At 42.7% G+C, this 288,358-nt stretch overlaps 1 protein-coding gene across 3 annotated transcripts; it reads right to left on the minus strand.

Annotated features, from left to right (window-relative positions):
• Nucleotides 1-168,300: 168,300 nt before the first annotated feature.
• Nucleotides 168,301-185,688, minus strand: BTBD3 (BTB domain containing 3). Of its 3 annotated transcripts, none has more exons than XM_040351300.1 (5): nt 185,604-185,688; nt 174,409-174,679; nt 174,159-174,249; nt 173,603-173,721; nt 168,301-169,991 (listed from the first exon to the last, which is right to left on the minus strand). In XM_040351300.1, the coding sequence occupies exons 2-5, from the start codon at nt 174,549-174,551 to the stop codon at nt 168,959-168,961; spliced, it is 1,386 nt and encodes a 461-aa protein (XP_040207234.1). In that variant the 5' UTR covers nt 174,552-174,679; nt 185,604-185,688; the 3' UTR covers nt 168,301-168,958. The 3 variants fall into 3 exon arrangements, with proteins under 3 accessions (XP_040207234.1, XP_040207233.1, XP_040207232.1); XM_040351299.1 differs by lacking the exon at nt 185,604-185,688 and adding an exon at nt 185,495-185,594; XM_040351298.1 differs by lacking the exon at nt 185,604-185,688 and having other exon boundaries at nt 174,409-175,219.
• Nucleotides 185,689-288,358: the final 102,670 nt, after the last annotated feature.

The raw sequence follows: 288,358 nt of genomic DNA on the forward strand, positions 1-288,358 counted from the left end.
TGAAGCATAAGCAAGTGTTCATATCCTCTAGTCACAGGGGCAAGGTATACAAGGAAAAAGAGAACCCAAAATATATGTATGGTATGGTCTCCAATGGACCAGGACTGTCAACCTTCATGCACACTCTGGATATCAAATTATGGTTTGCAACAGTGAGAGGAAGGTTACAGGAAATTGTCAGGACCTGTGTCTGACCCTGTGACCTTTGCTGTGTCTGGTGATATATTTTCTTGCTGAGTCACCCGGGATGCTGGACAGCTCCCTGAACAATTCAATGATTTTGCCTTGAACCTTGTTTTTCTTGAATCATGAACTCCTCCCCTGAACTTCTTATTTTAGCCAAGCTTGTTTGTCAGAATATTGTGCTCTCAAGAGTGAATATATTGCTCTTGTCATACCTGCTGCCATCTATATTTCCAATATTTCTCATTAACAACCTTTGGCTTGATCTTTGACTACGCTTCTGCTTGATCCCAACTTGTGACCACTTGTTACTGACCTTTGGCTCATTTACTGACTACGCTTCTGCTTGATCCCTACCTGCTATATCTGCTAGTGGACCCTGGCTTGCTCACCTCCTGGTTGGGCGATCTTGAGGACTGAGGCCTGGTACACAGCAAAACTCATCTCCACCATCAAGAGCTCTGGCTGGTAACACCAGTTAGTGCTTAGACTTTGCATCTTGGGTGAGTCCATGTCATCTGCCAGGGTGACCTGCTGCTGCACCTATCCAGTTGGACGGTGGGAGCCTCTCCATTGCTATAGCTACTGGTCTCTGAGTCTGATCCCTGACCATGACACTAATGTAATAATCAGCAAATAGATATTTTTTTCCACCCATTTAGCCAATAGGAAATCACAGATTCTTATTTAGGGTAGTTTGATAGGTCTTAACCCTGACGTTTCATCTTCTGAAAGGTCTCCATTGCTGAGATGTCAAAGAGATAAATATTTTTTTCCAAGCCCTGAGAATGGACCAGCTTTTAAGCCTACCTCTGGGAAATCTTCAACGCTACTCGTAGTGAGATCAATCTAGTGAATACGGAAAAACAAAATCTATATTTTTGACAGGTTTAAAGCAAAATGCTGCTTTCATTAACAGAAACATCATATACGCAAAAAGCGTATACATTAAACCATGCTGACAGCTTCGAAGGTCTTTTGCAGCTATTGATTTTTGTGCAATCTCTAAACCTGAATGAAAGCACACAGTAGTATTGTGTGGCTTACAGTGTTCATTTCCACATTATACTAAAGCTTCTTGATGGAACTGAAAAATTGGAAATAAGCTTGTAGGCTTTCACAGACTGCCATAATAATTCTACAGTCTACGTAAGGTGCTATGTCAAGTGAATGGCTTATTCAGTGTTACTTGGTGATTCTCTCACTGTATGACATTATCCTTTTTTCATTATTGGCGATAAGAAAGAAATTTCAGTCATTCGTGAAGAAAGAGGTCATCCACAATTTCTCGAGAGGTGTTGAACTTGGGAGTATAATAATCAACATCATAATAAATATATCACAGTAATCTCTTCCATCTACACTTTCTCTTCTCTTGAGGTTATGCGTGTAAGGGAAGATTTTCAATACATGTTAAGAAGAAACTCCTTTTATTGTATGCCTTACATAGTATCACAATGAGGGCTCTTTTCACTTTATTTTGAGCCTCATGTTCTATCAGTTCTAAAAGAAAAAATAACAGTTTACAATTTTGTGCATGGGAAGGCAGTAGCAAAAGTTGGAAGGAACATCGTAGTGTAATTTGCAAAATACAGAAGCAGGATTGTGTCACATTCTATTTCTGATACAAGTGTGGATTTTCCTTTCACCTTAAAAGAATATGTTTAAAAAAATCTATTTATATATTCTATTTATATTTAATGTATGCTTTGTCTGGTATTTTGTGTTTAAGTATATTCAAATGTGCTAATGTGCTTTTTCTTGAGCCACTCTTTTGCTGCCTTGGCGGTATGTGTTGGGTCATTGTCATGCCGGAAGTCCCATCCACGACCCATCTTCAGTGTTATGGCTGAAGGAAGAAGATTCTCATCCAAGATTTTTCAGTACATGGCATCACAATGCAGAAAAGTCGGCATGTACCTTTGGCAGAGAAACAGCTCCAAAGCATCATGTTTCCAACTCTGTGCTTGACTGTAGGCATTGTGTTCTTAGGGTCATAGTCAGCATTTTTCTTTCTCCAAAAACGGCGAGTCGAGTTAATGTTAAAGAGCTCAATTTCGGTCTTATCTGACCACAGCACTTTCTACCAATCCTTCTCTAAATCATTTAAATGTTCAATGACATGACTGTACATGTGTCTTCTTGAGAAAGGGGACTCGCCGTGTTTAGAGGAAGAAAAATGCAGAGTATGACCCTATGAACACCATCCAGTCAAGCATGGAGGTGGAAACATTAAGACATGGGGCTGTTCCTGTGTTAAAGGTACAGACTGATTTTGCCACATTGAGGGGCCAGTGGACAGGGCCATGTATTGTAAAATCTTGGTAGAGAACCTTCTTTCTTGAAGATAGGTCATGGAAGGGTTTTACAAGCATGACAATGACCTAAAACATACTGCCAAGGCAACAAAGGGGTGGCTCAAAGAGAAGCATATTAAGGTCATAGAGTGGCCTAGTCCTATAGAAAATGTATGGAGTTGACAAGTTGCCAAGCGACAGCCAAGAAACCTTAAGGATTTAGGGAAGATCTGTAAAGAAGAGTGCACCCTCCTCAGATGTGTGCAAACCTGGTCACTAACTACAATAAATGTCTTACCTCTGTGTTTGTCAACAAGGGTTTTTCCACCAAGTAATAAGTCATGTTTTGCTTGGAGATTAAACACTTATTTTACTCACTGAACGGCAACTCAATTTATGACATTTGTATCGTGTTTTTTCTGGATTTTTGGTTGATTTTCTGTCTCTATTGTTTAAAATACACCAATGATAAAAAATATAGCCCTTCATTTATTTTCAAGTGGGTAAACGTTCAAGATCTGCAGGGGATCAAATACATATATATACAGTTGTGTTTAAAATAATAGCAGTGTGTTTAAAAAAGTGAGTAAAGCTCATAACCCTTATATTAGCTTCTTTTTTTTCCCATACATGCTAATGCATTGGGAACCCTGCACAGTGTATTCCAAATTAAAACATGTTTTAAATGTGTTATTACTTTACAGAAAGTGAAGAATTAGCTTTCCTGTGATTTACTGAACTAATATTTTGTTGTATAATCACTATTTCTGGGAACTGCTGTAGATCTGTGTTGCATGGAGTCAACCAACTTCTGACACCTGTGAACAGGTATTCCAGCCCAGGAAGATTGCACTACATTCCACAATTCCTCCACATTTCTTGGTTTTACCTCATGAACCGCATTTTTGATGTCACTCCGCAAGTTTTCTATTGGATTCTGGTCCGGGGATTGGGCTGGCCACTCCACAATGTTGTCTTGTTGGTCTAAAACCAAGATGCTGCTCGCTTACTGGTGTGTTAGGGGTCGTTGTTTTGTTGAAGCATCCATTTCAAGGGCACTTCCTCTTCAGCAGAGGGCAACGTGACCTCTTCAAGTATTTTGATATATTCAAACTGATCCATGATCCCTGATATGTGATAAATAGGCCCAACACCATATTTTGAGAAATCCCCATATCATTATGCGTGTGCCACCATGCTTCACTGTCCTCACAGTGTACTGTGGCTTGAATTTAATGTTTGGGGGTCATCTGACAAACAGTCTGCAGCCCCTAGACCCAAAAGAACAATCTTGCTTTCATCAGTTCCCAAAATGTTGTGCCTTTCTCTTTAAGTCAGCATATTGTAACCTCTCCAGCACGTGTCATTTTTTCAACAATGGAACTTTGCAAGGGCTTCTTGCCGATAGCTTGGCTTCACGTGGACATCTTCTAATAGTTACAATACTCACCTCACAGGTAACTATAAGTTTTGATTTACTTACCTTTTTTCTGTCCGCTTTCTGGTTCCCCTAAAGGCACTAGTGCCCCAGCTGTAGAGATGCCCTCTTAGGCCGCGTACACACGGTCGGTCAAAACCGATGAAAACTGACTGAAGGACCGTTTCATCGGTCCAAACCGATCGTGTGTGGGCCCCATCGGTCAGTTATCCTTCGGTCCAAAAATGTAGAACTTGCTTTAAAATTTAACCGATGGACTGATAACCGATAGGTCAAAACCGATAATTAGTATGCAAAAGCATCGGTTAAAAACCCGCGCATGCTCAGAATCAAGTCAACGCATGCTTGGAAGCATTGAACTTCGTTTTTTCCTGCACGTCGTCGTGTTTTACGTCACCGCGTTCTGACACAATCGTTTTTTTAACTTATGGTGTGTAGGCACATCAGACCATCAGTCAGCTTCATCGGTTAACCGATGACAACGTTCCTTCGGACCGTTCTCATTGGATGGACTGATCGTGTGTACGCAGCCTCAGAAGGCAACGTCGCTATTATCTTCATGTAGATTACATACTTAAAGTGATTCTAAATGATCACCTTGTAAAATAAACAATTCAGTTTATTATTATTATACAGGATTTATATAGCGCCAACAGTTTACGCAGCGCTTTAGTTTAAAAAAGAAATGAAAGGCAAAACATTTTTGTATAGATATTAAAAAAAAAAAACATTATGAACGCCTTTTTTCCCTTTTTTATAAATGATAACATTCCCTCTGTTCTCAATTGCATAAGAGCTGGGGGAGGAGAAGCAGCAGTACACTGAGCTTCCCAGTGAATGGCTGTGCAGCGGGAGCGTGCCAAGACAAATCTGATCATTGGAGGAGAGCACTCATATATTACATTTTATTAGGCTTTTATTTGATCTCCAAAACCAGTATACAATCCTCTTCATAGGACAGTAGGCTGCTCTCTCTGTGTTACACCACTTTTTCATGTGTTTTCAGACTTTAGCATTCTTGTTTTACCAATGGAAAGCTAGTTACTTGGAGGAGGAGACAGGAGGATAAATTCATAAAAAAACATACATTACATGCATTTTTCATCACTCCTATTAAAGTCTATTGGGGTAATCATGGCCTAAAGAAACTTCTGTACTTTTTCTGATTATTAAGTGACAGTACATCATTTAGATGTGAACAGGCACAAAAGAATAACATGCAACTCTGGAATCAAGTGTTGAAGCATTTCTGGAAATAAAATTGCTCAGATGTGAATGGCCAATTGTACATTTCTTTATTATTTAGTTCATAATAACAATACAAACAATAATTATTTTTGACAATCCAATATAAACCTTCTTTAAAAATCTCCTTTCAACAACTCTTTCAACAACTTCCTGGATTCCCTGCATGCTTTGCGGCTTCTCCTCTGCTGTTTACTTTCAGTTTCCTATGACTATATATCCCATGGTACCTTGCTGCCTGCAAACAATGATTTCTGTACTGACTCCGCCTCCTGAAACACCACCTCTCAGCACCTCTGCAGTTCAGAAGATAGGCTCTGTGAATTGTGGGACACAGTAGTGCCAACTCACAGAACATAGTTTATACACAGAATTCAAGAAAGTAAATGTGTGGGGATCTTCACAAAGTAAGTTTACAAACTTCAAGGTAGTTCAGATTAATAGAAGTAGGCTACAAAAAAATGTAATTCAATGTGGAAAGAAATATATGATTTTACATTTTAGATATGCTTTAAAGAGAGAGACATATTTTTGGTTAGTGCCTTAACTTCCAATTACTGAAGCCATTGGACTAGACTGACAACTAGGATATTGTTAATTTTTGGAAGGGGAAGAGTCCACCATGGCATCCACCATACTTCATTAGGACCCTGGTCTACTGCATCACTATAATTAAAAATAAAAATAAAACATTGTACTACGGTAGCAAAAAATAAATAAAAATAATGTATTTTCTATTAAAAAATGTATAATATTTGTGATTTTCTTCTTGCATTTATTTTATTATTTTCTGCTCAAACAAGCTGCAGGAATTCTCACAGGTGTGAATTACTATGCGAATGTTACTTAATTAATACCAATCTTGATTTATTGGCCACAGGCAGCATATTTCCTGGGACATTGTGACTTTTATATTTAATGCCAGCTAATCAATCATGAAGACAAAATTCACAGTTTGATATAAAATAACACATTGCACTTTTTTTTTCTATTAACATACCTTGTGCAGAAAAATAATTAGACAGCAATTACATTACTACTTATTCCAAGGGGGGCATTTATCATTGTTAGGCTAAGCTGAGCTTATTGATTTTATCTGAAATTGTCTGACAGTTTCTATTGTGCATTTCCCAATATTTAGGAAGCTTTAGAATCTGAACAGCGGAATGATTATAAAGTAGGTAGAAACATAGAAAAGTGACGGCAGAAAAAGACTAATGCCCTGTACACACGATTGTTTTTTCCGTCGGAATAAACTCCGACGGGTTTTTCCGACGGAATTCCGCTCAAGCTGTCTTGCATACACATGGTCACACCAAAATCCGACCATCAAAAACGCGGTAACGTAAACACGTACGACAAGCCGAGAAAAGTTCAATACTTCCGAACATGCGTCGACTTAATTCTGAGCATGCATGTTTTTTTCTCCGTCGGAGTTCCATACAGACGAACGGAATTTCCGACAGAATTTTTTTTCATCTGAAAAAAAGAGAACATGTTCTCTTTCTAAGTCTGTCTGAATTTCCAATGGAAAAAGTCCAATGGGGCACACATACACGGTCGGAATATCCGATGAAAAAATTCCGTCTGACTTTTTTCATCGGAAATTCCGATCGTGTGTATAAGGCATAAGTAGTCCATCAAGTCCATTTTTTTTGTTTGAGGTCATGTCCCCGTGTTCTTGATTTTGGTTTCATATTGAAAAAACTGCCTTAATGAACTTCATTCACCCCATTCATGTATTTAAAGGTTTCAACCATGTCTCCCCTTTCCCTTCTTTCCTCCAGGCTGTACATATTAAGTTCCTGAAATCTTTCCTGATATGTTTTTTTCCCCAAACCTTTCACCATTTTTGTTACCCGTCTCTGGACTGCTTTTATCTTATCAATATCTTTGTGTAAGTGAGGTCTTCAGAACTGGACACAGGTCTAACTAATGATCTATATAGACGAATCAGGACCTCCTTCCTCCTGCTGGTGATGCATCCTAGAATTCTATTCGCTTTTCCCACTGCCTGGAGCGGTCACACTATTCACTCATTTTGCAATCATCTGGCCAACACTGTCCCCTAATGTTGTACTCTCTCAAGGGATTCTTTTTTCCTATGTGAATTATTTTACATTTAGAAACATTGAACTGCAGTCTCCACTGCTTTGGCCAATCTCCCAGCAATGCCAAATCATGTTAGACACCTTCAGGGATATCAACCCTATTACATATACGGCATATCCACTGAACCACCCAAGGGTTAAGTCCTAGCTTGTACAACATTTGTGTTAGATCATTATGTGGAACTGTATCAAATGCCTTGCTAAACACAAGATATGCTAAGTCCAAAGCACCTCCCTGGTCCAAAATATTGGTAATATAGTCAAAAAATTTAATCAGATTAGTCTGATGCTGCTTTGGGTCCAAAAGCTGTGTATTTTTAAGTGATCAATGACCCTTCTTTCAGGAATGATTGACTCCTACAACTGATGTTAAACTCCCTGGCCTGTAATTGCCAGCTTCTACCTTTCTTCCTTTCTTGTGGATAGGTACAATATTAGCTGTCTGCCAATCATGTGGAACTTATCCTGTTAGAAGGGATTGATTAAAAAGATCTGTTAATGGTCCAACAACTACATCTCAAAGTATTCTGGGATGAATATCATCAAGGCCCATTGCTTTAACTGAGCCAGTTTTTCTGCTAACTGTCTCCAGCAATCCTACAAATGAACCGTCATTACTAGAACCAATATTATCATAGGAGTTGATTTGCTAAAAAGGTGTTCATAGGGGTGGATTTGCTAATGGAGAGTAGCATGTTCATGTTGCAAAATGTATTTTCCCTTAGCTTAGAGAATGTGGCTGAAATTCCCTTTGCTAAAAAAGAAAACTGAAAAAAAAAACAAAAAAAAAAACATATGCATGGAAATTGGTAAGTGGGCGAAATAAACCTTAAACTATAGCCAGACTTTGAAAACTTGAGGCACATGTTGAGAATATAACTATTCCAAATTGTTTTAATTATTTTAGGTATGGCAACTTTTAAACATTGGTCCAGCTTGAACCAATATAAGTGCAGTGCCTTGAAAAAGTATTCATACCATTGACATTTTCCACATTTGTCATGTTACAACCAGAAAGGTAAATGCATTTTATTGGGATTTTATGTGATAGACCAACACAAAGTGGCACATCATTTTCAAGTGGAAGGAAAATGATAAATGGTTTTCAATTTTTTTTACGAATAAGTGTAGCCATGGTCAGTTATTATACTTGTAAGTTAGAGACAGTTTCCCTATTGTTGATGTGGGGTTGGCTCGATCTAGTGTATGCTGGGTTCTATGTGTGTTTTTCTTTCTTCCTGTGTGAAGACACAGAGCAAAGCATCATGGAATGTGTAGTTCAGAATGCAGAAGTGACACTGCCAGCAGGACTAATCTAAACTACAGAGAACAGAATGCTGAGTGCACCGAACAGACTGCTGGTAGAGGACATAAAAAGGGCAGGCAAGGCCTAGATCACTCTCTCTGGACACCGTTCTGACTGTGCCAGCAGGAGGTCTGTGTGACAGGGAGTTGCTGACAATTTGCAACCTACACAGCGGGGAGCCGGACAGTTATACCAAGAGGGATCTCTGTGGACAGCATTGCTTCTTCAGTGCAGCAGACTGGCGTGTGTTCGGAATCATCCAGAGGCACCTGCAATCCAGATTCCAGTGAGCTGTGACGTGGTGCGGCGGCTGCCATCTTTACAGAGCAAAGACACAGAAAAAGAGTTTCGGCTGGAGTCTTTTCATCATCTGTACTGTCATCTATCCATCTAATGCTCGAAGTGGTGAGCGGGCTTAGCCCTTGTGATAGATAAGGACATTACTGCTAAACAGCACCTATACAGATTGGCTGTTGGTACTTGTAGCCTCACGGAAGTTAAACTTACTGTTATACAAGCCACAGCCAGTAGATGCCTATGCTCAGTACACATTACTGCTTCTAGTAATCACAGCAGATTACATCTTTAGGATTATAATAAAGAAGGAAGCTATACTATTATCAGGATAAATCACATCTTTGCTAAATTTGTCACATCTTGATCTTTTGGATCATTTGTTTTACAACTAAAGAGGCTAGCCGAAGACATCTGGATTTCAAGGAACAATCCTCTCTCACCCTTTTTATATAACTTTCTCTCTCTCCATCTGCTTAAATTGCATTGAACTGCTACAGGGAGTCATCCTATTTATTATAATATTGTTTTCAATATTGTACAGGGTTGCTGGCCTCTGCGCTGAGGATGCAGAAGGCAGAGGTCTGACGCATAAGATATAGTGCCATGTGTTTACTCTTCTGTTCACCTGTTCAAATAGGTCTCTGTATTTAATTAATATTTGTGTTTATTTATAATTTAGGGAACCTTACACCAAGATATTGTGTTCACTAGACCAGCTTGAGATAAAGGGCGTAGGATATGGGAGTGTTTTCATAGTAGATCAAAGTGGATATACTTATGTATCGTGTGTTTTGATACTACAGTAAACATATTTGAATTGTTTCTTTAAACTTGTGTGAGTCTCTATTAATTACAACAGTAGGTGACAAGATGGAACCGAAGGTGCAGGGGTAAGAGAGGATTTGCAGAGTCGAGGTAACCAGTGGGCTACATAAATATGTGAAAAGTGTGGTGTGCATTTGTATTCGAACCCTCTGAGTCAAAAGTTTGTAGAAACACCTTTCTAAAGGAGAACAAAGGTTTGCAGTTCAAGGACCACGGCTGTGGAACACGCTACCAACGATCATCCGCATGGAAGAAAACCATTGCGCCTTCAGGGAAAAACTTAAGACCCACCTCTTCTGAAAGGATCAGGACGACTCTGGATGCAAAGCGCCTTGAGGCGATTTAGTTCACATTTTCAGCGCTATACAAGTTCTCACTCACTCACTCACCTTTCACTGCAATTACAGCTGCAATCATTTTTGGGGGTGTCTCTACCAGCTTTGCACATCCAGAGTAAAATTATTGCCCGTGCTTCTTTGCAAAATACATCAAGGTCTGTCAGATTGGATGGAGAGCATCTGTGAACAGCAATTTGCAAGTCTTACCAAAGTTTCTCAATTAGATTTAGGTCTGAACTTTGACTGGGCCATTCTAACACATGAATATGCTTTATTCTAAATCATTTAACCACTTCCCGACCCCCGCATGTACATATACGTCCACAATATGGCACGTACAGGCACATGGGCGTACACGTACGTCCTCGCCTATTAGCGGGTGGGGGGTCCGATCGGGACCCCCCCCCCGCTACATGCGGAGGTCGGGTCCGCTCGGGGAGCGATCCGGGACCACGGCGCGGCTATTTGTTTATAGCCGCTCCGTCGCGATCGCTCCCCGGAGCTGAAGAACGAGGAGAGCCGTGTGTAAACACGGCTTCCCCCGTCCTTCACTATGGCGGCGCATCGATCGCGTCATTCCCTTTATAGGGAAGACACGATCGATGACGTCATTCCTACAGCCACACCCCCAAACAGTTGTAAACACATACTAGGTGCACCCTAACTCCTACAGCGCCACCTGTGGTTAACTCCCAAACTGCAACTGTCATTTTCACAATAAAGAATGCAATTTAAATGCATTTTTTGCTGTGAAAATGACAATGGTCCCAAAAATGTGTCAAAATTGTCCGAAGTGTCCGCCATAATGTCGCAGTCACGAAAAAAATTGCTGATCGCCGCCATTAGTAGTAAAAAAAAAATAAAAAATAAAAATGCAATAAAACTATCCCCTATTTTGTAAACACTATAAATTTTGCGCAAACCAATCGATAAACGCTTATTGCGATTTTTTTTACTAAAAATAGGTAGAAGAATACGTATCGGCCTAAACTGATATAATATATATGTTTTTGGGGGATATTTATTACAGCAAAAAGTAAAAAATATTGCTTTTTTTTCAAAATTGTCGCTCTATTTTTGTTTATAGCGCAAAAACTAAAAACCGCAGATGTGATCAAATACCACCAAAAGAAAGCTCTATTTGTGGGGAAAAAAGGACGCCAATTTTGTTTGGGAGCCACGTCGCACGACCGCGCAATTGTCTGTTAAAGCGACGCAGTCCCGAACTGTAAAAACACCTTGGGTCTTTAGGCTGCATATTGGTCCGGGGCTTAAGTGGTTAATTGTAGCTTTGGCTGTATGTTTAAAGTCATTGTTCTGCTGGAAGGAGAACCTCAACCCCAGTCTCAAGTCTTATGCAGACTCTAACAGGTTTTCTTCTAAGATCGCCCTGTATTTGGTTCCATCCATCTTCCCATCAACTCTGAACAGCTTTCCTGTCCCTGCAGAAGAAGAGCATCCCAGCAACATGCTGCTGCCACCACCATGTTTCACATTGGGGATTCTGTGTTCAGGGTGATGTGCAGTGTTAGTTTTCCGCCACACATAGGGGGGTCATTTACTATAGCGCTGCATGCTAATTTGCGCTCAAATTACGGCAATAGCAGTAATTAGCGCCCAAACGGAATTCACAATAGCTCTGGGGCAAAAATACTCCCAAAACTGAACTTACTATAGCGCCCAGACAACAGATAGTGTCCAAACCCTTACTCTTGCTAGGACCTGGAGTATTGCACACATAAATAATATTTAGAGCATGATATGATCGCCTAAATGGTACTGAAATGTGTGGTATATTGTTTAAACTGTGTTAAAAAGTGTTCTATACACTGAAATATCTTTATAAATCTTAGAAGAGATAAATTCCCCATCACTTTACAACTATAGGTGCCAGCACAACTGAGCATGCATTGCTCAGACATGAAAAACTACTCTCATTTTAACTTCCATGCCTATTTCATAAAGAGTTAAGCCCTGTACACACGATCGTTTTTTCCCCATCGGTTTGTTTTCCATCGGTGAAAAAAAATAGAACATGTTTTAAATTTCTCCTATGGATAAAAAACGATAGAAAAAAACAATCATCTGTGTGGAAGTCCATCGGTCAAAAATCCACGCATGCTCAGAATCAAGTCCACGCATGCTCGGAAGCATTGTACTTCACTTTTTTCAGCACGTCGTAGTGTTTTACGTCCCCGGGTTTTGGCACGGTCGGATTTTTGACTGATGGTGTGTAGGCAAGACTGATGAAAGTCAGCTTCATCGTATATCCGACGGAAAACTCCATCGGATTAGATTCCGTCAGATATCCGATCGTGTGTACGAGGCTTTAGAGTAAATACAAAAATGAGCGCTGGGTTAAAAATTGTTTTCTGAGAGTGAAAATGCGAGTTATGTAGCCCAAGGCAAGATTCAGTGATTGATTCTAATGGTACAATTGTAACTTCCCCAAATAAATAACTTTCATGTTGAGATGAAGTGTATCTTTCTCTCAAAGAAATTGTCCTTTGAATAATGTTTTTAAGAATGCTAGAATGTGGAATGTTTTGGTAAAACATATTTTTATCTGTATCTCTCAATTGTTGAGGTCCACCTCACAAAAATCTTTATCCAAACTCACACAGGTGTTTTTACTAACCACAAACAATACCATTTCTGATGCAAATTTAAAATGATTTAAATTTTGTGTGTTTTTTATTATTTGCAAATAATCATAATTTGAGCCCAAAAATTTGATATGTATACCAACATCGGAAATCAAAATGTCATTCCCAAAAATCAGAGGGTAACATCACTATTCTACACTCACACACCAATAACCACCAAATATCACAGAATAAATCAAGAAGAATAACTCCTGACTAATGCAATTCCACCACATATACAGTTGTGCTCATACGTTTACATACCCTGGCAGAAATTATGATTTCTTGGCTATTTTTCAGAGAATATGAATGATATTACAAAAACTTTTCTTTCACTCATGGTTAGTGTTTGGCTGAAGCCATTTATTATCAATCGACTGTGTTTACTCTTTTTATATCATAATCACAACAGAAACTATCCAAATGGCCCTGGTCAAAAGTTTACATACCCCAGTTCTTAATACCATGTATTGCCCCCTTTAACATCAATGACAGCTTGATGTCTTTTGTGGTATTTTTGAATGAGGCTCTTTATCTTCTCAGATGGTAAAACTTCCCATTCCTCTTGACAAAAAGCCTCCAGTTCCTGGAGATTTTGTCTTGCAAAAACTGCAGGTATGAGATCTCCCCAGAGTGGCTCAATGATATTGAGGTCAGGAGACTGAGGTGGCCACTCCAGAACCTTCACTTTATTCTGCTGTAGCCAATGACAGGTCAACTTGGCCTTGTGTTTTGGATCATTGTCATGTTGGAATGTCCAAGTACGTCCCATGCGCAGATTCGAGGGTGATGAATGCAAATGTTCCTCCAGTATGTTTTGATAACATATCGCTTTCAGCTTGCCATTAATTTTGACAAACTTTTCTGTGCCTTTGTAGCTCACACATCTCCAAAACATCAGTGATCCACCTCTGTGTTTTACAGTAGGTGTACCTTTCATCATAGGTCTTGTTGACTCCACTCCAAATGTAGTGCTTATGGTTGTGGCCAAAAAGCTCAATTTTGGTCTCATCACTCCAAATGACTTTGTGCCAGAAGGTTTGAGGCTTGTCTCTGTGCTGTTTGGCGTATTGTAAGCGGGATACTTTGTGGCATTTGCATAGTAATGGCTTTCTTCTGGAGACTCAACCATGCAGCCCATCTTTATTTAAGTGCCTCCTTATTGAGCATCTTGAAACAGCCACACCACATGTTTTCAGAGAGTCCTGTATTTCACCTGAAGTTATTTGTGGGGTTTTCTTTGCATCCGGAACAATTTTCCTGGCAGATATGGCAAAAAAAATTAGTTGGTCTACCTGACCGTGGTTTGGTTTTAACAGAACCCCTAATTTTCCACTTCTTAATTAGAGTTTGAACACTGCTGATTGGCATTCTCAATTATTTGGATATCTTTCCTGTTTTATACAGTTCAACTACCTTTTCCTGCAAATCCTTTGACAATTATTTTGCTTTCCCCATGACTCAGAATCCAGAAATGTCAGTGCAGTACTGGATGACAGATGCAAGGGTCTGCCAGGAGTTCAGAAACTGGTTTACCTTTTATACACACACACTAATTACAAGCAAACAGATTACAGGTTAGCATGGTTACCTTTAATAGCCATTCAAACCCCTTTGTGTCAACTTGTGTGCATAATATCAGGCCAAAATCACCAGGGTATGTAAACTTTTGATCAGGATCATTTGGGTAGTTTCTGTTGCCATTATGATTTAAAAAGAGTAAACACAGTTGATTGATAATAAATGGCTTCAGCCAAACACTAACCATGAGTGAAATAAATGTTTTTGTGTTATCATTCATATTTTATGAAAAATGGGCAAGAAATCATAAATTGTAATTGTAACCTTATGAGCACAACTATATGTCCAAAGAAATGCAGTATTTATGTGTATGAGTGCTTCACATGTGGCAGAACAGTGGCTAACAGGTAAGCACTTCTGACTAGCAGCGCTAGGGTTGCTGGTTTGAATCCCAAATGTGCAAATTCATGTAGAGAAATTGTCTGTTTTCCTTATGTTGTTAAACAAAACTCCTGAATCAGGTCCTTACACAAATTATGTTTAAATGTAGTATTTATGTGTAGGAGGGTTCCACCACCATTGTAAATCAACTCATATGTTTTCCATGGGGAAGGACTATAATCAGCCTTAACATTTCCCCACCAGCATTAATTGTAGCCTCTTACAAAGCCAAAACCCACAAAATGACAGCTGGTTTATCTCTCAGCTTGCTGACAGTAATAAGCCATAATCAGCCTTCAAAACAGATGGCATATGCCAGAAACAGGTTGTTCAGTGTCTCTCTGGACTTGTACAATACATCTGCATTGATTAACTTCTTGCATCAGTGGGACTTAGGACAGTTTGACACCACAAAGATGCAGCCTGCAAACATGTGGCAGCACAGTGGGTAACAGCAATGCTGTATCTTGACCTAGGCCAACAAGGCCCAGGCCTAGGGCAGCACTTTGCAGGGAGGCAGCATGAAAAGAGTCATTGTGGCTTGACTTTTAGTGTTGTGCCAGTCTTGGGGTGGACTGGGCTGGGAGGCAAATCAGTCTAGTGCCCCCATAAAGCAGTCACACTACTGCCGGTATAAAAATACTGGCAGGGCCACCATCAGGGGGGAAGCCCATACACATGGAAGACACTAGGGTGGCAGACCCCCAACCAATGAGTTGTTGTGTGGGCGGACGGCGTTCCACAACTGGGGGGGGGGGTGCTTTGCATCGCTTCTAGTTTTGACTGTTCTATAACAGTGGACCTACTACCTGAGTTCTCAGCTAGAGAGAGACAGATGCCATGTCGGGAGGCTAAAAACTGTCAAAAAGTCAGCTGACGGGCTCCATAGCAAAACGAGAAGTCAGAGTAAATTGCTGCAAATTAAGGGGCTCTACTGCCTCCCGAAGGCCCTCAGAACTGGTGTCCTCACTGGAAAATGTCAGGGCGTGTCCTAAATGAGAGTGTGGTCTTGACAGGAAAGGCTGGGAAGGGGTGGGTCATATTTAAATTAGGGAGTCACGAGTTTTGTCAGGCCTAGGGCAGCACAAAACCTAAATACACCACTGGGTAACAGGCTAGCATTTCTGCCTAGCAGCACTGAGGTCCTTGGTTCAAATTCCAATCCTGCTCCCTGGCTAGAGGTTTCTATGTTCTCCATCTGTTGTGCTGTAAAAATGTATCACCAGTGATAGAAAAAAATTGTTTGGGTACAGTGTAGCATGACCGCACAATTGTCATTCAAAGTGCGACAGCGCTGAAAGCTGGAAATTGGCTTGGGCAGGAAGGTGCATGGTATGGAAGTGGTTAATATGTCTAATTTTCTGTGTCCTACCCTTGTAGATTGTAAGCTCTTTTGAGCAGGGCCCTTCTAACTATATTGTCAAATGCTGGAGCATCATTTCCACATCGGTGTAGCTGTCTGTTTTCTGACCAATGAGAAGGGTGTCTGAAAAGAGCATTTGAGCACCAATGGGTACTCAGCATTGCATGCATTTTGATGGATACTCCCTCCGGGGTTGTGTATGGACTGATACATCAACAACAAGGGGCATAAGGTCTGTTATATGCAGCAGGGTCTAGAGGGTTGGCCAGGATACTTGGTATGTTAGTTCACCTGTTCAATTTTCATTAAAATGTCTCAAAGAGTAACCTGCAACTTACAGAGGTTGCCCAGAGTCCTACATCCCTAGCCAGGAATATGCATGGTCCAAAGTCCTGCCCTGCTCCTTGCCTGCTTCCCTCATAAGAGGAAGCTAAGAGATAGATCCTTACAGCCTTCATAGTCCTATAGCTTGGTCACTAGTGCTTCTCCTAACCAAAAGAGAGTGGTGACTGACTCCCTGCCTAAACTATAAGATAACCTCTTACCTAAGGTGCTCCACTGCTGACAAGGTCAGGGCTAGGATTAACTCTATGTGCTTCCTGCCTTTCATTGGCATCCTACCTATGTGGACCTCTACTGATTCGTAAGGGACCTACACTGTCTATCAATCCAAGTGTTCGTTGGCCTATCCTAGTCTATTTACAATGGCACCATCTTCTTGCCTGAAAGGGAAATTACACTGGACACATTACCCTACACTGCTTATAAAGTAACTCCTGCACATGCACAGAAGAGATACACTAAACCCAGTACCCAGCTGCATTCTCACAGTCCAACAGATACACTGTGATGGAAGTACTAAAATTAATATTTTTGTGTTATGATTACTTTCCTCCTGAGCTACTCAAATGTTACATATGTATGTGTGGAAATATGCCACAGTGCTGTTACTTTACTTAAGAGACATTATAGGGTTAAAATCTTGGCTCAGTAGATGATTGAGTGAAGACAGCTGGCCCTTCTACTGCACTCCTAAGCTCCTCATTCTCCAACCCCTCCCTCCTACTGCATTCCTAAATGGCTTCACTTCAGAGAAAAACAAATATTGTGGAAGGAACTTTTATGCCTGTATGACACGTGGACTGTTTGTTCTATGAAGAGCCATATACCAAATATGGCTCTGCCCCTGAAAACTTGGGTTTGAGATCCCTGTATTACACAAGACTACATGTGCTGTGGAATGTGTGCCGTGTGCAAAGAACAGACGTCACAGAGGGGGGGGGGGCGTCTAAATGGGACTGAACTGTATAGACTGAACCAATCAAATATGCTTATGTTTGTGATGTCATATTGTTTATAAAAGACCAATAAATGGGCTTGGCCTCGCTTGCTGGCTGAACGATGAAAGGTGAGGATGTGAAATTTTTAGTCTCTCTGGTTTGCATGTTTCACTATTATGATTTGGGTCAACGGCAGAAATGGGGTTAGCCCTGTGGTTGTATCAGGGGTCAAATTTTTATCAACACTAAATAAAAAAAAAGTGCCTTTAGATACACTTTAGGCTACTTTACTATCCAATTCTATCTATACCTAAAACTATACATTGAATTGGAGTTCTCATTTAAAAGATGGTGTTTTTTCCCTACAAAGAGACAATATTAGTGTAATAATATATATCAATTCCATTGTATTTTTCTGCAATTGCCAGTATAATTAAAATGCACTTAATACCACTTTGAGAATGTATTTGGTTGAAGGAGGATTGCCTGGTAATTACCTTCTGCATTGCATTAGCATTTCAGATATATCTATGATATATTTAATGAGATTAGAGGTAATCTTACTTATTAAAAGTATGCTGCAAAATGCAATGCTGCATCTTATGGCAAACCATTAGCATTATCTTTTTCTCTAAATAGTTTTTCTTCATAGGCAAAAACAATTCTCAGTTGTAGAGCCAATAATACATGTATAATAAATGAGGCTTGGAAGGTGGTGAATCTGCAGTATTTATACAGGCGTATCCATTCAAATGGTATCAATACAATTAACATATTAAGGGTTGCACAGGCCATTGTAACCAATGAAATGTCATACAATGGAGTTCATGTCCATAAGGAACTTTTAAATATATTTCTAAGACTAGGTTCACATTGTTGTAACCCGATTTTGATTGAACTTATGGTGCCATTATGTAGTGCTACTTGGATGCAATTTGGATGCTACTTTGAAGTGGTTTGCATATTCTTTGGGGTCAAAATCTTTCTGGAATTGCACCAAAGTAGTACAGGGACTATTTAAAAAAAATCTCCCCAGTTGCATTGATGTGCATTTGGAAATTAATGGGGTTTGCCCCAAATCCATACCAGGCCCTTATATCTGGTATGGATTTTAAGGTTGCCTGCTGTAGTTAGCCAACCAGCTTGGCTACCCAAGCAGGGAGAGTTCATGTTTTGCCACCTTCTGGCAAGTTTGCAGACTTTTTGGGGTCCAGTCTCCTTTCTCTTGTATTATAAAAGGGGAGAGGTACTATTGAAGAAGAAGATTTTTGGAACCTGTGGTCCACTGCAGGAATGTCATCTTGTCAGGGCACCGTAATTATGGAGACCTTAATCTTGAATCTTCCAATTATGGACTTCACCCATAAAGAATTTACCTGTGCAGGTATGCTGGGGCAGCCACATTTAGTGTTAATTTGTGTTAGTTAGGTCTGGTATGCACTTTAAGGGGATCCCATGGCGTTTTTACAACTTACACCACAGACTTATCGTAGCACTACAAAGAAAGCTTATTTCAATATCATTAATATTTAGGTACTGAAGAGAGCAAGGTGAACATTGATGTTGGAATCATTGAGCAATTAATCACATGTTTACTAAGTCAAGCTCACATCTTTAGATAAGACCCAGCCATTGCAGAAGGAGATTAAGAGCTGAATAATAAAGGATATAAACACAAAACGAGGGAAAAAAGGGAAGAAATCATCAATTAACATCATAAAAGTCAAAATATAGAAAGTGGAGAAAGACCATAAATCCCATAGGTAGCATCACTCGCAGTCTCCACTAGTGACCCAAAAAGACTCCAAGGTTTAGTTCAGTATTTAATCCAGAAGGAGTCAGGGTACCGAGGCTATAAATAAACCTCTTTTCATATTGTAAAAAGGTTCTTGTGGGGAAGAGGCCCTTGTCCACATCAACATTGGGACAAAGTGCTTTGGGGAGCCCCCTCCCCCAAATAATCTTCCTATGTTGAGGGCATGAGGCCTAGTATGGTACAGGAGGAGGGGGGGTGCATGCTTACCCCCTCATTTCCTGGCCTGCTGGGCTGCATGCCCAGCTTTTTAAAAATATTGGCGTGAGGTTCCCCTTAAAATCCATACTAGACCCGAAGGCCATGGTATGGATTGGGGGGACCCCCACGCTGAATTAAAAATAAAAATAAAACAATTATGCCATCACTTTGTTTGTTTGTTTATATTCTGCTGTCAGTGGGTAGTCCCACTGACATCAGATGAGTCATAGCTGCTAAGAATGCCGTGGCCGTCTGCCCCTTAACAACCAGTTATTCTGAGCTGTTTTGTTTACATTCTGTTGTCATAGAGAAAGCTCGCTGACAGCAGAGTCAGAGTCATAGTCACTAAAGATGCGGCGTCCGCCCGCTTCTTATTAGCAAGCTATTCTTCGCAATGAATGCAGCTCGGATTTGAAAATATTTAATCCTTCCAATATAAAGGAATATATGATATGAATACCGAAGATACAAAAGGAATACCCAAAACAAATCTGTTCAACGTAACAAATGAGACAAAACAAAATTCTTCAGTTGAAACAAATGAATGAAACAAAAATGAAATGAAACGAAAATTTAGACACATGTGCACATGTCTATAACTACTGACTGGATCCCTAGGGGAAAATAAAGGGAAAACAATGCAACCACCACAACTGGTAAGCTTCAATATATTAAATGTTTTTTCTTCCGTTTAGTTATTCTTTAAATTTACCATATCTATTAATTTAAGCTCTGTGGAAAGTTTTTTTTTTTTTTAGTCATGCATTTAATTTATTAACCACTTCTGTACCGTAGGATGTCCTGGACTTCAGTGGGGGATATCTGAATGATGTCTGCAGCTAAAGGCATGATTCAGATATCCTTCTTTTCAGCCGGCGATTCTGCGTACCATAAGAATGTTCATAGCGGCGGTTCCGCTGCTTGATCGTTCTTTTAGGCGGCGGGAGGGGACCTTCCCCCTCCTGCCACCATCCGGTGCTTCTCCGGGCACTCATGTGCCATCGGAGACCCGGAGAATGAATTGGCCACCGCCAAATGAAGAGCATAGAGATTTACGGTAACCAGATGGTCACCGTTCATCTCTATGACCGTCGGAGGCCCAGGCGTGACTTATGATGTCACGCCCGGGTACCCAGGAGTAAACAAAGCCACAATCGTGGCTGAAAGCATGAGATCGGTGAATCTCATGCTTTCCAGCCTGGAGGAGAGATGTGAGGTCTTATTGAATACACATCTCTCCATAAAGAGGACCTGTCCCACACTATTCCTATTACAAGGGATGTTTACATTCCTTGCAATAGGAATAAAAGCAATAAAAAAAAAAGTAAAAAAAAAAAATTGAAAATAAAAAAATGAAGTAAAAAAAACATATACAAACAACATATTAAAACACCCCTGTCCCCAGTAGCTCATGCTCAGAATCAAATGTGCACGTAAGTCCCGCCCACATATGTAAAAGCCGTTCAAACCACACATGTGAGGTATCGCTGCGTGCGTTAGAGCAAGAGCAATAATAGATCCGCGCCTATGGAGATTTTTAAGTACCAAAGTTTGGTCCCATTCCATTATCATGTGCGCAATTTTAAAGCGTGACAAGTTGTGTATCTATTTACTCAACGTAACATCATCTTTCACATTATACAAAAAAATCGGGCTAACTTTTTGTTATTTTTAAATTCATGTAACCATTTTTTTTCCCCAAAAAAGGCGTTTGAAAAATTATTGCGCAAATACAGTGCAAGATAAAAAGTTGCAATGACCATCAGTTTATTCCCTAGGGTGTCTGCTAAAAATATTATATAATGTTTGGGGGTTCTGAGTAAATTTCTAGCAAAAAAAATATGATTTTTACATGAAGGAGAGAAGTGCCAGAATAGGAAGTGGTTAAATGATTTATGGTCTTATATGTCTATAAGGCCAAGCACAGTCATCCATACCATGGATAAAAGTGGTAAAATGTGGATAAGTTTTTCTTTTTATAACCTTGTTTTACACATGGGCATCATCTGCCAAAGTGATTTATTATTGGAAGACGTTCACAAATCTTTGTCATTATTCTGTAAATATGCCAGATGTTGTGATTTGCATCAGCGCAGTTACTGTTCTTCCTGTGCTCCGCAGTGCACTGTAAAAAAAAAAGTAATATAGAAGCTGGATTGTACATGCTCAGGTGATTTTAAAGCAGCTTGCAGAGAATAAAAGTGAAATGGTTAGGAATTTTCTCCCATCTGTTCCCTGATTTTACATCTCTACTGGATTTGATGAGTGTTTTTGTTTGATAGATTTTGATGAAGTTAGGGCAGGATTGTATGCCGTTTTCTATCACGGAATGCTTCAAGATAAAGCTAAGTTAGAAATGCTTTGGAGTGTTAGGAAAGTTGTGTGGATTTAAACCAACTGTGAGCAGGGCCGGAATTTCTCTCCCTGCCGCCCCAAGGCCAGGTTCCACAATGCACCCCCTCCCCGCCAACCGAACACCCCCCCCCCTAATCAACGGAGAATGTGCGGCACGGTTAAATCAAATATGTTTTGTTTGTTTTTTTACTTTTTTATCACTTTTTTTTATTTTTATTTATTTGTAGCTTGTCGCTTACTTTCTTAAATTTTTGTATCATTTTCTTATTATTTTTCTTATTATTTTTCTTATTATTTACTTTTTTATTTTATTAATTTAATTATTATTTCTTATTATTTATTTATTTTTATCAATTTTTTCAGGTGCACTTGGAAGTGCAGTTGTGCAAAGTGTATTTGCCTTTCGTAAATAACCCCTATAGTGTGTTACTGAAACTAAGATTAACACCACTTTAACCTTTTCCCCAGCACTTGTATGTATTATATAAATAGCTAAACGTTTATAGCAAAAAAATCTTTACAGCAAAAACTGTAAAAATATAGATTTTCCATCCCTTTCTGAAAAAATGTGGGCAGCAAGGGGAGACCCTTCTCCTCCACCCTTCTGCCACTGAATAAGATGCCCAAGACTTGTTCTGATATCGCTGAAATCTGGAAGTTGCACTCTGCAAGAACAGGTGCTACAGAGCTTAGTAAATGAGCATAAGTTCTGCTGGCTTCCTTCATCCAATCATGTGCAGGCAAAAATGCTGTTTTTTTTTTTTTTTTTTCATTTTCCTTGCATGTGTTTGAGTATTCTTTTTATTGTGAAGCTTTACTCATTTACTAAGTCCTGAAGCAACTGCATTCTATTTGCCTTAGGTAAATCAACCCAACTGCTTTTACTAAGGCACTTCTGCAGCTTGATGACTGGGCAGTTTAAGCAAAACGGTCCACTTTAAGCCGTAGTTTGAGATACTTCAGTTTTCTCTGTTATGTTTGTGCCCTATCTCCTGTCTAATATACTATTACAAGCAGGTAGTTATTTTGCTGGAACTCTCAATTACTGCAGACTGATTAATGCAGGCAGCTACCTTTTATCATTTAAAGTGAAAAAATCCAATTTGACTCTCATCCATTTTCCACATAAATTTAGGGAAAAATGGCTTTGCAAAATGCATTCTACATCCTTTCAATTGATTGTACAACAGACTCAATTTCACTTAACAAGAAGGAAAACACATTGCATATACATTAAACTGTCTGGCAAGATTGCATTGTAAAAGTACCTTTCATAGAGAGGAACAAACTTCACAAGCAGGCTGCTTTGTGGACACTGAACGGAATCCTTAATTAGGAGCAAATAAACTTACTATGGTGGCTGTTCATGTTTCCAGCAAACATTGTTGATGATTATCGACCTAATGGGCAGGAAACAAGACATGCTGAGCCCAAACCAGGTCCAGCAAATCAGCCATATGCCGCACAACTATAATACTTTATCTAGGCTGCTAAAACAAAAGCAAACAAGAACCTGTGCAGACATGCAACTGCATAATTCCTGCTTTGAACAGATATCCCTTACAGGAAAATACTGATTTAAAATTATAAAAAAAATTCCAGCCATAATTACAGTTCTGTTTTCTACATGCGTCTGTGTTTTTAATTTTGCCCTATCCACACTGTTCCCTGCAATTAATTGATACCTTCACGCACAGTCCCTCCCTGCCTAGACTATCTTCCCTCATAAATTCCACACTCTTCTCCAAAACATATTGCCTGCTGTCCTAGTGTCAGCATCCTTCTCCTGCACATACTGCAACTGCCATATTTTCACTCCTCTTCTGCATATACCAACTGGCGTCATACCTTTACACTCTCCTGCACATACTGCCCCCTTCATACACCCCACTCTCCTATACTCCTATACTCACTGCACTCCTCTTCTGCACATACTGCTCCCATCTCACCCTCTGTACTCCTCTTCTGCACATACTGGCCATCCTCATACCCTCTTCATGCTTCTCCTGCACATACAATGTCCTGCCATACCAATTGCACTCATCCTTCACATAATGGCAGCTTTCGTACACTCTCCTCCCCTCTTCTCTCCTGCATATGCTGGCCACTGTCATAGTCTCCACACTTTTAATCTTTAGCTTCTGCCCATTGTCATACCCTCCCCAATTCTCTCCTGAATATACTGCCTATTGTCATACCCTCCCCAATCCTCTCCTGAATACACTGCTTACTGTCATACCCTCCACAAAGCTTTCCTGAACTTACTGCCCATTGTCATACCCTCCACAATCCTCTCTTGAAAATACTGCCCATTGTCACACCTTCCAGAATTCTCTGCTGGACACATTGCTCACTGTCATACCCTCCACAATCCTCTCCTGAACTCCTGAACTGCCCATTGTCATGCCCTCCCTTATCCCCTTCTGAACACCCTGGCCACTGTCATATACTCCCCAATACTCTCCTGAACGCATTGCCCACTGTCATACACTCCCCAATCCTCTCTTGAACACACTGCCCACTGTCGTTCCCTTCCCAATCCTCTCCTGAATGTACTGCTCATTGTTATACCCTCCACAATCCTCTTCTGAAAACACTGCTCACTGTCATACCATCCACAAACCTTTTCCGAACACACTGTCCATTGTCATACTCTCAATAGTACTCTCTTGACAATACTGCTCATTTTCACCTTCCACAATTATGTGCTGGGACACACTGATCACTGTCAAACCCTCCACAATCCTCTCCTGAAAACACTGCTCACTGTCATACCCTCCATAAACCTTTCCTGAACACACTGCTCATTGTCATACCCTCCACAATCCTCTCTTGAAAATACTGCCCATTGTCACACCTTCCACAATTCTCTGCTGGACACACTACCCATTGTCATACCCTCCCTAATCTTCTGCTGAACACACTGCCCACTTTAATACCCTCCCCCATCATCTTCTGAACACACTACTCATTGTTAAACCCACTATTCTTCTGAACACACTATTTAGTGTCATACCCTCCACAGTCCTCTCCTGAGAAAAATGCCCATTGTCATACCTTCTCTTCTCTGCTGGATACATGGCTTATTGTCATACCCTCTCCAATCTTCTGCTTAACACACTGCCCACTGCCATAACCCCCACAATCCTCTTCTGAACACACTGCTCATTGTCATACCCTCCACAATCATCTCCTGAACACACTGCCCATTGCCATACTCTTCCTAATCCTCTGCTGAACACACTGCCCACTGTCATACCCTCCCCCATCCTCTCCTGAAAACACTGCCCATTGTCACACCTTCTACAGTTCTCTGCTGGACACACTGCTCACTGTCATACCCTCCACAATCCTCTACCGAACACACTGCCCATTGTCATGCCCTCCCTAGACTACTTCTGAACACCCTGGCCACAGTCATATACTCCTCAATCCTCTCCTTAATGCGTTGTCCACTGTCATACACTCCCCAATCCTCTCTTGAACACACTGTCCACTGTTGTACCCTTCCCAATTTTCTCCTGAACACACTGCTCATTATCATACCTTCCACAATCCTCTCCTGAAAACATTGCTCACTGTCATTCCCTCCACAAACCTTTCCTGATTTCCAATTGTCATACCCTCAACAATATTCTCTTGACAATACTGCTCATTGTCACACAGTTTTGTGCTGGACACATTGCTCACAGTCAAACTTCCACAATCCTCTCCTGAAAACACTGCCCATTGTCATACCCTCCACAAACCTTTCCTGAAAATACTGCCCATTGTCACATCTTCCACAATTCTCTGCTGGACACACTACCCATTGTTATACTCTCCCGAATCCTCTTCTGAACAAACTGCCCACTTTCATACCTACCCTCCCCCATCCTCTTCTGAACACACTACTCATTGTTATACACCCCTCCTCCTGAACACACTACCCAGTGTCATACCCTCCACAGTCCTCTCCTGAGAAAAATGCCCATTGTCATACCTTCTCCAATTCTCATCTCCCCATCCACAGTTCGCCTTCTTTTCTCTTGTCCATAGCTCACCCCCCCCCCCCCCATGCACAGGTTACCATCTTTTCTCTCATAAGTTCACCCACTCCCCCCACAGCTCACCATCTCCTCCATCTCCACAGCTTATCCACCCACAGGTTACCTTCGCCTAGACCCCACAGTTCACCGCCCCCCTCACAGCTCCCCCCCACAGGTTATCTTCTCTTCTCTCATCCACAGTTTACCTTCCCCCACAGCTTACCCTACCCCCTCCACAGCTCACCCCCCACCCACGGGTTACCTTCTCTTCTCTCATCAGTTCACCCCCTCCCCCCCAACAGCTCACTCTCTTCCACCTCTCCACAGCTCACCTCTCCCACCCATAGGATACCCTTTCTTCTCTTGTCTACAGTTCACTCCCTCACCCCCGCACAGCTCCCCCTCCCCCTGCCACAGCTTACCTCCCCCACCCACAGGTTACCCATACCCCCAACTTTCTAAAATGGGAATCGGGGACATCTATTAGCAAAAGTATGTAGGCATAGAAAACACGCCCTACCACACCCCTCTTAAAGGAGAATAGTAGAAAAATAAAATTGGTTAAAACCATAATTGTTTTTTATCAATAATAGACCTTTATATTTTGGAATTTTCAAATGCAACAATCTAGAAATTGGATGAAATGTTTAGCACTGTGAAATACTATTCGGAAGTTAAGTGTATTTTATATAAAACTATATAGTTTAGACCAAAATGAAGGACAATCAAGGAGGAAAGAGGGACAGATCAACTTTGTTCTGAATGAGGGACAGTCCCTCGAAATCAGGGACAGTTGGGAGCTTTGGGTTAATTTCTCTTCTCTCGTCCACAGTTTCCCTCCTCCCTCCACACATCTCACCCTCCACACAGCTCCCCCTCTCTACAGCTCACCCCCTCACCCACAGGTTACCTTCTCTCCTCTCATCCACAGTTCACCCCCAACTTACCGTCCACCCCCTCTCCACTGTTCAAGCTCACCCCCATCCACAGCCAGCTCACCCTCTTCTCCCGCACATTCCATCCACAATTCACATTAGCATGTGCAGCCCCCTCTCCCATCCATAACTCTGCTTTTAACTTCTGTCAACATGTCACCTTCCCCCATCCACGGCTTACACCCCCAGTCCACAGTCACCTCTGCACCCCCATCCACAGCTTGTCTTTCCCCTTCCACATTTCACTTCTGCATCCCAATCCACAGCTCCAATCTACATCCCCATCTTCCACCTCTGCACCTCAAGCCCCCCCCCCCACACTCCCACTCCCACAGCACCCTTAACCCTGTACAAATTCCCCTGCCCACAACTCTCACTTTGCACAATCTAACCCCCTTTCCCCCAGCGCTGACCTCTGCAGGACATCTACAACTTCACAGTCTCTACTCTCACTGCACAACCAACCCCCCTTCCTCTCACTTTCTCTCTGCAGCTCTCTCACCTGCATTGGTATTAGAGCAGGGCAGTAGACTTCCATTCTGTTCTGTCAGATCAGTCTTTTTTTCCCCCAGGTTACTGTGCAGTCTCCTCCGTGCAGCTCCACCTGTCAGAACCGAAAAGGAGTTCCAGAGTTTCCCCCGGCTCCATGCTACACAGACCTGACAGGCAACAGGCAGATATAGCTGAAATCCCTATTAATGCCGACAGTTGCGTCATGTGGACCTGGTCCCAGGGCACTGATCAGTCAGATGTGGGGCATGTGCCCTGGATTCTGGTGCTAGCATACAAAAGAAAGAAAAGCACCTATAAATGCAATATTAAAATAATTAATTAAATGCACAAGGGGTTAAAAGCACCTACAAGATCATAGAATGTTAAAAGCACATAACATGGAGTCCTCATCTGTTTTCTTGGTCCATCCTCTGTCCGAGAAGGGTAGAGCCATCCAGAAGCGGTCAGTTTTCTTCCATGCATGTGGGAGCGAGGTGGCAGTGAGGCGGCCTGTGTTCTGGGTTCACACTGGAACACACAAAGCCAATGGAGTCAGTGAGGGGTGGTGGGCAGTAACGTGTTTCGGAGAATGCGGTCTTGTGCATTCCAGCGTGAACCCAGAACACAGGCCACCTCACTGCCTCCTTGCTCCCACACCCAGGGAAGAAAACTGACAGCTGCTGGACGGCTCTTCCCTGCTCTTCATTCGCGGACAGAGGATGAACCAAGAAAACAGATAAGGAATCCATGTTACATGCTTTTAACATTTTACAATCTTGTAAGTGCTTTTAACCCCTTGTGCACTTGATTGAATCTTTTGATATTGCACTTAGAGGCGCCTTTCTTTCCTTTACATGTCTTCAGAGTTGCTTCTCCTCATCCAAAGTGCTGCCAAAGAATTGCCATCTTACCATCATCTACCTAGACCAGCCATCCACCTCTACCAGAGTGCCCTCACCTCTTTTCCTGTTGACACTAAAATAAAAAGTTGGTGGAGGAAATGAATTCTATAGAAAACGTCCTCTACCTGCTTCTGTTTTATGTGCCAAGCTGCAGAGGAGAGGGCTGCCTGAGGTGGCTGAGCTGCGTTCCGGAACATTCCGGCATAAAAAAAAGCCCTGGTTATACCCTTCAGAAACCTCTTCAGAACACACTACTCATTGTCATACCCTCCACAGTCCTCTTCTGAAAACATTGCCCATTGTCATACCCTCCACAGTCCTCTCCTGGAAACATTGCCCATTGTCATACCTTCTCCAATTCTCTGATGGACACATGGCTTATTATCATACCCTCTCCAACCCTCTGCTGAATACACTGCCCACTATCATACCCTCTACAATTCTCTTCGAACACACTACTCATCGTCAAACCCTCCACAATCCTTTCTCGAACACACTGCCCACTGTCATACATTCCCCAATCCTCTCCTGAACTTACTACTCATTATCATACCCCTCAAAGCCTCTGATGAATACACTGCCTATTGTGATATGCTCCACAATCCTCTCCTAAAGCACTGACAATTTGTATACCTTCCCCAATTCTCTGCTTGACACATGGCTTATTGTCATACCCTGTTCAATCCTCTGCTGCAGGCTACCCACTGCCAAACCCTCCCCAATCCTCCCCTGAAAATACTACCCACTGTCATACACGTCACATTCCTATTATGCATGTAATGGCCACTGTCAAGCCTTCATTATACTGTTCACATTAACATGTCCCTTTTATAACTGCCTGGAGTTTAGAATTAACAAAATGCTTATTGTTATCTTAATTTAAAAATTTGTTTGCATCAATACTGTGTTGTCTTGATAAAGAGAGTAGATTTCTTCAAAACTTGTCATGAATAATTACATTTACAACAAAAAAAATTGAAAAGCATCATGCACAGAGCTCGAAACATTCAAGTCAAAGACAGCTAGGAAAAGCATTTCTTAAAAGTAGGTCATCAATGGCAGCTCTTGTATAACTCTCATTACAGGTTTTAAGTAAAACCCACTGGAAGTGTGTTCACTTATCGACCTATGAAATAAAACTATTGGGCCAGATTCAGGTAGAATCGGCTTACTCTGCGGTGGCGTAACGTATTACATTTACGTTACACCGCTGCAAGTTTTACGGACAAGTGCTTGATTCACAAAGCACTTGCCTGTAAAGTTGCGGCGGCGTAGCGTAAATCCGCCCGGCGCAAGTCCGCCTAATTCAAATGGGGCGGGGAGCATTTAAATTAGGCGCGTTCCCGCACCGAACGTACTGCGCATGCTCCGTCCCTAAAATTTCCCGACGTGCATTGCGCTAAATGACGTCGCAAGGACGTCATTAGTTTCGACGTTAACGTGAATGGCGTCCAGCGCTATTCGCGGACGACTTACGCAAACGATGTGAAATTTCAAATTTCGACGCGGGAACGACGGCCATACTTAACATTGGCTAGACCACCTAGAGGGCAGCTTTATCTTTACGACGCGTATCTCTACGGAAACAACGTAAATTTACAGCGACGGGCAAAGCGTACGTTCGTGAATCGGCGTAACTAGTCATTTGCATATTCTACGCCGACCGCAATGGAATCGCCACCTAGCGGCCGTCCTAGAATTGCAGCCTAAGATCCGATGGTGTAAGTCACTTAACCTTGTCGGATCTTAGGGAGATCTATGCGTAACCTGATTCTATGAATCAGGCGCATAGATACGACCTTCATATCTCAGAGATACTACGGCGTATCAGGAGATACGCCGTCGTATCTCTTTTATGAATCTGACCCTTAATTTTCCCAAAATTCATGTTTTGCCTTGGAGGAGTTTATTTGCTTACGTTTTCATTTCTCAGAGAACACCGATGAAGGTCTAGCTTGTTACACTTACTGGTCCCAGGGAAGAACCTTGAGGCTGGCATTATCCAAAAGTCTACATAAAATTGCAGTGAATTTGTCTGTATATAAATGTAAGACTCATATTCTTTTCTTTAAAGATAATTTGAATAATCATCAGAAATCACTTTAGATAATAATTTGCTGCAACAACAAAGGCATCTGAAATTACCTCTACAATAGTTGCTATGGAGGAATATTTTTTCACTAATACTTGTTGCTATAGTGAACTGACCTTTTATTAAGTGCTTCAATCAAGGTTGATTAATTCCTTTTAATAAGTTAGCTGTGGGTTAGAGAGAAAAGTGTAAGTAGCATAACCCTTGGTTTCATTATGACAATGACATTCAATTAAAAAGGAATAATGTTTTAAACAAGACACTATTGAAATCAATTACAAAGGAATAGTTTTATTTTAATGCATTTCAGTTGGAGAACAACAAATAGGCAGACACAGTAGCTGACCCCTCACACATGTGCTTGCACCTACTGTACCTCCTCCATTATAAAAAGTCGTTCTAAAGGCAATATTTTAATTACATTTGTATTGAACCCCTGTAGGAACGGCTAGTTTAATAAGCCCTCTGAAACTTATTCCTTTCCTGATTAATTGGAATGCCACCTCTACCACTCTGACACACCGTGCTTCAATAAGGTGAACAACACCAGACTAAATTGACAATGGGGTTGATTTATAAATTTACAATTTACTCATTTAATATTTACTTTTCAATCCACTCTGCACTGAAAGTGCACTTGTAAGTGCAGTCACTGTAGATCGCTGTAGATTGGAAGCTCTAAAATTAGGGGAAGCTCTGCTGATTTTATCATCCAACCATGAGCAAGCAAAAATTCAGTTTTATTTTTTTACTTGCATGTCCCCCTCAGATCTACAGTGACTGCACTTGAAAGTATGCCAAAATTGCATAGAGAAAGCAACACCAGAAGTAACTGGGACCAGGTTTCACCATTTACTCGTACCAACTTAAACTATAACAGGGTCACCAAGAGTGCAAAGTAGCAGCTTGATGATGGATAGTATAAACCCCATGTCTGGCGCAATTTTTAAGAACTATGGGTGGCATGATCTTTACAGATTGTTATGAGATAAAATGGGGCTGTGTTCGGATAAATATTTCTGTCAGTTCTGGGGTTTACAGCTGATTCAGTGGCTTCTGTTTGCTTTCAGTTCAAAAGAACAAACTATTGGGTAGGTGTCAGCAAATGCGCATGCGCAGCCCTGCAAGATGCTCACTGCTGTCGGATCTGCAGCTGTACCCGTGTTCCTGTATCTGATTCTGCTGACTTCTGTGATTGACCCAGCTTACTACTGACCTCGCCTGAACGCTACATGTCCCTACCTTAGCTTGTCTGTGGACTTTGCTCTGCCTTCTGCTTATCTGCTCAATTTTGTTTTCCAGACCTCTGCCTGTATCCTGATGATTCACTGCCTGCCGTCCATGACTGTACTTGACCATCTGTTGCTGACCTGGCTTATCTGACCTCCAGGCATCCAGTTGTTCATCTGTCTTGCTTGCACCCTGTCTAGTTCCTGCTGGTGTTTCTTCTGCTGTGGACCGCCAGTTTTCCTACACCTGCAGTCTACCGCTGTCCTCTGCTTCCTGCTGTCTACCAGCCAAGGGCCTGCTATTCCTGCTGCCATCTGCTGTTCCAGCTATCTGGTCAACTCTGGTGACACACCTGCTATGCACCACTGCTACCAGCGGCAGACTATACAGGCACTCATACCTCACCACCCTCTCGTGGCCACTACTGTACTGCCTCTGGGTGACAGGCTCACCTGCTAGCTACGTGACAGGAGGTGTTTACTAGAGTTATTTTGCAGAAGAACTTAGCCAAAGCAAGGAATGGAAGAGGTTCAAAAGAAATAGAGGTAATTCAGAAATGTGTCTTTTAATACTTGGTACAGACATTCTTAGTATTTGGAATGGTAACACTCTAGGGCTAGGATCTGAATTTGTGAATTTGATTTTTATATTTACTGTTGTTATTCTTTGGCTGCAACAGTCCCAAGGGAGATGCTTTCCTCTTTTAGGATCTGCATTTGTATACATGTTACTAGTAGTTGTATGCACTGATGCACCATAAACACTATTGTCAGGAAAATAGTTCTAATTCTCCAAAAATGGGAAAAAAAATAAAAATGGTATGTGTGTAGCTTTGGGGTGAGATTCCCTACTGTGCTTTTACTGTTCTCCTTGATGAAGGTTCTGACACAAGTAAGGAAAACCCTACTTCGATCAAAATGGCCACCCCTACACAGAGACACAATACAGAACAAGACATGGTTAGTAGGGATGAGTTTCGTATTCGAGTCAAACTCATGTTCGAATCTCGAACATCGTATGTTCGCGCCAAATTCGAGTGGCGTGTCACGGCCCATAATTCACTGCGGCATCGCAGTGCTTGGCCAATCACAGCAAAAAAACGGAGAGCCATAATTGGCCAAAGCCAGGGTGGGTATTCATGTGGGCAAAAGGAAGAAATGTCTTCTGGTGGATAGTGCCCAGTGATGGATGGTGGCAATATAACCTCTTGGGGTTTGGGCTGCTGCATTTCCAGTCGTTTTCAAGTTTATTAAAAGTCAGCAGCTACAAAAAGTGTAACTGCTGACTTTTAATAAACAGACACTTACCTGTCCCACGGTCCAGCGATGCGGCCGTCCGAATCCAACACTCCTCTCCATGGCACCGGCATTACAAGTGCGGGCACCCAGCTGTGACAGCTTGTGGCTTCACAGCCAGTTGCACACTGCGCCTGCTCAGCGGTCAGAACAATCTTCTGAGACCTGTGACTTGTCCCAGAAGATTGGAGGGAGGCAGAGGGAGAGGAGGTGTCGTCTAGGTGGCGAGAACGAAAGTGGGAGCTGGTTACCTGACAAATCTAGGTACCCTATTTTAGAAGTCACATTTCTCTGGACATCAGGCGCTCCTTTCTTTTTATCTAACTCGTAATTTTCTGCCTTGGTAAAATGGTCAAATAGAGAGAGGGTAAATACTGTATATCTAGATAGACACAGACAAAAAAGCTAACAGGGATTTGAACCCTTCACTACTATAACTGAAATAAACACTTTGTTTCTATAATCATTTCTATATAATCACTTTTATTTTTATTAACCCCCATGCAGACAAATTGAGCATAACTTTTTAAGTACCCTTCGTGCAGCATTGGAGTGTCTTGCCAGTCATTTTGTGTTAATTAATATCCCTGCAGCAGCACCACAACAACAACATCCTGTACAATAGTTTTCAGCAGCTATAGTGTGGATGGATCATGGTTGTGAATAATTTCCTCCTTAGCGATTACTAACATGCAAAACTAGAAAGTGCTGGAAATGCCATTCTCACACCTGTAATATTCTTTGAAGTCAGGTCTGTTGCTCTTTGACATGAACAATATATACTGTAATTAGTTTCCTCCATCTGATGTTTTCTGATTGATTCTTTTGCATGGGGGATTTATATATGACATGATACATTGTAATGCAGCTGTGTAAAGGCTTAAGATCCCAAATTGTAGTTGACACACTACATTACTTTATGAATTTATGCAGCAGTTAATAAAAAATCTTTAAGTTAATATTGAACTACAGGGATCTTCAAAAGCCAGAAGAACCTGACTGTAGCTCATTGTTACTCTTATTATTCACGTGTTATCTCAGCGTATTGCAGTAACGGATGAACATTAAAGACATTGAGGATGTGTCCTTTGTCTGATAAACTGGCTATGGTAATAACATACAAGAACCCAGAGGTACATGTATATGTCATAAAGTGAGCTCACTTGGTTGGAGCCCAAAACTTTAGAACATTTTAATATGCAAATACAGACACTTTCTGTACATGTCAGTGGCTGGTCCACACCTTCCTAACACCATACCTCCAACAGTGTGCATCTGTCACCTGGCCTCTGGTGACCTGGCAATTTGCTCGGGCCATAGACCTGACTGATGTGCCGCTCCCTGTCGTTGATCAGCTGCAGGGAGTAGTCCGCAGACTCGAGACACAGGAGTCTAATCAGACCCAAGTGATGCAATTCCTGCAAGGTTTGGCCTCCCGCTGTGAACAGTTTCAGTTTCAGTCCTCCTTTGGATCCCAGGTTCAACAACCTCAAATGCAGCTGGCAGTTGTACCTACTCTGCTTATGGTCCCTACCACAAATTTGTTGCATATACCAGCTCCTTCTTGTTTCTCTGGTGACTCCAAGGCCTGCAAGGTGTTCCTTAGTCAGTGCACTATCCATTTTGAGCTCCAGCCTCAAAACGCTTCCTCTGATCGAGCAAGGGTAGCCTATATTATCTCCCTCCTGACCAATGAGATCTTTAGGAATCTTCTTTATCAGTTTGTTGTCATCTATCTGGATGACATTCTCATCTTTTCGAAGAATCTGCTTGTTCACAGAAACCATGTCTGGATTATACTTCAGTGCCTTAGAGAAAACAATCTGTATGCCAAGCTGGAGAAATGTTCTTTCGGATGTTCCGAGGTTCTGTTTTTGGAATGCTTTGTCTCTAGATTGGGTATTTGTATGGATCCTGGAAAGGTCTCGGCCATTACCAACAGCGCTTTCTTGGGTTCACTAATTATTACAGGCAGTTCATTAGGAATTACTCTTCCATTGCTGCGCCTATTATTGCCTTGACCAAGAAGGGTGCAAATGCGATGGAGTGACCCCCTGAAGCTGTCTGTGTTTCATGACTTAAAACAGGCCTTTGTTTCTGGACCTTTGTTGAGACAACCTAACCCTGGGGATCCATTTTTTATTGAAGTGGACACTTCCTCGACTGGGGTGGCAGCTGTGCTTATTCAATCCTTTGAGCAAAAATGTCAACCATGTGCATTTTTCTCTCCAAAAAATTATCAGCCAGAGAAAAATTATACTATTGGTGATGGGGAACTTCTTGTGACTAAATTGGCATTGGAGGAGTGATGTCATCTCTTGGAGGGTTCCCCGCACTCCAAAACAATTTTCACTGAGCATTATAATCTGCAGTACTTGCAGACGACTGAATCCCAGACAGGCCAGGTGGAGTCTTTTCTTTTCCTGTTTAAATTTTCTGTTACGTTGATGCACTCTCTAGGTCTTTTGACATTCAGGATGAGGAGCCCACCTCCGAACCTGAGTTGATCATTCTCCTACCTCATGTGTTCTTGCCCATTCTACCCTGGACTCAAAAATTCCTCCTTCGTTCCAACCAATTTAAGAATTAAGATCCTTTGTTGGGGTCTTGTTTCCAAGGTGGCAGGTCATGCTGGGGCCCTCCAATCTTTCTTCCTACTGTGGCCTACTTTTCGTTCTGATTTTAAAGACTACGTTAAGGCTTGTCATGTCTGTGCCCAGTCCTCCACACAAGCTCCTGATAGTCTTCTCATGCCTTTGCCCATTCCTAGGGAGCCTTGGTCTCACATTGCCATGGATTTCATCACCAATATTCCACCTGTTGAGAAGAATACGGTCATTTGGATGGTAATTGATCGATTCCCCAAGATGGCCCATTTTGTTCCTCTTCCTGGTCTCCCTTCTGCTCCTGCAGTATGTTCCCATTTTTGTTCAAGAGATTTTCCGCCTTCATGGAGTCCCTTCCCATGTTGTTTCAGACAGAGGTATTCAGTTTACTTATTGCTTTTGGAGAGCCTTTTGCAAATCCCTCAACATTACCTTGGATTTTACCTCTTCTTACCATCCTCAATCCAATGTTCAGACGGAGAGGGTTAATCAGGAGTTAGAGGTCTTCCTCTGTACCATGGTCTCGGCTCATCGCAATGATTGGGCATCACTACTCCAGTGGGCAGAGTTCTCTCACAATAATCATGTCAACATCAGTTCTCAGAAGACACCCTTTGTCACAGTTTATGGAAGACATCCTCAGCTCCATCTTCCTATGACCTGTCCTCCCAACATCCCATCGTCTTCTGAGGAATTTCCATTTGAAGTTCCCCTCCAAGCCTGGTCCCAAGTGGGGGAGGGGAAGGCCTCATAAGAGGGGGGGGGGTCCTGTCATGAATCTGTAGTAATACCTTGGCGATGCACTCCTGACTCCAATGGCATGCATCTGTCACCTGGCCTCAGGTGACCTGACACCTTGTTTTTTCCCATCACTGTCATGGTTGACCTCTCTGGCCAATAGAATGGCACGAAAAGCAGGCAAGGTCTCAGCATCTTCTGAAATAATTTTAATATAACTGCATTTCAGGGCTCCCATGCAGTGCTGAGGCAAAGTCATCTAGAGCTCAGGGCGAACATGCCAATTTGCACCCCCCCAAAAGATGTATGAATATTTGTCAACAAAAATCCCCCACACCAAAAATATCAAGCACTAATCTGCATGTTTACCCCCTAAGCATAAATCTCCCCTCCTCCCCGTACAAATCCAACCCCCTACCGAATCCACCCTCCCAAAAAAAAACTTCAAAACTCCCCCCTATCACAAACCCCCCAGCACACAAATCCCCCTCCACCCCCACCACAAATTTCCCCTCCTAGCACAAATCATCCCTACTAGCACAACCCCCCCCCCCAAAAAAAAAATCCCCTCTTAGCACAAATCCCCTCTCCCTCTCTACCTTATTACCTTTTCCAGCACAATCCCCCTCCTAGCACAATTCCTATTTCCCTGTTCCAACACAAATCCCCCCAAATCCCTACTCCTAGCACACCTCCCAAAATTTCCCCACCTAGAATAATTCTTACCCCCTGTTCACCCCAATTCACCCTGCCAACACAAATTCCTCCCCCAAATCCCCTTGTGGTGCCCCCCCATCTCACATGATACTACAGTGCCCAGGCCCAGGGCAGCTTCCCCTCCTGCCCACCCCTTGTCCTGGCCCTGCTTCCATGGAAATTGTGAAAATTCTCAAAGTTTGCGCTAGCAGGTGAGATTTTAAAGAGGGCCTTTGCTGCAGAAGCTGTGTTCAAAATGGCAAGCAAAGGGCAACTGACTAGTCACCAGCATTCCCTGTAAGCTTCAACCAGCACAACCTGTGAGCTTTTTGTGTGTCACTTTTAAAAATTAAGGTTTAATATTTCATTATTATTTTAGTTGAGGGTATGCATAATTCAGAAAGAAAATATAGATTTAGCCATGGATGACTATTTACAATTGTTATGTATGCAGTAAAATCTGCTCTATGCACAGAAATACTTTACACAAATCAGACTTATTTAAAGGAAGTGTTATTGATTCCAGCTTGACTGTGAGGTCATTAATGTATGCAGCTTCGTGTTATCAAATAGATCTATTCCCCATTATGGAAAATAATAGCACCTTTTAATATTACAAAAAACAAGATAATACGGCGCTAATATTTAAACCTGTGAAAAATATATATGTGAAATATATCTTAAAAAGTTGAATGCAACATTCATAAAAATAAATGTAAAATAAATGACCAAAAGAATGATCAAAAATTTGATAAAAGAATTGACAATATGGTATTCAATGTGACAAATCCAACCATATAAATAAATGAAGTGACAAAGAAATAGTCCATAAAAAATCAGTGCAAATTAAGTCCAATTAAGGTGAGCATCTGTGATTAATCAGGAAAGGGATCCTCCACCAAAAAGGTCACCCAATGTGTGGGAAATGAAATCTCCTTACCAGAGACAAAGACCGGGCTTTCAACGGTCTAATTCAGCATAAGGATGTTTAAAGTCTTCCTTGAAAAGACTATTCCAGACACTGCTATGAATCACCAGTATTGATAACTCCAAAAGATAGAATCCCATTCAAATCCGCTCCAGTTAAACATTGGTGTTCATAAAAAATAAAGAATGGTAGGAAACCACATAGTGCATTACTGTGTAAACATTGAGCTTTAATAAAAACAGGTGTGCACTTACAGCAAAAACTTTGGAATCTCGCATGTGGGATATGGTATGGAAGGGATGGCGTTTCCTCAAGCCTCCGTTCGCTTCGTGTCTCCGTCCGTCGCGTGTCTCTCCCTCTAACGTGATGACGTCACTGTGGCTAAGCTCCTCCTACGCGTTTCGTCGCAATACGGACGTCTACGGGGATAGGCTGCCTATCCCCGTAGACGTCCGTATTGCGACGAAACGCGTAGGAGGAGCTTAGCCACAGTGACGTCATCACGTTAGAGGGAGAGACACGCGACGGACGGAGACACGAAGCGAACGGAGGCTTGAGGAAACGCCATCCCTTCCATACCATATCCCACATGCGAGATTCCAAAGTTTTTGCTGTAAGTGCACACCTGTTTTTATTAAAGCTCAATGTTTACACAGTAATGCACTATGTGGTTTCCTACCATTCTTTATTTTTTATGAACACCAATGTTTAACTGGAGCGGATTTGAATGGGATTCTATCTTTTGGAGTTATCAATACTGGTGATTCATAGCAGTGTCTGGAATAGTCTTTTCAAGGAAGACTTTAAACATCCTTATGCTGAATTAGACCGTTGAAAGCCCGGTCTTTGTCTCTGGTAAGGAGATTTCATTTCCCACACATTGGGTGACCTTTTTGGTGGAGGATCCCTTTCCTGATTAATCACAGATGCTCACCTTAATTGGACTTAATTTGCACTGATTTTTTATGGACTATTTCTTTGTCACTTCATTTATTTATATGGTTGGATTTGTCACATTGAATACCATATTGTCAATTCTTTTATCAAATTTTTGATCATTCTTTTGGTCATTTATTTTACATTTATTTTTATGAATGTTGCATTCAACTTTTTAAGATATATTTCACATATATATTTTTCACAGGTTTAAATATTAGCGCCGTATTATCTTGTTTTTTGTTTCTTTGTTTACTATGGTATTTTAGTATTAATACTGGCAGCTTTTCACAGAAATTAATTTTTTTCACTGTTAATTTATTTACACGTTAGCGCAGTGTTTTTTTCTGTCTATACAGAGAAATCCCTTTCCACCTTTTAATATTAACCTTCTGAATCCTGCACAGATGGAAACGAGTTTTAACAAGAGTGATTTAACGTAAAAGCATAACCAGACATCATTAGCGTAGCTTGCATAATTGGAATGATAGACGCATTAGACTTCTTGTATTGTATAAAAATTACACTAAAAGAAGACCTAGTGCAGATGGTTGATTTAAAGAAAAATTATTTTAAGATTTTAGTTATAACACAATGTTACTTACGAAAGGCAAATCCACTTTGCACTACAACTGAAAGTGCACTTGGAAGTGCAATCACTGTACATCCGAGAGGGACATTCAAGGAAAATAAAAAAAAACAGCATTTTATCTTGCACTTGATTGGATGATAAAATCAGCAGAGCTTCCCCTCATTTCAGATCTACTGTACCCCTCAGATTTAAAGCGACTGCACTTCCAAGTGCACTTTCAGTGCAATTTCAAGTGCACCTTTGCACTTGTAGTTTGTACTTGTAGTGCAAAGTGAATTTGCGTTTCCTAAATAACCCCCACTATCTGTTTAATTTAAAACTTTCTGGTTTACTTCATAAGTATTCCATAAATGTAAATACCCCACATGAACAGAATTGCCAGATCATTGGATTTGTCTCTAATCAAATATGTATGGGAAATACTGATAAAGCCATATTGCAAGTGACCACCAAATTAAACATGTTTAGGATGTATTGATAGAGCTCTAATTGCAAGTGCCCACTAAGTCAAAGTACAGAATAATTAACTCAAGGTGCCCCCTCTGGGTATACCCTTGTGTGTAAACTTCAGAAGAACATCTACAGTCTTAAGCAATCTGCAAGGATGTGGAATGAGAAAGTGAACAAAGTCCTTACCAGAGAAGCATTCTCAAGAAGTAAAGCAGACCCGTCTCTACTCCAGGAATCAAGAAGACAGATGGATATACATCCTTGTCTATGTTGATGACATAATAACCTGTTTTGAACAAGAAGGGGATTGCAATTAGATAGTTCACAAGCTGAAAGAAAATTTTAAAAATCAAAAAAGTAGGGAACATTAGCTACTATCTGGGAATCCAAATAGAAAGAGAAGAAGATGGAAGTTATCTTCTAAATCAATCTCAGAAAATCGCTGAAATCTAGGAACAATGCCATATGCAAGATGCAAAGGAAGTGAAAACTTCTATGGAACCAAGCTATCTAAAGAGCAATGAAGCAGACAATTTGATACCAAACAATGACATGTATTGCAGAGCAATCAGTAATCCGTTATATGTTGCCACTGTGACAAGACCAGACATAGCCACAGCAGTGGCATAATATGCAGGAAAGTTTCATCTCCCTGTCAACTTGACTGGAACAGAGTAAAGAGAGTGATGCAATACCGCAAAGGAACAATTCAGATGAAGTTACGGTTACCACCAACATCAGATCCAAAACTGGTCGGATATGTGGATGCTGACTGGGCCAGGGACTGCAGAGACCGCAAATCCACAAGTGGATTCATCTTCTAGTATGGGGAAGGAACTATAAGTTGATCTAGTTGAAAGCAAACAACTCGTTCTATCCTCAACTGAAGCAGAGTACATTGCAGCAGCAAACACATGTCAAAGAGCGATATGGATTTGTCAACTTTTTGTGGACATTGGGATAGACATGCCAAAACCATTTCCCATTTTTGAAGACAACCAGGGGTGTAAAAAGCTTACGCAATCAGAAGGGTCAATCAGGGTCAACCCTAGAACCAAACACATTGACGTCAAGTGTTATTGACATTCAATACTACCCATCAAAGGAGATGACTGCTGATGCACTCACCAAGCCTTTATTGATGGAACGTCATAGCTATTTCCAGAAAAAGCTGAATATAATTTGACAAAGCACATGCTGTTGAGAAGGGGTGTTGGAAATGCAACAGCATGTAGCTTTTTATATTGCAAACTATATATACATGCATCATACTAGGTATATGTAATTAGCGGACGTCCAGCTGTTGCAAAACTACAAGTCCTATCATCCCTTTGCCTCTGGGTGTCATGCTTATGGCTGTCAGAGTCTTGCTGTGCCATATGGGACTTGTAGTTTTGCAACAGCTGGAGGTACGCTAATTGCATATGCGTACATTATACCTTTCTATCCAGCAGGTGGCACTGCAGCATTATTATCTGTGGTAATATAATCACTGGATGTACCTTCGGTATCTAAGTGTGTACTTGTACTGTCCTGTTTAATGTAAGACATGCAATGCTAATCCATGAAAGTAAAGTATTCTCTGCATACAACAAGCTTCCAAGCGCATGATTCAATAACCTGCTAATAAGCCTTTCCTCCCCCTCATCAGGTGGAGTTTAGGCCTGGCAATTGGTCAATCAAGTCTAAGCACTGCACCATGGGAAGAGGTCACATGCTTCAGCCAGTGCATTTTTAGAAAGGATCAGGGACTTTCTTCCCACATCAGACTGCATTTTGTGTGTAATAAACTTAAAAACGCAATTGTTGCATCTTTGATGTGTTATTACATGCTTTTTGTATTTCTGTCTTTGTTTTTCTCCATAAAAAAATGTGTATAGCTGTCTGTTAAGGAACATTCCCAGCTGACAGCTGAATGTAAAGACAAGAATTGCCTGCAATAAAAAAATTGGCAAAAAATGGTGTGGAGCCTCCCAAAATCCATACCAGACCCTAATCTGAGCAAGCAACCTGGCAGGTTAGGAAACGGAGGGAACATGTGAACACCATTTCCTAAACCATTCCAGGCCACATGCTCTAAACATGGAGGGGTGCTTTAGAGCAGGGAGGCTCTGCCCCCTCAAAACAAAGTACTTGACCCACATGTTGATGGAGACAAAAGCCTCTTCCCCACAACCCTGGGCAGTGGTTTTGGGGGTGTGCAGTGGGGGACTTATTCGGAATCTAGAAGCCCCCTTTAACAAAGAAGCTCCCAGATCCCACCCCTGCCTATGTGAATGAGTTATACCTGTACACACGATCATTTTTTCCGTCGGAATAAACTCAGATGGGTTTTTCCAATGGAATTCCGCTCAAGCTGTCTTGCATACACACGGTCACACCAAATTCCGACAGTCAAAAACGTGGTAACATACAACACATAAGACAAAAATTAAGTTTAGTGCTTCCGAGCATGTGTTGACTTGATTCTGAGCATGCGTGTTTTTTCTCCATTGAAGTTCCATACATGGAGAAGTGCAAGGTCTCTAACATCCACCAGCTTTGTGAATTCATCATGGAGGAGTAGAAGAGGACAACCTGTGAAGCTCTGGTGAACTCGAGCCCAAGAGGGTTAAGGCAGTGCTGGAAAATAATGGTGGCCACACAAAATATTGACACTTTGGGCCAAATTTGGACATTTTCACTAAGGGGTGTACTCACTTTTGTTGCCAGTGGTTTAGACATTAATGGCTGTGTGTTGAGTTATTTCCAGGGGACAGCAAAATGACACTTATACAAGCTGTACACTTACTACTTTACATTGTAGCAAAGTGTAATTTCTTCAGTGTTGTCACATAAAAAGATATAATAAAATAGGGTGTACTCACTTTTGTGAGCTACTGTACGTTGTACCTGTCTATCTTCAGTCTTCTCTTCTCGACATCTTGAATTTTACAGCATATCTGAGAAATCAGAAAAGAGGGGGTGGAGAGCTGAAGTTACACTCTGCAGAGCTCAGTGAGGAGAGCTCTGAGAGCTGATTGAAGAGAAGGGACATTCCCCCTGTCACACAGCACATAGTAACAGAGCAGAGGCTGTCAATCAGCTGGAGCTTCCTCCCCTGTCACCATTTTTCTCTCAGTGTCAGGAAATCTTGTCAGTAATGATTCATACTGATAGTAGAGGAAGGGAGCAGCAGACAAAAGTGACGCTGATGCCCCGTTCACACGTGCAGGATTTCCGACAGGAAAAGTTCCCCTCGGAAATCCCGAGGGGAAGGCCTCGTACACACGGGCCAGAATCTCGTCAGGAAAAAACTTTGTTTTTCCTGACGAGATTCTTGCCAAGAATCTCTTGCCACCCGAGTGTACACACAGTCCTTTCAAAAGAACTGCGGTTCTTTTGAAAGGCAAGAACGCGGTGACGTCATCATGTACGACGAGCATGCGCTCGTCACATTCAATGCCATTGCCACCATCTTGCTTCACCCAACCTATGCCGTGGAAGCTACCGAGCATGCGTCAAAGTAATTTCGAGCATGCGTGGGTTTCCACGGCGACAGGTAAGTATACACACTCTCAGGTTTCTCGTCTGGAAACAGGTCGACAAGAATCTCGATGAGAAAATAGAGAGCAGGATCTCTATTTTTCTCATTGAGATTCTGGCCAGATTTCCAGACGAGAAACCTGAAAGCCTCGTACACACGCTCGGTTTACTCGACAAGAAAGCTCTGCCAGCAGTTTTCTTGCTGGCTCTTGCCGAGAAAACCGAGCGTGTGTATGAGGCTGAAAACCGAGAACCTGCTTGGGCAGTCTTTCCCTCTAAACACGGCCAGTTTTTCCGACAGGAAACTGCGTTGGTCGGGAATACCGGCCGTGTATATGCTCCATCACAGTATTTCACATAGGAAAACTGCCAAAAACCGCCGGGCAAAAGTCTGCCGGCTTTCCCGGCGGGAAAAAAGAGAGCTGGTTTTGGCAGTTTTTGGGTAGTTTTCCTGTCGGAAAAACTGTGAGGAACATACACAAGGCTGGGACTCCCAGCCAAAAGCTCTCCTCACAGTTTTCCCGTTGGGAAAATCGGCTGTGTGTACGAGGCTTGAGTGCTCTTAATTAAAACAAGTACACACTTGAGATGGATATGCTTTGTTCATATTTCATTTCTAAAGATTTACAACTAGATTAATTTTTTTGATGAAACCATAGGACTTTGTTTTTTTTATATTTACCTGCGATCCATCTTTACCAGAGCATTTTCACCTGCTTTACAAACATATTTTCCTGCTGTGATGCCACCTAAAATACAATGACCAGGTCAGGCATGTTAGTTCTCTATAAAATGAGTTTAAATGGCCCACTCTTCAGGATGAAAGATGCTTACAGTTTCATCTGTCAAGGGCTTACTGTTATTTTTCCTCACCTAGTCTCTGCTTCCTAGGGAGTCATTAACATATTAAATGGCACGGACAAACTAAAAGAAATGCAGTCATATTTCTTGACACAATCAGGGGGTAAGATGACATTTCATTATGTGTAACTTTGGTGTCATTACTTTACAAAGAAAAATGGAATGATAAAGCCATTCAAGAACTAGCAATATGCTGACCCATGGCAGAAATTTACACTGATATTGGTCCACAGTGGATAATTCATTTCTGAGCTCATAGCTGCTGAAATAACCATCTTATTAAGAGCAACAAAAGCAGTTTTTTCTCTCTCTAGAAGTGATTATCAAACAATTTATTTTTTCAAAGCCAAGCAAAGGCTTGTTTTACCTAAGCAACAAAGTGAGGAACATGCAAGTCTGAAGATCCTGCATCATCATGTTTCACCAGGGATGACAATACTTAGGAGACCCATTGTGTTAATTATCATTATTTATTTTTGAAAAAGCCAGCACTGTGGACTCTCAGCTTGGAGCAGAAAGGCAATTAAATTGCACAGCTGACATAGGAAGAAAGCTAAAAGGTACACGTCATAAGTCAGTGCAAGAAAAATAATGTGCGAGGATAGCTAGCATTAGGGATGAGCGAAATGATAAGGACACAATTTATTTTGCCACAGTATTACCCTTTGCACCCTTAAAAACCATCCTGATAGTCAGGGCCAGATTAAGAACATCATGGGCCTGGTGCTGAGGATTTTGGTGGGGCCTTTTAGGCTGCATTCACACCTCCGCGACAAGTAACGCCGCGTACGCGGCGTATTTTGCCGCGAATAGTGTAACTTTTTTTTTACAAATCCTTCCTATTGCTTTGTATGGCCGAACGCCAATGCCGCCTGAAAAAAAGGGTCCAGGACTTTTTTTCATGCCGCAGGTGTACGGCGTCTATGAGATGTGAACCATCTCATAGACAGCAATGGGAATTCTCCCCTCCAGCGGCACGAGCGGCCGGCGTCGGGCGTTTTGTCGCGGAGGTGTGAATGGGGTGTAATAAATAATAAATAAATGCGTGGGAATGACATGAACGCAGCCCAGCCAAGGCAAGTGACCAAAGGCACAGAACCCAGAAGGAAGACCGGGTGAAGATGGAAGTGTCCAGGCCCCGCCTGATTCATCGCAGCACTGGAGGGCTCAGTCTGAAAATTGAAGTGTACACTAATGTGCTAATATGCTGTGCATACTTGTACGTTGTGGCATAACCTACCCCAGGGCCTCTAAAAAGTAGTAATGTCAGGAAAGTTTACTACCGCTTTATTATCACAGGATCCCAGGAGCCTCTCATGGGGCCCCCTACTGACCCGGTGGACGGTGGCCCTTGGGCAGTGCCTAAGTGCATAGTTGCCAACATTAAAAAAATATTTTCAAGGCCACTTTTTTATATAAGTGCTATATTTAGAGTAGCTGAGATCCCCGATGTTCCTCTATACATCATAGTAGTAATCACAAAATTAAAGGAGTACTAATAATGGGGCAGAACAAATATGAGAACTGAGATTTCCTTTAGTTGAACTAAGAAAAGTGTGTCCATTCTAGAGCTGGTAACATTGAGGATATTCAGTATAATTTTAAAGAACTGTTTTTGTGGGTAAGCGACATAGGGGAGGAGTATGGACGGTATATAAGTGGGAAGTATGTGCAGGTGAGGGAGAGGAATGTGGAGGGTCTAACAGTGGGCACTATGTACAGGAGAGGAGTACAAAGGGTACGGAAAAAAGCACTATGTACAGGAGAGGAGTGTGAAGGGTATGACAATGGGCAGTATGTACAGGAAGAGTGAGGGGGTATGACAGAGGGTAGTACGTACCAGAGAGAAGTGTGGAGGGTATGATGGGGCAGTATGTACAGGAGAGGAGTGTGGAGGGTATGACAGTGGGCAGTATGTACAGGAGAGGAATGTAGACGGTATGATAGTGGGCTCTATGTATAGGAGAGGAGTGTGGAGGGTATGACAGTGAACACTATGTATAGGAGAGGAGTGTGGAGGGTATGACAGTGGGCACTATGTATAGGAGAGGAGTGTGGAGGGTATGACAGTGAGCAGTATGTACAGGAGAGGAGTGTGGAGGGTGCGACAGTGGGCACTAAGTACAGGAGAGAAGTGTATGACAGCAGGCACTATGTACAGGAGAGGAGTGTGAAGGGTATGACAGTGGGCGCTATGTATAGGAGAGGAGTGTGGAGGGTATGACAGTGGGCACTATGTACAGGAGAGGAGTGTGTAGGGTATGACAGTGGGTACTATGTATAGGAGAGAAGTGTGGAGAGTATGACAGTGGGCACTATGTACAGGAGAGGAGTGTGGAGAGTATGACAGTGAGCACTATGTACAGGAGTGGAAGGATATTTAGGGACTGAGTAGTGGTTAAGCGGGTCATACATGGATTGAAATTACGCCAATTATGCAGAGACCAGCCATAGTCAATCTATGTATGGGCTAGCTGGTTTTACACAAGTCAATCTATTAATCAACTTGAGTACAACCAGCCTGTTTTTTTTTCTTAAAACAATCAGTGCTGCCAGCTAAAGTTAGCAACACTGATCATTGTACGCACTGGCAGAACACAATAACACTGCAGGAGTGATTCCCCCATCCACAGGTCAGCAGGTGAGAGGGTGTGTGGGGACAGGCTGGGGAGAGATACTAGTCAGTGGCTGGGTAGGCACTGGTAGTATCAGAGCCAGATACACACAGGTTACGCCACGATCGTTGTAACCTAAAAAAATGTAAAGCATCGCTTAGGATACCAAAAAAAAATTGTGCTAACTTAACTAACTGTTTTTTTAATGAATGAAACATTTTTTTCCAAAAAAACATGTTTGAAAAATTGCTGCGCAAATACCGTGCTAGAACTGCACAATTAATCGTTAAAAAAATCGTGATCTCGATTCAACCCCCCTGACGATCTTCAATGCAGAGTTTGCTGATTCTTTCATATAACAAGTGGAGAGACTTTCAGCTGTCAAAAGAAAATATCCGGGCAGTCTGCCAAGTTTTTAACAGGAAACATTGTAACTGACACTTCCTTCTTAGATCAAAGGGATACACTTCTGTGTGTAAAGAACAAATCTGGGCAGTCTGCGAAGTTTGTAAACAAAATAAAACATTGTAACTAACATTGTAACTAAATTTAACCACTTAAAGTCCAACACTTGTTTCTTAAGTTAGAAAGCAATATTATTTGCTAGAAAATTACTTGGAACTGCCAAACATTATATATATTTTAGCAGAGACTCTCGGGAATACAATGGCTATTGCTGAAATATGTTATGTCACACTGCATTTTCCCACTTCAATGAATAATAAAAACCATAAAAACAAAACAGTGAAGTTAGCCCATTTTTTTTTTTTTTTAACGTGAAAGATGATGTTACGCCGCAAGAATCGTGAGAGAATTGTGATCTATCTTCTAAGCAAAAAAATTGCAATTCTCATTTTAGCCAGAATCGTGCAGCTCTATACCGTGCAACATAAAAAGTGCAAAGACCACCATAGAGTAATTTTCTAGCAAAAAACAAATGATGATTTTTACATGTAGTAGAGAAGTGTCAGAATTGGCCTGGGTGGCAAGGGGTTAATTACCATGAGTAATATACAAATAATTATTATAAGCCCTGTGATCCTATCAGTCTGCTGCAGTGTCAGCTTGTATTTATATTGGCCGCTCTGAATGTAGCTTCTGACAGGCTGTGCAAGCAGGCCCGTATCTCCGGAACCATAAATGATAGCCGTCCCATATTTTAACCAGTTGTGGGGTAGCTCTTCCCATGCCTACCCCCAAATGTCCCCAAATGTGGGGTTTCTGTGACCTCTAGTCATCGAGCTACAACCCCCCAAATTCGATCTTAGAAAAAAAAAATCTTAAAAAAAAAAAAAAAAAAATTTTTTTTTTTTTTTTTTTTGGGCAAATGGGCCTATCTTGAGAAAGGGGCCTGGAGCTGCAGCTCCATCAGCCCCATTGTTAATCCGGCCCTGCTGATAGTGGTGCAAAATTAGATCTTACCATCTTTTATTCCAGAACCTTAAAATAAGGAAGCCATGTTCCAAGGGAGCCAAAAGGGATCCCACCTTTAACATTGTAGGGGACCATTAAAGAGGTTGTAAAGGTAAAACATTTTTCCCTAAATAGCTTCCTTTACCTTAGTGCAGTCCTCCTTCACTTACCTCATCCTTCGATTTTGCTTTTAAATGTCCTTATTTCTTCTGAGAAATACTCACTTCCTGTTCTTCTGTCTGTAAATACACACAGTAATGCGAGGCTTTCTCCCTGGTGTGGAGAAAGCCTCTTGAGGGAGAAGGGGGCGAGCAGGAGTGTCAGGACGACCACAAACACACAGCTCCTTTCTCTATCTGCAAAGTAGAGAGTGTCCTGACACTCCTGCTCGCCCCCTCCCCCCTCAACAGGCTTTCTCCACACCAGGGAGAAAGCTTTGCATTACTGTGTGTAATTACAGAAAGAAGAATGTGAATAGGTAGATTCACAAAGAGTTAGGCCGGCTTATCAGTAGATAAGCCGACCTAACTCTGAATCTACGCTGGCGTTTGTTTAAGCGTATGCTCAAACAGAGATACGCTTAAACAAAGCTAAGATAGGCCAGCTTGCGCCGTTCTATCTTAGCTTGCAATGTTTTTGATGGCCGCTAGATGGCGCTTCCTTTGCGGCCGGCATAGATTATGTAAATGAGGGGATGCGCCGATTCACGAACGTACGCCAGGCCTACGCCGTCTAATTACGTAGTTTCCGTAAGGCTTTAGGTGGCCTAAAGTTATTCCACCTATGAGGTGGAATAACAATGTTAAAGTCTGGCCGCCGTTCCCGCCGCGAGGTTCGAAATTTTTGCGTCGTTTGCGTAAGTCGTCCGCGAATCGGGAGTTACGTCGTTTACGTCCACGTCGAAATCAATAGGCCCGTACGGCGTACTTAGCCGCAATGCGCACTGGGAAATGTAGTCGCCCGGCGCATGCACAGTGTCAAAAAACTTCGAAAAACGTGAGGTCAAGCCTTATTTCCATACAACACGCCCCCCTCCAAGCAATTTGAATTAGGCGCCCTTACGCCCGCTCGTTTTAGGCTGCGCCGCCGTAGATTAGCAGGTAAGTAGATTGTGAATCACTACTAGCCTAAATAAATTACCGCGGTGTAGCCTAAACAGGCTAGGCTAGGCCGCCCTAAAGTTAGGCCAATGTGTGTGAATCTACCTAGAAGTGAGGATTTCTCAGAAGAAATAAGGACATTTGAAAGCAAAATAGAAGGATGAGGTAAGTGAAGGAGGACTGCACTAAGGTAAAGGAAGCTATTTAGGGAAAACATTTTTTACCTTTACAACCCCTTTAAGCTGACACTTCCTCCTCCAGGGTGATGGCACACCTCCACTCCAGCACACAGCAGATGACTTATACCCTCAGCTCTATGTTTCCCAGAGCCTGTGAAAAGTGGGGGATGCCACGTGTCCCTTCCCTTCAGTCAGCTCTCAGATTACACTTGGCTCTGTGCTCTAGCTCTGCAGTGGGTGTGATGCCAGATCCCCACATTCTGCTTTGTGCTGCCAAAAAAATAATTGTCATCTATGTGTCGTAGAAAGCTGTACAGAACAGATGGCTACAGATAAATAGGTACAATTTATGTAGGAAGATCTGTTTCATCTCTGTGTATCACCTAAGGCTAGACACTTCACTGTGCATATGTAAGGGTTTACAACCATGTTAAGAGAAGGATTTTGGACTTGTGGTCATCTGAAAGAGTGTGAGACTGTTCCTGCTCTCAGTGGGAGAGGTAGGATAGATGATTTAAATGTGCCATTGCTAGGAGTAGTTTGTACAGCAGCAAATTACCATGAAAAAGTCCTTAAAGTGTTACTAAACCCAGGACCCTGCATTTAATATATCTGGTCTCCCACAGTACACAAAGCATGGAAATTCATTCTTTTTAGTAAATATAACCTGCTAAATACATTTTCTCATTAGCAGTATATAGAAATTTTATGAATTCTAACAGTGTCTGGTTAAAGCTTGTAGGAGGAGTTTTGACACTGCACTATCTATCCTATCATAATTCAGGACTCCTGACCCTCTGTCTGGAGAGTGCTGATTGGCCCTGTGCTGATCATATGCACTCTCCCAAGAAGAAAAATCTCTCTAGCATAACACACCAAACTCAGCATGTGCAGACAGACTCCAGTAACTCTGTATTATCCGGACCTGTGGTGGAGTCAGTGGAAGAAGGGGAGATCAAACAGCTTTTTACACAATGCAGTGGATTAAACCCTTAGGTTCCACAGTGAGTATAACAGGCAGCCTGTACAAAAGCACCAAGGTAAATGCACACACACACATCTGCATACCTCCCAACATTTTGAGATGGGAATGAGGGACACCTACAAGCAAAAGTATGTAGGCGTAGGACATGCCCCCACTGCCATTCCCCCTTAAAGGAGAATTAACTAAAAAAAAAAGAAAAAAAAAGATTACCGTATTTATCGGGGTATTGCGCGCTCCGGCGTATAGCGCGCACCCCTAAAGTGGACCCGCATTCCTGTGGAAAAAAGATTTTTGTACTTACAGTTTTGGTGTCTTGCGCGGCGTCCATCGGCGGCCTCGTCGGGTCCGGCGTCCGTCTGCGGCTTCGGGTGTCCTCTTCGTCGGGTCCGGCGTCCTTCTGCGGCGTCCTCCCCGCTCGATCCCCGCTTTCCCGCACCGAGTTTGAATACTGCACCGGCATATATCGAGCGCAGTACACTCGTGTATAGTCGAGCAGGCTCGGCTCCTCTCGCGCTCACGTCCTGGATGTACAGGACGTGAGCGCGAGAGGAGCCGAGCCTGCCCGACTATACATGAGTGTACTGTGCTCGGTATATGCCGGCGCAGTACACTCATGTATAGTCGGGCAGGCTCGGCTCCTCTCGCGCTCACGTCCTGTACGTCCAGGAAGTGAGCGCGAGAGGAGCCGAGCCTGCCCGACTATACACGAGTGTACTGCGCTCGGTATATGCCGGCACAGTATTCAAACTCGGCGCGGGAAAGCGGGTATCGGCGTATATCGCGCACACCCACTATTTTGCCCTGATTTTCAGGGCAAAAAAGTGCGCGGTATACGCCGATAAATACGGTAGTTAAATCCACAAGGGCTTTTTTTTTTTTACCACTACTATTCCTTTATATTGGCTTTTAAAATTTACAAATGTAGCTATTTAGAATTTGGATGAAAGGTTTAGGACTGGGAAACACCTTTTGAAAGATAAATAGTGCATTTTATATACAACTGTATAGACCAACATGAGGGACAAATGACAGGGACAGTCCATCGCAATCAGAGACAGTTGGGAGCTATGCATCTGTCAGTGGCCCTGAATAGAGGACAGGCATAATCACCCATCTAAATGAGTGTCAAACCACTTCAGCCCTGAACTATTTGGCTGGCCAAAGACCAGAGCACTTTTTGCGATTCGGCACTGCGTCGCTTTAACTGACAATTGCACGGTCGTACAAGTGGCTCCCAAACAAAATTGATGTCCTTTTTATTCCCACAAATAGAGCTTTCTTTTGATGGAATTTGATCACCTCTGCGGTTTTTATTTTTTGCGCTATAAACAAAAACAGAGCGACATTTTTGAAAAAAAGCTATATTTTGTACTGTTTGCTATAATAAATATCTCCAATTTTTTTATTTATTTTTTACAAAAAGCCAATTTTTTCTCAGTTTAGGCTGATACATATTTTTCTACATATTTTTTAGTAAAATTGTTTACAATAAGCGCAAAGTGATTGGTTTGCGCAAAAGTTATAGGGCCAGATCCTCAAAAGAGATACTCCGACTTAAGTGCTGTTCAGTCTGTGTGTAACTTTGGAAACGATCCTCAAAGGGCTTTTTCCAAAGTTACACAGAAGATCCGGCATGTGTAATTGATTTACACTGCCTAATTTTAGGATGCAGTACCGCATCCGCCGCTGGGGGCATTTCGAGTCGAAATGCCGTTGCTAGTATGCAAATTAGCACTTAAGGCGATCCACAAAGCTTTCTAGCTTCTTTTTTGCGCCGTAAGTGTTATTTTGCAAGTGTAAAATTAGGGCTCGTTTTACAAAGTGTAGTTAGTCACACCTTGTAAAGGCCCATTGCAGCGACGGCATTTGGTATGCTTTCCCGAGGGAGAACTCCACGGCAATTTGTAAAAAACAAAACCGGCATGGGTTCCCCCCCAGGAGCATACCAGGCCCTTAGGTCTGGTATGGGTTGTAAGGGGACCCCCCCTACGCCGAAAAATTGACGTAGGGGGTCCCCCTACAATCCATACCAGACCCGTATCCAAAGCACGCTACCCGGCCGGCCAGGAAGGGAGTGGGGACGAGCGAGCGCCCCCCCCCCCCCTGAGCCGTGCCAGGCCGCGTGCCCTCAACATGGGGGGGTTGGGTGCTCTGGGGCAGGGGGGCGCACTGCGGGCCCCCCCACCCCAGAGCACCCTGTCCCCATGTTGATGAGGACAGGACCTCTTCCCGACAACCCTTGCCATTGGTTGTCGGGGTCTGCGGGCGGAGGCTTATCGGAATCTGGGAGTCCCCTTTAATAAGGGGGCCCCCAGATACCGGCCCCCCACCCTAAGTGAATGGATATGGGGTACATCGTACCCCTATCCATTCACCTGGAGGCAAAAAGTAAAAGTTAATAAACACACAACACAAGGCTTTTTAAAATATTTTATTATTCTGCTCCGGACGCCCCCCCTGTCTTCGTTATTAGCTCAATTACCAGGGGGGGCTTCTTCTTCCACTCTCCGGGGGTCTTCCGCTCTCCGGGGGGGGTTTCTGCTTCCGCTCTCCGGGGGTCTTCCGCTCTCCGGGGGTCTTCCGCTCTCCGGGGGTCTTCTCCGGACTCCGGGGGGGCTTCTTCTTCCACTCTCCGGGGGTCTTCTTCCACTCTCCGGGGGTCTTCTCCGCTCTCCGGGGGGGCTTCTCCGCTCTCCGGTGGGCTTCTTCCATCTTCTCCCCTCTTCCGCTCTTGACTCGGCGAACCCCGGTTCTTCTGCAGCTCTCCGGTGCCTTCTTCTTCAGCGCTGGCTGCCTGCTATGTTTGTGTGTTAGCTCGATTTCAAACAGGCAGCCGGCGCGGTCTTCTGTGGCGTCAGGGTCTTCTGGTCTTCTGTTCTTCCGATGTTGCCTCGTCGCCTGTTGTCGCTGTAATGATGGAAGCGCGCCTTGCATCCCATTTATATAGGCATCACCGTCCCATCATGCTCCGGTAGGTACCCACGTGGTGGGTGCACGTGGGTAGGCACCCACCACGTGGGTACCTGCCGGAGCATGATGGGACGGTGATGCCTATATAAATGTGATGCAAGGCGCGCTTCCATCATTACAGCGACAACCGGCGACGAGACAACATCGGAAGAAAGGAAGAGAAGACCCTGACGTCACAGAAGACCGCGCTGGCTGCCTGTTTGAAATCGAGCTAACACACAAACATAGCAGGCAGCCAGCGCTGAAGAAGAAGGCACCGGAGAGCTGCAGAAGAACCGGGGTTCGCCGAGTCAAGAGCGGAAGAGGGGAGAAGATGGAAGAAGCCCCCCGGAGTCCGGAGAAGCCCCCCCTGGAGAGCGGAAGACCCCCGGAGAGTGGAAGAAGACCCCCGGAGAGCGGAAGAAGAAGCCCCCCCTGGTAATTGAGCTAATAACGAAGACAGGGGGGGCGTCCGGAGCAGAATAATAAACTATTTTAAAAAGCCTTGTGTTGTGTGTTTATTAACTTTTACTTTTTGCCTCCAGGTGAATGGATAGGGGTACGATGTACCCCATATCCATTCACTTAGGGTGGGGGGCCGGTATCTGGGGGCCCCCTTATTAAAGGGGACTCCCAGATTCCGATAAGCCTCCGCCCGCAGACCCCGACAACCAATGGCAAGGGTTGTCGGGAAGAGGTCCTGTCCTCATCAACATGGGGACAGGGTGCTCTGGGGTGGGGGGGCCCGCAGTGCGCCCCCCTGCCCCAGAGCACCCAACCCCCCCATGTTGAGGGCACGCGGCCTGGCACGGCTCAGGAGGGGGGGGGGGGCGCTCGCTCGTCCCCACTCCCTTCCTGGCCGGCCGGGTAGCGTGCTTTGGATACGGGTCTGGTATGGATTGTAGGGGGACCCCCTACGTCAATTTTTCGGCGTGGGGGGGTCTCCTTACAACCCATGCCAGACCTAAGGACCTGGTATGCTCCTGGGGGGGGAACCCATGCCGATTTTTTCTTTGAAAATTGGCATGGAGTTCTCCCTCAGGAATGCATGCCGCTGTCATTTTTTTTTTCCCCGACGCAACTTTAAGCCGTCGCGATCCTCAAAACTCGGCGTAACGTAACTTCGCGCATGCGCAGTACGGCCGACGCGCATGCGCAGTACGGCCGGCGCGGGAGCGCGCCTCATTTAAATGGGACTCGCCCCATTTGAATAGGAACGCCTTGCGCCGGCGGAATTTTAGTTACACAGCCTGAATTTTCTAGATAAGTGCTTTGTGGATCAGGCACTTAGGTAGAAACTTTAAGCCAGTGTAACTTAAATTGGATTTTTTAAGTTACGTCAGGTTTTTGTGGATCTGGCCCATAGTGTCTACAAAATAGGTGGTAGTTTTATGGCATTTGTATTATTATTATTTTTTTACTTATTATGACGGCGATCTGCGTTTTTTTTCGTGACTGCAACATTACGGCGGAACACATCGGACACTTTTGACACTATTTTTGGACCATTCACATTTATACACCGATCAGTGCTATAAAAATTACTGTATAACTGTGACTGGCAGTGAAGGGATTAGCCACTAGGGGGCGGGAAGGGGTTAAGTGTGTCATAGGGAGTGATTCGAACTGTTAGTAGGCGTGGCTTACTGTGACACGTCACTTATCTCTGCTCCCGATGAGAGGAAGCAGACGATCAGTGACATGTCACCAGGCAGAACAGGGAGATTCCTTGTTTACACAGGCATCCCCCCGTTCTGCCGTTCCGTGACCACGATCGTGAGACACCGGCGGACATCGAGTCTGTGGGTCCTGCGGGCATGGTCACGGAGACCACGGCGCCACGCGCGCTCCCGCTATAGGGCAGGTCTAAAGCAACGTATATATACGATTCTTTGCCTGCCCATGTCATTCTGCCGACATATATCTACGTGAGGCAGTCGGCAAGCGGTTAAAGGATTCAAACTATCTCCAAGTCCAGGAGCGTGCGCCCCTATCTATTTCTTATTTTATGAAAGATCAGGTGTTTTTCTGCCTTTTAGTAACATGGTATAATCTCAGCTGGACCTCTTTAATCCAATTCTTGAAAGCTCTCTTTTCCAGACTTGAAGGAGGTAAAAAGATATTTAAAATATTCTATAGAATATAAAAATATCTACTAAATAACAACAAACTTTAAATTCCTCTTTTGTGTGTGGGTTTGACTTTTATTAAGAAAATGACTAGATACAATCTGGCAGCTTACAAAGAAAAGAACGCTAAAATGAAATATTTAGCTATTGTTCCTTAGGCAATTCCCCACCTCTCCCTAACATGAGCTATTCTTAGGTCCGGGACTGAACAGTAGAATCTAAGGTCACAGCAAATAGTTTGTTATACTGTATGTAACCATATGATTGAATCAATGTATAACTGAACATCGGGGAAGCACATTGGTGTCAGCTCAGACTTAATGTGAGATATAAACCCTGCCTAGGTAGGCAGCTTTGGAAAATTGTTGCTTGTTGTCTGAAATGAATTCACTTATGAAATGCTGAGGCAGCATTCTTCCCGCCATCCATATTTCTACTAAAGAATTTACAGCCCTTTTTAAATTGAGTATTGAAACTTTTAATAAGACATAAACTGCTGTAAGTACTAGAAAGTTTTACCTGTAACATAATATATAAAGGCAATTACTAGGGCTGCACAAAGAAAATATAATATAAATATAAAGTAAATACAAAATAATTCATTCATTCATTTTATAATAAATAGGCTAAAAAATAAGTTCCACTTTTTTTATTGGAATAAAAATGATGATACCATTTTTGTTTTACAGTTTTATAATATATAAAGATATAATTTTAGTAAAAAAAATATATATTTTAATCTAAATTTTGATTATATCAGTAGGGATTAAGATTTCATAGGGTTTTTGACTGTGTTGATGGGATTCCTTTCACTTTCTGTCCAAGTGGTCACTAGGACTGGAAATGTGGGGAAATCTCTGCAACAGAGACACAGTAGTTAATAAAAATTTTATTAAAAATAACTCCAACTGAAACTATAACTTTTAAGTTTTGATTTACATCAGGAAGAATTCAAATTCTGAATATTCTTGTACTGCTTTTGACTCTTTCGGGAAGGATTCCTTTCACATCCTGCTCAAGTGGTCACTAAAACTGAAAGTGTGGGATAATCTCTCCAACACAGACGCAGACAATGTTTAAATAAAGTAGGTGTGGGGATAGTTTGAACCCTATTATATTATTTTTGTTGTTGTCTCTGTTGAGGAAACCACTTCCTGTGCTGGAGATAGTAAGCACCTGGACAGGAAGTGTGAAATAATCTTCCTGTGGTACCCAGACATCACTAAGAGCCTACTCGGTCTCTAAAAAAATGTAAATGTTTTTTTACTGTGTTGGAGTGATTCCTTTTACTTTCTGTCCAAGTAGTCACCAGGACTGGAAGTATGGAAAAATCTCTCCAACAGAGACACAGTAATTAATAAAGAATGAAATTGATTAATTAAAAATGTTATAAAAAATAACTGAAACAAAAACACACACTCAGCGCTACCCTTGTCTGTATGCAACAATAATAAAATTCCCAAATAACAAAAAAGACTGTTATCTTGATATGCTGACCTAATATAACATAGTGTATTCCCAGAGGTCAGGAATAGTATGAGTTTTTCAGCCATAGGCTGACATCCATGGCTGGAGCCAGGCTACCTTCTCAAAATGAACTGGGAACCTGAGTGCTGTAATAGAAGAGGTGACAAAGAAAGGTGTCAAGACATCGCTGATTTAGCACGGTTTATTTTTAAAACACAGAATACGTATAAAATACAATCACAATTAAGTCTTGGGTAACAGGCAGGGTAGTGCAGGTTGGTCTCTCAGAAATAGTCCAAGGAAAGCCAAAGCCGCCAGTGAAAGAGATCGCTGAGGCAGCAGTGCCAGAATCCCGACAGCCCTGCCAGTGGACAACACAGAGAGGGAGCTGTCAAGCTCAAGGAATGACCTGTCAACCCAAGAAGCTGTGTGGCCAATCGGGATGTGTTTTGGAAGCAAGCCAAGCCTCCTACCTCAGCCTGGCGGCTTGGCTCCTCTCTTTCGCTCCCCTTTTCTATAAAAAAACTACGACTGAGAATTAAATTTTTTAGTTTTGATTTACATCAGAATGGATTCAAATTCTGAAACATTTTTAGAGTTTTTGACTTGACACATCCTGCCCATGTGGCCGCCTAAAACAATATAAAAAAAGTAAGTGAGAGGATAGTTTGAAACCTATTATTATATTATTTGTGTTGTCTTTGCCTCTGTTGAGCAAAGCACTTCCTGTGGTGGAGATAGTAAGCACCTGGACAGGGAGTGTGGGGAAATCTTCCAGTGGAACCCAGATATCACTAAGAGCCAAAGATTCTGTAGGTGTATGGCTGAAGATAAAGATAATAATTATTACCTCACGAGGGTAAGCTATAAAAACAAACCCCCAGATTCTGTGACTGCTGGGCTCCAAACTGTCTGGGATTAAAAATATATTTCCAAAGATCAGAGGAAACATATTTCATCTTTCATAATAATATTAGTCTTCGGGAGATGGCAGATATTCCTACTAATGGCACGAAATGTGAGCTGCGTGCAGATACAAAATGGCATGTCCTGGCATTATAAAACCGCCTAGGAAATGACTAAACAGTTATATGAAACCTGCCCTCAGCAGTCATGGTATGTTTGGTCTTGCTGCAATCAGAATGATGCACTGGTGTCAGAAAGACATAAGCTTGCCATAAATGGTTTGAATCTTGGCCAGTTCAGCAGAGACCGGCTGAGATTCGAACCGAGTATGTATAGGTTTATTGTACCCAAGTCAATCATTCTATCAACTTGAGTACAAACAGCCTGTCGGATTTTTCATGTGATTACTGCCAGCCGCTATAGCCGCTAGCAAAACTCACCGTGTACTTTTCTGGTAGGGATGGCTCCTCTCCCCCCACAAGGAGAACGCAATAGCCCAGCGGGAGAGATTCCCCCATAAATACTGACTATGTTGATGGGGGTATTGAGCCATATTCTTTAAAAAAGAATCGATGGACAGCATAACTCTGACCCAGCCATCACAACCGACTTGCCCATATAACCTTCAGCTACTAATGAAAAGGAATGTTTGATCTGTGGACCATTAGACTGATCATAAATTCCACAAATTGCAAACTTTAACCATTTGCTTACTGGGCACATATACCCCCTTCCAGCCCAGGCGAAATTTCAGCTTTCAGCACTATCACACTTTGAATGACAATTGTGCGGTAGTGCGGCGTGGCTCCCAAACAAAATTGACATCCTTTTTTTCCCACAAATAGAGCTTTCTTTTGATGGTATTTGATCATATCTGTGTTTTGTTTTTTTTGCGATATAAACAAAAATAAAGCACCAATTTTGAAAAAAAACTATTTTTTTTACTTTTTGCTATAATAAATATACAATAAGAAAAAATGTTTTCTCTTCTCAGTTTAGGCCGATACGTATTCTTCTACATATTTTTGGTAAAAAAAAAAATCGCAATAAGCGTATAGTGATTGGTTTGCGCAAAAGTTATAGTGCCTACAAAATAGGGGATTTTTTTATTATTATCTTTTTTACTAGTAATGGCGGCGATCTGCGATTTTTGTCACAACTGTGATATTACGGCGGACACATCGTACACTTTTGACACATTTTTGGGACCATTCACATTTATACAGCGAACCATTATATAAATATGCACTGATTACTGTATAAATGTGACTGGCAGGGAAGGGGTTAACACTAGGGGGCGAGGAAGGGGTTAATGTGTGCCCTGCATAGTGTTTCTAACTGTGGGGGGAGGGGAGTGACTGGGGGAGGTGACCGATGGTTATCCCTATATACAAGGGACACACCATCGGTCTCCTCTCCCTGACAGGACATGGATCTCTGTGTTTTCACACAGAGATCCATGTCCCTGTCTCTCTGACTGCCGATCGCGGGTGCCTGGCGGACATCGTGGCCACCAGGCACGCGCATCGGCACCTGAGTGACACGGCGGGCGTGCGCGCCGCCGGCGGCACTCGCGCGCCCCCCAGTAGCTGGAGGCCGGCGGCCATATATAGACGGCCTCCCGGCAATTAACATCCACATTGCGCCCGTAGAAAGTCGTCTGGTCGGCGGGAAGTGGTTTAAAGAGCATTCCAAGTTTCTTGTCATAATTTGTTTGGGCCAGCTTGGGCCAGCACATTATTTGCATGTTAAAACAGACTGGCTGCATCACTAAGTGATGCTGTGTGCTGCAGCACTAGGACGACTTCCCTTCTACCACTGAATATAGAGGGAATGGGTTGTACCACACTTCTGCCATTTAGAGAAACATTATATTTTTTAAATGCATACAAGGCTTGTTCTGATTGACCAAGGTGAAGAGGCAGGTAGGTGACATCATGAACTCCACTTTGGTCAATCTGAGGAAGCCTTTTGGTCACTGAAAAAGTAAAAGTCCTCTCCTAAATGAGATGTGCTACAATTGACAGACAGCAGCCAATCCATTTTGGCATGCCAATAGTTTGGTTCACACTGGCACAATTTTTTTTTTTTAAAGTGCTGGGAAACCTAGAATCTATTTTATTTTAAACTCCATCAAAGTCAATCAGGGAAAGATTACCAAAAAAGGGCATGGGGATCTGGGCACTGCACCAATGCAAACATAAAAAAAGATAGAATTATTTAAGAAACACTGTTTAGCTGGAGGGGGGGGGGGAGTTTGTATGCTTAAATAACATTTACAGCTTCATTTTTCAGGGACCATAGCTAGACATAGTAGCACAGTGACTGGAAAGTAATGTAAGCAGCTTGATTTGGCATAAATGTGAGGAGAGGCAGTTTTGAGCAATAAATACAAATTAGAATGCATTATTTCATAGACAGAAGTCAGAAATATTGTACAGACTTGCTGCATATTATGCAAGCATTTTCACTAGACCGCAATTAAAGAGGGAGAGAAAATTTAGATGAAGGTCAGAAATATTGTACAGACACCATAGTCAACAATGAAACAGTTGGCACAGGACACATTTTGAAAGGGACACACAGCATGCAGCTTTTCATCCAAAAACTCATTATATGTTATATACATTATGTCATAAAAAAAACAATAAATATTATACAAATTACATAGACAGCATTTTCAAAAGTTGGGGCAGGCTGCAATTTTTAAATGACACCATGCATGCAGCTGTTCAGGAAAAACATAGGAATATTGGGCCAAATTCTCAAAAACTCTGCGTAACTTAAATTTCAGCAGTTAAGTTACACTGACTTAAAATTTCTACCTAAGTGCCTGATCGTCAAAGCACTTAGGTAGAAATTACACGCTGTGTAACTTAAGTGCCGCCGTCGTAAGGCAGTCCTCCTCTCCTGGGGGCGTTTAAAATTTAAATGAGGCGCGCTCCCGCGCCGGCCGTACTGCGCATGCGTGTGACGTAATTTTCCCGACGTGCAGCGCGCGAACGTAATTAACGCCGGTCGGCTTTGAGAATTTCGACGGGACACTAAAGTTGCGACGGGTGAAAAAAAAAGACGCGCCGGGAAAACAATTAATTATAAAAAAAAATGACAGCGTCGCTCAGCATGCATTCCTGAGAGGGAGAACTCCATGCCAATTTTCAAAGAAAAAAACGGCATGGGTTCCCCCCCCAGGAGCATACCAGGCCCTTAGGTCTGGTATGGGTTGTAAGGAGACCCCCCCACGCCGAAAAATTGACGTAGGGGGTCCCCCTACAATCCATACCAGACCCGTATCCAAAGCACGCTACCCGGCCGGCCAGGAATGGGAGTGGGGACGAGCGAGCGCCCCCCCCCCCTCCTGAGCCGTGCCAGGCCGCATGCCCTCAACATGGGGGGGTTGGGTGCTCTGGGGCAGGGGGGCGCACTGCGGGCCCCCCCACCCCAGAGCACCCTGTCCCCATGTCGATGAGGACAGGACCTCTTCCCGACAACCCTTGCCATTGGTTGTCGGGGTCTGCGGGCGGAGGCTTATCGGAATCTGGGAGTCCCCTCAAATAAGGGGGCCCCCAGATACCGGCCCCCCACCCTAAGTGAATGGATATGGGGTACATCGTACCCCTATCCATTCACCTGTAGGCAAAAAGTAAAATGTAGTAAACACACAACACAAGGCTTTTTAAAATATTTTATTATTCTGCTCCGGAGGCACCCCCCTGTCTTCGTTATTAGCTCAATTACCAGGGGGGGCTTCTTCTTCCACTCTCCGGGGGTCTTCTCCGCTCTCCGGGGGTCTTCTCCGCTCTCCGGGGGGGCTTCTCCGGACTCCAGGGGGCTTCTTCCATCTTCTCCCCTCTTCCGCTCTTGACTCGGCGAACCCCGGTTCTTCTGCAGCTCTCCGGTGCCTTCTTCTTCAGCGCTGGCTGCCTGCTATGTTTGTGTGTTAGCTCGATTTCAAACAGGCAGCCGGCGCGGTCTTCTGTGACGCCAGGGTCTTCTGGTCTTCTGTTCTTCCGATGTTGCCTCGTCGCCTGTTGTCGCTGTAATGATGGAAGCGCGCCTTGCATCCCATTTATATAGGCATCACCGTCCCATCATGCTCCGGTAGGTACCCACGTGGTGGGTGCCTACCCACGTGCACCCACCACGTGGGTACCTACCGGAGCATGATGGGACGGTGATGCCTATATAAATGGGATGCAAGGCGCGCTTCCATCATTACAGCGACAACAGGCGACGAGGCAACATCGGAAGAACAGAAGACCAGAAGACCCTGGCGTCACAGAAGACCGCGCCGGCTGCCTGTTTGAAATCGAGCTAACACACAAACATAGCAGGCAGCCAGCGCTGAAGAAGAAGGCACCAGAGAGCTGCAGAAGAACCGGGGTTCGCCGAGTCAAGAGCGGAAGAGGGGAGAAGATGGAAGAAGCCCCCCGGAGTCCGGAGAAGCCCCCCCGGAGAGCGGAGAAGACCCCCGGAGAGCGGAGAAGACCCCCGGAGAGTGGAAGAAGAAGCCCCCCCTGGTAATTGAGCTAATAACGAAGACAGGGGGGTGCCTCCGGAGCAGAATAATAAAATATTTTAAAAAGCCTTGTGTTGTGTGTTTACTACATTTTACTTTTTGCCTACAGGTGAATGGATAGGGGTACGATGTACCCCATATCCATTCACTTAGGGTGGGGGGCCGGTATCTGGGGGCCCCCTTATTTGAGGGGACTCCCAGATTTCAATAAGCCTCCGCCCGCAGACCCCGACAACCAATGGCAAGGGTTGTCGGGAAGAGGTCCTGTCCTCATCGACATGGGGACAGGGTGCTCTGGGGTGGGGGGGCCCGCAGTGCGCCCCCCTGCCCCAGAGCACCCAACCCCCCCATGTTGAGGGCATGCGGCCTGGCACGGCTCAGGAGGGGGGGGGGCGTTTGCTCGTCCCCACTCCCATTCCTGGCCGGCCGGGTAGCGTGCTTTGGATACGGGTCTGGTATGGATTGTAGGGGGACCCCCTACGTCAATTTTTCGGCATGGGGGGGTCTCCTTACAACCCATACCAGACCTAAGGGCCTGGTATGCTCCTGGGGGGGAACCCATGCCGGTTTTGAATTTAAAAATTGCCGTGGAGTTCTCCCTCAGGAATGCATACCAAATGCCGTCGCTGGAATGGGCCTTTACAAGGTTTGGCTAACTTTCCACATTGTAAAACCAGCCCTAATTTTGCGCCGGCAAATTCGGAACTTAGGCAGAAATCAAAGTGCTGAAATGCTTTGAAAATCTGCTTAAGTCCTCATTTGCATACGCAAAGCTGGATTTCAATGAGAAATGCCCCCAGTGGCGGATGCGGTACTGCATCCTAAAATCTGACCGTGTAAGTGTCTTACACATGTCAGATTTTCTGCCTAACTTTGGAAAAAGCCTTTTGAGAATCGTTTCCAAAGTTAGGCACAGAGATACGCAGGCTGAACAGCAGTTAAGTCTGCGTATCTCTTTTGAGAATTTGGCCCATTGTGCAGACTGCATAGTTAATCTTTGTACCATTTCTAGTAGACCTTATTTGAAAAAAACACATCCCCATTTAGCTTTGAAAGACAATAAACAAATTTAAGTTATAGATCGGTAATTAAAAGACAGCATATGTAGTATTTCTACAATATCTTGTAGGCCTCATTAGCTAAACCACATTTAGCTTTGGAGGAACTAAATAGAGTTAAAGGGATCATTTTTTTATTGTCTAAATAGGTTCCTTTAAGCTAGTGCATTGTTGGTTCACTTAACTTTTCCTTCGTTTTCCCTTCTAAAGGTTTTTTTTCTTTGTTTTCTTTGTCTGCATTTCTCACTTCCTGTTCCTCCTCAGTAAGCTGTTCTGGCTGACTAACCCCCGCTCGGATGATGGGGGCAAGCTTACTGAGGAGAAACAGGAAGTGAGAAATTCAGACAAAGAAAAAACATTTAGAAGGGAAATCGAAGGAAAAGGTAAGTGAACCAACAATGCACTTGCTTAAAGGAACCTATTTAGAAAATAGAAAACAAACCTTTACAACCCCTTTAAGGGATATATTTTTAAAATCAACATATGTAAAATTTTTACAATTGATTTTAGATCTCATTGGTCTAAACCAGATCCCCATTTAGGCTAGGTTCACATCACGATTTTAACATCCGATAAAGGGACCGTTAAATTGGATGGAATCGTATCTGACAAAATTGTATGTAATCGGATCAGTCATCCGATTTAGTACGATTTAGATTGACCACAATAGAAAAAAAAAACGGATACGATTTTAACACAAAATCGGACACGATTTCAATACAATTTCAAATCCGGACCAAAAAAAAGGATTTTTGATACGATTTTAAATCGTATCAAATCGTATGCGGATCAAATCGGATGCACTTGGGGACCTAAATTAATGAATGGCAGTGAATGGATACGTTTTGCCATACAGATTTGGACGATTTAAAACCTAAAATCGCGAGTAAAAGTAGGATGACAAAATCGTGGTGTGAACTAGTTTTTAATGTAAAAAAATAAAAATACATCTTTGTAAGTGTTTATTTACTATTGAAACTTTGAATGAGTAAGGGCACTATACACTCCTTACTCATTCACATAGACGGGACTGGTATCTGGGTATCCAGATTCCGATAAGCTCTCTTACCCAAAGACCCCCACAACCACCAGACTAGGGTTGTGGAGAATAGGCCCTTGCCCTTATCAACACAGGGACATGATGTTTTCCCAGGGGGGGTCCCACTGTTTTTATTTTTAGATAAGATTCTAATCCCTAGTGGCTACTTCCGTGGCAAAAGGTTATCACACACCAGGCAGGGTACCATTCCCAAAGGTGACTAGCCAAAGGGAAGCGTCTGTTCTAAATCTCTGCACCTGCATACCTGTCAATGACACTTCCCTCTGTTCCCCAATCCATGACACTTTCACTCTCTTTCTATGGGTTCCCTTCATTTCCCATATTTTTCCCCAGCATTTTTTTTTTTTTTTTTTTAATAACGCCAGGTGTACTCACTTTTCTACTTCCTTCCCATTCTCTAATTTGTATCAATGTTTCTCTATGTGCTGCTTATCTTCAATGCTTTCCTACACTATGCCTGCTCTGCTTCTTTACCAGAGTGTTTTCTGAAGTGTCTTTCTGTGAGTGTATGGCCTCTACCCCTTTTGCCCAAACTTCTCACTACTAATGCGTTCCTTAGCATCTCTCTATCTTCACTGGTCTTGCCTCCCTATGCTTACAGTGGATATAAAAAGTCTACACACCTATGTTAAAATGCCAGCTTTCTGTGATGTAAAAAAATAAGACAAAGATAAATCACTTACAGAACCTTTTTGGTGGAGGGAAGTAAAAATAAAAAATAAAAATAATATGGTTACATAAGTTTGCACACCCTTAAACTAATACTTTGTTGAAGCACCTTTTGATTTTATTATAGCACTCAGTCTTTTTGGGTATAAATCTATCAGTATGGCACATCTTGAATTGGCAATATTTGCCCACTCTTCTTTGCAAAAACACTCCAAAATGGTCAAATTGCGAGGGCATCTCCTGTGCACAGCCCTCTTCAGATCACCTTGCAGGTTTTCAATGAGATTCAGGTCTGGGTTCTGGCTGGGCCATTCCAAAACTCAAATCTTCTTCTAGTGAAGCCATTCCTTTGTTGATTTGAATGTATGCTTTGGGTCGTTGTCATGCTGAAAAATTCCTCTTCATGTTCAGCTTTCTAGCAGAAGCCTAAAGATTTTGTGCCAATATTGACTGGTATTTGGAACTGTTCATAATTCCCTCTACCTTGACTAAGGCCCCTGTTCCAGCTAAAAAGAAAAACAGCCCTAAAGCATGATTCTGCCACCACCAGGCTTCACTGTGGCTATGGTGTTCTTTTGGTGATGTGCAGTGTTGTTTTTGCACTAAACATATCGGCCCAGATCCATGAAGAACTTACGGCGGCGTATCTATTACGCCGCGTAAGTTCTACGATGCGCTGGCGTATCTTTGTTTTGTATTCACAAAACAAAATACGCCTGAATGTGGGCTAGATCCGACTGACATACGTCTTAAGTTGATAAGGGAAAGGGGAAGAGAAGGGGAAGGAATTATGACTAAAACGTTAGGAGGGGAAGGGAAAGGGGGGGGGGAATGGGAAGGGGGAAAGGATGTTGAAGACAAGACACACAAGGAAATCACTCACATTAGCCACATCCATAAATAGTAAGAATATAAGGAAAACCCAGTCCAAGGAATGGGCAGAAGGTCGGACTTTGAGGCAAGCGGAAGTATAAAAATATATGTTTATTACAAAAATGAAAAAATATATTTGACACAATAGCAAGGTATATAGAAAAACAAATAAATACAATTATAAATAAAAACTATATAAATTCATGAGTAATGGATAAATCCTTTGAAGTCGCCTACGCGTTTCGCTGTGGGGCTTCTTCAGGATGAGACAAACAGGATTTTTAGCTAATATGTAGATATTGCTTCATAATCTGGAACAATATACATATCACATTAATACAGCACGAAGACAACGATAATGATTTTACAAAAGAAAAACAATATTCTTAAATCGTTAAAAACAAAAAGGGGAGGCAGGGGTTACATCATATAGTTACGTCACCTGATGCATCGCGGTGGGTGCATCCATCCAAGACAAGACTCCAATCATATGGGGAGTATGCACAAATATGTGATTATTTAAGTAACACTTTAGTGGTACCAAAAATTGGTCATCTATTGGAGATATAAAGCAAAAATAATTTTTTTTAAATAATTTTTTTAAAAAAAGGAGGACACATATGTCTAATCACATATCTGAGATGTATAACTATATCCATATATGTGCCCATATACGCGTGTAAACATGCACATATGCCTGCATATACCACATGGACGTACATCTTAGTACGCCGTCGGATCTTAAGTGCATATTTACGCTGGCTACTAGGTGGCGCTTCCGTTGATTTCTGCGTAGAGTATGCAAATTAGCTAGATACGCCGATTCTCAGAATGTACGTCCGCCTGGCGCATTTTTTTACGTTGTTTACGTAAGGCTTTCGACGTGATACTGAGCATGCGCGCGCATACGCCGTTCGAAAAAAGCGTCATTTACGTGGAATCATGCTTAGTTTACATAAAACACGCCCCCCTGTTCCTCATTTGATTTAGGCGCGCTTAGGCTGGCAGATTTACGCTACGCTGCCGTAACTTTAGACGCAAGTGCTTTGTGAATACAGCACTTGCCTCTCAAAGTAGCGGCGGCGTAGCGTAACTACGATACGCTACGCCCACATAAATTTACGCCTATCTACGTGGATCTGGCCCATCTATTGGTATAATGGCCAAAAAGTTCAACCTTGGTTTCATCAGACCATAACACATTTTCTCACATGCTTTTGGGAGACTTCAGATGTGTTTTTGCAAAATTTAGACGGGCTTGAATGTTTTTCTTCATAAGAAAAGGCTTCCATCTTGCCACTCTACCCCATAGCCCAGACAGATGACAAATACAGGAGATTGTTGTCACATGTACTACACAGATAGTACTTGCCAGATATTCCTGCAGCTACTTAATGTTGCTGTAGGCCTCTTGGCAGCCTCCCTGACCAGTTTTCTTCTCGTCTTCTCGTCAATTTTGGAGGGGTGTCCAGTTCTTGGTAATGTCACTGTTGTGCCATATTTTCTCCACTTGATGATGACTGTCTTCTATTTAACATGAGTTTAAATGTAATTGCTTAATTCTGAACACAGCTACATTCCCAGTTATGAGAGGGTGTGCACACTTATGCAACCACATTATTTTTTTTTTACTTCTACCTCCTAAAAGATTTCAGTTTGTTTTTCAATTGAGTTATACAGTTCATTGGTCACATTAAAAGTGGAAAAAGTTCTGAAATGATTTATCTTTGTCTAATTTTCTTTTATATCACAGAAACCTGACATTTTAACAGGGGTGTGTAGACTTTTTATATCCACTGTATGTATGAACCCCAAATTCTGACCCAGACCCAGTACATGAGCCTAGAGCAAGTACAAGCACTTAACACATCTTAAAGTACTATGAAGTATTTTTGGATAACACTTTACTTAATTATGGCATGTAATTAAAAAGTAGGATATTGTTTTAGTGATTGGATCAATTATGTTATTTAGTCATTTTTTTAACTAAATGTTTATTTGAATTACATTTATTTATTTATTTATTTTTGCAATAGAAAAGCTGCTAAAATGGATGGATAAACTGAAGTATAAAACAATAAACTGTCTAATTCCTAATGGCCCAGATTCAAGAAGCAATTGCGCCCGTGTAACCATAAGTTACACGGCGCAATTGCTTACTTGCTCCGGTGTAACAAGTGCTCCTGATTCAGGAACCTCATTACACCGACTGCAGCCTAAAATCTGCGCGGCATAAGGCACTTATGCCTCGCAGATTTTAGGCTGCATTCTTGTGCTTGCCGCTAGGGGGCGCTCCCATTGTGATCAGCGTGTAGTATGCAAATTGCATACTACCAACTGATTCACAAACTTGCGCGGGCCCCGTGCAAGCCAGGTACGGAGTTTCCGTACGGCAACTTTAGCGCAAGGCTGCCCCTTCTAATAGTAGGGGCAGCCAATGCTAAAGTATAGCCGCCGCTCCCGCGACGTGAAATTTGAATTTCACGTCGTTTGCGTAAGTGCTTCGTGAATGGCGCTGGACGCCATTCACGTTCACTTTGAAGCAAATGACGTCCTTGCGACGTCATTTGCCGCAATGCACGTCAGGAAAGTTTCCCGACGGAGCATGCGCTGTACGCTCGGCGCGGGAGCGCGCCTAATTTAAATGATTCCCGCCCCCGGTGGGATCATTTAACTTGCGCGCGCTTACGCTGGGCAAATTTGCCGGCGCGCCCTCGCAGTTCACGGAGCTACTGCTCCGTGAATCGAGGGCAGCGCAAAATATTTGCGGGGGCGCAGGGCAAAATCGTTGCCCTGCTCCCCCGCAAATATCGCGCAAATGTACCTGAATCTGGGCCAATGTGTGTGTGTGTGTATGTGGGCGATTGTGTCTGTGTGTATGTATGTTTGTTGCTACCATTAGCTATTAGTTGTGAAATATCACAGTTTTGGTATAGAAGAGGTAAATTCATGTAACGGGTTACAATTCTATTGAAGATCACATCTTCTTTGTTTGTGCATGTGTACTCATTACCTTACTAATGGCCCAATCATCCCTCCTTGTAATACAAAGAATTATAGATCTGAAGAAAACTAGCAGTTACAGGAAAAATTAAATTCCACTGCAACCATTTGGAGACTATGGAGTATTCCATAGCACCCACTTACAGACTTGTTTTTATTACTTACATTTGTCTTCCTAGCATATTACGATCAACACTAACTACTGATTGGTTGCTGTGGGCTATCTAACTGTACAAGCTATCAGAACGGTTCCCTACAGACTTCAGCAGAACTGTTCGTGTAGCAGTTAAATGATCCAGATTGTGAGCATCTCAGCCATGTAGGTTCAAGACATCAATATGATATTGTATGCAGCGATACCAAACTTTTACTAACCTTTTTTATATATATACAGGAGGTTATTACTGTACGCTTTTAAAGTCAATTTAAAATAGTGCAATACACCCGATCCACTTTGTTTTAACCATTTCAATACTGGGCATTTTCACCCCCTTCCTGCCCAGACCAATTTTCAGCTTTCAGCACTGTCACGCTTTGAATGCGGCTCCCATACAAAATGTATGTCTTTTTTTTCCCCCACAAATAGAGCTTTCTTTTGGTGGTATTTGATCATCTTTTCATAATTTTTGGTAAGAAATGGGGGATAGATTTATGACATTTTTTTTTTATTATTTTTTTTTACTAGTAATGGCGGTTATCGGCTATTTTTGTCAGGACTGCGATATTGTGACAGACAGTTCAGAATCTTTTGACACTATTTTGGGACCATTCACATTTATACAGCAAACAGTGCTATAAATATGTACTGATTACTGTATACATGTGACTGGCAGGGAAGGGGTTAACACTAGGGGGCGATCAAGGGATTAAATGTGTTCCCTAGGGAGTGATTCTAACTGTGGGGGGAGGGGACTGACTGGGGGAGGTGACCGATCGTTGTTCCTATGTACAAGGGACACCATCGGTCTCCTCTCTCTGACAGGATGAGGATCTCTGTGTTTACACAGAGATCCACGTCCATGGCTCTGTAACTGCAAATCGCGGGTACCTGGCAGACATCGCGGCCGCTAGGACTGCGCATCGGCACCCATGCGACGCGGCAGGCACGCGTGCACCCCCTAGCGGCCGGGAGGCCCGAAGACGTCATTAGACGTCCACCCAGGATGGCAGAGCCACTTTGTGGACATCATATGAACATTTCCGGTATTGAAGTGGTTAAATTATCGGTCTGTCGATTTAATTACCTACAATCTTTTCATTCATCCAGGAGGTTGCACAATCTCCCACTTTGCAGGCCGCTTTCTGTGGCTCAGACAGGCATTGAGCAGATGGATGTAGGCCGTACTTACTGGAGAAAGCTTTTGGATTTCTCTCCATCGTTGCTCCTAAATGTGCCCAATTAGCTGGGTCCTTTTAAAAAATTATATTACCCAGGTACATGCACAATGATTTCCTATATGCTATTAGACAAGCTGTAGAGGGGTTCAGCTAAGCACACTGGGGTTGATTTACTAAAACTGGAGAGTGCACAGTCTGGTGCAGCTGTGCATGGTAGCCAATCATCTTCTAACTTCAGCTTGTTCAATTGAAGTGGTTGTAAACCCTTACAACACACTTTTTGCTACAGGTAAGCCTATAATAAGGCTTACATGTAGCTACCCTGGATATCTCCTAAACCTAAACAGTTTAGGAGATATCCCCTGTATTTGCATGTGCTGAGGTCATGACAAGCGGTGGGCAGGAGGGGAGGCTTCCTTAGGCACTGTGGTATTATGTGAGGTTGGGGGAGATCGGAGGAAAGGATTTGTGTTTAAGGGGAATTTTGGGGGCAGCAGGGCATAAGAATTGTTTTGGGAGGGAAATTTGGGAGTGGTGTTCTAGGGGGATTTGTGTTGGAAGGGGGGATGGGGGAAGAGGATTTGTGCTAGGAGCGGGAAATTGAATTTTAAAAGCAAACTAAATTTTTAATGACATTCGTCAAGATTAAGTTCTCGGTCACACCGATGACAAGTCGCACCCTATTGTCCACAATAGAAGCAGTCAAATTAGTGCAATTTTGAGAGTAGTTCTTGCACAAATTTTTGCAAGTTAAGGTGCAACTTGCATAGTAGAGTTGCCACCTCAAGCCTGGGTTTAACTAACTTTTAAGCTGACTTTTTCAGCAAATTTTTTATGCTGAAAAAGCCCCCCTCGGCTTATACTCGAGTCTTCTGCTGTGTTAACTGTAGTGGACGGCTGTTGCCGGGTGTATGGCACATGCGCGAGCACGTCTACGAGAACGTATTTCTTGGTGTGTGATGGGGTATTATCGTGCGTTAAACGAAGGACACGCTCGCGCATGCGCAGTACACCCGGTTGGAGAATTTGTAACTTTTGACAGAACACCTGCAACAAGATAAATGAGTACAGCATGCAACAAGGTACATGAGGCTGCAGAAGGGCACTGATGAGACGAGTAGATACAGTGAGGCTGCAAATGGGCACAGTGAGGCTGCAGAGGGACACAGTGAGGCTGCAAATGGGCACAGTGAGGCTGCAAATGGGCACAGTGAGGTTGCAGATGGGCACAGTGAGGCTGCAAATGGGAACAGTGAGGCTGCAGACGGGCACAGTGAGGCTACAAATGGGCATTGTTGACCCTCCTTTCCACTTAGGCCCCTTTCACACGTGCGGACCGTATGCACGCTTTTTCTTTTATCCATTTGCGGATGAAAGGGGGACATACATTGATCCCAATGAGATAGTGGGTGTCAGCGGTAGGTGTCTCCGCAAAGATCCGATTTTGCAGACGGAAGAAAACCCTATTTTTTCTTCCGCCTGCGGTTCGGATCGGATGAACACGGACATACGATCCGTGTTCATCTGATCCCCCCATAGGGGAGAGCGGAGAAAAGACAGGACGGTCCCTGCACAGTGTGCGGGGACCGCCCTGTCATCCGCCAGCTCAGCGGGGATCAACGGAGCGATCCCCGCTGAGCAAGCGGAGCATACGGAGGCGGATCATTACTGATCCACCCCGTGTGAAAGGGGCTTTACAGTAGCTGCTGCATTTCCCACCCTAGGCTTATAATCGAGTCAATAAGCTTTTCCATTTTTTTGTGGTAAAATTAGGTTCCTCGGCTTATATTTGGGTTGGCTTATACTCGAGTATATACGGGTAGTTAGTTAGCGTTCCATATACGCTATATGTATTTGTATATCCTGTTTGTATCTGAGTGTGTTTTTTTCTATTCTATATTTGACAATTCCTAGACAAGACCCCACCCTATAAGGTCCTCCTGTAATGCTACCTTACTCCTGTTGCTGCCCATGACTGCCAAATTCATTAATGACATGTATCACTATTGTTAGTGTAATTGTGTAGGCACTGCCCGCTTTGGTACTACAGAAGCCTTCAGCTCCAGCATTATAAAATGTACCTAAAGTTGTCCATTCATTGAGAAAACCAGACAAAACCCACTTCATAGGTGGTTCTGTAGGCACCCTCCAGCCGGATATCCATTGATTGAAAATTCAAGCCAAATGGAAAATTATTGGCTGCACTGCAGGTGCAGCCAATCAGATGCAGCTGCTATTTGAGTATTCTGACAGCCACCCGTGCCGACTGTCAGAATACAATAGCCAGCACTGCAGATTCTTCCATCCACACTATACAGTGCGAATGAAAAAAGTGGTTAGATTTTTTTTTTTGTTATCCAGCATGCAGGCTGAATGAAAAAAATTAAATAAAATCTCCAGTGTTTGAATAGCATAAAGTGACAAAGTAATAAGGAGTTCATCGTACCCTATCGGGGTTTCAGAATGTTCTGTCATTCAGCATAACAACATTACAACTTCTGCAAGGTCGCACTAGATAATTACTGCTTGGCTCCACAAATAAAATTTGAATAAATAACAATGTTGGCAGAAACAAGTCATACGTAAATAATTTTCATTGTTCTGAGATAAAAACATATATTGCTTGTTGCTTCTCCTCAAATACAAGTTATGAATGCAAAGCCATTTTCCGTGTGAAAGGGAATAATGACATTGTTTATAAATACTTGTTCCAAGGGCATAGATTTATTTCATTTTGTCAGACAATTTTAGACCTATTTACCAAGAAATAAGCAAATGGCTCTTCCCATTTCTCATTCTTGGGTAAACTTGTCATGATTATTGATCACGCAATATATTTAAAGCTGCTCGCTGTAATCTTGTGTTCTGTTGTATACAGAGCATTGCTCCTTCAGTTTATTCATTATTGGCTAAATATGCAGGTTTTCAATCATCACTACAGTAATAATACACTGAAGGATTTCAAACCTAATGATAAAGAACATAATGGATGGTTGGGATTGGTAAGGAATGGTAATGTTAAAAATACAGTATGGCATACAACAACCAATAGACCAGGGCAGTCATGTATCCAGAACCTGCCTGCCTACATTTCTTGTTAAATATGTGAACCCTCAACTTGTAAAAAGCACCGATTCAGTTTAAAATTGAAATGCAAGGCAAATGTTTGTGTGTGTGTGTGTGTATATATATATATATATATATATATATATATATATATATATATATATATATATATATATATATATACTATATTACCAAAAGTATTGGTACACCTGCCTTTACACGCACATAAACTTTAATGGCATCCCAGTCTTAGTCCGTAGGGTTCAATAATGAGTTGGCCCACCCTTTGCAGCTATAATAGCTTCAACTTTTATGGGAAGGCTGTCCACAAGGTTTAGGAGTGTCTATGGGAATGTTTGACCATTCTTCCAGAAGCGCATTTGTAAGGTCAGGCACTGATGTTGGGCAAGAAGGCCTGGCTCACAGTCTGCACTCTAATTCATCCCAAAGGTGTTCTGTCGGGTTGAGGTGAGGCCAGTCAAGTTCCTCCACCCCAAAGAACTCTTGTAAGTGTAAGTACATTTATGCAGTCTTGGCTGGCAGCCAAGCATGTCTGTTTTTGTCTTAGGTTGGCAGAAATCCAGGGAGAGCTGGATGACTCACAGGCAGCATCACTGAGACCCCCCCCCCTACTTTTTGAATGTTCTGGTACCTTCTAGAAGAATGGGAGGGGAGGTGAGGTGGAGTTGCCCAAAGTATTCTGAGGGCCCTGTCCAATCCCCAACTTGAATTGATTATCAAAATGAGTGATCAATATTGATATATATGAACATGTGCATACATAATTATTGCATGTATTAAACATATATAATTAAGAATAGTGCTGTTCAAAGTTCATTTAAAATAAAATAACATGTGCACACACATTAAACACCTGTGCAATCCACATATAGTGATACAAATGGTATTCAAGAGTTCATATGGTGTTGGATTCCCATGCAATTTCAAGATGTATCTAAAAATAAGTGCCAAGAATATCCCAGGAAACTGTGTCTGTTAACAGGATAGAAGAAAGCCTCCACCTCTTATTCCTTATCTGCTTACCGACTGAATTGGATCCCTAATTAAAGAGATCAAATACGCATGTGGCTCATCAGCCCTGCTGTTTCCTAGATGCTCCTGTGTGTAATCTCCACCTTTGTATTCTCAAATGGGTCTCGAGCAAGTCACCCCGCAGATAATGGCCCAGGAGGAAAAGAAAGGATGCCAACATAGAGTAGTACCGTAATATAAAAGCAATTTATTAAGATACTGATTGCACTCACATTTCTGTAGAATAAAAATTGCGTGTAATAATATAGCCGACCGGCTCACTTATTCCACCCGTCCTTCCAGATGATCGTGAAGGTATACAATGGTGACGTCAACACGCTGCTCCTCCCTACGCCGTTTCGTCCAATAGCAGACTTCTTCCAGGGAAGAAGTCTGCTATTGGACGAAACGGCGTAGGGAGGAGCGGCGTTTAATATGTTTAATATGTTTAACATATTTGAACAGCACTATTCTTAATTATATATGTTTAATACATGCAATAATTATGTATGCACATGTTCATATATATCAATATTGATCACTCATTTTGATAATCAATTCACGCAGCGCAGCATATTATCTATTTACTTTGTTTATGTTTTATCTGACATTTTTTGCTGCAGCAGCACTTTTTACTTGTTTATTTCATTATTGTTTAGAATTCGTTTTCACTATATCACTCACTAATTCTAGATCTACTTAGACCAGCGCAGTACATTTCCATAACAATCCCCAACTTGGATTGGCAGGGGTCAGGCCCCCTCAAATACTCAGGGTCAGCCCAGCTAGGGAGGAGTTGTTCGGGTGGAAGCTGGAGATGGAGTGTTAGGTTGTTGTGGCCTTTGAGTGAGGTCCCCAGTCTGGGGGGCTGGTGACCTTGGGTCCGGGCTCAGGTGTGGAAGGGACCTTGTTAAAATCACAGAGGATCAGGAGCAAGAAAGACAGCAGGAGAACACAGCATGGGCAGTAGAAAGAGGCAACTGCAGCCAGGAGAGCTGTCAGGGCCGGAAGAGGTGGTACTGGGAGCAGTAGCCACAGATAGGACAGCTGTGCACTAGGACATTCTTTGCTACACCAAAGGGGCCCGCAGTCCCTGCCTGTAAGGGGCCTTTGCTACTGATCTAATAGAGACTTTATTAGACCATCTAAACAGTGCCAACTGGTCCTGGGTGTTATAGTTCCACAAGCAAGAGTTGTGCTGGAGGAGTTGAAGGAGGTCTTCAAGTAAGTTTGTGCACGAGGTAGAAGAGGTTGTATATACTAGTGTGTATAAAGTTCAGCCCCTAAATTTCCTATGTTCAATCAATCAATTGAATATGCACCCTATCCCCATTCAAGTTCTATTTCCCTAATAAAACAAAGTACAAGGACTGTTTCTTGACTGGAGTGTGTCTGGAAATTCATGTACCTGGCTGTGCAAGGTGGTAGACGGACCACAATCACCAGCAACTCCTACGGGGGTACCGCTATCCGCTATCCATCAGTTCTGTGGGCGGTCCTGTTTACGATAATGGTGGTCTCTGCGGCGGATTCACTGCAAGATCACCGTTATCAGTGGGGGAAGAGGGCTCCCCTCCCGCCGCTCTCCCGCACCCTCTGCCACTTACCGGAGCCATCAGTAGCGGTGGAGGCAATCGGGTCCTTCTTCTTCCTTGGTATGGATACGAGTGAGGGCACGATGGCCCTCGCCCCGTCTCCATACCATACCATGGTGGAAGCGATGTCAAAACGTCACTTTCTACCATACCTCTTAAAGGAAAAATGTTTTTAAAGTTTTTAAAGTGCCCTGTCCCGACAAGCTTGTGCGCAGAAGTGAACGCATATGAAAACGGTATTCAAACTACACATGTGAGTTATCACCGTGATTGTTAGACCGAGAGAAATAATTCAAGCCCTAGACTTCCTATGTAACTCAAAACATGCAACCTGTAGAATTTTTTAAACATGGAGATTTTTAAGGCTAAAAGTTTGACGCCATTCCACAAGCGGGCAAAATTTTAAAGCGTGACATGTTGGGCATCAATTTACTCGGCTTAACATTATCTTTCACCATATAAAAAAAAAAAAATTGGGCTAACTTTACTTCAAGAAAAGTAAATTTCTTCCAAAAAAAGTGATCTTGTAAGAACGCTGCGCAAAAACGGTGTGACAAAAAGTATTGCAATGACCACCATGTTATTCCCTAGGGTAAAAAATATATAATGTTTGGGGGTTCTAAGTAATTTTCTAGCAAAAAAACGTGTTTTTAACTTGTAAACACCGAGTTTGAAAAAGAGGCTTGGTCCTTAAGTGGTTAAAAACATTTCAAGATGCCAAATAGGATCTTCTTTATCTTTTCCTTGCTTCAAAAAGAAACTATTTGGTTCTCCAAATTTTACGGTTTTAATATGAAGAATTTTGCATCTTTCTTAATCTCGGCTTTGCACTTTAATAGAGGGTTTGTGTGTGAGCTTGAACAGTCTGTGTACAGATCAGGCCGGACAGCCACATTGTTCATTCTGAATTTTGTGCTGGATGCAGCCCTGCGAGGAAGGAATTTTATTAAACCATTTTTTTTCCTAATGAATAAAAGTGAGCTGGTGGATGGACTGACCTTTCTGAGCCCTTAACGTTTTGTGCTAAACCTTCACAACACGTACAATTCACAGATAGGAGACATTAGGTGCTCTGAAGCAGGAGCCAATTGTTTGCTCTGAAACTCTCATACCCAAACCAACTATGCCAAATTTAAAAAGCCAAATCACTGTATACTACAGAACAAGTAGCAGATTTCCAATAACACAGTATACTCAAGAAATCATACAGAACACAAGATGCTCCACAAAACGACTGCTTAGCATGTTTTTTATTTATTTTTAGGATACCATTATAATCTTGTACAGCATTGATTGTTTTTAAAGATGCTTTAAATTCTGTTGTGTTCTATTTTGTTGATTGGTGAGTCACCTGTCCTGATTACTGTTCTGTGATTGCGTCTGATTGTTACCTTGGATTTGTCATGGCGTGCATCCATTGTTAAAATAAATATTATTGACACAGCTGAAACAAGGCTTTTTTCTTTTTTGTGTAAAATGGCACATAATTATAGCATGTCATTTTTTTTTTATATAATCTTTATTTTCAAAAAAGTTTTTGCATAGGAAAAACAAGCATACAGTTGTAATGTCGGCCAACATGGCCCAGCAATTAGAATACAGGCAATGTAACAGTCCCCTGGCATGTCAATAGGGATCCTGTCCCGGGCTGTCAAGCGAAGCATATGTGGCAAAAAAAAAAAAAAAAAAAAAAAAAAAAAAAAAAAATGTCTCCGGGGCGTGCCTGCGCCTGGAGGCGCGGCCTGGGGAATAGTGAACAGCATATGTAGGACATGTTCTGAGCTATAACCATAGTGGATCTACCCACCCGCACCACCTAAGCCCACCCCGGAAAGGAGGTAAGTCCCTCCATCTGTCAGGATAATCAAAAACAGGCCTCTGCGCCTCGGACCCTCATGCCATAGGGGAACTAAGGAAGGGAAAAACAAAAAAAAGGGGGACTCATACAGTAAGGGAGGGGAAAGGGGGAAAGGGGAGGGGGTAACTTCCGGTACATGTGCATCAACATCAAAAAGGCATTAAATAAACTATAGAGTTTCCATTATGGCTCTAACAGCCCACTGCAGCATCATCAGGGTCCCCAGCGGCACTCCCCCCTCCTGCCCTGGGCCCCCTTCCAGAGGGGGACACCCCCTGGGGGGGCCCAGGCACAGGCTGCTCCTCAGGTCCTACATAGTGTATCCAAGTCGCCCATATGGAGTAGAATTTATCGTATTTGTCTTTGCACTGCGCCATCCACTTCTCTGCCTCCATAATTTTGTTCACCATACACACCCACTCCGAGCGGGTCGGTACTGTGGGCGTCTTCCAATGTATCGGAATCAGCCGTCTGGCCGCATTGAGCAAATGGGGCAGTGCAGATTTGCAATATTGGCTGACCGGGACCGTAGGGAAGTGAAGCAGGGACTCCAAGGGAGAGTCCGGAAGCGCCACATCCAAGATCAATTTGACCTGGGCATGTACATCCTGCCAGAAGGGGCACAGTTTGGGGCACTCCCACCAAATGTGCAGGAAGGTGCCCCTCTGGCCGCACTCCCGCCAACATGCATCCGAAAGGGAGGGGTATATCTGAGCAAGTCTAGTTGGGACCCTATACCATCTGGTGAGGACCTTGTAGCTATTTTCTTGCATCCCTGTATCAACCGTGCTCGAGTGCGTTAGTCTGTATAGGTGGTCCAGCTGCGGCTTAGTGAAGTTGTGTTGCAGGTCTCTTTCCCACTCCCTTATGAACCTGGGCTTCCCATCCTCCCGTAGGGAGTATATCAGGGCATATAGCACAGAGATGGCATGGGGGACAGCTTCCCGGGCCATACAGAGGCGCTCGAAGGGGGACGCCTGTGTTGGTGACCTGACCCTCTGGGGTAGAGTTGTGAGAAAATGGCTGAGTTGCCGGTAGCGCCACTCATCCATTAGGAAGGGACCATATTGCTCCCTCAGCGTGGCCAGGGGCAGCAGCCCCCGGTCCTGGACAAATCTCCCGCATCTGGACTCCCCATCCTCCGCCCACGTCCGAAAAAAGGATGGGTGTTCCCCGGGAGTGAACCAAGGGAAGCCCCCCAGGGGTGCCAGCGGGGAAGTCGGCAAAGCAAGCCTCCCCGTCTTATTTAAGGCATCCCAGATCGCTAGAGCGTGGACGGCAAAAGGGGACACCAGCCCCGACAGGCCCCTATGTTCTCCAGGCACCCACGGGGCGTGGGACAGATTACGCCCCGCCAGGAACTTGTCCAAGGGCACCCACACCTTGTGCTGGACCCCATGGTACCAGTCCAAAATGCGTTGAAGGGCTATCGATTCATAGTACCTCTTCACCACAGGGACCCCCAACCCGCCTGCAGATTTAGGGCGTTGCAGAATGCGAAGGGCCAACCGGGGGCACTTCCCACTCCAGATATATTGGATGAACAGGCTGTTGAGGCTTGAGAAGAAGGCCCTGGGCAGCGCGATCGGGACCATCTGTAGGAGAAACAAAATTCTGGGGAGCACATTCATTTTCAGCACACTGACCCGGCCCATCCATGAGAAGGCCGCCTTATCCCACCTCTTTAGGTCCACCCTGATGGCTGAGAGCAGCGGGGCGTAATTACACTCATACAACTGAGTGCAGCTCATTGGTAGTTGAACTCCCAGATACTTCAGGGATGACTGGCACCACGTGAATGAGAAGGAGGCCTGCAGCTGTGCACGTAAATCCGGGGGAATGGTCAGAGATAGGATCTCAGACTTGGCATAGTTTATCTTAAAATTAGATAAGAGGTTAAACTCTGCCAGCTCCGCCATGATGTTGGGCAGGGACAGCAGAGGTTCAGACACGTAGAACAGCACGTCGTCCGCATAAGCGGACAACTTATGTTCCCTCGGGCCAACCTTAAAGCCCCTGATATTGCTATTGAGGCGAATCCGGCTGAGCAGCGGTTCAAGCGTCAAAGCAAACACCAGGGGTGACAGCGGGCATCCCTGCCGTGTCCCATTGCTAATCGGAAAAGGGTCCGACAATAGGCCGTTCACCTTAACTCTGGCGGATGGGGAGCTATACAGTGAGGATATCCAGGCCAGCATATTAGGCCCCAGGCCAAGTTTGGTCAAAACTATGTTCATGTACATCCAGTCCACCCGGTCAAATGCCTTCTCGGCATCAGTTGAAAGCAAAAGGCACGGTTGTGGGGCCACCTGCGACTCCACCCAGTGGATCAGCTGGAGTTCCCTATTCGCGTTGTCTCTCGCTTCCCTGCCCATAACAAAGCCAGTTTGGTCCGGGTGGACAACAGACGGGAGAACCGGCTTAAGCCTATTGGCCAATATTTTGGCCAAAATCTTAACGTCGGTGTTCAGAAGTGATATGGGTCTATAGCTACCCGGTAAGGAGTGGTCCTTCCCTTCTTTCGGCAAGACCGAAATATGGGCCAGCAGCGCCTCAGGTGGCATAGCCGTGCCGGAGGCCAGTGCCGTAAAGTACTTGCACATAGGTCCCGACAGTACCTCTAGATATTTTTTATAATATGTATTAGTATAGCCGTCAGGGCCAGGGCTCTTCCCGTTAGGGAGATCCTTCACTACCGCCCGAATCTCAGCGACGGTAATGGGGGCGTCGAGTTGTTTGCCCACAGAGGCTTCCAGCTGTGGGAATTGCGCTTCCTCCAGGTATTGGTGTATTCTAGCGGCCCGTTGCGATTCAGATATGCCAGGCAGCGTATCAGGCAGGTGATAAAGCTGGGCATAGAAATCCCGGAACTCCGCCGCTATCTTAGACGAATGAACCGCCAACGCGCCCGTCGCTGTTTTTAATTTGTGTACATGTCCCGCGTCCCGTTGGCCTCTAAGGGCCCGCGCCAACATCCTTCCACATTTGTTGCCGAATTCGTAGAATTTGTGGGTCATGTAACGCAGCCGCGCCCTAATCTTAGAATCCAATAAGTCAGCCAAGTCCCGGCGGAGGGAGGCCAGCTCCGCCGCCAGTGCCGGGGTGACGTTTTTCTTGTGTGTGAGCTCTGCTACACGAAGTTTAGCTAATAGGGTCTGTAATTCACCCTCCCTAACCTTCTTGAGCCTAGCCCCCTGTGAGATCAACTCTCCCCGCACCACTGCCTTGTGGCCCTCCCACACGGATCCCATGCCTACCTCACCAACCGTGTTTTCTGCAAAGTACATGGAGATAGTATCGGAGATCCGTTTTTGGGCAACCGCATCATCTAGGATGCCGTCATTCAGGCGCCATGACCATGTCCGTGCCTCCACCGAAAGGGGACGCAGGGAGATGGACACCGGCGCGTGGTCGGAGATGGTGATGGAACCAATAGTAGCCCCAGCCAAAGAGTCCAGGGAGAACTGATCCATCAACAGGAGGTCAATGCGTGTATATACATCGTGCGTGGCTGAGAAATAGCTATAGTCCCTATCCGTTGGGCGCAGCAGTCTCCAGCAGTCCACCAAATGGTGGGTCTGTAGAGACTTCCGGAAGCGCTTCAAAAAGGCGAATGAGTGTCCCGAGCGACCGGAGGACGTGTCCACCCGGGGGTCCGGGCACACGTTAAAGTCCCCCCCCAGGATGAGGTGACCATCCCGGAAGGTAGACAGTGATTCCAGAACAGTGTCCAGAAAAGAAATCTGACCGCTGTTCGGGGCGTAAAGCGTAGCGAGGGTATATTTGCGGCCGGAGATGGAGCCCTTAACGAAAGCGAAGCGGCCATTGGGGTCTAGTTTTTGGTCCTCAACAATAAAAGGGCAATTTTTGTGGATCGCAATGGCCACCCCCCCCGACTTAGGTCGGGGGGAATTGCCCAGGAACCACAGGGGGTAGAGGTGGGTGGGAAGGCGGGGGACCGAGTCAGTGCGGAAATGTGTCTCCTGCAAAAAAAGAACATGTGCCCCCGTGCGTTTCATCTCAAGCCACAACTTACTGCGTTTCATCGGCGAGCCCAGTCCACGAACGTTATAGGATACGACTTTCACATCAGCCATCTCAGATATTCAGGAACTGGACCTGGGAGAGACCCTTCACACAACCTCGCCAGCAGACAGGTGCATACAGGAGCCACCGAACCTCTAAGGAGCCTAGGAAACAGAGCACGGTTATAACGGATGCCAAGTACCGGAAACAAGGGGGATGAGGAAGGAACAAGGAAAAAACATCCATAAAAACATAAACCATAAAACAACAACAAAAAAAAACCATATGCCCTATGGGCATAACTTAGTGCAATATCACCCCTGGTCGGGGATCCCACCCGCCTCCCAAAAAGGGGGAAGCGGCGGGGATCAGCGAGCAGAGGTTGTCCCCAATAAGGGAGCATGACTCCAATGGAGTCGGCCTACTGGGGGGTTAGTGACGAGGCACCGAGAGAGCGAGCCCGTCCAGTGGCCCGCAAGTATCACTCAAATTAGTGTCAACCCCTGAGCCCAGGGGAGACTAATATTATAACGGCAGTCAGGGGGGAATATCATCCAGCATATATCAGCAGCAAAAAATGGAAGAAAGAGCAAATCTGATGCCAGGAACAGTAGGAGCCACAGTTCCTCCGGCAATGCCATCAGACAGACATCAGTCGGTAGTGAGGATAGAAGAAAGCATCACCGGGGGCCAGAGGTCCCTGAGGCCACAGTTCACGCCTCTCCTTGCGGGGAATGGGGGAGCGGGGTGTGCCCAGGTGGGCCCCTCCTGGGGCCGCGGCGGCGGTTGTTGCGGCGGCGGACCTGTTGCCACTGTCCAGGGCGAGTAGGTAGTGGTATATCTGGTGAGGCCCTCCAATCCGGAATATCTACGCGGGGGAGCCCCAGAGATTCCAGGAATCGGGGTAAGTCCTCCTTGGTACGTAGGGTATGTGACTGGCCGTCTTTTGTAGCCGACAGGCTAAATGGGAAGCCCCACCGGTAGGTCAGCTGGGCGTCTTGGAGAGCCCCCAAAAGGGGTTTTAGTGCCCTGCGTTGCATCAACGTGCGTCTGGACAGGTCCGGAAAAAAGGTCAGCTGCGCGCCATCAAAGTCCACGTGCCGAACTCCCCTGACCTGGGCCATAATACGCTCCTTGAGGGAGTACTTATGTAACTTACATATAATGTCCCGGGGTTTATCCGGATCTTCTGAGGGGGGGCGTAGGGCACGATGTGCCCGGTCTATTTCAATAAAATCAGGGGCTTGGCGGCCAAGAATTTGTTTAAAGACCCCCTGTAAGGTGGGGACAATCTCCCTCGGGCCTGTCGCTTCAGGTAGGCCTCTGATGCGAATATTGACCCTGCGGCTTCTGTTTTCAAAATCGTCCATTTGATCTAACAGGGCCTCAAGCCTGCGGTCCTGCATCTTACAGTGTTCAGTGAGTGCCTGCAGGGTTGGGGTGGTTTCTTCCCATTGTGCTTCCAGGGCCTCCACTCTGCCTCCCAGGTGGGCTGTGTCAGTCTGCAGATCTGTAATGTCCTGCCTCAGGGCCTTCTCCATCTTATGGGCAAAGCGCTCTAGATCAGCTTTGGTGGGGAGAGATAGAATATGGGAGCGGATGTCCTTATCCTCCCAAGGGTCCCCTCCATTCCCCCGCTCATCAACGCTTTCAGAGCCGGAGGTGGACGGGGATCGAGGCTGTGTGGATGCCTGCACGTGCGGGGAGATGATGGGGGAAGAAGGCCTGGCAGCGTGGGAGCCGGGCGCCATCTTGGCTGCGCCTGCCGTCTCACCTCCGGTCCCAAAGAAGGCATCCAAGGATCCGGAGTTTCCCCGTGGTGTCCGCTGAGGCTGCGGGGATGACTTGCGCTTCGGTGGCATCTTTTCAGAGCGAAAATCCCCCCTGGAAGTCGCCGTGTGTGCCGAGTAGAGCGCGGGTCTCACGGAGCTCAGAGAGAGCACGTCTTCACTCGCTCATGCCGCGGCCACGCCCCTATAGCATGTCATTTAATAAATGTCACAGACATTTTAAAACCAATGGATGCATTGTGGTAATAATTCATGTTATAACACAATAAAACAAAGGAGTAATCTATATTAGAAATGAAATGAATTTTTATGTTACTTGTTATAATGGTTTTATCATATGTTGACTATAGGCAGGCCCACCTTTCAGCTGATAAGAATAGAGGAGTGCATAATCTAAAGCCTGCTACACACAGCTTTTTTTCGTTCAATCCAGTGAGCTGAAAAAATAAATAAACTGACAGGTCGATCTACCAACACAAGAGATGTTGGTGCAGTGATCTCCCCCTGCTGTGCCTTCCGCCCACCAGCCCAGAACACACTGATCAGCACTGATGAGATGCTTGTTTTCCAGCATGTAACTTTGGGACACGCAACAAGGCAGGCACCAGGATCATGTAAAAAAGCAGTGCAGCGCTCAAAAAAATTGAAATAGATGAAATAAAAACAAAATAGAAAAAACTACATTAAATACAGTATATATGTAATAGTCCAAAGTAGAGCAGAAGAACCACAAAAGAAGCAGAATACCTTGGATAGTGAATGGAGTGCTGAGATCAATCACCATATATCCAAAACAAATGTGTCTCCTCCACCAGAAGTGAAAACCGCTCACCTAAACGAATAGACCTCTGAATGAACAGCAGGTCAAACACGCTTTCCCTTAAATGGGTAATGGTAGGATCACGTATTCACATACGATCGAAATCCACATATGGTGGATGACTTCCAGGGATGCTCATAAATGGAGTGCATTCATATACAGGGGTAGATTCATAAAGAAGTTACGCTGGCGTATCTATTGATACGCCACGTAACTTCTAGGTTGCTCCAGCGTACCTTTTTTCTGTATTCAGAAAACAAGATACGCCGGAATTTGGCTAAGATCCGACTGGCGTAAGTCTCTTACGCCGTCGTATCTTAGTTGCATATTTACGCTGGCCGCTAGGTGGCGCTTCACCTTCGATTTACGGGAGGAAAATGCAAATTAGGTAGATACGCTGATTCAGAAACGTACGTCCGCCCGGCGCATTTTTTTACGTTGTTTATGTTAGGCTTTTTCTGGCGTAAAGTTACCCCTGCTATATGAGGTGTATCCTATGTTAAGTATGGACATCGTTCCCGCATCAAATTTTTAACATTTTACGTTGTTTGCGTAAGTCGTCAGTGAATGGGGCTGTGCGTAATTTACGTTCACGTCGAAAGCATTGGCTTTTTGCGGGTTAATTTGGAGCATGCACACTGGGTTACTTTCACGGACGGCGAATGCGCCGTTAGTCAAAAACGTCATTTACGTGGGGTCATGTTTTATTTACATAAAACACGCCCACCTCTTCACATTTTGAATTAGGCTCGCTTACGCCGGCAGATTTACGCTACGCCGCCGTAACTTAGGGCACAGGTTCTTGGTGAATACAGAACCTGCCTCACTAAGTTACGGCGGCGTAGCGTATCTGAGATACGCTACGCCCGCAGAAAATTAAGCCAATCTACCTGAATCTACCCCACAGAGTATAAAGAAGACACATAGTGCTCTCCATTTGCAAAAGTAACACAATATTTAATATAAAATATTACTCACAAACATAGCACTATGTCCTAGTGCACGGAATGGAAGCATACAAAAACAAAGACCAGGTAGGTGGCTGTCCTGACATCACTGCAAAACCCCCCGCACGCGTATCGTCCCAGGTACAGGACTTCCCCAGCGGGATCCAGGATCCAGTCCAAAGAGCTCATAGAGGAGAGTTTCAAACCATTCATTTCAGGTGCTAGAATTTGTAATAACTTTTAGGCTGTTTGGCAGTATAATTTAAGTAATTGTCCCAGCTGCTATAGGAAAACCACTTGGAAAGGTGGATAGGCGGATACAAGCAGATATGACCAACAGTGCATGGGACCTCCTGCTATTTATAAGTACCGATTACCCATAACTATTCCACTATGCAAACTAAGCATGTACTATGGATATATGTCCATAAAACACCCTAATGGTCATCCAGAAAAGTTTAATAAGACTTTAATAAAACTTTTCTAGATGGCCAATTGGGTGTTTTATGGACATATACCCATAGTACATGCTTAGTTTGCATAGTGGAATAGTTATACTGTAGGTAATCGGTACTAAAGAGCAAGAGGTCTGAAGTTCTGTTGGTCATATGTGCTTGTATCAACAAAGGACGGTTTGCAAGTCCGGAAAAACTAAACTAACACCCAGGGGCGGACTGACAACTCATGGGGCCCCCGGGCAATAGGAGATTATGGGGACTCCGGGCAATAGGAGATTATGGGGCCCCTGGACATTAGGAGATTATGGGGCACCTGGACAATAGGAGATGATGGGGCCCCCGGGCAATAGGAGATTATGGGGCCCCCGGGCAATAGGAGATTATGGGGCCCCCGGGCAATAGGAGATTATGGGGCCACACAGTATACACACACATACAGTCTACATACACAGTATACACACACAGACACACAATATACACACACACAGAATACACATACACACACACTGAAAAGGTACTGTAATGGCAGGGCAGCTATAATCTTGGGATTTTTTTCTAAAAACACAGATTTTTACATACTGTCCCTGGTTTACTGAGGCTGGCAACCCTGATGGGGCCCCCTAGTGGCATGGGGCCCTCGGGAGAATGGTTAGTGTGCCCCTGCTAACACCAGGGGGGGCCAACCTAAGTTCATTATTGTGAGTGGTGACAAAAGCACAAAAAAAATGGCAACTCACTATTAAATTAAGTGCATGTTGTAGGTGATGATGGGTCTGCTGTGGAGTAATTCCTAGGTCAGGAGTCTGAATTTAACACCGCAGGGTAGTGCATGGTTTCTAAGCAACAGGCCCGGGGATGGGAAGTGGAAAGCTACAGTACACATCTCCTAAAAAACATACATCCATACTAATGGGAAACTACTTGCCATTGGTTATTCCTAACCAAGGTGTCCTTTCATTGATACTCATATAAGATTGGCATTCAGGAGGCTCTAACTATCTATTACTCCTTTTGTAAGTGTGTTAATCTACCTGTAACCTGTGCTTGTTTCACACAGTGGGCACAACTTTATCCTATACCTAGCAGTTTACTGGAGACATACTGCTTTATATTAAATCTATAAGTGAATTGGTTAATGAACTCATTGATACTGACATACAGGGTGTAAACACTTTTTTTAAAGGAATGAATGAGCTGCCCATTTTTCTTGAGCCTTTCATATGTGGGTTCACTTCTGGGGGGGGCACAGAGAATGATCAATAAAATGCATTTCTAGGTGAGCAGAGAAGGTGTGTAGAGTAGTATGCTCAAGTGAGAATACGAAGAACAAACATATGGCCAAAAAGAGCATACAATGGTCAGTATGGAGCAGAGTCAACCCCTCGCCTCCAAGTAGTCAGTTCATTCTAATGAAAAATAAATAAAATAGAAAAGGGGGGTTGGGGGAAGAAGGGGAGGAAAGGGGGTCAAGGAACTGTAAGTAGGGGAAAGACAATGGAAGGTCAAGAATCCTGGTGCGGTGGCCCTCAGGTTGGTCTCCAGTATCCTACACTGTGCAGGTAGCAAGAACAGCCAACCATTCTCTAGATCCACTGACCCACAGGGCCCTCTGAACTTGGGAGGCAGTTAACAAGCCAGATCAACAGAGTAAGTTGCGTTTTCCTCCTTCGTACAGAATTCCAAAATTTTGCTAAGCCAAACCCCAAAGAAAAGGGGGATATTGTCTGCCTCCAAAATAAAGGGATCAGTCCTTTGCCTCATTAAAGGGGTTGTAAAGGTAAAAAAAAAATCCTAAATAGCTTCCTTTACCTTAGTGCATTCCTCCTTCACTTACCTCATCCTTCCATTTTGCTTTTAAATGTCCTTATTTCTTCTGAGAAATCCTCACTTCCTGTTCTTCTGTCTGTAACTGCACACAGTAATGAGAGGCTCTCTCCCTGGTGTGGAGTGTCGTGCTCGCCCCCTCCCTTGGACTACAGGAGAGTCAGGACACTCTCTACGTTGCAGATAGAGAAAGAAGCTTTACAACCCCTTAGTATATGGATGGTGAGAGAACGCTTATATTGTTTGGATTATTTATATATTTTTAATTGTGTACTCTTTGAGTCCTGACCACAATAAATAAAAAGAAATATGTATATAAAAAAAAAAAAGTGTGCATTCTCTTTAATTGCAACACACCAGCAGAGAGCAAATATTTTTCTTGTAAGGCCCCTTTCACACTGACACGTTTTTCAGGCAAGTTAGCGCTAAAAATAGCGCTGATATACCACCTGAAAAAAGTCCTGCTAGCCGCATCTTTGGAGCGGTATAGGAGCGGGGTGTTTACCGCTCCTTCCCATTGAAATCAATGGGAAACCACGGTAATACCGCCGGCAATGCGCCTCTGCAGGTATTAACCCTTTTTTGTCCGCTAGCGGGGGTTAAAACTGCACCACTAGTGGCCGAATATCACGGTAAATACTATGGTATAGCGACGCTAAAAATCGCGCCGCTATATCGCCACCACATCTCTCTTGCCCTGTGTGAAAGGAGCCTTATGGAAGAACCTGTAAAATGCAACAAGATACACATTGAATTGGGTTAACACACACAAAAATGCATGCCACAGTGCGCTTTAAAATGCACAAACTTTAATGCGCTTTAATAACACATAATGCAAAGCAAGTACCATTTTTTAACCAAACAATGCATCCAATACTAAAAAACATAACAGGTAAACAACTGTTTACTTAGAATATACACTAATTACTCTTTCTTCTTATTGCACAGTATATGGCTGGAAGCAAGGATGTTTTATGTGTCACAACATGGTGTATGTAATTCAACATTATGTGTAACCATTGTTTTATATTATTGTACCCTAACTACGTACAGTATGGGCCAGATTCAGATACAATTACGTTGCTCCACGGCAGCATAACGTATCTGATTTACGTTACACCGCCGCAGGTTTACAGCGTAAGTGCCTGATTCTCAGAACTCTTACCTGTAAACATGTGGCGGTGTAGCGTAAATGCGCTCGGCGCAAGCCCGCCCAATTCAAATGGGGAGGGCACCATTTAAATTAGGCGCGTTCAAGCGCCGAACGTACTGCGCATGCTCTGTCGGGTAAATTACCCGACGTGCATTGCGCTAAATGACGTCGCACCGACGTCATTTGTTTAGACGTTAACGTAAATGGCGTCCAGTGCCATTCACGGACGACTTACGCAAACAACGTTGTTTTTTCAATTTCGACGCGGGAACGACGGCCATACTTAATATGGCTTAGAACACCTAGGGCTCAGCCCTAATTTTACGCGGCGTATCTCGACGGAAACAACGTAAAGTTAGATCGACGGGCAGCGCGGACGTTCGGGAATCGCCGTAACTAGTCATTTGCATATTCTACGCCGACCGCAATGGCCTCGCCACCTAGCGGCCGGCCTAGAATTGCATCCTTAAGATCCGACAGTGTAATTCAATTACACCTGTCGGATCTTAGGGGTAGGTATGCGTAACTGATTCTATGAATCAGTCGCATAGTTAGGACGGCCGTAACACAGAGATACGACGGCATATCAGGAGATACGCCACCGTATCTCTTCTGTGAATCTGGCCCTATATTTCTCCCTAAACCTTTTCTATTCAATAACATTATGATGTACAGTAAAAAAAAAAAACACTGCTGAGAATGTGTTTTTTTTTTTACTAGTACAGCTTACCTGGAACTTTCTATGTACACAATTTATATCCAATATAAAATGAATGATTATTATTACAGAATCACTAACATTTATTGTTTAATGGAAGAACTTAGGAGTCTGTTTTCCCTGGAGCTACGCTAATTAATCTATATTGCATCTTCTGTTATGATGTTGATTTACTGGATGACAACTAATTGGAATTCTTATGAGAGATAATGATACTGAGAACTGACATCTCATGTTACAGATGAATTGTGTGTAAACAGTAAGAATCTTGTTATATTTATAAAAAAAAAAATAAAAAAAATATTTTGCTGAGAATAACATTTCTATTTGCTAGAACGCCATTATTTTTGCAAAAAAAGGACCCCGATATTGGGACCACTGTAAATGCAAAAGGGTCAAAAGTACCAAAAAGTAAGTCTTCAAAAATGTAACTTCTGTCTAGCTGGCAATATTTAGTTAGTAAATATGGTGTATTGGACCTAAATATTATTGGCCAGATTCAAGTAGAGCGCCGCATCTTTAAGGCGGCGTAGTGTATCGTATTTACGCTACGCCGCCTTAAGTCAGAGAGGCAAGTACTGTATTCACAAAGTACTTGCCTCCTAACTTACGGCGGCGTAGCGTAAATGTGGCCAGCGTAAGCGCGCCTAATTCAAATGAGGATGAGGGGGCGTGTTTTATGTAAATTACTCGTGACCCGACGTGATTGACGTTTTTTACGAACGGCGCATGCGCCGTCCGTGTACATATCCCAGTGTGCATTGCTCCAAAGTACGTCACAAGGACGTATTGGTTTTGACGTGAACGTAAATTACGTCCAGCCCTATTCACGGACAACTTACGCAAACAACGTAAAATTTTCTAATTTCGACGCGGGAACGACGGCCATACTTAATATTGACTACGCCTCCTAGGGGGCAGCTTTATCTTTATGCGGCGTATCTCTTACGGAAACGGCGTATTTTTACTGCGACAGGCGCACGTACGTTCGTGAATCGGCGTATCTAGTCATTTACATGTTCTACGCCGAACTCAACGGAAGCACCACCTAGCGGCCAGCCTAAAAATTTACACTTTAAGATACAACGGCGTAGGAGACTTACGCCGCTCGTATCTTAGCCGATGAAAACGGTCTGATGGATTTTTCCATCGGTTAACCGATGAAGCTGACTGATGGTCAGTCGTGCCTACACACCATCAGTTAATAAAACGATTGTGTCAGAACACGGTGACGTAAAACACAACGACGTGCTGAAAAAAATTAAGTTCAATGCTTCCAAGCATGCGTCAACTTGATTCTGAGCATGCGTGGATTTTTAATCGATAGACGTGCCTACAAACGATTGGTTAGGTATCCATCGGTTAAATTTAAAACAAGATTGAATTTTTTTAACCGATGGATAAATAACCGATGGGGCCTACACGCGATCGGTTTGGTCTGATAAAAACGGTCCATCAGACCGTTCTCATCGGTTTGACCGATCGTGTGTACGCGGCATTAGACTTCTGGGAGAATTCAGCTGTTCCAACTTGTCAAAGTGTCTTTGTGTGAATATGTCAGTGTCATTTCTCCTAGTGGGTGGGTGTGTCTGTCTCACCTTCAATCTCAAAGCATTGGCTTTATATGTTACATGGGAAACGTCATGACCTCACAAAAACTTAGAACCTTGTATGGCACACGTTCATTTCTGCTAACTTCAGCAATATGCTATCCAAAAGGAGATACTAACTCAGAGAGTCATATATGGCGTTTGATTGACAAGCCCACATATAACACTTTATACTTGTAGTAATGTGCTAACCATGTAATCTCATATGACCAAACATATACTATTATGAACACATATTACCAACTTTAACTACATTAACCACTTCCATACCAGGCACTTACGCACCTTCCTGCCCAAGGCAATTTTCAGCTTTCAGCACTGTCGCAATTTGAATGACAATAACTCAGTCATACTACACTGTACCAAAATGAAATTTTTATCATTTTGTTCCCACAAATAGAGCTTTCTTTTGGTGGTATTTGATCACCTCTGCGATTTTTATTTTTTGCGCAACAACTAAAAAAAGACCGACATTTTTGAAAAAAAATAAGTTTTTATTTTTTTCTGTATTTTTTTTGTAAATAAGTACGTTTTCTTCTTCAATTATGGGCACTGATATGGCGGCACTGATGGGCACAGAGGAGGTGGCACTGATGGGCACCGATGAGGTGGCACCGATAGGAGGCACTGATGGGCACTGATAGGCGGCGCTGGTATGCTGCACTGATGGGCATTCATAGGCGGCACTGATGGGCACTCATAGGCGGCACTGATGGGCACTCATAGGCGGCACTGATGGGCACTCATAGGCGGCACTGATGGGCACTCATGGGTGGCACTTATGGGTGGCACTGATGAGTACTTATGGGTGGCACAGGTGGGCACTGATAGGTGGGCACAGGGCATAGATGGGCACTAAAAGGTGGCACTGATAGACACTGAGGGGTGGCACTGATGGCATTGCTGGGCATCATTTGAGCCAGTGCCCATGTTGCCAGTGCCCATTTGTGGGCACTGATTGGCATCGATTGTGTTATTTTTTTTATTTTTTTATTGGTGTTTTTTTTTTTTGCTTTTTTGAGCATCGGGGGGCACTCCCTGGTGGTCCAGTGTTGGCATCCGAGGAGGGGCTGCGCTGATAAACAATCAGCGCGAACCCCCCCTGTCAGGAGAGCCGCCGATTGGCTCTCCTCTACTCACGTCTGTCAGGTCAGCTCTTCCTGTTTACATCGTGATCAGCCGTGGTTGGACACAGCTGATCACGTGGTAAAGAGCCTCCACCGGAGGCTCTTTACCGAGATCGGAGATGCAGGGTGTCAGACGCACGCCGGCATGAAATCCTGCAGGACATCAATAGACGTCCAGTCAGGATTTCACAACCACTTCCCGGACGTCAATTGTATATTGACCGGGCGGGAAGTGGTTAAGTAACTATATACTAATACTTATTAATATGACTGAGACTACACTAAACTAACTTAACAGGATATAAACAGATATGTATTATTCCTCTAACTACATAAATACTGGTCTATTCTGGACCTCCCTTGACATTCTATACCAGATACCTTATATGTCAAACTCAAATTAGCTATACCAGAAACTTATTACTACGGTAACTCAGCTTCAGATAAAGAACCATTTTACTGAACATTTGATCAAGGTCATTCACACATACTATATTTATTATGACCAATCATAAAACCAAATATGTTTTGCAAGCTTGCCATGAATATAATATAACACCTATAAGTGCTGAATTATGAATTTGGAATAATATTCTAACAATACCATAGTTTGTAGATGCTATAACGTTCGCATAAACCAGTAAATATACAGTGGGGAAAACAATTATTTGATCCCCTGCAGATTTTGTAAGTTTGCCCACTTACAAAGAAATTAAAGATCTAACATTTTTATCATAATCAAAAAAATACTCTGAAAAAACACATGATGCAAATGTTATAAATTGAGTTGCAGTTCAATAAGTAAAATAAGTATTTGATCCCCAAGCAAAACATGACTTAGTACTTGGTGGAGAAACCCTTGTTGGCAAGTAAGACATTTCTTGTACTTAGTGACCAGTTATGCACACATCTCAGAAGGAATTTTGGTCCACTCTTCTTTAAAGATCTTCTCTGAATCCTTAAGGTTTCTTGGCTGTCGCTTGGCAACTTAGGCCTCGTACACACGACCGAACATGTCTGTTGAAACTGGTCCGCGGACCAGTTTCCGCGGACATGTCCGACCGTGTGTAGGGCCTACCGGACCGGATTCCTGGCCGAGCGGACAGGTTTCCAGCGGACAAAAGTTTCTTAGCATGCTAAGAAACTTGTCCACTGGAACCATGTCCGTCGGACATGTCCGATGGTCAGTATGACTCATCGGACATGTCCGCTGGTTATGACGTATAACCAGCGGCCCGAAATCCCGCGCATGCGTCGAATTGATTCGACGCATGCGTGGAAGCATTGAACTTCCGCGTCAGAGAACGTTGGTGCCGTATACGTCACCGCGTTCTCTGTCCGCGGGGATTTTGGTCTGATGGTGTGTACAACCATCAGACCAAAACCTCCCAGCAGACATGTCCGATGAAAACGGTCCGCGGACCATTTTCATCGGACATGTCTGGCCGTGTGTACAAGGCCTCATAGTTTCAGCTCCATCCATACATTTTCTATAGGATTAAGGTCTGGAGAATGGTTAGGTATCTACATGACCTTAATGTGCTTCTTAACCACTTCAGATCCGCGCTATAGTAAAAATACGTCTGCAGCGCGGACCTGAAGTGCCAAGTGGCCGTGTTTAAACGGCCTGCCGTTTTTCTGCTGAAAGCGCGTCCCCGCGAGCGCGCTTCTGCAGAAAACTGTGTTGGCCGTGTCCCTCGGACACAGCCAATCACAGATCGTGCTGAATGGCCAATTCAGCACTCGATCTAGCCGTCCAATGAGAGATGATCTCAAATGTAAACAAATGAGATCATCTCTCATCGCCGGCTATCTCTCCTCACACACAGACCGCGTGTGAGGAGAGAGAGATCGTACAGTAAAGATACAGTGAAAAAAAAACCTAGTGAGTGACACAAACACTGCCCACAGTCCCTGCCAGTGCCACCTTTCAGTGCCATCAGCCAGTGCCACCAGCCAGTGCATTCTCATCAGTGCCACCTGCCCCTGCCATCAGAGCCACCTGCCCCTGCCATCAGAGCCACCTGCCCCTGCCATCAGTGCCACCTGCCCCTGCCATCAGTGCCACCTGCCAGTGCCGCCTGCTCGTGCCATCTGCCATCAGTGCAATCTGCCATCAGTGCAATCTGCCATCAGTGCCACCTGCCAGTGCAATCTGCCATCAGTGCCACCTGCCAGTGCCACCTGCCAGTGCCATCTGCCCGTGCCATCTGCCCGTGCCATCAGTGCCATCTGCCATCAGTGCCATCTGCCATCAGTGCCATCTGCCCGTGCCACCTGCCATCAGTGCCACCTGCCATCAGTGCTACCTGCCATCAGTGCTACCTGCCATCAGTGCCATCTGCCCGTGCCATCTGCCAGTCCCATTTGCCATCAGTGCCACCTGTCAGTGCCACGTGCCATCTTTTGTCATTGCCAACGATGGCTAAAAGATCTTTTTCACTTAAGGAGGCATACGAAATTATTGCGGCCGACGAGAGCAACGGGGAGCTCTGCGATTCGGATTCCTCCGCAAGGTCAGACGCCGAATCTGATGTTGACTATGAGCCGGTAGTTAGCACTGAAGAGGAAGAGGAAAAAGAGGAGGAAGAGGAGGAAGAGGAGGAAGAGGAAGAAGAGGAAGAAGAGGAGGAAGAGGAGGAAGAGGAGGAAGACGAGGAAGAGGAAGAGGAGGAAGAGGGTCCGCCCGCCAGACGAAGGCGTATTGCTAAGGAGGCAGTGCCATTAACCAGCACTGCTGTGCCATCCACCAGAACCGCTGTGCCATCCACCAGAACCGCAACACCTCGTCAAGCAAGGTCACGTACCAGTAGGTCCCATGCCAGCCTTCCCTATTCCCTTCAGAACCCCTTGTGGCTTCCTCCTAATTCAGCAGAAGCCAACATTCCCCCTTTCACTGCCCAGCCAGGAGTCCAGGTGGACACAGAAAATTTTGCCCCAATAGATTTTTTCAATTTAATTTTTACTGAGGACATGCTTGCCTCAATTGTTTCCCAGTCCAATCTCTATGCCGAACAATTTATTTCCAGTCACCCCACATCCTATTATGCCCGTCCCTTCCAATGGAGACCCCTAACAGTGGAAGAGTTTAAAAAAAATTTGGGCCTTGTATTCTGTATGGGACTAAATCATAAAAGCCAAGTACGATCATATTGGTCAAAATGCCCCATCTACCACATGCCCATCTTTTCCTCAAAAATGCCCAGGTCCAGATATCAAATGATCATGCGATTCCTACACTACAGTGATAATACCCAGTGCCCTCCCCGAAATGACCCAAATTTTGACAAACTTTATAAAATTCGGCCACTACTTGATTATTTTTCCCAAATTTTCCCCCAGTTGTTTACCCCGGACCAAAACATATGCGTGGATGAGTCCCTTATAAAATTTTCTGGCAGGCTCGGCATAAAGCAATTTATTCCCTCCAAAAGGGCCCGCTATGGAGTGAAGCTCTATAAATTGTGCGACCGAGCCACCGGATATACGTATGCCTTCAATGTATACGAAGGAAAGGACAGCCAGCTACACCCCCTAATTGCCCAGACTATGTAGGAACCAGCGGGAAAATTGTTTGGCAACTCCTAAACCCACTCATGGAGAAAGGCTACCACTTGTATGTGGACAATTTCTATACAAGTTTGCCCCTTTTCCGAAACCTGTATAGAAAGAAGACACCAGCATGTGGCACAGTACGGACAAACCGGAAGGGCTTTCCTCAAAGCCTCGTCACCAAGAAGCTAAGAAAAGGGGAGACGGCGAGTTTACGGAATGAGGAAGTTCTGGCTGTGAAATGGAGGGACAAAAGGGATGTGTACGTGCTTTCTACCATCCACAACAATACATGCGTTACCATCAGAAGGAGGAATGGGCAAATCCAGAAACCTAAATGTATCCACGAATACAATAAGTTCATGGGGGGTGTCGATTTCAATGATCAAATGATCGAGCCCTACCTTTCCACAAGACGATCATACCAGTGGTATAAAAAAGTTTCCATTTACTTATTCAATTTGGCCATATACAACACCTACGTATTATATCGAAAATCCACTCCAAGACCCAAATCCTACCTTTATTACCAGGAGGAAGTCACCACTGCCCTTTTATACCCCAGCAACCCACCAGCAACCATTCGATCCGATGTGGTAAGCCGACTCTACGAGCGCCACTTCCCAGATAAAATCCCTCCCGGACCAACAGGCCGAAATTCCCAAAAGAAATGCCGGGTGTGCTCCAAAGAAGGAGTGAGAAGGGACACCCGTTTTTATTGTGCCCAATGCCCTTCCCAACCAGGCCTCTGCATAGTTGACTGTTTCCGCCGTTATCATTCCTTACTAAATTATTAGTCACTTCCTGCCATTTACCTTTACACCCCGTATGCCTCTGCTTGCTCTGTATTTGACCCTGGCTTGTTATTTGACCACGCTTCTGCCTACCGATTCTGTTTATACCTCTGCCTGATATGGAACTGACCCTGGACTGTTATTTGACCACGCTTCTGCCTACCGATTCTGTTTATACCTCTGCCTGATATGGAACTGACCCTGGACTGTTATTTGACCACGCTTATGCCTACCGATTCTGTTTATACCTCTGCCTGATCTGGAACTGACCCTGGACCGTTTGACCATTCTTTTTGCCTGCCTCTTGGACTGATCTTTTACCCTGCCAGTGGACTAGTGGGATTCATAGCACAGGGGTCTCACATGTGAGGGGCTCCAGAATTGTTTTTCTGGATGAAGAAAACTATTGTTTTTGTTTTCTCATTCTAGATTAGGGTCTGGTTGCCCGGAGGCTTCAAAGAGATTTGGGTGGGAGAAGCCTCTACCCCTGTCCCCATTCTGTCCTGAACGAGGCCCTACTTCTGCCTGCTGCCTGTAGGACCTATGCCATCATGCCTGTTACCTGGACAATTGCATTTTCTTTTGCTGACCAAGTCCCTGCCTGCTGCCTGGACCAGTGCTATCCTCCCGTGGACAACTGTGCTACTAAAACCACAGGTATATTTTTTGTTTACCCTTTGCTTAGCATAATGTATTTTGGGGTGTAATTCTTGTCATGTGTATGCTATGTGTCCCTAGAACACCTGTTGGTGTTCCTTGCATGTTGGGCCTCTGTATGTGGTCAGGCTGTGAAAAAGTCCCACACATGTGGTATTGCCATACTCAGGAGGAGTAGCAGAATGTATTTTGGGGTGTAATTTTTGCTATGTACAGGCTATGTGTTGGCAATATCTTATAAATGGACAACTTTGCATAAAAAAATTGCGTTTTCATTTTTTTTCCACATTTTCCAGAAACGTTTGGAAAAAAATGAATCGTTCAAAAGACTCATTATGCCTCTTAGATTATACGTTGGGGTGTTAGCTTTCCAAAATGGGGTCACTTTGTGGGCATTTCCATTGTCCAGGTGCTCCAGGGCCTTCAAAAGTGTAATAGGTAGTCAACAAGTTAGATGTGTAATTTATGCTCCTAGAACACCTGATGGTGCTCCCTGCATATTGGGGCTCTGTATGTGGCCAGGCTGTGAAAAAGTCCCACATATGTGGTATCACCATACTCAGGAGGAGTAGCAGAATGTATTTTGGGGTGTAATTTTTGCTATGTACAGGCTATGTGTTGGCAATATCTTATAAATGGACAACTTTGCATAAAAAAATTGCGTTTTCATTTTTTTTCCACATTTTCCAGAAACGTTTGGAAAAAAATGAATCGTTCAAAAGACTCATTATGCCTCTTAGATTATACGTTGGGGTGTTAGCTTTCCAAAATGGGGTCACTTTGTGGGCATTTCCATTGTCCGGGTGCTCCAGGGCCTTCAAAAGTGTAATAGGTAGTCAACAAGTTAGATGTGTAATTTATGCTCCTAAAACCCCTGATGGTGCTCCCTGCATATTGGGGCTCTGTATGTGGCCAGGCTGTGAAAAAGTCCCACATATGTGGTATCGCCATACTCAGGAGGAGTAGCAGAATGTATTTTGGGGTGTCATTTGTGGTATACACATGCCATGTGAGAGAAATAACCTATTACAATGACAATTTTGTGAGGGGGAAAAAAAATAAAAAAAATATTAATTTTGCAAAGAATTGTGGGAAAAAATTAGAACATCAAAAACCTCATCATGCATCTTACTAAATACCTTGGAATGTCTACTTTCTAAAAAGGGGTCATTTGGGGGGTATTTGTACTTTCCTGGCGTGTTCAGGGCCTCAAGAAATTAGATAGGCACCGGTACAACAGGTGTGATAATTTTTTTATGATTTGCACCATAGCTTGTAGACTCTCTAACTTTCACAAAGAGCAAATAATATCCACTAATTTGGGTTATTTTTACCAAAGATATGTAGCAGTATAAATTGTGGCCAAAATTTATGAAGAAAAATTAATATTTTGCTCAATTTTATCGCATAAACTAAGAAAAATGCATTTTTTTCAAAATTTTCCATCTTTTTTCATTTATAGCGCAAAAAATAAAAAGTCCAGAGGTGATCAAATACCACCAAAAGAAAGCTCTGTTTGTATGAAAAAAAGGACAAAAAATTCATTTGGATACAATGTAGTATGACTGAGTAATTAACATTCAAAGTGTGAGAGTGCTGAAAGCTGAAAATTGGTCCGGGAACGAAGGGGGTTTAAGTGCCCAGTAAGCAAGTGGTTAAGCCACTCTTTTGTTGCCTTGGCAGTATGTTTAGGGTCATTGTCATGCTGAAAGACCCATTCATGACCCATCTTTAATGTTCTGGCTGAAGCAAGAAGGTTCTCATCCAAGATTTTACAATACATGGCCCCGTACATTGGCCGCTCAATGTACATGTAGCAAAGTAAGCCTGTACCTTTAGCAGAGAAACAGCCCCAAAGCATATTGTTTTCATCTCCGTGCTCCAAACACGGCAAGTCAAAGTAATGCCAAAGAGCTAAATTTTGGTCTCATCTGACCACAGCATTATCTCCCAAACCTTCTCTGTACAGACATAACCCACTTTTAAGTACACAATGGGGTTTATTTACTAAAGCTGGAAAGTGCAAAATCAGGCTCACTTCTGCACAGAAACCAATGAGCTTCTAACCCTAGCTTGTTCATTTAAGCTTTGGTAATAAAACCTGGAAGCTCATTGGTTTAGTAAATAAACCCCATTGTGTACTTAAAAGTGGGGTATTCCTGTATCATTTACATGTTCATTAGCAAACTTCAGACAAGCCTGAACATGTGCCTTTTTGAGGAGGGGGCCTTGCAGGTGCTGCAGAATTTCAATCCATGGTGGTGTATTGTGTTACCAATGGTTTGTTTAGTGACTGTGGACCCAACTGCCTTGAGATCAATCACAAGTTCCTCCCGAGTAGTTCTGGGCTGATCCTTCACTTTTCTCATGATCATCTTTACCCCATGAGGTGAAATCTTGCATGGAGCTCCAGACCAAGGTTGATTGGTTATTTTGTATTTCTTCCATTTGCAAATAATTGCTCCAACAGTTGTCTCCTTCTCACCAAGCTTCTTGCTGATGGTCTTGTAGCCCATTCTAGCCTTGTGCAGATCTACAATTTTGTCCTGATATCCTTTGAAAGCTCTTTGGTCTTGCCCATGATGGTGAGGTTTGAATGGAAGAAAGAGATTCTGCGGACAGGTTTCTTTTATACACATAATGAGTTTTCGTTAGGAGCACCTTCTTAAATTGACAGGACTAATCTGTGTACCACATGAGCACATACTGTAGCCAGTCTGTGGGAGCCTGAAATATTGTTGGTTGGTAGGGAATCAAATACTATTCTGTCTCTATCATTTAAAATACACCTATGATAAAAATTATAGACCCTTAATTTCTTTGTAAGTGAGCAAATTTACAAAATCTGCAGGGGATCAAATAATTATTTTTGCCATTGTACACTTATTAGGATTTTTTTTTACCAATAACATGTAGCAGAATGCCTGTTGCCCTATTTTTCTGTTTTCACTCTAATTTTATTGAAGTTTTCAAAAAATGTATACAACAAGAGATATTATCAACATACCACAAGCAATCAAAACAAGACTATACAACTATACATTACATAAAAACACATGTTACACATATACAGACACCCTACAAAAAAAACACAATGCTCTATGGGGTATTGAGTTGTTTGATTTATCAGTAGATACAGTGTATATAGGTGATTGTGACAAAGGCTGACATCTCCCTAGGGTCTCACAATGGTGCCTCCTGTGTGTGTATTTACCCCCCCGTAGGTACACCAGCCCTCTGGTAGGGCTGGGGGGAAATTTTCTTTAATGTTTTTGGATAATTTTTCTCTTTATTTTCTTTTTATATAGACTTTGCTCCCTGGGTAGTCCCAGGCCAAGAGAGAGTTATCTCTCTCCTTTAATCACGTTTTTTTAACTAAGTGCCAAAATAAAGATTAATTCAATCTTTGCCTCCAAGTTTTTCTATTCAAAATCGTCAGGGATGCCTTCTGTCTCCCCTCATGTTCGTCTTGGTAATGGAACATCTGGCAACAGCCCTAAGACAAAACTCTTCTATCACAGATATATCAATAGATGGACAGAGGGTAAAGTTGGCAGCATTTGCTTCTCTATGTCACCAACCCACATGTGTCCATTCCCTCTATTTTGTATGAATTTCAGCGTTTTGGGACCATGAGTAATTTTAAAGTAAATATATCCAAATCAGAAATTCTTGATGTGTCTTTTACCACATCAAGTTTAGGTTCTTGGGAATCATTTCCCATTTCAAATTTGCTCTCCAACACTCAAATATCCAGGTATTAGACTTCCCATAGATCTAACTAAGCTGTGTAGGGAAAATTATGACCCTCTTATGCAGCGTACAATACAAGATCTTAAGAAGTATGATCAAGCCAAACTCTCATGGTTTGGGGGGATCAACATCTTAAAAATGGACATAGTATAGCGCTTCTTTTATCTCTTTCAAACTATACCCATTGTGATCTCCCGTTCCTTTTTTGTTATTTTACAATCTGCTTTTACAAAATTTATTTGGGGAGACAATGGGCCAGATTCACATAGAGATACGACGATGTATCTCCTGATACACCGTCGTATCTCTGAGTTGTGCCGGTCGTATCTATGCGAATGATTCATAGAATCAGTTACGCATAGATATGCCTAAGATCCGACAGGTGTAACTGTGTTACATCGTCGGATCTTAGGCTGCAATTCCAGGCCGGCCGCTAGGTGGCGTTTCGGTTTATTTACGATTATGCAAATGAGGAGATACACCGATTCCGAAACGAACGGCCATCCGGCTCTTTTTTTTTACATCGTTTGCATTCGGCTTTTCCCGGCGTATAGTTACCCCTGCTTCTATGAGGCGTAGCCAATGTTAAGTATGGGCGTCGTTCCAGCGCCAAAATTTGAATTTTTTACGTTCGTTTGCGTAAGTCGCGCATACGAATGGACGTAATTTACGTAAACGTCCAAACCAATGACGTCCTTGCGACGTCATTTGGAGCAATGCACGCTGGGAACATTTCTGGACGGCGCATGCGCTATTCGATCGGCGCGGGAACGCGCCTGATTTGAATAGTACACTCCCCCTAGCCGCGGAATTTGAATTCCGCCGGGGGATTTACGATACGCCGCCGCAAGTTTTGAGGTAAGTGCTTTGTGAATTACCCACTTGCCTCAAAAACTTGCGGCGGCGGATCTTAAATCACATAGGTTACGCGGATCTAAAGATCCGCTAACCTATGAGAACTCTGGGCCAGATCCCCATACATTTGGATTGGCGCAGCGTATCAGAGATACACTACGCCGCCGTACCTTACCTGGCGTATATTCGAATCCTCAGCGAGTTCGCGCCGTAAGTTACGGCGGCGTAGTGTATTTCTGGTGGCGGATTTCAAATTGGGCGGGTTGGGGGCGGGTTTCATTTAAATGAAGCGCGTCCCCGCGCCGAATGAACTGCGCATGCGTCATCCCTAAATTTCCCGCCGCGCATTGCGCTAAATGACGTCGCTAGGACGTCATTTTTTTAACTTAAAAATAAAAATAAATCCTATTCACGGACGACTTACGCTTTGAAGCCGTACGCCTGTCGGATCTTACCCAGATGCCGTCGTATCTTGGTTTGAGGATTCAAACTAAAGATACGACGCAGGAAATTTGAAAGTACCCCGGCGTATCAGTAGATACGCCGGCATACTTCGTCTGTGGATCTGGCCCCATATCTCTCCCCAAACAAAGGGTAGTGTAGGGGCACCAGACCTCTATCATTACCACGCTGCAGCTGTCTTAACTAGGCTAGTGAATTGGTTCCATCATTCCCACCTTAAGCAATTGGTTCATATAGAGCAGTCGATTGCCCATTTCGATCTCCAGGTGCTTCCTTGGTCAGACGCTTCTGTCCGTGGACCACTCTCCTCCTTATCCTTCCTTACAGCACATTTAGTGCATGTTTGGGATAAAATGCAAATCAAATTGTGACTTTATCCCAAAATAGGACCAATGACTCCCTTATTCGGCAACCCTTGGTTTCCTTCGGCAGTTGCACAGAGCCGTTTACTGTTATGGAGCAAGGAGACAAGCCGTTGAATATCTCAAATTCTTTCCAGGGAGCTCTCTAACTATACAGCAGCAATTAATTACACTTAATTACACATCGGCTGGAATATCAGCATTTTTTTTTTTTTTGCGCTATAAACAAAAATAGAGCGTCATTTTTGAAAAAAAATCAATATTTTTTACATTTTGCTATAATAAATATCCCCAAAAAAGATATAAAAAAACGTTTTTTTCCTCAGTTTAGGCCGATACGTATTCTTCTACCTATTTTTGGTAAAAAAAATTGCAATTGGTTTGCGCAACATTTATAGCATTTACAAAATAGGGGATAGTTTTATGGCATTTTTATTAATATTTTTTTTTTTTACTAGTAACGGCGACATTCAGCGTTTTTTTTTGTGACTGCGACATTATGGCGGACACATCGGACAATGTTGACACATTTTTGGGACCATTGTAATTTTCGCAGCAAAAAGTGCTATAAAAATGCATTGATTACTGTGAAAATGACGATTTCAGTTTAGAAGTTAACCACTAGGGGGCGCTGTAGGGGTTATGTGTGACCTCATATGTGTTTCTAACTGTAGGGGTGTTATTTTGAAACTCCATCCGTATCCCCCAGAATTTACAGGTGAGTGGACTTTAGATTTGAAGGTTCAAATCCAACCAGAAGAATGGGAGAAAGCATTTACCTTCACTCACTGTATGTCATTAGCAACTAAGGCACATGAGACAAATTTTAACCTTCTTTCTCGATGGTATAGATGTCTAATGTTGCTCCAGCGGATATATCCAAATGTCTCAGATTTATGTTGGCATTGTCATTCCGCCAAGGGTTCGCTATTGTATATCTGGTGGGAATGTCCATGATTTCTGGGGTGTGATTTTACAGCTCCATACCCGTGCAACTGGGCTGACTGTCCCCAATACACCACAAATTACTCTGCTATCTATTCTACCTGGCTCGTATAAAAGCATTAAAAAGGTTTTCTTAGGCATTGGCTGATGGCATTAAGAGCAGTTATACTGAGCCATTGGAGATTGGCACAGGCTCCACCTTTGGTCGAGTGGGTTACAGAGATGGACCATATTGAGACGATTCACATGAATTGGACACATAAGAACAATATTGCCAAATCTGGCGCCCCTGGAAGTTGCTCAGGGAATCCTCCGAAATGCGAAATATATATACGGGTCGGACATAAGACATGAACCCGATGTAGAGTTGGGATAAGCAAGGCCATGTCTGTTCATAAGCCTAATCCTGGCTGCAATATATCCCCCCCCTTTTTTTAATTTCCTCTTCTTCTTTTCAGTTTTTATTTTGGTTTTGGTATGTGTGATGTGTCCTACACCCTCATTAGAGTTGAAGATGGGGAGTAGTAAACCATAGACCACAACCTTGTTGGGTTGAGGGAGATATGATAGGGTTACTCTTGCTAGGGGTCCAACAATCTAGGGAACCCGGTGTATTATTTTATTTTCTCCTTATAATATATAAGCTTTAACATTGGTAGACATTCCCCAATGGTATTCTAATTAGTTTGCGAAATTAGATTTTTTTAAAATGTATTTATTGGATATGTTTTATAGCAGAAGGTGAAAAATATAGTTTTTTTTTTTAAATTGTCAGTCTTTTTTTGTTTATTAAAACAATAAACAATATGCAGTGGTGATCAAATACCACCAAAATAAAGCTCTATGTGTGGGAAAAATAATGGCAAACATTTTATTTGAGTACATTGTTGCATGACTATGCAATTGTCAGTTAAATTAACGTAGTGCTGTATTCCCAAAAATGGCCTGGCCATGAAGGTGGTAAATCTCCCAAAAGTTATGTGGTTAAGTAAACAACTACTGTACTTGTAGCAAGGGGCATATGTGGCAGGGTGACAAGGAAGGAACACAGTTGGGAGACAGTTGTACCTCTGAACAGGAAGAAATAAACAGGGACTTTCATGGTAGGATTACCAAGTGTTCTTTCTATAAAAACTGCATATTTTAAAGATTAAAAACAACTAAAATTAAAATGTTAAAGCTTATTCAAGATTTTAGTGGGTTTGCATCAACTTTAATATTTTGTGACCCCTTTGTCATGGATATAACCTGTAATAAATTTGCATTTGTAGAAAAAAAAGATTGTATGTATCAAAATTGTTAATTTCTTGGCAAATAAGATCTGAAACTCGTAGCATCTCTGATTACTAAAAAGGTAATCCTGTCCATAGTCCTATGCTCAGATCTGGCAGATTAACAATGCTGGGATAGATTTCATTTTCTAATTGTGCTTACCACATTCCATGCCACAAATGCTGTATACCAGAGTTCTTCATTCGAAGATCATGTAATGCTTATTGCCACCTAACCATAACTTGGGCTTAGGATAGAAGAGCTAATTTCTTGCCTTTATTGAAGTAATAAAGTAGCTCAGAATTTGCAGAAAGGGGTTAACGGATCTCCTCTGGGCCTCGTCCGCCGCACATTTTCACTGAGCAGCTTTTAAGATTAAGCTTTCTTCTGAATAATTCCCCAGAGCAGCCACTGTAAAGAGCATTTAAATTAAAGCAATACATTATAAGGAACCTGAGTTCCTAAACAAGGCTTTGCCTGTCCAACACACTCATGCTTGACTACTCTCGCACATATTTGTTTCATTCTTTTTTTACAAAAGACAAAAAGTGAGTAATAGCAGCTATATAGATGCCATAAAAGTGATCCACACAAGTGGCTGCTAAACCAAGAATCAATTTAAAGGTTTAGAATTGTAGCCCTGGTTAAGGCTTGTGTATATAGATCAAATACTTTGCTTCATAACAGTCTGGGAGCTTTTAAAGACCAGTATCAACTCCTTGGAAAACTCCTAGTGAATGGACACCAATCTAGGGATTTACTGGGACACTATGTCCCAGATTCACAGAGAGTTGGGCGCACATTACGCTGCCGTAACGCAAACACCGTACACCACGCCGACGCAGCGCAGAGAGGCAAGCATGGAATTTAGGAAGCCAGTTACTGTTTGTAAGATTGCCAAAGACAAAATGATTGAGCAACTAAAGAATTTAAAGAAACCAGGACATTAGGGGATACTATTTTGGACCATAGTAATCATGGTAGGAAATGTGGGTCAGACTGTTGAATTTTGTAGCTTCTTTTTTTTGTGTGGTAGCTGATAAGAAAGTACATTTCAAGTTTGAGTTCTGCAGTAGTTCCCAACTATGGATAATCTGAGCGAGAAAGTAGATGTATGAAGGAACCTAGAGTGGGGGCAGAGTATTGGTGCCAGAGCCATAGTAAATATGTGTAGTTAAAAATTAAACAAGTAAGCTTCCCTTTGATGTTTTATACTGAAACACACAGGGAACACAAGTCATATTATACAGTGCATTGTTTAAATGGTAAATAAATCCCTTCTCTTAAAAAAAGGTCAAAGTTATGCACTATAGTATAGAGTTATTTTTTTCTGATTTAACTGTCTTTGTTTTGTAATATAATGCTTGAAGGGAGTGAACACCTTTACTTTAAAAACTCTGTATTCTGCACTTTTTTCATCATAGTATAATTTTGTATAATTTAGAAATAAACCTACAAAACATCACATTCAATATGCAATTTGCTCTTTTAATAGTATAATCCATACTAAGAAAAATACATCTATATCAATACATCAAATCGGTATATCATTACCTTCTAAAATGCACAGTTAGCTGAAATGATATGTGAATATGCAGAAGACTGCTCTGAACAATGCAGAACAGCTACGCCAAAAAATTGAGTAGATAGGGATTTATGGGCTAAATTATGTCCAGCATTGATGAACATAAAGAAAGAAAAAAGAGCTTTCTTTTAGGGGAACTTTGATTAATCACTCACAAGCAAATTTTGAAGGGCATTCTTTCTTTATTAACATACTAGTGTATAGAATTCATCATTATGCTAATAACATTGTCTCTGATGTAAAGTAATCATTGAAAGAAAAAAAAATAATAATAATATAAATGTTCTTACTACATGAACCAATAGTGGAACTGTTTCTACAGAAATCCACTTTATAAATAAGTGCCTATATAAATGGGAACACAAGTATATTTTATAGTGCCAGTTGGAACAGGTAGATTTGTGGGGGGCATCCACCCTCTATCAATGATTCCTTGGTAATCTGTTCAGATTTTCTGATTGATGGTGATCTATACTCAACTGTTGCCAGTACAGACCACTTACATGCTCCAAATATGCACAAGAAAGCCATTGTACAATAATTTATTTATTCAATTAGGTAAGGCCAAAGAGAAAATACTATGCACACAATAATGAACAGTATCCAATTTGATTTTAGTTTGTTATAGTCACACTAGTTAAAAGATTTTTTTAACAATACCGTTTCTATTTGAAGTGGCTTACATATTAAAGTGTAGGTGAATCCATTCAATAAAATATAATATACCGTATTTATCGGCGTATACCGCACACTATTTTGCCCTGAAAATCAGGGCAAAATCGTGGGTGCGCAGTATACGCCGATACCCGCTTTCCCGCCACGAGTTTGAATACTGCGCCGGCATATACCGAGCGCAGTACACTCGTGTATCTTCGGGCAGTCTCGTCACCTCTCGCACTGACGTCCTGAGCGTGAAACGAGCGGGAAACGGCACGGGAAACGAGCGGTGAGGATGCGAGGACGCCGCAGAAGGACGCCGGACCCGACGAAGAGGACACCCGAAGCCGCAGACGGACGCCGGACCCGACGAGGCCGCCGATGGATGCCGCGCAAGACACCAAAACTGTAAGTACAAAACATCTTTTTTCCACAGGAATTCGGGCAACTTTAGGGGTGCGCGCTATACGCGGGAGCGCGCTATACCCCGATAAATACGGTACTTTATAACAGGTATTTTACCCTTCTGCATTCTATGCACAAAGGTAAACAACCTTCTGTGTGCAGCAACCCCCCCAGCCCCCCTAATACTTAACTGAGCCCCCTCTCGATCCAGTAAAGTCCATGAGAGCCTTGCCCCTTTGGGGGCTCACACTCCTTATAGGCTTTTGGCAGCAGCCAAAACTACTATCTCTCCTGCTCCTCCCCATCATCCTGTCTGCCCGGCCAATAATGTAAGAGTCCCGACCTTTCATTTACTAACAACTAATTTAACCCCCCTACTGCCAGTTTTTTCATCCACCCTGTCATGTATGCCCTATGCTTATCACTTCATTTAAGCTCCGGGCATGTTTGACTTTAAAAAGGTAGGTTTTGGGACTTTAAATGAAGCACACTGCCACTCCGTGTGCCTCTACCCCTGTTTCATTTACTTAATGATTGAGTACTCACTTTTAATATATTTTGCACTGATTTGAACAATATGTTCCCTGTGGAACAATTTCCCCCTGGCTCTACATCTTTCCTTGTTCCCTCTTTCTCCCCTGTTTTGCTAATTTGTCCATTTCACTCTATGGTGTCAACTGATCTCTAAGGACTGATCACACTCTGGAGATTTACCTTGGTTTCCTTTTTCTTTCCTTTTCGGATTCAACTGGTAATCACACATTTTTTTCTCATTTGAAATCAGCTCACATTTATCACAACATTTATGTATAATATATTTTTTATAGACCCCCTTTTGGGATTGTTGACCAAGTCACTTTTGACAACACCATGGAGATTTCCATCTTTTATGATGCCCCCTCTTGTTCCTTGGCGCCCAAGGGTAGTTATCCCTCAGTTCCTGATACAGGCATTCCCAGACACATAGCACTATGTGTCGAACCTTGAGCTGATCCGTATGTAAATTGAAAGGGTAATTCTCCATTTGGGTGGGCTTTTTCTTTCTCCAACACCTGCCCCTTCTATTATTTTATCAAAATATCAGACCATAACATTATTTATATACCTTTTATAGTGACGCTTATTGCACCTGCTCCTGAGGAAGTGGAATATTATCCACATAACACGTGAAGATTTTAGGATGCATTCTTTTATTTACCATAATGCGTTTACATAATTGTTATTATACAAAGAATTTTGATTATATGAATTTATTGCCAATCATGCATGTACATTGATTTGTTTACATTATCAGTTTTTTATTTTATTTTTAAATGGCTTAGTATGTGATGATCCAATTGATGTATTATATTTTTGTTTACATGTGCATATTCTGTTATTATGACATTTTACACATTTTACTTAAAGTGGATGTAACCCGGAATTTTTATTTATTTTTTGCTGTCACAATGTAGAGTAAAGATTTCCTATTATCTGTGCCCAGTCTTGCCACACAGAGTTAATCCAGCTCCGAGCAATCCTCTTTTATTGCTCAGTGAGATAAAACGGGCTAACAGAGAAAAACCTTGGTCCGTTCCGCCCCCTTGCTGTGAATGACAGGTTATTTACATATCTCATGCACTAGCTTGGAGACAGGCATTATTTTTTAATTTCCACCCCCACTCCTTTTCTGAAGTCATGTGATTACTTTTCTGGATTTTGACTGGATGTTAGTGACCATAGCAGAATTTAGTGTAAGAAATACATAGGACAAAATGCATGTTGACAAGGGGAGTGTAGAGGTGGGCGGGGAGTCTACTGACTGCGACTCCACCCACCGAGCTCCAGACAACAGACCCATCCACAGAATCTGCAGTTTTTTAGTTCTTATAACAGACAGATGGGAGACATTTGACAGGGGAGGATACATGCAGGAGGCATGTACCGTATTTATCGGCGTATAACGCGCACTTTTTTGCCCTGAAAATCCGGGCAAAATCGTGGGTGTGCGATATACGCTGATACCCGCTTCCCGCGCTGTGTTTGAATGCCTGCGCCGACGTATAACGAGTGCAGTACACTCGGCTACATTCGGCCAGGCTCGGCTTCGCTCGTGCTCACGCATAAACGTCACAGAGCGTGAGCATGAGCGAAGCCGAGCCTGGCCGAATGTAGACGAATGTACTGCACTCGGTATACATCGGCGGAGGCATTCAAACTGAGCGCGGGAAGCGGCGATTCGACGGGGAGACATCGCGGGAGAAGCCGGGAGGACACCACCGAAGCCGCAGACGGACGCCGGACCCGACGAGGCCGCCGATGGATGTCGCGCAAGACACCAAAACTGTTAGTACTAAAAAATTTTTTTACAGGAATTGAGGGTCCACATTAGGGGTAAATACGGTATATCCTTATAGATCAGCACTATGGCCGTAGTTTAGAAAGGATAAGAGTGGGTTTACATCCACTTTAATGTTGATGGGGTTTTTCAAAAAAATCGATTCCCAACTATATTTTTCTACTTGTATTATGCTACTATTCCACCCATATATACAATATATATTATTCAGGTGCCACACTCTTTACCCACTGGTCTGAACGCACCTCATATAAAGCCTGATAGGGATACCCTCAAATCCATTTTCTCTTTTTTCTTTCTACATGTCTGACTTTGTATTCATCCTGGCCAGGTTCACTGCCTAATGTGCATGCATTCTGTGTACCCATTTATTTATATGAATGGTTAATAGTCATGACGACTCCAAGCTATCCAGTGGAGTAACGACTATCCATATAAATTAATGTGGCAATGGCATACATGCACACTAGACACAAGACCCAGCTGGGATGTTCTGGATGCAAAGGCTTTGTGGCAAAGAGTAGGAATAGGAGAACTCAGGAGCAGTGATTAAGGTAACTATTTGATTATGCTGGTCACACTAAAAGTAAAGTTGCTCTTTAAAGGACTATACCTTACTATTTAGGTCACTTTTGCTTTTGGGTCTATATTCATTTTAATAAAATGTTAAATCTGCTGTTCCTTTAACACTGAAATTGTATGAAAGATGGCAAAAAATACAGAAAAACATAACTGATGTTAAAAACACATATTCAGAGCATTGCTTAATTGGACTGGCTCACATTAATAAAAAAATATGGTGTTAAATATGTTCCTGCATGCAAGAGACAGATTTTACACCTTTGATTGAGATACCAACGCTACTCTGTGTAAATTATGGCATGGTCTCTGGGATTATCCTGCTTCATCTTCTCTAATTATTCCTGCTGTTTTTCTCAATATGCTGTGGACTGCATTCAACGCATTAGGCTCTTCCTCTGGAACAGGTCCAATGTTCCTAATTTCCTGTGAAAACTCAGACATGATGATTATAATTCAGAAATAATTAGACACAATGACATTGGATTTCAGAGTATAGCAGAACTTTATGATCATTTTGATTCTCTTCTTCAGTCATGTGATTAAACAATCACCACTGCTCTATAATTTTCAAACATATATCAAATTTTCTGTACATATTATACTTGCAGCAATATAGCACACTTTTATAACTTATGCCGGGGATATGCAATTAGCGGACCTCCAGCTGTTGCAGAACTACGATTCCCATGAGGCATAGCAAGACTGACAGCCACAAGCATGACACCCAGAGTCAGAGGCATGATGGGACTTGTAGTTTTGCAACAGCTGGAGGTCCGCTAATTGCATATCCCTGACCTATGCAGTATATCTATGTGGCTTCTACATCTTTGTAGTACTCTACAGAGATGAGTTGTAATTTATATCAGCCCTGCCACCTACATTTTAACTAGTGAGGAGCCTGGGTTCGGTTTGAAGGATGTTGGTCGAACGGTTAAAAAATAAAAATGCTCCAAGACAGTTCTCGGAATCCTATTGAAGTATTTTGGGGATAAAGCTGGCAAATTAATTTTGCCCATTTGTAAGGCTAATAGGAAAAGTATTGTCAAACAAATTGCATGGGCAGGTGCGCACTGTCATACCCCGGATTTCCCCTGCTTGCGGTGACATTGTGACAGTTGGGAGACCACTTCTATGGCCTTCAAGCAGAAGGGGAACGTTTTGCTGGACCTGCGGTCAAAACGCCCTGCACGAGGCCTCACCCTTCGCCATCTTGTCTTCAATTCTTGTCTTCAATGGCGCCTTCCCCACGCTCCCAGAAGCAAGCCATGAGGATGGAGACTGCGGCAGTCGAGCCTGCTCTGGGCACAAGTGCCTCCTCACTTCCTCCAGCCACCGAGAATGACACAGGGGTTATCACAAAACTCATCCTGGAGATCAGAGGCAGACTACTGGATCGCATTTCTGATGTGGAAGATGCTACAAATTTCTATAACACACAACTCTTAGAGCTGCAGGATTTGGTAAGAGCGCTCCAAGACCAGGCAGATGATGTGAATTACAGGCAACACAGAAATAACGTAAGGCCAGTGGGTCTTTCTGAGGGGGTTGAGGGCATGAAGCCGACTATTTATACAGAGCAAGTATTTAAGCAATTGCCCTGGAAAATATGCCCCCAACTTATGTGGTGGAGTGGGCACACCGTGTTCCCACAGGCAATCATCACCTGGGTGCCCTCCCAGGCCTTTTCTGGTACATTTGCCTAATTACTGGGATAGAAATATGTTTTTGGCTGAAGCCAGAAAGCATCCAGATCTACAATACATGAATGCCAGGGTCATGATGTTCCCGGATTTCTCAGCAGAAACCCAAAGACAACGATGCTCCTTCACTGACATCCATAAGCATTTACGAGAGAAAGTATTAAAATACAGTATGCTTTCAAGAGTCGAATACAAGGGCACATTCAAGTTTTTGGACACCCCTCAGGTAGCTAGCGATTGGCTTGACACAGCTTCATAATGGTTCTATCAGTCTACCAGACAAATGTTACACTATCTACCCCTGTTAGTGTGAATGGGTTTTTTACTGCCCTACAAGCAGTGCAGGTGCACTTCTACATTTCCCAGTTTTAATACAGAGTCTTTCCAACAAAAGCAACGGGAACAGTCAGACTTTGCTCAACAGCGGTTAAGCTTCATTTGGTTTCTACAGTTTTGGGAAAAAAGGCTGCATACTGGAACTTTTTTTGGTTTTTTTTCTGTTATAACAGCAGGGATGGGTTTTAGTTCGGTCCAGAAGTCTCCCTTTCATCATCACACTAGTGCTTATGTTTCAACTCATAGTGCCACTCTGATGCATCCTTTTGGCATAGATGCATTTCTAGGCAATCCTGTGTACCATCCATCAGGCGATATATTTTACTGCAAGTTGGTAGTAGTTAACATATATTTGTTTCCCCCACATCAGCCTCAATTACTCCATGACATGCTCACGAAGATGGCCCCCTATGCTTGTCCCCCTCTGGTGCTTGCAGGAGACTAAAACACTATTTTATGCTGCCCTGGACTAGTCTAACCCCAATAGGCCAGACTCTACTGAACTCACCTCCTGGGAATCTGCGGCGGATCTTTGCGAGGTGTCGCATTGGAAACACCCTTCAGCTAAGTGTTATTCACACCTATCTCCTCTGCTAGGATTGAGATAGCATTTGGCAATCCTCCATTTCTATCTATAATAAAGGACACCTCCTACTTAGCAAGAAGAATGTCTGATCATAACCCATTATCCATCACTCTTAATTTCTCTGCAGGAACTGGAGAAGGAGCATGGAAATTGCCACCGGGTTGGCTACAAGTTGACTAAGTTTCCACACAATTGCAAACTGCCAATACCTCTCACTGGGCTAATAACGAGGTATCGGCCACCCTTCCTGTAGTCAGGGATGTGTTTAAAGCGGTCTTGAGAGGGGAATGTATTTCTGCTATTTAAACTTTAAAGATCATAATCTTGAGATTAATGCTTTACAGGAAAAAGAGTTGTGCTTTCAGATGTTACTTATATTTCCCTGTTGGAGGTGAGGCGGTACACTTTCCCAACTTGGTACATGTGGAATCCAGCAATTTAGCTGAGTCTCAAGGTGAAAAAAATAGTGAGCTCCTGGCCATGTTAGTGGCTGATCACAAACTCAATACCATTATTCCTACTATCCAGAATGAGGGGGGTGAATTAGTTAGATCCCTTGAGTATATTGACCGAGTATGTATGCTATTTTACTTTACTTTACTCACCCATGCCGACATACAATAACAATACAGACTTTTTAAGCAACCTTCCGTGTAATCTGTCTCTACAGGTACTCATGACCAAGTCCGATAGGGATACCCTCGAATCCAAGATTACTCCCCTTGAAATTGAGGCTGCCATATGTGGTTTTCCCCCACGTAAAGCTCTTGACCCAGACAGGTTACCAGTTGACCTCTATAAGGCTTTATGGTGAATTATTTACTCCTAGAGTCAGTGCATTCTTTGCTCATTGTCTTAAACAACAGACTCTCCGGTAATCAATGCTTTAAGTATTTAGGGCCAGATTCACAAAGGAGATACGACGGAGTAGAATCAGTTACGCATAGATAGCCCTAAGATCCGACAGGTGTAATTGTTTTACACTGTCGGATCTTAGGATGCAGTACCGCGGCCGCCGCTGGGGGGAGTTTGCGTCGTAAACCAGCGTCGGGTATGCAAATTAGGAGTTACAGCGATCCACGACGGTTTTTCGCGTTCGCTACGTCGCTGCTAGTCTAGTTTCCCGTCGCAAAGTTAGTCGTCGTTTTTGGTGCCCTAACTTTACACAGCACACGTATGTGCTGTATAAAGTATGGCTGTCGTTCCCGCGTCGAAATTTGAAAATTTTTCCTTCTTGCGTAAGACGTCCGGGAATACGGAAGTACGCTACGCACGTCGCCGTTCGAAAAAATGACGTCACTTTGCGCAAAGCACGGCGGGAATTTTGAAACGGAGAATGCACAGTAGGTCCGGCGCGGGAGCGCGCCTAATTTAAATGGCACACGCCCCTTTGAATTACGCGGGCTTACGCCGGAGGCCACCAGCGTAGGTTTTCATTGCAAGTGCTTTGTGAATCAGGCACTTGCGATGAAAACTTGCGGCGGCGTAACGTATCTACGATACGTTACGCCGCCGCACTTCTACGTGAATCTGGCCCTTATTGCCCAAGCCAGGAAAGGATTCCACTGAGTGTTCCTTCTACTGTCCAATAGCCTTATTGAACACAGACCTCAAAATTCTCATTAATGGATGCATGATATCCTCCACTGGCACACATTCCTAGTTGGAACCTCCCCTTATACACATCTAACAAATCATTTTTGGAATGAATTTGCACTAAAGTGCTAGCCACTAGATTTGCTAAAGTTATCCCATCCCTAGTAGACATTGATCAAATTTGCTTTATATATTCAAAAAGGTGTCATTTAGGGGTATGAGTACTGTCCTTTCATTTTAGAGCCAGTACATCAATATTTCAAATATATATACCATAGTTTGTAGACTATAACTTTCACACAGACTACATAATATACTTTGGTTTGAGATATTTTTACCAAGAAAATGTAACAGAATACATTTTGGTCTAAATTTCTGAAGAAAAATAATTTGCACGCTTTTAAAACAGACACAAAATGTTTGGTATTTTTTTGTTTATATAAAAAAACAAAAAAAACAAAAACAAATGGTGATTAAATACCACTGAAAGAAAGTTCTCTCTGTCTCAAATAATTGGAAAAATAATTATTTGGGTATACTGTAGTGTTGCATGACTGAGTAATTGTCATTTGCAAATGTACAACTAAAACCTCTGGGGGTAATCCACAAAGATCCGGCGTAACTTATTTTTTCCCATTTAAGTTACACTGCCTTAAAATTTCTACCTAAGTGCCCGATCCACAAAGCACTTACCTAGAAATTTTGGGCTGTGTAACTTAAATTCCGCCGGCACAAGGCGTTCCTATTTTCATGGGGGCGAATCCCATTTAAATTAGGCGCGCTCCCGCGCCGGCCGTACTGCGCATGCTCGTGATGTCATTTTCCCGACGTGCATAGCGCGAAATTACGTTACGCCGAGCTTTGTGGATTGCGACGGGTCAATAAAGTTGCATCGGGGAAAAAAAAAAGATGCGGCGCGAAAAAAAAAATTCAAAACAAAAAAAAAATCGCGTCGCTGGACAGAAGGGTCTGTTTTTACAAGGTGTAAACAGTTTACACTTTGTAAAAGCAGCCCTAATTTTGCGTTTGCAAACTAAAACTTACGGAGAAAAAACGAAGCTGAAAAGCTTTGTGGATCTCCGTAAGTGCTAATTTGCATACCCGAGGCGGCATTTCGACACGGTACTGCATCCTAAGATCCGGCAGTGTAAGTCCCTTACACATGCCAGATCTTCTGCCTAACTATGGAAAACCGATTCTGTGGCTCAGTTCCATAGTTAGAAACAGGGATACGACGGCGTAACAGCAGTTACACCGGCGTATCCCTTTTGAGGATCTGGCCCTCTGTTTTTAATGCAAATTGTTTTAATTTAATTAATAATTCAATTGTGCAAATAAAATGGTTTTATTTGCTGGCTAGTAAGTAAAGATGAAGCTGACTAATGGTCAGTCGTGCCTACACACCATCGGTTAAAAAAACGATTGTGTCAGAACGCGGTCACGTAAACCACGTACGACAGCACTATAAAGGGGAAGTTCAAATCCAATGGCGCCACCCTTGGGGCTGCTTTAGCTGATTTTGTGTTAGTAAAAGACGATTTGCGCTTTTCTGTCTGTTACAGCGTGATGAATGTGCTATCTCAATAATGAACGCTAGTTTTTCCAGAACGAGCGCTCCCGTCCCCTAATTTAGTCTGAGCATGCGTGGATTTTTAACCGATGGACGTGCCTACAGACGATCGTTTTTTTTTCTATCGGTTAGGTATCCATCAGATAATTTTAAAACAAGTTCCATTTTTTTTAACCGATGGATAAAAAACCTGATGGGGCCCACACACGATCGGTTTGGTCTGATGAAAACGGTCCATCAGACTGTTCTGATCAGACAAACCGATCGTGTGTACGCGGCATTAGTGTTACATAATTTTGTAAATCTAAAGGAAACCAGATTTAAATGAGTTACCAGAGGAAACCAAAGGAGACTTCACAAATGCACTTCAGGAAGAATGGTCAAACCTTGTGGACAGCCTTCCCAGAAGAGTTGAAGCTGTTATAGCTGCAAAGGTTGGGCCAACTTAATATTGAACCCTAGGGACTATGCCATTAAAGCTCATGTGCGTGTAAAGGCAGGCGTTTCAAAACTTTTGACAATATAGTGTATGTAAAGTGCATTGACGCAGTGCCTGTAATAAATAAAACATAAATACAATTGACAACAGGTAAAAACAAAAGGAGGGGAAAAAACACATGGGAATGTCTCAAAAAAGCAACAAAACGCATAAAAAAATGCATCTGGTGTAGTGTGAACCAGTCTTAAAGTGGTTGTAAACCCTCATTTAAGTCTAGCTATAGTCGAAATGTAAAATCATATAGTCCATTCCACACTGAATTTCAATTATTTTTAGTTTACTCCTATAAATCTGAAAGATTTTAAAGTTTGTGAGCTTAATTTGTGAAGATCCCCACACATTTACTTCCTTGAGTTCTGTGACACATTTTCACTATGCCATGCGAGTAATCACTGCCGTGTCACACGTTTCACATAGGTGCTGAGAGGAGGAGTCTCAAGAGGTGGATTCAGTACAAGAATCATTGCTTACAGGCATCATGGCACCATGGTATATGTAGTCCTTAGAGAACATAAACAACAGGGGAGAAGCTGCAAAGCATGCAGGGAATCCAGGAAGTTGTGGAAAGAGATGGTCAGCAGGCGGGCAGCACTCACTACATGAAAGGAGAATATTTTTTAAGTAATCTTATACTGGATTGTCAAAATAACTATTGTTTGTATTGTTATTAAATGTTATAAAATAAAAGCCTTTGCTGTGACCATAGATTTCCCCTATATGGGTCTGGTTTTTCAGTACTGCCCTCCAAATGATAATTTTTGCTGCGCCATGCATTGTAGCCGCACCATGTGTACACCCCTGTCTGCTGCCTCGACTGCTTTGGGGGCAGCTGTTGGGTGGGGGTGGGTATTGTGGTGCTAAAAAAAAAAAACATTTACATTTTAGTTACAAAATGTAATAACAAAAAAAGATATAAAGAATGTATATAAATCCCCAGTAATGGGGTGTGGCATGGGATTTTATGGATGCATGTTGGGTTATTATAATGGGTATTTAGATAATAAAGTGTATCATTAGATTGAAAACCACAGAAATCGTTCAGAAATCGTAGTATTATAAAAATATAAATGTTTAATAATAAATACGATCTATTTATAAAGGCACATAAAATAAAAAGGAGATCACAAAAAGGAGAATTACAACACCGTGCAGCAACTTTCATATATATCCCATGCTAGTAGTCCTACATGTTTCGCCCTACAGGGGGCTTCTTCAGGGACGCACAGACATAGAAATTAATCTAAAATAGATAAAGACTTCATAAGTGAATGTAGAGAAGTGCGCCATAGCGCAAATATCCATATACATTTCTCAGAGATTTATTACATATAGCAAAAAACAGGGAAGGGGGAGAAAAAAGGGAAAAAATAAATAAATAAATGTATACATGAATATTATAGAATAAGTGAAATAAATCACAAATATCATCATTGTCATAATTTTATCTTTTAAAAAAAAAAAAGATATATATTTCGAAAGAAAAATATATTACAAATATTGGAAAATATATGTGATGCTGGGTGCACTTTAACAATATCCAGTTTTTCTTTAAACGAAAATACTGAAAATCCATCCTATTTACAGCTTGTTTATAAAAAGAATATATCATTAATGAGCAATGACTGGGCTTCATTTATCACAATATCCATATTTCTTTAACAGAACGCCTGTGCGCAAATTAATAAGTAAACAAACATAATGCTGATATTGTGCACTGCAAAAATGTTTGTTCCATACCTGCTACAATCCTCAATTATTTTAGGGACAGTTAGTTTAATGATGTTATTTGTTCTGTAACATGGGCATAAGCAGTGGAGAAAATGCTGTTCTATTCTATGCAGAACATTTTCACAAATTGCGTAAATCACGAACTGAGTATTGATAGGAAAAAATAAATAAACAAAAACACAATAACTCGATGTGCATAAAGACATATTCTGTTATGACAAACTGTTCTAGTATTTAAGTAACAGATACATAGCTGAGCCTTGGCAATTTCCCGTGGCAGTTAATAGTTTATTGTAATATACAGAGAATAAAAATCATTTTCAGATTCCGGTACTTTTTACAAAAACTGACAGGTACTAGAACACTTCATTCACTGATTGTGTGAACACCGAGCAATCCGCCTGGTCAGTAATGTAAATTTAAAGATGGCATTGACTCTTTTGACTACATAATTGTTTGAGTGGTAAGCGTGGAAAATGTTCCGTGTGCCTGGAAACTTTTCCAATTCCATCTGGGAAGTCTCTTCAATAACTGCACTCAGCGCCGGCACGCTTGTTTTGAAAACATCCCTGCCAACCGACTTTACACCACGCACTCCCTAGTTGTTTTGTGAGCAATTTACAAAATCGCACCAATTACGTTTTACAGCTCCCCGGCTGAAAGAATCCTCTATTTTCAGAATCATAAGTGCACGCCATTTTCTTCAGCGTGAAAAAGCAGATGGCCGCTTGAAAATCTAGCACAAATCGTGACCTAGTCAATTATAGGGAGCTTTATAAATGTTTTCATTAAAGTAGAACAAAAGGCAAAACTTTGGTTTTTCATTTAAGGAGTAAAGGGGTTATAACCCTTGTCAGATTTTTTTGCTATCTCTGTCCCATTGGTGAGACTCCTCTTTACTTTCTGTCCCATAGCCAAAACAGGACAGGAGAGGAAATCCTTTCAAAGTGATGGAATCCCTCGTTGTCACCAAAACTAGCTCTAATTCCTGTTCTGTGCAAACCCAGAAATTTAAAACAAAAAAAGTTGTATACAGGACAAAATAAGTGTGAACTTTCCTAATGAGGGCACAAACCTCCAGAACAACATATCCAAAGAGGCGCTGGGTGCTTTTTATACTTGCAGATAAAAGAAAACTTCAAACAAGCTCAATAGCTCAGACAAGGTGGTTCCCACACAGCAAAGCTTCCCTCGATGGACACCCAACAACAGCTCAAGAAATATGGAAAGGAGCACCAGACCAAAACTGGATGAAAGAGTGCAAGATCATTGTAATTGTTGGTTAAAAAAAAGTAATATAAAAAAACAATGCATTTCAGGGGCAACACCACTCCCCCTTTATCAAGGGTCTAAACAGGACAAACATTGGTCGAAAAAAAGGGAAGAAGGGACTTCACATACCTATATTAGATTCAGTATTGAATACTACATGGAGTAACAACTTGACAGTAGTTGCTGCTCAGTTATACTTCAAAGAGGTAAAAAAAACTGCAAGATAAAGCCATAATGAGCTAGTATGCATAATGGGTTTGGATAGCATTCTTAGAAAATTCTACCCAAACAGGGACACCATGTCCATTGGTCAGGTCCAATGCCGTGATGATCTGTGTATAGTGACATGACGTGTGATTGGCTCTAAATTTATTCTGCAGCAGGACAACAACCTAAAACATACAGCCAATGTCATTAAGATCTATCTTCAGTGTAAGGGAGAACAAGGAGTCCTGGGAGTGATGGTTTGGCCCCACAGAGCCCAGATCTCAACAGCATTGAGTCTGTCTGGGATTACGTGAAGAGACTGAAGAATTTGAGGCAGCCAGCATCCACAGAAGATCTGAGGTTAGTTCTCAAAGATGTTTGGAACAACCTACCTGCCGGGCTCCTTCAAAAATTGTGTGCAAGTGTACCTAAAATAATTGATGCTGGTTGCCCTGCTGCTCTGCAGCCTTCAAGAGACATATACTGCTCTTATTAATGCTTTAGGAACCAGACCTGAGCATAAACGGACACTGGAATATGTCAAAGGCAAGTTAATCAATGAATATGACAGAAGGAAAGAAAATACGCACCATGATGACAAAGCTCTTAAAATGTACAAAGGCACAAAGCACAACAAAGAAAGCAGAGCCTGTAAAAGAACCAGTCACTTAAAATAGGACTGTCTGAAAAGCTGAGCAGTGAAAGCTACAGCTATCCACAAAAAAAAAAAAAAAAAAAGAGTCAAAGCAACCACAAAGGAAAGTGCAAACACATCATGGAGTGGCATCTTTAACCACTTCAGCCCCAGAGGTTTTCCCCGCTTAATGACCAGGCCATTTTTTGCAATACGGCACTGCGTCGCTTTAACTGACAATTGTGCGGTCGTGCAATGCTGTTGTACCCAAACAAAATTGGCGTCCTTTTTTGCCACAAATAGAGCTTACTTTTTGTGGTATTTGATCACCTCTGCAGCTTTTATTTTTTTGCGCTATAAACAAAAAAAAAAAGAGCGAAAATTTTGAAAAGAAAATATCGATTTTTTATTTTTTGCTATAATAAATATCCCCAACTTTAAAAAAAATATAATTTCTTCATCAGTTTAGGCCAATATTTATTCTTCTACATATTTTTGGTAAAAATAAATCGCAATAAGTGTATATTGATTGGTTTGTGCAGAAGTTATAGCGTCTACAAAATAGGGGATAGATTTATGGCATTTTTATTATTATAATTTTTTTACTAGTAATGGCGGTGATCTGCAATTTTTAGCAGAACTGCGACATTGTGGCAGGCAGATCGGACACTTTTTTGGGCCCATTGACATTTATACATTGATCAGTGCTATAAAAATGCACTAATTACTGTATAAATGTCACAGGCAGGGAAGAGTTAACACTAAGGAGCGATCGAAGGGTTAAATGTGTTCCCTCATGAGGGTTTCTAAGGCCCCTTTCACACACACATGTCTGTATACGGACTCCTCTACGCTCAGCAGGGATCGCTCCGTCGATCTCTGCTGAGCAGGCAGATGACAGGTCGGTCTCTGCACACTGTGCAGGGACCGACCTGTCAGAGCGCCGCTCTCCTCTATGGGGCATCGGATGAAGATGGACCGTAGAGTCCGTTTTCATCCAATGTGATCCACCAGACGGATTGAAAATAGGGTTTTTATCCGTCACACTTTAGTGGATGGGAGTGGGTTGGATGTCAGTGGGCAGGTCACTGCTGACATCCGTCACTCCATAGACCTGTATGGTGCGCCCGTTCAGGTCTGCCTAAAAAACTGACGGGCGGGCCTGAATGGTCCGCACGTGTGAAAGGGGCCTAACTGTGGGGGGATGAGACTGACTGAAGGAGGAGACATATCGCTGTTCCTAATTACTAGGAACAGACGATCTGTCTCTTCTCTCCTGTCAGAACGGGGGGTTTACACACACAAATCCCCGTTCTGGCTCTTGTGTCAGCGACTGCGTGTGGCCGGCGGATGTCGATGCCGCCAGCCACGTTCATTGGGTCCCTGGCTACGCCTGCTATGGCTTTCAAATGAGCCGCCTTACAGGTACTGTGATTCGCCGTAAATGTGTGTGAGCTGGCAAGTATTTAAAGTGACACAGAGTAGCAAGCCATGCATCTGGTGCATAGACTCAGGAGTGACAAGCCACATGACTAGCGATGAGACCTTCTTCACAAACATTGATTAGAGCAAAAGACAACGTTTTCCTAACAAATGGGAAAAGCCTCACTTCTGAAGGTAAAGGCCAGGGCTTCCTGAACTGAATTACAACATAAGGCAAGCAGAGTATCGTTCTAAAGCAGGGGTCTCAAACTGGCGGCCCTCCAGCTGTTGTGAAACTACAAGTCCCATCATGCCACTGCCTGTGGGACTTATTCTTGTAACTGTCAGCCTTGCAATGCCTCATGGGACGTGTAGTTTTGCAACAGCTGGAGGGCCGCCAGTTTGAGACCTCTGTTCTAAAGAAAATGCTATATGTTTCAGAACAAGGAGGCAGTTATCAGTGAAAAGTCTCGCAAACAACGGTCTCACAGTTAAGTTCCAGGGTGATGAATGCATAATTCACAATAATAAGCATATCCTTGCAAAAGGAAAACTGGATGATAACCTATACAGGCTCATCACCACAGACCAGCAAGCCAATTTAGTCTCTAATGACCTACACAGCAAATGTATTCACTTATAGCACAGGCGGATGGGGCACATAATTCAAGAAGCTCTACGGTACATGATAAAGGAAGGCTTATCAGAAGATTTGACAATAGCGCATTGCAAAGTGCTCATGAAATGCAAGTGCTGTATTGAAGCAAAAGCCACAAGTGCTCCCCTTCCACAGGCGTCTTAAAGAAAAACTACCCCCCCCCCCCCCCCCGCTGCTCATACACAGTGACATATGCGGTCCAATGAAAACTCCCACGTCAGGTGGGAACAGATATCTACTGACTTCATTGATGATTATTCCAGGTATACAAATACAAATACTTATCTGATGAAACACAAGAAAGAAACATCAAAGAAACTTCAAGAGTTTGTTGCCATGTCTAGCAACAAATTCCAACGCAAACCAGGAATAATACACACCAACAATGGGGGAGAATACATAAGCAAAGAAGTGGCCACATTTCTTAAGAGACAAGGAATAGTACACCAGACAACTGCACCATAGACTCCTGAACAAAACGGTGTAGCAGAAAGGAAAAATGGCACTCTTATAGAGATGGCCAGATGCATGTTGTCGGATGCCAACCTACCTCACAAGTACTGGGGAGAAGCAGTCATGGCTGCAACCTACCTACAGAACAGACTACCTTCAAAAGCTATTAAAAGTACTCCATTCGAAATATGGCATGTATCAAAGCATAGCATAGGGCACATCCAAGTGTTTGGATGTAAAAGCATATGCCTATATTCCAAATGAAAACCGATCAAAGCTGGAGAACAGAGCCATAGAGGGCATTCTAGTAAGTTACAGTGAGAAAACTAAGGGTTATAGAATCCTATACCCAAAGACTGACAAAGTAACAATAAGCCGTAGTGTTTATTTTGATGTGAGCCCATCATCAGAAACACCGATCCCTGAAAGCTGTGAAGTGAATATGTCAAGCAAACCAGAAGAAAAGGTTGGTCAAAGCGAACCTGTGCACGAGTCAGAACAAGAGGTGGAACTCACAATGCCTAAATCAAGCCCCACACCAAATCCTGCTGTTGTCTACTCGGACAACAAAGGGGTTACCACCCCGCAAGCTGTCATAAACTGCCAAAACACACAGCATACTTTAACCAACATCCTGGGAAGACACCCCAGATGATGTGTTACTAACACGAAACGCGTTGGGTGGTCTCCACTGCCGCCTCAAACTATATACCATGCGATTATAACTCAGGATACATGTGAGTGTACTTGATTTTTTTAATAAATTACATAGTTTTTTACCGGTTTACACTATGTGGCCATTTTTCTTCTCTTGCCTCTTTTAACCATCCGGCTCACTGCGGAGTTTGAAAGACCTAAGGTTTTCTGGCTTATGGATATGCATGAGATGTTAACATCAAGCTTCTAGCAAATGCCTTGGATGATTTTATCCCTTGATTTCGTGTACCCTGCCTGGTACTTTAAGCCTATTTAGACTTGTATGACGTACGTCATCTCAAGTCCATCAGCTCTGGTAAGCCTCCATTTGTCCCTATTGTTGGCGGTGATCATTCACATTTGGATTGCTTATAATTGGAGTATAACCAAGTTTCGCTCCATCTTTGCACGTGGTGATTTCTGTTCATATGGACTTGATGTTATTTGATTGCACATATTGTACTTTTTTCATTTGCTGCACTTAGGAATTTCTTTACAGGAATTTTTTTACATTTCACCACTTTTTGTGTTTATATGTAGAACCACAATTCACATTGTTGTTCATTTATCTGACCGTAGCGCTACACATTTTTGTTTCAACATCCTGGGAAGACATAGAAAAAACTGCCAAAATGTTTAGCCAATAAATGGAGAAAGGCAGCAGAAGAAGAATTAAAGTCACTTCAAGAAAATAAAACCTGGACACTCAAAGAGCTCCCTCCTTAGGAAGAGGAGTGGGATGACATGTGGGACCATCCATTTAAATATTTGGTGGCGGCTAGAGACCGGCTGATTCAGTTTAAGTTCCTACATAGAGTGTATTATACCCCTGCTAGGTTGGCTTCGATATATCCATCGGTGCCCTCAGAGTGTTGGAGGTGTGCGTTTGCTCCGGCGGACACCATCATGTATTTTGGGGCTGCTCCCAGATCCAGTAGTTTTGGACTGGGGTCACCTCCTGTATAGCGGAGGTTCTGGGGGTACCAATTCCACAAGAAATTAGTGTATGTCTGCTCAGCCTGGTGGAGGAAGAAGTCCCATCAAGGGCTCACAGAACTTTACTCAGTATCCTACTATTCTATGGGAAAAAGGCTATTTTACTCAAATGGAGGAGTCCGGGGGCCCTGGAAGTTGCTTTCTGGAAAGGGCTGGTAAATGCTCTGATTCCATATTATAAGGCGACATACTTGTCTCGGGTTGTGGTGGGCAATTTGAGAAAGTATGGAGGGCCTGGTATGAATCTGATTTAACAGTTGGGTAGCTGAGAATGATCACTGATGTATGAAGGTTCCCGTATTACATTGTCATTTCATTTAGTCCGGGTGCATCGGGTTTAGCGGGTTGTATCTCGCATTGGGGAGGAGGAGGCTTTTATTCAATATGGTTAATGATATGGTATGACGGGGGGTAGGGAACTGAGTAGGGGGGGGGAGGAGGGATGGGGTTAAGTTGTTATGACTGCTATCTGTGATGGCAAGGTTCTACGCTAGTATGTAACTGGTCATGTTGACCGTTAGGTAAGTTTGGTGTTGTGCCAAGCAATGTATATCTTGTTATGTCTTAAAAATTTTCAATAAACAGAAATAAAAAATAAAAATAAAAAAAAGAGCTCCCTCCTAACTGCAGAACCATAGAAAGTAAGTGGACTTTCAAAGTAAAGTCAGATGTAAAGTCAAATACAAAGCCAGACTATTTGCCAGCTGCTCCCAGCCCCTCCACAGTCCAGCACTCCAGTGAGTGCGGGGAGGGGGGGCAGAGCAGACAGCAGTGACTGACAGTCACCAGCTCTCTGCTCATGGAGCACCGAGAACCAAGCAATCAGTAGTATTTGATCGCTTGGTTCTTAGTCTTCGAGCCAATGAGGGACAGGTTGGGGAAAGATTGCACTCATGTGGTTGGAATCTGCCCAGAACCCTGGACCAGCAACTGGCTCATTCTCTCAGCGAGCCACTGAGAACCTTAGCCAGCTGATCCCACCCCCTCTACAGCCCAGCGCCCCAGTGAGCATGGGGGGGAGCAGAACAGATAGCGGGAGCATCGAGAACCAAGAGATCAGTGGTGTTTGATATAGCTTGGTTCTAATGCCGCGTACACACCATCACTTTATGTGATGAAAAAAAACGACACTTTCTGTGAAGTAAAAAATGACGTTTTTGAAACTTCAATTTTCAAAGACGAAGTTGCATACACACCATCGTTTTTCTCACAATGTTCTAGCAAAGTGAGGTTACGTTCACCACGTTTTACCATTGAAGCTCGCTTCATAAGTAGCTTCTGGGCATGCGTGGATGAAAAAACGTCTTAGAAAACGACGTTTTTTGCTACACACGGTCAATTTCTGTGAAGTAAAAAGTGCACTTTTGAAAAACGACACATAAAATTGAAGCATGCTTCAATTTTTTTTGGTCGTTTTTTACAAGACATAAAACGACGTTTTCCCCCACACACAGTCAATTAAAGTGACGTTTTTAAAAACGTCATTTTTTTTCATCACATAAAGTGATGGTGTGTACGCGGCATAAGTCTTATGCCGCGTACACACCATGACTTTATGTGATGAAAAAAAATGACGTTTTTAAAAACGTCACTTTAATTGACTGTGTGTGGGGGAAAACGTTGTTTTATGTCTTGTAAAAAACGACCAAAAAAAATTGAAGCATGCTTCAATTTTATGTGTCGTTTTTCAAAAGTGCACTTTTTACTTCACAGAAATTGACCGTGTGTAGCAAAAAACGTCGTTTTCTAAGACGTTTTTTCATCCACGCATGCCCAGAAGCTACTTATGAAGCAAGCTTCAATGGTAAAACGTGGTGGAACGTAACCTCACTTTGCAAGAACATTGTGAGAAAAACGATGGTGTGTAGGCAACTTCATCTTTGAAAATTGAAGTTTCAAAACGTCATTTTTTACTTCACAGAAAGTGTCGTTTTTTTTCATCACATAAAGTGATGGTGTGTATGCGGCATAAGAACCTGCGGGGGACAAGTGCAACATTGTACTGATGCTGCATCCAACTAGGTACGTATGATTCTTAAAAAAAAAAGATTCATATTTCTTTTTTTTTTATTCCACAATATCATATATATTTTTTTTATAAATGTTATAACTTTCTTTTAAAATGTTTATTTTTTTTTGCATTTCACTTTGTTTTTCTTCTTGGGGACGTGGATCTGATCCGTGGAGATCTGACCAAGACCCATCTGTGAAAGCACTGCATGCCCAGGACCGGATCGTCTCAGCTCCTGAGCATAGCACTGGATGGCAGTTGTTATACTCAACCACAAGTTCCAGTGCTTACCCTTGCCAGGACCTGTGGGAGCCACTGATTCCTGCCGCCACTGCTTTAAAATGGCACTGGGACAATTAGACACTATCTTAGTGCCTTTTTAAAGCAGTGGACTCAAGTGGTTAAGAATAAAATATAATTTCTCACTTTAACAGGCTCCCTCCAGCCCTGTGATTGGTCCCCCACAGTCTGAATGTTGCTACTAGCTCCCGACGCATTTCAGCCTCAAAAAGTATACAAAAGACACAAGCACCCTAGTTGCAAATGTAAACAATGTATATGTTACTTATCGATGGCGAACCTGAGCTTGGGATAATGTACACAACTGTCTTGATGGAATTAACTTAACATCAGAAGCCCCCCTTTACATTAATGGCACCCCCTGTTACATCAGAGCCCCCCTTTACATGAGAGTCTACCATCAAATCAGTGGCCCCTTCATATCAGAGTCATCATTTAATGTCAGAGGATCCCCATCACACAACTAGGTCCCCTGACCCAGACGGCACCCTGGTTTAGAAATACTATCCTAAACAAAATGAGCAATTAACCCTCTGGTCAGAGCTCCTGTACTAACGCTCTGACATTAGTACAGCAATCACCCCCCAGCTGAGCTGTTGTGTTCTGACAGGGGAACACTCCGGTCAGCACTCTTAGCCATTGGCTGAGAGCGCTGAACGGGAAGCAGGTCGGCTGCTGATTTTCCAGCATGCTTATCTGACAGAAGCCGTAAATTTGGCCAGCTTCTGTTGGACCCGCTTCCATACACACAGGCTGAATGTCGGTCAGATTGTATTGACCTGGCTGATGTCGCCTGGCATTCGGCCTCTGTGTGCTGGGCTTTGCCCTTTTAGCAGAGATCAGTTGAGCCCCCTGCTGCTGTAAAAATAAAAATAACAAATTTTGATTTAATTTACACATCTGGTATTTCCTATTCATTAGCTGCAGCTGTATATGTACTGCAATATACAGTAAGCAGTAGCATCTGAGAGCAAGCTTCCCATTAGTGCATTCTGTTCATGGACAGTAATATGATGTAATAGCTAGTTTGTGTCCACAATACAAAGATGTGGAACGCTGTCAGAGATAATCATTATTTCCTGTTATGAGCCCATGATTTTATAGAACATTTTCTTCCCAGCAGAGTCTCTAGAAACAATAGCAGACAGCTGCAAGTAGCTTTCTACCGCACTCATCTAAAACTGTACTTTATGTTTTGCTTAGAGTCCTTGAAATTTTCACATGTTCACTGAACCTTATCCAGCATTTACCAGTTCTGATTTACAAAACAGCAAAGCTACAGTTTTTTTTCTTCTTTGTCAGCTATTAACTTTTTGGAAATGGTTATGGGGAAGGCTACAAGACTTATATGGCACAAAAGTTGGTTGTGCTGATAAAACAGATATTGAATTCACAATATTAAGTGTTTAGAATACATAAAAGAGACACTCAAGGAAAAACAACTCTCTTCAAGATCCAAAACTGTGCCTAAGGTTCCCAAAGTTTTAAAGTATTTTTTAAAGCAATTTATCTTATAGTCTCTGCTGGTATACTATTATGCCATGGTATCAGTCCAGTGTTGGCCAGCAAGTTGGCAATACAAAAGGTGACCAGCCTGACGTCATCATATTAGGGCATGCTGATTGGTCAATGTAGGGTTTAAGAGGCCCTGCACCTGGCATGTGCTTTTTAGCAAGGTGGGCCACCCATCACTGCCTGAAAGGGCATGCAGGCAATTGGGCCAAAGCCTAATATTAATCAGCTTTTCTGGAAGGCCCAGCTACTTTGGGGAGCCCCTTTCTAATTGCTACCAGAGCGGTGCAGTACCAGTGAAGTGGCTCTTTTTCTTTGGGCCTTGGATCCCTCCAGCTGTTCACCTGTTTAACCAGAGCAATTTCTGGACGAGGCTATTCATGATGATAATCGCAAGGAACTGTTTGTGTTCTGTACTGTTTTACTAAATTAGTGCTTCTTATCCAGACTCTCTGTTGTACAAAACCTTATCTCATGGTCTTTGCCATCCAGTTTCGCCTTATTAATTCTTTGCATTTTTTGTTAGTTACTTTCTGTCTGATCAGGTGAGCAATTACCTATTTTGGTAAAAAGTAACTAGCACAAAAGACTTATGTGCCAGATCGGAGACTGAAATGACGAGGCAGGCCTCTCTTGTATCTCCAGCCCAGGTCCCACTGAAGATGGAAATATATACATAACCCCTCTAATAGCGCTACAACATGGTATAGTAAGACACAGTGTTCTGTGAAAAATAGTATAAAAAACCCAGTGCTGCTGTCAACCACTTGGAAAATGGGCAATAGGACATACAAACAAAAAATGCAGCGCACAATAGGTAGAATTGTAATATCACTTTATAGTCTAAATGAACATAAAATAGCGGAAGTATATTGAGAAACAATTGAGTACAATTGAGAAACAATTGGATGACAATTGAATAACGTGAATATTATAATAAAAACAGTCCACAATGAGTCCACAGTGACAGTCTTATGATGGAAAGATTAAATGAAAAGGTCACGCTGTGATAAGATGGCAGGGTGCACACCAGAACAGTAGGCAAATCGTAGTATGGGAAGTTGGTACAATACCTCAGCAAGTGAACTCTCCAAAGTCCAATCTGAAATGCTGTGATATAATCACAAGGTGGAGTCAGTCATTCAGGAGGAGCACTGTACGGTGGGGAACAGTCCACACCGCCGCAGTTTTTGGAGGTTTGAACCTTGGGGAGGTGCAGGATAGTCCCAGGTGACTACAGTGAACCAATAGAGGTAGAGTCCCCCTCACCGTCGCGATGTAAGACGGCGGGGAGGCCCAGACACAGCGCTGTTGTGACGCAGCCGCGTTAGCTGTTCGGATGGAAGGCGGGACACCCGCAGTGTCACTGAAGGGGGAGGATACGGTGTCCAGACGCCGACCTCCTTCGGTCACGTGACTGCTGTAGCCAATCAGGAGTGCGGACAACAAGGATGTTAAGCAAACACAAACGTCACTGTATGGGATGACAGGACGTCGGTTTGAAGATGGAGATGCAATAAAATGCTATGTGGACATCAGTGGACATCAATAGTAGTTAGGAAGAGCCGTAAGTGACATGTTTCGCGTCACTGGCGCTTTGTCAAAGTCTGAAGATGGAACAGAGGGTACAGAGGGACAGGAAGAACACCAGTGCCAGCAGGTGTTGATAGGAGTGCTTGCAGCAGGTGATGTGGTCCCAGGCAAGGCTTGTCAGAGCTCCCAGCAGACTTGAGACAGGAACTCACTGCAGTGAGCATAGATGATACAGATGTCAGCCCGGTAGGCACTTAAACTAGATGTGGGAACAGAGCCAGGAACAGAAGCGTGGTCACAGGCATAGCTGAGGTCAGCAGCAGGTAGGCAGCGAGGTAAAGAATCATAAGGCAAGACATGGTCAGGAATGGAGTCGGGGCCAGAAACTGGCAACAAGGCAGAATCAGGATCCAAGTTCAGGTCGGAGGAAAGCCGGGTCAACAACAAGGGAACAAACAGAGAAGCAGCAGGATTCAGGGACTAGCTTGTCTAGTGCCAACATGTGCACATTCCTGTGAACATGCGCACATCTGTTCAGTAGTCTGCTAATAATTCTGTGCTCATGCGCATTTCTGCAAACGTCAGATAGGCATTCTCTGAAATTATGTTTCAAACGTCTACAATAGCTCTTTGTTTGCAAATATCAAAATAAAAATAACTGGTCATTTATAAAGCTCACAGTACCCTTTAAGACTTCTGAAATATAAGTCCCTTGTACGGATTGCTTTCTTCTTAGCATGGACTATGACCCCGGACATGTAAACAGGGTTGTTATCATTGTATATCGCAGATGCAGAAGGAGGTAAGTGAACCATTTCTGTGGTCTGACATTTTTACGGACCTCAACTTTGTCTTAGTCCAAGTGCTCCACACTCCAGGGTCTGTTATCCCAGAAAACCCATCTTTGCCTATGTTCATGATAGAGCTTCAATGGTCACCAAAGGAATTGTGGGAATCCTTTTACTTTGTGTTTATTCAGTGCATGTTCCCCCTCCTCTGCTAATTTAATCAGATTATACATAAGGGTCAGTGTATATATGCATGTGCTTTGCTTCTGACATTGTGAAGTATTTCTAAAGGATCTGGAACACAGTGTTTGACCTGGATCTTATGCAGCATTACATATGCAATTGTGACAGATAATATAGAAGCAATGCTTATATGTATAGAAAGTGTGGATGCCTAATGTGTATTATTGTTTCATTATCTTGAAACCTTTCCTGAAAGAATGAGAAGTCTGCCATCTCTGACCTTGTTCTGAAAAATGACTTGCAAAGCTAAAATCAACTTACTAAAAACAGCACTGGAGGGCACCCTATTTTTTAGCTTCCCCATTTCCCCCCTGGAATCTGGGGTCACCACCCATTCTGCCCTTATTATTCCATCATAAATTATCTGAACTCCATGTTAACAGATTTTCACTACTAAAATACTGCCCGACTTAGCAGTATCTTACCACATACTTGGGTGTGGTAAGATACCGCTCTGTGAATGGAGCCCATTATGTTTTATGTGTAAACTACTTATTCCATCACCTCTTATATAATGAAATGAGGAAAGACAGCCATGGCTGAAGTTCACTTTGGGCAGCAACCATGGATTCCTCCATAGATACAGTGGAGAAGTAAACATAGCCACGTAGGTACTGGAAGGGGTTGATTTACTAAAATTGGAGAGTGCAAAATCAGCTTCCAGTTTTTTTTTTGTCAAAACTTAATTGAACAAGCTGAAGTTAGAAGCTGATTGGCTATAAAGCACAGCTGCACCAGATTTTGCTCTCTTCAGTTTTTATAAATCAATCCCAAAGGCCCCTTTCAGACGTCCGCTCCGCCTGTCCGTTTTTACAAGTCCGTTAACGGACTTGTAATACATCCCTATGGGATCGCGTCCGTTAGCGGATGGAGCATCCGCTAGCGTCCGCGTCCGTCGGGATCCGGTTTTTGGACGGAAGAAAACCCTATTTTTCTTCCGTCCGGCGGAACGGAACTGATGCAGACGGACAGACGGTCCGTCTGCATCCGGTTCCCCATAGGGCAGAGCGGAGCTGAGACAGGGCGTCCCTGCACTGTGTGCGGGGACCGCCCTATCCGCCGACAGCTGAGCGGGGATCCCCGCTGAGCCGACGGAGACACACGGAGCGGACCCAGAAACGGTCCGCTCCGTGTGAAAGAGCCCAAAGTGTGTTTTCAGGATTACCAGGTGAAACTAAGGCCTCATGCACACTGGATGTTATAAAAAAAAACTAGCAACAATAGCTGTAGAAAGAGTGAGTTTTTGTAGTACAATTTTTCAGCGTTTTTTAGCAGTTTTTGGTGATTTTCTAGCTGTAGCGTTATTTATTTATTTTTAATTTTTTAGCAAAGCTATACTCTCATAAAGCTTATGGCTCAAAATCGCTGATAATCGCAGATTATACAGCTAAAAAAAATCCTCTCAAAACCCACTAGTCCTGGGGGGGTTTTCCAGACAGAAAACGCCCCTGACAAAAACTGCTGATAACAGCCTATGTGTGCATGGACACATAGGATAACATGCTGGGGAGTTTATTGACTGCAGAAAAAAATGTCAAAAGCCAAAAACAGCAGCTGCAAAAATGTCCAGTGTAAAGAGGCCTAAAGGGAACAAGCCCAAAAGAGTTCAACTAAGGAACCCCCCCCCCACCTCTTAGGCCTCATGCACACTGGACGTTAAAATAACATTATAAAAACGCCAGTAGCTTTGCAGTCAGTTTTTCAATGTTTTCAACGTTTTTGCAATAGCGTTTCTTAGCGCTTTTTTGCGTTTTTTTTTCAAATGTTCAAAAATTTCAAAAACACCGGTGAGCCGTGTTTTTGAGCGTTTATTTGCGTTTATCAGCGTTTTTTGACGTTAGAGCATTTTTACAGCTGAAAAACTCCTCTCAGAACTCACTAGTTTTTTTTTTTTTAAGACAAAAAACGCCCCAGCCAAAAACTGCTGATAACAGCCTATGTGTGCATGGACATATAGGATAACATGACAGGGAGTTTATTGACTGTAGAAAAAAAAAACATCTGAAGCCAAAAACAGCTGCTGTAAAAATGACCATAAATGTTGTGTGCATGAGGCCTAAGGATTGGTAGGCTGCAAACAATTTCTTACCTGTTTCCAGGTTAAGATGTGCTTTAAGTCAAATGCCAACTACTGAAAAATGAAATGTGCATAAATAGTAAAACTACTCGAGCAACAACTTAGCTTTCTTTGCTTCATTTTTTATTAAACGTCCCTCTGTAGCTTTTCATTTCCAATGATGTAGACAGTGTGCTGTTATTTCGTTTCATAGATGTGTCATTCTAAAAGTTCATATTCAACAACATCTGTGTATACATTCTGTATTTTCCCCGTGAAAGCCTTGCGTTACATAATAATACCCCTGCATGATTAAAAAGATGTGAAAACTGAGCTCTGACAGTTTTAGCGGAGATAAAATGAACTGTATAGAAAGAGAGACAACTTACTGACTTCAAAGCATTTGCTTTCAGTGAAAATATAAAACATGTTACTTCCCTAATGATTTATCTCTGGAGTACTGCTTGCTACATCTAATACGGCCTGCACATTTTCATATTTTAATTAGTTTATTATTCTGCTTTACAGGAAAAAGAATAATCAAACACATTAAACTTATTCTGAAAAGGCAGCATGTCTACCGCAGGAGCACTTTGTGTCTTCAAATTCTATTCCAGACAGAGATTTTAACTCTTATTACACTGCCATTTCCCTAACAACTTAGTTGCTATTCATGTATGAAAATGTAAGTCAGATATCCACTTTCTTCCTATTATTAGACAATGCTAGAACATGTAGGCACACAATCGAGATCATCCTCTATACATTCCCATTTTACACAAGCCATTCTCAAGCACTTATTCTGTCCCTTGGGTCTGCTTTGTAATTAGGCACCAGGGCCATCTCAACAAAATGTGGACAGAAAGTTAACCGTACTTTATTTTACATTTTAAATTCAACTTAAAAGTGACACTAAACTATATATTTTTTCTTAAAAAAAAATCTAAAAAAATCGACTACTTCATGGTCTTAAAGTCGAACATAACTCTCTCCAGTAGCGTTGAATATTTTTAATCCTTATGCTTAATCCTTAATCCTAGCATTAGTAAATAGATAGGAGGTATATTATATATTATATTATATTTTCTTATTTTAAACCTTTTCTATCCATTGCTTTAGTTACTTCCTGGTTTCTATGCCTAGGCAAATGATGTCATACATTCCAGGAGTCTTCGGGAGGGGAGGAGTGGCTTAGCACCCCCTCCTGCATGCATATCTGAGCTACGGACAGATGGATTCCAGGAAGTACATGCTACATGAATCATCTGCCTTTTTAGTAAGATGGCCACGGCTACAAATTAGTGTTTTTCAAAGTGATTTCCCAGAAAAAAAAACATGGATGGGTGAGTTTTCTTTGAATACTAAAAACAAATTGAATAGTGTTTTTGTTTTGTGGTGTTGAGGTACAGTGTAGATCTGCTTTATTTCCATTTTTGCAGTCAAATTTGGGAAACCCCAACTATATGTTTGTTATGTGTTTCCATTTATACGGTATAGATGTTTCTAATGATGGCCATTTATGCTTCCATTTTTTATCCAATCAATGCGCAATTCCATCAAAATGATTGATTTAGCAAATAACTGAATAACCATAACTTCCCTTCTGATTGATTTAGACTCAATCTAAGTTGACGAGGGTGGAAAATTCTTAATCACTTTGCATTGTTTGATGCATTGAGATACTCATATTCATGAATATGCCCCTTTTTCAATCAATCAGATCATGTGATCAATAACTTATGATTGTATCTTAACTATCAATCTAAATACACCTCCACTTGTGTGGTATACTGTATATCGAATGGGATGTCAAATGTGGATTGATTATTCCTATTGGAACTGATTGATCAGAAAAGAAATTGATCATTTATCGAACTATGAATAGCCACCATAAAGAAAGGGTGTCATGACTGATTCTTAAGCTGGTCACAGATTTTTTGTGGGCTAAACAAATAAAAAAGAAAACAGGATTCCTCCATCCAAACAAGCAAAGAGGTTTGAGAAATCCTTCCTGCTTCAACATTGTATGTTGACAGCAGGGCCACTGTTAGAAATCATGGGGCCCCATACAGGCTTCCTGACACTGATTATCTGCCTACGCCCCAAAAATGAAAAAAGTCCCTCCCTTTCTCCAACCTCCTGAGCCCCCCTGTTGACCTAATGGGGGCCCAGGGAAATTAAATGTTATCCCTGGTAAGCAAGTAGGAGGGGATGTGGTCTAGTAAAATCAATTTATTTGTTTAGGCAGAAATTAACAATAAGGCTGCCCCGGGCCGCCCTGTTTAGCATATATGGCCTGGGCCCAGTACTACAACACCAGTTGTACTGCCTTATCAGATGCTTCTGTTGGACAGGATGATGGCCAGATGGGTCAAAAGTTCACCAGTTTCTGTTGAACCGGCTAATACTGGACGATATTGAGCCCCGGTCTATCAGGCTTAAAATTGGCAGACTTACCGTGTCCTGCCCCTACACAGAGTGAGGTTTACCACATTATCCTACAATGCAGGAGGGTGGTTTATAAATTGTAACCCTTTTGTTAGGACAGGCAATGTTCAACTACAGCTGAACATAAAGAACTGCAAACGCAGTACTGTCAGTGTTAATTATGGTACACATTACCCTACAGCCCCCTCCTATACATCAAAAAGGAGTGACGGCATGAATGTAGCCACCCTATAACAGGAAGTCGGACCATAACAACAAAAAATAAAGCATTTGGAGATTTGGAGCAGGTTGAGAGCAATAAAAGGTTATTTTTGAGTTAACTATGATTTGTAATGGGCAAAAACACCCTAAACCTACCCAGGTGCAAAAGGGGGACACTGTGAAATTGACAAACAAAGAAAAAAATGGGCAAGGAGTGATAAACGAATGAAGGAAATCTTTTAGTCCTTAAGAAAAGTCAATAAAAGTCACTGTGGCTTGAAGTTCACAATATGGCAGCATCCCCAATCTCTCTTCCAAGCAGGATCTGAAGCGGCTCCCACCAGCAAACCATGTATAAACAGAGGAAAGAAAGAGAGAAAAGCAACGCTACCTAAGTATAGCATTTATTGAAACATATTGGTAAAACGAAAATCAACAAATATGCACACACGTTTAAAAGACAATAAAAAAATGATCAATAGGTCTCCAGCAGCTGGCAACCATCCAGAAATTCAATGGTGAGCAAGCCCCTCCACGTGGATGTAATATAAGGTGCTTAGAAAGGCAAGTTTTGTCAAACCTTTGACAAAGGGGGCCACACCCCACGAAACGCATAACCACACCCATCATTATCACACATGACATTATGGCCATTTTGTGGGCCTGCCACACTTCAATGCTGTTCACAGTGGTTCTTATCCATGTGATATATACACTCAGTCTGCTGCTTCTGCTGGCTCTTCCTGGTGTTTCCCTGGTCAACTTCCTGGTTCCAGGCAACTTGCATCACAGCCATGTGGAGGGGCTTGCTCACCATTGACCACCTGGAAGGTTGCCACCTGCCGAAAACCTATTGATATGCTTTTGAGTGTCTTTTAAACATGAGTGCATTATTATTATTTTCATTTTACCAATATGTTTTAATAAATGCTACAATTACTGTGGGTAAAATTATTATTTAACCCCCTGCAGATTTTGTAAGTTTGCCCACTTACAAAGAAATAAAGGGTATATCATTTTTATCATAGGTGTATTTTAAATAATAGAGACAGAATATCAACATAAATCCTGAAAAAACACACGATACAAATGTTATAAATTGAGTTGCAGTTCAGTGAGTAAAATAAGTATTTGATTGGTATGATTGGTATAATAGTAAAGAGCACTGGAAAAAAACGCATAAATGTATAACGGTATCACAAACGCATCTCCATCCCTGTATAGTATAAAGAAAACTAAGATTGGGACTTTAAATGAGGCATATGAAAAACATACCCCTCCATCCCTGTTGGTTAAAAGAGAGGGGAGTTTTTGGGACTTTGAATGAGATGCGTTTTTAAGCAAACAATAAGTATAAATAAAGTTGCGTTCTGTCCACTTCTCTAGGACAGACCATCCATTAGACTGAGCACTCCCTAGCAGTACAGGAGGGAGCTTCATATTTCTTTTGAGCCGTGCACATGCACATTAAGCTTTCCACTAATCAGATGAGCTGAGTGGCTGTGATGGGAGAGAGAACTTTGAAGCTACTGAGGTCATCTGCAGTAACAAGTGATAGCGTTGTGTATGTGCAAGGATCAGAAGGTCAGCAGTTGCTACCACTAGGAGGGCACTTGTCCTATCGGCTGGTCTGGTTCACGAATACATCAATAAACGGTTTTCTTTTTTTTGTGTGTGAATGTGTTTTTTTTTTATTGCATGCAGTAAAAGTACCTGAACTTGACTTTAAGGTCTAACTCACTCTATTAATTCTGAAAATGTCCTATTCTATTGTACTAGTCTTTCACTGCACACTTAAGGCCCCATACACACTGGGCAACTAGTTCCAATGCATGAGGCTCCAGCGTTTAGGTGCAGGCAAAGGGCATAGGTGCACGTGACTGATGCAGCTGCGGCTGGACAGGGATGGATGGTGCACCCCGCGGTAATAACTTTTAGGACAGTATGTGGCCAGGGATGAACAGGACCTCCATCAGAAATTTTGGGGCCTCTTACACAGCTTCAGGCAGGGGGCCCCCTGAAGCAGAGTACGAGGGGGGAAGCTGCCGATTATGAAAGGAAACTGCAAGGGTCATGTCATGCCTACCTTCTCTCCCCTCTCCTGCCGCACTCTGATAATCAGGGGGGGTGCTGCTGACGAAAAAAACTGAAAGTGCCATGTAGGGGGCCTGAAGGTTCCCAGGGACCCATTCGGGCCCCTTACATGTGTACTGCCTGTACCCCCCTGACAACGGCCCTGGGGATGAATACCTGAAATGCAAAAGGCCTGCATTCGTTTTTTAGCCTTTTTTCACCTGATTAATGAGATACAAATGTTCCTCTGCAGGCATCAATCCCCTAACGACCACCAATGACGACAGCTGGTTCACAGTAATCATCAGCCACTCATCAACACAAACTACAGGAAGGGAACAAAGGAACCACTCACTGATTAAAAGCCTTAAATACAGTTTATTGATCTCGCCAACACACAGATATATATACAATATATATATATAGATAGATTATTGGAGAGATCAATACATCGTATTTAAAGCTTTTTAATGGTGTGTGTTTCCCATTTTCTATTCTTGGACTTCTTTTCACCTGACAATCCTAGGAATAGCACATTTCATGGCCTTTGATGTCTGCAAGTATTTCTCCATTGTATCTATGGAGGGAGCCATGGCTGTCACAAAGGCTGTACATCCAGCATATCTGCGCTTGTTTATCTCCAATACATTCAAGATCTCTGTGCTTTCTTTAAAGCTCACAGGGAGTGACAAGGATACTGCATTTCTGGCAAGATCAACATGTATTTTCTGTACTTGCTGATAATTTTCTTAGACTGAAAAATTAAAACGAATGAAGCCACTGCATCTAAGGGCTGGTAAGCTGCAATATATACTTACCGGATACTTTATTAGGTACACCTGTTTAATTGCTTGGTAACGCAAATTGCTAATCAGCCAATCACATGGCAGCAGCTCAATGTATTTAGGCATCTACTTAGATGTGGTGAAGTTGACTTGCTGAAGTTCAAACTGAGCATCAGAATGGGGAAGAAAGGGGAATTAAGTGACTTTGAATGTGGAAAAGTTGTTGGTGCCAGACGGGCTGGTCTGAGTATTTCACAAACTGTTGATCTACCGGGATTTTCAGACACAACCATCTCTCAGGTTTACAGATAATGGTCCGAAATAAGAGAAAATATCCAGTGAGGGGCAGTTGTGTGGACAAAAATTCCTTGTTGATGTCAGAGGTCAGAAGAGGATGGGCAAACTGGTTTGAGATGATAGAAAGGACACAGTAACTCAAATAACTACTCATTACAAACAAGGTATGCAGAATACCATCTCTAAATGCACAACACAATGAACCTTGAAGCAGATGGGCTATGGCAGCAGAAGACCACTCCGGGTGCCACTCCTGTCAGCTAAGAACAGGAAACTGAGGCTACAATTCACACAAGCTCAACAAAATCGGACAATAGAAGATTGGAAAAATGTTGCCTGGTCTGATGAGTCTCGATTTCAGCTGCGACATTCAGATGGTAGGGTCAGAATTTGGCGTAAACAACATGAAAGCATGGATCCATCCTGCCTTGTATCAATGGTTCAGGCTGATGGTGGTATAATGGTGTGGGGGATATTTTCTTGGCACATTTTGGGCCCCTTAGTACAATCGTTTAAACACCACAGCCTACCTGAGTATTGTTGCTGACCATGTCCATCCCTTTATGATTACAATGTACCCATCTTCTGATGGCTCCTTCCAGCAGGATAATGCACTGTGTCACAAAGCTCAAATCATCTCACCACTGGTTTCTTGAACATGACAATGAGGTCACTGTACTCCAATGGCCTCCACAGTCACCAGATCCCAATCCATTAGAGCACCTTTGGGATTCAGGGTTTTCGCATCATGGATGTGCAGCCGACAAATCTGCAGCAACTTCGTGATGCCATTATGTCATTATGGACCAAAATCTCTGAGGAATGTTTCCAACACCTTGCTGAATCTATACCACGAAGAATTAAGGCAGTTATGAAAGCAAAAGGCGGTCCAACCCGGTACAAGCAAGGTGTACCAAACAAAGTAGTCGGTGAGTGTATGTATTTTTTTGTTTTTAGGTTTATATACACTTAAACAATTGCCAAGTATGCTAAAATGATTGCCATGATGTGGTTAAATATGTATAAACTTATTTTTTCTTTTTGCAGAACCTAGAATATTGAATGAGTAGAAATACTGGTAATTCTGAGCACGAGCATCTCTCATTAAACACTGTTTTTGTCGGCAGCTCATATTTACAAGTTAATTGCTTTTTGTTTTCTCAAACACAATAGAAATCATTTTATTTTCTCTTTAGTTCTTCGGTTGTTTATGTTTTCCAATTGTGAAGTATCTGCTCATTAAAATGTGTGTGACCAAATTGGCACTTAGCGTACCTGTGAAGAGGTTTTCAAAATTTCAAATTTTTCCTTATTCAGAACGCATTTACTGTATATTTATATTTTAAATCTAGACGATCATTACAGTGTTTTTTCAATTTTGTGTGGAATAGGGCAGGTTTGATCCCCCAGATTATCTATTGTCCTACTATGACAGCCAGTTACACTTTTTGAGAGCATCCTCTATAATGCCAATATTGCTACAAGGGTCGCAGACCATTGTAGCAATAATCAATCTTTTTATTCCCATAGATAAAAAAAAACTGTCTGGTGTCTGTGAGTCCCCAGCACCACATCCCTGAGGTCAGAAACGTTTAAGCCCTGTACACACGATCAGTTTGTCCGATGAAAACAGACCGATGGACTGTTTTCATCAAACAAACCGATCGTGTGTGGGCCCCATCGTTTTTTTTTCCCATCGGTGAAAAAAATAGAACATGTTTTAAATTTTTCCTATGGATAAAAAAACAATAGAAAAATCCGATCTTCTGTGTGGAACTCCATCGGACAAAAATCCACGCATGCTCAGAATCAAGTCGATGCATTTTTTCGGCTCGTCGTAGTGTTGTACGTCACCGCATTTTGGCACGATCGGATTTTTTACTGATGGTGTGTAGGCAAGACTGATGAAAGTCAGCTTCATCGGATAGCTGACGAAAAAATCCATCGGATTAGATTCCATCAGATATCCGATCGTGTGTACAGGGCTTTAGGGATAAACAGAGACAGGATTTTAAAAGCGCTAACACACATTGGTATATAAAAATATACATGTTATTATCAACATTAAAATTGTAGACATTTTATATAAAACCAACAGACATTATCCATACAGCTTTAACAGTGATGATGCAGTAACCTAATCTCTACATGTTTCGTCAGGCTATGGTTTCTTCAGGAGACTTTGCAAAAACTGCATACAAAATCACTACATTATAGCACTGTAGTTCATCAAAACCCACGCTGTCTCATTAGGACGGGAGTGTGCTTTTAGCTGGCCGGCTTTACCATTCTGCGTGATTTTAACTTTGAAATGTAAGTACAACTATTTTTATTGAGCAATAAATTATGATTTAGACAGTATTACGCTATGGTCAGTTTTTTCTTTTTGGGCTGACTACTGAACAATACGATACAGAGCTTATGGTTTTATTGGCTTGTGAGTCATTGCAACCATCCATCTAGGGTTTCTGAGATCTTCTGCACAAGCAAATGCCTTGGCTGGGCTATAGCCAAATGCCTGGTTTGCTTGCTATCTGGTAAGCGAGTTTTCTATGAGGTGGTGGCACACTTTTTTGTGAATCAATCACTGGGGTGTTTACTATTGGATGAATCCATTTGCCCTTGGAATCAGCTTATGCCCTACAATCAATTGATCTATTTATCTGCGGACTGTAATTAGCACAACTTTTTCCTATCTATTTATGCTTTGTGTTATATCCCACATTTAGCTGCTGCTTTTTGGATTGGTCCATCCATTTTTATTTCATATTTTTGTACATTTTTATTTTCTTTTTTTAATAGTGCATTTTTTTCCCCCTTTAAAAATAAAAATAAGTGCTCACCAAATTTGTGACATTACAATAATATCTAAACGATTGCAACACCATAACAAGAGCACTGATACAATCCCCCCGTGGTGATTAGGTGGTGAAAGCCAGATACACCAGCCTAGTCTGTTGGACGTTGGACCATGTCAGAAGCACAATATCATCAAGCCAAGGTGGTCTAAAAATACCAAGTGCATTATCAGATTTAGATCAAAGATAGCTAGTTAACACCCAGATCACAGCAAAATGGTTTCCAGATCTTAAGGAACCTAGCATGGGAGTCGTTGCAGATGCTAGACAGTTGTTCGTTAAGCATCACTGCAGTCATACGAACTCTCACCCCCAGCAAAGGAATGGATGGTTTCTTCTGCCGCGTACACACAATTGGATTTTCTGTCGGAAAAACCTTGGATGGTTTTTCCGACGGAATTCCGCTCAAGCTTGGCTTGCATACACACACTCACACAAAAGTTCTCTGAACTTTAGTCCATCAAGAATGTGGTGACGTACAACACTATGACAAGCCGAGAAAATTAAGTTAAATGCTTCCGAAGCATGCGTCGGAATTTTGAGTGTCAAAATTGCTACAGACGATCGGATTTTCCGATGGAAAATTTAAGAACCAGCTCTCAATCTTTTGTTGGTGGAAAATCCAACAGCAAAAGTCCGATGGAGCCTACACACGGTCGTAATTTACGTTCAAAAGCTCACATCGGACTTTTGCTATTGGAAATTTCCGATCGTGTGTACAGGGCATTACTGTTCTTTTCGTCTGACAGAAACAAATAGGAAGCGAGTTAACGCTGGTGAGCGAAAAATCCCGGGATAGGACAATGCAATTAGGCAAACTTGGCTTCCTTTGTATGGGCAAATGGAACAGGGTGAATAAGAGGCCAAATACACAGGACCAAAAACCAATTAGTCTAGGGCATTTCCACCAGGTATGTACAACATCACCTCTATGGCCACAACCTCAGAAAAAACGTCCCCTGAGTCTTTCGTAGTCGCTTGCCAAGTCTTGTCCCCACTGATTTACATAAGTGAGAAGGGTAGAGTATGAGCCATTATTCAGAGAGGCATAGATAGCCAGGGTAAGGTCTGGGGATCCCCAGAGTTTGCTGACAGATGTATTCAAACATAGTTTTCTGAAAAGGGTATGTAGAAGTTCTGCGCAGCGAAGTGACCACTGGACAAATTTCATCTGATTCTTGCTAAATCTGATTGTGTACGACCAGCTTGATATTTACAGTTTAGATTTGCAGGTGTGACTGCTAAAATTTCTAGAATCCTTTATTAGAACTGTGAGTAGCAATAAACAAACTATGTTTGTGTCAGTATATTTACCTTGATATTGTCATCGGTTGATCATCTCTGCTGTAAAAAATATGATCCTGCATATTAAATTGGTACATGCCATGAATGAATGTGGCAAAATTAGTGCAATGATATTTATAATTGCCGTAGTTATACAATATTATGACTTCTACTAAAACACTGCATTTAGCAATCAGTTCTGTCAGGGTGTCTGCACATTTTACAGACTATAGCATTTTCTTTGCCGCTAGGGATTTTGGGTATTGAATACAAATGAACTTCCCTTGAGTGATTGCCTGTTCTTCACTTCATCCTTTGAATATAAATATCTGCAGTCTGACCTATGCACAGTTTTAAATTGAGCCAGGTTAATAGATCAAGCCTATAAATCTCCACTTTGAATAATCATAAATGACTCACTTACCTGGATGATGTCTATAACTCTGTAGCTCTGAGATGTGTGCATAATCCCCCATTTCAAATCTGTAAAATGATACAAGCACGTTTACATGTATTTGGAACAAAAGCTAAATTACATTCAAGCCTATGAGCCGGGAACTTGGAGATTAAGCTTAACCAGTTGGTAACCGCCCTATAGCCAAAATACGGCTACAGAGCGGTTCCTGTACTCTAGGAGGGCGTCAATGTACGTCCTCCCAGAGACTGCGTTGTGCGCGCCCGAGCGGGCGCGCACACGCGATCGCCGGTGCTCGCCGGGTCTACGGGACCCGCAGCAACAGCACTCGCGGTAAGGAGCCAATGGAAGCGGCTCCTTACCACGTGATCGCGCCGTCCAATGACGGCGCGATCACTTGTAAACAAACCGGCGTCATGTAATGACGCCGGTTCCTCCCTCTCCTCTCTGTACCGTTCGGTACAGTGTGAGAGGAGAGGGAGGGGGGGGGATCGGGCGGCAGCAGCAGCCGCCGCACTGTGGGCTGGATCTGTGACAATTGCAGTCACAGATCCAGCCATCCCTGCGCAATACTCTGCAGTAAAAAAAAAATAATGATGAGTGCAATACCCCACCCCATACTCTGCAATACCCCACCCCATACTCTGCAATACCCACCCTGGGGGGGTGGGTATTGCAGAGTATGGGGTGGGGTATTGCAGAGTATGGGGTGGGGTATTGCAGAGTATGGGGTGGGGTATTGCAGAGTATTGCACTCATCATTTTTTTTATTTTACTCTGCAATACCCACCCACCCATACTCTGCAATACCCACCCACCCATACTCTGCAATACCCACCCCCCCATACTCTGCAAAACCCCCCCCCCCATACTCTGCAATACCCCCCCCCCATACTCTGCAATACCCCCCCCCATACTCTGCAATACCCCCCCCATACTCTGCAATACCCCCCCCATACTCTGCAATACCCCCCCCATACTCTGCAATACCCCCCCATACTCTGCAATACCCCCCCCCATACTCTGCAATCCCCCCCCCCATAATCTGCAATACCCCCCCATACTCTGCAATACCCCCCCAATACTCCGCAATACCCTCAATACTCCAATACCTTGCAATACGTCGCCTATGGGGATTTTTAAGTAGCAACGTTTGGCGCAATTTCACGAGCGTGTGCAATTTTGAAGGGTGACATGTTGGGTATCTATTTACTCGGCGTAACTTCATCTTTCATATTATGCAAAAACATTGGGCTAACTTTACTGTTTTTTTTTTTTTTTAAGCACAAAACTGTTTTTTTTTTTAAAAACACGCGTTCAAAAAATTGCTGCGAAAATACCGTGCAAGATAAAAAGTTGCAACAACCGCCATTGTATTCTCTAGGGTCTTTGAAAAAAAAGCATATATAATGTTTTGGGTTTCTATGTAATTTTTTTAGCAAATAAATGATGATTTTTACATGTAGGAGAGAAATGTCAGAATTGGCCTGGGTGCTCCAGAACGCCTGATGGTGCTCCCTGCATGTTGGGCCTCTCTATGTGGCCACGCTGTGTAAAAGTCGCAAACATGTGGTATCGCTATACTCGGGAGGAATAGCAGAATGTGTTTTGGGGTGTAATTTGTAGTATGCATATGCTGTGTGTGAGAAATAACCTGCTAATATGACAGAAACTAGATTTTTTTTTTTTTTTTTACAGAATTTTCAGTCTTTTTTCTTTTATAGCGCAAAAAATAAAAACCGCAGAGGTGATCAAATACCACCAAAAGAAAGCTCTATTTGTGGGAAAAAAAGGACAAAAATTTCAGATGGGTACAATGTTGTATGACTGAGTAATTGTCATTCAAATTGTGAGAGCACCGAAAGCTGAAAATTGGTCTGGTGATTAAGGGGGTTTTCGTGCCCAGTGGTCAAGTGGTTAATACTTAGATGGTTATGCACATATGCCATTGATTTAACTATTTGATTCCAAAGTATCAGAAAAAGAGAAGCCATATCAGTGATGTGTGAAAAATATAGTGGAGAACCAGAAAGGATCTGTGTTCACCTGCAAAGGATCTTAGCAGGACAAGGTGCAAAGAAAAAGAGCCGCTGCTCCAGGTGTATGATGATAACCTGAGGTGGAATGTCTCATAGTGTGCCAGCCCTGGCCCGCCTCCGTGGGAAACTTGTAAGAAAAGAAATGGCTTCACATCCAGGAATTCCGATTACCTTTTATGGTTCGAAGTGATGACACCAACACGAGGTCACGTAGACACGCTTCACACAAAACCAAACGGAACCTTTAATAGAATAAAGTTGCATCTGGACCTCTTAGCAGTGGTGTGGCACTTTTTTTCAACTCTTCTTACAATTAAATTTATAAGGCAGGTTTGAATTAAATTGGTAGCTGTCAAAAGTTCTGGAAAACTTTGTGAAACAAAAAAATAAAAATAAAAAAAAGTTCTGGGTATGAATATTTTGATTCGTACATCAGGTGTTCTGTATATGAGAGTAAGTAAGAAGCCTGCGGTGCATGTGTTTGGGAATAACTATTTAGCATCACAAGTAGTGGTTCTCTGACCATCAAATCATTGTAAAACCACTATTTAATAGCCTTGTAATCTGTTTTTCCTTGGCACCGGCAGTACACATATATGCGGCCTCTGTGTAAACTAATTACCGCGCTGAGATCGCACTCCATGCAAGCTCCCAGCACGGGGACGGGCCGGAATCTGTAAGCTCCCATAAGCTTTCCAATCATGTGACCGCTGTGACGGCCAATCCCAGTGGTCACATGACCCGAAGTGTCAGTTGAAGCACTAGAACAAATCCTAGATAAACAACAATGATGAGCTGTGCTTTACATATAGCTCTCAAAGTTTAATTATCAGTTCTGAGTAGAATGTGCCTGTAGTGGTTTATAGTGATCCTGTTACCACCTAGGCCCCTTTCAGACATGCGGACCGTATGTCCGCTTTTTCATCCATCCGTGGAAATCCTATTTTTCCATCCGTCTGCAGAGTGGATCGGATGAACATGGACAGACGGTCCGTGTTCATCCGATCCCCCCATAGGGGAGAGCGAGGATCTGACAGGGCGGTCCCTGCACAGTGTGCAGGGACCGCCCTGTCATCCGCTGGCTCAGCGGGGATCAACAGAGCGATCCTCGCTGAGCAAGCGGATTTTCACGGGGCGGATAATCACGGGATCCGCCTGTGTGAAAGGACCCTAAAATACATAAAAAGAAACGGGGGGAAGCTATCCCTGCTGGGAGAAGACAGTGATGATTGCGAGCAGCTATAGCAGTCGCTAGAGATAATCATAGGTAAAACCCAACATGCCGGTTATACCCAAGTTGATTGATCGATCAACTTGGTACATTCAGCCTGCCCATACATGATTCTAACTTCGGCAGGTTCCTGCTGAACGGCCTGAGATTCGAACCGTGCATAGCCTGCCTTAGGGCCCTTTCACACGGGGCGGATCAGTAATGATCCACCTCTGTGTGTCCGTCAGCTCAGCGGGGATCCTTCGTAAAATCCCTACTGAGCCGTCGGCTGACAGGGCGGTCCCCGCACACTGTGCAGGGACCGCCCTGTCTTTTCTCCGCTCTCCCCTATGGGAGGATCAGATGAACACAGACCGTGTGTCCATGTTCATTCGATCTGCAGACGGAAGAAAAAATTAGATTTTCTTCCGTCTGCAAAATCGGAGCTTTGCGGAGGCGGGGGATTATGGGTGTCAGCGGATGTTCATCCGCTGACACCCGCAATCACATAGGGACCAATGTATGTCCCGTTTTCATCCGCAAACGGATGGATGAAAATGCAGACATACGGTCCGCACATGTGAAAGGGGCCTTAAAGGTGTAAAGGCTGGGCTTCTTACATTGTATGCTAACAAGGACAGACTTAGGAGAATAAAACTTGTAGTAAGCCATGATACCTTTTCCTAAGAAACAGATACAATTTTAGAAATATTTTTCTTTTTTCTTTTAGGCATGCTGTGTGAATGTGAACACATAACAAAAATATAGTGGGGTTTTCTCAAATTTTACTGCATAAGTGTTTTACGCAAAATGTTGTGCTTGATAGCACAGGCAGTGGGACAGGTTTCCAAAACCTTCTTTTTCATACACCATTTAAAAAAAAAATTACTGAATGAAACTGATTCATTCAGTATCTTTTGTTGTGATTGGCCAAAGCTAATCGAATGGTACAGGTGGGTTGTGTCTGAACCATGTTATTACTGTGACCAATCACAGTTAGCAACATAATTGTATACAAACGGATGGCATGAAAGGAAGCCATTCATTGTTTACAATTGTCATGGGATCTGTTGTGATTGGTCACAATGATTACATGGTACTGGCAGCGAGCCGGTATAGTGATCAGTCATCAGCTGTGTCAGTTGGAGTCGGTGACAGAGCGCACCGCCACGTGGCCCCTGCAGCCAAGTGAGAGGCACGTTTTGGGAGGACATCATATGACGTCCACTCAGAACAACGAAAGTCCCACCCGGCCATCATCTTGCTACAGGCCGGGCAGGAAGGTGGTAAAATGGAAACAGACCACCCCACCATCCAAAGAAGATAAATGCATTCCCAATGTTTCTAACATTGAATACCGAACTGCTAGACTAAACAACTCTATCAACAAATTTAATAAAGTCTGGTATCCTTAGTATATTTCATCTTCCGATCTCATGGATTTTTAACATTGGTTCTGACTGCCTATAGAGAACTCCTGACACATTTGGGTTTGTCTGGCAGGGAGGGGTACTAGACCACTCACATACCACTTACTTCCCAAAATCCCATACTTTACTTTGGTCTATCCCCCTTTCCCCCACAATTCTTTCTTTCTCTTAACTACCGATAAGTAGTTTAGATTACAGTGGTGTTTGTTACTGTTTACTACACAGAATACTTCTGTGATAAGATATCACAACATACAATTCAACAGAATATGATGCTGGCAATTCTCAGTTAGGGCTCTTTCACACGGGACGGATACGTGATGATCCGCCCCGTGAACCTCTGCTTGCTCAGCGGGGATCGCTCCGCTAAACCCCGCTAAGCCGGCAGATGACAGGACGGTCCCCGCACACTGTGCAGGGACCGCCCTGTCAGATCTCCGCTCTCCCCAATGGGGGGCTAGGACGAACACGAACCGCCTGTCCGTGTTCAACCGATCCGCAGATGGATGGAAAAATAGGATTTCCTTTGTCTGCAGAATCGGAGCATTGTGGACCCAGATGAGATTGGGTGTCAGCGGACACCCGCTATCCCATAGGGATCAATGTATGTGCCTTTTTCATCCGTAAACGGATGGATGAAAAAGCAGACATACGGTCCGCAGGTGTAAAAGGGGCCTAATTCACTTTTCTATTTTGCTATACAGTATTTGTTACTGTTCTTCAAGCATCAACATTTATAATTGGCTTATATTGCTCTAGGATGTCACCTTGTTAAGATGATATACTTTCATTATGCTTGGTTATGTCTTTAAATGTATACCTAACCTGCTATAACAAAAAATGTTATACATGTATACCGTTTGAAAAATGTAAAAAAAAGGAAATTAAAAAATATATATATTTTAGGTGGTGACATGGTCATTTTATATAATACAGTCAAACTGCAGTGCTCTGGAATCTAATGTTACACATGGAGATAAAACAAATGCCTAAAACTTATAAATTCCATTTAAAGTTTCATATCACATATACAGCAAGACAAGTCTTTCTATGATTATAAGCCCTATCCTGGTTTCCTGGCATTTCCCATTAATAGGGCTATATCTGTATCAAAGGTACTACAGATAACACATCCATAAGAGGGTAAGAAGCATAATATTCCTAATCTAGAAATAATACTTCTACATCTACAGGCTGATTTATCTTTACATCTTTGTAGAACCTTGCTAATGGCAATTAAGTTTACTCTGCACTAGAAATTGCTTAGGCCTTGAATAATTTTGCCTGCCAATTGTCAGGGTTATGATCAGAGGTTAGAAAAAAAAGCACCCTGCTCCAGTTTAATTGCATCAGCCAGTGGCATCTTACTTAACAACACAGCACAATTATATGTTGTTAAATCAGGAAATACAGAAAGAAGAGGTTCTTTTCTTGCAATGCAAAAACATTTTTTAAACAGATTTTAAATATGAAAAAAAAAGTATGGGTTAAAAATAAATTATATATATATATATGTGTATACAGTCATGGCCAAAATATCGGCACCCCTGCATTCCTGTCAGATAATTCACCACTTCACCCAGAATTGTTTTGCAATTGCAAATGTTTGGGCATTCTCATGTTTATTTATTTTGTTTGTATTGGTATGACACAAAAAGGCAGAGAAATAAGAAGCCAAATTTGACACGTTCCACGCAAAACTCCAAAAATGGGCTGGACAGAGTTATTGGCGCCTTCTGTAAATTGTAATAAATAATTGCATTCTAAGTTTGTGATGCTCCTGCAATTTCTAATTAAACTTACTTGTATCAATTAACCGCTTGGAGCCCCGGCCACTGTAAAAAGATGGCCACAAGGTGGTTCTACAATGCCGGGAGGACATCTATTGACGTCCTCGGCTCCTCCGGCCACTGGGGGGGCACGCGAGCGCGCCCACCACGTCACTGATGTGCCGATGCGCGTGCCTGGCGGCCGCAATGTCCGCCAGGTACCCGCGATCGGCCATTATACAGACAAGGACGTGGATCTCTGTGTGTAAACACAGAGATCCACGTCCTGTCAGGGAGAGACCGATGCTGTGTCCCTTGTACATAGGGACACAGATCGGTCACCTCCCCCAGTCAGTCCCCTCCTCCCACAGTTAGAATCACTCTTAGGGAACACATTTAACCCCTTTCTCGCCCCTAGTGTTAACCCCTTCCCTGCCAGTCTTACTAGTAAAAAAAAAAATCATAATTCTGTCCCCTATTTTGTAGACACTATAGGCCAGATTCACAGAACAAATAATTAAATTTTTTTGTATTAATTAATTTAATTAATTTATTTAATTTTTTTTTTTTTCGGAGTAAGTACGGCGTAAGTACGTTACGCACGTCGCCATTCACAAACACGTCGGGGCGCCGTAATTTTGCGCAAAGCACGTCGGGAAAATTGCGAACGGAGCATGCGCAGAACATTCGGCGCGGGAGCGCGCCTAATTTAAATGGTACACGCCCCATTTTAATTAGGCAGGCTTGCGCCGGACGTCTTTACGATACACCGCCGCAAGTTTATAGGTAAGTGCTTTGTGAATCAGGCACTTACGCTGAAAACTTGCGGCGCTGTAACGTAAACGGGATACGTTACGCCGCCGCAGTTCTACGAGAATCTGGCCCTATAACTTTTGCGCTAACCAATCTCTATACACTTATTGCGATTTTCTTTTACCAAAAATATGTAGAAGAATACGTATCGGCCTAAACTGAGAATTTTTTTTTTTAATTTGGATATTTATTATAGCAAAAAGTTTTTTTTTAAATTGTCGCTTTTTTTTTGTTTATAGCGCAAAAAAAAACAGCAGAGATGATCAAATACCACCAAAAGAAAGCTATATTTGTGGGGGGGAAAAAAGAACGTCAATTTTGTTTGGAAGCCATGTCGCACGACCGCGCAATTGTCAGTTAAAGCAACACAGTGGCGAAAGATAAAATTTCACCTGGGCAGGAAGGGGGTATATGTACCCAGTAAGCAAGTGGTTAACAAGTGCTGACAATACAGAAATCACACCGGCAACCAGTTAAAATTGTGAAAATTTTGATACGGAGCATGAAGAGAAAGAGTAGCAAAGAATTGAGAACAAAAATTGTGGAAAAAATTAGAAAATATTGTGTTGCGCTAATAATCAAGTAAAAATTGCATACACATATATATATATATATATATATATATATATATATATATATATATATAAAAAACCATATACATAAAAAGAACCCCCTACACCTCAAATCAGGGAGGTATATGTGCAAAGGATAACAAGCCAAAAAAACTAGAAAACTATAATGTAAAAAGTTCTAATAGAACCAGCAAAAATAGTTCATGGGAAAACACAGTTCAGTACATAGGCTAGTATGGAGGCAGGTATGAGACCCACAGTCCTCTGATGTACAGCTGTCACTTATAGCAAAAACTTCCCCTTCTAGACTCCCCGATCTTACACCGGATATCAGCCGCTCATAAGGAGAAAAGAAAGATATATAGTGCAAATAACGTTTGAAATGGGAAAATAAAACCCTGCAATGCGATGATTGCACTCACGGAACCTCGATGGTAAACAGGCTCAACTGCAAACAGTCATGGAACACCGCTCAGTGCTACGATCTCCTCAGATGGACGGATTCGACCGTCGACTGCGTCACTCGGCTCCTCCCCCACGCGTATCGTCACTAGCCACGTGACTTATTCATGTGGCTATGAATAAGTCACGTGGCTAGTGACGATACGCGTGGGGGAGGAGCCGAGTGACGCAGTCGACGGTCGAATCCGTCCATCTGAGGAGATCGTAGCACTGAGCGGCGTTCCATGACTGTTTGCAGTTGAGCCTGTTTACCATCGAGGTTCCGTGAGTGCAATCATCGCATTGCAGGGTTTTATTTTCCCATTTCAAACGTTATTTGCACTATATATCTTTCTTTTCTCCTTATGAGCGGCTGATATCCTGTGTAAGATCGGGGAGTCTAGAAGGGGAAGTTTTTGCTATAAGTGACAGCTGCACATCAGAGGACTGTGGGTCTCATACCTGCCTCCATACTAGCCTATGTACTGAACTGTGTTTTCCCATGAACTATTTTGCTGGTTCTATTAGAACTTTTTACATTATAGTTTTCTAGTTTTTTTGGCTTGTTATCCTTTGCACATATACCTCCCTGATTTGAGGTGTAGGGGGTTCTTTTTATGTATATGGTTTTATATATATATATATATATATATATATATATATATATATATATTTGTATGCAATTTTTACTTGATTATTAGCGCAACACAATATTTTCTCATTTATTCACTTTGGTTTTGTGCACCTCACGTGTCTGCAGCTTATTTTTTAGTAATTTATGGTTTGGTTTTTTACATGGTTTATGTAATAGCGCTGTAGTACCATTTTATATAAAAATTGTGGAAAGGCATTGACAACCTCAAGCTTACAAGTCCATCTCTAGAGATATTAATGTTCCCGAGTCCACTGTGTGCAACATTGTCAAGAGGTTTAGAGGCAATGGCACTGTAGCTAATCTGCCTGGATGTGGAGGAAAAATAAATATTGATCAAAGAGTTTGACAAAATTTACCTGAGGAAGCCAAATTCCTTTTGGGAGAATGTTCTGTGGACAGACGAAACAAAATAAGAGTTTTTTTTAGGGCTGTGCAAATGAACATTTAATCGATTAATCTTTAATTTGTTTGATCGATCAAAATCTTTTTGATCGATTACAATTCTTTTGATTGGTACTCACCTCTCTGCCGGCTTCTGGGCCTTCAGTGAGTTCTGTTGCGAATCCAGTAACGTCACGGACACCGGCGGGGCTTGCCGTGTCCATCTGAAGGGCTCCTTTGCTGTGCCTTCATATCTGCATGCCGGCGGGACCTTACTATCTGCCACGCGCAAGGGCTTACCTTGCAGGCGTCCATAGCCGCCGAATGTATGACTCGGCCCCGCCCCCCACGTCATTGTATTTGATTGAGAGCAGTGGAAGCCAATGAAATCAATCTATCCAATCAAGTGCTGGGAACCCGTGGAGAGAGCGACGGGGGGGGGGGGGGCACGGGAATTTGGGGCTCAGGTAAGTAAAACGGGGGGCTTTTGGCCCAGACACTGCAAGGTGTTTTTTCAACCTAATGCATAAGATGGATGGTTTACAATAATCGCTTTCAGGCACTGGATGTCTTGACTATGTGCATGGCATTATGAAATTTGATTACTACCAAATAATTCTGGGGTACAATGTAGGACCCAGTGTCAGACAGTTTGTCTCTCCATCAGAGGTTATAGCAGGACAATGACTCAAAGAACGTGTCAAAAATCACCCAGAAATGGTTTAAGACAAAGGCAAATATGCATCCTCTTGGCAAAGAGTAGATGAATATTTGCGAATATTTGCGTACCAGAATGTAAAGGTTACCAGCGGCTAAAAAAAGTGTTTACTTCCGATCATGTGACTGCTGTGACAGCCAATCACAGCGGTCACATGATCATAACCCCCACCTCCCAGCATCTGAAAAGTCCAGGAGGTGCCAGACCCAAGGAGTTAAACAAACTTCAGCTTTAAGCAGTTGCCTGCTTTAAACAAAATTTTTTACATCAAGTGATGTCAGCAACCCTGGCCTCTGTATCGAAGAGATTACAAACGGTCTTAGACCAGCAGTGAGCAGGGCTGGGGCTGCACATTACAGACGCTTGTAAGAGAGGGAGATCCAATTTGTGATTTGTAATAGAGGAAGAAAATTACATTGCCACACATGGTACATTTTGAGCAAGCCTGTAGCAGTCAGTAAAGAAAAACACACAATAAAAGGGTATTCGTTTGATTTGTACACACCTTTCGTAATAGCTGTAAAATGCTTCTCCATGAAACTCTTCCTACCTATTCACAAATTATATCTCAAACCTTATCTGAAATCATCCTAGCTAAAGCAAACTGTCAGTTTTGTCTATAAAACATAATCTTTTCTGGTCAGTTATATGCACAATGCAAGGATTATATCACAGATGAAAATTACAGGCTAATTGCTGCCGTGCATTAAACATGAAAGGTCATCATCCTTCCCATTTGTTTAGGGCAGTATGATTATAAATACAGCCCTGAACATGGGGCACCTGGCACAGCATATCATTGTACTTAGGCATTGCCTACCCCTAGAGCCATAACTGAGATTAGCTGGGTAGTATAGATAATTGGGGGTCATATCATCACAGAGTTGTACTGTGGATATGGTAAAAAAAAGTACACAATGCCACGTCCCGAAATAATGAATTGTTAAAAAGTGGTAAGTTGGAAGATGGACTTTGTAGGCATAACACGGTTAAATATATAAAAAATCTAGGGCTGCAACTAAGTATTATTTTCATAATTGATTAATTGGCCGATTATTGTTTCGATTAATTGGATAATAGTCTTTAAAAAAAAAATAGAGTTTTTAAATTTTTGTTGGGCCAATTTGTTGTTGGGCAGATTACAAAACACAAATTGCTGCAAAAACACATTACATGCTTTTCTGCAGCTTCTCCATTGAAGTATATTAAAAAAAAAATAAAAAAAAAATAGCACCGTTTTGCATTAAAAAGTCCTTGCCCTTTCCAAATACGCAGCAGCTGAAAAAAAATCATGGATGTGAACGTGTCCCATAGGAAAGCATGTAACTGAACTGTAGTGTGTTTCTGCAAAAAGCACCAAAAAAACAGAGGTGTGAACCCAGGCCTGAGATGTTTAGTAACATAATGGGGTTAAAAAAACAAAAATAAGTCCAAAAAGAGCAAATAATCGCTATTGTAAGGGGTTCATTTTTTTACCGCGGGACAGTGAAAGTAATATTTACAGTAGCGATTTGCTTTTTTGTACTATAAAGGCTAATTTTAGTTTTTTTTAACCCCATTATGTTACTGGCCGATTAATCGATTATGAAAATTGTAATCGATTAATTTCATAATCGATTAGTTGTCGATTAATCGATTAGTTGTTTCGGCCCTAAAAAAAAAAATCTAGGTTTTATTAAAGAGGATATACAAAACAGATTATAAAATTACATTAACTACTCATAAAAACATAACCCTTAGATTAAGGCTAACACACCACCTGGAAAGACCATATAAAATATAGTATACTGAGACAAGGATACAAGGTCACTTCCTATAATTAAGTATACTAATGTAGAGGTTATTATCGGAGGCGGTGTGTCGCATACGAGAACGTTTTTATGAATAGTTAATGTAATTTTATAATCCGTTTTGTATATCCTCTTTAATAAAACCTAGATTTGTTATATATTTAACCGCGTTATGCCTACAAAGTCCACCTGCCACCTTACCACTTTTTAGCTGGGTAGTATGGTGGTTGAATAGTTAGCATCCTTATCCTGCCTCATTGCGGTTCTGGGTTTATTTCCTGCCAATGGCAATGGTTTTCTAGGTCACTGGGGAAGTGATCAGATTGGATGCTGCTGCCCCAGGAGTTAGTGCCTTAAACTGGTTCTGTTTGACCCAAGATGGTCGCGAGAGTCCCATGGGGCAGCAGCATCCAATCTGATCACTTCCCCAGTGACCTAGGAAACCATAGAGGAACCATGTTCTTTATGGCTTCCTCTCCAACAGATTGAGGTAAAGAGAAAACTCTTTGCCACGTGATCAGCTGTGTCAAATGACAGTTGATTACAGATGTAAACAGAAGTCATTTATCAGAGAAGAAAACCGATAACCAGCTTGTGTAAAAGGGACATGTACACTGATAATCAGGGCACTGATTACCAGTGCAGTCCCAACAGTGCCGCCAAACAGTGCCCACTAGTTCTGCCAATCAGTGCCTCCTCATCAGTGTCACCTATCAGTGCCTCCTACCAGTGCCCATGAGTGCAGCCTCATCAGCGCACATCAGTGAAGGAGAAAAATTACCTGTTTGCAGTGTTTTATAACAAACTATAAAAAAGTTATTTTTTTCCCCTAATTTTTTCTTTATTCGTTTATTTAGCAAAAAAAAACAAAAAAATAGTGGTGAACCAAAAGAAAGCTCTATTTGTGTAAAAGACAACATTTTTGTTTGAATACAGTGTTGCATGACTGTGCAATCATCATTCAAAGTGACAGCGCTGAAAGCTAAAAATTGGTCTGGGCAGGAAGGGGATGAAAGTGCCCTGTAGGCAAGTGGTTCAATTCTTACCCAAGCACTTGAAGTTTGCAGATTTCAATGCTGCTGGCTTCTGCTCTCCTAAACTTCCAGTCATCACGTGAAAGAGTTAACAGTGAACATTGCAGTCTCGAGTCAGTTTGTAGTGGGGAGGAGGAGGAATGAGTAGGGTAGTGCCTTCACATTCTAAGTTATGGGGCTAGTGTCTCTATTAATGCACACAGCATAGAGAGGAACAACTCTAGTCCATACATGCAAGGGTGGCTCCATAAAACAGGGCTGCCCCGGAAAAGGAAATCTGTGATGGTGGCCATAGCACCAGTTTAACCTCTTCACGCCGACCCCCTCCCTGCCCTTTAAGATTTCTCAAAGCCGGGAGGCGGAGGTGGGCATTTTGGGTCATCTGACCGATGTGATTGGCTGTCACAACAGTCACATGATCAAAAAGCTACTAATCGCGAGTAAACAAAAAATAAATAAAAGCTGCTTTTGAATAGGGATGTTCCTGATTGGTGACCTTCAAGGCACCATATGATGGGTTGGGGCTACATGAACATGGGAATATAAAAAACAAAAGAAAACAAATGTAGCAAAGCAAAGTGTTCCTTCCATTTGTAAGAAAATGGTACAGAAACATGAGCAATGCAAAGCAAGAATGTAACCGATAAATGACAGATAAAGAGATTGCTTTTCCTAGTAATAAAATCTTCAGGCTGAAAATAATGTCTGATCCTCTTCTGGGTCTGTTCACGTATATATATGCAGGTTTCATGTTAAATCTGTCTCCATTCACTGCACTGTACAGCTCAGCCTGCTGACCTCTACTTTCCTGCTCCTACATCATTATATAGAAAGAATTTATTCTGGTTTTGCCCTTGAGGGATTCTTGTTCTTTCGCCTTCCCATTCTCCAGAAACAATCTGCAAGTGAATATACATTGTAGTCCCTTAAATATACAATATGTTATCAGTGACAAGTATACGTCAGGGAATGTGAGACAAAGTGTGAAAATGCTGCAAACCTTGTGTGCAAAAAAACGGCAACCCTTGCAATCAATTAGCAATCATTTTTCATCAACTGCCCTTATTTAAAGAAATGTGACATTTGATTGGCTACTGTATGAGTTTTACATATTGTCATAACTTTCTGTCCTTATTAGCCACTTGCCTACAGGGCACATTCATCCTCTTCCTGCCCAGGCTAATTTTCAGCTTTCAGCACTGTGACACTTTGAATGACAATTGCACGGTCATGCTACACTGTAACCATGTGAAATTTTTATAACTTTCTTCAAACAAATAGAGCATTCTTTTAGTGGTATTTCATCTTTGTAAACAAGCTTGTATTCTCTTTTGTAAAAATCTTTAAAAAAAATATTGAAACAGGAAAGGGTAAGCTTTGTCAGTATCAGAAATTGTTGAATCTTTCCCTGTCAGAACAACTTGAGATAAAGATGTGACAAAATAGTTTGGGTGGCTGTTACAGTTATGCACAAGGGCTACAAGGAAATGGAAATCCATTTCTTTCCCTTCAATGACAGTCTCTCTTTAAGGCTCTTTCACACTAGTGGTATTATTTACTGCCCCCTTAAAAGCAAACCGTGGTGGTAGCAGGTGATGCTAACTGATGCCTCTTCTTTTTTTTTTTGCCAAAGGGCAATTTCTTATTGTAGGGCCATGGCACAACTGCAAGCCAGGTGTTTGGCTGTATGTATGCTCTTCCCTATGTGATCCATCTAATAGGGGATTGATTGTCTAGGTTAGCTATTTTTGTTCTATATAATATTTGTATATACAATTTTTTTTGTTGTTTAAAAACATCTTTTTATGCTTTTAATATTTTTGGATAGAGATAATAATGTTTATTTAATAAAAAATCCTTTTTTTAATTGTTCTTATGTAATATTGAAATTTTCTGAGATACTGAATTTTGGGTTTTCACTAGCTGTAAGCCATAATCATCAAAATTCACTGTGTGTAATGAATCTATATATTATATATGAGTTTCACTTTTTGAATTGAATTACTAAAATACAGTAACATTTTGATGATATTCTTACTTTTGAGATGCACCTGTATATTTGACTCTAATTGATCGTTGTCGATGCATATTTTCCACTAGAGATTCAGATATTTGTGATACGAGAGCAAATTTGGGCTCTCCTTTCTAAGCCATATCAGATTGAGGCTTGAGTTGTTTGCAGAGATGGTGGTCGGTCATCTTTAACCACTTAAGGACCGGACCAATATGCTGCTACATGACCCAAGGGGTTTTTACAATTCGGCACTGTGTCGCTTTAACAGACAATTGCGCGGTCGTGCGACGTGGCTCCCAAACAAAATTGGCGTCCTTTTTTCCCCACAAATAGAGCTTTCTTTTGGTGGTATTTGATCACCTCTGCGGTTTTTATTTTTTGCGCTATAAACAAAAATAGAGCGACAATTTTGAAAAAAAATGCAATATTTTTTACTTTTTGCTATAATAAATATCCCCCAAAAACATATATAAAAAAAAAATTTCCTCAGTTTAGGCCGATACGTATACTTCTACCTATTTTTGGTAAAAAAAAAAAAAAAAAAAATCGCAATAAGCGTTTATCGATTGGTTTGCGCAAAATTTATAGCGTTTACAAAATAGGGGATAGTTTTATTGCATTTTTATTATTTTTTTTTTTTTTACTACTAATGGCAGCGATCAGCGATTTTTTTCATGACTGCGACATTATGGCGGACACTTCGGACAATTTTGAGACATTTTTGGGACCATTGTCATTTTCACAGCACAAAATGCATTTAAATTGCATTGTTTATTGTGAAAATAACAGTTGCAGTTTGGGAGTTAAACACAGGGGGCGCTGTAGGATTTAGTGTTTACCTAGTGTGTGTTTACAACTGTAGGGGGGTGTGGCTGTAGGACTGACGTCATCGATCGAGTCTCCCTATAAAAGGGATGACTCGATCGATGCAGCGCCACAGTGCAGCACGGGGAAGCCGTGTTTACATAGGGCTCTCCCCGTTCTTCAGCTCCGGGGAGCGATCGCGACTATAAACGAATAGCCGCAACGTCGTCCCAGATCGCTCCCGGAGGGATAGTGTAATGATTCTGTTAAAAAACGAGTAAATACCTATTAAATTCCTTCCTCTATATCACCTCCGGCGTTCTAGTTTCTGTTTTCTCATTCACTTCCTGGTTTGCGGCGCTCGTTCATGTAAGAACTACATTTCCTAGTATGCATTGCTGCATGCCCAGTAATTCACACCTCCTTGAAGTCTCTAACACGTAGAGAGCGTCCTGCCGCACATATGTAGTTCTCAGGAGGGGGCGAGCACGTCTCTGACCACCGCAGTAAAGCCTCCCTTCACGGTGGTGAGTAACAATCAGACAAGCAGGAAGTGAACAGAAGAGAGAAGAAATAGAGCAACTTCTGAGCAAAAACGAACAATGAGGAAATGAAAAAAGGAATGTCTGCAGGTAAAGGATGCTTCTTATGAAAAAAAAATATTTCCTTTACAACCTCTTTAAGTCACTATATAGGATTGTTGTTCCAGTTGGGTAGCATAGCAAACCATTTATACTCATGTGTTTGGGGCCACGTTGTAACTGCGAGCTATTCACATGCATGGGCAACTAAGGGGGTGAAGAAGTCGGAAGGTTCGTAGAGTATTACTTACAATTATATCCAAAGCTAATGTAAGTGACCTCCATAGCCAGTGTTTCAGCATGTTTTTATGCTTTTAATACGTTCTGATGCCAATAAATGCCTATGGGAAAACCTTGAACATATTATAAAAGGTAGACAAGGACACAACCAGACTAGAATGGGAGGCCTCTTGAATCTAGTAATAAGCAAATCCAAGCAACGCCTAATATTAAATGGCTGAGCTAGCAGGCCTGCCAGGCAAAGAAAAATAATGGATGAAAAATAATAGGCATGTTGGTCAAAATGCATAATATTCATGCTTAGCTGAAGCATACCTTTAAAAGGGTAACAGCAAGGGATCAGTAGAGTGAGCAATGTTTGAAGTGTGAATACCTTGAAGGTCACCCTTACACTAATGCCGCGTACACACCATCACTTTATGTGATGAAAAAAAACGACACTTTCTGTGAAGTAAAAAATGACGTTTTTGAAACTTCAATTTTCAAAGACGAAGTTGCCTACACACCATCGTTTTTCTCACAATGTTCTTGCAAAGTGAGGTTACGTTCCACCACGTTTTACCATTGAAGTAGCTTCTGGGCATGCGTGGATGAAAAAACGTCTTACAAAACGACGTTTTTTGCTACACACGGTCAATTTCTGTGAAGTAAAAAGTGCACTTTTGAAAAACGACACATAAATTGAAGCATGCTTCAATTTTTTTTGGTCGTTTTTTACAAGACATAAAACGACGTTTTCCCCCACACACAGTCAATTAAAGTGACGTTTTTAAAAACGTCATTTTTTTTCATCACATAAAGTGATGGTGTGTACGCGGCATAAGATTCCATAAAAATCTGTAAGGTATTCAGGACATTTTCCATCGAAAAGGAAAACCTGTCCACACCTCCTGCTGCTGGGATTTAGTTTTTCTCTAAAAGCTTAGTGCAATTAATGAACATCATCGCATTTTGGAGAAAATCCATTCTTTTTTTTTAAAGTGATGATCTGCACAGGTTTTGGATTATTATTGATTTTCAAAACGTCTCAACACAGCAAACTGAAATTAAGAATGGAAACATTTGCATCCACATTCCTGGACCAGTTATTACTATTGTGAATGTGTATGGTGACACATTCATGTGTTGTGGCAGCAAATGTGAGGGATTGCCTGCTGCCTAGATCCCGGGGTTGTAATAGACAGTTACATTTACTCCTCTTTGGATTCCAAACAGCCCTTCAAGGTCCTTTCACATCACTCCATGTGATCTGAAGTCAATTATACTCTAAAGCACCACCAATACTTCACATATGCACCAACCCTTTGTTATTCCTGTCTGTAAACCAACGAGTAAGGCCCAGAACACAGACAGTCTAACAGCATACCACAAACCTGTGAATAATTAGACCTCTGCCACTTGATTTACTTTGTAAATGCATTAGCAGGGAGGGGATCAAAGTCTACAGCATTAAGGCCCCCTTCACACTGAGGTGGTTTTTAGGCATTTTTAACACTAGAAATAGCACCTGAAACCCCCACCCATTTATTTCAGTGTGTCTTTGCACACTGGAGCGGTGTGCTTCGGGAACGTTAGGAAAAGTCCTGCAAGCAGCATCTTTGGGGCGGTTTGGGAGTGGTGAAACATCTGCTCCCAAAACGCCCTGCCCATTAAAATTAATGGGCAGCGCTTCGGAAGCAGGAGTTTTCACTCCTTTAACCTCCTTCTAACATATGCACTAAAATCACAGTTCTCCCCTTATTTTCTTTGGTAGCAAGGACTTGGAAGCCTACCAAGCTTCTAATGCAAACAAAGAGCAGGTGCTGCAAAGTGTTTGAAACTAGACTTCATAATCTCGTTTGTGATTTTGAGGATTAATATTAGTAAACAGTGCCTGGAGCTAGGACTGCAAGCGAAGGCTTGTTGAGAATCTGCAAATGCCCCTAGTCTAGGAACAGGTGCACTTTAAGTGAAAGGCCCTTTTCCAACCTAATTATGCTTAAACATGTACACTCCACTGTCCTACCACCTATCCTGCCTAACATATTTGTGTATACTTTTTAATTAATAAAGTCTGACACTGTTATGTTTAAATTGTCCATCAAAACATATGAATAATTTCTAATATTTTAAAAAAATATTTTACTCCTATCTAAGAGCCCAAACTTCATCCATCACGACAGGCTCCTGTCACTGGAGGACCTTCAAGGACTAGGTACCCTTTTCATGTTTAGGGTAAACTCCCTAGGACCTGTACAGCACCCTGCAGGAATGCCTTAACATTGTGGTGTCTAGGATTCCACTTCGCAGAGTCCAGCAACCGAAGGTCGCATTACAGGCAAAACCTCACAGGATCTTGAGTCTTTTTGGGGGGCTTGGGTACCATTTATCTAAGCATATAAAGTCTGTGTCAAACGGATCCGATTAGTCAATATCTTGAATAATTTAAGAACCGTTTGTGGGACTAGAGAGCGCAAAAAAACGTGCCATCCACCTTGCAGACACTGGTAAAAAACTGAAGTACTTCATGTATGGGAGGGGTTATATGGGGGATCACTTCCTGTCTAAAAGACCCTTGGTCTACCAGTGTCTATTCACCTGGAGATAAAGTATAACCCAGCAAGTAATGAATATTAGCCTAACTCAGTGTCCCATGATGTATGAAAAATAAATCTATTACTCAAACCTACTATTAATTGTGCAAAAAAAATCCGAAGTGAATTGTATAAACGACAATAATACATTCATGTATTAATATTTCAAAATAATGTACTCAAAAATATAACAAATTATTGTGCATAAAGTATTTAGCAACAAGTCTTTGTGACCATCCGCCATGCTTCAAAGAATTTTGAACGTACTCTTCTTCAAATGATGGTGTGAAGTTTACTGAGGAGGAACAGGAAGTGAGAAATCCAGACAAAAGAAAAAAAAAACATTTAGAAGGGAAATCGAAGGAAAAGGTAAGTGAACCAACAATGCACTAGCTTAAAAGGAACCTATTTAGAACATAAAAAAAAACAAACCTTTACAACCCCTTTAGGCATACATTTTTTCATTATCGCTCACAGCCAGATATTCCAGTTATGAAAACAAATAGCTTAATAGTAGGGTTGTCCCGATACCGATACTAGTATCGGTATCGGGACCGATTCCGAGTATTTGCGGGAGTACTCGTACTCCCGCAAATACCCCCGATACCGAAATAGAATACTTGCCGCCGCCGTTACGCCGCATCCCGCCGGCGTTACGTCGCATCCCGCCGAATCCGCGCTGCCGCCGACTGTTTAACACGCGCAGGGAGTGTAATGATTGGCGCCGCGCAGCGTACAGACACTCCCCCTTGCTCGGGTGAACTGTCCAATCCCGAGCAAGGAGGAGTGTCTGTACGCAGCATGGCACAAATCATTACAGCTGTAATGATTGGCACCGCGCCGCGTATAGACACTCCCCCTTGCTCGGGTGAACTGTCCAATCCCGAGCAAGGGGGAGTGTCTGTACGCAGCTCGGCACGAATCATTACAGCTGTAATGATTGGCACCGCGCCGCGTATAGACACTCCCCCTTGCTCGGGTGAACTGTCCAATCCCGAGCAAGGGGGAGTGTCTGTACGCAGCGCGGCACCAATCATTACACTACCCGCGCGTGTTAAACAGTCGGCGGCAGCAGCGGATGCAGGTAAGGGGGATATGGGGGGAGACAATGACTGCATATGGGAGACAATGGCTGGATATGGGGGAAGACAGTGGCTGGATAATGTGGGAAGACAATGGCTGGATATGGGGGAAGACAATGGCTGGATATGGGGGAAGACAATGGCTGGATATGGGGGGAGACAGTGGCTGGATAATGGGGGGAGACAGTGGCTGGATAATGGGGGGAGACAATGGCTGGATATGGTGGGAGACATTGCTGCATGGGGGGAGACAGTGGCAGGATAATGGGGGGAGACAGTGGCTGGATAATGGGGGGAGACAGTGGCTGGATAATGGGGGGGGACAATGGTTGCATATGGGGGGAGACAATACCTGGATATGGGGGTCATGGCTGCATATGGGGGGAGACAGTGGCTGGATAATGGGGGGAGACAGTGGCTGGATAATGGGGGGAGACAGTGGCTGGATAATGGGGGGAGACAGTGGCTGGATAATGGGGGGAGACAGTGGCTGGATAATGTGGGGAGACAGTGGCTGCATATGGGGGGAGACAATGGCTGGATATGGGGAGACAGTGGCTGGATAATGGGGGGAGACAGTGGCTGGATAATGGGGGGAGACAGTGGCTGGATAATGGGGGGAGACAGTGGCTGGATAATGGGGGGAGACAATGGTTGCATATGGGGGGAGACAATGGCTGCATCTGTGGGGGGACATGGCTGCATATGGAGACACATTTAAAAAAAAAGTATCGGTATTCGGTATCGGCGACTACTAAAAAAAAAAGTATCGGTACTCGTACTCAGTCCTAAAAAAGTGGTATCGGGACAACCCTACTTAATAGTGTCTACAAATACAGCAGACATAATCCGGTCACTTGTCTGTCAGTCAGTACAAATGTTATTGGAGTGCAGTGATTAAATAAAAGCACAATAGACCTGAAATATTTTGCATATGCTTTCCCAAAAATGATATAACATACAGAATGTTAAGTGGCTGGAACCCGATCCATGGTTTAGGTCAGACGGCACTATTGATCTGTCACTTGTGGTAGGTATTATGGCAGGCTCATCAGTTATCATGCATAGTAATATTCAAACCAGTTAGATTAGGTTGGACACCATTTAGTTCATATAACTGACTGAATATGCATTTGAAAACTGATGAAACACATATTTAAAATCATAAATATCGGAATGTCTTTATATTAGCTGCCTACTATCTTCTACAAAGATGTACTTGGAAAGGAATGAGGCTTTACTGCACTGCACAATGCTTTAAGGAACACGAAGCATGCCGACAGAAGGAGAGAGCACTGGGATGGCCCAATCTGTGTGCAGTTTTTCCATCATCCAATCGACAGGTTGGGGCGGGTCTTTAACCAAGCTCAATTGTTTATCCGAATAGGACAAACGGCATCACTTCCCAGGCTGCTCTGTCTGGATCAGAAGGGTGGTTGAACAGAGTTGCAAACCCTTAAGCAGGTAAAATATTTTATGCATGTATATTTGCGCTACGTTTTAAGTTATCTGTCTAGAATTTAGCGCTATCTAAATCTAAATTATATTGTTGTTTAACTTGTGTGTAATATGTAAAGGAAAATGGAATACCAGCTAAAGCTGGCCATAGATGGTACGAAGAATAACGTTCGATTCCACCATCAACACAGTCGGTGTTGATGGGGGAACTCCTCCTGCGGAAATATTGTGTTCTCCCAGCAGCAAGCCTTCATGGCAGCGATAATCCGCAGTGATTAATGCCTGCAGCGAAAGCAGTTAGCAATAATAGCATGAAAAATACGACATGCTGGTTGTACCCAAGTCGATCAATCTCGGCCGGTCCCGGCTGAATTGGCCTGGTCAGCTTAAAGCAGAACTTCACCCAAGAGGGGGAATTTCCCTTGTTTGCACCCCCCCCTTCACTTCCACATTTAGCACTTGGGGGGGCACTTGGTTTTAAAAGATACCCGCTCCCACTTCTAGCTCTGGCCATCTGAGCTGGAAGTGCATTGGGTGTACACATGCACTCAGTGGAGTGATGGGATTGATGGTAACATGACTGGAGAAATACACATGAAAGGGTTAATATGTACGTATTTGGGTAGCCAACTTTCCCCTTTGTATTTAGTAAGTGTGTGTGTGTGTGTGCATAGTGTTTTTATATATATATATATATATATATATATATATATATATATATATATATAACACTATCATACATACACATTATATAAAATGAAACCCATGACTTCCAATAGATTATTCTTCTTGTCAGTCTCAATTTCAAGTCAGACAATTTTTTAATCAGAACTGTCAGAATATAAATGGAAATGTAAACTAAAATCCCAACAACTTTCATAATGCAGTCTTACCCAGCACGATCGACCGTGGTGTTAATAATCAAAACAGTATGCGATACTTTGAAAATACAAAGTAAAAAATGTTTCACTAAGTTTTGTTCACAGTCAGTAAATTTGGGTTGTTCGTCATTTTATCTGCTTGGTATTTTGAAGGATCAACAAACCTGAACAACATTTACAGGCATTTCCAAATCGATCCAAAGCTTATGAGAGCTGCAATTGTTTTAGTGTTGCGACTCTGGGGAGAAAGATTTTGGAGGCACACAGCTGACATCCTGTCACTAGTCCTATCAGAAAACACTTCAGTCAAATTAATGCATTACTATACAAAAAAAAATCCAAACACTAGAATTTTATGTACCCCCATCTGACCTGTTTATCAGCCTCTTGTAATGCCTGTACAGCAGAGCTCAACCAGAGGGAGAAGGAGCACAAGGAGCCAATCCGTTGTGCAGCAGCGCTCATGTGCTTACAAGGAACATGCTGATGCTGTATGTAGAAATGGCAAAAAAATAAAAAAAGTGCATTCACAGGCAGGGAGAGGGACAAGTCCTGTAGGTTCAAGTTACTGTACCTGCATTAAAGAAAAATTAGGTCTTCTTTCAGAGGGGAGTTGTGTAAATCTCGGAACTGGCTGATCGTTTGACCCAGATGTATATTTTTCACAAGGCTTATCTGACTCTAGTTTGTGTCTCATGCTATAAATCCTCCTATAGCCCCCTACGTCCTCTGTTCAAAACATATGGGCACTTTTTTCACCTTATATGGTCCTGTCCAATAGTTCAGATGTTCTGGGCTCAGGTGGTATGGGTTTTTTTTTTTTACATGACCATACAGGTTCTTCTCCATCTCTGGCTCCCAAAACTTGTTTGCTCAGTCTTTTTCCAGACAGGGCCATGAACACATTTTTGAACATATTTTTGCACAAAAAAAACACTCCCCACTGCTCAAAAAGTGATTGCACACAACCAAAGTTTGAGACCTCGGTACAGGAGATAAACTCATACACTTCCTTATTAAAAAAAAAAAAAAAAAAAGAAAACTGGGATGTACATAGAGGTTGCCCTACCAAATACAATAAAGCAATGTCTTCCTTGCATAAAAATGTACAAACCTATGATTGATGTGTTGGTATAGAGCTATTTTACACCATTGATTGGTTTAGCCAAGTGATTGTCATTACAAAAAAAAAAAAAAAAAAAAAAGAGAACTCAAATATGTCAATTTCATCATTTGTTATTTTCTTCTCAAGGCCAGTTCACACCACATGCAGTCCCCCCGACATCACAAACGCATGGAAAGTAGATTATATGGCTTCCAATGGCATAGTTCATATCGGTGCAGTCAGTTCCAGCACTGGAACACCGTAAAACGCATTAAAAAGGCACTGAAAAAAAACGCAAAGGAAAGGATTTGGGAGGTAAAACAGCTCTCATACCTGTTGGTATGTGTGGTTAGCCAATTGCCTATAGTTCAGCTTTACAAAGTCCTGATCTGTGCCTGCTTTACTATTTACTTGTATGAAAAAAAAGTATCCTGTTCTCTGTATTGCTTCCTTTGGGCTCTTTCACACAGGCGGACCGTTCAGGTCCGCCTGCCAGTTTTTTAGGCGGACCTAAACGGGCGCTCCGTGCTCCTCTATGGAGCCACGGATGTCAGTGGTGACATGCCCGCTGACATCCGACCCGCTCCGCCAAAGTGTGACGGAGGAAAAACCTGCTTTTCCATCCGTCTGGCGGATCGGGTGAACACGGACAGACGGTCCCGTGTTCATCCGATCCACCCATAGGGGAGAGCGGAGAAAAGACAGGGCAGTCTCTGCACAGTGTGTGTGGACCGCCCTGTCATCCACTGGCTCAGCGGGGATCAACGGTGCGATCCCCGCTGAGCAAGCGGAGGTTCACGGGGCGGATCATTACTGATCCGCCCAGTGTGAAAGGGGCCTTTGTATGAAATCCCTGATGTTCCTGTCAGTCCCTCTGCTTTCCTGTTAAAAACAGACCACACTAGGCAGGAGAGCTCTGTGTGGTCAGTTCTCCAGCTATGCTGGGAACTCCATCTTCTCTCCTTCAATGACCACACTTGTCCTGACCCGCTGCACAGCTGTTCGCAGCTTTTTCTCCCCAAGCTCATATATGCAGCCAAGAACAGAAGGAATGCGATCTCTTTAAATAAAATAAAAGTAAAAAGATATTTATAAATTTTATTTTTATATCTTTACACAAAATGGTTTGCCTTTTATTTCAATTTTAAACTCAATGGGTGGCTTTACAATCACATTAATATTTCTCTATCATGGAAGTCCCAAACTTCATCATCTGACTTTCTGGTTTACATGCTGTGCTTACACACACCCCTACCAAACAACGTAATTCCACTGCGATGTGCGACACGGAAACCAAGCCTAGGAAGTTCACACTGATACCTGCTGGTGTCTCCTGCTATTTGAATAGCTTATGCGACAAGTGCACTTTAAAGTGAAATCTGGGTGGTTGCTGTGAATTACTGATATTTACAAATCATCATATAGGTATAATGGAGTTTTATAGGATTTAAGATAAAAAGATACATCTGATATAAACTATACTTACAGGCTTAATTTATGATGTATTTAGCAAAATATCTTTTCTGTTGTATTAGGCAGGGTTTATGTTAAAGACATTTTTTTATAAACTATTTTAGAAAGTGCCATCATTTACAGTCTTTCTATACAGCAGTAAACTATGCCAAACTAGAAACCTAGATGCGGACAGCAGTCTCACCAATATATATGTAAATCACATTCCGTATGTTCCCATACTCTGACAACTGCACGCTGTCTTTCAGACCCTAGAAAAGTATGCAGTCAGGCATAGAAAATAAGCTCGGGTATCTGTCCTCCTTGCACCCCAGTGCCGTTTGTGCTGTCTGAGGAACACTGAAACTGTACAGTTACTTTTCCGCACTGCACTTCAGTCATTCCCTCCTGTCCAAAGTAACTCAATTCGTTGCCATCCAAGACCACACTGGCTGTGTAGAAAGTATCTGGTTCAATCTGCACTGGATATTCAAACCAAACAGGGAATGTATTGCTGGATCCATCCGAAAAATATTTACTTAGGTTCTGCCCCAAGATCACACCCTGGCGCTTAAGTTCAATCTTGGCGCTGTACTCGGCTGAGCCACAGCTGGAGCCATAAAGGCCGAATCCTGCAATAAATACTCTTTTATCAACAGCAAACTGGATGCTGTCGCATCGACCTCTGTATCGCCACTGATTGCTGCGATATGCACAGGACTGGAAGCGATGACATCTCTGAGGGACAAGCCCCTTCCTAGGATTGCTTACAAACTCTAGTTCAGGTTTCTTAGCAGCTGTATACCAGAGAAAGATATCATTAGTCTCATTTAAAGTCAACACTCCAGACTGGGCAGCACCATTGGCAAAGTCATCCAGTGCCATGGCTGGGATACGAATTAAGTAAAGAGCTTTGCCCAAAACCTTCCTCTTGTTCTCGATGGTGGGAGGTAGATCTTGGCGCTGACATTCTATATCTGCCCAACAGAGCGCCGCCTCAAAGACAAAAATTTCTTTGGCATTTAAAGTCTCTCTTTTAAGGATACTTTCAAGTGTCTGGAAGTCGATGTCGCAAAAGCCTTCACTTTTCAAAGCCAGTTCTGCTTGTGCATCAATCACTTCCCAGCACCTCTGGGTCAAATCGGGTTCTTCAAACAAGCAGCTTTGAGACAGGAGAACACAGGCATTCTTAGCACTTAAACTGGTCTCTAGGAAGTTAACACATGCTCTGGCTAGATGCGGGACGATATATTTTTTAGCAGCATACAGAGTTGCCAGGACGGTGTCAGCAGCCAAATCTATCTCATCGCAATACAAGTATCTAAGGGGGAAAAAAGAAAAAAATAAATAAAAAGGTAAAATATAATTTCTATGTAAAAAAAATACTGCATTTATGAATACTTGATATCTCTTTAAGCTTTATGCACATCATTACACTAGCATATATAAAATTATTTATTTTATTTACTACAGGTACTTATATAGCACTGTCAATTTACACAGTGCTTTACATATATAATGTACATTTACATCCGTCCCTGTCCTGTAGGAGCTTACAATCTAAGGTCCCTAACTCCCATTCATACATACAGTACACACACACTAGGGCCAATTTAGACTGGAGCCAATTAACCTACCAGCAAGTCTTTGGAGTGAAGGATGAAACAGGAGTACCAGGCACTGGGAGAATATGCAAACTCCAGGCAGGTAGTGCCATGGTTTCAAATTGATGACCCTAGTGCTTCCATCACTAACCACTTAGCCACTGTGCTGCTCCGATTGAATGTTTTGGGATGATCAAGTGATTAGCGAGTCAAGTGCTGCAGACATATATATCTAGTCATCAAGCCCTATGCGAGATGGACACACACACTATATATATATATATATATATATATATATATATATATATATATATATATATATATATATATATATATATATATATATAAATTAGGGTTGTCCAGATACCGATACCAGTATCGGTATCGGGACCGATACCGAGTATTTGCGGGAGTACTCGTACTCGCGCAAATACCCCCGATACCTAAATAGAATACTCCCCCCCCCTTTCCCCCCCCGCCGCTGCCGCCGCATCGCGCCGCCGCATAGAGGGACATTGCTGCATATGTGAGGGACATGGCTAGAGGGACATTGCTGCATATGTGAGGGACATGGCTGCATATGTGAGGGACATGGCTAGAGGGACATGGCTGCATATGTGAGGGACATGGCTAGAGGGACATTGCTGCATATGTGAGGGACATGGCTAGAGGGACATGGCTGCATATGTGAGGGACATGGCTAGAGGGACATGGCTGCATATGTGAGGGACATGGCTGCATATGTGAGGGACATGGCTAGAGGGACATGGCTGCATATGTGAGGGACATGGCTAGAGGGACATTGCTGCATATGTGAGGGACATGGCTAGAGGGACATGGCTGCATATGTGAGGGACATGGCTAGAGGGACATGGCTGCATATGTGAGGGACATGGCTAGAGGGACATGGCTGCATATGTGAGGGACATGGCTGCATATGTGAGGGACATGGCTAGAGGGACATGGCTGCATATGTGAGGGACATGGCTAGAGGGACATGGCTGCATATGTGAGGGACATGGCTGCATATGTGAGGGACATGGCTAGAGGGACATGGCTGCATATGTGGGGGACATGGCTGCATATGGGGGGGGACATGGCTGCATTTGGGGACACATTTAAAAAAAAGTATCGGTATTCGGTATCGGCGACTACTTGAAAAAAAGTATCGGTACTTGTACTCGGTCCTAAAAAAGTGGTATCGGGACAACCCTAATATAAATAATCACACACATATACATACACACACACACACACACACACACACACACACACACACACACACAACACAGAGAATATTGTGCACACAGCAAGCAACAAAACACCTTTTTATTGCTATGAACCTTGAAAATGTGTAATTTGATTACGTTTTATACAATCCTGTATAAAATGTTACTGCCTTACAAAAAAAAGGAATATAGTTAACTGAAAAGTTAAATTTCAGTTTGGGTGGAGGCTCAAGATCTCCAACATCAATCTCACAGGGATGTCAATAGTAAAGGAGTCCCCAGCACTCCTGCATTCACTGACGAAGAAAAGACTTTGGTTCCTCTGCTACCCCACCCCATTTACTTTGTACTGCAAAGAATACAGCAAGACTCCCAAGATGATGGGAGTCTGTAATGGACAGAAGATTGTAGATTAGAGAGATAGTAGAAGCTGTTGGGTGATTCGACCTGCGCGCATCGATCAGAAAATACGTTTTTAATTTTGGGCAGACTGACCTTTTAAATAAGAATTGTGTTACCCAATGGAGGGACACAACACAGAATAAAACACGTATTAGTTAGCACAACAGACAGAGAAGCAGGATGATTTTTTGCCAAGCAATAAAAAAAAAAAAAAAAAAAAAAAAAAACTAGATTTTTTTTTATTTTATAAGCTGAATATTGCAGAATGCATTGAAGGTAAACTTGGCACAACCACAAGTCAATTATTTCACACATAGCATGCATCTAACCTAGGCTACTGGTCTGCACATTCAATTAGATTTTACCTTTCCCTTCTACTACAAAAAAAAAAAAAATGAAGATCTAATTGCTTGCTCCAGGATATTCTATTGCAGGCATCATCACTGCTCTTTGCACAACCTAGAACATGCAGGACCAAGACAAAGTTCTCTCTTTGATGTACAGCAATGACCTTCCAACAAAACCCTTAAGCTTTGTAGCTTTCCTGCTTCATCACAATTGTGGTAGAAGAAAGTGATGAGTTTGAGAAACGATGCAAGGATTTCTGCCACGCTTTCACAACTGAAGTAAGAACTGATTTGTATTGCAAGGCTCACCCTTTGAACTGCAGCTCTGCCTTGGCTTCCCTTCTGCATGCTCTGTGCTCAGGGATCTAGTTTCATGCACCATTTCATTGCACTTTCACGTTTGTATATTGAGCTGCTTTCATAAAGCTCTACATTGATACTCGAGCTAGAAATATTTATCTGTTGACCAAAACACCACTTAACATTGAGGGATAAATGCAGACTAGTCTACACGAATACCAATAAAGAAAGCACAAAGTTGTATGAAGGGGTTAATGGTGAAGCAAGCTCAGCAAAAAAAAAAAAAAAAAAGAATAAAAAAGGGAAGAGCAGTCCTAATCATTGATGGTTATCTGTACGACAACCAGATCACAGCTTCTAGGAATAGATGTGTGACCCTCATTCCCCAAACTGTTTATGACAGTACAGCAATAGAGTATTACAGAAGATGGCCAGCAAACTGGAAGCTATCTGAAAAATTCAGTTTTTGACAAATGGTCAAATAATGACTCCTGCAATCCCCCTAGATGTGCATTTGCAATAATGCTTCGTAGGCAGATTCTGCAAAATAGGAACTAAAATATGCAGAATACTACAACTCCCAATTTGTATATCAGTCAACTCATCTCTATTGGTTATCTCTTGACCAATAAAATATATGCCATCTGACACCCACAGAAAGTGACCACAAAGCATATTGCAGGTCTGCCACAAATCAATATTTGATTTACAAAGCTGCACAGATTCTACTTCTCATCTGAAACTTTAAAAAAAAACAAAATCTCCTTTGGAAAACCACTAAACACCATCAGAACAGACCAAACTGCTCTCATATAATCTGACTTACTTTTACAAAATGTATTACATGTTTACAATGTATACATATTTATTTAATAAATGCTCCTATAGTACATTATTATTACTGAACCCCCAACAACATAGCCAGACTTATAACAGACTATAAACAGCAAGTCTACTTGAAAAATCACGCAGGCTGTATTCTGTCAATGAATGCTGCAGTTTGCACCGATGTAACTAGACAAATTATTATAATGCAGAGATAATGCTTACTTCAGCATTGCAAGGAAAGCAGCAGGTTCAACATCTGGTATACGGATTTCATCTTTGTCCTCAGCAAGCTCTCCATAAAACATTGCATGGAATACCGAACTGCCGACCGCTAGAACATACTGGCAAAGGGGAAACGCGAAAGGAAAGTTACACATCCATGTGACATAAGCTTTGTCTGTATTATTCTCTTTATAAACGCATCAACCTTTGCTTTGGGAATATTACATAACATACAAGGAAGAACTGTAGTAAGAAGAAAAACAAAAAAAAGTGAGTCCTGCCTTCAAGTTATACAATTAAATTTCACATGTATAATGCAGTAACTCTTAGCAACCAAATTCCAGTGTACTGCAGTCAATCCAAGAAAAACTCCAACACCGGTTCCTAGGGGTAACTGTACCTTGCTGTGTCTTATTAAATATATAATCTACATATAAAATGTAGACTGCTTTTTGGAACTACAAATACAAGTTTATAAAAAGGCAAAAAACAAAACAAAAAAAACATGCAATTAAACAACAAAAAAAAATAAAAAAATCACATAAATAAATGTTACCTTATGCCCGGGCAAGCGTTGCGTTTCTCCAGATGACCCGACCACAAAGTGCACATCTGCCATCAACTCATTGTTGAACATTACTGCATTTCTGTAGAAGCAAAATTATTTCAAAAGGAACTCTTTCCCAAAGAAATAAATTAAACAAAACTAAATAAAAAAACAAATCTAGACACAATCAGTTTAGTCACACCACAGCTCCTAGCAACACGTCAGCCAAACACACATTACACAAACTTTACATTCTTACCTTTCTCTGATGGTCCCATACAGTCCTTGCCAGTTCGGGGAAGGGATAGTGTTATTGTTAGTGAGATTTTGCTGGTGATATTGCTGCACGGAGTTAGAATTGCTGTTTGCTGGCTTCTTGCTTGGAAAAATCTCAGCAGCCATCTTCTTCTTCTTTCTGGTTTTTAATGTAATTATTTCATAGCAAACTGGGGGCAACTTGCTGCTGCTGCTGCTGCTACTACTGGAACTCGCTTTTTTCGGGCCCTTTTTAGACCGGTTCTTGACAGATTCTGGAAGCATCAAGAAAAAAGTAAGACATTTCATGTTCTTTCCTTTGGCATCTACCATCAGTATTTTAGTTCATGCAGCTGAGCAGACTAAGTAGAACAAGACACTCGGCAAAATATAAATCCAAAATGTAGTTTCTACTCAGAGCTAAAACACAGCATTGGAAGTAGCAAGGTGACCTTTTTTTCCCCCTCTGTCTTAACCTTTTTTTTTTTTTTAATTTGCAGAATTTAAAATATTGGCTTCAAGTTTGATCCAGCACTTGATGTAATAAAGATATTCCAAACATGTCTCCTATTTTGTTTCTTTCACGAGCAGCACAGCTGGGCCACCTAATGTGCAAGAGAGGAAAAGAGAGTGCATGGAGCTGTCTGCATCACTTATTCTAAATTAGGTTAACAAGATCGGATTCTGCTTAAAGCAGAGATAGTCCGTTCGCTGACTCAAGTCGTGTGTTGAATGGATCTGAAGAGTAGAGATTGCAGCTTTGCAGATGGTGTCAGGCAGTCAATAGCTCTGAGCCAATAGCTGAAGCCAAAGATAATGATTGGACCAAGCATCACAGCAAGAGTGTTAGTAATATACATCGTCTCTCTGTTAAAGGGGAAATGATATACTGTAGGTGCTCATTTAAAACATCAACGGTATTGAACATACACATGCAGCGTGCACCGAACATGCTGCACACAGGACAGCAGAAGCGAGGCTCTCACTCCGCTACCTTGGCAAAACAACATTTTCCAGGAACAGGCTGTTTGCAGTTAGTGGACGGAAGACGGGTCTACAGTTTTTGTACTGAAATGCACTGCCTCGTAAAAAGGAGATGAGGTCACTGCATTTCATTTAATCCACTCTGTTTCCAACTAACATAATGGTCTCTGACAGCAGTTCCAAATTACTAAACTGTGCTAATTAGGCCGGTTGCTGTAGCAGAGATGCCAGCTTTTGTACGACAAATAGTGAGAAACAGAAAATGTCACCATGTCATTAAATGTTGTTAGCTTTAGTGCAAATCTGAACACAGATAACCCTGATTAACCTAATGCCTATGCATCAGTGCTGAACTTGCTTCGGAGGCTCCAACTCTCCAATACAATCAGTCTCAGGGGAGCACTAGCACTCACAATGAATCATGTGCCATCACATTAACTGTTTAATGCATTTATTATAAGCCACCGTATTCCCCCAATCCCAGGATGCCAGCCAGTGTTGCATAACATCTCATATAATGTTAATTTAACAAAAGCCGAATGCTTTATTATAAGAGATTTCCCTGAATGCACTGGCTCTTTTTAGATTAAAAGCTTATTTTACAAATTGCTCCCCACAAGCCATCAAACATACCGGTATACTAAAAGACTAAAAGAGACCAACAACTGCCAGCTCAGCTTGAAGAAAGTCGAGACCTGGGGGCCTAGGATCCAAGGGGGTCCACAAGGATCAATTTGAAGACTAAGACACTTTTTTGGGCCAATATATGGCTTATCCTATTAGCTGTGCAGTCACTCAACAAGGAAGCCAAATGAAATCCGATATACAGTCAGTGGCAATAGAACGTGCAAATATTTTAACCACTTGCTGATCCAGACTTTTTCTGACATTTGTTGATTTCAAGTACAAAATCTTTTTTTTTTTTGTGCTAGAAAATTAATTTAGGACCCCCAAACATCATTTATATTTTTTAGCAGAGACCTTAGAGCAGCCATCACTAAATGGCGGCCCGAGTGCCGCTTCTGCCCAAACCGCCAGTATAATTCTAAATTAAAGCAAGCGTTAGTTTGCTGGGACCACGGATTTCCCCCAGAAACTAGCGACGCTGCCTGCGCTTGCCCCCTGCCCCTCGGAGTTCACAGAAGACTCAGGGCCGCGAGTAGGGGCGTGACGTCACTTGCGCGCCCTGCCCCCCTGCTGCTCGCGGTTTCCGGGTCCACTCCTGGCTCTCCTTGCGAGTAGGGGCGCGACACATCACGTGCACTCCCGCCCCTCTGCAGCTCGCGGGTCCTGGCTCTCCTTTTTTTGCAGCTTCCTTCAGTATTTTAGTGCCCTCCTGCATTGAAGGTATGTGGGCCATTAGTGATCACTAATGGGCATATTTTTATTGTGCACACTGCTGGGCATATGTTGTTAAAGGTCACGCTGATAGGCACCTTTTTTAATGTTAACGGGCACTCTGATGGACAAAATTTTAAGGGGCACGCTGATGGGTATATTTTTAATGTGCACAGTGATACGCATAGTCTGTTAAGGGGCACACTGATGGACACATTTTGTTGTGCCCATCAGAGTGCTCCTTAACATAAAACGTGCCCATCAGCGTGCACATTAAAAATATCTGTCATGTCCCTGGCAGCCCAGCCCCAACAAAGTTAGAACACACCTAGGGAACACAGCAAACCCCTTGCCATTCTTATATTGATCAGTGATCTTTTATAGCACTGATCAATGTAATAATGATGCCACCAAAAAGTTCATCCAAGGGCATAAAGCCGAGAGGGGGCCATCTGGGGGGCATGTACCTGTCTCTTATCTGGACATGATGTTCTGCAATTTCCGGAACACGTGGTGGAGACCGTGTATTCTCCTCCAATTAAATAAAAGGAAACTCCAGACTCAATCAGGAGGATGAGGCGATGGACAATGAGTATGTATGTATGTATGTATGTATGTATGTATGTATGTATGTATACACCCCAATAATCACATTGAAAGTAAAAGAAGCAGCAAGTTATGAAACCACCCTCAACAGAGTCCAGCACTCAGATGCCATAAAGTGAAGCAGCACAGCTCCTGATACCTCAGAGGAGATATGGGGTGCCTGACATTTATATTTCCAACATCTATTATTTCATAGACATTAATTTTCTGCAAAACTCATTGAAAGAAGACTAAAATGTCAAACCTTTATGAGAGTACAATCCATGCACATTCATAGGTATGACCTTCGGTAAGGCAGGCCATACAATACTATTAAAAAGTAAAGAAAATGCCCCCCCCATCAACAGAGTCAGTATTGATGGGGGAATCCCTCCCGCTGCGCTATTGTATCCCGACAGTGGGGGGTTTTCCGGCCATCACAATACAGCCATGGTCATGTTTTTAGAATGACACAAAAAATGTTCACAAAGTCTGCAGCTTGCGTTTTTAGATTTTTGTTACTATGGTATACTGAAATATAATGACAAGCATTTCATAAGTGTCCAAAGCTTTTATTGACAATTACATTAAGTTTATGCAAAGAGTCAATATTTGCTGTGATAACTAGGAGGTCGACCGATATATCGGCCGATTTTTGGCATTTTTTGATTAATCGCCATTGGCCGATTGTGCTGCAAATTAGGCAGATACTTGCAAATGATTAATAGAAGTCAATACAAGTTTCCTGAAGTCTCCCCGTCAGAGCGACTTGAGTCTCTCCTATCTGGGCAACCTGCCAAGTCTGAGAATATCGCTGATAAAGATGCAAAGAGATGCAATGTTTTTACTTATCAAAAAGTTAAAATCCAGTATTTTCTGCTCGAAAATCACTTAGAACCCCCAAACATTCTATATATTATTTTTTTTTAGCAGAGACCCTAGAGAATAAAATGTCGGTTGCAATATTTTATGTCAAACGGTATTTGCGCAGCGGTCTTCCAAAGCAATTTTTTGGGGGGAAAAAAAATACACTTTGATTAAAAAAAAAAAAAAGAAAGGAAACAAAAGTGAAGTTAGACCATTTTTTTTTGTACAAAAGTTTTGATTACCTTTTTGTGTATTTAATATTTAACCTCTTTACCACCGGGCTAATTTTTCAGATTCGGTGTTTACGAGACTAAAACAGTTTTTTTTGCTAGAAAATTACTTAAAACCCCCAAACATTATATATTTTTTTAGAGAAAAAAAAATGGTAGTAATTGCAATACATTTTGTCACACCGTATTTGCGCAGCGGTCTTACAAGCGCACTTTTTTTTGGAAAAAAATCACTTTTTTTAATTAAAAAATAAGACAATAAATTTTGCCCAATTTTTTTATATATTGTGAAAGATAATGTTACGCCGAGTAAAATGATACCCAACATGTCACGCTTAAAAATTGCGCCCACTCGTGGCATGGCGTCAAACTTTTACCCTTAAAAATCTCGATAGGCGACGTTTAAAAAATTCTACAGGTTGCATTTTTTGAGCTACAGAGTAGCTCTAGGGCTAGAATTATTGCTCTCGCTCTAACGATCGCGGCGATACCTCACTTGTGTTGTTTGAACACCGTTTTCATATGCGGGCGCTACTCGCGTATGCGTTCGCTTCTGTGCGCGAGCTCGTCTGGACGCTTTAAAAAAAAAATGTTTTGTTTTCTTATTTAGTTTTATAATTTTTTACACTGAAATAAAAAAAAAATTATCACTTTTATTCCTATTACAAGGAATGTAAACATCCCTTGTAATAGAAAAAAGCATGACAGGTCCTCTTAAATATGAGATCTGGGGTCAAAAAGACCTCAGATCTCATATTTAGGCTTAAATGCAAAAAAAAAAAAAAAAAATATTTGGAAATGTCATTTTTTCAAATGACAAAAAAAAAAAATGTTTCTTTAAGAGGCTGGGCGGGACTGACGTTTTGAGTCACTTCCGCCCAGCAGAGCTATGGGGACGGGCGAAGGAGATTTTTCCTTCAGTCTCGTCCCCGCTCAGCTCCCGAACGGTCGCGATCTCCTCCGCCGCTACCGACGGCTCCGGTAAGCGGCGGAGCACGCAGGAGAGCGGCGGGAGGGGCCCTCTCCCGCCACCGATAACGGCAATCTCGCGGCGAATCCGCCGCGGAGACCGCCATTATCGTGTACACCACCGTCCACTGAAGAGATAGATATCTCGGTTGTGGCAGCAGCTGCTGCCGTTACCGAGATATTCATCTTTAAAAAAAATAGGACGTCTTTTAGACATGGGGCGGTGGTCAAGAGGTTAAGATACATAGTTTAAAAAAAAATAAAAAAATCTAAATTATGCATACAAGTACACTGATTGGAGGCTTGTTGTGTTTAATTTAATACATTTTCTCTATCACTTCTTACATGTTTTTTCCCATCTCATAAAATCTAACTCCTAGCCTAACATATTGATTGGTCCAAAAAAAAAAAAAAAAGGCATCATTTCAGCTCCTATGATTTCTATATATCGGCAAGGTAAAAACCCTTATCGGTCGACCTCTAGTGATGACCCTTTTCAAGACCTCTGCATTTCTCCCAGGCATGCTGGCAATCCACTTCTGGGCCACATCCAATGCTTGGAATTTGTAGGGATTTTTGTTCACCCACCTCTTAAAGATTAACCACAAGTTCTCAATGGGATCAAGGTCTGGGGAGTTTCCTGGCCATTGACCCAAATATTTAATGTTCTGTTGCCCTAGCCACTCGGTTATCACTTTGGCCTTATGGCAAGGTGCTCCATCATGCTGGAAAAGTCATTGTTTGTCACCAAACGGTGCTTGGGTGGTTGGGAGAAGTTGCTCTTGGGGGATGTTTTTGTGCCATTCTTTATTCATGGCTGTGTTCTTAGGCAAAATTGTGAGTCAGCCCATATCCCTTGGCTGAGAAGCAACATGAATGATCTCAGGATGCTTTACTGTTGGCATGACACAGAAGTGATGGTAGCGCTCACCTTTTCTTCGCTGGACAAGGTTTTTTCCAGCTGCCCCAAACCATCAGAAAGGGGATTGATCAGAGAAAATGACTTTACCCCAGTCCACAGCAGTCCAATCCCTGTACCTTTTGCAGAATATCAGTCTGTCCCTGATGTTTTTACTTTAGAGAAATGGCTTCTTTGCTGCCCTTGACACCAAGCCATCCTCCAAAAGTCTTCTCCTCACTGTGTGTGCAGATGCGCTCACACCTGCCTGCTGCCATTCCTGAGCAAGCTCTGCACTGGTGGTGCCCACATACCGCAGCTGAATCAACTGTAGGAGACGGTCCTGGCGCTTGCTGGACTTTCTTGGGCACTCTGAAGCCATCTTTACAAATGCAGTGCAATTTTTTTTTTATGGGATTTATTTTCATGGCAAAGAGGGACTTTGCAATTAATTGCAATTCATCTGATCACACTTCATAACATTCTAAAGTATATGCAAATTGTCATCATAAAAGCTGAGGCAACAGACTTTGTAAAAATGTATATTTGTGTCATTCTCAAAACTTTCAGCCATGGCTGTACAATGATTACCGCTGGTGGCTATAGCCGCTGGCAGGGATCAAACGAAAAACACTCTGGTTGATCGCAGTTGTGTGGGCCATAGCAAGTCTTAATGCATAGGTCTGTAGGGAGAAGAACTCTGCAATTCAGGTATCTGGGGAGGGGGTTTGGGTAATGCCACAAAGTTTCATGTTACATCCTAAATATGGATGAAACATAAAACATTGCCAGAAAGGTGAACAAAGCCTTTAAGGTCTCGTTTCAATCAGGGCCGAAACAACTAATCGATTATGAAATTAATCTATTACAATTTTCATAGAGAGAAGATAGTCACCGCTCCAATAGGGTATATGGATGAATCTGTATCCTCTCAGAGAAATCCAGGTGCCGGCAATGCACAAAGCAATAGTAGAAAGAAATGTTTGGACAGCCGCACTCTGGAAAAACCTTCTCGGTTGCCTTTTATTGATAAAAGTTATCAAACATCACAGGGGCATACAGCTGACGTTTCGCACTACAATCGGTGCTTACTCATAGCTTATGAGCCATGAGTAAGCACTGATTGTAGTGCGAAACGTTAAGGTTTTTCCAGAGTGCGGCTGTCCAAACATTTCTTTCTACTATTACAATTTTCATAATCGATTAATTGGCCAGTAACATAATGGGGTTAAAAAAAAACTAAAATTAGCCCTTTATAGTACAAAAAAGCAAATCGCTACTGTAAATATTACTTTCACTGTCCCACAGTAAAAAAAAAAAAATTAACCCCTTACAGTAGCGAATTTTTGCTCTTTTTGTACTTATTTTTGTTTTTTTAACCCCATTATGTTACTTAACATCTCAGGCCGGGGTCACACCTCTGTTTTTTGGTGCTTTTTGCAGAAACACACTACAGTTCAGTTACATGTTTTCCTATGGGACACGTTCACATCCATGATTTTTTTTTTCAGCTGCTGCATATTTGGAAAGAGAAGGACTTTTTAATGCAAAACGGTGCCATTTTTTTTTTTTTTTTGGTTCAATATACTTTAATGGAGAAGCTGCAGAAAAGCATGTCAAGTGTTTTTGTGGCAATTTGTGTTTTGTAATCTGCCCAACAACAAATTGGCCGAAAAAATGTATAAATGGCTTTTTTTTTTTAAGGCCGTTATGCGATTAATCTAAACAAATCGGCCAACTAATGGATTATCAAAATAATCGTTAGTTGCAACCCTAGTTTCAATGATCCCCACATATTGTGAATGGATGATTTTTTTTAGCAGCATCTTAACTTCTAGGTGCGGATGGGGGATCCGTTTCCCAACCACCTGGTGATTTGGAACGATTGGCGGTAGGGTGTAAATGGACAGGGGGTCAGTTTCCATCCGACCACCACATAGAGGAGAGCGGTCTGTGTCTGTGTCCACTCTGAATAAGTGGAGCAGACCAACCATCCGCCTGCCCAGCAGGGATCAGCAGACAGATTCCTGGCGGAGTTCACCCGTGTGGAAGGGGCCTTAGTGACCATTTAACCACTCGCCCTCCAGAAGATTTAACCCCCTTCATAACAAGGCCATTTTTTGCGATACGGCACTACATTACTTTAACCGACAATTGCGCGGTCGTGCGACGCTGTACCCAAATAAAATGTAAAAAAAATGTTTCCGCGCAAATAGAGCTTTCTTTTGATCACCTGTTTTTTTTTTTTTTGCAAAATTATATATATATATATATATTTTACATTCTGCAATAAAGATTATCCAATAAAAAAAAAAAATCGAATTACTTCATCAATTTAAGCAAATATGTATTGTGCTACATATTGTCGTAAAAAAAATATATATATATAATTCAATACGTGGATATCAATTGGTTTGCGCAAAAGGTATAGGGTCTACAAACTATGGGATATGTTTTTGTTATTTTTTTTTTACTAGTAGTGGCAGCAATCAGCGACTTATAACAGGACTGCGACATTGCGGTGGACAAAATCGGACACCTGACACTTTTTGGGAACCAGTGACACCAATACAGCGATCAGTGCTAAAAATATACACTAATGACACTGGCTGGGAAGGTGTTAACATCTATTGCCATCAAAGGGTTAAATGCGTGCCTGACCAGTGGTTTGCAAACAAGCAGAGCTTCCCCTTTTAAGCGGAGCTCCACTTTATTGTAGGGAAGGTAGAAAATGTTGTGACTTAGCACCACTTTAATGGCACCTGAAACGCGGTGAGCAGACGCACGCTTTGTCACGTGTTGGAAAAAAAACGTGCGATGATCCAAGTCTGAAAATGTTCTGGAGCTAATTTAGCGTGTTTGTTGCGCACAGAGCGGTCCATTCAGAGGAACGCAAAAACGCACCAACAATGCAGGAATGGGGGGGGGGGGGGGTACGCTGCCTGCGAATGAGTGGAGGGGAAAAAGAAATGATCCTGGACTGCCGCACTCTGATTGTTCATTTTTGTTTCAATAAATCGCCTAAGGATAAAATCCAAAGCTGTATAACATCCAAAAATTCATGCAACACTACAATCAATAGTAGAAAGTGGACACAGGGGACAAAAAAGCTATGAGTGGGGGGGAGATACGCTGTCCGCGGGGGTACGCTGCCCGCGTATGAGTGGGGGGGGTACGTTGCCCGCGTATGAGTGGGGGGGTACGCTGCCCGCAAAAGAGTGGGGGGGTACGCTGCCCGCAAAAGAGTGGGGGGGTACGCTGCCCGCAAAAGAGTGGGGGGTACGCTTCCCGCAAAAGAGTGGGGGGGTACGCTTCCCGCAAAAGAGTGGGGGGGTACGCTTCCCGCAAAAGAGTGGGGGGGTACGCTTCCCGCAAAAGAGTGGGGGGGTACGCTTCCCGCAAAAGAGTGGGGGGGTACGCTTCCCGCAAAAGAGTGGGGGGGTACGCTTCCCGCAAAAGAGTGGGGGGGTACGCTTCCCGCAAAAGAGTGGGGGGTACGCTTCCCGCAAAAGAGTGGGGGGGTACGCTTCCCGCAAAAGAGTGGGGGGGTACGCTTCCCGCAAAAGAGTGGGGGGGTACGCTTCCCGCAAAAGAGTGGGGGGGTACGCTTCCCGCAAAAGAGTGGGGGGGTACGCTTCCCGCAAAAGAGTGGGGGGGGTACGCTGCCCGCAAAAGAGTGGGGGGGGTACAATGCCCGCAAATGAGTGTGGGGGGTACAATGCCCGCAAATGAGTGTGGGGGGTACGCTGCCCGCAAATGAGTGTGGGGGGGGTGAGGTACGCTGCCCGCGTATGAGTGGGGGGGTACGCTGCCCGCGTATGAGTGGGGGGGTACGCTGCCCGCGTATGAGTGGGGGGGTACGCTGCCCGCGTATGAGTGGGGGGGTACGCTGCCCGCGTATGAGTGGGGGGGTACGCTGCCCGCGTATGAGTGGGGGGGTACGCTGCCCGCGTATGAGGGGGGGTACGCTGCCCGCGTATGAGTGGGGGGGTACGCTGCCCGCGTATGAGTGGGGGGGTACGCTGCCCGCGTATGAGTGGGGGGGTACGCTGCCCGCGTATGAGTGGGGGGGTACGCTGCCCGCGTATGAGTGGGGGGGTACGCTGCCCGCGTATGAGTGGGGGGGTACGCTGCCCGCGTATGAGGGGGGGTACGCTGCCCGCGTATGAGTGGGGGGGTACGCTGCCCGCGTATGAGTGGGGGGGTACGCTGCCCGCGTATGAGTGGGGGGGTACGCTGCCCGCGTATGAGTGGGGGGGTACGCTGCCCGCGTATGAGTGGGGGGGTACGCTGCCCGCGTATGAGTGGGGGGGTACGCTGCCCGCGTATGAGTGGGGGGGTACGCTGCCCGCGTATGAGTGGGGGGGTACGCTGCCCGCGTATGAGTGGGGGGGGTACGCTGCCCGCGTATGAGTGGGGGGGTACGCTGCCCGCGTATGAGTGGGGGGGTACGCTGCCCGCGTATGAGTGGGGGGGTACGCTGCCCGCGTATGAGTGGGGGGGGTACGCTGCCCGCAAATGAGTGGGGGGGTACGCTGCCCGCAAATGAGTGGGGGGGTGCGCTGCCCGCAAATGAGTGGGGGGGTGCGCTGCCCGCAAATGAGTGGGGGGGGTGCGCTGCCCGCAAATGAGTGGGGGGGGTGCGCTGCCCGCAAATGAGTGGGGGGGGTGCGCTGCCCGCAAATTAGTTGGGGGCACGCTGCCTGCAAATGGGGGGGTACTGCCTGTGAATGAGGGGGGGGACACTGCCTGCAAATTATTGGGGGGGGGGGCACTGCCTGCGAATGAGGGGGGGGTACTGCCTGCAAATGAGGGGGGGTACTGCCTGCAAATGAGGGGGGGTACTGCCTGCAAATGAGGGGGGGTACTGCCTGCAAATGAGGGGGGGTACTGCCTGCAAATGAGGGGGGGGGGGTTCTGCCTGCAAATTATTGGGGGGGTACTGCCTGCGAAAGGAGACAGCGTGTCACTTTATGTGTGAAACTGGAGGACTGCTTTAAATCATGTTAAGAATGGAATGGTGTCAGGGGATGGAGAGGTGACACCGGAATGCCCTCTACAGTGATGTGACGTCATGTGTAATGGGGGGGGGGGCAGGAAACTCCCTGTGAAGGATGGAGACACCGTCACAGATATGAGAGGGGGGGGGGGGGGGGGTTGGGGGAAGCTCTGCAGAACAGCAGCGGGTGAGAGCCGAGAAATCCAGGCACATGACTAACCTCCTCCCCGGGACTACAAGCTGCAGCCTGCCCGGACTTCACAATCCGCACTAAGGAGCGGTCCCGTCACAGAAGCCGCATACCGCCCGCCCGGAGGACACGCACTCACCTCCGCTCTCCCGGGGACGGACGTCTCGCTGTACCGGAAGCGGAGACTCCGCAACACAGGCAAAAACAACCTCTTCAGGTAGCCACGCCCACTACCTATGGTTGCTCCAATAGACGGACTAGGGGCGTTATACAGCCAATGATAGCACGACCTTCGTGTGCGTAGAGTGTGTGATGCCTGAAAGGAGAGCGGTTATTGGCTGAGGGGCGGCAGCCGGTGTACGGCGCGTTGTTTTCTATGTATGGGAAAGAGAGAGGAGAGCTGGCTGTGTAGTCTGGGGGGACTAAAGTGTGAACTGTTAGTATTAGTATTGAATAGGGTGGAGAGGCATTAGAAGCGCTGTCAGTTTATATTGCTGTCTGTCCCCATATTAGGGAGATTCATCCTCTCTATTTGTCCTGTTTCATATTATCATTGAAAGTAAAATGAACTCCAAATTGTGGGTGTGACTCCAGGGATAGAGGGGAAATCCTCCAATCGGGACACCAGTTCTGGTGATAACCCAAGGCTTTCACTTTGGAGGGATTTCCTGTTTTGCTGATGGGACAGGAAGTGAAGGGAAATCTCCCCAATGCAAGACAGAAACAAACTTACTCTATCCAGAATGATTTTTTTTTTATTTCTTTTTTTTATATATATATATATTTTTATTAAAGGGCTCAGAGGTCCCCAGGGCCCCATGTGGCAAACACCCTTTTTTATTTTTTTTATAAATGTTTATTTTTTTATTTTTGTTTATATATTTTTTTTATTTTTTTTTATTAAAGGGCCCAGAGGTCCCCAGGGCCCTGGATGGCAACCCCCCCCCCCTTTTTTTTATAAATGTTTCTTTTTTATATATATTTTTTTAATTTTTTATTAAAGGGCCCAGAGGTCCCGGATGGCAACCCCCTTTTTTTTGTAATTTATTTTTATAAAAAAAATTATTAAAGGGCCCAGAGGGCCCCAGATGGCAACCCCCTTTTAAAAAAAATATATATATATATATATATATTTTTTTCTTTTTTTCTTTTTATTAAAGGGCCCAGAGGTCCCCAGGGCCCCGGATGGCTACACCCCTTTTTTTTAATATATATATATTTTTCTTTCTTTCTTTCTTTCTTTTTTTGTAAAGGGCCCCCCGCTTCTAAATTCGTGGCAGCCCCCCCCTGCTTCTCAATTTCAGGCGGCAGCACCCCCCCCCCCGGTTCTTTGCTCCAGGGGGCCCATGCCTGAAGCTGTGTAAGTGGCCCCATAATTCCTGATGGCGGCCCTGCCGCCCATTAAGCCCCTGTGCTGCACACAAATCAGGCTGAAAATCATCAGCGGCAAGCAGCCAGTGACAGTACTGCTTCCCTTCCCAGTGTTTTAAAATGTACAGCACCCTTGGCTTCCCTTTAGACGTGCACTTCTCCCTTCCTGCCACTGGGTGCTGCTTGTATATAAAAGTGAATTAGAATGTGATTTTATAACATCCCCAGTTTGCTCTTCCCAAGGCTGACTTCTTCATGTCCTGCTCCTCAAGGTATGTCACTGTTTGCTAATCTATATTGTAAATTGAAGTTTTCTGTAGAGTGTGCCCAAAGTCTTTATAATATTTGATGATTCACTGCAGGTCTGGTCAGTGTTTTAAAAAGTTCCTCTATTTTACACATGGCATGGCATGGGGTCACAGCACCGTCTGTCCATTCTGCTTTAGCACCATGGGACCCCATGCCATGCCATGTGTAAAATAGAGGAACTCTTTAAATCACAGACCAGACCTGCAGTCCAGGCTGAGTAAGGCCTCAGAGCACATGGCATTACTGTCTGTATTTAACTGCTTGATGGGCTTATTTTGGGCCTGGCTGGTTCACATGTATGTGTTTATGCCCCACGTTTCCTGCAAAGAAAAGCGCATGCCTCATGTAATAGGCTGCGCACACGGCACCCCTATGCCCATGAAGCACTGAAATACAGCACTGTCTGTCCATTCTGCTGTGACTTATCTGCAGTTCCCGCATTGTCAAACTTGCTGCATTTTTAGACGTTTAGGTCACGCTTTTAAAAACACAGTGCGTTTGTGTGTGCAAGAACTGCAGGTAAGTAGCATGGTGCAAAAGCAGAATGCACCTTTTTTTCTGCAGGAAACAAAGGCATGGCAGCCCATTCAAATCAATGGGCTGCTGTACCTGCACAAAACATACATGTGAACCAGCCAGGCCCAAAATAAGCTGGAGGGGGGCCCAAAAAAATGTTTGCCCAGGGCCGAAACCATATTAAAGACGGCCCTGGAAGTATGTATAGGTCAATCTGCTGGTATGGTGTCACTCTACCCATTTATATGGCCAGCAAACAGCCTGAGTGTGTGTGGTAGCAGTGGACTTATAAAAGTAATGCCGCATACACACGATCGGAAATTCCGACAAGAAAAGTTCAATGTGAGCTTTTGGTCGGAAATTCCGACCGCGTGTAAGCTCCATCGGGATTTTTCTGTCGGAATTTCAGCTAAGAAAAATTTGAGAGCTAGTTCTCATTTTCCGATGGGAAAAGTTCTTGTCAGAAATTCCGATCGTCTGTATGCAATTCCGAAGCGCAAAAAAACACACATGCTCGGAATCAAGTCGACGCATGCTCGGAAGCTTTGAACTTAATTTTTCTTGGCTCGTTGTAGTGTTGTACGTCACTGCGTTCTTGACGGTCAGGATTTTTGTGAGACCGTGTGTATGCAACACAAGTTTGAGCCAAAATTCATTTGGGAAAAAAAAAACACGGTTTTCTTGTCGGAATTTCCGATCGTGTGTACACGGCATAAAGGTTGATTTCAATGGATCTACTGTAAGGTGATTTTTCCTTTCAAAGAAACAAATCCGTGGTTGAAATATAGTATAGGTGGACCCTGTTCTGGTCCTAGGATCTCCATCTTTTTGATAGCGACAAAAATAAGTTCTTGTCATATGGTAAATTCTTGGATGCGCCTGGTACAAAAAGTTATTCCCACTTGGAGGACTTTGTGAAATATTTAAGAGGTTAAGGTTAAAGGGGTTGTAAAGGTAAAAAAAAAAATCCTAAATAGCTTCCTTTACCTTAGTGCAGTCCTCCTTCACTTACCTCATCCTTCCATTTTGCTTTTAAATGTCCTTATTTCTTCTGAGAAATCCTCACCTGTTCTTCTGTCTGTAACTACACACAGTAATGCAAGGCTTTCTCCCTGGTGTGGGGGGAAAGGGGCGAGCAGGCAAGTCAGCACACTCTCTACTTTGCAGATAGAGAAAGGAGCTGTGTGTCAGTAGGCGTTCTGACACTCCTGCTCGCCCCCTCCCCCCTCAAGAGGCTTTCTCCACACCAGGGAGAAAGCCTTGCATTACTGTGTGGCGTTACAGACAGAAGAACAGGAAGTGAGGATTTCTCAGAAGTAATAAGGACATTTAAAAGCAAAATGGAAGGATGAGGTAAGTGAATTAGGACTGCACTAAGGTAAAGGAAGCTATTTAGGAAAAAAAAATTGTACCTTTACAACCCCTTTAAGAGCAACAAATGCATTTCTGAGGAAACAAACTCCCCCTTCTTCAAGGTTTGAGCAGTAAGTGTTAATAAATTCCTGTGAGAATGGCCAGAGAACAGGGAAGTCAGCGGCCAAAGCTCAGTTAGGGTCTAGGAGATTGTACCAGGAACTGGATGCCAATTTGGCAGGCCAGGCCATTGTGCAGATATGAGGGTGCTAGTTTCTGCCGCCACTGAGCAGGTCCTTCTGTGCTCGGACTTCAGCCACTGGTTTCCCCATTTTATGTTTTTGGTAAGAATGGATAGCGTGTCTTTCTTTGGGTAGATTTAGAGCAGATTTTTCCAGTCCTGTTAGACGCTGTTACGCTAAGGAATTCTGTGATTGTTTATTTACATTTATTGCTGTACGCCTTGAATGTTAACCACCTTAGCTCTCTCACCCCATGGACCAGAGTAGCATTTACATTTCTGCTATGACCTATCGATTCAGAAATAACTTTGTTATTATTAAAGTAGAACTAAACGCTTGGCAATAAAATATTCATATCGCCTAGAATTTCTCATGCAGTGTACTTAAATATTTAACCACTTCAATGCTGGGCACTTTTACCCCCTTCCTGCACAGGCCAATGTTCAGCTTTCAGGGCTGTCAAACTTTGAATGACAATTGCACAGTCATGCAAGAATGTATTCAAACAAAATTTTTATCGTTTTGTTTACACAACTAGAACTTACTTTTGGTGTTATTTAATCACTACTGTTTATATATATATATATATATATATATATATATATATATATATATATATATATATATATATATATATATATACATACATACATACATACATGGTTTTTTTTTTCAAATAATAGGTGCTGGAACTTAACCATGACCCCACAAAACCCCTCCCCTCATAATCACATCAAATAGTGGGTGTGGTCAGTCAAATTTCACGAACAGTAGGAGGGTCTTAAAGGGGCATTAAATACCAGGATTGCATTACACATAGGCCCAGATTCTCAAACGAGTTACGCCGGCGTATCTCCAGATACGCCGTCGTAACTCTGAGTCCGAGCCGTCGTATCTATGCGCCTGATTCTTAGAATCAGTTGCGCATAGATTTGTATTAGATCCGACCGGCTTAAGTCTCTTAAGCCGTCGTATCTTAACTGCATATTTACGCTGGCCGCTAGGGGCGTGTACGCTGATTTACGCCTAGAAATATGTAAATCAGCTAGATACGCAAATTCACAAACGTACGCCCGGCCGACGCAGTACAGATACGCCATTTACGTTAGGCTTTTCCCGGCGTAAAGTTACCCCTGCTATATGAGGCGTACATGCAGCGTACCAATGTTAAGTATGGACGTCGTTCCCGCGTTGAATTTTGAAAATTTGACGTCGTTTGCGTAAGTCGTCTGTGAATGGGGCTGGACGTAATTTACGTCCACGTCAAAACCAATACGTCCTTGCGGCGTACTTCGGAGCAATGCACACTGGGATATGTCCACGGACGATGCATGCGCCGTTCGTAAAAAGCGTCATTTACGTGGGGTCACATAACATTTACATAACACACGCCCACATCTTCCACATTTGAATTAGGCGGGCTTACGCCGGCCTATTTATGCTACGCCGCCTCAACTTACGGAGCAAGTGCTTTGAGAATACTGCACTTGCCCGTCTAAGTTGTGGAGGCGTAACGTAAATAGGATACGTTACGCCCGCTCAAAGATACGCCGCTGTATGAGAATCTGGGCCACAGTGTGCAGAGCTGTCACTTGTAAACACATAAACCAGACTTCTGTGTTTACAAGTGATTGTGGTTAGCAGGCACCAAAGGGTCTGAGCCAGAGGTGGTGGAACTGAGTTCCACCAAGTTCCCCCTGAAAAAAAGCTATATATATATATATATATATATATATATATATATATATATATATATATATATATATATATATATATATATATAAAAAAAATTTTCTTCATTTCTGTTATATGATTTTACAAATAAATAATTCTTCTTAATAATTTTAGGCCGAAATGTATTCTGCTAAATTTCTTTGGTGAAAATAGCACACATCAGTGTATATTATTTAGTCCGTAAGAAAATTATAAAACCACAAACTATGGTACATATTTGAAAATGTATTAATCCTGATGAACTGGTTGTCTATCTCATTTCTTGAGGCCCTAAAACACCAGAACAATACAAATACCCCAAAATGCCCCCTTTTTGAAAAATAGAAAGTCTAATGGCCCGGATTCAGAGAGCAATTGCGCCTGCGTAACCATAGTTACGCAGCGCAATTGCTTACTTGCGCCGGCGTAACGAATGCTCCTGATTCAGGAACCTTGTTACGCCGACTGCAGCCTAAGATATGCGTGGCATAAGGCTCTTATGCCCGCATATCTTAGGCTGCATTCTTGCGATGGCCGCTAGATGGCGTTCCCGTTGTGCTCAGCGTATAGTATGCAAATTCCATACTAACGCCGATTCACAACGTTACGCGAGCCCTGCGTACGCAGTTTACGTAGTTTGCGTACGGCGGTTTTCGCGTAAGGCTGCCCCTGCTATTAGCAGGGGCAGCCAATGTTACGTATACCCGACGTTCCCGCGTCGCGAAATTTGAACTTTACGTAGTTTGCGTAAGTGAATCGTGAATGGCGCTGGACGTTCACTTTGAAGCAAATGACGTCCTTGCAACGTCATTTGCCGCAATGCACGTCGGGAAAGTTTCCCGACGGAGCATGCGCTCTACGATCGGCGCGGGAACGCGCCTAATTTAAATGATTCCCGCCCACTACGAGATCATTTAAATTGCGCGCGCTTACGCCGGGCATTTTGCCGGAGCGCCCTCGCAATTTTCGGAGCTACTGCTCCGTGAATCGAGGGTAGCGCAGAAAATTTGCGGGGGCGCAGGGCAAAAACGGTGCCCTGCGCCTACGTAAAAAATGCGCATATCTTACTGAATCTACCCCAATGTATTTAGTAAGAGGCATAGCAAGTTTTTTTAAGCTGTAATTTTTTTGGCATATTTTTTTGGAAAATAATATAACTGGTATGGCGTTGATCAGGAACACTGACTAGTGACAGTTATGACATTTTTTCTAAATGTTTTATTACATTTTTTCATTTTTTTTTACAATTTTTTTTAACACACTGTGACCAGCACAATATAATGTTACCATAGTACTATTGTAGCATTGTACTCCTCTGGGGAAGTGATCAGGATTTTTTTTTTTTTACACATTGTGATTGCTTATAGCAGTGAATTTCATTGCTATAAGCAAGCAGTTTGTTAAATGAAACCTATTCATTCAATTTGTTTTGTTGTAACAAACATTGAATTTTGGGGTTGTTTGTCTGTGGTCTGGAGGTAGGGCCTTGCCCATACACTTACGGCACTGCATCGCTTTAACTGATAATTGCCCGGTCGTGCGCCATTGTACCCAAATAAAATGTATGTATTTTTTCCCCCACAAATAGAGCTTTTTTTTGGTGGTATTTGATCACCTCTGCGGTTTTTATTTTTTGCACTATAAACAAAAAAATAAACGCGACATATTAAAAAAAACAATATTTTGTACTTTTTGCTATAATAGATATAAAAAAAAAAAAAAAAAAAATCTTCATTGGTTTAGGCCAATATATTTTCTTCTACATATTTTTTGTAAAATAAATTGCAATAAGCTTATATTGATTGGTTTGCAAAAAAGTTATAGGCCCAGATTCTCGGCAGCGTAACGTATCTCATTTACGTTACGCCGCCGCAAGTTTTACGGGCAAGTGCTTGATTCACAAAGCACTTGCCTGTAAAGTTGCGGCGGCGTAGCGTAAATCCTCCGGCGCAAGCCCGCCTAATTCAAATGATCCGGGTAGGGGGCGTGGATCATTTAAATTAGGCACGTTCCCGTGCCGATCGTACTGCGCATGCGCCGTCCCTAAAATTTCCCGACGTGCATTGCGCTAAATGATGTCGCAAGGACATCATTGGTTTGGACGTTAACGTAAATGGCGTCCAGCGCCATTCACGGACGACTTACGCAAACGACGTACATTTTTAATTTTCGACGCGGGAACGACGGCCATACTTAACATTGGTTGCCCCTCATATAGCAGGGGGAAACTTTACGCGTCGCACAAGATACGGAAACGTCGTAACTGCGACTGCGCGTACGTTCGGGAATTTCGCGTAAATAGCTAATTTGCATAGACGACGGGGAAAACGACGGAGGTGACACCTAAAAAAAAAATTGCATTTAAGATCTGACAGCGTAAAAGCCTTACGCCTGTCAGATCTAATGGATATCTATGTGTAACTGATTCTAAGACTGCACATCCTCTTTAACCACTTAAGCCCCGGACCAAAATGCTGCCTAAAGACCCAAGGGGTTTTTACAGTTCGGGACTGCGTCGCTTTAACAGACAATTGCGCGGTCGTGCGACGTGGCTCCCAAACAAAATTGGCGTCTTTTTTTCCCCACAAATAGAGCTTTCTTTTGGTGGTATTTAATCACCTCAGCGGTTTTTATTTTTTGCGCTATAAACAAAAATAGAGCGAAAATTTTGAAAAAAATGCAATATTTTTTACTTTTTGCTGTAATAAATATCCCCCAAAAACATATATAAATTTTTTTTCCTCAGTTTAGGCCGATACGTATTCTTCTACCTATTTTTGGTAAAAAAAAATCGCAATAATCGTTTATCGGTTGGTTTGCGCAAAATTTATAGCGTTTACAAAATAGGGGATAGTTTTTTTGCATTTTTATTTATTATTTTTTTTTACTACTACTGGCGGCGATCAAAGTAATTCATGCACTACTTTGGTCCAACAATAATGCAACTTGAGGGCCATAGACTTCAATGTTAACCCTCAAAAGTTGTATAGAAGTAGTACCTGAATGTTATACAATGCAGCTTGTGTGCAACAGTTGTCCATTATCACTGGTCAAAGCCAAAGTTGTATCCAAGTCGCACCCATCCAAAGTTACTTAAAAGTTGCACTCCACAGTTGGCGCAACTTTGGCATCCTACAAATGTGAATGGAGACTTAATAAACAAACCAATATCATACTCACAAAAATATAATAATGTTACATAATTACATAGTAGGGAAAGGGAGTTACCGCTCCAGGTGGATATGTTTTAGCAATCAATGTCCTCTCAGAAAACCACGGGTGCCAGCAATGCACAAGGCATGAATAGAAAGGATGTACAGGGAGTGCAGAATTATTAGGCAAGTTGTATTTTTGAGGATTAATTGTATTATTGAACAACAACCATGTTCTCAATGAACCCAAAAAACTCATTAATATCAAAGCTGAATATTTTTGGAAGTAGTTTTTAGTTTGTTTTTAGTTTTAGCTATTTTAGGGGGATATCTGTGTGTGCAGGTGACTATTACTGTGCATAATTATTAGGCAACTTAACAAAAAAAATATATATACCCATTTCAATTATTTATTTTTACCAGTGAAACCAATATAACATCTCAACATTCACAAATATACATTTCTGACATTCAAAAACAAAACAAAAACAAATCAGTGACCAATATAGCCACCTTTCTTTGCAAGGACACTCAAAAGCCTGCCATCCATGGATTCTGTCAGTGTTTTGATCTGTTCACCATCAACATTGCGTGCAGCAGCAACCGCAGCCTCCCAGACACTGTTCAGAGAGGTGTACTGTTTTCCCTCCTTGTAAATCTCACATTTGATGATGGACCACAGGTTCTCAATGGGGTTCAGATCAGGTGAACAAGGAGGCCATGTCATTAGTTTTTCTTTTTTTATACCCTTTCTTGCCAGCCACGCTGTGGAGTACTTGGACGCGTGTGATAGAGCATTGTCCTGCATGAAAATCATGTTTTTCTTGAAGGATGCAGACTTCTTCCTGTACCACTGCTTGAAGAAGGTGTCTTCCAGAAACTGGCAGTAGGATTGGGAGTTGAGCTTGACTCCATCCTCAACCCGAAAAGGCCCCACAAGCTCATCTTTGATGATACCAGCCCAAACCAGTACTCCACCTCCACCTTGCTGGCGTCTGAGTCGGACTGGAGCTCTCTGCCCTTTACTAATCCAGCCACGGGCCCATCCATCTGGCCCATCAAGACTCACTCTCATTTCATCAGTCCATAAAACCTTAGAAAAATCAGTCTTGAGATATTTCTTGGCCCAGTCTTGACGTTTCAGCTTGTGTGTCTTGTTCAGTGGTGGTCGTCTTGCAGCCTTTCTTACCTTGGCCATGTCTCTGAGTATTGCACACCTTGTGCTTTTGGGCACTCCAGTGATGTTGCAGCTCTGAAATATGGCCAAACTGGTGGCAAGTGGCATCTTGGCAGCTGCACGCTTGACTTTTCTCAGTTCATGGGCAGTTATTTTGCGCCTTGGTTTTTCCACACGCTTCTTGCGACCCTGTTGACTATTTTGAATGAAACGCTTGATTGTTCGATGATCACGCTTCAGAAGCTTTGCAATTTTAAGAGTGCTGCATCCCTCTGCAAGATATCTCACTATTTTTGACTTTTCTGAGCCTGTCAAGTCCTTCTTTTGACCCACTTTGCCAAAGGAAAGGAAGTTGCCTAATAATTATGCACACCTGATATAGGGTGTTGATGTCATTAGACCACACCCCTTCTCATTACAGAGATGCACATCACCTAATATGCTTAATTGGTAGTAGGCTTTCGAGCCTATACAGCTTGGAGTAAGACAACATGCATAAAGAGGATGATGTGGTCCAATTACTCATTTGCCTAATAATTCTGCACTCCCTGTATGGACAGCCGCACTCCAAAAAAAACCTTTATGGTTGCCTTTATTGGTAAAAGGATAAAAGCACTACAAATCACAGCAAGGATGGGGATATACAACCGACGCGTTTCGCACTATTAACTAGTGCTTAATCGTAGCTTTGATTAACCTTTTCTCCACCGCCCGCCTTTAAATGACGGCGGGAGGCAGACCCTATTGGGGAACGGGTGCGCGTGCCCGGCAGCTGCGATGGCCACCGGGCACCCGCGATTGCCCAGTAACTGAGCAGGACCATGGATCTGTGTGTGTAAACACACAGATCCACATCCTGTCAGGGAGAGGGGACCGATAGTGTGTGTCTTGTACACAGGGACAACCATCGGTCACCTCCCCCAGTCACTCCCCTCCCCCTACAGTAAGGCCTCGTACAGACGAGAGGATATCCGCTGGAAACGGTCCGCCGGACCGTTTCCAGCAGATAAATCCTCTGGCGGATTTGGATCTGATGGCTGTACACACCATCAGATCGAAATCCCCGAGGAATACATCCGCGGTGACGTGGCCGCGCCGTTGCCGCGACGATGATGCGGCGACGTGCGCGACCCTGGAAGGTAAATACTTCCACGCATGCGTCTAATCATTATGACGTATGCGAGGGATGGGAGCGGACGGACTGATCCGGTGAGTCTGTACAGACGACCGGATCAGTCCGCTGGACTGGATTCCAGCGGATAGATTTCTTAGCATGCTAAGAAATTTTTATCCGCTGGGAATCCGTCGGCTGGAGTTTTTTCCGCTGGGAAATGTCCGCTAGGCCGTACACACGACCGGATCTATCTGCTGGAACTGATCCGCGGATCAATCCCAGCGGATAGATCCGGTCGTGTGTACGGGGCCTTAGAATCACTAGAACCCCTTGATCGCCCCCTAGTGTTAAGCCCTTCCCTGCCAGTCACATTTATACAGTAATCAATGCATTTTTATAGCAGGGATCGCTGTATAAATGTGAATGGTCCCAAAAATGTGTCAAAAGCGTCCGATGTGTCCACAGCAATATTGCAGTCATGATAAAAATCGCTGATCGCCGCCATTACTAGTAAAAAATAAAATAATAAAAATGCTATAAATCTATCCCCTACTTTGTAGACCCTATAATTGTTGTGCAAACCAATCAATATATGCTTATTGCGTTTTTTTTTTACCAAAAATATGTAGAAGAATACGTATCGGCCTAAACTGAGAATTTTTTTTTTTTTAAAAAATGGATATTTATTATAGCAAAAAGTTAAAAATATTGTGTTTTTTTCAAACTTGTCCCTCTTCTTTTGTTTATAGCGCAAGAAATAAAAAACGGAGAGGTGATCAAATACCACCAAAAGAAAGCTCTATTTGTGGGGACAAAATTATAAAAAATTCATTTGGGTACAGTGTTGCATGACCGCGTAATTGTCATTCAAAGTGTGACAGCGATGAAAGCTGAAAAATTGCCTGGGCAGGAAGGGGGTGAAAGTGCCTAGCAGGCAAGTGGTTAAGCACTAGTTAATAGTGTGAAAACGCGTCGGCTGTAAATCCCCATCCTTGCTATCTGTTTATAGTTACATAGAAGGCGAGGTTGAAAAAAAAAGACACAAATCCATCAAGTCCAACCTATGTGCATTACCAAACAACAATTTATTGAATTATTAAACAATAAATACAAAATGATTATATGTCAGTGTTACATTGTATATCTCTGTATGTTGTGATCGATCAGGTGCTCATCTAATAGTTTTTTGAAACCATTGATGCCCCCCCTGAGACCACCGCCTGTGGAAGGGAATTCCACATCCTTGTCAACAAATAACACTAAAGAAGGTCCAACTGTGTGGCAATGTCACCAAGTTCAAGCTAGGGTTGCCACCTCATCCCTTTAAACCCGAACACATAATTATTACACAGGTTCTGAGGCTAATTTAATGCAGATAAGGCACTAAGTGAGTTTAATTTCCATCTTTATCAGCCACAGAACCTGTGTAATTAATATGTGTTCGGTTTTAAAGGGATGAGGTGGCAACCCTAGTCTAAGCCCTCATTTCAAAAGGCAAACCTACACGTTTCGGGAGAGGCACTCCATTCCTCAGAGCTGATTTGTTGAGGACATTATTATGTGAGTATGTTTTTGTTGTTTAATAATTCAATAAATTGTTGTTTGGTAATGCACTAGGCCTTTGCGCCCTCTGGTATATTTTTACATCAAAGTTAGATACCTGCTGCAAAATGTATTCCTTCGTGATTCAATTCTAGCTATGTACTGTACTGTAGGAGGTCTAATACTTGTATGTAATGGTATTAAACTTTTTATTTTAGGTCACAATACTCTTTTCCACATTTGGTTTTCCAATGCATCTGGTCGTCTGAGTTTGCACAGTTTTACCTAATTGATACTCTCATGAACAGTCCTTGTTAAAAATGTTCTGTAGTTTAGAAAATAGCGAACACTGGAGGGATAAACATTTTGGTGTCTTATAATTGGACTCAGCATGAATAACAGGCATTGTCAGTTCTGCTAATTATACATTGCGAGATGTCAACAAACTGCTGCTGTATTTTTTCTCTGTTTAAATTTAGAAATTTAATTAGTCTTTAATGACTAAGATCAGGCACATATGTATAGTTTTATGTATTGTATGTATTAAAGTAGAAGATTATAGCATCATCATGACAAGAGGGAGAGTGATTGATCGATGAGCCTCTAAGCAGATGTGTTTGGAGGAGAAAATAAATTGAGTTCAGCAAAACAGTTTTCTTGTATTACAAGGGGATGATTAAATATACTGTTATGCTCATAAGTTTACATACCCCTGGCAGAATTTGTAAGATGTGGATTATTTTTAGGAAAAATGAATGATCAGACCAAACACATTTATTATGTGTTTTATTAAGGATTTAAGGTACAATCCAAAGTAAGAAAAAATTCTTGTGATAATCAGAATCGATAATAATGTAACAATGGTCCCTCCATTGCAACAAGGTCATTAGCTAGAGTGACTCAAAACACCTGCAGAATTTCACATACTGCTCATGAAATGGCATAGTAGTTACCATAAGGCCGTGTACACACCAGCAAACATGTACGATGAAACCGGTCCGCCGGACCGTTTTCACCGTACATGTCTGCCCGGGGCTTTCTGTACGATGGCTGTACTAACCATCGTACAGAAGTCCGCGTGTAAACAATACGCGGGGCGTGTCCGCGGTGTCGCCGCGTCGATGACGCGGTGTCGCCGCGACAATGACGCGGCGATGTGGGCGGGCCTGCCAGTTAAATGCTTCCACGCATGCGTCAAAGTCATTCGACGCATGCGAGGGATGGCGGGTGCTCGGACATGTACGGTAGGTCTGTACAGACGACCGAACATGTCCGAGCGGGCAGGATTCCAGCGGACTGTTTTAAAACAAGTCCAGGAATATTTGTCCGCAGGGAAAAGGCCCGGCGGGCAAATGTTTTCTGGAATCCTGCACGCTCGGGCCTACACACGACCAAACATGTCTGCTGAAACTGGCCCGCAGACCAGTTTCAGCAGACATGTTTGGTCGTCTGTACGGGGCCTAAGAAAAAATAAGTCGTGGTGGGAACAATTATCAACTCCAGACTGGACTATGCAAACGCCCTCTATCTCGGACTCCCCAAATACCAAATCTCTCGTCTGCAAGTCATTCAAAATACGGCCGCGCAACTAGTGACTGGGAAAAAAACAAGGGAATCAATCTCACCTTCTCTGAGATCCCTTCATTGGTTGCCAGTAAAAGACAGAATCACTTTCAAGGCACTCTGCCTAACGCATAAGTGTATTCAAGGAAATGCCCCCCAATATCTATGCGAAAAACTAAAACAACCCCAATCGCGTTCTATGATTCACCAACCAAAATCTACTCCAGATACCCAAAGCCAAAGGAGAACGAAGTTTTGCAGTCCAAGGACCTAGACCAGTGATGGCGAACCTTGGCACCCCAGATGTTTTGGAACTACATTTCCCATGATGCTCCACTACACCGCAGAGTGCATGAGCATCATGGGAAATGTAGTTCCAAAACATCTGGAGTGCCAAGGTTCGCCATCACTGACCTAGACTGTGGAACGCTCTACCAACCCCCATCCGATTGGAGGTGAACCACTTGGTCTTCAGAAGAAAGATCAAAACCCATCTCTTCTGAGATCAAAAAGATTTACTCAGAGAATGGTCACTAAGCGCCCAGAGGCGATTCAGTTCGCATGTGTTGCGCTATATACATTTTTTCACTCACTCACTCATAAGGCACATATCTACAGCAAAGAACTCAAGGGCCCCTTTCCATCGCCGCTGCCCCCCTCTATTCATGCGTCCGGCCCCTTTCAGGATGCTGGGCGCATGAAATACAGCAGCAGGGTTTTTTTTTTTTTAAGCACCTGAATAGAGCCAGAGGCTCTAATACCCCTTTCACACTGAGCCGTGTTAACGCTAAAGCGCCGCTTGTTTTAGCAGCGCATTAGCACTGTTTAAGCGGTGCTTTTAGGCCGATATTTTTAAAATGAAATCCGGGGACATATTTTTTTTTGCAAGTAATGGCAGCAATCAGCGACTCTCTGCCCGTCGCCACCCACCTCACAGCCTGTCAAGTCTTACTCTCCAGGCCCTGGCTACTACTGGGTGGGGAGCAGAGGAAAATCACTCTGCCAGGGAAGGTAACTAGATAAGCTGGCACGCGGCTGGCTGGGACTTGAGCCAAGGCAGAAGAACATATGGGTGGAGCTGAATGAGCATTCCCCCAAAACTGAAGAAAAATTCCCTCTGCTCCAACCAGCACATGATCATCAGAAAGGGGCACAGATAATGGGAAAAAATACAACCCCCTATGCTAGTAGGAGTGGCAGAGCGGGGTGTGTAATTTATTGTTTTATTCTGCCCTTTGAAATTGCCCCAGCCCCTGTTCAAATTAATTTCGGGGACAGACTTGGTCCGGGGACAGTGTCCTCAATCCGGGGACTGTCCCCGGAAACCGGGGATGTCTGGTCACCCTACGCTAGCGGGGAGCTTTTAACCCAAAAGAAGGGGTTAAAAATGCCTGTGTTGTGGCGCTTCCGAAGCGCTTTTCAGGTGCTTTGTAAGCGCTACCCATTCATTTCAATGAGTAGGGTGTTTTGTGAGTGTTGTATACAGTGCTCCCAAACCGCCCCAAAGATGCTGCTTGCAGGACTTTTCCTAACGTCCCGCAAGCGCTCCACCCCAGTGCGAAAAGTCACACTGGAATGAATGGGAGGTGTTTTCAGGCGTTATTTAGAGGCTATTTCTAGCACTAAAACGTCTGAAAACCGCCTCAGTGTGAAAGGGGTCTAAGGCTTCAAGTTAGGTTCGAGTGAGCTACGGACGCAGAGCCCACCCAGGTGAGTTAATATAAGGAATTAATATTTGCACTGTTTGCCGCCCGCCCTCCAAAATAAAAATACCATAAGCCGCCACTGAAAGGACTGTGTCACAATTACCTGAATATATAGTGATCAATAAAAGAAAAAAGGGAAAGAAATGTAGAAGGGAAAAACAGAAAAGAATAAAAGAAGAAATAAAGAAGAATCCCAGAGGACTGTAGGGATGATCAAATGAATGGCCCAAAAGTAATCAACACACATGTAGCGAGCCCATGGGCTCCAAACCTTTTCAAAACCCTGCCTGTATTGTAATTGATTCTAGCAAGTTTTTCATCGGTCAAGATCCACAATACTTTCTGCCGCACCTGAGAGATACAAACTGAAGTATTTTCACGATCTAGCAATAGTTAATTTAGCTACTAAGAGAATAGCACGGGAGAAATTCTGAAGTGGCTAATTTAACCACTTGCTGACCGCTGCACGCCGACATATGTCGGTAGAATGACATCGGTGGGCAGATGGTCGTACATGTATGTCTCCTTTAAGAAGCCGTACGGGGGCGTGTGCGCCCGCCGCACTCTCTGTGACTGTCTCCACAAACTCTATGTTCTCCGGTGGCCCATGATCATGTCACGGAGAGGCAGAACGGGGAGATGTAAACAAGCCATTTCCCTGTTCTGCCTAGTGACAGGACAGTGATCTACTGCTCCCTGTCATCTGGAGCAGTGATCACTGTTGTGTCAATTGTAGCCTAGCCCCCACACAGTTAGAATCACTCCCTAGGACACACTTAACTCCTTCCGTGCCCCTAGTGGTTAACCCCTTTCCTGCCACTGTCATTTACACAGTAATCAGTGCATTTTTATAGCACTGATCGCTGTACAAATGACAATTGTCCAAAAATAGTGTCAAAAGTGTCCGATGTGTCCGTCGCAATATGGCAGTCATGATAAAAATTGCAGATCGACGCAAGTATTGCGAAACGCGTAGAAGTTGTTTGGATACACACGAAGGGGGAGTGCACCGCGCCGCAATCCTCTGTTGAAATGCAGGGAAACAGAAGCGAGGTACACACACCATTCGAGAAACAACATAAACGCTGGTGAGCGGCTATAACGCTCGACACTGCCAAGGATACTCAGTGCCGGTCAAAGGCACTTTTCTTGTAAGTGCATTGTTTTTATTATTTTAATAAATAGTTGTTTTTACGTACCACACCATGATGAGCCCCTTGTTTTTGAGGCACTAAGGAAATCTTGCAAGAGGGAGAAGGAGGATATACCCAGTGGCTATCAGAAAAGAAACCATTTTGGGGCCTTTTATTGTTCGGGGTCTGGTGAGTGTTTAGTTTAGCCGTTGGTTATGGTGGCACGTGTTTGTCGGGTGGAAGAGACAGCCGCACCTCTAATTATTTATTTTGTATAAGAACTAAGAAGCACTACCAGCATTGAACTCCTCTCTCCTTCATTGGAATTCATTGTTCAATTGACATATTGTTTGCTGTTCTATTATTGGAATTTCCCAGTATGGTCTGCACATTTCACAAGTCATTTATGGGACTTTGATCATAATTTAATATTTTATATATATTTTTTGGTATGAATCCACACAAGGAGCACTATCAGCAGTAAAAATCCCCATCATAGGAGCACAACGTGCATTGCCTTTGCCCTTTGATGTTCCATGTTGACAATTAACCGCTGTTTTTTCACTATTTAGCATTTTGTTTATTGCACATTATATGTAGTTACATATATTTAAATGTGATATCCTCACTAGAGTTGAGCGAACCCCAACTGTAAAGTTCGGGTTCGGTACGGACTTTGGGTTTTTCCCGAACCCGAATAATTGCTGAAAGTTCGGGTCCGGGTTCGGAGTTCGGGAAAAAAAAATGCCCGGAAGTCCCCCCAAATTCAATAACCAGACCCTTTAGGTCTGGTATGGTTATTAAGGGGAACCCCGCCATCAATTTAAAAAAAATGACGTGGGGTTCCCCCTAAATATCCATAACCAGACCCTTCAGGTCTGGTGTGGATTTTAAGGGGAACTCCACCCCAAATTTAAAAAAAAAATGGCGTGGAGATCCCCCTAAAATCCACACCAGACCCCTTATCCGAGCACATTGAAATGGCCGGCCACAGGAAAGAGGGGGGACAGAGTGCGGTCCCCCCCTCTCCTGAACCGCACCAGGCCACATGCCCTCAACATTGGGAGGGTGCTTTGGGTGCCCCCCAAAGCACCTTGTCCCCATGTTGATGGGGACAAGGTTCTCATCCCCACAACCCTTGCCCGGTGGTTGTGGGGGTATGCGGGCAGGGGGCTTGACAGAATCTGGAAGACCCCTTTAACAAAGGGGACCCCCAGATCCTGACCCCCCCCCTGTGTGAAATGGTAATGGGGTACACTGTACCCCTACCATTTCACGAAGGAAGTGTAAAAAGTTTCAGAAAAAAAAACACACACCGTAGAACAAATTACTTTATTAATTAAACCAAATAAAAATCCAGCGGTGAAAATAGACGATCGGTGCTGCTCGCTGCTCCATCGTTGTCTATCCAGCGCCGGGTGATGTGTCCAGCGACGGGTGATGTGTCCAGCGATTGGTCCAGCGATGAGAACATCCGTCCATTCAGAGCACAGCTCAGTGAATGACGCGTCAATGCTTTGAGGTTTCTTTTATAGGGGAGGCGGCCACGCGTTACGTGACCCTGTCCCCCTCTGATGCACACTCTGCATACGTCACTGGGATAGCCCAGACAAGGTAGCACATTTATGCACATTTTTTTCTCAACACATTTTCAACCTTCTGCTGAAGGTTAATACAGTATTGCAGCAGATCACTTATATATCTAAAATACAATTTTTTTGGCGCCGGTGACACCCACATCACTTCATATCACAGCTTGTAAACGCTTTTTGTAGCCAGCCAAGAGTCTTTCAATTCTTGTTTGAGGTATCTTTGCCCATTCTTCCTTACAAAAGTCTCCCAGTTCTTTGAGATTTCTGGGCTGTCTGTCACGCACTGCTCTTTTAAGGTCTATCCATAGATTTTCAATTATGTTGAGGTCAGGAGATTGTGAAGGCCACTGCAAAACCTTCAGTTTACGCCTCTTGATGTAATCCCCAGTGGATTTTGAGGTGTGTTTAGGATCATTATCCATTTGTAGAAGCCATCCTCTCTTTAACTTCAGCTTTTTCACAGATGGCATCAAGTTACCATCTAAAATTTGCTGAAATTTTATTGAATCCATTTTTCCTTCTACTCATGAAATGTTCTCTGTGCCACTGGTTGCAATACAACCTCAAAGCATGATTGATTCCCCCCCATGCTTAACAGTTGGACAGAGGTTCTTTTCATTAAATTCTGTGCCCTTTCTTCTCCAAACGTACCTTTGCTCATTCCTGCCAAAAAGTTATATTTTAACCTCATCGTTTCCAAAATGCATCAGGCTTGTCTATGTTCATTTGCAAAGTTCAAACACTGATTTTGTGGTGAGGACGTAGAAGTATCTCTTTATAGTGGAATAGTGTACCACAACTCCAGTGTCTGCCAGATCTTTCTGGAGGGATCGTGCAGTCAAACGTGGGTTTTGAATTGCTTTTCTCACAGTTCTGCGAGCTGTTCTGTCTGATATTTGTCTTGGTCTTCCAGATCTTGCTTTAACTTCCACTGTTCCTGACTGCCATTTCTTAATTACATTCCGAACAGAGGATATTGACATCTGAAAACACTTTGGGCCAGATTCTCGTAGATCGGCGCATATTTAGTCAGGCGTAGCGCATCTGAGATGCGCTACGCCGACTTAACTTGGAGAGAGAAGTCCCATATTCCCGAACCATATGCGTCCTACGATGCGCTAGTGCAACTTAAATGTGTCGGCGTAAGCCGGCGCAAGTGAAGGTAGGAGGGAAGTGGGCGTGATCCATTCTAATGAACCGTGACCCCAAGCAAATGAATTCCAGACCGAACGGAGCATGTGTCGGACGTGCCCCGCCCCTCTGCACATGCGCAAAGCAACATTAGGTGTAACTCCCCCCCAGAGATGGGCTGTCCCAGTGCATAAAAGCGTCACCACATGCGCCCAACGAGTGCAAAGTTACTCCATTTTTTGGGTTGGTGGTGTCTGTGATATTTAGACATTTTGCTTTGCTATGCCTGGTCCCAGGAAGGAGAGACGGAAAAAAAACTTCTCCCCAGAGGAGAGGACAATCATTGTATCTGCCATGGAGAGGTATGATTCTCGCCTCCATGGTGCAGATAGTGGCAGCACCAGCAAATCCAAGAAGGATGAGATCCTTATGAGGATAGCTGCCCAACTGAATGCCGTAGGTCATGAGGTCAGGACCCCCCAGGACATTAAAAAAAAAAAGAATGACCTGCGGGGTTTGGTGAGAAGCAAGCTTGCCAAGATCAACAAGCATTCCAGGGGCACTGGAGGGGGGCCACCCTGTCCGAATCGGCTGACTGAAGAGGAGCAAGTGATTTCCCGCTGCCTTCAGAGGGAGCAGGTGGAGGGATTGGAGGGCTACGACACAGGTGAGCCGCCCATGAGGACAGGTAAGTGTGTTTTATCTCCTATCTGGTGTGTAGCATGTGAGTGGGGGGGGGGAACATGTGACAAGTGTGTGGGTCCACCAACATGTGAATGTTTTGTGTCATCCACAGGTGTGCAGGAGGGAGCGGGGCCATCCGATGCTGCCAGTGGCCGTCCTAGATCATCCCCTGAGCATCCTGATTCTGTGGCTGACCCCCTGGGAAGCCAACAGGCCTTGGTGGAGGGGAGTGGGCAGTCCTCAGTGCAGGAGGTGGTTGAGGAGGAGGTGGTCCATGAGGAGGTGGTCCATACAGAACAGGAGGTGTTCCTCTTTTTGGAGGAATCGCATGTGGTGGCAGGACCATCCCAAACAACTACCCGCCACATCTCCAGCCCCTCAGGGTCCTCCAACACCCTCTCCAGTCCCTCCCGTCCCATCCCCCTCATCTCCAGCCCCTCAAGGTCCTCCCCCTATGCAAGGGCCCCAGCCACTCCTGTCCCCAGGAAGGCGACCCATAAGACAAGGGGTGCGGCCGAAATGCTGCAACAAAATCTTGCCAGGCAGCATGACCAGCAGAGCCGCCATATAGGGGAACTCGTGGTGGAGTTGAGGCGCCTATCTGACAGCCTGGCCTCCTCGGGAGCAGTACCTGATGTCATCCAGGATGTCGCTGTAAACAGTGCAGCAACAGTCACCTGCCTCGGGGATCTGCAGACTACCACGGCTGAACTTGTGGGGGAGGTCAGGTGCCTTACAGTGGCTGTACAGGCCCAGACAGCTTCTCTGGAGGCTGTGCTCAGCCGCATAGTGGTGGCTTTGGAGGGCAGACAGGCAGCCAGGGAGGGACCTGGGGATGCTCCTCCACCTAATGCCCCACCCCCCAACTGAGGCTCCCCCCAGGCAAGTGAGGGCCAGGAGCCTGGGCACCAGGCGTAGCCCGCGCCGGGGCAAGTGATTTTTTTTGCAGTTATGTTTGCTCTGGTTAAGAGCTTTTTCTTTGTTTTATGCTCTGGTTAAGAGGTTAAGAGCTTGTTATTTCTATTTGCTCTGGTTAAGAGCTTTTTTTTTTTAGTGCTGCACACAGGCAGTAGTGCAGAGTACAGTGTGAATGGTGTGTGAATGTGGGGGGGTGACACTCCTGACAGTAAGGGGTGTCACCCTCGGTCGCTGGGGATAAGTTCTCCCCTGGTCCTTATGAATGACGTATGAATGGACAGCAACATCATTGGGGCCTTGACGCGTCGTTGCTGCTCCCTAGTACCATGCGGGGTACTTTGGTCTAATCCAATGTGATGTGGATGTGGGGTGTGTGCTAGGAACCACAGTGGTGTGCATGCGTGCATTCTCATTGTGCCATGTTTAATTTGTGTGTTTAACGTTCAAAGATTCGTTCCACGAGACATCTCCTGACTGCTGTACCATCAGCAGATGGGGTAGCCTCGGTTATGGGGGGAATGTCTGGTTGGGGGGTCAGGTCATCACGTATGTCAATCTCCAGGCCCTTTCTCATGGCGAAGTTGTGCAGCATGCAACATGCAGCGATGATCTGGCACACAAAGTTTGGGGAATACAACAGGGTACCCCCAGACTTATCCAGGCATCGGAAACGGGACTTCAGGAGGCCAAAGGTGCGTTCCACCACTGCACGGGTACGTGCATGTGCTTCATTGTATCTTCTCTCTCCTCTGGTTTGTGGGTTCTGGAATGGAGTCATGAGATGGGGCCCAAGTGCATATGCTGTGTCACCTGGAAGGGAAAAGACAGGAGGATGTTAGTCATGCATGTGCCCCTCGTGATGTCTGCATCATGGGGGGGGGGGACAGTCATGCCTGACACCCATGTCACTCACCAACCAGCCAGCTGTCCCCATACATGTTCTGTTCAAATTCTGTTGGGATGTTGCTTTGACGGTATATGTAGCTGTCATGGCTGGACCCTGGGTGTTTGGCACGGACATGCCATATGAGGTATTTGGCATCGGCTATCACCTGTACGTTTATGGAATGCCAATGCTTCCGATTGCGATAAATGTGCTCTGTGTCATGGGGGGGCTGGAGTGCCACATGGGTGCAATCAATGTTCCCCACGGTGCGTGGGAATCCGTCAATTAGGCAGAAATCACGCATTGCCTTCTGCCGCAGGTCCTCCTGGGTGGGTTTGATTATTTGGTTGGACATGCGTCTGAGGATTGCGGGGACAACCTAGTGCACACATCTGCTCATGCTGGTTTGTGATATCCCAGCCACAGTTCCACTTGTACGCTGAAAAGAACCAGTGGCAAGGAAATGCAGTGTTGCCAGGACTTTCTCCAGTGGCTGCACTGCATGTGAGCGGTGTGTTGGGCTGGTGATGTCATCCTGCAGGGCTCTGGTAATTTCCAGGATAGCAGGAGGGCTGAATCTGAAACGGCGATACACCTCCAAATCACCCATGGCAAAGAGGCTAATGCGCGGTGGGTATATCCTCTCCTGGGCCCTCTCACGTGCCCTCCTCCTTCTACGTGCCTCTGCCTCTGCATACACTAGTAGTGCTAAGACAAGGCCTGCCCCTGGCATGTTGGCATACGAATGTGTTGTCCTATAAGTGTGGTTGCTCAGCTCGTCCGGGATGGTGCTGCTGTATTTGCTTTCAAGCTGACTTACTCAGGTCTGGGGCAAAGTTACCCCTGCTTTATGAGGGGTAACTTTAGGTCGACCATTCGTCTTACGCACACCGCGCGTAGCCTGCGCCGATCGCGCGTAGGTTCGGGAATCAGCGCATCTACATCATTTGCATATTTGAATACTAATTCAATGGAAGCGCAGGATGCCATCAGCGGAAATATGCGCCTACGCTGCGTAAACTTAAACAAGTTAAGACGGACGGGAGAAGCCTTGTTTCTGGCGTATCTGGTTCTGTGACTACGGCGCATAGATACGACGGCGCATTTTTACACTTACGCCGCGCATCTCCATATACGCCGGCGTAACTTCTTTGAGAATCTGGCCATTTGCTATCTTCTTATAGCCTTCTCCAGCTTTGTGAGCGTCAACTATTTTCAGTTTCAGTTTTCTAGACAACTGCTTAGAAGAACCCATGGTGCTGATTGTTGGGGCAAGGTCAGATGAGTCTGGACATTTAAAACCTTTGAGATTGACATCACCTGGTCTTCCCAGACGATGATTGAGAACAATCCATGACACTGGCAGGTCTCAGCTTTGCAAAGGAGGCAGTGCATGCTATAAATTCTGCAGGGTGCCCAAACTTTTGCAGACGCCATTTTTTTGTTTTCTGTAATTTTGAAAGTGTAAAGGATGGAAATAAAATCTAACTTTTTTTGACATATTATAAGAATGTCTAATCTGTAATTTGATACCTTTTGGAGATTTTTCCATCTTTCCTTGGCTTCGTTATGCACATTAATACTAATTTTTACCTGGGGTGGCCAAACTTTCGATCCCCACTGTAGATTTCAGCATATGTAGCATGTTTACATGCTCTAAAGATTTGCATGAACAAAAAACATGACATATTCTTATTCTTTACATAAATAACTTGTGTATTTTTCCAATTATGTTACAAATTTGAAATAAATCTTTTCTGTTGTCCTGAAAAAGTAACTTAGGGGTTGATTGTAACTGTGAGTAATACTGACAATAACACATAACAAACATTGTGCTAAACAGACGAGATTCACATTTTCTTATTTTAAACTGTGTGAGTCTTGGTAATCAGCTGAATCAAAACTGTAATTTAAGATTTAAATACTTCTGAATACCATTTTGTAGGCTGAATGCATAATTAGATACAACTGAATAATAGATTTAGCTTCACAAAGCGCACTCCATGCTTTATGTGTCTTTGTTTCTTTTTGTTTTGTTTTTTGTGTAATATTTTTTGAAAGACATCATCTACTGAAACTTAGCTGACACCTTCCAATGTATCGGGCCGAAGCTACTGTGGCCACCCTGTTTCTTCATATCACTGAGTATTTGTTTTCAGGCACCTAGTCTGATATTTACCACTTTAATGCCGCGTAGACATGACCGTTTTTAATGTCATGGAAAAAAACGAAGTTTTTCTCAAAGTGATTCTTGTCAAGCCTGCCTTGCATACACACGATCATGAAAAAAAAAATCCTCGAGCAAAGCGCGGTGACGTACAACACATATGACGGCACTATATAGGGGAAGTTCCATTCAGATGGCGCCACCCTTTGGGCTGCTTTTGCTGATTTTGTGTTAGTAAAAGTTTGGTAAGAGACGGTTCGCGCTTTTCAGTCTTTGTGCTTTTCAGTCTGTTACAGCGTGACGAATGTGCTATCTCCATTACAAACGGTAGTTTTACCAGAACGAGTGCTCCCGTCTCATAACTTGCTTCTGAGCATGTGCGTTTTTTCCCGTCCTTAAAGCCTACACACGACCGTATTTCACGACGTGAAAAAAGACAAGAAAAAATAGAGCATGTTCTAAATTTTTAATGCCCATTTTTCACGTCGAGATAAATGCTCTGGAGCCTACACATGATCGTTTTTAATGACCAATTTAAAAAATGGAATTTTTCTCGTCATGAAAAATGGTCGTGTGTACACGGCATCAGACCGGGCCTATTTTTCAGACTTAAAATCCATTTTTTTTTTGCTAGAAAATTACTTAGAACCCCCAAACATTATATATATATATTTTTACTAACACCCTAGAGGATAAAATGGCGGTTGTTGCAATACTTTCTGTCACACCATATTTGCGCAGCGGTCTTACAAGCGCACTTTTTTTTTAAATTAAAAAAATAAGTTGGCCTATTTTTTTTTTTATATTGTGAAAGACGATGTTACGCCAAGTAAATTGATACCCAACATGTCACGCTTCAAAGTTGCGCCCGTTGGTGACAAAAATTTTACCCTTAAAAATCTCCATCTGAAACGTTTAAAAAATTCTACAGGTTGCATGTTTTGAGTTACAGAAGAGGTCTAGGGCTAGAATTATTGCTCTTACTCTAACGATCGCGGTGATACCTCACATGTGTGGTTTGAATACCGTTTTCATATGCAGCCGCTACTCAGGTATGCGTTCACTACTGCATGCAAGCTTGGCGGGACAGGACGCGTTAAAAATATATTTTTTTCTTTTTCTTATTTATATTAACTTTTATTTTTTATTTTTACACTGTTCTTTTTAAAAAAAAATTGTGTCACTTTTATTCCTATTACAAGAAATGTAAACATCCCTTGTAATATAAAAAAACATGACATGCCAAACTTTGGTACTTAAAAATCTCCATAGGCGACGCCTTAATTTTTTTTTCAGGTTACCAGTTTACAGAGGAGGTCTTGGACTAGAGTTGTTGCTCTCGCTCTAATGTTTGCAGCGATACCTCACATGCGTGATTTGAACGCCGTTACCTACAGTTAGGTAGATTCACACACATTGGCCTAACTAGCCTAGCCTGTTTAGGCTACACCGCCGTAAATTAGTTATGCTAGTAGTGATTCACAATCTACTTACCTGCTAATCTACGGCGGCGTAGCCTAAAACGAGCGGGCGTAAGGGCGCCTAATTCAAATTGCTTGGAGGGGGGCGTGTTGTATGGAAATGAGGCTTGACCTCACGTTTTTTTACGTTTTTTGACACTGCACATGCGCCGGGCGACTACATTTCCCAGTGCGCATTGCGGCTAAGTACGCCGTACGGGCCTATTGATTTCGACGTGGACGTAAACGACGTAATTCCCGATTCGCGGACGACTTACGCAAACGACGTTAACATTTCGAAATTTGCGGCGGGAACGGCGGCCATACATTGTCTAGGCCACTAGAGCATAGCTCTAACTTTAGGCGGCCTATCCCTTACGGAAACTACGTAATTCGACGGCGTAGGCCTGCCCTACGTTCGTGAATCGGCGTATCCCCTCATTTACATAATCTACACCGGCCGCAATGGACGCGAAATCTAGCGGCCATCAGAAACATTGCAAGCTAAGATAGAACGGCGCAAGCCGGCCTATCTTAGCTTTGTTTAAGCGTATCTCTGTTTGAGCATACGCTTAAACAAACGCTGGCGTAGATTCAGAGTTAGGTCGGCTTATCTGGAGATAAGCCGGCCTAACTCTTTGTGAATCTACCTAAGTATGTCCGAAATGTCTTGGTATGCTGATGCCTTAACCTCCCTGGCGGTATGATTATTTCAGATTTTAGGTGCTGAAAGCGGAACAATTATTTTGCAAGGAAATTTGGCGTTTTGTATTGTAGGCCTGCAATTCTTAGGAATAACTCACTTAAATCTGTCCGAACAAGAGTCTAGTAGACATCTCGGGTATGAAAAAGTTTGAAAAACAAAATCATAAATTATAATATAATAAATAACTATTAATAATTATAACAAATAATAATATAATTATAATAAAAATTATTCAATAATGTAATCAACTCAAAAACACTGAAATTTGCTCAGTTGCAGAATTGTCGCTGTCATTACTTTTATTTTTTTATGACGAATTTCCCCACAAATCGCTATCGCTCAATTCTGCAAGTGATTATAATTTATTATCACTGTTTTCTAGCTGGTCTAAAATCACTTTTGACATAAAGGGACACTTTTTGGTTGCTATGGACAATCTACAGTTTCCAGGCAGAAAGAACAGTTTTTATTATATAAAAGTACATGTAGGGCACTGGGCAGACCACTAGGGACAAAGGGGTGTGTGTAGTTTTTTACATACAGTACTGTAATCTGTAAGATTACAGTATACTGTATGTATTGTGTTTATTTACTTTTTTGAAATTGGCGCCGCTCTCCGCCCCCGTGCTTCGTAACATTGCAGGGAACGGAGCTCGGCGGCACACAGGGACACTGTGAATCGAGCGAGGAGACACTGCTCAATCACACAGCGCGGCGGCATCGCAGGATCCAGGGACAAGGTAAGTAAACCATGCCTGTGGCTGCTGCGAGTCTGGCTCAGGGTTACCGCTTTTGGTAATGAAATTCCACCCCGAGCCAGACTCGGGAATACCGCCAGGGGGGTTAAGAGTTCTCTTCACTGGAACTAAGGGACCAAACCCAACCAATGAAAAACAACCTCTCAACCAAATGATTTGGACCAGTGCACAAAACAAGGTCCATGAATACATAAATGAGCAAGTTTGGGGTGGAGGCACTTGATTGGCACATAGTCCTGACCTCAACCCAATAGAACACCTTTGGCATGAATTAGAGTGCAGACTGCGAGCCAGACCTTCTTGTCCACATCAGTGTCTGACCTCACAAATGCGCTTCTGGAAGAATGGTGAAACATTCCCATAGACACTCCTAAACCTTGTGGACAGCCTTCCCAGAAGAGTTGAAGCTGTTATAGCTGTAAAGGGTGGGCCAACTCAATATTGAACCCTACTACGACAAGGATGCCATTAAAGTTCATGTGCGTGTAAAGGCAGGTGTATCAATACTTTTGACAATATAATGTGTGTGTGTGTGTGTGTGTGTGTATGTATGTATATATATATATATATATATATATATATATATATATATATATATATATATATATATATATATATAAAAAATTTGATTGTGTTTATTAGATACCAAATATGTCAAACCTCTACAGCTCTTCCATTCAGAGTTAACAATGAATGCTGGCCCTAGATTTATTGCTCTGACTCTGGCATGCACAGCGACGCACACTACCTGGGGAGATCATGTGACTGGACCAAAGCACCCTTAGATTAGGTAAGTATACGCATCTTTCCTTTACATGGTAGTTATTATAGAGCAGTGATGGCGAACCTTGACACCCCAGATGTTTTGGAACTACATTTCCCATCATGCTCATGCATTCTGCAGTGTAGATGAGCATCATGGGAAATGTAGTTTCAAAACATCTGGGGTGCCAAAGTTTACCATCACTAGTATAGGGCTTAGAATGGGGTAGAAGTCGTTTTAAGCTTAGTTATTATTATTTTTTTTTTCGGACTTCCACTTTAACATTGTAACTCCAAGATAAAGAGAAATACAACATGAGCATTGAAAACAAGATGCTACATGCAGTCATTGATTTTGTCCTGCTGACAAATTCCCAAAATGCCTGAAAATAGGTCAGAGAGGCATTGTTCTTCAAATGACACTTATTGTGAACATATAAATGTTGTTATTAGTGAAGGTAAAGAAAAGCCATGGCTAACTACAGTAAATGTGTCCAAATGCACTTAAACACTAGGAAATGACATGGTAAGGACCAAAAGCTGTATTGGTTTATTATAAGATAAATATAGATACCTAAAAGCTTTCTGGAAATGGTTGAAATTGGAGGGTGTTAGGCTGTGGATGTGCTAAGCAACAAAAAAAGAAAGAAAAGAAAATAACTTATATGTTATATATAACTTGCTATATTTTTTCTTTTAAATATTTATGTTGCTGACTTGTTAATGTTGGAAAAATGACCACTAAGGACGAGACAAGAACAAAGTTTGCACTTTGCAAAGTAGCAGTGAGGAAGTAACATTTGTGCACTTTTGTGGCCGACACAAAACCAAACTCAACCAAATCATCTGCAGCCAGCTAGACGGCTATGGCCATGACAATCTGGAGGCTATTTGCTTAGTACCTTGACATTTCACCACTAGGGTCATGGCTTAAAGTGGATGTAAACCCTCCATACACCCAGTGAAGTGAACAGCCTCAGATGATACACAGAGATGAACCAAATCTGCATGTAGGTTTTACATCCATATCTGCTGTCTTCACATTTATAAACATACTGTTTAGATAAAAAAAGGGGATAAAAAAAGGGTATGCACACTGTAAACAGAACTAAATATTATGGAATGCTGAGTTAAACACTGCACTACACTAACACACTACACTGACACTACACTATACTCACACACTATACTCACACTATACTCACACTATACTAACACTACACTAAGGCCCCGTACACACGACCGAGTTTCTCGGCAGAATTCAGCCAGAAACTCGATCGGAGCTGAATTCTGCCGAGAAACCCGGCATGTGTACACTTTCGGCCGAGGAAGCCGACGAGTTCCTCGTCGAGCCAAATAGAGAACATGTTCTCTATTTCCTCGTTGTTCAATGAGGAAAATTGGCTCGCCGAGATCCTCGGTGGCTTCACACAGAACTCGACGAGCAAAACGATGAGTTTTGCCCGTCGAGTTCCTCGGACGTGTGTACGGGGCCTAACACTTTACACTCAGAGTCACAATAAGCAAACACATAACTTTCTAGCAGCAAACTAAGCCCTAATTTATCTCCACTCCAACAACACTGCAGAAGGTTCCTATGGGAAGGAACCTTTTATAGTGTGAGGTGGGACTATGAGCACTGAGCTGTGATTAGACAGGCTCTGTCAGTGCTCTCTGCCCTAATTGGTAAAGCCTTGCACCTGACCAGCAGTCTAAAATGCACTGTGAAGCAAATTCGGGTATTCGTCGAAGGGGTGCATATTAGTAAACTATGACGTGAACCTTAAAGGGGGGACATTTTTTAAACTTTTTTTAACCATTTCAGCCCCGAGGATTGGGCTGTTCATTTTTTGCCATTCAGCACTGCGTCACTTTAACTGACAATTGCGCGGTGGTGCAACGTTGCACCCAAACAAAATTGACGTCCTTTATTTCCAAAAATAGAGCTTTCTTTTTGTAGTTGATCACCTCTGCGTTTTTTTTTTTGCGCTATAAACAAAAAAATTGCAATTTTTTTTTAAAAAAAGCAATATTTTTTACTTTTTGCTTTAATAAATATCATCCAAAAATATATAAAAAAAATCATTTTTTTCCTCAGTTTAGGCCGATATGTATTTTTCTACATATTTTTGGTAAAACAAAAATGGCACAAAAGGGGGTAGTTTTATTATAATATTTTTTTTACTTTTATCCTGACTGCAACAGTATGACAGACACATCGGACACTTTTGACGCTATTTTGGGACCATTGTCATTTATACAGCGATCAGTGCTATAAAAATGCACTGTTACTGTGTAAATGACACTGGCAGGGAATGGGTTAACCACTAGGGGGCAAGGAAGGGGTTAAGTGTGTCCTAGGGAGTGATTCTAACTGTGTGGGGGGCTGGGCTACCACTGACACAACACTGATCACTGCTCTCGGTGACAGGGAGCAGAAAAGCAGTATCCTGTCACCAGGCAGAACATGGAGATGCCTTGTTTACACAGGCATCCCCCTGTTTTGCCTCTCCGTGACATGATCGCAGGCGGCTGGCGAACATCGAGTTTGCGGGGCTCGTGGGTACGGTCACGGAGAGTGTAGCGGGCGAGCCCGCCGCACAGCTTCTTAAAGAGGACTGCTGACGTATATCGTCGTGCAGCGGTCAGCAAGTGGTTAAAAAGACTTCACTACCGCTTTAAGACAGCAATAAAATGATTCATGTATTGTTTTTGTTTTTTAGTTTTTTTGCTTGGACCATAACCTTTTGAACAATGCTAAGCATATAAATGTTCTCTTCTGTAAAAAGACCAATTTTTATTGTGGCTTTTATTCTGTTTTCTAAAAAGCTTTGTTTTCCATTTTTCTGTTACCATCAAAGTATAATTATATGTTATATTCAGAAAAAAGGCAACAGGCTATCTATTGAGTTCATTCTTTGTTATTCTCATGACAAAGTTCCTTATGATAATCATTTTAAGATGGGTGACATTGTTCCTTCCCGAAATAAGCTAAATTGAAAAGTATAGATTTTCTATTCAAGTTGAGACATTTAACCTCTAAATAATAAACTCTTTGGTAAACAAATCAGAAAAGTTCTTCTTTCTGTGCTTTTTTCAGAACCATCACAGGGCAAATGTATTAAATATTGATTTTTAGAGACAGTTTTAGTTACCTAAACCTGTAGCAGAAAAAAACTGTCACATAACTGCAGGCACTTAAAATACCAGTCCGTACCATATATACTTCAAAGCAGCCTTCTGGAGTGCCCCTAATATGGTGTATTTTGCTTCATTCATTCAGTCATCTACCCTCACCCCTTCTAGAGCCTGCTGCAGAGAATCATAACGACAGCTTGATGCTGCCTCCACAATGTTTCACCGTATGGATGGTGTGTTTATCATGATGCCCAGTGTTGCCCTTACACCAAACATGGAGTTCAGTTTTGTTAACCACTTCAGCCGCGGAAGATTTTACCCCCCTCCTGACCAGAGAATTTTTTGCAAATTGGCACTGCGTCGCTTTAGCTGACAATTGCGCGGTCGTGAAGCGTTGTACCCAAAACAAAATTGACGTCCTTTTTTCCCCACAAATAGAGCTTTCTTTTGGTGGTGTTTGATCACCTCTGCGGTTTTTATTTTTTGCTTTTTAAACAAAAAAAGAACGTCAATTTTGAAAAAAAAAGCATTTTTTTGCTATAATAAAAATCACCCAAAAATATATATATAAAAAAGATTTTCCTCAGTTTAGGTATATATGTATTCTTCTACTTATTTTTGGTAACAAAAATTGCAATAATGGTTTATTGATTGGGTTGCGTAAAAATTATAGGGCCAGATTCACTAATAATTGCGGCCGTGTAACGTAACCCGTTTACGTTACACCGCCGCAAGTTTTCAGTGTTAGTGCCTGATCCTCAAAGCACTTACCTGGAAACTTGCGGCGGTGTAGCGTAAAGTCGTCCGGCGCAAGCCCGCCCAATTCAAATGGGGCGGGCACCATTTAAATTAGGCGCGCTCCCGCCCCGGACGTTCTGCGCATGCTCCATTCGCAATTTTCCCGACGTGCTTTGCGCAAAATTACGGCGGCGCGATGTGTTTGTGAATCGCGACGTGCGTAACGTACTTACGGCGAAAAAAATAATCAAAATCGACGCGGGAACGACGGCCATACTTTAACATGGTGGAGTAATTTTACACCATGTTAATAGCACCCCTAACTTTGCGACGGGAAACTGAGACTTGCGCCGACGTAACGAATGCGAAAACCGTCGTGGATCGCCGTAACTGCTAATTTGCATACCCGAGGTACTGCATCCTAAGATCCGACGGTGTAAGTCAATTACACCTGTCGGATCTTAGGGCTATCTATGCGGAACTGATTCTATGAATCAGCCGCATAGATAGAACAAGAGATACGACGGTGTATCAGGAGATATGCGGTCGTATCTGTTCTGTGAATCTGGCCCATAGTGTCTACAAAATAGGGGATAGATTTATGGCATTTTTATTATTATTATTTTTTTTACTAGTAAGCAGCGATCTGCGTTTTTTTTCGGCACTGCGACATTATGGCGGGCACATCGGACACTTTTGATACTATTTTGGCACCATTGTCATTGATACATCGATCAGAGCTACAAATAGCCATTGATTACTGTATAAATGACACTGGCAGGGAAGGGGTTAAACACTATGGGGCGTTCAAGGGGTTAATTGTTTTCTAGAGAGTGATTTACTGTATGGGGGATGGTCTCACTAGAACATGACAGAGATCACTGCTCCCGATGACAGGGAGCAGTAGATCCCTGTCATGTTGCGAGGCAGAACAGGGAAATGCCTTGTTTACATAGGCATCTCCCAGTTCTGCCTCTTCACGCCGCAATTGCGTGCCACCAGCGAACATCAAGTTAGGCAGCAAATTCAAAGAGACTTACAGGTATGCCCATTTGCCTGCCCCTGCCATTCTGTCTATGTAAATCAGCGTGCTGCAGTCAGCAAGGGGTTCAGCTCAGTTTTGGTCTGATCAGACTATTGAACCATCTTCCAGCTGACTTCTGAGTTTCTTTCTGGCTATTATTTTATGTGAGTCTTATTTATGGGCCATATTTATAAAGCAGTAAAAGTAATAAAACATCTTGTGAAGCAACAAGGCAACAGTTGATGCATACATAAAACTGATTTCACAGAGCTAACACACCAGAATATGTAGCCTTATTTTAAAAAAAGTGACAGTCATTTTGAGTTAAAGTGGTTGTAAACTTCAGGCATAAAATATGAACAAAGCATAGTATATATATATATATATATATATATATATATATATATATATATATATATATAGTGTGTACTGTACTTGTCTGTATTAACCACTTGCTTACTGGGCACATATACCCCCCTCCTGCCCAGGTGAAATTTCATCTTTCGGCTTTGCGTCGCTTTAACTGACAATTGCGCAGTCGCGCAACGTGGCTCCCAAACAAAATTGACGTCCTTTTTTCCCCACAAGTAGAGTATTATTTTGGTGGTATTTGATCACCTCTGCATTTTTTTTTTTGCGCTATAAACAAAAAAAAGCGTACATTTTGAAAAAAAAAAACAATATTTTTTACTTGTTGCTATAATATATATTTTTTTTTCTCAGTCTAGGCCGATACGTATTCTTCTACATATTTTTGGTAACAAAAAATAAAAAAAATCGCAATAAGCGAATGGTTTGCGCAAAAGTTATAGCGCCTACAAAATAGGGGACAGAATTATTATTTATTTATTTTTACTAGTATAGGCGGCGATCTGCGATTTTTATCGGCACTGTGACATTATGGCGGACACATCGGACACTTTTGACACATTTTTGGCACCATTCACATTTATACTGCAATCAGTGCTATAAATATGCACTGATTACTGTATAAATGTGACTGGCATTGAATGGGTTAACACTAGGGGGTGAGGAAGGGGTTAAATGTGTGCCCTGTATAGTGTTTCTAACTGTGGGGGAAGGGGACTGACTGGGGGAGGTGACCGATCTGTGTCCCTATGTACAAGGGACACAGATTGGTCTCCTCTCTCCCTGACAGGACGTGGATCTGTGTGTTTACACACACAGATCCACGTCCTTGTCTCTGTAACCGCCGATCGCGGGTGCCTGGCGGACATCGCGGCTGCCAGGAACGCGCATCCGCATCTCAGTGATGCGGTGGGCACGCGCGCGCCCCCCAGTGGCTGGAGGCCGTATATAGACAGCCTTCCAGAAATTAAGATCCACGCTGCGGCCGTATAAAGTCGTGTGGCCATCAGGAAGTGGTTAAAGGGGTTGTAAACCCTATTTTTTTTTAAATAACATATCATACTTATCTCCACGGTCACGGTGCAGTTAGTTTTGCACAGAGTGGCCCCGATCATCGTCTTCTGGGGTCGCCCAACGGCGCTCGCTGCTCCTCCCCACATCGGAAAACCCCCTAGGAGAAGCCCACTCCCTGGGGGTTACCGTGCGGGTGAGCTCCCGAATCTAGCATTTGTGTCCATAGACACAGAATGCCAGACTCGGTCCTGCCCCCCGGCGCCTGCATCATTGGATTTGATTGACAACAGCGGGAGCTAATGACTGCATTGCTTTCAATCTATCCAATCAAGCCGAGCCCCCGGCCAGAGAGGGTTTATGTGTCACTGATCGCTAAATAAATGTCAATGGTCCCAAAAAAGTGTCAAATCTGTCTGCCGCAATGTCGCAGTCCCGCTAAAAAATCACAGATCACCGCCATTACTGTAACACGAATGTGTCCGCCATAATGTCACAGTTATGATAAAAATCACTGATCGCCGCCATTACTAATAAAAAATAATAATAATAAAAATGCCATAAATCGATCCCCTACGTGTAAACGCTATAACTTTTGCGCAAACCAATCAATATACGCTTATTGCTATTTTTTACCAAAAAAAAATTGAAGAATACATATTGGCCTAAACTGATATTTGTTTTATTTAAAAAATTGGGGGATATTTATTATAGCAAAAAGTTAAAAATATTGTTTTTTTTTTTCAAAATTGTTGCTCTCTTTTTGTATATAGCACAAAAACTAAAAACCACAGAGGTGATCATTAGGGATGAGCCAAACACCCCCCTGTTCGGTTCACACCAGAACCTTCGAACGGACCGAACGTTCGCACGAACATTTAGAACCCCATTGACGTCTATGGGACTCGAACGTTCGAATTCAAAAGTGCTAATTTTAAAGCCTAATATGCAAGTTATTGTCGTAAAACATCTTTGAGAACCCGGGTCATGCCCCAGGGAACATGTATCAATGGAAAAAAAGTTTTTAAAACTGTTTTTCCATTGATACATGTTCCCTCGGGCAAGACCCGGGTTCTTAAAGACGTTTTCACAGGCATACTATAGACACCCAGCAGGTACAATATTTAAAGGAATTTTTCATTTTTTTATTTTTTATTTAAGCATCATTAAAATCACTGCTCCTGAATCTTTAGGTGCAAACTACAGAGCACACGGCCAGTACACACCAAGTAGCTTTAGGTGCAAACTACAGAGCACACGGTCAGTACACACCAAGTAGCTTTAGGTGCAAACTACAGAGGACACAGGCACGTAAGAATACTGCAGCTAGCACAATCACCTGCCTGCCAGTAAATTAGGAAGAACTGATCTAGCTAAACTATACAGTGTATAAATATATGTACAACACCTGGGATGTATATATATCCTCTACACACTGTAACATTAACTGACTAGCCTGCCTGCCTGCTCTTTGTACCTGCAAAAAATGACACTCTCTCTGTCCTCTCTTAACCACCGCAACACACTACACAAGGCCGACCTGCAGGCGGCCTTTTATAGTGTGGGGCGTGTAATAAACCCCCTGAGCCATAATTGGCCAAAGCCACCCTGGCTTTGGCCAATTATGGCTCTCCGTTTTTTGCGCGATGTGATTGGCCAAGCATGCGGTTCATAGTGCGTGCTTAGCCAATCATCAGCCAGCGATGCCACAGTGAATTATGGTCTGTGAAACGTAACTCGAATTTGGCGCGAAAGACCCTTTTTTTTATCGTATTTCGACGAACGATCATACATACGATGTTCGAGTCGAACATGAGTACGACTCGAATACGAAGCTCATCCCTAGTGATCATATACCACCAAAAGAAAGCTTTATTTGTGGGGAAGAAAAGAACATCAATTTTGTTTAGGTACAGCATCGCACGACCGCGCAATTGACAGTTAAAACGTTTCAGTGCCGTATCGCAAGAAAATGGCCTGGTCATTAAGGGGGCAAATCCTTCCAGTCCTTATGTGGTTAAAGGAATATCCCTAACCTGTTGCACACAAATTGATTTAAATAAGAAATAATTTCTAACTCTTGTACTAGCTGAGTTTTTATAACTGACAAAATGCTTTAAAGGGCTTCAAAAAATCATTATTTTTCCATTTACTGACACACTTGTGCTCTGACTGTTCTGTAGTGCTCTCTGGGTAAGAAATGACTTTAAACCTGAAATTTTAAATTCTGTCTAGCTAATTCTGTTTCAACCCGTGCAACATCAATACTAACAAATGCTGAGGAATTCAATTTAGAAGTGTCATCTTCAGGGAGTTTCAAATAAAGTGTGTTAGGTTACTTTCTGAACTCAAGTAATCTCCAAGGAAATGAACAGCATTTCAGACACCACTCCTCATTCACACTAAAACTGCTTTCTTTGGTCTCTCCATCTGTTCTGGTTGGCTGATTTATAAACCAAAAGGCTGTGGAAGACATCTTGAAGTTTTATCAACTATAAAGTTGTATTTTTATCTAAATTTATTTGTGTATTTAATAAAGCTACCTCTATTTGTATCTTACTTCGTCTTGTAACAGTGGAGAATGAAATCATTATGTAAAGCTGAACTCCTGTATATACAAATATTGTCTAAACACAAGAGGCTTGTGTATTCTTCCTTGAATGTTAGAATGCTTAGTGTATTATCTTCAGATCTGCGTAGTAATTCAGTGTAAAATGTTTCCTTTATGCAGGAGTTTCTGTAATAAAGACCGGTCGCTGATGCTCTGTTTCCTTGTGCATGGTGACTGGTCTTGTCTCCGCCCCCTCCTGTAGTTTTCTGTAGGCTGCCTGTAGTGGGTGGGGCCTACTAAGTTCCTCCCACAGATCTACTCTCTGCTCTGGCCATGTGTAGCACAGAGATGATGTCACTGTGAAATTTTCAAGGTATTATCTGGGTTTTCAAAGGCATTTAATTCACACAAAGTGGATGTATACCCTTTGTGGCTGATGATAATTACCGGTATGTTTACATGAATGCTTCTGTGCCCAGAGTTCAGCTTTAAATTCTGCCTATTTTATACTACAATCTATTGGTGGAATATTATCGATAAAATAGTTATTATATTAATTGCTGATACCCCCTTCCTGACCAGAGCACTTTTTGCAATTCGGCACTGCGTTACTTTAACATACAATTGCACCCAAACAAAATGTACGTGCTTTTTTTCCCCACAAATGGAGCTTTTTTTTGTTGGTATTTGATCACCTCTGCGGTTTTTTTTTTTTTGCGCTATAAACAAAAAAAAGCGACAATTTAAAAAAAATATATATATTTTTTACTTTTTGCTATAATAAATATAAAAATCCCCCAAAAATATATATAAAAACAAGTTTCTTTCTCAGTTTAGGCCGATATGTATTCTTCTTCATATTTTTGGTAAAAAAAAATGCACTATGCGTATATTGATTGCTTTGTGCAAAAGTAATAGCGGCTACAAAATAGGGGATAGTTTTATGGCTTTTTTTAAAATATATTTTCGTATTAGTCGATCAGCGATTTTTATCATGACTGTGACATTATGGCGGACACATCGGACACTTTTGACACTATTTTGTGACCATTGTCATTTATACAGCAATTAGTGCTATAAAAATGCACTGATTACTGTGTAAATGACACTGGCAGGGAAGGGGTTAAACACTAGGAGGTGATGAAGGGGTTAAGTGTGTCCTAGGCAGTGATTCTAATTGTGGGGGTGTTTGGGCTACCTAGAACACGACAGAGATCACTGCTCCCGATGACAGGGACGGCGGCACATTAAAAGCAACTGAATTCTGCCGACGTATATCGGCGTTAGCCGGTCGGCAAGTGGTTAACCACTTGACAACTGGGCACTTAAACACCCTTAATAACCAGACCAATTTTCAGCTTTCGGTGCTCTCACATTTTGAATGACAATAACTCAGTCATACAACACTGTAACCAAATGAAATTTTTGTCCTTTTTTTCCCACAAATAGAGCTTTCTTTTGGTGGTATTTGATCACCTCTGCGGTTTTTATTTTTTTCGCTATAAATGAAAAAAGAACGAAAATTTTGTAAAAAAATGAATTTTTCTTCATTTCTATTATAAGATTTTGCAAAAAATGAATTTTTCTTCATAAATTTGGCCTAAAATGTATACTGCTACATATCTTTGGTAAAAAAAAAAAAAAAATTTGGATATTATTTAGTCTGGGTGAAAGTTATAGGGTCTACAAGCTATGGTACCAATTACTGAAAATTGATCAATTTGATCACATCTGAAGTACTGACGGCCTATCTCATTTCTTGAGACCCTAACATGCCAGAAAAGTACAAATACCCCCTAAATGACCCCTTTTTGGAAAGAAGACATTCCAAGGTATTTAGAAAGAGGCATGGTGAGTTTTTTGAAGTTGTCATTTTTTCCCACAATTCTTTGCAAAATCAAGGTTTTTTTTTTTTTTTTTTTTTTTTCCACAAAAGTTTCATATTAGCAGGTTATTTCTCACACACAGCATATGCATACCACAAATTACACCCCAAAACACATTCTGCTATTCCTCCCGAGTATGGCGATACCACATGTGTGAGACTTTTACACAGCGTGGCCACATACAGAGGCCCGACATGCAGGGAGCACCATCAGGCGTTCTGGAACACCCAGACCAATTCTGACATTCCTCTCCTACATGTAAAAATCATCATTTATTTGCTAGAAAATTACATAGAACCCCAAAACATTATATATGCTTTTTTAGCAAAGACCCTAGAGAATACAATGGCGGTCGTTGCAACTTTTTATCGCGCATGGTATTTGCACAGCAATTTTTCGAACGCATTTTTTTGGGAAATAAAACAGTTTTGTGCTTTTTAAAAAAAAAAACATTAAAGTTAGCCCAATGTTTTTGCATAATATGAAAGACGAAGTTACGCCGAGTAAATAGATACCCAACATGTCACCCTTCAATATTGCACACGCTTGTGGAATGGCGCCAAACTTCGCTACTTAAAAATCCCCATAGGTGACGTTTTAAATGTTTTTACTGGTTACATGTTTTTAGTTACAGAGGAGGTCTAGGGCCAAAATGATTGCTCTCGCTCTAACGTTCGCAGCGATACCCCACATGTGTGGTTTGAACTCAGTTTTCATATGTGGGCGGGACTTACGTACACATTCGCTTCTGTATACGAGCACGCGGGAACAGGGGCGCTTTAAATATTTATTTTTTATTTTTATTGTTCATTTTACTTAATTTATTTTAGTTTGACACGTTTTTCCCCAAAAATAAATGTTTTGATCACTTTTATTCCAATTACAAGGAATGTAAACATCCCTTGTAATAGGAATATAGCATGACAGGTCCTCTTTACAGTGAGATATGGGGTCAATAAGACCCCACATCTCACCTCTAGGCTGGGAAGCCTGAAAAAACAAAAAAAAACAAAACGATCCTGGCTTCGATCGCAGCGGTGAGTCAGAAGAAGCACCGGAGGGCGAAGGGAGTGGGGACGTCCCTTTTTGCCTCCCGTAAGAACGATCAAGAGGCGGAACAGCCGCCATGATCGTTCTTATGGTGTAGAGAATCGCCGGCTGAAAAAAATGATATCTGAATGATGCCTGTAGCTGCAGGCATCATTTAGATATCCCTGCACAAAGTCAAGGACCTCATATGACGTGGGCGGGAAGTGGTTAAAACACATTTTTTTCCCCAGAGTATTTTCTGGGTATTGCAAAGTATTGGCCGGGGTATTGCAAAGTATTGGTGTGGGGGTATTGCAGAGTATGGTGCGGGGGTATTGCAGAGTATGGTGCGGGGGTATTGCAGAGTATTGGTGCGGGGGTATTGCAGAGTATGGTGCGGGGGTATTGCAGAGTATGGTGCGGGGGTATTGCAGAGTATTGGTGCGGGGGTATTGCAGAGTATTGGTGCGGGGGTATTGCAGAGTATTGGTGCGGGGGTATTGCAGAGTATTGTGTGGGGGGTATTGCAGAGTATGGTGCGTGGGGTATTGCAGAGTATTGTGTGGGGGGTATTGCAGAGTATTGTGTGGGGGGTATTGCAGAGTATGGTGCGGGGGTATTGCAGAGTATTGGTGCGGGGGTATTGCAGAGTATTGTGCGTGGGGTATTGCAGAGTATTGTGCGTGGGGTATTGCAGAGTATTGTGCGTGGGGTATTGCAGAGTATTGTGCGTGGGGTATTGCAGAGTATTGTGCGTGGGGTATTGCAGAGTATTGCGAGTGGGGTATTGCAGAGTATTGCGCGGGGGGTACTGCAGAGTATTGCGCGGGGGGTATTGCAGAGTATTGCGCGGGGGTATTGCAGAGTATTGCGCGGGGGGTATTGCAGAGTATTGCGCAAGGGGTACTGCAGAGTACTGGCAGGGGGTACTGCAGAGTATTGCGCGGGGGTATTGCAGAGTATTGCGCGGGGGTATTGCAGAGTATTGCGCGGAGGTATTGCAGAGTATTGCGCGGGGGTATTGCAGAGTATTGCGCGGGGGTATTGCAGAGTATTGCGCGGGGGTATTGCAGAGTATTGCGCAAGGGGTACTGCAGAGTATTGCGCGGGGGTATTGCAGAGTATTGCGCGGGGGTATTGCAGAGTATTGCGCGGGTGTTTTGCAGAGTATTGCGCTGGTGTTTTGCAGAGTATTGCGCGGGTGTTTTGCAGAGTATTGCGCGGGTGTTTTGCAGAGTATTGCGCGGGGGTATTGCAGAGTATTGCGCGGGTGTTTTGCAGAGTATTGCGCGGGTGTTTTGCAGAGTATTGCGCGGGGGTATTGCAGAGTAATGCGCGGGTGTTTTGCAGAGTATTGCGCGGGTGTTTTGCAGAGTATTGCGCGGGTGTTTTGCAGAGTATTGCGCGGGTGTTTTGCAGAGTATTGCGCGGGTGTTTTGCAGAGTATTGCGCGGGTGTTTTGCAGAGTATTGCGCGGGTGTTTTGCAGAGTATTGCGCGGGGGTATTGCAGGGAAGGCAGAGCATTGCAGAGTATTGCGCAGGGAAGGCAGAGTATTGCAGGGGTTAATGCAGGGATGGCTGAGCAGGGATGGATGGATCTGTGACTGCAATAGTCACAGATCCATCCCACACTGCTGCTGCCATCCGCGCTCTCCTCTCACACTGTACCGATTGGTACAGCGAGAGGAGGGAGGAACCGGCGTCATCAGATGACGCCGGTTTGTTTACCTGTGGTCGCGCCGTCATTGGACGGCGCGATCACATGGTAAAAGACCGGCGTTGCCGGTCAGTTACCGTGATCTGTGTAGCGCCGGGTCTCATAGACCCGGCGCGCACAGAATTTTCTGTGTGCGCGCCTGAGGCGGCGCGCATTACTGCTTCTGGTGGGCGCCGTTTCAGAACGGCGACCCCCAGTTAAGCAACCACCTTGCCGCCGTTTGTAGACGGCGGCTGGTGGTTAAGTGGTTAAAGAATATGTAAATGCATTCACTAAAATCTCATATAGGATGTAACATGATGCAAACTATGCATTAAGCCACATAAATTAATCAGAATATAAAATGTAGTCTTGAGCAGCCAGAGAAATGAGTGATGCTGCTATGGATTTCAGCTCTTAAAAACATTACTTTGTAATTGTTATAGTATATGTAAACTCAATAACATGTTAATGTAATTGTTAATGTAATTGCAAAGTAATTTTCAGTATTTTTAACAGGTAGCTTTCATCATTATAATACATGGTGACCTGGCCATGAAGGCGTTTGCTCAGGTACTTCTAATAGCATGACTGTGCTCCTGCATTGCCACCCAGGCACATGGGCTTTTACTGTGAGACTACGACTTGTCATTTCACCGCAAATTATTTATGGATTGTCCACTGTCACCTTTAGGAAATCCGTTCTAAGAAATGCAATGAAGTATTCAGTGAAGTTCATGATGGCAGGAGATCAACAGCACTGAAATGCAGTAAAGAATGAAAAGAAAGTGTTTTTTTTTTTAAGCAACTGTTCATAATATAGAGTGCTTTATCAAACTTAAAGAGTATGTAAACTCATGTGCCTGCCGTGCCATGTACTTGTAGGAAAAGGTATCCTGTTCTTTTTGTATTTCTTCCTTTGTTTGAAATACCCTCATCTCTCAATGTAGCTAAGAACAAAGGGCAATCACTTAGTGGCGGCCCATCCATTAGGGGCGCATGCGCGCCACCCCCTCTACCCATTCGTCTGGCCCCCTGATCTACATGCAAGGAGCCGGACCATGGATTCCAATGGGGGTTTTTATTTTTTATAGCACGTGGTAAGAGGCTCTAATAGGCTTTAAAAAAGGGTGGGCTCGGGGGGCAGAACACTGCGCTCTGAGCCCACCCAATAGCGAATAAATATGTGAAATGTTGTTCCTATAAAAATAACATTTTGTAAATAAGTACGTTTTCTCCTTCATTGGTAGGAACTGATGAGGCTGCACTGACGGCCACTGATAAAGCAGCACTTATGGGCACTAATGAGGTGATACTGATGGACACTAATATGCAGCACTGATGGGCACTGAGAGGCAGCACTGATGGGCACTGCTATGCAGCACTGATGAGTGTTGATAGAAGGCACTGATGGGCGCGTTAAGGCGAACTGATGTGCACTGAAAGGCTGCACTGATGGACACTTATAGGTGGCTCTGATGGGCACCTATAGGCAGCACTGGTGGGCACTGATAGATGGCTCTGATAGGCAGCACTGATGAGGAAGCACTGGCAGGCATTACTGATGGGCACTGAGTGGCACCTCTAATGGGCAGTGATTGACAACCCTGGTGGTCATGGGTGGGCATACCTGGTTGTGCTGGGTAGGAATCCCTGGTGGACATCCCAGGTGGGCATCCTCGGGGGGCTGCACTGATAATCAATCAGCAAAGACCCCCCCTGTTAGGAGAGCAGCTGATCAGCTCTCCTCTACTCGCGTCTGTCAGTGCGAGTGGAGGAAAAGCTGATACCCGGCTCTTCCTGTTTACGCTGCGATCAGCTGTGATTGGACACAGCTGATCACATTGTAAAGAGCCTATGTCAGAGGCTCTTTACCGAGATCAGTGATGCGTGACTGACACACCTCACCAACGATCACCACACTGCGCACCCCCGTGGGCGCGCAATCGCAGCTTATCCTGCTGGATGCCACTTTGCACACGTCATTCTGCTATATGGCTGCTTAAAGTTTCCATTATTCATTTCAAATGAAATGAATTAACGCCCAAGGGCTTGATGTCTGTAAAGCTTGTAACAACTTTGGACACTTTGAGGCCCCGTACACACGACCAGTTTCCTCGGCAGAATTCAGCTTCCGACCGAGTTTCTGGCTGAATTCTGCCGAGGAAACTGGTCGTGTGTACACTTTCGGCCGAGGAAGCCGACGAGGAGCTCGGCGAGGAAATAGAGAACATGTTCTCTATTTCCTCGTTGTTCTATGGGAGCTCTCTCCCCGCCGAGCTCCTCGGCGGCTTCAGTGCTGAACTGGCCGAGGAACTCGATGTATTTGGCACGTCGAGTTCCTCGGCCGTGTGTACGAGGCTTAATGCTCAAGCACTAGTGTTTAGGTGCATTTAGGCACGTTTAGCAGAGGGGCGTTTAGAGGCAGGAAAAAAAACTGTCAGACGCCCCTAGAAGCAGCTGTAAAAATGGCAGTAGCTTTACCCGTAGAAAGCATTTTTGCATTTTTTAGCGATTGCTTTTTTTAGCATTCTTTAGCAAACCTATACTTTCACAACAGCTTATGGCTCAAAAATGCAGAATGAATAGCCAAGTTTTTCACAGCTTTTCGGAGCTAGAGCATTTTTACAGCTGGAAAACCCCTCTTCAAACCCACTAGTTCTGGGTTTTCATTTTTCCAGCCAGAAAATGCCCCTACCAAAAAATACTCATAAAAGCTTATGTGTGCATGGACACATAGGATAACATGCTGGGGAGTTTACTGGTTGCAGAAAAAAATGCCTGAAGCCAAAAACAGCAGCTGTAAAAACGTCCAGTGTATTTGAGGCCTACTCACTTTTCCCCAGTTCTCTAACACCCAACTAATTTACCAGAACTCTTACCAAAATCTTGTTGAGTAGGTCCACCCACATGTTTTGCAATCCTATTAATTCCAATTTATAATGTTTTACCAATTGAGTTTGTGTGCCTTACATACCTTATTTAGTGATAACTTTGTCATTCCTTTTTTCTTTCCAGGACAAATAAGGCTTATATGGGGGAAATTGTTCTGCATAAAATAAAATAAAAAAGTTGCAAGCTATGTACAAAAAAACGAAAGTGGAAAAAAAGACTGGATGAAAGTACATCTGGTGATTCCGCTGAAATATGTATTTGTTAAAGCGAAGGTCCGCACAAAAAGTGAACCTCCGCTTTTCAGAACCCTCCGGTGCCACATTTGGCACATTTTAGGTGGGTGGGGGTGCAGATACGTGTATAATACGTATCTGCACCAACTTCCGGGAATAGACTCCCGCGGGGGTCACGCCCTTCCCCCGCCCCCCCCCCCCAGTCTTCTGGGAAACACACTGGTCCCGGGAGACAGCGGTGACCAGTGAGGACGGGCCGCGCCACTCGCTCATGCGCAGTAAGGAACCGGGCAGTGAAGCCACAACGCTTCACTTCCTGATTCCCTCACCGAGGATGGCGGCGGAGGCAGCCATGAGATGAGCGACTGCTCGGCTTCGGCTGCCGACATTGTGGGCGCGCTGGACAGGTAAGTGTCCATTTATTAAAAGTCAGCAGCTGCAGTATTTGTAGCTGCTGGCTTTTAATATATATATTTTTTTTTTCGTTGGACCTCCACTTTAAGAATGAGGATGATCCTGCATAGGCATCCATAAGAACATTACAAGTTGCCTTGTTGTAGACAATAGAGCTGGTATTTTCCTTTCACAGCTAAATATGAGTACCTAAACTTACAGGAACCTATAATCATTAAATAAATATTTTTATTTTATTTATTTTTTACTCCTGAATAGAGGTTTTTGATGTCACAACAATGTTATGGTTTCTCCAATTTTCATAGAAGATTTTGACCAAAAAAATCCGGCAGCTTTTTATATCAACCTTCTTTTTTGTAAATATAGTCTGTACATTTTGTATCTATAATAATGCATACCTTATGTGCCCTAATGTGGGCTTGTATAAAAATATATGTCTTTGTTCTTAGTTTTCCTGATGCTCAGGGCTGACATTCAAATTATAATGTGCTGGAAGAAAAATTATGTGCTGCTCATTTTAGTATATTTTTTCTTTGAATGGTGTTATATAGCATGACAGCAATGTGTTAAAAGTCCATCTTCACATTGCATCATTTTATGTTACAAATATTGCAGTACATATTTTTTTCTGTAATAACTAAACTTTAATTAATCACTGCACACAGTAAGATTAATTGGCTTAGGATTGTGTTTCCACTGTAATTGAAATTGGTTCCTGTCCAAGACATACTTATTTCTTTGTGATCCTTTCCTGTTGCATAATGATTTCAGCTCATTACTGAAGCTTAGACTTTGTCTCTTCTGTATTCTTTTCCCCAGACATCCAGATTCTATCTATCTATCTATCTATCTATCTATCTATCTATCTATCTATCTATCTATCTATCTATCTATCTATCTATCTATCTATCTATCTATCTACCCAGAGATGAAAATATAAATCATTAACCTCCCTGGCGGTATGATTCTTTCAGAAAAAACATGCTGAAAGCGGTACCATTATTTGCAAGGAAATTTGGCGTTTTATATTGTAGGTCTGTAATTTTTAGAAATAACTCACTTAAATCTGACCAAACAAGATTCTAATAGGCATCCCGGGTATGACATTTTTTTAAAAACAAAATTATAAATTATAATATAATAAATAATTATAAATAATTATAACAAATAATAATATAATTATAATAAAAATTATTCAATAATGTAATCAAATTAAAATCACTGAAATTTGCTCAGTTGCAGAATTGTTAATAAAGAAAAATTATTCAGCGCTGGAATGTAAATATAAACTAAAAAATGCAAGCCAGCACTAAGGTAAATTCAAATAAAACACCTCACATTGACATAAAATAATAATAGTGCAGCGCAAAACAAACAATTTTAAACTATACATACAGAAAGTTAAAACATATGATATATGATATATAATTAAAAATTATATAATAAAGTCCATATAAAGTGCTCAAGTGCAAAAGTTTTTTTCAGATTTCAGTTTTTTTCAGAATTGTTGCTGTCATTATTTTTTTTTTTTATGACGAATTTCCCCACAAATCGCTATCGCACAATTCTGCAAGTGATTATAATTTATTATCGCTGTTTTTTAGCTGATCTAAAACTATTTTTGACATAAAGGGACACTTTTGGTTGCTATGGACAATCTACAGTTTGCAGGGAGAAAGAAACGTTTTTATTATATAAAATGACATGTAGGGCACTGGGAAGACCACTAGGGACAAGGGGGTGTGTTTTTTTTACATACAGTACTGTAATCTATAAGATTACAGTATACTGTATGTAAGGTGTTTGTTTACGTTTTTGAATTTGGCGCCGTTCTCCGTCCCCGTGCGTCGTAACGTCGCAGGGAACGGAGATCGGCGTCACACGGAGGCACTATGTGAATCGAGCGAGGTCCCGCTCGCTCACACAGCGCGGTGGCATCGCTGGATCCAGGGACAAGGTAAGTAAAAAGTGCCTGTGGATCTAGCGAGGCAAGCCCGAGACTGACTCGGGGTTACCGATCGTAGCAGGAAAATCTAACCCCGAGTCAGTCTCGGGAACACCGCCAGGAAGGTTAAATCCACTTAGACATATGGGGGTTGATTTACTAAAACTGGAGAGTGCAAAATCTGGTGCAGCTGTGCATGCATTGCTAGCCAATCAGATTTCAACTTCAGCTTGTTCAATTAAAGGGTCACTAAAGGAAAAACATTTTTTTTTGCTGAAATGACTGTTTACAGGGTATAGAGACATTAAAAGTTAACTGATTCCTTTTAAAAATGATTAAAAATAGATTAAATTCAATCATATAATGTGCCTCTAGTTTCACTTTAGTTTTTAAACTGGTTTCATGTTTCTGTGAAGTAAAAAGACCCACAGAACAAAAACAAACAAATCCAGGGCAGTGTTTTTTTTTTTTAAATGAATCTGATTGGTTCTGAGGAGTTTTAGACACACAGCTTGGACCACAGTGAAAAGCTTCCATGAGATTTTTCATAAGGAGCCAGACAAGCAGGAAGTGTGGAGATCACAGCAGAATTACAGCAACTTCAAAGCAAAAACTAATAATGAGGACATGAAACCAGTACTGCAGTAAGGTAAAGGAAGCTATTTAGCTAAAAAAAAAATTCCTTTAGTGATCCTTTAAGCTTTGACAATAAAACATTGAAGCTGATTGGTCTCTATGCAGAGCTGCACCAGATTTTGTACTCTCCAGTTTTAGTAAATGAACACCATTGCTCAATGTTCCTTACCTTTAATAAAGTATCTTTCATGTGTTACTAAACCCACAAAAGTAAAATCAGTCTATATGCAGTAAATCATGCTTGTCATACTCACTGTGAAACCTAAGGGGTTAATCCACTTAGTGGCACCTCTAATGGGCAGTGATTGACAACCCTGGTGGTCATGGGTGGGCATACCTGGTTGTGCTGGGTGGGAATCCCTGGTGGGCATCCCTGGTGGGCACAGGTGGGCATCCTCTGGGTGCTGCACTGATAATCAATCAGCACAGACCCCCCTGTTAGGAGAGCAGCTGATCAGCTCTCCTCTACTCGCGTCTGTCAGTGCGAGTGGAGGAAAAGCTGATACACGGCTCTTCCTGTTTACGCTGTGATTAGCTGTGATTGGACACAGCTGATCGCATTGTAAAGAGCCTACGTCAGAGGCTCTTTACCAAGATCAGTGATGCGTTGTGTCTGACAGACACACCTCACCAACGATCACCGAACTGCGCACCCCCGTGGGCGCGCAATCGCAGCTTATTCTCCTGGATGCCACTTTGCACACATCATTCTGCTATATGGCTGGCGGGAATTGCTTAAAGTTTCCATTATTCATTTCAAAGACCAGAATAAATTATTTATTCAGGCCAATGAAATGTATTAACGCCCAAGGGCTTGATGTCTGTAAAAGCTTGTAAAAACTTTGAACACTTTAATGCTCAAGCACTAGTGTTTAGGTGCATTTAGGCACGTTTAGCAGAGGGGCGTTTAGAGGCAGGAAAAAAAAACTGTCAGACGCCCCTAGAAGCAGCTGTAAAAATGGCAGTAGCTTTAGCTGTAGAATGTCACATTAAAAACACAAGTTTTGCCGCATTTTGGCATTTTTTAGCGTTTGCGTTTTTTAGCATTCTTTAGCAAACCCATACTTTCACAACAGCTTATGGCTCAAAAATGCTGAATAGCCACGTTTTTCACAGTTTTTCAGAGCTAGAACATTTTTACAGCTGGAAAACCCCTCTTCAAACCCACTAGTTCTGGGTTTATTTTTCCAGCCAGAGCTGCACCAGTTGTGCTCTCCAGTTTTAGTAAATAAACACCAACTGAAAAGTTAGTTTGAAGTCTGATCGTGTGTACGAGGCTTAAGAAAGAGGGGAAAACAAAAATAACAAGCTTACAATTTAAAAACTCTCAGCTAAGGAATGACTCTACCTTTACCCCTAAAACAAAGAATAATGAAAGTCTAGAAGTTTTTAAAAAGATGGTAGAGGAAGACATAAAGAAATCTGAAGAAATTCAAAAAAGAAAATAACCTGAGAACAATAAAGGAAATAGAGAAGAAAAAGGAAGTGAATATCCGCCCAGCGGAAAAAGGGAGGGGGGACTAGTTAATCTTAACAAAAGTGACTATGAAGAAGAAATGAGAAAATGACTCAATGTGGAAGACACGTATGAGGCCTCGTACACACGACCGAGTTTCTCGGCAAAAACCAGCAAGAAACTTGCTGGGAGATATTTTTTTGCTGAGGAAACCGGTCGTGTGTACATTTTCGTCGAGGAAACCGTCGAGAAACTCGACGAGCCAAAAATAAACCATGTTCTCTATTTCCTTGATGGGAATGGAGAAAATTGGCTTGTCGATTTTCTCGATGGCTTCACAAGGAACTCGACGAGCAAAACGATGTGTTTCACCCGTCGAGTTTCTCGGTCGTGTGTACGAGGCCTAAGAAATTGAAACATAATCCAAGAACAGAGTATGAGAAAAAACTAAAATCCTTTGTTAAGTAGGGAAAAGAAAAAGGAATTTTAACAAAAAAGGAAGCCAGATACCTACTGTAATTCCAGAAGCAGCAAAAACACCAATTATCTACTATGTGCCAAAAATTCACAAAAAACAGCAAAAGCCCCCGGGAAGGCCCATAATCAGTGGGATAGATTCCCTTTTTTCAAGGCTGGGGGAATATTTAGATACATATTTACAACCGCTGGTATCTGATGGAAAATCCCACCTGAAAGATAGCAAACAATTAATCTCAGAACTAAGCACATTTAAAGTGGAGGTTCACCCTAATAACATGTATATCTGACCAACTCCCTTATAGTCGTAACAAGTACTGTCCGCAATTAGTTTTTTTTTATGCTTTACGTACCTTGTAATCCATTTTTTCAATCTACTTCTCCCCTATTTCCTATTGTTTATCATCAATAAATGTATTCCAAAACAGAATCATGCTATGGAAGTGTCTCTTTCCTGTATGTGGATGATGTGGAACAAAAACTATAAAAGAAAGGGAAAACTGACACCGCAAGCACGGATCCGGAGATTGCTGCACAGTGGAAAATACTGTGAAAGTGAGATACCCCCGTGAGGGGCGAGTTGTTCTGGTGAGTGCAATACCTATAGGGGGCACTATAAGGATCACAAAGGCATGGATTTGAAGAGCACCTGTCACTTTATATTTCCTCATAATTTTGTTTACCAATCACAATTTCTTTATTTGTTTACATGAATTGCATATAAGCACAGTATCTCTTTTATATATGCATGATACTAGATACTAGCACTAGATTATACCATTGAATCACTCTGCACTTGGCACTTTGTGCACACTTGTTTATTAATCTGATAATAGAGTTATGTTTACACTTTAGAATAGTATTTAACACAGTGTCACACAGTGTGGAGAGAGTGTCGAACTGACATATGCTCAACTTACGTAGGAGTTACAACACGAGAACAGCGTCATACCTACCTTTTGATTTTTTATTTGCACTTTATACTCCACTTAGGTGGTTGTACCAGTAGGGGCAGCAGTTCCTTGCCAGCAGTACTAACAGCCATAAGTGCGGACCACCTATACATTTTATAACTGGGAAAATCTAATACAAATAGACCCAGAGAGGGCCCCACCCACTAATAATCCACTTACTTTAATTAAACCATATTTTAATAAATAAATTCAAAAAAATATATTCCTGTTTGTTGTTTCTTAAGGTCTGAGTGAATAAAGTTGCCATTCACTGTCACTTCATCAAACTGTGCAAGATAAGTATGTGAAGCCATCTGTTAAAAAGTTGAACCCAAAATTTATCTTTCAACAATTCAATGCAAAATCGATACATGCATGGTCAGCTTTAGTACAGTTGCATCGTTTCATGATACTTTGCATTCCTGAATAGTAGTCTGAACTGTGACATAAGTGGCACATAGGAGTTGTAGTAACATCAATTTATACATATGCCCTGATGTGATTTTGCCTTTAGACAAAAGAACTAAGCAGACAGTTTCTTAAAAGTTATGTTTTGAGCAATTGAAGACTGTGGAGAAAGCTGGGGTAAAAATCCCAAATTAGACATCAACATCACAAGTCCTATAGCCATCTGGCACCCTGGAGACTAATTTATATTTTTCTCTTCATGAATACAGTTCTCTAAGGCTAAATAAAATAGCTTTCATCATCCCCCAGCCATAACAGTATAGAGGATTTCCTTGGAATTCTTAATTAAATTCAAGGATCCTTGGAAATAATTATGTGTGGTATCTTGCTGTTCCTCCCAGATTTTCATGTATTCTGAAGGGCATTCCCTGTGCTGTTTGGCACTATGAAGTAAATACACATAGTACCTACATTAGGAATACTTCACAATTGCTTATTTTAATTGAGCCACTAACTAGATTTCAGTGAAAGCCGCATGATTTTGCATTATTATTATCTCAGTCACAAGTTACATTTAATGATTTAAAGCTGAACACTGGACTAATATTTAATTACCCAGATGAAATACATTTACTGGAATTGTTTTGTTTTTCTATCCATTCAGTCCTTAGATTTACAAAAACCCTAAAGACAGCACAACCAGGTGGATGACATTATTTTCCTTTTTACAGTTGTAGGCCATAGACAGAGCAGTTGCTGTTGTATACAAATTTCCAATATAGTGTATGTGTGGGTTTCTGCAGACCAAGAAAGTAACAATATCATAAAAATTGCTCCATATTTTATAAGTCCACCCTAACACTAAAACCGCTACATCTACAGACATCCACTATCTAACACTAACCTATATAGCCTTGTAAAGAACAAATCGGTATACATACCTTTTTTTTAAGCTGATCCGGTTCGGTCTCCAGAGGGGGAAGCTCTGCAGAGGACACAGCTGACAACGGCTGTGTAATGAATGGGGAATATTGTCACCCATAGACGTACTATGCTGCTTCCATGGTCAGCTGTGTCCTCTGCACCCGCCTCCACAGCGAATCCCCAGCTGACAACTCAGCATGGGATCGGGTCGAATTTGCTTCAAAAAAGGTATGTATACTAATTTACTTTACAGTCCTTCTGCTGCATATAAATAGACTTCATTCACTGACCCAACAATCTTGGTACTTCAGATAATTAATATATTTGATTTTCAGTTATACAAATAACTCCTGTTGTATTCAAAGATTAGAGGTGGAAAGAACTTAGGGGCAGATCCACAGACAGAGTACACCGGCGTATCTACTGATACGCCCCCTAAATGAAACACGCCCCCCTAATCGCCGATTTGAATTCCGCCGCCAGAGATACACTACGCTGCCGTAACTTACGGCGCAAAATTTTTAAGGATTCGAAATTACGCCAGGTAAGGTACGGCGGCGTAGCGTATCTCTGATACGTTGCGCCGATCTATTTCTATGTGGATCTGGCCCTTAGTTTCTCTATGTATTTCAGGGAGCCTGTGTCTGCTTCTATTATCTAAGATTTTAAAATATATAGTTAAATATGTACATAAAAATGCTTGTGCATTGTACAATTTACAATATAATCAAAGCCTAATGCAACTTACATAGTAGTAACGCAACATGTGTTCCATTCAATTAAAAAGCTCAGTCATTCATGGACATCCAGTTGCAAAAAAAGGGGGGTCACAAAAGGCATATCAAGAAGAACTGTTGTTTATTATTGTAAACAAACACAAAGATGTATACAGGTAGGCCAGACATACACGGTTCTAATGTCGTCCAGTTCAGCAGGAACCGGCCAAGATTCGAACTGCTAATGGGCAGGTTAAATGTACCAAGATGATCGATTAATCAACTTGGGTACAACCAACCTGACGGATTCTCTACTATATAGCCGCTATTGATAATCACTGTCTTCTCCTTGCGGGAAAGGCTTCCCCTGCCTGCCCCTGCCAGGAGAAGACAATTGCCTTGCAGGAGGGATTTGTGCATCAACACTGTGTTGATGGGGGAATCAAGGAATTTTTTTTCTGCAACATGTGGTTGCAGGAAAGAAATGTGTTCTGTGTATGGCCGGCCTAAGTCTTTCAATCACACATAATACTAGATAAGATGAATTTAAGATGCATAGAAGAAAAAGTGTTCCATATTTCACACTATTCATACTCATCCAAATATGTCTATGTAGACTAATAACCCACAATAATAAAGAATCTAACCAGAAATAAAAGATTGTGTAGGTCTAATGTAGATGCCCAGTGACATTCCACATCCTCATACTGAATAAAAAAAACATTATTTAACCATCTAGATGTTAAATAAAGCTAGATATCCATCTCCATGTCATATATATAGTACACATACAGTTGAACCCCATCCAAAACTCACATAAACGCTGCTTGAAAATTGTATATACTCTGTCTCATGTGTCAGTGTATTATTATTATCAATTCTAAAAAAGAATGTTGAAATATTGGGGTTGATTTACTAAAACTGAAGAGAGCAAAATCTGGTGCAGCTGTGCATAGAAACCAATCAGCTTCCAGTTTTTTTTTTTATGTCGAAGCTTAGATGAACAAGCTGAAGTTAGAAGTTGATTGGCTACCATGCAAAGCTGCACCAGATTTTTCACTCTTCAGTTTTAGTAAAACCATCCCATTGTCTGAGATTGGATAAAGAAAGCCTGGAAAAGTACCAGTTTATTAGTAGTACAAAAAGTTCCTCCAATAACATACCTTGGTGATCTCACATCAGTTCACTTCCCTCCAGTCTAGTGTGTATAGAACGTCATGTGGACTAGCTCTATTTGCATGCCCCTGGCCATGTGCAACCCTAAGGCCCTGTACACACGACCAAGTTTCTCGGCAGAATTCAGCCAGAAACTCGGTTCAGAGCTGAATTCTGCCGAGAAACCCGCCGTGTGTACACTTTCGGCCGAGGAAGCCGACGAGGACCTCGGCGAGGAAATAGAGAACAGGTTCTCTATTTTCTCATTGTTCTATGGGAGAACTCGGCCCGCCGAGCTCCTCGGCAGCTCCAGGACTGAACACGCCGAGGAACTCGATGTGTTTGGCACGTCGAGTTCCTCGGCCGTGTGTACGGGGCCTAAGTGCACTGCCAGGCTCTGCCACTTTTTAATTAATTGGAACATATTGTATGTTGCATTAATACTATGAGTTACATTAAACTTGCATAATACTGCAAATAATAAAATGCACAGGCATGATTCTTCATATATTGTAACTGTAAATTTTAAATGATAGCATCTACTCATCCAGAAGGTGGACATAGATTCTGTGAAATGCATAGAGAAACAGAGCACTTTCCACCACTGACCTTTGTACTGCCTTTGAATATAACTGGTGTTATTTGTATAATTGAATGTCAAATATATTAATACATTGAGATACATTGCTGGTGGGTCAGAGTAGGAGGTGTGTATATGAGAGAGAGAGAGAGAGAGAGAGAGAGAGAGAGAGAGAGAGAGAGAGAGAGAGAGAGAGAGAGAGAGAGAGAGAGAGAGAGAATTTTTCTTTCTCTTGTCTTTTGATGATATACAAATAAATATTGTGAATTTAAACATTTAAACAGAATGTAATGTATTCTCAATTCAACCCTGTACCATGAAAGTCCCACAATATATTTTGAGAAATCTGCATGCTGTATAGGGTTTGCAAGAGGCGTATCAAATTAAAATTCATTTACTTACATTAGATATATGTTTATTAAAAAATAAAAATTTTATGTTTTATTAATGATAATCTAGCTGAAATAATTTGTGCCTTTTTAAATCTGTCTGGAATTCACATTTAAGTAGTTATATGGAAAACAGCATGTTTCAAGTTGTGTGTATTTAATGTCCCTGCATTGCTCTATTTGTCCTTAAAAGTGAGGAAAAATCAATGCCACTGGAAATGAAAAAAGGGGGGTTCATCTAATAGGGGAATGAGTTCTGATAACATTTGTCTAAGAGGGAATTTCCCTTTTATAAAGTTTGAAAAAATGAATTCAAATTATTCGATGGGGACTGATGTATGTAAAACTAAGCATATAGTGAAAAAGCACATAAACAGAGGATATTTTCAGTGCAGAAAACACATTTCAAAATTAATTATAAGTATAGGCAGCATAATTTGTGTGAAGAGCTAAAAATCTTACACCTGTTACAATGTTTTTTTTTAATTAGCTATGCTAGCTCTTTGACCAAAAAGGAGGTCTGTGAAGATGGGAGGAGTGAACCCAAAATGAACTTTTACAGAAAAAGTAAAAATTTGCATACACGTATAGCTTCGACTAGAGGCGTATTCCTCTGAAATGACTAATCATTCCGACATACAGTTTTTACGGATGATAACCTCTGCTTAATAATCTTTGTCACAGGCTTTACTTTCAGGACAGCTAGTATCTATAGGATATGAATCACTAGCAGTATACATCCAACAGTTTTAGATGCTCTGTGTTATTACATTGCCATTGACATTCCTTAGTCGCTCATCTATCTATAATGAAAATATTAGAGACAGAGAAAAGACCAGATGTGCACACATACTCAACTGTGCTATCAGCGGGCCTAGAGTAAAGCAATACACCTACACAAAGGTCAAGGTAAAGTATAAATGACGTCCGTGTTTTCTTTTATTTTGGTATACAGAGAAACATTTCTCTGTTGTATTTCCTTATTATGTACCATTCAATCTCTTCCTCCTACCACTGTTCCCTGGGGCAATTTTTCTTCCAATCACACAGCCCTGAAAAAATATGCTGACATTAAAAACCGATAATAATATATGTACATAATCCGTCATATAACCTTTAAGCTTGAGTGTATCCTGCAACTAACTTAAAATGATTCCACAAACAAAAAAGAACACATCACGCCACTTCTATGACCTTGCACAACCTAAGAGCAAAAGTTTTTAATTTAATAAAGCAGAAAACAAACAAAGTCAGCACAGATACTTTCAGCAAAATCAAGGACAAATTAAAGTAAATAAACTGTGCTCACCTGTACTGTATATAATCTTTGAAAGATAATCAATATTATTTCTGAATCTTCCTTCCCACACATTGTAAAAATCAATAGTTCAGTCTGAAGTCTTGCTTCAAAAAAATGCTGAAAAGGTTCTCGGATGAACACAATGGAATAGCAAAGTAAAGGTTTCCTAGCAATTTTGTTTGTCACAGAAAGAATAAAAAAACACGAAGATAGAACCTGAGCAGTTACTTTTTCATTCTAGTAGCTATTAGGGAGAGAGTCACAATTACTAGATTCTGTTGGAGTATAGAAAAGAAATATAGAAAATGCATTTATTTTTACAAAGGAAGCAATAATTGTTTTTAAGTTTTATATAATTTCTAATTATATAGTATATACAGTACTGGTTCCTACTACTTACATACCTCTAACAAACCTGTAATAAATCACTAGGGAGGCACTTAATGACTTTAGAACATGTAATGAGTGAGGACGTTAGGTAGAATGAGTTGAAGGTAGAGGTAAGACTGGCAATAGACAGGCATATATATTCCTAAGAAGGATAGCTCAGGGGACATCCATACATCTCCTGTAAGGCCGGGAGCCAAACTGACTTGTGTGTGACTCTGATGGTTGGAATAGATAAATTATGGAACTAAATAGGGCTGCATTTTTCTGGCCTGGTCCGGGGAGGCAAAAGGAGCTCCCGGGGATGTACCTCTTTGGTTGGTGTCTCAGGCCAGAAAGACACCTTGTCATGGTGTTTCACTGATCACTGTCAGTAGGTCACATCACTTTATGCTTTTCTTGCACAAAGCCTTGGGTGGGTCTTTTGGCCAGTCGGGTCAATTTTATACTGGCTGAATGGCCCACTGTGTTTTGCACATAGCACTTTTTTGTTGTTTTGTCACAATGTATTCATGATACAGTTACACTGCATGTGTGCTGTTTTTTTCTTTTTGCACAGAGACTGAGGGTGCAGGTTATTGGGGGCCTACCCTGATGTTCAGGGGAGGTTCTGTGGCCTTTTGGGTCTTTTGCCTCCTCTCCCCATCCATAGGGGTCTGTCTTCGGGAGAGCCCTTCACCAAGTATTTGGTGGATTGGCTTTGGTTAATCACTAAGAAGCAGGGTCCACCTGGCTTCAGGAGCCTTGTGTCCCAGGGGTGCAGGGTAAGAGGCCCTTCCTTTTTTGTGATTTCAAGGTTCACTATTTTTGTTCACAAGGGTTTGAGAAAGCACTGTACCGTGGAGCTCTATTAAGAAATTTAAAGACAATGATGATGGAAGTGAGGACTGAAGAAGTGCATGTGAAGTTATGACCTCTGAAAAAAAATATTTTAATTATATTATTATATATATTTATACAGTATATTTTACATGCTTTATCTAAATCCAAAAATAGGTTGTGTTGAGATGTATACTTTAACATAATATAGAGGAGAAACGATTTGACAACCAGTCCATATGCAAGGAGTATGCAAATCTTTTTGATAAGACAAAACAGAGCTGTGAAATTGCATATTGCATGAAGCTTTACTTAACACTCCATTTAAGTGTTCTTGCATAGCAAGAGCACTTATTATTATCTCACATATATATTATTCTTATTATAGCCAAATTTTCCTCCCTAACTCCTCCCACAGTTTTTACACTACATAGACAAGTAATATACCAAAATGTGCAGATTGTTCCTGAATGGTGTGCTATTATTTTGTGTAACGTTTCGCAGAATCATTCGCGAAATATCGTTGTTTTTGCGGCAACATTTTCCCATAGGAATGAATGGTGAAGCTAGAGTGTGAGATGACAAAAGCTGAAAAATCAGGACATGATATCTAAACTGCCACCACTCCCTCATTTTCAAGCCGACCTATATCAAAACGTTGAGCTATCCCTTCTGCCACTACACGTGTCCACGGCTAAGCCATAGTCCTAAAGGTTTTCACAATATGACCATTTGTTTGCAACTCACGCCATCCATTGACATCAATTGAAATCCATTGAAATTACAGTCTAGATACCTAAAATTTGAAGGGCAATATTTAAACTGCAACTGTGCCTTCAATTTTTATATTTCAGAGACATACTATACATTCATACAAATGTTGTCTGGGTGTTGTGATTCTCACAATTTAAAAATCGTCACTGTACAGTTTATAGACCTGGCTATTCTGCCAAGCATTTCAATCCTAGGCCAATTTTTCTTCGTTCATCTACTCGCTGATTTCTTGTCATTTTCTCCCTTCTTTTTTATTTATGCTCCCCTCGCCAGAACATCCCGGCTATTTTGTCACAAAGTGTTTTAGCACCACCGACCGGTGGTATATGCGCGCGTCACAAACAAATAGTAATAAATAAATAAATAAAAAATTATAGTTTTTAAAATACAACCGTTTGAAGAATGACAAGTATTCAGGAGGGGCAAAAAAATGGTCTATGCTTAGAGCCTGCATATAAACATTGGTTTCCTGGGAAACGCTGAGGTGAATTAAAGCTTTTCATACACAGCTGTGAGGGGTATTATAGCTCCTCCCACACAGCATACTCTGCATATAGCAACCATCCATAGCAACCAAGTCCATAGCAACCAGTCCATAGCAACCAGTCCATAGCAACCAGTCCATAGCAACCAGTCCATCGCAACCAGACCATAGCAACCAGTCCATCGCAACCAGACCATCGCAACCAGATCATAGCAACCAGTCCATAGCAACCCTCCATAACAGCCAGTCTATAGCAACCCTGACACAATATGACACAACAAGTGATCTTGAGGTGAATACGGTGATAAACGCAACAGGTGATCTTGAGGTGAAAACGGTGCTCCCCCACATGGGTCCCCACTCACCAAATCCAATCACCCCTCCAGGGGTATATGCATATAGGATAAATCTCCTGGACCTCCACTCCTCTGTTTCTCCACTTGCCAGGTCAGTTGTTTACGGAGAAGGTTTACGGAAAGTAGGCAATGATGTATGTCCAATATCCTCAGAAAAAGAAAAGTATAGCTTCCATGGTGTAGTATAAAAATATATTTATTTCAACAGACACCACAAAAAAGTACAAAAAATGGTATACTCAAATAAAAAATATGTAAAATATTAAAAAAAACTTTAAAAAACTAGCTGTTGCCTGTTACCAGGTAGTTGCAAAGTAAAAACAATGGGCACTGTATGATTGCCAAGTTGGAAGCCGCAGCGTGCGCTCCAACTACGTTCCAGCTGGTGGTACCCGGATGTGACGTAAGTGCGTAACTCCGTCTTACGCGTTTCGTCATTAACATCTTCTGAGGCGGTGTCACCTACTGCTGGGTTACGTCCTAAAGAGAGAGCGCCATCACATTGTTCCCGCCCACCTGTACTGGAGTTAGCCAATCCATGGGATTCTACCGCAAGTTTCCACCCTTATGCTAATAATGGGCTAAGTGAGCTGGGAATTTTTACCCTTGATTGAGGCTAATGGGATACGTGGTAGCGCTCATTCTTCACATTATACATTATATATTGTGTATTTTACAAAATGTGTCTGGTACCATTCAGCCAAACATGGAATATTTAGATCGCTGTCATTAAGGTTATTATCCATGTTCAGCGGTATCGGGCACCCATCCAAAAATCTATACATTGAAATACATGAAAAATAAGGAACAAATGTTCAACATAGGCTACGTCTATCAAGCCTGGGAGAAAAGCCTCTTTACAGATTACATTACTGTATGAAATCATTTCACCTCCCTTTTGTTTCTAGTGATTTGTCCAATGCCCTGCATGCAGTTTTATATTATATATACTGTTCTTTCTGCCTGGAAAGTTGAGATTGTCCATAACAACCAAAAAGTGTCCCTTTACGTCAAAAGTGGTTTTAGACCAGCTAGAAAACAGCGATATGAAATTAGAACACTTGCAGAATTGAGCAATAGTGAATCGTGAGGAAATTCATTTTATTATTATTATATTACAGTATTATTTGTTTATAATTATGTAACACTACCCCCGGAGGAGCTGCTGGTTTGTTTTGGGTGGCATGTTACCTCTATTTCCTCGCCGTCTAGGGTAATAGATGAGAGTTGAGAAAAAGTTCAATGTCCACACCTTAGACTTCTTTTTCTTTGCTTTATTTGCTGAACTTGGTAAAAGAATAAAATAAGTATTTGAAGAGGTGGAAGGGTAATAGGTTCAGGTGAATAACTTTTGTTCGGGAAACACTCCTGCTTCCAGCAACACAGCTTTCGTCGCCACTCTAGCCAGGGTGAGTATTGCGCACTCGCATAGGCCTCTCCCACTAGCCTAGCTGCCAAGATGGCGCACGGAAAATTTGGTAAAGTCTCTGCCACAGACCTTCCCAAATATGGCGGTATGTTCAGTCCAAAATCCTCTCAACACAGGATTCAGCACCAGGTTCTCTCCCGATTGACTTCTTGTAAACTTAGAACTGACAGGCGACCATCATTCAGCCTTTCAGTAATGGTGCATCCTTCGATGAAGTTCAAGGCCTCTCCTGAGATACCAGCCTCTTGCTCGGTGCTCTCGAAGATAAGTTCTTCATCGAGTGGTTTCCTCCCTCCAGGACGGACAGCACAGGACCATTTTGCAAACGTAGACCCAGTCTGACTACCGGGCATACTTAGGAGATCACAACCCCGGACCAATGTGGTCCTGGAGCCATGAACACGCACCCCCGGCCAGGAGGGCCACACATGGGCTGGTGGGACGACAGACCAGGATCGACGACCCCCGACCAATGGCATCTGTCCCTTAAGTACTCCTCCCCAGCATGCACAGTGGGACGATCAACTCCCCCTAATTGGCTGCCGAAGGGGAACACCCAAAACACCTTGACCTGACTGCTGCCACCCTTGGCCTGGGGTGGTAACGGCACCCCAGACAACAATAGTGGTCACTCACAGTACAGCCATGGCTGTAACAGAGACCCAAATTGGGAAAGAATCATACGGTCTGAGTCAACTAACTCTCAGACTACTACTGATCATTGGAGGACAGGCAGCTGACCACACTGAGTTGAATATGCTCTCATGCCTATTGTGGTCAGTCAGTCATAGGAAAGCAAAGAAACTGGCAACATCACCAGGTATTTCACATAAAGGAAGCAATACAAAGATTACAGGATACTTTTTAAAACAAGTACATTGTGCAGCAGGCACCTATCAGGAATATAAAAAATTGTTGGGGTTAAAAAAAAAACACTTGCTGACCGTGCTATTGCAGATTTGACACTGCAGGATCACATACAGTATCTCACAAAAGTGAGTACACCCCTCACATTTTTGAAAATATTTTATTATATATTTTCATGTGACAACACTGAAGAAATTACACTGTTCTACAATGTAAAGTAGTGAGTGTACAGCTTGTATAACAGTGTAAATTTGCGGTCCCCTCAAAAAAACTCAACACAGCCATTAATGTCCAAACCGCTGGCAACAAAAGTGAGTACACCCCTAAGTGAAAATGTCCAAATTGGTCCCAAAGTGTCACTATTTTGTGTGGCCACCATTATTTTCCAGCACTGCCTTAACCCTCTTGGGCAAGTTCACCAGAGCTTCACAGGTTGTCACTGTAGTCCTCTTCCACTCCTCCATGACTTGTTTATTGCTGTGGCTTAATGTATGGTTTGCATTATCATTGGTCTTTGTTCTGCCTTATTATATAAGCTCTGAATTGTTGTTACTTTAAAATGAAAGGTTTTCCCTAATGCCACAACAAGTTTAAAACTGTAACAAAAAAATCTTCTAGGCCACTAATTAAACATTATGCATGTGTACCCTAGCTTCTTTTTATCTACAAATCAGAGGATATATTAGGTATGCAAAAGGATGCATAGTCGGTAATGTTTAATTAGCAGGATATGTAAATTGTTCCTTTTGCAGAAACTGGGGCAATAGAAAACAGAGGTCATGTGAACTGAACAGAGTGGTTAGAGCATCTCCCAGTGGTTTTCTCATTGATTTATACAAGCGCTGGAGTCTTTAGAAAGTGCCGAGTGCCATCAGGATGCCAAATGTAATTAACACGTATTAAAGTGAACACTGCTGGAAGACTGTAAAGCGGTGAAAAGCTGATTTAAAACCGTGATTGATTGTATAAAATGGATAAATTCTAGTTTGCTAAGTTGTTTAACTGCTTACTGATTTTTTTTTCTTTGTGAAGGTTTTCACAGTTTGGTTTTCCTTTTTCTCTTATTTTTTTTCTTGACAAATAGTCTTTGAAGTAAAGCTACCAGATTTTTAGTTTTTTTTAAATATACTGTATACTGTATTCAAACATACCCCACTTTTAAGCACACAATGGGGTTTATTTACTAAAGCTGGAAAGTGCAAAATCAGGCTCACTTCTGCATAGAAACCAATGAGCTTCCATTTTTTTTTTTTTTGGGGTCAGGTGATGACCTTTTAGTTGAAACGCGTCAGATGGAGCCTTCACACCCATAGCTCTTGCATTTTATGATGATATGCCTGTGATGTTCTTCAAAATGTGAGTGTTCATTTTTAATCTTTTTAATAAATACTACTTGGTACGGTATCACACTATGTGAGTTTTCTTCTCATTACACATGTTATGTGGTTACCGTGTCTCTGGCCCCAACAAGACTACAATTATTCTCACTTCATGAATGATGTTTAATGGAATTTGCGGTGTCAAATGATATATGGATTCAGGACCAGCTGGACCTATCTTGCTGCTTGGTTATACAAGCCTTTTTTGATTTGGGTGGTATATACCTCCCAAATCAAAATCATCTGGTAAGCCTCCTCCTTACATCGGTGGTGGTATTTCTATTCTTTCACAGAGTGGGTTATATCCATGAGGAATTCTTCACTTCAACGTTGCAGTATTTTTCCACACTTTTGGACTGTTATTTTTGTTTGGTCACTCCAGAGGACTGCTTTGTTTTGATTTATTCTGTTTAAGCTTTTTCACTGACTTCATTTAGTCACTTGGTGTCACTGAAATTAAGATTTCATGTACATTTGACATGTGTTGCTAATTGATTTATTCGCACAAATAAGCTCTACACTTTTTTCATATTTATCATAAATGCTGCTTCACCTGTATCCATCAATGCAGCCTACCTGTGTCCAGCAATGCGGCCTACCTGTGCCCAACAATGCAGTCTACCTTTGTATAAGAATGCAGCCTACCTGTGTTCATGAATGCTGCCTACCTGTGTCCATGAATGTAGCCTACCTGTGTCCATGTATGCAGCCTACCTGTGTCCACCAATGCAGCCTACCTGTGCCCACCAATGCAGCCTACCTGTGCCCAAAAATGCAGCCTACCTGTGCAGCAGAAGAGAGGAGAGGAAGAGGATTTCCAGCCAGATCCTCAGAGAGCTGGGGAACATCGCTGTAACAGCTTACATTTTAATTGCTGTGTGTTCCCTGAGCTCGCCATCACATACAGCCCTGCCTCCTGGCCCAGGGACTTTGATATATGCCACACATCCTGGGATTGGACGGGTGTTCTGTCTATCAAAGTATCTGGGCTATATGTAACAGCGAGTGCGGAGAGCACACGAATATTGAAACGAAAGCTGTTATCGTGATATTTCGCGCTTTGATTATCCGGCCGGCTCTCTCTTCTCTCTTCCTCTGGGCAATTACTGGTAGAAGAGCTTCCATTCAACCCCACTTGCCAGCAATGCTCGCCCCTCCCGCTCCCAGGCAGTTCACTCTAGCCAGCCCTCATAGGCGAGTGGAAAATTTTAGGGCTGCCAATGTAATTCGCAATTGAATTTAAAATTTGAAAATTGTTTTGTGAATTCACCAAATTTAAGGCAGAGCGTATTTTGGCTGATAGGCTTATTACCACAGATGATGGCACATTATCAGATTGTACAATCTGCTTAATTACAATGGAGTGGAAGAAAATATTATGCTGTATGAAATTCTGTTTGTATATTTTGCTAATTAATTAGCTCTTAGCAGCTTTTAGAGCATGGCTTCACATGTAACAATCCTTTTTTGTTTGTAGGATTTGATTTTGTTAGTACCATTCATCTTACATAGCCAGTCAATTTTAGGTTAAACCTCCTTTCCTCCAACCTCAAATTGTAGCCACATGTCCTCATCAGGAACCTCCAATTGCCAGTTTGTTACCCTCACTATAGTAATCATTGATTCATTTGTACATTGCTATTATGTCTCCTCTTAAAATAGCTTTTCTATCAGGTGAATAAATGTAATTTTCTTAAAAAGTTGAAAAGGCACTGGAAGCCATTCATAAGGAAACAAACAGCTTGACAGAAGGTTAATTATATGTTCTGTTCACCAAACCAACAATCAGCACCGCTTACCAGATATGTTGGATCTCAGGTTATAGAGATCATATGGGCATATGCAAAAGGGATCAGCTAGCCAGGGTCAGTGTGTTCGCGGGTTCCTCCGATGACGGGACCTCTCCTCTTGCTGCTGCTGTTCCCCTGCTACAATATTCCTTGTGGATTTTGGTAAGGCAAGGTTCACTCCCAAAACCGGTTTAGGAAGGATAAAGAAGAGACTTTATGATGCAGTACTCGGTTTAAGTCTTTATTTCAAAACAACGATACTGACATCCAACAAACAAAGATTTCAGAACACACGCGCGGCTCAAGCCAGACCAGCTGGTGTGTGGTGACGTCAGAGACTGTAGCTCCACCCGACACACTTCCCCGAAAAAAAGCATCAACTGGATGTTCTGAAATCTGATTCATTTTTTTTACTATATAAAAAATATTTTAGACCAGGGTGGTGCTGTGAACATAGCCTATCTTGATTTCAGCAAGGCATTTGATACCGTTGTATATAATGATCTAATAACAAGTTGTACAAGCTGACACTTAAAGTTTGGGTGGCACAGTGGATTTGCAGTTGGCCAAAGGATAGATACCAGAGTGTGATTTTAAATGGGGTTCATTCAGAACAGAGATAAGTCACTAGTGGTGTAACACAAAGCTCTGTACTAGGCCTTGTTCTATTTAAAGTGATTTTAAATGTCTTGCTTTTGTTTGTTTAAAAATAACAAACATGTTATACTTACCTGCTCTGTGCAGTGATTTTGCACAGAGCAGCCCAGATCCTCATCTTCTTGAGTCTCTCGCAGACTCTCCAGACCCCTTCCTCCTGCTGAGTGCCCCACAGCATGCAGCTTGCTATGGGGGCACCTGAGCTGAGCTGCTGCTATGTGTGTTGAATCAGACATAGAGCCACGGATCAGTCCACCCCCTCTATCTCCTCATTGGCTCACTGACTTTGACAGCAGCAGGAGCTAATGGCGTTCTGCTGCTATGTCTCAGACAATCAGGAGGAAGAGTTCCGGGCAGCCTAGGTTCTCATGCAACATCGCTGGATTGAGATAGTATTAGGGGGGCTGAGAGGGGCTGGTGCATATTGCCTTTAGAACCTCTTTAGTCTAGAGAGGGGCAGAACGGGAAAATGTGTTTAGTTTAGTTCCGGATTAATTTGTTATGTTACTAATTTTGTTTTGTGTATTTGTTTTGTTTAATTTTGTTTCCTTAGATTTATAATTTTTTTAACAAATTCCACATTTTTAGAACTATTCAAATTGAAAATGTATCGACTGATCTGAAATCTTGTGACGAGTAGCTGGATGTTAAGGAGGGGGCTGCGAAGCTGGTTGCTGCATCCTTAACAACCAATGCCTCTTCAGCTGTCAGCGGGTTTCCCCATTGACAGCTGAATGTAAAAAAAGAATGCCAGCAATGAAAAATAAAGGAAAAAAACAGCGTGGGATCCCCCCTCCCTTTTCCATACCAGGCCTATGCCAAAATAATAACAAAAACGGCATGCAAAATCCATACCGGACCCTTATCTGAGCATGCAGCCCAGCAGGTCAGGAAAGGAAAGGATGAGAGAGTGCCTCCGAACCATACCAGACCACATGCTCCCAACATGGGGGTGTGTGCTTTCAACTGGGACCCCGCTTCTTAGTTATTTAGGAACTGTCAGATGGTGGGATCCTTCATTGGGGGTGGACATGTCTTTTTTTACTTGTGGCAGCGGCATTCATTGTGATTGATGCTGGATTTTCTTCGGGGGACATTGTTTTAGTTTTTTTTTTTTTAAATAAAGCAATTGTCAAGAACAGTTTATGCTATTTTATTTATGACACTTTTTTTGGTGAATGAGTAGGGGTACAATGTACCCTATATTCATTCACATGGGGGGCGGCATCTGGGGGCTTCCAGATTCCGATAAGCCCCCCTCCAACCACTGGCCAGGGTTGTGGGGAAAAGGCCCTTGTCCTCATTAACATGGGGACAAGATGCTCAACATGTTGAGGGCATGTGGCCTGGTATGGTTCAGGATGGGAGAGGACTAGTGGGCGAGGAAGGGGTTAAATGTGTGCCCTGCTAGGTGATTCTTACTGTGGGGGGAGGGCACTGACCCGGGGAGGTGACCGATGGTTGTCCCTATGTACAAGGAACACAGCATCGGTCTCCTCTCCCTGACAAGACGTGGATCTCTGTGTTTACACACAGAGATCCATGTCTCTGGCTCTGTGACTGCCAATCTCGGGTGCCTGGCAGACATCGCAGCAGCCAGACATGCGCATCGGCACCTGAGTGACGCGGCGGGCACCCCCCAGCGGCAGGAGGCCAGAGGCCGTATATTGACGGCCTCCCAGCATTTTAGAGCCACCTTGTGGCTGTAAAAAGTCGGTGGGCAGATGGGAAGTGGTTAAGATGATTGCAAAATGAGAAAATGGTGTGGTCAGGCAGTGGTGAAAACAATCAGAATTCTAGGATGCCAGCAGGAGGAAATAGGTCCTTATTCCCCTATATAGATCTTTAGTTAGACCTCATTTAGAGTACTGTGTGCAGTTAAGGAGACCTCACTTACAAAGAGAGATTGATAAGATATAAATAAATACATTTGTATATATATGTATTACTGTCTGTGTCCCTGCTGGAGAAAAAAATAAAGTGAGGGAAAATTTAAAAATTCACTAAAACAAGAATAAAACAAAAGGGAAAGTGTTCAAAGGGGAACACTTTTCCCATTGATAACTATCTAAAGCTTCCCAAAGATGGATCGAAAATCCAGCCAGTTCAGCAGGGACCAACCATAGTATGAGCATTGTCGTTGTTCAGAAGTTCAGAAGTCGATCTGCTGTCGGAAAACAAAGACACAGCAGGGAGGATTCTCTCGTCCACCTCAAATGTGTGAATGGGGAAATTGGGTCAGTTTTTTTCATTCAACCCCCCTGGTTGAGCGGAAAAATCTGACCCATCTTTGGCCAGCTTTAGGGACATACCTTACCTTGAAGAGATTTTTTCTTACTTCCTATTATTTCTTCAAAATTATTTTAGGGATTTAACCATTCTCTACTATATATATTTCCATATTTAAAAAAAACTATTTCACTCTGTCCTACTCAGATAACCTTCTTATGCCGCATACACACGATCAGAATTTCCGATGAAAAAAGTCAGATGGACTTTTTTCATCTGAAATTCTGATTGTGTGTGGGCTCCATTGGACTTTTATCTGTCGGTGTTTAGAAATAGAACATGTTTTATTTTTTTCCGATGAAAAAAAAAACGATAGGAAATTTCTAGTGTGCAACTTGGACGGAGAAAAAACTCATGCATGCTCAGAATCAAGTTGATGCATGCTCTGAAGCATTAAACTAAATTTTTCTTGGCTCGTCATAGTGTTTTACGTCACCACGTTTTGGACGGTAGGAATTTGGTCTGACAGTGTGTATGCAAGACAGCTTGAACGAAATTCAGACGAAAAATGTCATCGAATTTTAGGCCATTGGAAATTCCGATCGTGTGTCTACGGGGCTTTAGGTTTTTTGTGTGCATGTTTGTAAAAATAAATGTACTAACATAGGGCCAAATCCTCAAAAGAGATACAACGGAGTAACTGCTGTTACTCCGTCGTATCCCTGGTCCTAACTATGGAACTGATCCACAGAATCAGTTTCCCATAGTTAGGACGAAGATCCGACATGTGTAATTGAATTACACTGTCGGATCTTAAGGATGCAATTCTAGGCCGGCCGCTAGGTGGCGAGGCCATTGCGGCCGGCGTAGAATATGCAAATGACCAGTTACGGCGATCCACGAACGCTCCGACGGGCCCGTCGCTCTAAATCTACGTCGTTTACGTCGAGTTCCGCCGCGTAAAACTAGGGCTGAGCCCTAGTTGTCTTAAGCCATGTTAAGTATGGCCGTCGTTCCCGCGTCGAATTTTAAATTCTACGTCGTTTGCGTAAGACGTCCGTGAATGGCGCTGGACGCCATTTACGTTAACGTCTAAGCAAATGACGTCGGAGCGACGTCAGTTAGCGCAATGCACGTCGGGTAAGTTACCCGACGGAGCATGCGCAGTACGTCCGGCGCGGGAGCGCGCCTAATTTATATGGGACTCGCCCATTTGAATAGGAACACCTTGCGCCGGACGGATTTAAGTTACAGCGCCGCAAAGTTCCAGGTAAGTGCTTTGTGGATCGGCACCTAACTTGGGAATTTTGCGGCGGAGTAACTTAAATCCGAAAAGTTACGTTGTGCCGCGGCTTTGTGGATTACCCCCTAAATTCCAAAAGTGTTTGCATTCAGTAAACCTTTCATCCTGGCTTCAATATGCTGCCTTGTTGATTTTTAAAGACTGGTATTAAAGAAAGCTAGAAAAAAAATCACCTTTGGAATAAATGTATCATTTTTTGTGCATGAATTTATATAGTCTCATTGATGAAGGTTTATCAAAGATGCCTTTTCCTAAATATTTTATATTAAAAAGTCTCCCTCCTTCCTATAAAGATATTTGAGTTTTCCGTTCAGTAATGTACACCGCCTTAGGTCTTTATCATACGGCACTTAATCATGTACTGGGGAGATGTATTATACTCTTGCAATGCTATCCTTCACATCTGCTTGTGCTAAACAATGTACACAGAAAGATAGCACAGCACATGAATTTGGCAAGGAGGTTGTTTTTGCTTTTGGTGGTGCAGCTGGTCTTTCACATAGAACAGATTGCAGGCTACCAGTTAAAGGTACTTTTCATGAATACAGTGACAGATACAATTTCTATTTCTTAAAGTGGCATAAAGAAAAAAAATACCGTATTTATCGGCCTATTGCGCGCCTCGGCGTATAGCGCGCACCCCCAAGCTTGAAGAAAAATTCCTGGAAAAAAAAAAATACTTACAGTATTGGATGCCCCTCGTCAGTGTCTTGCCCGTCGTCCATCGCGTCCTGTCTGTCGTCCATCGTGTCCATCGGCGGCCTCGTCCGGTCCGGCGTCCTTCTGTGGCCATCGTGGTGTCCTCCCCGTTCGATCCCCGCTTCCCGCGCTGAGTTTGAACCACTGCGCCGGCATATACCGAGCGCAGTACACTCGGGTATAGTTGGGCAGGCTCGGCTCCTCTCACGTAAAGGACATACAGGACGCACAGGATGTGACCGCGAGAGGAGTCGAGCCTGCCCGACTATACCCGAGTGTACTGTGCTCGGTATATGCAGGCGCAGTGGTTCAAACTCAGTGCGGGAAGCGGGTATCGGCGCATATCGCGCACCCACGATTTTGCCCTGATTTTCAGGGCGAAAAAGTGCGCGGTATACGCCGGTAAATACGGTATATATATTTTTTACTGTAATGCATTCTATGCAATAAGATAAAACAATCTTTCAGTAGCTGCTCTCCAGCAGCCCCCCCTTAAACACTTACCTGAGCCTGATCTGGATTCAGTACTGTTCCCATCTGCAGCAGCTCTTCTTCCCTCTTTCTTCTCATAGGAGACTTGACAGCAGTATAAGCCATTGGCTACTGCTGCTGTCAGTCAAATTCTGTGAGGAGGGAGTAGGGGGCTGGTTCAAGTCGTGCTGGTGTGTCTATAGACATACACCGCCTAGATCAGGATCGAGCCTACACATGTGCACATATTGCTATCGGGACACATGAAGAAGAGAAGGAGCGAAGAGCGCTGGTGGGGGATCCAAGAAGAGGAGGTTGAGGGCCACTTTGTGCAAAACCACACAGAGCAGGTACGTATAATTTTTATTTTATTTTAATAAAAAGTAAATGAAGCTTTACAACCCCTACAATAAGTACAATAGTGTTTAGTAAGTACTAAAGTGGATTTGCCACTTTGGAGGACATAACACTGCAAATGAGAAGGTACTAGACCTCACATCCTTTTCACTTTAGAATGTTTTGTGTACTTTATAGTGATAACCTATTAAGAATGTTCTAGGACCTGAGGTGCTCCTTCAGTGCTATCCTCAGCCTCATATTTTTGGAAAAGAAAATTGCTAAACTGATTTTCAGCTTCTCCTTTCTGTGATGGAAGGTTTTAGAATGAAATCAGATGCTGTAGCTGTGTGCCCCACTGCACGCTGTGGTTATTCCCACCATCGTTTACATCAATGCTTTATTCTGTAGTAACAAGTTTGGAGGAAGGAACCACACAGCACAAGTTGCTGGACACAAGCATTTGACACTCCTGAATGTACTGATTGAAGGCTTTTCTTGATCCTACAGCACTGAAAGACAGAGGAGAACGGATTTGCCATCTGACGGAAGGGTAAGGCCTTGTACACACGATAGGTTAACCAGAGGACAACGGTCTGAAGGACCGTTTTCATTGGTCCAAACTGATCGGGTGTAGGCACCATAGGTTATTTAACCTTAGGTTAAAAAAATGAGAACTTGCTTTAAAATTTAACCTATGGATTGGTAACCGATAGGTAAAAACCGATCGTTAGTATGCAAAACCATCGGTTAAAAACCTGCGCATGCTCAGAATCAAGTCGACGCATGCTTGGAAGCATTGGACTTCATTTTTTTCAGCACGTCACCGCGTTCTGACACGATCGTTTTTTTAACTGATGATGTGTACGCACGACGAACCATCAGTCAGCTTCATAGGTTAACCTAAGACAAGGGTCCTTCAGAACGCTGTCCTCTGGTTAACCTATTGTGTGTACAAGGCCTAAGTATTCACAGGGGTTTATTTACTAAAGGCAAATAGGCTCTTCACTTTGCAAATGAAGATGTTTTGCAGGGGAATTTTCCCCAGATCTTAGTGAATGAGGTGAACCTCTTCTAACTTCCATTATCCAATTATGTGCAAGCAAACAGTTTTTTTCTCCTATATCGCTTTCAATAAAGATTGAATTTTAATCTCCTGAGTTGTTGGCTCTTTAGACCTATTTAAGGTCTTCAAAATATTACCTTTTTCTCACTTAATTCACTTCTCAGTTGATATAAGCTAAATACATTCCAAGTCTATCAAAAGAAAGGGAGATTCAGTTACTAAAACTGGAGAGTGCAAAATCTGGTGCCGCGCCACATAGAAGCCAATCAGCTTCTATTTTTTTTTTTGTCAAAGCTTAATTGAACAAGCTGAAGTTAGAAGCTAATTGGCTACCATGCACAGCTGCACCAGATTTTGCACTCTCCAGTTTTAGTATATCAACCCCAAGGTTAAAAAAGCAGCCACAGCCTGTGTAGAAAGCCCATATCCTGCCAGCATACTGCAAAGGGGGACCCTTACTTTCTCTGGGGAAGCAGTGACCTTTTTGCAGAGATGCATGCCCCCTTCTGTGTCAGAGCCATAGGCTATAGGGGTATATTGTTTCTCTGCACTCCTTTCCCACAGAGAGAAAGAGTCCCACTCTGCATCTGCTAGCAGGGGACAGGCTTTTCTACTCAGGTTATAGCAGCAGAAAAAGAAACTTGAAGGCTTGAAAACACCTGTTGTTATGATGCACCTGGAATGTATTTATAGTAGCTAATTCAAACTGAAAGGTCAGTTGGGCTTTATAAGGGTGAGGCCTTGTACTCACGACCGGATCTGTGCGCTGGAAACTGTCTGCCCGACAGTTTCCGGCGTACAAGGCTGATTTGTGTTTGGTTCCGCTGGCGTGTACACACCAGCGGACCAAATTACCGTCGTACCGGAACGCGTGCACGTAAACTACGTACGACGTCACTATAAAGGGGAAGACCAAACTTAATGGCGCCGCCCTCTGTTCCTCTTTTGCTAGTTACGGGTTTGCTCGTGTTAGTGAAGGTTTGGTTAGAGCTGATTCGCGCTTCTCGGTCTCCAGGCTTTGACAGCGTGTATTCACGGGTTCAGTGCGTGTGCTTGCGTTAACGTAGTTGTCATTCGGCTATAGGCTAGCAGGTTGTTTCTGCTTTAGCAGTTGCATCCTGTGCGCTCGTATCTGTTTGTCACGCGTTTGTCGCAGGTAGTGCTGGATTTGCGAGTGCTTTCTGTTTCAGTGTGTTCTTGACTGACCAGCCGGCCGGTTTGAAGCCATGATGGAGCAGCAGCGTCAATTTTCGCGAGTTGGTGCTGTTTATGGGATGGCTGCTGGATATGTTCATTTGTCCAGTACTTTGGCCAGAAACAGGGGGCGGAGGCGTTTCTGGACCAAGAATTGGTTGCGCCAGCGTGACCAGTTCTCACATATGCCTCTGCTTAGGGAACTCCAGGAGAATAATCCTAATGACTTTAGGAATTTTCTCCGCATGACGGACCCCGTATTCAACAGTCTGCTGGAACTTCTGTCCCCCTATATCACGAGGCAGGACACTGTGATGCGCCAAGCCATCACGGCCGAGCAGAGGCTTATTGCCACGTTGCGGTACCTGGCGACTGGGAGGAGCCTGCAGGACCTCAAGTTCTCGACAGGCATCTCTCCGCAGGCGCTTGGGGTCATCATACCGGACACGTGTGCTGCCATCATCAAAGTTATGCATGAGGAGTATATTAAGGTAAGTTTCCTGGCTGTAATAATGTGGCCAACTAACTTTATTTTTAATTTCCCAGATATGCTGTGTGTTTAACTAACGTTACCTTTTCTCCCTATGCATGTTGATATCAGCTTTTACATGTTTTTTTCTTGACCTACCTGCATATTTGTCCCTTACCCAATATTAACCTGTCCAGCATGCTATCCTAGGGACAAACCCACCTTGCCATTTTTTAAAACAGGACTTTTTGGTTTTTGTGTCCCCCCCCCCCCCCCCTTCAAACTTTTATTGTCCCCATCAGAGGGCTGTGGAGTCTCTTAATGAAGTGGCCCTATATATTTCATTTCCCAAATTCTCCATGCACATTTTTCAAATGCAATTTTAATACTGTGAACTGTCACAAGGATGCTTGTAGGATGTTTTTGTTACAAAGTACTAAATCTCTTTTTTTGTTTGTCCCCACAGCTACCCTCCACACCACAGGAATGGCAGTCTGTGGCTTCCCAATTTGCCCAGCGGTGGGATTTTCCTAACTGCGGTGGAGCAATAGATGGGAAACACGTCCGCATTGTGCCCCCACCCCGCTCGGGGTCCTACTATTATAATTACAAGGGTTATCATAGTATTGTGTTGATGGCGGTGGTGTCGGCACAGTATGAGTTTCTATATGTGGACGTGGGGAAGAATGGCCGGATGTCTGATGGGGGAGTGTTCGCACGGACTGATTTCTATGATCGTCTCCAAGCTGGTGGTCTGGCATTGCCACCAGATGAAGATAATGTGGAAGGACTTCCGTTTGTGTTCCTAGCGGACGAGGCTTTCGGGCTTGGTCCTCACCTCATGCGGCCTTTTCCCCAGAGGACCCTCACCTCAGAGAGGAGTGTGTTTAATTTTCGGTTGGCCAGGGCTCGGAGGGTAGTCGAGAATGCCTTTGGGATACTCACCAACCGGTTCCGCCTGTTCAGGACATCGATACATCTGGCGGAATATAAATTGGACACCGTTGTATTTGCCTGCTGCATTTTGCACAACTTTTTACGCAGGCACTCCCAGACGTACCTACCCGACATCGGTTCTGAGGCAAGACTACCCTCAGATCCCCTTCCTGGGCTGGACACTGGTCGCGCTGGCTTGGCCCCCCAATCAGCTTGTGAGGTACGCGACAAATATGTTGAGTACTTCATGGGTCGGGGGGCCATTGCTATGCCAGATCATATTTCTTTCTAATTCGGCCCCCAAAGAAAGGAATATTCTCAAAAATAATAAATAATTAGACCATTGGACTTTATACAGTTGTTTGTCATTAATGCTTTTTCTCTTTTTATCTGTCTTCCTGGTTCTCTAACTAACTTCTTCAATTGTAATGCATAATTGATTTCTCCACTTTTAGTAACTAACCACATTTTGCACAGTATTCACTCATCTACAAACAGGGTATTGAGTCTAGAAATAAGAAGCAACTCCATTTGTAAATTTTGAGGTCAAGTATTTTAATTTTTGCTTGTTCATGACCCCAAAAATTATTTTATATTTTTTTCATTACTCCCTGCTTTTGTACTTAGGAGTCTACAAAAATTTTTTTTTTTTTTTTTTTTTTCAGGTAATTCAACCAAAAATATTATGCAGATTATACATTTATTAACAAGTTCACATTTTTGTTTATCAAATATAGTTAGATTTATTGTTTACATATATATATATATATATATAGACTATTTTTGGTGGGGTGTTTACCGCCTTAATTTTTTTTTTTTGGCATATTTTTTATGCACAAAAACCAATATTTTTTTAACCATTTTTTTTGTTTTTGGTGTGTTTTTCAAAAAGTAAATTTTTTGGTGAGATTTTGGAGTCAAATCTCGACTTCACTAAATTCAGTGATTAGAGAGATTTATAATTCTATATATATATATTTTAAATTTTTTGGCGTTGTTTATTCTTTATGGTCTAAACTTTATAGTATCCCAAAATGTTCAACATGGTCAAAAAGTAACAAAATCCAATTCCAAAAATATAAAAACTCACAACAGCAGTCAGTCATGGTGTGCTTTCACACTGGAACACGCCAAAATTGGAAGATACACACATTCAGTGCAAACTCGCCAAATGTCATTGGTTCAACAGACAAATGGCCACATGTGCTATCTGACATCATGGGTGATCAATGTCTGTGTTTTGTGGGAGCAAACCCTTCCTCTCAACTACTTGAGGATGGAGGAGGGGGTTGGACCCACAAAGCACAGACATTAGATATTCTGTGATGGCAGATAGCACATGTTGGCACACTGTGTGTGTATCTTCAAATTTTGGCGTATTCATTATTAAAACTGTAAAAATGTTTGTGGGGGCGGGGGATGGGCGGGGGGTGTTTCAGTCTTTGACACGGCCCATCATGTCAATAATGTTTTTAAAATTAGATTCGATGACCATCATTCTTTGCCGCATATTGTCCATTTCCGTGCAGCATTCCAAAAGGACATTTGTTAAATTCTCTTCCATGACAACCATCCTTTCACGCATATTGTGCATTTCAGTGCTGCACTCCATTACCTGCTGAATAATTATAGCAGCACTTGCACGTGAAAATATTGGCACACCATCCTCCTCCCCTAAAAAAATTAAAAAAAATGGCATTTACAACATTATTTTTCGATGAGGCCTATCTACATATGTTTTTTTGAATCAAGCTAGGGTGAAACTGACCTGATGGGCTTCTCCTTTCCACCTCTTCGACATCTTCTATCACTCCTCCTTCTTCCACCACCTCCCCATCATCTTCTATCACTCCTCCTTCTTCCACCACTTCCCCATCATCTTGGACTCCTCCTTCATCCATCAATCCACCTTCTTTCAATTCGCCAAATTGTTCTTCCGCCACTTGCCCTTCATCTGCTATAACTTCTAAGTCCAAAATTACTTCTTCCTCCTCTCTTCCTTCCTCCTTTCTTCCTTCCTCCTCTCCTTCCACATCCTCTTCTCCTTCCACATCCTCTTCTCCTTCCACATCCTCTTCTCCTTCCACATCCTCTTCTCCTTCCACATCCTCTTCTCCTTCCACATCCTCCTCCTCCTCCACATGTTGAGATGGCAGATTTTGGCCTTGTCTGGCCCTCTCTGCCTCCTCCAAATGCTGGCGACTTCTTTCCCCTGAAATAAACCAAAAAAAATGTAGACTCATCAGCACACAGATATTGGAGAGCATAAATCGCACACATTGCTTATAAGATGCTTTCATTTAGTTACTTTTATCTTTCACCAAACCTACATTTTGCAATTACTTCTATATGGCAAGCTCTGATCCTGCCCCTTTTTAGCAAAGTGACACACATGGATGTCCCCCCTAAACTGTATTTCTGGGAGACCCTACCAAAACCCATTTTTGATTTGGGGAGACACAGGTGCTCTGCATTGCAGATGTGAAAACATCTGCTTTATTACCACTGTTTTTAGAATGAATCCTGTTTGCCTTTCCCATTCTCATAATTTTATTTTCTAGAACTAGCTTTTACACAATGTTTACAAACAAAGTTTTTGGCCAGTGAGCCATGTCCAGGTGTGTTGTTCCTGGAATAACCGAGCCTTTCTGAGAAACTATGTGATGTTACGTTGTTTACTAAGAACACTATTTGTAAATATGTCGGTATTTAGGTCATAAAAAATAAATGACAACATGTCTTTAAAATTACAAGCAGGCCAAGGAGGCAGATGGTGAAATATACATGGCAACACATGATTGCAGACAATCACCCCCCCCCCCCCCAACCCCAATATATATTTACTTACTTTTACGCAGAATTTTAAGTATTTTCTTCATCTGATGTGGCTCCCTCAATTTTAAGTCTGACCATCGTTTCCTCAGCTGTTCCTTGGACCTGGTGATCCCAAACATCCTCTGCATTCTCCTCGCCACCTTGTCCATAATATGTGCCTTTCGGCGGTTAGGGGTCTTGTATGGCCCTAATTCACCATCATAGTCCTTCTTTCGCATGATGTAAACTAACTCCACCATTTCCTGGAACCGCATATTAGTGGCTTTATATCTTCTTTGCCTTGATCGGGACGTCCCTGCCTCTGTCCCTTCACTTGTGGCATGAGAGCATCGTGCCCGCTCGTGTGACATCGCCATCTTTCCTTTCCCACAGAGATTATGGGCGTGGAAAAGATGAATTCTTACGCCATGGGCGGAGAAGAGGGCGGCGTTTAATACATACGCGGAGTGTAGAGAATGCAAACAACGTGTTTACGTCGGTTACGCGGAGAATCTTCGAGCGCATCCAGAACATACACAGTTAACGCCATATTTCCTAAACTCATTGATTAGGGGCCTCGCAAAGGTGACGAGGGCGGGGTTTAATAAATACGCGGAGTGTTTAAAAGGTGCACGCCGTGATTACGCATCTTACGCGGTAATTAGGCGAGCGTGAGAAACGAGGAGCGAGAGACAGGAAGGTAAGGAAATTAAAAATGTGATCAGCAGAGGCCTTGAAAATGTAGACACATGGGATGGGGGTTTGGCCTGTTGGTTGCACCCTTTTTAAGCTATTCTGTCTATGGGGTACCACAATGTTATTTTGGTATCCAAATGCTTTTGGACACCTCACAAAATAGAGATGTGAACAATGCTGTACCTCATTGACAAGTTTTTGAATGGTGTATTCAGATCAGGCAAAGTATTGTTCAAGTGTTGGTTGTACAGAGGTCATTAGGAAGTGTCTTTTATGTCATCCATTGTCAGGGGCATGAGATTTACACATGAAAGAGTGCCTAGATGAATACTGTCATTTGTAACCATTGTTTATTTTTCTATATTAAAAATATTTACTGCAATGTTAACAATGGCTCTGCATCTAGCAAATCAATGTTTGGTACAAGCAATGCGGCCGAGCTGCCAATCATTGTTTAAACAAGAGAGACTGTGTTTGTAATTAGATATAGGTAATAAATTTGAAGACACATATTAGATCAAGGTCAACGCTGATCCTTTTGAATATTTATTTTTCTGTGGTTTATGTTTTTGGAATCTAGACTCAAAAAGAAATATAATTTTGAAAACAATTCAATGGACCTCCTACAAACCAAGGAAGCTATAGAGCCCTTACTCCAAAAATATCAGGAGACGCCCATCCTGTGGAATTCCAAACACGCATTATATTGCAATAAAGAGGTACGAGCGGCAGCACTAGAAGAGCTAGCAAACTATATGCAAACTTGGGTGCCAGGATGCACTGCCAACATGGTGAAGGATAAACTTGCCAACCTCAGAAGCACATACAGGAGAGCATACAAAGCTAATAAAAGCAACAAATCGGGAGCAGCAGCAAGACAAGCAAAGGAACCCAAACTGTGGTATTATAAACAGATGGCTTTTTGCGGGACGAAATGGAAGGCAGGAAAACGATGTCGAGTCTTTCTTCCAACCTTTCCTCCATGCTACCTTCCAGCGGACCTTCCCAAGATGACCACAGCCCTGCAGAGTCGGAGGAAGAGGGCCTGGCTGACAGAGATGCAGATCTGCCACCCTTCGATGAGGAGGTATAGTAGTTTCCTCTATATTTCTTGCGTAAATAATTCTTGGTGGATTAATGATTAGATATTGTAAAAAAAAAGCCAAGCTGGGAAAAAGCAAAAAAAAAGGTGTTCAGACAAATAGGTGTCAGAGATGACAACTGCAGGGGTCAGAAGTAGAGTGTATTCAAGTAATAATGAACAGAAAATACTTAACGAAAAACATGAAAATGAGTGTGGTTTTATTTAGCGAAATTGTAAAAAATGTCCTTTTTTTTGCACACAGGAAGAAGAGATCAGCCAGGAGGTGGCAGATCCTCAGGTGTCTGTCAGCCAGGAGGAGGCCGGGGTCAGTGGCAGCCAGGAGGAGGCCGGGGTCAGTGGCAGCCAGGAGGAGGCTGGGCCCAGTGGCCTGCAGCAGGTCCCCCCGGCCAGGAGAACCACCACCAGCCAGTCTTCTCCCCCCCAGGTGAGGCCATCAGGCCGAAGGAGGCAGTTGAGGCCTGTGGAGGAGGCAAGCCTCCGCATGATACAGGAGGCAAGCGCCATCATGAGGGCCCCCCTCAACCCCACAGAGGCCTTCAGTGCCTCATTGGCCCATGATTTAAATGAAGGGGAGGAGGACCAGAGAAGACTGGCAAAGGCCCTGATGAACCAGGTCCTTTGGTGGATGCAGAGGGGCCTGCTGACCCCAGAGACTGGGCTATGTGACCCGGCCCGGCTTGCGGAACACCATCCTCCTGCTGCCACATCGACCCCACCTGCAAGACCCCGTGTTAGATCCGCTGGAAGGCTGCCTGGAGGGAAGGCTGGAAAGAGGAGGAAACGTTGATTTTCTGCCTTCCATTTCCTTCCACATAAAGGACATCTTGTTTGTACTACCACAGTTTGGGTTCCTTTGTTTGTGTGCTGCTGCTTCATATTTTTGTGTTTGGCTCCTGAGGCTTGGAAGTTTATCCTTCACCATGTTGGAAATGCAAGTTTGCATATAGTTTGCTATCTATTCTAGTGCTGCCGTTCTTTTTATTTTTTGTGATGACATTTGCCAGAATAAAAGGCTTTTTGCTTTCATTTGAAAACATGTCTATTGTTTGTTATACTGTGGGGATTATTAGGCAGCAAACCTTTAATAAATATACAATGGGTAATTTACAAAGGACACACTCCTTGGGGGGGGGGACATTTGGTGTGCCAACATGGTTTAATATTCTCTAATGAAACACCAAAAAAAATAAATAATTTTTTTTTTTAAAAAAAACATGTAAAAAAAAAATCTTTTAAATGGTGACATAACTAGAAACAACAAAAAAAAAATTAAAATATGCACATTCCTTTACAAAAATGACTACTATAAATTATGGAGGACCACCAACCAAAACACACGTCTGGCATAGAAAACATTATTAAAGGATTACATCACAAGCAAGAAATGTGACATTTCAGTATGGGACAACTCTATTGAAATTGCATCAGCAAGAGAACGGGGTTATTCTAGCAAGAGAAGAATTAATAAAACGAGGCAAGAAAATGTGGTTTAGTGCGCCTTTTTAAGACATTGTTCTCTTGCTAGAATAAAAGGTTTCTAATGACGAATGTGCCATATCCCAAACAAACGCGAGTTTTACCTGAACGAGCGCTCCCGTCTCCTCATTTGGACTGAGCATGCGCGGGGTTTTTGTACGCTGCTTTTGTGTACAGACGACCGAACATGTCTGACGGACACGATTCCAGCAGACTGTTTTAAAGCAAGACCAGGAAACAGTTGTTCGTTGGAAAACGGTCTGGCCGACGATTGTTTGCTGGAATCCTGTACGTTACTGCCTACACACGAACGAACATGTCCGCTGAAACTGGTCCGCGGACCAGTTTCAGCAGACATGTTTGGTCGTGAGTACGGGGCCTAAAAGTTATAAATGAATGCATTGTTTAGTTTATTTCAACTGTTTCTCAATGCAGAAAGTTTGGAATTTAAGCAATACATACACTTCATTGTCTAACTTGGGTTTTTAAAGATGCAAGCTTTTTCGGATCACTCAAATCTATCTATCAGGCTAACATGGTACAACACTCTAAAACTGTTTTAAAATGTTTTTCAACTTTGGCATCCAAATCGAGATAACACGTTTTTTATTCTTATTACTTGTTCTTAATCTCATAGCATAACTTATCCCCTTCCCGCTGACCTACGCATATATCCGGCCTTAGCGGGCGGTCGAAACTTCACGGCTAAGAGTTGCTCGGCTGTTATCCCGAAGGAGCGAGAGGGGACGTCCCCCCTCCCGCCGCCTTCCGCTGCTCTTCTCGGGCCTCCCGTCCCACTGGGAGACCCAATCCACGATCCGGCACTTACACCTGATAGAGTGAGACTGGAAGGAAGTCGGAAACGGCTTCCATTCAGTCTCCTTTGTGTAAACATGGAAGCAATGTCACAAAGTCACTTCCTGTTTACTCAGCTGCCGTTTAAAAAAAAAAATACAGTATTCAGAATCGCTGTTTTTGGCCATCTGAATACTTTGAAGTGCAAAGAAAGGATTTGGCGTCTTTTAGACCCCTGATCCCTCCATAAAGAGTACCTGTCACCACCTATTACTGTCACAAGGGATGTTTACAGTCCTTGTGACAGCAATAAAAGTGATAACATTTTTAATTATTTTTAAAGTGACAATGTAAAAAAAATAAAAATAAAATAAGACAAACTTTTTTTTCAAAGCGCCCCCATCCCCACGAGCTTGCGCAGCAAAGAAAACGCACACGTAAGTCCCGCCCACATATGTATATGGTGTTCAACTCACACATGTGAGGTTTTGCTGCGATCGTCAGAGTGAAAGCAATAATTCTACCATCTCCTCTGTAACTCTAACCTGGTAATCGTTATTTTCTTATAAAGTGCCGCCTATGGAGATTTTTGGGTATCGTAGTTTGTCACCATTCCACAAGCAATTTCAAAGCATGACATGTTAGGTATCTATTTATTCGGCGCAACATCATCTTTCACAATATAGAAAACAAATTGGGCTAAATTTTTATTCATGAAAGTTTTTTTTATATTTTTTTGGGGGATATTTATTATAGCAAAAAGTAAAAAATATAGAATTTTTTTAAAAATTGTCACTCTATTTTTGTTTATAGCGCAAAAAAATACCGCAGAGGTGATCAAATACCACCAAAAGAAAGCTCTATTTGTGGGAAGAAAAGGACGCCAATTTTGTTTGGGAGCCACGTCACACGACCGGGCAATTGTCAGTTAAAGCGACGCAGTGTCGAATCGCAAAAAGGGGCAAGGTCCTTAACCTGCATAATGGTCCGGGTCTTAAGTGGTTAAATGTGCCTGCAAAAGTGGAAATACATCTTAAGGAACCCTTGCAAATAAACCTTAAAGTGGATGTAAACCCAGTTCATGAAATTTGAGCTGGGCACATATATCTGGAGTATTTTGTTATCTCTCTTTAAAGAGCTAAGTCCAGTTGCTCTCTCCTGAACCATTTCTCTGTTATCAGCCTGATAACTCCTGACAAATTCTTTGACACTTTAGATAAAAGCAGCCTGAAATTTCCATCAGGGGAGGTTGCTAAAATAGATTAACAGGGAGCTGGCCCTATTAAAAAACACCTCTGATAGTCTCTGCTTATGAGGAGAGGGGGTGTGTGCCTTTCCTCCAATTAGCAATGTTAGCTATCTTGGCTGTATGCCCAGGCATCACACTCTGTGTTAAACAGGAAGAGAAAATCTCCTAACACAATCTGAACTTTCTAAACAGTATATAAATGTGAAGACAGCAGATATACATGTAAAAACTATGTAGGAAAATTTGTTTCATCTCAGTGTATCATCTGAGACTGTTCACTTCACTGGGTGCATGGAGGGTTTACATCCACTTTAAGTAGTGCAAGCAGTATTGGAGAAAAGTCAGATTTATAACAGTGTCCTGAAATGCATGTCTAACATCTGACATGTTTGCTTGGCTATTCAGTCCTCGCTAGACTATCGCATTTTTACAGTGTCTATCATCCAGCCGACTTTTTGCCATTCCTCCCGAACCTGTTCTCTGCTGACATTTGTTTGCAGAGCAGTAATAGTGTACAGGTTTCTATAAGCCATGTTTCATTTTTTATTCTGTTTTATTTTATTTCCTAAATAATATACACATTTTCTTTTCTTCATTCAACATACAGTAAATAATAATCAGACATTTAGTACAATGTTAGCTGCTATTTACATTTATATTTACCAATTACTCTAGGAGATTGATGAGATTCAAAGTCCTGATTGTAATCAACATGTTAGCATAGATTTTTTTTCCATTTCAAATGCAGTCTGATCCAACCGTGACCTGCAACTGCACACTTACTAAGAATAAATTAGTATCTAACAGGGGCTTGATGCAGCTCTCTATTACAAAATGCACTTAATTGTAGTACCAATTTATTTCAAATCAGGGTTTCCTGTAAATGATTTATCTTCTCATTAAAGAAGATCTGTCACAAAAGCCTCGTATACACGACTGGTTTTCCCAGCAGGAAAACTGCCAGGAGAGCATTTGGCCGGGAATCCCGGTCGTGTGTATGCTCCCTAAGGGCCAGATTCACATAGAATTGCGGCGGCGTAACGTATCGCATTTACGTTACACCGCCGCAAGTTTTACGGGCAAGTGCTTGATTCACAAAGCACTTGCCTGTAAACTTGCGGCGGCGTATCGTAAATCCGTCCGGCGCAAGCCCGTCTAATTCAAATGGGGCATGTATCATTTAAATTAGGCGCTTTCCCGCGCCGAACGTACTGCGCATGCTCCGTTTTGAAATTTCCCGCCGTGCTTTGCGCGAAATGACGTCACACCGACTTAATTTTTTGAACAGCGACGTGCGTTACGTCCTTTCCTATTCACGGACGAATTACGCAAAAAAAAAAAACTTGTGTACAACCTTCCTGTCAGGTGTTTCCCGAATGATTAGTGCCACCAGCTATAGTCGGCAATACTAGCCATTGTGTTCTGACGGCAAGAAAGGCTCCTCTACCGGCGGAAGACAATATCGCTGTTGATTGGGAAATCAAGTAGTTTTCTTTCCTTCCACCCATGGTGGAAGAAAAGAAAATTGCATAATGTATGGCCTGCATTACGCAGAAGGTATACCAAAGAAATACTTTTTCATTGCCTACAGATAACAATGATGGCCAAATGCCTAACCTGCCTAGAACAGAGCATTTTCCTTCCCTTAGCCTTTCGACTTTTATCTCGACGAGCCAAGTTTCCCCATTGACTAACGAGGAAATAGAGAACATGTTCTCTATTTGGCCCGACGAGATCCTCGTCGGTTTCCTCGGCCGAAAGTGTACACAGGCCGGGTTTCTCAGGCAGAATACAGCTCCGATCGAGTTTCTGGCTGAATTCTGTCGTGTGTACGGGGCCTCAGATTTACAACGACTGCACTTCCAAGTGCACTTCCAGTGCAATTTCAAGTGCACTTTGCACTTGTAGGGCCAGATTCTCAGTCAGCGGCGTATCTTTGCCCGGGCATAACGTATCCGATTTACGTTACGCCTCCGCAACTTAGACGGGCAAGTGCTGTATTCTCAAAGCACTTGCTCGTAAGTTGCGGCGGCGTAGCGTATATCGTCCGGCGTAAGCCCGCCTAATTCAAATTTGGATCAGGGGGGCGTGTTTTATGTAAAACTACTGTGACCCGACGTGATTGACGTTTTTGCCGAACGGCGTATTCGCCGTCAGTGGAATTTTCCAGTGTGCATTGCTCCAAAGTACGCCGCAAGGACGTCATTGTTTTCGACGTGAACGTAAATGACGTCCAGCCCCATTCACGGACGACTTACGCAAACAACGTAACTTTTTAAAATTTCGACGCGGGAACGACGGCCATACTTAACATTGTTACGCCGCACTTATGCCACCATATAGCAGGGGTAACTATACGCCGGGAAAAGCCTAACATAAACGTCGTAACTTTACTGCGTCGGCCGGGCGTACGTTTGGGAATTTGCGTATCTACCTAATTTGCATACTCAACGCGGAATTCGACGGAAGCGCCACCTAGCGGCCAGCGTAAAAATGCAGTTACGATCCGACGGCGTAAGAGACTTACGCCTGTCGGATCTAACAGATATCTATGCGTAACTGATTCTAAGAATCAGGCGCATAGATACGACTGGCCGGACGCAGAGATACGACGGCGTATCTGGAGATACGCTGTCGTATCAACTCTAAGAATCTGGGCCATGAAGTAGATATATACATATACTGTATTATCATAGTAACCTATCTCAGCTACTTTCCAGTAGGTCCGCTTGAGCAGTTTTTAGCCATGCAAACCATATTGTTTCAAATTTATTAGGGTATTCCCTTCTTTGATACATCAATTATTCCCCAAAGACAGAAACATTAATCTTCTTAATCCGATCGAATTGGAGGTTTAAGTTTACCATTGTAAGTGACCTGCTTCTTTATAGAGCAAATCAACCTGCAGAGGCTTGTGTGCTTTATTGCCATATAATTACTATACAATAAAATTCAGATTGGTGAATGTTAAATAACTTATTTCCAGTGCCCTGAGTTTTCCTGAAATGCAGAATAAAAAAGAATACACTGCTACAGTTTTCTCAGTTCATTATGATTCTGACAACAGAGCAAGTTCTCCATTAAAATACCAGGGTCATATTTAATCGTACCTCAGAGCCAAGAGGAGTATGCCGCTCTTCCAGGAAATAAGGTCGTAGAAACAGGAAAAATACAATGTAATATATGTAACGCGTTCTTCTGTTTTTGATCATTTAAAAAATCTGTAAATTAAATATTTATAAAAAGGTTATAATTCCCATGTAGAACGCACATTAACTATACAGGCATTCATTCCATATAAATACAATTTTTTTAAAAGGTAACCTTGCACTGGTGCTTTATGTAATATTCATAAACCTGGCCCATAAAGTTGTCCATAACAATATTTCTCAGAGTTGTACATTTCTATAAAGTGATCTGAAGTACAGGCTAAGCCTGTGCAATGGGCAGGTTGTTGTATTTTTAGTTTATACTACTGTATGTTTAGGAAATGACATGAATATTAACTTATTCCTGTTCAAGGATGTAGAGAATGTCAGGACCAATAAAAACCTCTAGGAGATTGACTGAGGAATCAATGGAATCAGCGATTCATCAACACTATTTGTCTCTACTAAATGCATTGAGAGCAATTATGAGCCTAACATCTTCCGATATTTGTGGTGCACATCAATTTAATGAAGACCCTGGGAATGTTTCTCCTCTCTGATAGAGATTTAAGGCGCCATATAATTTTAATTGGAACAAGAAATAGAATATAGACATTATTCTTTAGCTGTCCGTTATGATCAGTGGATCAGTGTTTTTCCTTAATGTGCAGAGGAGGCCACGTTCTTATTTAATAAGGTTGTCAGATTCATTGGGCCAGCCATCAGATTTGTGCGCATGCGCCTAAGCATGCACAATTTTTGTGCATAGAAGCTTAGGTAGAAAGGAAACTGTGTGCACACACGAGCATGGGTGTGAATGCACTTTCCATGTCCATCACTGACATTGGCACCAAGCGGATCAGTAAAAACTACATAGGCTCATTGCTGAATGGTCTTTCAGCTGTAATCCTGTGACTTAAGATCTCTGGGCCAGATTCACGTAGCCCGGGCGCAGCGCAACGTAACCGATTTAGGTTACACCGCCGTAAATTTTCTGGCTAAGTGCCCGATCCACAAAGCACTTACCTGGAAATTTGTGGCGTTGTATCCTAAATCCGTCCGGCGCAAGGCGGGCCAATTCAAATGGGGCAGGTACCATTTAAATTAGGCGCGCTCCCGCGCCGGACGTACTGCACATGCTCCAGACGCAAATTTCCTGACGTGCTTTGCGCGAAATTACGACGCGCCGACGTTTTGTGAATCGCGACGTGAAAAAAAGACTTGCGGCGGGAATTTTTTTTTTTAAAAAAAAATTCAAAAGCGACGCGGGAAAGACGGGTATACTTTTACATGGTGTACTAATTTTACACTTTGTAAAAGGTGCCCTATCTTTGCGACGGAAACTAACACTTGCGGCGACGTAATGATGGAAAAAAGTTTTGTGGATCGCCGTAAGTGCTAATTTGCATACCCGACGCTGGTTTACGACGCAAACTCCCCCCAGCGGCGGCCGCGGTACTGCATCCTAAGATCCGACAGTGTAAAACTATTACACCTGTCGGATCTTAGGGATATCTATGCGTAACTGATTCTATGAATCAGTCGCATAGATAGAAACAGGGATACGACGGCGTATCAGCAGATACGCCGTCGTATCCCTTTTGTGAATCTGGCCCAAAGATCCTAAATCTTATGCTTCACCATTATTAATAACTCTCCATGTACATAAAAGATTGCAGACAGGCAGGTAAGAGCTCTTTATTGCAAAAAAAAAAAACACAGTAAAGCCCACCTCTTTACATATTTTCAGTTTTCCAGTTAAAATTCCACTTTATTTAGGGATGACTTTGGTTAACTAAGGGTTCAAGAGTTCAAGAGATAAGTAGGACTACATTTTCATTTATTTTTACAAGGTTGCTTTACCTGACATTATATGAAATCGAAAGGTCACCTGTTTAATAAGATATGAAAGAACCAGAGTAATTACAATGTAGCAAAATAGCAAACGTTTAGGCCCCTTCGACACGGGGCTGACTCCTTCAAGCGGATCCATCTGCTTAGCAGGAAATCTGTCTGCTGATCCCTGCTGAGCAGGTGGATGACAGGTCTGGGTCCACTCAGCTACCCTCTATGGCAGTTCTTTTTAACTCCAGTCTTCAAGGCGCCCCGACAGGTCATGTTTTCAGGCTTTCCATTATTTTGCACAGGTGATTTGATCAGTTTCACTGCCTTAGTAATTACCGCAGCTGTTTCATCTGAGGGAAATCCTGAAAATATGACCTGTTGACCTTGAGGACTGGAGTTGAGAAACACTGCTCTATGAGGCGGTTGGATGGAAACAGACCACCTGTCCATTTCCATCTGACTGTGATCTGATATGCTAGACAGATGGGGATCGGAACCATATCCATCTGTTTCTGGTGGACCAGATCAAATCGGTTGCAAGCGGGTGTAAATGAACATATGTTCGTTCACATCCGCCTCCCCAGAGAGAACAATGCGTGGTCCGACGGGGTCTACCTGAAAAATGAACAGATGGACACGATTGGTCCGCTTATGTGAAAGGGACCTTATTCACACTGCAGACACTGTTTTCCAAGTATCAGTTTACACAGGAGCAGTAATAACTGATCTTTTGATGTGGAACAAGTCCTGGCTGTCAAAATGACAGCGAGTAAATGCAGTCAGGGAGCTGTGGGGAAAGAAGCCAAAAGTATTTTGATTACTTTTTTTTTAGGGCATGTATGGTATGTACAAAGATCACAGCTGCCTAAAATGATTGTAAGAGTTAAAAAGGTTTTTCTAAAATATTAAAACAGTTGTAAACCCAAACCTCCCCAAACCTCCTCTTCTGGAGTACCCCTCCAGAACTCCTGGCTCTTTCTCTTCTTCATCTGCCACCATAGTAAGCTACTTTCTATGGGGCAGACATGCAGGCTCCCACGTTGGGCTGTGTGCATCCATAGACACACACAGCTCAGCTTGGGAGCCAATGACTCCCGCTGTTGCCTCTTTGTCCTATGAATGCAGGGAAAGAGGAGAGTGCCGCTACAAGAACGCATAGTGCTGAATCAAGTGAGTGATTCAATTGAGGACTCAAGTGAAGGAGTATTTAGGAAAGGAAGTTTTAACATTGAATTTACAACCTGGGAGATTATTTTCCATAAATACTATTTAGAGATATAGAAGGTGCGTATTCAACATTAAAATGTATAACCATTTTTGTATTTAATTTTTGGATCTGCACATAATGAGTTTGATCAACACAGTGGTTTAGTGGTTAGTGCTCTGATCTAGCATCAGCCAGGTCATGGGTTCAAACCCCACTGATGTAGCTATCTACCACTTCCCTAAAGTTTTAATGGCAAATGGATATGTGCATAGGTGAAAGAATATTTTCCATCACTGTGATACAATTTATCTCTCCCTGATGACACATGTAAAAAACATCAGCACGGTGGTTTAGTGGTTAGCACTCTAATCTAGCAACAGTCACATCATGGGAGATATATCCGCGGAAACAGATCCGCTGGCGTGTACACACCATAGGATCTATCCGCTGAAACCCATTTGCTGGGATTTATCTGCGGATGGATTCTATGGTGTGTACGGGGCCTTAATGTTTGATCATTGCCAAGAAGACACCCTGTGGTTTAGAGTCATCGTTCCCATATATATTGCTGGTTGAATGAGTTCAATATTGCTACAAGGCGTATTTATTATAAAGTTCTGGTGAGTTTGTATTTTGTCAGACACGATTTATGGTGGAGCACTATTTGAAGGATAAATTTTTTCCTGCACGTTTCTTTGGATCAGGGTGAATGGACTGTGAAGATTTACTGAGAGATTTTTTTTTTCTAGTATTGCATTTTGTTTGGAGTATTGCAGTTTTTTTTTATTATTGCTTTGTTATATGAACTTTATTATCTTGGGTTTCTTTATATGGATTTTATCACTTATGTTATATGATTCAGTTAGGTAGGTGCTAGAGTGAGTTTTTTTTGTTGTTGACAGAGTAGGTAAATTTAGGCAGTCCTAGCTGGATGCAAGGCCTGTTTGTTTTCATTCTGGGCTGGGAGTGGTTCAGGGTAGCAGCTGGTAACTTACAGGCCACATCACTTCACTGTCTCATCCCTCTTCCTTCTAGAAAGTGCTAATCCACCCATCCATGCTCAGCCATCCCATCCATACTCAGCCATCCCATCCCTGCTCAGCCATCCCCACCCATGCTCAGTCATCCCCATCCATGGCTAATCTATCCCCATCCACGGCTCACAGCTCATCCATCCACATTAATGGCTCGGCAATCCCAATCCACGGCTCATCCATTCCCATCCACAGCTCATCCATGACACATCAGTTCTCATCTGTGCCACATCCATGCCACTATGCCCATCAGTGCCTCACAATAGTGTAATAGGTGGTCAAATTAGATTTTAAATTTATGTCCCTAGAACAACATGCTCCCTGCATGTTGGACCTCTGTATTTGGCCAGACTGCGTAAAAGTCTCACACATGTGGTGTCGTTATACTCAAGAGGAGTAGCAGAATACATTTTGGGTATATACATGCTGTGTTTAAGAAATATTGAATAAATTGACAACTTTGTGCAAAAAAAATGCATTTTCATTTTCTTTACACATTTTCCAAAAAACTTTGGAAAAAAATGTAGGGGCAGATCCACGTACAGCGACGCATATTTCCGCTGGGCGTAGCGTATCTAAGATACACTACGCCGCCGTAACTTACTTTTTTTTCTAATCCTCAAAGAATGCGCGCCGTAAGTTACGGCGGCGTAGTGTATCTTTGGCGGCGTAAGGGCACTCAATTCAAATCGATGTGATGGGGGCATGTTTTATGTTAATACGCCGTGACCCGACGTAAACAACGTTTTTTTTGAACGGCGCATGCTCAAAATTAAACCAGAACAAGCTATTGCTTACGACGGTGACGTCATTCTACGCAAATCCCTATTCACGAACGACTTACACAAACGACGTAAAAAATTCAAATTTTGACGCGGGAACGACGGCCATACTTAACATTGAGTACGCCACCATATAGCAGCTTTAACTATACACCGGAAAAAGCCGAACACAAACGACATAAAAAAAATGTGCCGCCCGGACGTACGTTCGTGGATCGCCGTATCTAGCTAATTTGCATACTCAACGCGGAATTCGACGGAAACGCCACCTAGCGGCCAGCGTAAATATACACCTACGATCCGACGGCATACTAAGACGTATGCCTGTCAGATCGATCCCTCATTCCGTCGTATCTTGTTTTGTGGATACAAAACAAAGATACGACGCGGGAACTTTGAAATTACGTGGTGTATCAATAGATACGCCGGCGTAATTTCTTTGTGGATCTGGCCCGTAATGTTTAGAAAAAACATTATGCCTCATAGAATATACAATGGTGTGATTGCTTTAAAAAATTGGGTACTTTTTGGGGTGTTTTCCATTATCCTGATGCTCCAGGGCCTTCAAAAGTGTAAGAGGTAGTCTAGAAATTATGGGCCAAATTCTCAAAAGAGATACGCAGACTTAACTCCATTTTTCTAAATTTACACGGCGCGTATATTTGCGCACGATCGTCAAAACGACTTAAGCAAAGATTTCCGTATTTTCAGCCGTACTTAAATTAGTTACACCTGCGCATTCCCGGGCGCAAATTACGCTAGGCTCGCCGCTGTTTTTGATAGGCAAAGATGCAAATGAGGGAGTTAGGGCGATTCTCAGAATTAAGTGTGTGTGCCGTATTTTCCGCCCTGTGCGCACCTGTTAGTTTTTCTGACTAAATTTCCACATTATAAAACCAGCCCTAATTTTACACATGCTGTGGAAGGGTTTGCTGAAGGTAGTGACTAGAGGTTAGAGCTCTAGTTGTGAAGGTTTTTGTTTAAAAATGCCAGGACCAGCGATGATTTTGACGGCACTTGCTGCCTTACAGGCACAAAGGAGGAGGAGGGCACAGAGGAGGAGGATGAGGGCACAGGCGCGAGTTTATCGTCCACGGCGTGATATTTGGCAAATGCCAGCTTATGAGGTGATTGGCAACTACCGTTTTGATAGGGAGGCCATCCTGGAGATCACCCAACTCCTTCATGAGGATCTAATCGCCCCAACCCTACGTTCCCATGCCCTGACACCTCTTGAAAAAGTGATGGCAACCCTCCATTTTTTAGCGAGTGGCTCATTCCAGCGAGCATCTGGAGGTGTGGCTGGGATGGTGCAGTCAACCATGAGCAAATGTCTACATCAGGTGGTCCCTGCCATACTGCGGCGCATGAGCAACCAGTTTGTCATGCCCACCCAGGAGGACCAGCGTGTGCAAGCAATGACAGACTTTTATAATATTGCTGGCTTTCCTAAGACCATCGGGGCGATAGACTGCTCCCATGTGGCACTACAGCCCCCCCATGATACTGAACACCTGTTCTGAAATATTAAACGCTGGCACTCGATAAATGTACAGGTTATCGTAGATGCACATGGCCTCATCTGGCACGTTTGTGCCAAGTTTCCCGGCTCGTGCCATGATAGTTACATCCTAAGGCAGACCAAGATCTACAGAGACTTTGAGATGAACGTTTATGGAGACAGCTGGCTGATTGGTGAGTGACATTGGTGTCAGGTATGCCCCCCCCCCCATGATGCAGACATCACAAGGGGCACATGCATGACTAATATCCTCCTGTCTTTTCCCTTACAGGTGACTCAGGATATGCCTTGGGACCCCACCTGATGACCCCCTTTAGGAACCCCCAAACACCCGGAGAACGAAAATTCAATGAGGTGCACATCCAGACCCGGGCTATAGTAGAGCGGACTTTTGGCCTGCTTAAGTCAAGATTCAGATGCCTTGACAAGACTGGGGGTACACTATTGTATTCCCCAGACTTTGTATGCCAAATTATTGGGGCATGTTGCATACTGCACAATTTTGCTTTAAGAAGGGGCATGCATGTGGAGATATGTCCTGACCTAACCCCCCACCCAGGCAATCCCCCCCCCCAAACCCCTCTGCCCGGTCTGCTGAGGGCCAGGCAATCAGGAGACAACTGTCTGAAGGCATCTTTGCCCAGTAAATGGATCCTAATTATATTTTTGTTTTTGCTTTGCCCAGAACAAATCACAGAGATTATGTGACCTTTAAATCTTTACTTTGCAAAATAAATGCACATTACTTATATGCCAATGAGAATGTTTTTTTTTTGTTACAAAACGCACATTAATTATCTCACAATGAGAATGCATGAATGCACGTCACTGTGGTCCCTAGCACAGACACATCACATGCACATCGAATTGGATTAGATCCAAGTACCCCCCCCCCCCCCTTTGGTACTTGGGAGCAGTAACGCCCCGCCACGGCTCCAATTATGTCACTGTGCATTCATACACCATTCAGGAACCTAGGATGACTTCTCCCTGGTCCTGGGGATCCCTACTCCACCAAAACTGAGGGTGACACCCTTATGTTTTCAGGAATGCCACCCCCCCACATTCACACATCATTCACACACATAAACCAAATCATAAGTACAGTGTAAAAAAAAAGTAAAAAAAAAAAAAAAAAGTACCCCTGCAAATTAAGGATGTTGCCGAGTGCTCCTTCTGGGCTGGGCACGGGCACGGTCACGGGCACGGGGACGGCCACGGCCGACTGGGGGATCTTCACGGGGGGGGTCTGTGCAGGGGAGGGAGTATTTTCAGGGGGGGGGTCTGTGCAGGGGAGGGAGTATTTTCAGGGGGGACGACTGTGCAGGGGAGGGAGTATTTTCAGGGGGGGGGGGACTGTACAGGGGAGGAAGCAGCCTCCCCTGGTGTCTGTCCTCCTGCTGGCCTTCCCTCCAAGGCAACGGCTATCCTTATCAGACAGGAAGTAATGTCAGCCGTATTGGCCTGCACAGCCCGGGTATTGGCCTGCACAGCCTGGGTGAGGGCAGTCACCTCCTGGGCCACACCTGTTGTGGCGTTCCTCAGGTCCCACAAACAGGTGATGACCCCCACGGAGTTGGTGGCCACGTCACCCAGTGACTCCCTCATTGCACCCAGGCTGCGCTCCACCTTGGTCATTGTTTTTTGTATTGCAGACAGACTGCGGGTCTGCCGGACATTGTCCCTCAACAGACTGACCGGCAGACGCACCAACCCCCCCCTGTTTTCTGGGGTCGGCATCCTACTTGCCCCTGAGGCTTGTGGCCTTGGAGGAGGAGTTGGAGTGAGCCATGGGTGCTGCTGCATGTTGGAGGAGGGTTGGAAGGGGCGACCCATGATGGTGGCCTGACTGCTGGGCGCCTGTGGGGTTCCCTCAGGGGATGATTCAAAGGTCATATCTTGGTCCATCATTATTTCCTGCCCAATCAGAATATTGTCATCTTCCTCCCCCTCATCCTCCTCCCACTCAACATCCAAATTAGGGGAGTTGTGGGCACTCCCCTCCCATGGCGAATCCTGCCCTTCTTGGGACTCTGCATGAGCCTGTCTTGGGGGTGGTGCAGCAGCCTGCCCTGATGGGCCTGCAACCTCCTGACCTGATGGGCCAGCCACCTCCTGGGCTGATGGGGCTGCCACCTCCTGGGCTGATGGGGCTGCCACCTCCTGGGCTGATGGGGCTGCCACCTCCTGGGCTGATGGGGCTGCCACCTCCTGGGCTGATGGGGCTGCAACCTCCTGGCCATCTGGGGAGGACACAAAACAATCACAGGTTGTTGGATCCACACACTTGGCACATCTTCCCTTCCCCCACCCACACATGCTAATCACCAGATAGAAATTCTAAAAAATTACCTGTCCTCATAAGAGGATCATTGTCAAAGCCAGGCAGGCCCACCACCTGCTGTGGGTGGAAACACTGGGCCACTGCCCATTCCTCCTCACTCATCCTGACTGGGCAGGGTCCCCCTCCTCCAGTGCCCCTGGTATGGGCATGCAGCGTTGCCAGCTTGTTCCGGGACACGCTCCTCAAGTCATTTATTTGTTTTTGAACTCCAGCGATGGTCCTGGTCTCCCCCCCCCCCCCGCCGCATTGATCCAATCGGTGATCTTTTGAAGGATCTCCTTCCTCCTGGCCGGGGTGGTGTTGTGGCTCTCAGGGCCATGGAGAAATCGCCCAAATTTAATGACGCCCTGAGCAAGTATATGCTTCTCTGCCAGGGTAAAATTAAGCTTCCTGCGCTTGGGAGCCATGACAGACAACACCCAGCAACAGGGAACTCACCCAAAAAACAAACAACAATACACACACACAACAAAGAAAATACAAACAAGCAAAAATAAAAAATATACAGACAGCTACTATTAATTCTAAAACAAACAGGCAAAAAAGGAAAACAAAAAATATAAACACAACCAAAAAAAAACACTTATCAAAAACAAACACGCAAACAATCAAAACAAAGAACAAATTATCAAAAACAAACACCAACTATACCCTCCAACTCCACAAACACTTTTCTCACAAACAAATCTTACCAACAAACACTGACAAACGTTCAAAGCAGAAGCAACTTGCTTTAGGAAGGGAACACAGGGAAATACTTTTGCAATTGAAGTCTGTTTGACTGGGGCTATTTAGACACAGGGCGATCTTCAAACTAAGTACGCTTGGCCTTTTACCTATCTCACTGATTGCGCTGACTAAAGTTCTGCACATGCGCAGTGAGGTCCAGATTCGTGCACGCATGCGCAGTACGGCCGGCACTTCATTTGCATGGGGTCACGGCTCATTACAATGAAGCACGCCCACTTCATTCCCACTTGCCATAACCACGCCTTACGCATTGAAACTTAAGTTAAGGATGGCGCAGTTTTGTGCGCAAATGCACTGAGAATACGGTACTTACGACACCAACTTAGGGCGCCGTAACTTAAATGACATAAGTTAGATAATCCTAAATTTACACATGTTTTTGAGAATTTGGCCCCATATGTGTAATTTATGTCCCTAGAACGCCTGATGGTGCTGTTGGGGCTCTGTATGTGGCCAGGCTGTGTAAAAGTCTCACACATGTGGTGTTGCCATACTCAGGAGGAACAGTAGAATGTATTTTGGGGTGTAATTTGTGGTATGCATATGATGTATGTGAGAAATAACCTGTTAATATGAAAATTTTGTGAAAAAAAAAAAAAAGAAAAACAATCTTCATTTTGCAAAGAATTGTGGGGAAAAATTACAACTTCAAAAAACTCACCATGCCTTTTACTAAATACCTTGAAATGTCTACTTTCCAAAAGGAGGTCATTTGGGGGGATACTTTAACTTTCCTGGCTTGTTAGGGTCTCAAGAAATGAGGTAGGCCATCAGTACATCTGGTGTGATCAATGTTCAATGATTGGCACCATAGATTGTAGACTCTATGGGCCAGATTCAGAGAGACTTACGTCGACGTATCAGTAGATACGCCGTCGTAAGTCCGAATGTGCGCCGTAGTATCTTTGCGCGCATTCTTAAAATGATATACGCCTCACTGTTGCCAAGATACGACCGACGTAAGTCTCCTACGCCATCGTATCTTGGGTGCATATTTACGCTGGCCGCAAGGGGCGCTTCCGTAGATTTATGTGTCGAATATGCAAATGACCCAGATACGTCGATTCACGAACGTACTTGCGCCCATCGGATTTAGCTACGCCGTTTACATAAGACATAAGCCGGCGTAAAGAGAAAACACCTCTATAGGTGGCGCAGCCCATGCAAGGTATGGACGTCGGAACTGCCGTCAGATTTTACGTTGTTTACGTAAGTCGTACGTGAATGGGGCTGGGCATAGGTTACGTGCACGTTGAAAGCATTGAGCCGACGTATCTTTGGGAGTATTTGCGACGTGATTCTGAGCATATGCACGCATGCGCCGTACCAACGGCCCTTCATTTACATGGGGTCACGGTTAATTTAAATGTAGCACGCCCACTACCTGCCTACTTTGAATTAGGCGGGCTTACGCCGGCCCATTTTCGCTACGCCGACGTAACTTATGGAGCAAGTGCTTTGTTAATACTGGCCTTGCCTCACTATGTTACGTCGGCGTAGTGCAATTGGGATGCGCTACGCCGGCCAAAAGATACGCCGATCTCTCTGAATCTGGCCCTATAACTTTCACAAGGAATGAATAATATACACGGATTTGGGTTATTTTTACCAAAGATATGTAGCAGTATACATTTTGACCAAAAAATATAAAGAAAAATTCATTATTTACAAAATTATATAACAGAAACAAAGAAAATTCATTATTTTACAAAACGTTCTGTCTTTTTTCATTTATAGCACAAAAAAAATTCAAAACCCAGAGATGATCAAATACCACCAAAAGAAAGCTCTATTTGTGTGAAAAAAAAGGGCAAAAAACGTATATGGGTACAGTGATGCATGACTAATAGTCATTTAAAATGTGAGAGCACTAAAAGCTGAAAATTGGTCTGGTTAGGAAAGGGGTTTGACCCGGACCAAAATGCAGCTAAAGGACCTTGCCCCTTTTTGCGATTCGGCACTGCGTCGCTTTAACTGACAATTGCGCGGTCGTGCGACGTGGCTCCCAAACAACATTGGCGTCCTTTTTCCCCCGCAAATATAGCTTTCTTTTGGTGGTATTTGATCACCTCTGCGGTTTTTATTTTTTGCGCTATAAACAAAAATAAAGCGACAATTTTGAAAAAAATTCAATATTTTTTACTTTTTGCTATAATAAATATCCCCCAAAAATATATATATATATAAAAAAAATTCCTCAGTTTAGGCCGATACATATTCTTCTACCTATTTTTGGTTAAAAAAAATAGCAATACGCGTTTATCGGTTGGTTTGCGCAAAATTTATAGTGTTTACAAATTAGGGGATAGTTTTATTGCATTTTTATAAAAAACATTTTTTTTACTACTAATGGCGGCGATCAGCAATTTTTTTTGTGACTGCGACATTATGGCGGACACTTCGGATAATTTTGACACATTTTTGGGACCATTGTCATTTTCACAGCAAAAAATGTATTTAAAATGCACTGTTTATTGTGAAAATGACAATTGCAGTAGGGGTTATGCGTGACCTGAAGTGTGTTTACAACTGTAGGGGGTGTGACTGTAGGTGTGACGTCATCGATTGTGTCCCCCTATAAAAGGGATGACACAATCGATGACGGAGCCACAGTAAAGAATGGGGAAGCTGTGTTTACACACAGCTGTCCCCGTTCTTCAGCTCCGGGGACCGATCGCGGGACACCAGCGGCGATCGGGTCCGCGGGTCCCGTGGTCCCGGTCACGGAGCTTCGGATCAGGGCGCGGGCACGCGCCCACGACCCACAGCTAGACAATAGCACAGCACGTACCTGTACGTGCATGTGCCCAGCCATGCCATTCTGCCGTATATTCGTATATGTGCAGGAGGCTGTCCTTAAGTGGTTAAAGGGGTTGTAAAGGTTCATTTTTTATTTACTAAATAGGTTCCTTTAAGCTAGTGCATTGTTGGTTCACTTGCCTTTTCCTTCGATTTCCCTTCTAAATGTTTTTTTACAGGAAGTGAGAAATTCAGACAAAAAAATGAATGCCTTGTACACACGATCGGAATTTCCGATGGGAAAAAGTCTGACAGACTTTTTCCATCGGAAATTCCTACTGTGTTTGTGCCCCATCGGAGAAATTTCGATGAATTCAATCGAAGTTTAAATATAGAACATATAGAACATAGAACATAGAACAAGCAATTCCGATGTGCTTTTGGCCGGGCAAAAGCCTGATCGTGTGTACGGGGCAATAGAAGGGAAAGCGAATGAAAAGGTAAGTAAACCAACAATGCACTAGCTATAAGGAACCTATTTAGAATATAAAAAAACTAACATTTACAACCTCTTTAAGTACCCAGTGGGCAGATGGTTAAGCGGGTGAAACCTTCCAGGGCTGAACTGGTTAAAGTTCATGTGCATGTACTTTTGGTAATATAGGGCCAGATTCACAGCAGTAATACGGATATTTTCAAATTTGCCGCGTCGTATCTTGATTTGGAATCCTCAAACCAAGATACGACGGCTTTTGACATAGATCGACAGGCGTACGGCTTCGTACGCCTTCAGATCGGCCGCTGGGTGGAGTTTGCGTCGTTTTCCAGCGTCGGGGATCCACAAAGGTACGCGCGTTCGTCGCATTCTCTTACGTCGTCGCTAGTCGGTTTTTCCCGTCGCAAACATAAGCCTGCTTTTTCATGGCTTACATTTAGACCAGCCATGTTAAAGTATGGCCGTCGTTCCCGCGTCGAATTTTAATTATTATTTTTTTGCGTAAGACGTCCGGGAATACGAAACGACGTAATGCACGTCGCCGTTCAAAAAATACATTGGGGCGCTGTAATTTTGCACAAAGCACGGTGGGAAATTTTCACACGGAGCATGCGCAGAACGTTAGGCGCCGGAGCGCGCCTAATTTAAATGACACACGCCCCATTTGAATTAGGCAGGGTTGTGCCGGACAGATTTACGTTACGCCGCCGCAAGTTTACAGGCAAGTGCTTTGTGAATCAGGCACTTAGGCTGAAAAGTTGCGGCGGTGTAACGTAAATGAGTTACGTTACGCCGCAGCGCAGGTACATGAATCTGGCCCATAGTGTATATCAATATATATTATATATTTTTTTATATATATTTATTTTGCCTACACAAGTGAGAGTACTACTTTGTACAAGCTGTTTCATCTATAAACCCTCATTTTAGTTATCTGAGAAGCAAAGGCATTTGTCCTATTAGCAGACCGGCGCAAATGTCTTCCTATTTTTCAGTCAGCACATCTTCCCACGGAGTCCCTTTCCTCATATCCAGAGATTCAAATGACATGTTGCTTGCTTTCAGCTGCGGCATTCTCAGGGGAATTGTGAACTAGGCCCTCTACACTTATTTATGCAGTTTTCAGTATGTCTGTCACACTGGAAAAAGTACAAATTACATGTTACACATGTTGGAGGCATGAACTCGGTTTCATTTAGAGAATTTCACAATTTGACGCTGCCGTTTTCATCCCTGCTGGGAACATTGTATTACTCTGAGCAGTTACAAGTTACAATGCATGGAAATTGAAGCAGAAATTGTGTTCTGACCTGCAGAAATAACCTGTTTATAGTGGGGCAAAATCATTTTTTTTCCCTGCTTTTAAACCATCCTGCACTTGAACTAATTTATAAAAGCTAGGCAATGTAATGTGTATAGTGAAATTCCGCACCTGACTAAAGATATATATAAATTAAAAATAAAAATATTTTCAAATGTATAAAAATATATATAGTGTTATAAGCTGCTCCTCAAAAACACAAGTGGTATGTGAACATGATAAAATATATATAGAGGGCGCTAGGCCCATACAAAGTAAGTATAGTGCCGTAAATAGATAACTAGTTATCAATAAATTTGCAAAAATGAATAGCAAAAATAAAATAAAAAAATATAAAAAAGAAAGTCCCAACAAATTGCAGTCAGCGCTGCACTTGAAACCACACACAGTGAATTCAAATATAATCGAATGCAAAACATTTTTAAAATAAAACGATGAACAAAGTCCAATTGTTAATTGACAGTGATTCTGTGAAAGAGAAAATGCCACCACCGCTTCTGAATAATTTTCAATTCCACCCAAGGTGCTTTAGAAAACGATTTGCTCTTACCAGAGCTCGTTGACCCCTTTAGTGAAAAAGATGGTCAGCTGAGCTTATGCAGGATTGTGCCTGCACACATGTAGATACGGACAGACCGCTTTGCAGATTCAGGAACCTCAAACGGGATTATATGCAAGAGAAGAGAAGCCAGGAAGCCCAATAGCGTGATACCGTTTATTTAAAAATGTTAAAACATACATAAAAAACAGCCAAATGGCTCCTTACATTGGGGGGTGCCCACCCGGCACTGAGGCTGCGGACCTGTCACCGCTCAAAGCGGTTCCTATAATGGGATTCGCTGGGGGATGAAAGCCGCCGCTGACATACCATCCAAACGATCACTCCGACAGTCCAAAGCACGGGGGGTACGTCACGTGACCAAGCTGCCTCCGACGTACGTTTCGTTATGTTAACGTCATCAGGGGGGCGTGCCTGGTCACAAAGCATGATGGTATATGTAGTGGGGAAAGAACGGTAATTGGTGGACTGAAACCAATTGCAAATACAGCCTCGGTGCCGTTTGTCATCCATTGAGTACAACACCGTAGGTAAATTACATTACATTAAATTAGTATTATCGAATCAGAGATTGTAGAGATGTACAGAATTTAGTAGTAACAAACAACATTATTTCAAGAGTATTAAACCGCTGAAATACATATTGGATAAAGTGCAGATCTCGCATCCCTCCGGACGTGCGAATTATCATAATAAGTGCTAAAAAAGACCAAACCAATAATAAATATAAATTGACTTCAACAAAAAACTATTACGTGGTCACTAGAAGTGACTAATAATAAAAAATCAAAAATCAAAAATAGTTTTTAAACCAAAATATATAAAAAAATAATAATATAAATGCCGGACTCAAACAGGGTAGTGTGGAAAATCTCACAATCATTGGCGATGATACACAAATGTCACTAAATCCCTCCGGACGTGTAATGTGAGTGAATAGAAATTAATTAGAGTAACCAATATAATTGCACCATATCCATACAATAAGGTATGGGATACCCTAGGCTTAATGTTGATCTCCAAAGAGAATCTGAACACCAAACAAAGCTAGCAGAATCCCAAAGTGCAAAAAATATAAATTAAAAATAAAATGAAACAATTGATGGATATCTAACAATCCCCAAATGTACTGGAATCTTAAAAATATATGTATAAAAAATATATACAGATAAAAATATATAAATATACCAAATGAGGAAGATGGAGATGAACCTAAGAGAGTAAAAAACTGGAGACTCAAAAAAAGAGAAAGAGAACACTCAATCATCGGTCAGAAAACAATTGAGGTCCAGTTCAACATTGAGTCCTAAAGGTTGCATGGTACGTAATTTGTGTACCCATTTCATTTCGTTCTGGGAAACACTCCGTACCATATGTGTACCTCGCCAATTCCTTTCTATTTTATCTATGCCATAAAAAATACATAAACTGGGATCACTTCCATGATGGCTCGCGAAATGTCTTGAGACACTATGATTAGGGAAACTTTTTCTAATATTTGTTAGGTGTTCATTAATGCGGATCTTAAGTTGGCGAGTGGTTCGGCCCACGTACTGTAAATGGCACGGGCATTCGAGCACATAAGTGACATGATCAGATCCACATGTGATTAGGGGTTTGATCTTAAAGGATTCACCTGTCACATTAGAACTGAACTCCGTTTTTTTCTTCTTGTCACCAGGGTTCCGTGTAGTTCTACACGCTTTACACCTTGTGCAATGGTGGAACCCTGATCCATCCAAAAAGGTCACCAATTTCTTTGGTGGATCAGGAACATTGGGGGCAATTTTGTTCCTGAGGCCTGGAGCCCTCTTGTAGATGAACTTGGGCACCTTTGGGATGGATGTGATCAAGTCTTTGTCCTTCCTCAAAATATGCCAATGGCGTTTAAACACAGCTTCTACCTGTCGATATTGCCTGTGAAACCCAGTAATGAAAGGTACTTCATTTATATACTCTTTTCTCGGTTTGGGGACCAATAGGGATTGTCTGTCAAGAACTGCCACTTGGTTGTAAGCTTGATTTAGTGTAGTTTCAGAGTACCCTTTTTCTAAAAATCTAGTGGTTAGTATATTGGCCTGAGTCAAAGGCCCCATACACACCATAGAATCTATCCGCAGATAAATCCCATCAAATGGGTTTCTGCGGATAGATCCTATGGTGTGTACACGCCAACGGATATTTATCCGCAGATAAATCTCCCCTGGAATGGATTTCCAGCAGATAAATATTTGTCGACATGCACAGAATATCTATCTGCTGGAATCCATTCCAACGGATGGATCCGCTCGTCTGTACAGACTTACCGGATCCATCCGTCCAAAGGGATTCCCCGCACGCGCCGTAATGAATAGACGCATGCGTGGAATTCCTTATATGACAGCGTCGCGCCCGTCGCCGCGTCATAATAGCGGCGACGGCGCGACACGTCATCGGCAGAGGATTTCAGCGCGGATTTCAATGCGATGGTGTGTACACGCCATCGCATAGAAATCCTCTGAAATCTTAGAGAGGATTTATCCGCGGATACGGTCCGCTGAACCGTATTCGCGGATAAATTCTATCGTGTGTATGGGGCCTCAAAATCATCATTATTATCACAGTTTCGTTTTAACCTCATATATTGCCCTTTCGGGACTGCTCCTATCCAGGAGGGATGGTGGCAGCTATGAGTGGGTACAAACCCATTCCGGTCCGTAGATTTAAAATAGGTAAGCGTTTCAAATTTCGAATCATTCTTTTTAATAGTAAGATCCAAATAGTTTACCAAAGTTTTACTGGTTTCAGCTACAAAAGTGAGTCCATAATCATTTAAATTCATTTGGGCTATAAATATCTCGAGAGATTCCTCAGAACCTTCCCAAAAAAGAATGATATCGTCGATGTAGCGTTTGTAGAAACGCAAGGATTCTGGTCGGTTTGAAAAAATTGTCTCATGTTCCCACTTATTCAAAACAATATTCGCGACACTTGGAGCATATCTGGCTCCCATTGCTACACCGCCCACCTGATTAAAAAATTGATTGTTGGCCCAAAAGTAGTTATTTTTCATCGCTTATTCAAGTCCCCTTATCAGGTAATTTATTTGTACCTTTTTTAGCTTAGAAAATTTACTTAGAGCCCATCGAAGGGCTGTTAGAGCATCAATATGTTTGATATTTGTATATAGGGATTCAATATCCACCGTTGCCATGATGGTAATTTGGGTGGCTGGCAAGGTTTGAAGTGCCACTATCAGATCCCTACTATCTTTTAAGTAAGATGGACTTGCTGAAACCAGTGGTTTAAAAAAAACATCAAGGTACTCTCCTAGCCGGGAGAAGAGAGAACCTATTCCGCTAATTATCGGTCGACCGGGAGGGTTGACCCTGTTCTTATGGATCTTAGGTAGAGTATATAAGACTGGAATTTTAGGTGCATGTAAAACAATATAATCAGCCTCTTTCGGGTTTAAGATACCTCTTTCGAGTCCCTCATTAACCCAAAC

This window comes from Rana temporaria, chromosome 4 (genome assembly GCF_905171775.1).
Source record: "Rana temporaria chromosome 4, aRanTem1.1, whole genome shotgun sequence".
Classification (NCBI taxonomy): Eukaryota; Metazoa; Chordata; class Amphibia; order Anura; family Ranidae; genus Rana; species Rana temporaria.

Excerpts from the sequence above, each read along its gene's own strand:
- BTBD3 (XM_040351298.1), bottom strand. The coding sequence starts at position 174,737 with ATGGTAGATGCCAAAGGAAAGAACATGAAATGTCTTACTTTTTTCTTG. Across the intron at positions 174,250-174,408 it reads TATGGGACCATCAGAGAAAG|AAATGCAGTAATGTTCAACA; the intron begins GTAAGAATGTAA and ends TTGCTTCTACAG. Across the intron at positions 173,722-174,158 it reads AACGCTTGCCCGGGCATAAG|TATGTTCTAGCGGTCGGCAG; the intron begins GTAACATTTATT and ends CCCCTTTGCCAG.